The following is a 288358-nucleotide window of genomic DNA, read 5'->3' as shown; positions in this document are numbered from 1 at the left end:
CTGGGGAACTACAACTTTCAACAACTCCAGCCAATAATGAGAGGTGCTGGGAGTTATGGCCCTCCAGATGTTGCTGAACTTCAAATTTTCAGTCCTTGTCTTGATTCATTCCATATTTGTTCAAATGAATATTATGCCACTTGAGGAATAGTCTCTTAAATAAATGACAAAGAACCTATTATGTCTAAGAACATGGAACATTCTCTGTGAGGTCAATGATCTGTCACAGTGGTACAAAAACACTATTGAGAACATATTGGAATCCCCTGATCTGTCTTCTAAACAGCAAGCATAAGTCGTGGCAAGTCTGTACTACTCATTACTTCAAGCTGAGAAACCATAGCAGCCTGTTCTCCTGTTAACACAGATTTATTTCCAACAGCACATGTACTAACATACTTTAGTACTTTAGGGAAAAAAATGCCCCAATCAGTTATATTTGTTAGATGTGGCCAGTATTTTCATTGTAGATGAATGAAGGCAAGTGATTGGCCATCTGAGAAGTCCAAGACTAAACTGGACTTTGAATCTAAGCATCTCTGATCCCAGTTTAGAGAACAAATACATGTGCTTCTGAGTAAAGAGATTATTGTGTAAACAAGTTAAACTTTTTACGCAGAATTCCCAGTACTTCTAGTTAATTCTCACCACACTATTCCACATCCCATCTCCATCTGGCTGATTAACACCCTTTAGGAATCTGCAGATTTATTCCCCAGCCCCTATCTTATATTAAATAAGATATTTATAGATCTGAAATTATGCCTGCAAGATATTTTCATCCTTACACATGCCCTTAAATGTTTCTCAAAAAGTAACAGAACTCTATGCAACATAGCTTTTAAATATTCAGATCCTCTAGCACAAATATAATCAAAGCATTTCAAATGTAAAATACTTGAATTACCAATCAGGCAGAAAGTACCATGATCTAGTTAAAATTGCTTAAACCTAGTTCAAATAGCCATGCAGAAGTTCACTTTGGAATATGCTGGAGAGTCTGAGCTTGTCAAAATTAATTTCTTATTTTGGGCAGAATGTGGAGCAATCCTCATTTGTGTCAATTGGATTCACTGAAGTATATATGTATTTTTCTTTTTAAAATTAGTGGTGTTTATAACAGATTAACGTTGGCTGAATTGTGCCCTCCCACCCTTTTATCTAATTCACCAGCTACCTAATCTAATCACCACAACGACTCATTCCAAAGTTTTCAGACTACTCATGAATATGAGATTCATACATTAAGTATATCATGCATGGAAATATTTGCTTGCAAGATTTTCCCCCCCGAATATTGCTTAAGAGCCAGAAATTGTATACTGCTGCATTGTAAAGGCGTCTAGATCGCTTAAAATGAATCTTCTATCTCCTTGTTGACTCTATGGGAACGCAGGTGTTTCATGGATGAAAAACCTGAACAAAAATATGCTTCTGATTGTTGTGGACAAAGGTCAAAGCATATTTAGTTACAGTCTTCACTAAACAACAATTCTACCTTCCCATGCACATGAGCTGCAAGTACAGGGGTGGTTTCCACCATTTATTATGTGCAGGATGTTGTGGACCATTATTACAATGTAAAATACAAAACCTATAGTCTAATATGGTCTAAATAGAAGCACTTCTTTTAATATTTTGTTAAAAATTAAGTAACCATTGTAATCTACATTCTGATGGAGAGGAACAGAAGATATTAAAAAAGAAGGAACGCCCACTTTTAAAAGTAATCAGTGTTTTCCTTAGAACATTGCAGCAAATCTCAGTGTGAAAAGTGTTCAAGTAATCAGATAGGTCCTTATACTTTAGCATCTGGTTCAAACTAAACAGCCAGTTTTAATTTTACAAATATTTATTGGAATAAGTGACAACTTAAGTATCAGAACTGATGTTACATAAATAGATGATAAAAAATTGAAATATGCTTACTCTTTTGTGATGGGAGCATTCTGATTAAGGCACACAGTAAAGAAGCTGTACTTGATGTCCTCGAGAAACCTTTGCCACATCCAGCCATTTATTTCTAATAAAAAATTATTAAACTGTCAAAGTGGAGAACATTACACCTGTGGGATAGAGGAACACATACACTTTCTTGAAACCACGTAGCTGGTTTCAAGAAACCATGTAGCTCAAAACCTTCTACAACTTTCCACTAAATTGTATTATATAATGCAACAGAAATTTAAAAAAAATCTCTATTGGTAGTCCTTGACTTGCAACTTACAACGTTGGCAGCATCCAGGGGTCTTGGGATTGTCATTTGAGCCCTTCTTAGGGAGTGTTGGACAAGTGGTAGTAAACAAAGTCAATGGAGGAAGCCAGATTTGCTTAGCGATCCACATGAATTACTTAACTGTAGTGATTTACTTAACCGTGGCAAAAGTCATAAAATGAAGCATGACTCAAGTAACAACTGCCTTGCTTAGCAATGGACATGTTGGGCTCAATTGTGGTCGTAAGTCAAGGACTACCTGTCCATGGGACATAAACCAAATTAATATAATTAATTTGTAACTGTATTTAACTAAACAGGTTTAGTTTTTTGTCTTGGTCCATTTGCTTTTCTGGAGGTAGCTAGAGCATGGACACCCCATAGCATTCCAGTTAGGGGAAGATAGCAGCTATTCCCTAAACCAAAGCAAAAATGCCTGTTTTCTTGTTTCACATTTCAATCTTCCTGTTTGCTCCATCAAGACAAATCATGGTAGAGCTGAACAATGCTACACCTGTGTAAAATAAGAAATCCAAGGTCATGTTTAAATTCTACGGGAGTTGCGCTACTCAGATAGCAGAGCACTTCATTGACGATATTAGTGATTTTATTTCCTGGTTAGTTATAGATATCTTGGCTACATTTTGAAATATTAACTACAAGCAATGGAATACAGAAAATACATAGAAATGGTTCATTTTGTATTGCCCCTTCTCCCCCATCATCAGCACCCCATTGCATGGCACTAATCCAAGTGTCCTCCTCTTTGAACGGTGAGCACTTCCTGCAGCTGGTCAATTGGAGGCGGGCACTAAAATTAGCAGCTTGCCAGCGTTCTGTCATCTTCCTTGTTCTTATCTTGCCACATTTTTTCCTAGTAAGTTGGGACAAGTACAGCCCTAATAGACTCTCTGCAGGGGGAAAACAAAGCCATTGGTTATGCAATGATAAAGGATGGTGAAATTGTACCAATGTATCATAATATCTAGCTATCTGATATGAGTGGGGAAATCCAGGAGGCAGGATGAGGTGAGAGTTTCTACCAATAAGAAGCATTTTGCAGGATAGGAAATATTTTTGCAACATTTTCTCTGGAGTAGGAACCAAGCAGAAACTTAATCAACTTGACTTTTCATAGAGATACAGGGGTAGTACATCTGAGGACAGTTTTTGGAATGCAGCAAACATCAAAACAAAAATGAGGTGTCCCAACAAAATTATAATTAAACATATAAATCGTTTCCAGTATATCCCGTTTTTTTTAAAAAATCCTGGTTCAAATCAAATTGGGTCATGTAGTTGTTACAAAATGAAGTTTAGTCTAATGAGCTCTCAGAAAAAATGGAACTTCACAATTCTGGAACAGCCTATAAAAAATTCGGCATGTATTCTCAGGGCAGGTGTTCCAATGAACCCCAAGTGGTGCTGAAGATTTCAATAAGGCAAGCAGTTCCTTAAACTAGATGAATCCACACAATTCAGTGCTTGAGTTGAGCCAAGAAACCAAGACAAACACCATGAAAAATCCAAAACGCTGCTTGCTCTTGTTAAAATATTGCAACAATTTTTGACAGCCAGTCTTTGCTTGTCATAGGTATATGTCATAAACATAACTGTGTTGAGCTGAATTTGAAAATATGTGTGAATATTTTCATACAGAGCCCCCACTGTAACAATTTTCCTTTCTTTAGGAAAAGAGTAATAACAAACTAATCCTGGTCTGAGACAGTGCATTCATGCAAAGTTGTCTAGTTGAAGCAGAATGTGATAGGGATGCTAATTTGAATGCACACACAAATGCATATCCCACTGAAATGTCACCATCTGCACTACATTATTTTCGATAGGAATTGGATTAAAGCATGAATGACTACCCATGTTCTGTTCAACTACATGCAACTAAAGTCCGATTGGGGGAATTGTTCAGCCTGGTATAGGCAAGGGATAAAACCACCAGCATGGCACAACGCAACATCAAGAAATGTCCCAATCTCTTGAGTAGTGATTATGCTAACTCTCTATTTCTCAAGTTCAGAAGGGGCTGTAATAGGAGAGCAACACCAGTCAATGCAATGCCACCAAAAATCCACATTTATAAATAGAGGACACAATTGACAACAAATTGTTAAGTATGCTATTCCTCATTGGCTCTATTTGGGCATGAAGTAGACTACTCAATTAAAAAGTAGTTCAGAGGTGATGGCACACTGTGGACATAATAATCATAGATAGCTATAAAAATGCATTAAAAAAATAGAAAATTATTGGTAGACCCTTTAACCCATCACCTCAAACAACCTTCCCAGGGAAACACAATAGAATACACCAATATTTAACCAGATATGATCCTACTGTATTTAAGATATGGAAAACCATTTATTGAATGGAAATTATCATGATGTGCATATTTGATTTAGATGAATTTTATGGTGAGATGTATAGAAGCTCACAAGAGCTCCCTGAATCAGTAACTTTTTGTCCAGTTCTGAATTGAGAGGAGCCAATCTTAAGAAATAATTTTAATCCCATTATGTACTTTGTTTCTGGCAAGAGAGAAAACTGTCTCATACAGCCAAGAAGAATAAACGCCTGTCAGTTCATTTAACCCTCAAGTGTCATCTCATGTAACCTCAGCTTTACGGCAGCATGGACAGTCTGAAAGCAATTGTGAATGATAGATAGATCAGAAAAGAGAAAAATTAAAATAAACCCACCACCACATTCTTAACATGATTTTACTCTCTGCTTATAATCTTCTTCAATGCATATGTTTACAATATCTGGAGTAATAATTATTAAATATAGTAAAATACCTCTAAACTTGGCTCTGAGTATAATTGTACTTCTAGTGAGAAGAAAAAAAAAATACTGAAGTTTTGACAGCATGCCACTTCCTCCTCCCCCAGCTTTTAACAGAAACGGCCTCCAGTGAAATAATCCAAGCTGTGTTCAAGAAGTTGGCAAGTGGGTCCAATTAAATGCGGTTTTAGTGTATTCTGGCATTTGCATAGCTACTGTGCCAAAATGTTTTTTTTTTTCAAAAAATGTGCTTTTGTCCAGGCACTGTCAAATAAATAATGCTGTATTTTCAAAAAAGATGAAGGGTGGACTTACTAAGGTGGAAGCCCCAATTGGATATGGTGAAGTTTACTTCTAAGTAAGAATACATAAAATTGAGCTGCATCTTCCATTAACTTATTTGTGATGTGCAATGTGCTAAAGTATAAGCATATTATTCTCCCATATATATAAATAAGAGATAATAAACCAAAGCATATATTCCTCTTTTTCAACTGATTTGAAACAAAATAATAGATTGCATTTTAGGATGTTTCTTTTCTTTTTTCTTTTACAACATCTCTTTAAAATTATTCTGGGCTCCAAATTAATTAGTTCCATAATCTTTTAGCAAATAAATCCATGCCATTTTAAACGTCCTTTGTTTAGGATGGTTATTGAAGAGTTTTGCAGTTGTTATTTATACCAAAAAAAAAAAAAGATAGCTATTTCTCCACTTATATCCACTTATGATTTCAAGTGTTCAACATTGGAAAACAAATGTACAGGGCTCAACAATCTCAATTCTCCACTTAAATGAAAGCCTCAATATACTCTGCTTATCTTGTTTCCTTGTATTAAGAAGAAGAAAAGATTGAGCGTTTTATCATTTTAAATTTTAAAAGAAATTACAAAGAATGGATCTTTCTCCAAATTAGACTTCAATTTTCATGTGTGGGTTAACTTAAAACAAATGCAGTTTTTCATCAGACAGATGTAACTTTTAGTAAATTAATGGTAGATTAGAGGATCTCTCTCTCTCTCTTTCTCTCTTTCTCTCATTTTAAAAACCTCCCTAACTCCAGTCTGTGCAATGGAGCAGTTAATTTCTTTTGGACTCCGGCTATGGCATCAAGCTGCTTTTTCTCCCCATTTAGGAATGAGATCTTCACCCAAACAAACAATTAAATAATCAACAAATAAGAATATTTAACCAAAAATAAACACGGGAAATTACCAAATCCTAAAAGCTATAAATTAGACACAAAAGAAGGTTGAGTCACCCACTAAGCTGAGAAGAAGTGAAATGCATTCTGGTTCTGATGCTTTGTAAAAAGGTGACTACCTCAGAGATATTGAAAATGATTAAAACACTCCTAATGCCAAGATCCTGAATAGTCAAGAACAAGTATTAAGGGTTAAACAGTAGATTCCTAATATGTAAAACAACAACAACAACAGTTTATTACAGTTGGGTTTTTCATTTGGAGAAAACTCATCTGTGGGAAGAAGATGATTTTTGCCCATGTCCTTCTTTCCTTCCATTCTTTCTCAAAATCTGCTTCAGAGAATGGCAAGACCAGTCAGTGCACAATATAAAGTTTGCTAAAAGGGGGCCCGTTTGGTGATGGCAGTAATAGTCTTGATGGTGGCAAGAACTTTATGCTACTGAATGTCATCTCTACAATTTTGATAAATGATGTTTAGAGTTCCTTTTATTCAGAAACATATTACTTGCAAATGAAATAAATAACTTGAGAATAAAAAAAACTATTTCAAAATCAAATACTTTTAAGTCAACCTGGTTTTCATTGTAGCTGATTTTATTATTTTTAAGAATATAAAGAAATAACACTTGCAAAAAACTCTAAACTTCTCATCTTGGAAAACCAGTCAAATTAATGTCTTTGTCACAGTGTCTTTGTGAGAATTCACCATATGAGCCAGTGGTGGAATTCAATTTTTTTTTACTACTGGTTCTGTGGGCGTGGCTTGGTGGGCATGGCAGGGGAAGGATACTGCAAAATCTCCATTCTCACCCCACTCCTGGGGGAAGGATATTGCAAAATGTCTATTCCCACCCCACTCTGGGGCCAGCTAGAGGTGGTATTTGCTGGTTCTCCGAACTATTCAAAATTTCTGCTACCGGTTCTCCAGAACCTGTCAGAACCTGCTGAATAGCACCCCTGATATGAGCCTTTAAAAAAAAAAAGCCCACTATGTTTTCATTAAGAACATTAAAAAATGGCCAAAACCCCCCCACCATGGTAGTTCATGTCTGGTACTTAGCTGGAATAACAGGTCACAATAAGCAATGCCAGAGTCTCTGTAGTTTGATTCTCAAGTCCTGATATCTGGTGACTTTTTCAAGTTGTTTCTCATTGATTCTGCTGTCACCAAGTATGGCAATGTCGAGGATCCATACTTTTTTCTTCTCCACAATCGTGATATACGGGGTATTGTGTTCCAAAACTTTGTCAGTCTGTATTCGGAAGTCCCACAGTTGTTTTACATGCTCATTTTCTACCACTTTTTCAGGCTTATGATCAGTGGTGGGTTCCTCCCGGTTCGGTCTGGTTCGGCCGAGCCGGTAGCGGTGACGATATGACGTCACTGAACCAGTTTTCCCCCCCTGCCCTCCCCCCCACCCACATTATTCTTACCTTTTATTTGGTCCCACCCCCAATCTATTGCTGCCTCCTGAGTCCCAGCTGATGACTAGAGGGAAAAAAAACTGTTTAAACTCTTGCCACGGGGCTTCAAAGGGCCGTCCTACAGCTGATCAGTGTTAAAAGCAAACAAATGAGTCGGGTCATAAGTGCGAGGACTGTTGTAAGTGCGAGGACCTTCCAGAAATTACTCTGACCAGCCACGCCCACCTAGTCACATGACCTCCAAGCCACAACCACAAAATAATCCACGCCCACAGAACCAGTAGTAAAAAAATTTAGAACCCACCCCTGCTTATGATCCCACCAGTTCTTTGCTACAGGCAGATGGTAGTTGTGACACAAGTTCCAGTGGACCATCTGAGCGACTGTGTTATGACGTTGTTTGTAGTCAGTCTGAGCTTTTGTCTTGCAACCGCTCAGTATGTGATCAATGGTTTCATCCACTTCTTTGCAGAGTCTGCATTTGGGGTCATCAGCAGATTTTTCTATTCTGGCTTTGATTACATTCGTTCTGATGGCTTGTTCCGGGGCTGCAAGAATCAAGCCTTCTGTCTCTTTCTTCAGTGTTCCATTGGTCAGCCATAAGCAGGTCTTTTCCTTATCTACTTTTTCTTGGATTTTCTCAAGGAACTGTCCATGCAGTGCTTTGTTACACCAGCTGTCAGCCCGAGTTTGCATCACTGTTTTCCTATATTGAGTCTTGGTTTGCTGCACTTTGAGCAGCTTCCTCTTGTTGAGGAAGAGGAAGCAGAGCTGGTTCAACACTGTCTTTCACATAATCTGCCAGAGCATGCTTCTCTTCTTTTGACTGTCTGCTTCACTTGCAGAAGTCCTCTGCCGCCTGCTTTTCTGGGCAAATATAGCCTGTCGACGTCACTACGCGGGGGCAGTGCATAGTGTATGGTCATCAGTTTTCTTGTTTTCCTATCCAGACTGTCCAGCTCTGCCAGTGTCCAGTTTACAATCCCAGCAGTATATCTGATGACTGGTATGGCCCAGGTATTTATAGCCTTGATAGTATTACCGCCATTCAGTTTGCTTTTTAGAAGTTTCCTGACCCTTTGTGTGTATTCTTTGCTGACCACATTTTTCGCTTGCCCATGCTTGATATTGTCCAGCTGCAGTATGCCCAGGTATTTGTAGGCTTCGGGTTGGTGGCACTTGATGGTTTGTCCATTGGGCATTTCAATTCCATCACTTTCTATGATCTTCCCTTTCTTCAGTGCCAGAAAATGTGGTGCATTTGTCCAGGCCAAACTCCGATTATTATTATTATTATTATTATTATTATTATTATTATTATTATTATTAATATTAATATTAATATTAATATTGTTGTTTTGTTGTTGTTGTTGTTGTTGTTGTTATTATTATTATTATTATTATTATTATTATTATTATTATTATTATTATTATTATTATTATTATTATGTCTCAATAATACAGAGCCAGGTAGTTGGCAGAAATGGGAGTAGTCCAAAAGTAGTACATCCTCCTTCCTGCACCTGCTAAAATTGCCCTTCTGCAAACTAGCTGCATTTAAATGTTTTTTTAAAGAAGTTTTCAACAGAATAACACAAATTTTGAACTAAAGATAAGAACAGAAAAAGGAAATATGTGAAAAAATAAAATAGAAAAAAAGATAAAGTAATTTAAAAAGTGGTTTCAATCTTCTTAACAGCAGTTATATTTATATTTTACCCTCTTTCTTTTAAGCTGCATTAAATGCTACAAATGAGATCACCATGAAACCACAATATGGCTCCTATTTTCTTCTCTGTTGTTTATAGTGGAAAGGTCTCTACCCATGTGATACTGATGCTTTGCAAAAGTTTACAGGCACTAACCCCAGGATTCTGAATCAATCTGTTCAATAGTTACACTGACTGGGAAATTTGGAGAGTTCCTACTCATCTGGAGGGCAATAGGTGGAGAAAGACTGTTGTCTCTATATAATATTTAGAGGTATTGCAACCTGACTGGTCCATTCAAAGTTACTCTCTCTGCTCTTAGGATAGCAGTAATGAGAGTTCACAGGCCACATTTAAAATTCTCAAATTTTTAGCATTTGGCTTTGACATTATTTAAGTGAATGTTTATTCTCAAGTTTGAGAGTACACGTACGGGCAACTGACAAGTCCACTAGAAGTTAGAAGCACTTAAGAAGGAATTTTGTTTCAGTTACTGTCGGCTTGAGCAAATCTCTACAAGGTAGAGATATATTTCATGGTGAACAGAATATTTTTTTAGAAACTTCTCATGGTGGTCGAGGCAACGCACACCTCTCTCCGATACTTGTAAATCACAGAACATATTGTACAGGAATCTCTACTTTTTGAGACTTTCTTTTTTGGAACTACGGGAGAAAGAAGTGGAAAGAAGCAAGATGTGTTGCAAAGAAATGGCAAGAAGGAAAAAAAGTTTAAGCACTTTCCTACTCACAGTTGCCCTTCTCTGCATATTATTTAAAAACCCTTCAGGCTGTATGGATGTGTGTATGCATTTATAACGAAGTTTTTGAATTTTTATTTCCTGATGGTTCAACTTATAATGTATGCTTTCCTATTTTTACATGTACTTGCTTTATATTCTCTTATTCATAGTTAACCATGTTTTCCTATACATTCATGTCATACATCTAATTTAAATATATTATTGTCATATTTAAATTCAAGTCATTGCAGTTGCCCAATATGTCTAAACTGCTAAACTGTGGCTGGCTAGTTTGTGATTCAAACATAGGACACTTCTATAGTATGATGTTTCCACTTCTAATTCACTCAAAACAACTTGCAATCATCACTTTTGCACTTTCAAAACGCGTAGGTGACGCCATGAACCAGTGCTCATGCTTCAGCCAATCAGTGAAACAGTGAAAAAGAGATCATCTGATCAATAGTTCTATTTAGCCATGGTTGTATGGCAATCACTGGCTGCCGATAAGCACTTAGGCCAAGGAATGGGGGGTATAAATGCAGGAGAAGGGGTGAAGAAGAGTTTCTGCCAAGGGAAAAATGGTCTGCCCACAAAGGTCCAGCCCTGCAGAAGGAAAAACCCCCCAGCTTTGCACTGCTCTTAGAACCTGGAACTGGAGTAGAAATATGTTGAGTTAGCTCCCTGAACCAGCCAATGTGAGATAACCTTTATTGTCATTTTTTACTGTGGGCACCTTGGCACACATTAAAAATGAAATTCTGTTGCCTACTCTCAAAAGTGTACACATAGACATGCTATATACATGCATATGTAAATACCTACTCATACATATAAATACATATGTTATTTATTGTCCATCTTGAATACGTGGCAGAAAGAGGAAGCTTGAGAGTTCACAAGGTTGATGCTATAGGGAACAAAAATTGGGACTGAATCTGGATGTTCTGCTTCGAATACCACAAAGCTGCCTCCCAGAAGGTAACAAGGAAAACAGATCATGAAGAGGATGTGTAGCATCCCAGGCAATCCTACGGTCCCTGCTCAAGCAATACTTATATGCTATGTCGTGGGTAGAAGGGACCAAACTGCCAATAATCTTTTCTGCCCTCCTCACCACACTCTGCACTGCCTTCCTGTCTGAAGCAGTAATGCTTCCAAACCAGACTGTAAAGCAATATGACGGGATGCTCTCGATCGTCCCTCTATAGAAAGTGGTAAGGACAGGGGAGGAAGATGTACCTTTCTCATGTGATGCAGAAAATGCAGTCGCTGCTGTGCCTGCTTCACCAGTGAAGTTATTGTAAGATCACTCAGGTTTGCAGCTGCTCCTGAACTACTGAAAAATCCTGGTGGCATGATATCCATGGACTGTCAGTTTTAGAAAGTAAACATGCTAGGACTGTTCTCTAAAGGGTTTTTTTTTGATATTTAAAAAAAGGTTTGGGGGAAGCTGTGAGAACTGCAGAGAGGTATCCATGTCTAATTATATTGAAGTGCCTCCTCCTTCAGACCTCTCCCTCTCTCATGTAGGTACAAAGAATACACATTGATTATGTTGAACAAAGAAATAAAGTGGTTGGTGTGATAACCTTTATTTTATTATTATTTATTTATTTTATTTTATTTTTTAAATTTTTATACCGCCCCCTCTCCCGAAGGACTCGGGGCGGTGAACAGCCAAAATTAAAAACACACAATACAAACATTAAAATACTATAAAAGAAAATTAAATTTATTTTTATTTTTATAACCTTGGGGCTAGGGTAGAAATAAGCCCAGCCAATTAAAGAATATGTAGCATTTAATGGAATGAGTTGATTGATTTTATTTTGCTTTTTCTGATTACTGGTAACCATTTAGGATTATATTGTATAAGATAGGTAGCCATGTAAATTTCTAAATAAATGAATGTACAAACTTTCTTTACAGACTTCTCAAAATGATTTTTCTTAAGTGTTTTACTGTGTAGTTTTATTCATCCCCTCACTTGGATTTCTCCCATTATAGTTACTGACTCCTGTCATAGAAATAATTCTCATAAATTAAATCTAAATCATCCATATATTAAGCATAGTTAATAAACTATAGAAAATCTATAAAATCTTAACAATGGTAGACTTTACAGCAGTATAGTTAACTGAATTCATGTGCATGATTTATTTTATGTAATCATTCTTAAAATTTGCTAAACAACAAATAATTGAAGTTACAGTTTTAGTTTTGTAACTCTCTGATCATTTACTGCATTGTTACTCTGCCATTACTGATCTAGGTGCATTTTGAAGTCATAGCTAAAGCAAGAGACTACTTACTCCGTTTGAAAATTTTAATTTATTAAGGAGAATATCTAACAACCTTTAAGAGAGGTATACAGGCTAAGTATAATGCAGTTAATGGTAGTCATTTTAGTATTCATTTCTTTTTTATTAACAAAGTGCATTAGCTCAACATTTTACATACTGTACAGCAATAAAAAATAGAATTGTACATATATTTAATTATCTCACACACAAAGGTTACATTTCATATCCCAGTCAATTTCTTTGTCGAAGTATTAAGTATTGAAGTATGATGGGCTGTTTTACCATCACCCTGGAATTAAAATCAACAGGATTCATTATATAAAATCATTTTATTAATTAAAACAGAAAAATAAAAATGCATCCCCTCACTAAATCATTATAGAATTCCAGTGCTATTAATGGGAGAAAAATCCTTTCAGTTCAGCAAAGATATCCTAACTGATGGTGCCCAATTCTACATATAATATTCTACATATAATATTCTCAAGCAGCTGCATAAGGAGGGCTTTCAATGAAAGGAGCCCAACTATTGCCGTTAAAATTGTCTTTTTCTTCTTATGGAACAGCCTACAAAATTTTTAATGATCCCACCCTTGATGGGGAAAAACACATACGCACACACCAAAATCAATTATGAATGGAAGACATCTTGCCCTCATAAAAATCTCAAATAAAAGCTGACTATTTTTTTTCTGACAATTCTTTTCAATAATCTCAGGAAGCAATACATTTCTAAATGTAGTCTCCTTAATTAATGTCATTTCTTTGGGATCAGTACAGCAAAGTTTGCCATTGCCTTCCTTCTGGGATGTCTTCAAGGCTCCCCAGTCTATCCTGTAATCCTGGGGTTTTGTTGGAGACCTCCATCCAAGTATTTAGTCAGTCCAATCCTGCTTAGTGTTCCAATATCAGTGAAGTATTTGCATGAAGGGAATTTCAAGATATGGAATCCAGGCTTCTGTCATACTTATCAAAGCTGAAAACTCTAATATTTACAACGCATTGGCTGATGAATAAAAATGGTGACACATGTTAAGGATAAATTTACATGTATACTTTTTTAAAATATAATTTTTCAATTGCTTGGTTATATTTATACAGTATTTGTCTAATTTATGAGTTTTATTCACTAGAGTGGAAAGAAAATTTGATCAATGTACACTCTGACATACATCATAAACACATACAATTTAGTTTTATACTTAACTGTATCATCATGTTTGCTCCAATTCTAAAAATTCTTTAAAAATTACAACTATTATTTAAAAGTGCTATATGTATCTCTTGTTCAGTTGATAATTCTTCTAATGTATAGAATTGTGATAAATATCAGTACAGAATTTATAGTTTAATTTCCTTTCTCAATAGCAAAATGCTGCATTAAGATATACAGTATTCTGAAAATACTATGCATTTCTTTTAATAACTATACATTTATCCATAGTTACAGGTTCAAAAACTATGACAGAATAAAAAAGAATCCAAATCAGAAAATAAAAAGCAGTGTTATGCTAGATACTTCTTGTATTCACAATTTAGAATATAGATAACAAATGAACTTGTAATATTATTGAGCAGAATACTGATAGTACTTAAAATCCTCAAGATTTCTAAGCAATGTTTTTTATAATCTAATTCTGTTTCAAAATCTGCCATCAGCAAAACCTTTAGGAGGGTTTATCACCTTAGAACAACTTTGTGACTCTGGGCTTGACTATACAATACAATATTGTTTTTCATTTGGATATTGTAATGTTGTAAAAGGAAATAATGTGATCTTACTAAGTATTTGTAAAAAAAATGACTAAAACCATGTTTCTATAATGTTGTATATTATAACCTAATTCTAGATTATAGAACATTATTCTATAACAAAAAATTATTACAGAACAATTGTTCTATAACAAAAAATTATTTGAATATGCTACATTTTCCTAATTGTATTAAATATAAGATTTCAGTAGGCTACAGGGACAAACTGTAAAAGGTTAATCGGTTTTTTTAACCTATCCTTTATTTTTTTTTAATCTTATTCGTTATAAAACAACTTTGGAGAACAACTTTTTATGATTATTCTAAAAAAATGATGATTTCCAGGAAAAAAAATAACATGCATAACTTACGCCATTCATACTTCAGGGATAAAAATATAAGCATGCATACATTTAAATTTCCATTCAAAACAGCTGTTTTCCACCCCCCTCAATTTTACCGTGATCTGGCAGAGCATTTGATTTGTGTTATCATAGACTTTTTAAGAGGTTCATAGGTAGAGCTAAAAGAAACAAAGTACTCAAGAATATAATTAAAAGGATGTAACTTAAGTTATGATGCTAAAAGCAATTACTTTAGAAGGAAAAATGAGCGCAAGCAGACTTCTTGAAGAAATGCAGCTGCTTGTAAAAAAAAGCTAACAATAAAGTAAATACAATGGTTAATACTTTTCGAACATATCAACTGTTATCACAGCAATTTAGCTGTGAATTTCTTTCTGATACTTACCCTGTATACCATATGTATTGGCACATATGCACAAGAACAGGCATGTACCATATTACACATGTGTGCAGCAAAGTCTCTTTATTTCACATTTAAGAAATATAAAACAATAAATAACCAATGGGCTATTTTTTTCCCTGTGATATGATGTATCCCAAAACAAAATTACAGGGTTTACTCAAAATGTAATCATTTAACTAAATGTTGCAACATTATACAAATTCACCAAGCGATTTTCATGATTACAACAATGTACAATTCAGTGTAATTGAATCTAATCTGATTTACAGTATTGGAATCTAATCTATTGGAATTCAAAAAGCTGTTGGGACTTACTAAACATTCTTTGTTGCAGTTTATACCAAGGTGTTAACTGTTACTGTCGCACCCTAGAAATTCTGACACACAGATTAAGAGAAAGCATGTCTTATGGGAGGAGAGGTTCATTTTATTATCTTATACATTCATACGTGGATGATCACGAGAATTTACATTTCAACTGCAGTAAATGTAATTGGCCAAATTTTTGAATTCACATATTTCCTTTATTTTTACAGCCCTGTGGAAAAAGATGCTAATATGCGTAAGTTAAGCAGACCTCTTATTGTCAGAAGTAGTGAATTCTAAAATTATATCCCAAAGTAAGCTTTAAGCACCTGAACTATCTCAACGCAAAATTTGAAATGATATAAATTCCTTCAGAGTTTTCATGTCTTACTGTGAAAGTGACAATCTGAATTCTATTTTCTGACCATTACCTTAAAACTCAAGAAAATGAAGTCCAAAGCCCAAAAATGAAGTTTTGAGACATATCCAACCTTGTGATATGAAGTTTTTTTATATCTGTCATGCATTTTAAAAATATCCATCAACAGTGAGACCAATCTATCACGAAGTGAGCTATTAAACTGTATGGATGTTGCATTAAATGAATGAGATCATTTGAAGGTTTATAATAATTTGTCAATATTGTTATGAACCATATTGTGAATAATAAGGATTAGGCTCACTGGTTGATGTGCACATTTCTTTTGATCCAAACTGAAAATTTTATTGCAGAGCTTTCATTGGGAACATCCTAAGAAACTAGTCTGTCAAATTAAGGGCTACTTATAAATTGCTCTGGCAGGAATAAGCTCATCTATTAAAGAAAAACGGGCTGACCATCTACTGATATAATTTGCGTACATGTGATTTGGAATAGCCATTATTTTAATTTTGTACACAGTCATTTCTTCAAATTGTCACTTTTTCCCTTTGCCCATTCTTATTTTCACATTAATATTAATTAGATTTAGATGCAGAATTTATATTTGGACTTAGAAGTTTGTGCTTCCATAAAACTCGGAATATTACTTACCATAGCTTTTTATTTAGGAACCTGTAGGGAAAAAAAAATAGTTGCTATGATCAGGGTTTTTTTTTTTTTTTTTTTAGAATTACAGCATTAGTAGCATTTGCTTAATGGAAACCATTTTTGCTTGAGATTCATTTCAAACTGCAAGCTTATTCCATACAGCAAGAGGAAACTGCACAAAAAGATAAAGTACGTACAACATTTTACATTTTTTTCTTTTAAAAAGGGGAGAAGACAACTAAATGATTTCTCAGTATGTATAATTTATTGCAGTTAGCACACAATTTAAAAATTCACCAACACACCAATAGTACAAAACTAAACAGCATTATAAGTTATTCCCCTCCCCCTCATGAAAATAAAACATACTATGATTGTCAAGGCTAGATGTCAGTCTAATTTTTAAAACCAAAGAATAAAATAAAAATGTGAAACTAAAGGGCAACCTAACCCCCCAACAATCACTCATGTCCACAAAAAAAAAAAAAAAAAAAAAAAAAGCATAAGTAGTCCATTTTTTTCAGACACTGATTGTCTTTTCTAAATAAAAACAATGAATTTTTAAAACCTAGAGACTGTTCAAGTAACTAAAAATAATGCTCCAAGGCCATTTTCACAGCTTTTTTTGTTTTAAATGCCATTACAGCCAAATTAATATACATTTGACCAAAATATTTCCAAAACAGTCCAGCAATACACAATGGAGTTTTCCATTCAGTTTCTTAAGCACAAAAATAGGCTATGTTTACAGTAGTTAAGGCGATCAAATTCTAAACAAAAGCAGAAAAAAAAACCATTTTCCATGCTACTCTCATAGACCTTATTTGTAAGTGCAAGACAGGAAAACAAACACTGTGCAAAATGCTTTTGCCCTACGTGTTGATCATTAAAACCACACGTCAGGCTGCAGTCTTTGCTGTTTGGATACACAGTTCACAAACCCTCCCCCAACTTTTCTCCCACCACCTCCCCACCCTGTCCCATGTCAATCAAGGTTTTTAGTTCTTTTAGCCTGGGGCTTTTTCACTCCATAGAATCTTTTGAAGGGGCGAATAAAATGAACACCTATTGTTTATTTGTGCAGCAGGAATTCTAAAAATGCTCACATGGGTAAGTATATGCATCTAAGGTTGGAGCTGGCATGGGTTTGTGCAATCGTTTTTTAAATAAATGTTCACTGCACATGCAAATCTCTAAGTCTGTAAACATTACTATCTTCCTTTACATAGCTAAAATCAACATATAGCGTTTGTTCAACTTAAAGACAATGGGCAATTAATTTAAATTATATAAAATAAAAGCAGTGCATTTATGTTCTTCATAACACCAGGTGTTTTTTTTCTGGTGCTTTTTCTTACTAAAAATTAAATAAGTTTTTAAAATCACTCATTAAAGTTATACAATGCAAACAAAGACAAAAATATACCGAAATGCATGCATTTCTGTAGCATTAATATTTACTTTCCAAGACTCAACTTAGAGCATTAACACAACTTGTCAATTTCTTTGACACCCCCCAACCCTTTTAATCAATTACAGTATATAACAGTAATTCACATTTTAAATGCAGTTTGCAACTGCTGAAAATGCAACATCCTTTTTCATCCCAAGCACGCCTTCAGAGTCCCCGTGATTCCAGTGTATTTTCAAAAATTCTTTTTTTTTTAAATTGTGGGAACTATTGTAGTTTACAAATTACAACATAATAACAATCACTTTTGAAAAATTGATACTCCAGTCATTTAGAAATCATATCGCTTGGGTCTAAAAGCATTCAGGTTTCCCTGAGCTAGAAAAGATGCATGCAGTATAAAAAATTTAACTGAATTGATAAAAAAACAAAAACTGGAGAGTACTGATTTAAGTGGAGATCGAAAATGATGCAATGTTGTAAATAATGTTAAATAGACTCTAACAATCGCTCTGGTTCAATTGTAGTTATTTTTAAAAGAAGTACTTACTTGGTAGGGAGATAGGGGAAGATTTTATGAAGTTTATTTGTCTTATTTCTATAGTTCATTATCAGAACACTAAGTAGTGAAATGTTCATGCTGCTTTAAAGTGCATAAAACAAGCTAATGGCCAAACTTTGTTAGTTTAAGGAAACAAGACTGCTTTTAGACTGTACCACAACTATATAGATTTATTTATATATATATATATATATTAATTATATATATAAAATTCTATTTCCAAAGTTCTTGAGAGCTATCTTCTAATGTCCAGTCTCTGACAGTAGGTAAGCTCAGTGCTTCACTTTTGACAGACAACGAGTTCACTAGTTCACAGTGAAACTTCCGAATATGCCTGTAAAGGTCTCCAGACTGGGTGAACCTCCGCTCACACCATTTACAAGCGTGTGGCTTCTCCCGTGTGTGAACTACGGCATGGCGGCTCAGATTGTGGGAATACTGGAAGCTCTTTCCACACTGAGTACAAGTGTATGGTTTTTCACCTGAATGAGTCCTCTCGTGACGTTTCAAAGTGTACATGCAAGAAAAAGTCTTACCACACAAGGAACAGGTTGGGACATTGACATCAGCGGCAGGCTTACTGCGGATCCCGTCCTGCTCTCGAAAGTGCGTACTTAAGTGAATCTGCAGGATGTGGGGACTAGGAAAGACTTTGTTGCAGAGGGGGCACATAAAAATTTGGCCTGCAGGGTTAAGTATGTTGGAGACATAAGGGAGAAGACTGCTGTCCATACTCCCTTCCACCTGAACTCTCTCATTCTCTGGAGTTATGATTTCATCATCACTGGCTTTGTCCTCTCTATCTAGCTCCCTCAAAACAGAATCGTCTCTCATAGGAGCCAGATGGGCTGGCTCATATGGTACCCTGTTATTAGTGCTCACACTTTCTTTCACAGTGCTATGCTCCATGTCATAGTCATTAGTGCCAACATCACTCTCATCACAGGATGCCTCTTTTTCCACCTTCACCTGCACCAAGTTGTTTCGCATCATATCCTGTGAAGAGAAATATGAATTGTTCAAATTCTCAACTCCAGAAAGGCTTGACTTCACAGACAAGTCCAGGACACAGTCAACATCTGTTGAATCCCTCATGGAGGTGACAGACCTCTGGGACAAAGACTCTGTTGAGCTGCAGGGGCTGGCTACTGTTTTCCCAGCTGCTGTTGCATGTGTGTCTGGTTCCCCACCGCTCTGGGGAATCACTCCGGAGTCCGAGGGCAATCTCATCCACATGTTCCCAGGCTCAGCCGTTAAGTCCCTTTTGCTGGGCAGGATGCTCAATTTTTCATCTTCCCCTTCATCTTCATCACTGGGTATGTCTCCTGCAATGTGGCTACTGCCGTCAGAAAGACTCTCCACTTTGTCCGAACAACTTGAGGCATCTTCTTCCTTTTTAGTACTGTCTGCCTCGGTGGTGGCTTTTTCTTTTAGTTTCTTTTTGCAAACTTTAACAATGTCGTACATGTGAAGGTAACTGGCAGCTGCGAGCACGTCTTCAATGGGCAAATCTTTGAATTGGAGTTTCCCTTCATACATGAATTCAAGTAGGAGAGCGAAAGCTGGGGCTGTAACAATGTCGCTGTTCAGATGAACAATGTCTCTTTTGTCCAGCTGGTCCTTGTAAAATAGGTGGAAGTACATGCTGCATGAAGCCAGTACAGCTCTGTGTGCTCGGAATTGGGCATCTCCTACCAGAACAGTGCAGTCACAAAGGAAACCTTGATGCCTCTGTTCCCTCAGACACTGTAGTAAATGCCGGCTGTGGTCAGGGAACTCCATGCTGTCTTCATAACCTAGAAGCAAAAAAGATTTAATTAAACATTGGAAATATTCATTGGCTACATTTGATAATTCGGCAATGGGTACAAAAACCCGAAGTAATGCTCTGTAGAGAAACGGAAATAAATTAAGATTTCATGACTTTCTGTTAATCACTTTTTGCAACTTTCAGAGTTCTCTATTAACCGTTTTGTTAACCGTAAAGAAATAGACTGAGAGGTGCAGATGAAAATGAATATTCAGAACTTGAAAGTTACAACAGCCTTTTCCTATTTGAATTCAGAAACAGATATCTCTGATATAACTTGTTTAATCCTAGAAAGGGGGGGGGCATTAAAAACTAATCTTAACTGATTAAAATAACAATGGCTTCTAAACTGTCTTGGCACAGATCATCGCTGGCCTCATCTGTGAATGCCAGTTTTTCCATTTTCTTTTTCTAACAAAATAACTGATTACCAGACATCCCCCTTTAAAAATAGACAAAAATGCAAACTCTTTATATAAAAGGCTTTTTAAAAAAAATTAAGACTCTTCTATTAAGAGAGTCCTATGTTACTGCTGCATATCAGTTGAAACAATTTCAGCATAATTCACTAATCTTTTCTCCCCTTGGGGTCGTGTAACCATTCAAAATGAGCATTAGAGTTTTCTACATAAACATCTTAAGTATCTTCTTTATTTTCTACTACTTACAACTGAAGTTGTGCTAAACTAGTTACATACAGCTGCTGCATCTTTGGGTATTATATGTTCTTAAAGTTACACTCTGGTCCAAAGTATATTCTACTGCTAGAATAAAGCAAGAAGATTTACAATACAATCACTTTAAGTGCCCCACAGCCAACATCAATCCTAATCCTTAAGAGGGCTAAAAATAAAGATTGGAGGGCAGCTCACAAGGTAGCTGTGATCAAATTAGGAGGCTGAAAGGACAGAGAGGGACGAAGAAGGAAGCTTATAAACATCTGATCCAGCTGACTGTAGCCATATGGCAGCTGCTGCCCAGATAAAGAGATTAAGAATAGAGGAGTGCGATTACAGCTGTCTGGCCAATTCAGGCAGCTCAAATCTACAAGTTCTAAATTAGTCGTGAAAACAAAACCCTTCTTTCAGTTATTGTTGTACTGAAATAAACTTTAATATATTTCCAGGGGGGAAAAAAATAGGGTGAAACTGACTAAGTTAGTTTCAAGGTAGGTGGGATTCTAAAGTTGCATAGACATTCAAGTCCTTCCCCCCCCCAAAAGGGGAGGGGGGGGCTATAGATTTCAAGATCTCTCAATGGCTTGGGCAAAGCATAAATGTGAATAGTATAAATCGTCATGCATATTCATATATAGTTTTCATTTCAATTATCATTTCAAATCTTATTTTCATATTTTTACCTTTAGAAACAGTACTCTTAGAACAGCCATCATAATTGCAATATCAAAATGATTCCCTAAACTATAAATTATTTTTTCAAGTGCTCGTAATAAAAACAGGGGAACTACATCATTTAAATAGTTATTTTAATATTACTGCACAGGAACAAATGCATCAACATGTATTTAAAGTCTTAATTACAATAGAAACTATTATTCCCTTTTCAACGAACCCTACTAATTTTTTCCTAAACATCATTAAACAAGTAATGGGATTTTTGTTTGGAAATTAAATAAACAAACATCAAGAGAGAAGCACACTGTAGCTAACCTCCTGCTGTTCCTACCTTTAGCACACATAAACCTGATTAAGTCCTTTTGTCCGAGTCTTGCTGGCTCCAGGTCTGTTAGATCGGTGGAAAAAGGCAGACTAAGAAAGAGACAGATGCAAAGTGGAGATGATGTTAGAGAGGAATGAGATACCTTCCCTACACACAGATCTGCAAACACACTCACTCCCTGTCTGTGTGTTAGAATAAAAGGCTGAGGGATGGCAGGCTGTCAGCTGCTCTGACATCATGTTCAGATGGAAATGTTACCTCCAGCTGTGCTCCTTTTAATGCCATATGCTACTCCTCTACACTCCTTCCACCAGCTTTTTCTTAGGAGAACTTTTCTTGTCTGTTAGTATAAACAAAATACTTCAAAGTCTCTTTTTTCAAAACTTTCTAACAGAGAAAAGTAAAGAAAAAAAATCTTAGACATATGGGGCTTCATTGCATGTACAGTATAGAAGCCCTTCTGTCATAACTTTGGAGGGATTTTTTTTTATATTGAGAACTTACCCATCCATTTTACTGAACCCAGAGGTTCATTTTAAGCAATTCATTTTACCCAACCTATTTATCTTGATACTCAGTTTATCTTTTCTATCAATTTAGAAAGAACAGACTTAGAAAAACTTTATATAAATATCAGTGCAATTGTACATTAACTCATTTTACTCACTAATGATGTAATAATTATATTTTTATGTACCATAAGGAACACTTTTCTGGGCACTTATAAGTAATCTACATGCTCAATGTGCTCTACAGATCATACTACTGCAACTACAAGAACGAAATAATAGTAATATTCCCCTCGTAATAAATTTGTAAAAAGTGCAGTTATTTCAAGGAGTGTTATCAAGCCTGTTTTATCTGTGGCATGAAACTGAATACGAAGTTTGCTATTCATTAGTAAGGCAAAAATACTATCATGCACTTCAAAATTATTGCCATTTTTATTCCGTATGCATATATTAAACCTATTTTGAGAATGGAAAAAATGTAATGACCTCCCTTAACTTTACAGGAAAATGCTGTGAGTAATCGGGAAATAAACTAAAATGAAACAAGCTGTTCATCTCAGCAGAATAGACAAGTATCCAGCTTGCCAGTCTTAGGCCACAGACAATATTTAATTAACAAAGTTTTCTGCACCATTTACTCATAACTCTCTCCCCCCCCATCTCATTTTACTATGGTAGCTGGTTAATTCAAGCAATTTCTCTTTTGACACTGTTCTTAATAGAATTTTACAAATGAAGCAAAAGTTCTAGGTGAATATGAGACAAACACAGCATGGCAGATGACTTAATTGTGATTTTCCCCTTTCACCTTTCATAGAGAGTGACACCAACTTGAAGATTAAGTCAGCTATAACTTCATTTAACTCCTGACATATTGCAAAGTGTGTTAAGATTAAGCAAGTAAATGCACAGAGGTGGAAAGCAGCACAGACAGGAAAGAAGGAAGCAGGCAAATACAGGAATAGTAGTCAATGGAACAACAAAAGGAAAGTAAGGAGGAAGAGCTGAACACAAGTGTTCTAGGAGGGAGCAAATCTCTCTCCTCGCATCCACCCTGCCTTGTCTCCACAGCTGCACTGCTCTCCACATCACCTACCCCTTCTGACCTTTTGAGCTGTGAGACAAAACACACACTACACAGCCTCTGCCACACACAAAGGACTCCCTCTCTGCTCCCCCATCTGCTCCCAAGCTCAGCCCAATCCCCCTGCAAATCCCCCCCCCCCCCGCCATCTCCCATCCTGCAAGTGAGGCTGTAAACTCTGAACCTTGCAAACTTACTCGGAACTGCTTTTATTCTCTCTCCTGCAGTTCCAAAATCTGCTCTGAAGCTTACTCTCTCCCTCTCCTCTTATGAAAGCCCCGTCCAGGACACACACCTAAGTCCACTTGAGACTTTTACCATCCAAAACAAGCTGTTCGCTCTCCAGCCCATTAAACCCGGACCCTCCTCTCTAACTGTCCCCGTCGGTCTTTACGGGTTTCGTTCCAAAAAAAAAGGAGGCTATGTCTCTCCCTCCCCCAACTTCGCATCCCACCGATCCCCTCCTTTTCTCCACCTGTTAAACCCTCCCCTCCCCCCCTGATCAGCTCACTTTAAGCGGCTCTTCAGGGTGACTCAAGGCATCCTTCTCTCTTCCTGACATCTGCCCGCCCTGCCCTCGATGCCACTTGCCCCAAAGCTGCCAGTTGTCCCATAACAACCTCACACTCCCCCCCCCCGCGGCAACCCCAGCACAACAAGCAACCTGCGGCTCTTACTCCTTCCTTAGCAACACGGGACGGCTTCCGCGCACCCGGCCGCCCCTCTCCGCCCAGTCCCCGCGGGGTCAGCCCCGGGACTCACACTCTGGAGCGGCCCCAGGTCCCAGCCGCGATCCTCCCTGCGCCGCTTCCTCCTCCTTCGGCCGCCACCGCCCCCTCCGCCGCTGCGGGCGCCCCGTCTCCCCGCCCGGCGTCCCGCTCGTTCCTCCTCCTCCTCCTCCTCCCCCCCCTCCAAGTCCGCGAGTGAGTGAGGGGCCACCAAAGCGGGGCAACGCGAGCGGAGCAATGGGGAGAGGAAGGCAGGGGAGGGAGGGAGCGAGGGGGGCTCCCCGCGCTGTCTCAGCGGCGCCCCATGGCAGCGCCCCGGAGGATCCCGGGCCGGCGGAGCGGGAGGGAGGGAGAGGGGGCGGGGAGTCAGGCGCACACAGCGCAGGAGCACGCGCGGCGGCGGCGGCGGCGGCGGCACAGACGGGGCCCGGGCTGCGGCAGCCAGATGTTTCCTCCCCTCCCCTCCCCTCCCTCTTCCCTTCCTTCCCCGAGCAGTTTCCCTGACTGACAGCGCAGCTGGCTCACGGAGCTGCCTCGTCCAATCGGCAAGAAAGAAAGTCGCTGATCGACAATGGAAGCCCGCCCAATGGCAACAGAAGGAAGCGAAGCGAGCTCACCGTTGTGGCTAATCAGCGTTTTCGGGGAGGGCTTATTGGCTCCACAGGCGTGTGGCTGATGATTGAGAAAGGGGCGGGGTTTTGTAGTCCCGGGTCAGTCCGCGCGTCCTTCGCGCTTCTTCACTGCAGTCTCCTCGGCCTCGGGAGGAGCGGGCCTCGGGCGGGCTGCCTCTTTTCTCCCTGGGCGCGGTGCATGGTGGGGAATAATGGCTATGGGTCTCTGGTGGGATAGGCTGAGGGTTACACGAGTGAAAGGCGAGGCCTGCCCGGAGGCTGCCTGAGCTTGGAGATTTGGTGGCGGTTCCGTAGCGCTTGCTGTTGCTGGGCTACTCGTCACGAGGGCTTCTCCGCCAGATGTGCCCGCTCATTTGTTTTTTGTTTTTTATTTTTTGCAAAACAGCGGCGGGAAGAAAAAAAAAAAAACCACCCCATAACTTGACGAGCTTTTTTCTTCTGCCCAACGGCTTTTTTTAGTTGCTTTCCTGCCATTTAACTTCTCGTCACTTTTTAATGGTTCAAAGGACTTCTTGCTGTAACGCCTTTGTGCTGCACGGAACTCGCGGTTTCCTCCCAGCCTTTTTATGACTCTTGTTTAACAAATTTGAGAAGAGTTTCTCATAAGCTTTGCAGATGCACCTCTCCCGGGGAGGCAGAAATGCGACCGTTGAGCTTTTCCTCTTACACAAAAAAAACAACAACAAAAAAACAACAAAAAACACGATGGAGTGCCTGGTAATTGTCTTGCGGAGTTCTTAAAGGAGTAGAAGTCATTTTTGTTTTAGAGTAAAATGAGTACGATTGTACTCTACGTTTTATATCCCTTCATCGCTACTCATTAAATAAATCTTAGGGAATATCTCCTGTCCTTCCGCCATCTGCCCACCTCTCAACCCGTAACTTTGCAGAATTAAAAACGGAATTGCAGCTGCTTCAAAAGTGTAATTTTGATGAAAGGTCCAGACGATATTATTGCCCCTTTGTAACCTCTTGCGTTGTCCTATAGTATTACGATTTTTTTCCCTTTGCCATTCGCACCCAAAATACGTTGAATGTGAGGTTGAATAGCTGTAGATTGTATATTTTGATTGTTGGTACCTAGGAGCTGTCCACCTGGAAGAACCACCAACCGAAGTCAAGGCTGTGGGGTGGTCATTTATATATTGCTTTGAAAGGATAAAGGAAGATGTTAATCTGCATATAATTAGCCTGTTAGTTTATATGTAGAAATGGAAATGGACTGTTTGCATTCAGATAAATCGTAATACAACTTAACGTAATGCTAAAGGCTTTGTCTTTGCTGCTGCCAGATGCTAATTATCAGTGGGCAGTAGTATCTTAAAATACTCAGCTAGATGGCAGCACTTGGCTGATTGGGAAAAGCTGAGCAGGGACAATCCTATTTAATGTTTGGATGGGAAACCACTAGGAAGTGGCAGGAAGGTAGGCTATATTGAGAAGTCAAAAAAAAAAGAGGAAAGTTGGCAAACTGTTTTGATCAAGAAATTTACTTGTATGTTTCCATGAAGTCATTTGGAGCTAGACGATGAAAACTTTAATATCTTAAGAATCTTGTTTTTGCTAGTTAACTTCATTTTAAGTTCTGACAGCAGCCTTCAAAATAGCTGTCTTTGGGTTATGCACAATACATGAACAGAATTGGCTTTGCAATGTTAAACTGGCCTGTTGTTGAATATCTGAGAATTCGCCTTCAGAGAACTGCTTATTAGCATCAAGTTCACTAGGGAACATCTTTTGTGCTGCCAACAATAAGGGCTTTCATATGTGGAAGAAACCTCAAAGTATAGGAGTTCTGCTTATATGGGAGTCTGTCCATGAACAGCTATGTAGTTACGCGAGATGGGCAGCAAACAAATGTAAAATAAATGCAAATATGATCTTTCCAGATCTGTTCTCTGTGCTTGGATGTCAAGGGTGATTTGTCTTAGTCTTTGCTCAGTTGTGATCATAACATATTTATAATGTCGAATGAGTACCTGTGATTGTTTTATTATTACTTTTATCAGCCCATAAAGTAGCAAGTAGCAGAATATTTGGGACACCTTTATGAAGAGAGATGCCAGAGCTAGCTTGCCTGAAAAATAAGGATCTTTTTCTTAATAGTAAGAGAGCATTGTTTGCAGGTCTCAGGTTTTGGAATGCAAACACATTTTCAGAAGGATTGTTTTTGCTTTAGATGTGAACTTTACAGTTGGAAAAAACAGAGGGATGGGTAGGGATGAAAGTTTGTACCCAAAGGCAGTAGAGTAAAAATGAAATTATTGACAATACTGACAGGAAGAAAGGAGTTCTTGCTATCCAAGCTGTGCCCTCCCACAGTTGTTTTTTTTTACTTTTTTCAATTTCTCCTATTAAGAAAGAGTAGAAAGAATTTTGAATATGAGGTGGTGTATTTTCAACTTGATTTTGCAGATAGATAGGTAACAGTGTGCCCTCCGGAGCATATATTTCTTCACTCTATAAACATTTGCTTATTTATGTTGATGCAGGCTGTTTGGTGTACTTCACTATTAAACACACAGTGTGTTCACAGGAGTTACCTTGGTGCCCTCGCTGCCTTTTTGTTTTAATTATTTTTTTTTTAAAAAATTCTTTTTTGCAGGTCTGTTGCAAAGCAAGGCAACAGTTATATAGCCTCATAGATACTTGCAATAATGACATTTGGATCCCCAAAAGTCCCACTGTAATGATAAAACATTGTGAGGGTGAACCTGCTTCCCTTCTGATAAACAGGTATTTGCGTCCAGCAATGGCCATCATGGCAGAAGTTAAAAAAATTCTTTCATGGAGCAACTTTATAAATGTAGTTACCATATACTTTGCAAGATAGCCAGCAATGTAAATTTAAATGCTTCCAAATGCATCCTTGACCCAAACATTGTTTATTCCAACTTAAAATGCTGTGTGAACACACTAACATATACACACAGAGATACAATGTCTGTGAAATAAAATAAGATTATTACACAGTTGTATTGATTTATATTTGTAGCCATAGCACAGCTTAGTATTAAACCATCCATATGGGAGATCAGACCCTATGTTTAGTCCTCACCCCTCCCCATCCACCCACCCACTTTGCTTGCTGAATAAATAAAAAAATACTTGTTTTGAAAAAAATGGTCCCTGTCGTATATTTATACAACATGGAAAATCAGGACATTTATGTTGTATGAGCCAAGAAACTTGAAAAGAGCTAAGTATTTTTGTTCATACAATATACTGGAGGAGAGCACTTTAACCACACTTTGTACCAAAGTTGGTAGCTGGTTTATTCATCTTTCTTTTTTTGGTACTGCTATACAGAAAGCTCTGGTTAATAAAGACCTGGCATCGTCCCACAATTAAAACACTGATTGCTTTATTGCCTTGTCTTTTATCAACTTAGAGGGTTAATAATGTGCTATCACCACATTATATATTGCAACCTCACATGATTTAAACAAAATGACAATATTCATACATTACACTAAGCTGTGGTTTATTTAATTACAGTTAGCGTGGTTGGCTGCATTACACAAAACCCTAAACACAAAAGTAATTTTATAAGCCATTAAATACATACAACACACTAATCCCAAATCAAAACTTTATAGAACACACATTGTATGAGTCCAACCAATTATGTAAAAAGATAAAAGTCTAAATCTACAAATCATAGTTAAAAGCTAGCCATAGGTATTGTAACTTAATCATGGGAGTCATACCAAACAGGAGACCAAGCCAAAACAGTAAATTGCCAACTGCCTCCTAAGTCAATTGGCATTCCACCCACCTTTGCAATAGCTAGCCAGACACCAATTTTTGTTAATCTTTTACTATATAGGAAGGAAAAATCTCAAGATAGGACAAAGTTTAAGTTACCTTGCGTAGGGTTACAAAAGTTTTCCATCCCTCCATTGTATTGGATACACCGTGGCTAGGCTGGCCCTGTTTTAGCTCAATGGCATATTGAGCCATAGAAGTGTCACTAATTAAGGAATGACACTGGATGGAGTAAATTGTCTGCATTCTGCTGGAGTGTTTTAATGTAATATGCACACACTTTAATAATATAAGGCTGATAACATAATTGTATGGAATTTTTACATTTAAAAAGAAAAAAAGCCTGCATGCTGTTAACCAAATTGGTAGCAGGACTCAGTCTTTACTAGATCCTTCTAAAATATTGCAGGGATGATTTAAAGTATAACGTAGATTGTGGCATTGGGGCGGGGTGCAGAGCAAGGAAGTATCTGTATTTCCTTTTCTATTTTAAAAAAATGTCTTGCTAAGGTGATTATTTGCTATTATAGATCATCACCAGGTTAAATAGATGAAAAATAATTTTGGGAAAAACAAATCTTAAGTTTTATCATTTCCCCATTCATACTTACTTGAACTTCAAGTTGCACATGTAACTCTCATTTCAAAAGGATTTGGTGGCCAATCAGATTTTGCCTGACACTGCTGTTGTACCACCTTTAGCCCTAAGCCTTTCTGAAAGAAAAAAAAAATAGAAACAGAAGCAGTTTAGTAGGAATACATTTTTTCTATACAACATCTGGCAAGACATCTGGCCTCTACATACATTTTTAAAATATCTTTCATGTCATGCATCCCTAGGTAATACACAAAACAAGCACACATTTGAGGGATGAATTGGAGTTTGTAAACTGGAGAGAAATGTTTTTCATTGAGCGTAAAACAAGTTAATCTCTTTCGCCTGCCCTCCCCCACAAAAAGAGCCATTTGGGAGAATACACAGTAGATCTAAGAAAACCTTTCCCATCTTGAAATATGCCAACTTCAGTTTATAACACCCAAGTAATACAGAGCCCCGGGGGCTTGCTAGCTCAATTTGTGTGTTGCAATGTGGAATTGTAGTGAGGTGAAGGTATTAATGAACAGTAAGCATTGTTTAATGATGCATATACAATACAGATCTTTAAAATTGCAATTAGATTTTCCCCTAAATTATTTTTTTTTCTGAATCCTGTTTGAACATTGGCTCTACACTGAGTTATATTGTGTCTCTTTTTGCAGTAGCCTAGAAATATTTAATTATTTTCAGTCTTCTAAGGAATTAGTGCATCTTATACTCATTCAACTAGATTTCATATTTCCAGATTTTTTGGTCCAACAATTACTTGCTTGTTTCTTCTTTCTAGCAAGCTTGGGAAACTGATGCTCTAATGCAACTGAAAACAACTTCTGTACTGATTAGACCCAACAGGCATGTTTGGCAATCCTTTGTTTTATTTAAGACATGGTTCAAATATCAGCAAAATGTTCTTTTCACACTTTCTCCCTGGATATTTAACTACCTTGCCTCAAGAAGAATTCTTGGAAATTAAAAACTTCCAAGTATTCTGTAAACATTCCTTTGGCACAATAAAGTCATTACTATTATGAATTTGAGTTTCCTCCCCGCAGTCTCTTTGGCCAAAACAGATACTAGTGTTATTTTTGATTTAATTAATATTTTAAAATTGGGTGGTATCATATCTGCAGAAATTCTATTTTCCAATAAATAATCCAATAAATTGGAAATAATATTTAAGTACAGTGGATAGAATCTTAAATCTTCTACAGTATCTGAATTAAAAGGATAAATGTTTTTTGTAATGTAACTGCTACATTGATTGTATGTTGAACTGCTGTTTAAATCCTGTCTTTTGATAATGTCATTGTCACGTTCCAGTGTCCTGCATAAGAACAGCCAGCAACACAAGTCAAGGTGATAACATTTATCTGGAAACGTGGACCCGGCACGAAGCAACCATCCAGAAAGGAATAAAAGTTTGTGCTACCGTGGTTACTTCACCACCCCCTTATATCGTGCTCCACCCACCCCCCCGTGTTACACTCCTCCCGCAGACTGATTGCTGCCAATGCGGCTGCCACAGTCAGGCCACACCCTACCTTCCTATCCCAGCTTAGCCCACCCAGCCTCTTGCTTCCACCCGCGATCCAACAATCAGCTGTTTTCCCCCCAACCCAATAGTCAGTTGTTCCATTGTAAGCCAAAACTCAGTTGTTCAAAGTCCGGGCCTCCGCTAGTCAGTCAGTGGCCCCATGGAGGCACGGTCCGGGTAATATGGGTCACAGGCATGCATCCGGAATGCCGTCCCAGCTGGCGGCTCCTTCCTGCCAGGATGACAGTCCGGCGTGGCCATTGATACCCATGCGCGCACGTCCCACCTGCCACTCCTCCCCCACCCGAATGGTGGCCCCAGGCTGTTCAGTGGTTTGGGGTGACATGCGGCCCTCTACCGGGGGACAACACTTGGAAGACAAAGAATAGCATTAGCCGCCTCCTGGGGATCTGCCCAACCCGGTTTGCCTGGATTTTGTTGGTGGAACCGTTTCACCAACCGAGGGGCTCTCATAACCTCTTCCTTCACCCATGAGGCTACTGATACGGCATACCCCTTCCATTGTACCAAATACTGTACATGGCCTCTATGCCTATGGGAGTCCAGTATTCTTTCCACCTCGTAGTGCAATTCTCCACCTACCTGGATGGGAAGAGGCACCTGCTTTGGGGCCCCTTGTATGGTTGCAGTCCTCACTGGACATCATAGGCTACTGTGGAACACTGGGTGGGTCTTGCCAAGAATGGGGGCAGTTTGAGTTCCACAGTAACGGGATTGATGTCCTGTATGATTGGGATGGGTCCTAGAAACTTGGGGGCTAACTTCTGACTGGGTACTTGGAACCTAAGATATTTTGTGGAGAAGTACATCTGCTCCCCCACTTTAAAGGGGACTTGGGGGCTATGTTTCCTATCTGCTTGAATTTTATAGGTTTCTGCCACTTTTTGCAAGGCCTCCTTGGCATGATCCCACACCTGCCAGCCAATCACTTAGGCCTATATCAGCAGGGGCCTCTCGAGGACACTCAGGTATTGGGACAAACTCAGTTCCGGTCACGATTCGGAAGGATATGAATCCGGTACTACTATGCACCACGTTGTTATATGCCACCACAGCAAACGGCAATAGATCGGCCCAGTCAGTCTGTTGGTACTTAATGTAGCAGCATAGATACTGTTCCAACATTGAGTTGGTCCTTTCGGCTGTCCCATTGGTAGCAGGGTGGAATACAGAGCTGAGGCCTTGTGAGGACCCCATCATCTTCAGAAACCCCTGCCAAAATCTCGCAGTAAATTGCACCCCCTGGTCAGAAATGATCCTTCGTGGCACACCATGGAGGTGATTAATGTGGATAATAAACAACTTTGCTAGCTTTTTGAGCAGGACAAGCCATGAAGTGGGCCTGCTTCAAGAAAAGGTCTATTATGGTCCAGATCACGGTATTGCCACGGCTTTCTGGGAGGTCCACTATAAAGTCCATGGCCAGTTCCTCCCAGGCCTGGGTGAGATTTGCCACTGGCTACAAGAGGCCAGGAGGCTTCCTGGGTCTTCTTCTTCATAGTGGCAGAAACGGGGCAGCTCTGTACATAGTTCTCCAGGTCTTTCTTCATCCATGACCACCAAAATTCTTGGTTCGTCAAATGGAGGGTTTTCAAGAATCTAAATGCCCACCCATCTGGGCGTCAGGCATTTCTGCAACACAGCCAGGTGTTGGGACTCTGGCATGTATCTTTTTGATCCTTTTCACGCTAGGCTGTCATGCCACATAAGAAGCTGCCAGTTTGCCTGGAACCAGGGGTTGGTGAGCAGGGCTGTTTGTAGAGAACAGGAGATATCGTCCATACTCTTCCCTCTTGCAGTCATACCTGGCGCCTTTCGTCCACATGTGCCACTTGCGAAGGCCCAGGCACTATAGCATGCACCAAGTCTTCCCGGTTGCCATTTTATTGTGGCTTCCTCGATAAGGCATCTGCCAGGAAGTTCCATCCCCCAGGAATATACTTCAGTGTAAAATAGAAGCGCCTGAGTACAGTGCCCACTGGACCTGTTTGGGTGACAGTTTACGTGGGGACTATAGGGACCTCAAGGTTTTTATGGTCGATCTACACTTCGAATGGAGTCGCAACCCCCTCCAAGAGATGCCTCCATGTCAATAAGGGCCGCCAGACCACAAAGGCCTCCTCCCATATAGCCCATCGATGTTCTGTGTCGGTAAGCTTGTGGGAGGCATAGGTGCAAGGTTGTAGTCTGCCCTCTTCATTGGTTTGTAATGGAATAGCCCCTACAGCCACATCACTGGCATTGGCCTGTACTACAAAAGGCTTGGTGGGGTCCGGGTGTCTCAGTATTGGCTCCTTAGTGAACAATGCCTTCAGGGTTTCAAAGGCTTGTTGACATTCCATTGTCCATTTCAATGGGTACCCTGGCCTAGGCTTCCCAGCTAGGTGTTTGGTTTTCAGGAGGTCTGTGAGGGGAAGAACGACTCTTGCAAAGGATGGGATGAATTGGCAATAGAAGTTCGCAAAGCCCAAGAAGCTTTGCAATTGTTTCTGAGTTTTCAGGGCTTGCCAATCTAGCACTGCCTGTACGTTGGCCGGGGGTCCATTTCCACTACCTCCCCTGATACTCTGTAGCCAAATCTAACTTGGCCTTATGGAATTCACGTTTTGATAGTTTGACATACAAATTCGCTACCAATAGTTTCCTCAGAATCTGATGCACTTGTTGAACGTGTTCGTCCATGGACTTAGTGTAAATTAAGATGTTGCCTAAATAAATGAGCACCCCCTCATACAGGTGGTCATGCAGGATCTTGTTAATCAACTGCCTGAACACGACTGGTTCCCCCTGCAGCCCAAACGGCATCACTCTGTATTGTTAGCTACTCAATGGGCAATTAAAAGCCGTTTTCCACTCATCCCCTTCCCTTATCTGAACCTGGTAATAGGCTTCCCTGAGATCTAATTTGGTGAATATGCGTCCTTCAGCCAAGTGAGCTAGCATGTCCTTCATAAGGGGTAGGAGGTACAAGTGCTCCACACACTCCATTGATTCTGCAGAAGTCCACACATAACTATAACCCTCCATCTTTCTTTTCCCTGAACAGGATCCAGGCTGTGATACAGGACCTCACGGGTTGTATAAAACCCCTGGCCAAGTTCTTTTCTATATAACTCCTCATCTCTTCCATCTCCTTAGGGGTCATAGAATACATTTTTGGTTTTGGCAGCTTAGCTCCTGGTTGTATCTCCACAACGCAGTCTGTCAGATGGTAGGGGCGAAGAATGTCACACTCCTTGCTGAAAACTTCAGCGAGGTCATGATATACTCAGTGGTGGGTTCCAAAATTTTTTATTACTGGTTCTGTGGGCGTGTCTTATTTTGTGGGTGTGGCTTGATGGGCATGTGATGGGCATGGCTTCATAGTCATGTGACTGGGTGGGCACGGTTTTGTGGTCATGTGACTGGGTGGGGGTAGCTTCCTGGTCATGTGACTTGGGTGTGGCTTTGTGGTCATGTGACTGGGCGGGTGTAGCTCACTGGTCATGTGACTGGATGGGTGTGGCCAAGTCAACATCACTGAGTTTTTTGCCCTAATGGATGACCTACAAAAAGAAGATATACAAAAAGGTAGTTTATTATTTCGTGCACTTATTTACACAAGAATAAAATAAGTACACAAAACAATAAAAGAGCTACATATAGAAGAACAATGAAAGTGTTGTCTGTCTTCAACATCACAGACTTCCTTGCTCTAATGAATGACCTGCATATAGAAGAGATACAGAAAGGAACTTTTTAATTGCATGCACTTATACATTACATAAGAATAACGCACTATAAAAGCTACACACAAGTACTTACAGAAGAACGATGACAGTGTTGTTTGTCTTCAACGTCACTGACCACCGTGCCCTAATGAATGACCTGCACAAAGAAGAGATACAGAAAGAAAGTTTTTAATTGCATGCACTTACACCTTACATAAGAATAACACACTGAAAGAGCTACACACAAGTACTTACTTGTGTTACTTGTCCTTAGCTTTAAGATGTTTCCACTTCGTTCTTTCATTGGCAGCGGCAACCTCCTCAGTTGCAATTTTTTTGCTCTTGATTGTTGGATCATCAGCTGTGCGATGATATGCTCTTAACCATTTTGTGACAGAAGGAGGGTCCCATTTTGTTACAGGTAAGCCAATTACACTAATTATCATCAGACTGCTTATGTTGGGAATAGTTAGGTGAGTTCTTTGTTCTGAATACTGTATATGAGGTTCATTTTTGAAAAACCCCTTTCCACCTCTGCTGAACTCACAGCAATTGTTCTGACAATATCTTTAGCTTTTTCCTTAAAAAATGCATTTCCTAAAAACAATAACATTTCCCAAAAAATACATGTCCTAAAAACAACAACATTTCCAAAAGAAATACATGTTGAGTCCAAAGCCAGGGCTCGACATACCTGGGGGAGGGGGGTTGTGGGCGAACAAGTAAGCAATGAGACTGGCAGGGCAGGTAGTGGGAACAAGCTTCAACCAGCTGATGGTGGGTGAGCAAATGCAGAGCAGATTCAAAGCCCCGCCATAGCAGGCAACGACTGATGATGTCATGGGGATCCGAGGAGCCACACCAGATGGATATTTCAAAACCTCACCAAACAGGTGAGAGGGGCAGGTCCGGCTGCTGGATGGTGGCTAACCAGCCCAGCTAAAGGAGTGCTGAGAGGCAGAAGCTCTCAGTGCTGGCTTTGAATATGTACATGCTGTGTTCTGTGGACTGGGCTTTGTAAGCGCCAAAATAAAGAAGCTCTGCTAATCCAGTTTGGATTTCAGGCTTTATTGTGCTCCGCCCGAGCCTAGCTCAGACAGAGCTGAGAGAAAGTCAGTGGTCCCTTTTCCTTACATCCTGCTTGGAGCAAAGTGTTTGGAGGTGAGGAGACTGCGGATGGTGAAGGGAACATCGGAGGGGAAGCAGGAGATGAAGGAGACTGTGACAGAGGCAGTGGAGAAAGAAAGAGAGGAGGAGGCTGGGGTTCCAGAGGATTGTGACCAACCTATGGTCTGGCCAAAGGAGCTGAAAGCCCAGAAAAAGGAGTGTTTGGAGGAGAGCGAGGTTGGCCCTGGGGCCAGACCAGGACAATCATCAGGAGAATGGTAGCATAGCTCCACCCTAACTGGGACTGTAGGCTCCAAGGTGCCCACGCCCACCCAGCAGGATGCCGGACCCTCTTTCCAGGCCCAGAGTGAGAGACGTTGGATGGAGGATGAGGAGGGTGAGTGGAGTTATTCCATTGGTCCTGGGGACAATACGATGGATGTCTTGAGAGAGTGCTTTGGGTAGGCTAGTTTCCACAATGCACCTTCCTGACAGCCCTGGGCAACAGGGATAGAACCAACAGCAACATGGCAAGGAGGTGGTTCTGGTCCCGGAACAGAGAAACACTTCCATCTCATGAGTCCGAAGTTACACTTGGACAAGGCACCCGGCCGCTCTAGAAGCCTCGAACATCAGAGGCCTTGGAACCATGGTTCCTCCTTGGAGGACGCCATGAGAGGGGGTGAACAGGCCCCACCCAGGACCCTGTTAGATCAGGCGGGAGGTTCACAAACCCAAGGACCACCTCCAGGGTCCCAAAGGGCCAATAGCTGGCCAATAGTTGTGATAAAAGCACCTGATCAGGTGCCACCATGGGGACACCATGGGGACCCGGGATGTGGACTCAGCAGGGGTTTTGGGGTCTGCCACCAATACAGGCAACATTTGGTGGCAGATCTGACTGGGTGACCCTCTTCCTTAGTCAGATCATCAGCCACATGGACTTCTATGGATGGCGTTACCCATCGCAATGGTAGTGGTGGTCACAGCAATATTGACGGGGTAGCGGATTGGGTAGCTGATCTCCACAGTGACCACTGGCAAACTGGGGCTTTTCCTGGAAGCACTGAGAGCCAGGTTTGAAGATGAATCTTGTACACAGGTGGTGGAGGGAGAGCTTGTGGTGCTTAGGCAGAAGGGCCATCGAGCAAAAGACTATGTGCAAGACTTTAATATGATCACCGGGAGATTGCGGGCTTGGCCAGAGTGCTTCCTGGTGCATCAGTTTTGCATGGGTTTAGACGGGACCTCAGGCAAGCCTGTACCGGGGGTTACCCCCCATCTGGCTGATTGGTTCTGGGCAGCGGTGGACTTGGATGTTGAGTTGGGAATTCTGATCACGGGGGAACAGAGGCCCTGGACAGCAGAGAAGGGGTGTGGACTGACCTCCACCTCTAAGGAAGGTGAGAATACCGCCATTGTGAGAATACTGGACACCACTAACCAGGCAAAGAGGCTGTCTTTCTAATGTTTCAGTTGTAACCAGGTAGGCCATCAGGCAGCAGAGTGTCCAATGTCTCCTCCACGTTCACCAATTCCAAAACTAGTGACAACAGGTGGACAACCCAAAGACAGGACCCGGACAACACCTGAATGGTCCCGGGTGGCTACACTGACACCGTCATCTAGCAGCAGGACACCACCCAGGGATATCGGTGTTTCGCTGGACATAGGGTGGTTCCCAGTGGTTTCCGGTGACAGCAACAATGAGGACCTGGAGGATCCGATGGTGAGCAATCCCATACATCCATTTGTGATCCCAGTGACTGTCCGGAACCCCCACACCTCCCATGGGGTGAAATATGGGGCCCTGATTGATTCGGGTTGCACATGCTGCCTGATACACCGTGCTTTGGTAGGCAACCTGGGGGTTCGGATGGTGCAAATGTGGCATGCCATTAAATTTGAACAGATGGACAGGTCCATGCTTGGGGGATTGCTGGCTACCCATTGCACAGAACCGGTTAGGTTGGAGATAGAGGAACATTGGGAAGTCATCAGATTTATTGTGGTTGAGAGAATGATTGAACCCATCATTTTAGGATTAGTGTCAAGTCCTATCAGAGCCCGCCATTGCTGGAGGGGGGGTCTGGGAGGCTGCCAGGATGTCACCCATGTGGAATGGGAAGCCGAGCAGCAAGACAGCCAGCGCACAATGGCACGGCACACCCACAGTGATCCCTGAACCCATCGGCCTCCTCCTCCGTTCCTGATCGGCGATGTTCTATGACGTTGGAATTATCGCCACCATTACACAGCTGATTGGAGGGGGGGAGTAATTGGGTATTAAGTGCCGGATGTTGGTTTCGGAGTTTAGTGCGGGATAAATAGCGCTGTGCTGCAGTTGTGCGCAGCACTGACTTTGAACCAACCATCTGACTTGTGCTTTGCTTTTGGCTGTGAATCTACAATAACCTGAGTAAAACTTGCATTCTCATCACTGCTTGTGGTGTTTTGTTACATTCGTGGCTTGAGATGAAAGACAAGCCGAGAATTAGCCTGGCTGGATAAGTGGGAACCCACTATATTGTGGGAAGGGGGTTTCTGTAAGTTGTGGTTGGCACTCGGTCCTGAGCTGCCAGTAGTAGGACCAGCAGAGTATCCGAACATATACAGAGATTTGGCAGAGGTCTTCAGTGAGGAAGAATGCGAGGTTCTACCACCTCACTGTTCTACTGATTGTGCCATTGAGTTGCTCCCGGGAGCCAAGCTGCCAAAACCCCATATGTATTCAATGACTCAAAAGGTACTCAAAGGGTTAAGATGCTACATAGACAAGAATCTAACCAGGGAATTCATACAGCCTAGTAGATCAAGACTGGCAGCACCTGTATTGTTCAGGGAGAAAAAGGACGGGGGTCTATGCCTTTGTGTCAACTTCTGTGGATTGAATGGAGTATGTGTGGAACATCTCTACCTGCTACCATTAATAAAAGACCTCGCTACTCTAGCAATGGGACGTTTCTTCACAAAACTCGACCTATATGAAGCCTATCACTGGGTGCGTATCCGGCCAGGGGATGAGTGGAAAACAATGTTCAATTGTCCCCTGGGGAATTATCGGTTCCAAGTCATGCCGTTTGGTTGCAAGGAGCCCCCGCTGTTTTCATGCAGTTGATCAATGGAAGTCCTGCATGAACATTTATACAGGGGGGTACTTGTATACCTGAACGACATCCTGATATACACAAAAACTATGGAGGAACACACCCGGTTGGTACGTCAGGTCTTACAGAAGTTGTTAGCTGCCAAGCTTTTCGTGAAACTCTCAAAATGCGAGTTTCACTGAACAAGATTGGATTATTTGATTTGATTTGATTTATTAGATTTCTATATCGCCCTTCTCCCAAAGGACTCAAGGCAGTGTACAGCCATATTAAGACACATATAAATATACAAAATTTAAAACAATTTAAAATTGAGTATATAATAATTTGGCCCATAGATTAAAACACACATACACCCATTCTAAAAGTCGTATTAGGCCAGGCTGGCCTATCGGATCTCTAGCGAGAGGATGGAGATGGATCCCCATAAAGCCCAGGCAGTTTTGGGATGGCAAGCACCGAGAATGAGAAAACAGCTGCAAAGTTTCCTCAGTTTCCCAACTTTTACTGACAGTTCCATCGTTTGCTCGGGTGGCGTTGCCCTGATGGATTGACTGTGTACCAAACCTGCCATAATGAAACCCCAGCCAGGGCCAATTGTCAGCGGGCATTTGCGGAGCTAAAGGCTCTCTTCACCCGAGAGCCAGTCCTGAAACACCCCGACCCAACATAGTCCTTTGTAGTCCAGGCAGATGCAAGTGATGTGGCTGTGGGGGCAGTCTTGTTGCAAAAGAACAGCTAGGGCACACCACAACCCTGTGCATATACTTCTCGTAAACTCACACAAAAAGAATGAGGCTGGTCAATCTGGGAGAAGGAGGCCTTTGCAGTATAGTGGGCACTCCTCACATGGCATCATTTCCTTGAGGGCACCAGGGAACCTTTAGGAGTGTGGACAGGCCACAAGAACCTGGAGGCCCTCCAAAGCCAAGGAGGCTATCCCCTAAACAGGTGCGGTGGGCACAGTATTTCCAACGCTTTAACTTTAGACTGAAATACGTCCCGGTTGGAAGGAACTTCCTAGCCAATACCCTGTCCCATATGCCCCAGTATAACAGCAAACCGGAGGAGATAATGCAGGCCATTATACCACCTAGCCAGCCAGTAGATGAACAACGGAGGGGTCTCCAGGAAACCCGTTATGTGACAATCTACATAAGGCATTGCTCATTGACCAGTGGCTAGTGGGAAATTGTGCACACAGGGAGCGACTGGCCTGGAAAGTATACACTGTATATTCCTGAAGATCTCCGGCCTACGGTGCTGTAAAGATGTCATGATATTAAGCCAGCTGGACACTTTGGTGTCCTTAAAACATTGCATCTTACAAGCAGGCAATTCTGGTGGCCCCAGATGAGGACAGAGATAGAAGCCTACATAAAAAGTTGTCCAATGTGGACAACATGGCCAAACCAAGACCGGGGAAACCATTTGGGCTCTTACAGCCAGTGGCCGATCCCAGCCGGCCATGGGATGAAATTGCCATGGATTTCATTGTAGATGTCCCGAATAGCAAAGGTCACAAAGTGATATGGACAGTGATAAATTTGTTCTCAAAACAGGCCCACTTTGTGCCATGTGTGGTGTTTCTCCAAAGTATCTATCGCCTACACAGGGTACCACGTCATATAATATCCGATGGGTGGGTGCAGTTTACAGCCCGGTTCCGGCAGGATATCATACAGTTGATAGGGACGTTCCACCCTAGTATTAATGGAGCAACGGAACAGACCAACACTGTGGTGGAAAAATACCTGAGGTGCTACATGTCATACCAGCAGTCTGATTGGTCAGGCCTCTTGCCATTCGCGGAGGCGGCCTACAATAATGTGGTACACCGCATCACTGGTCTCACCCCTTTCCAGGTGGTGTACGGCATGGACTTCCCTGCCATCTCTGAACTTGAGCCTAACCCTACTAACCCAGAAACACCAACAGGATGGGTGGAGAAGATACGAGAGATCTGGCCCCAAGTGAAAGCGGCTTTACAGAAAGCTGCAGAGGAGAGTAAGCAGGAAGCAGATAAGAGACAAGCAGACCACTAACCCTTCTAGGTGGGGGACAGAGTGTATCTATCCATTAAATACTTAAAGCTATGGATACCCAGTAAGAAGCTGGGCCCTAAGTATTTAGGCCCTTTCCCTGTAGTCCCGGGTGATCAACTCCGTGACGTTCACCCTGAAGCTACCATCATTCTAGGTAGTATACATTCTGTCTTCCACAGTAGTCTGCTAAAGCCTGTGGAGGCCACTAGAACCAGGATACCCCAGGACTCACCAGGGCCAGTACGGACCACTATGAAATAGATAAGAAATAGATAAGATACTGGACTCCCGGTTGCATAGAGGAAAGATCCAATATCTGGTATGGTGGAAGGGATACCCCTCCACCGAGGCTACCTGGGTAGCAGTTTCCAATGTTCAGGCCACGCAGCTGTTACGGCGGTTCCATCGCAAGCACCCACACAAACCAGGGGCCCCTAACAACTGCATCAATGAGACTAACCCTCTGCTTTCTCCCTTATAGGTGGACCCCTGGTAGAGGAGAGTCGCCTGTCGAGTCCAAAGCCAGGGCTCAACATATCTGGGGGGGAAGTGGGCAAACAAGTGAGCAGCGAGAATGGCAGGGCAGGTAGTGGGAACAAGCTTCGACTAGCAGACGGTAGGCAAGCAACTGCAGAACAGATTCCAAGCCCCGGCATAGCAGGTGACAACGGATGTTGTCACGGGGACCCGGGGAGCCGCACGAGGCATGTATTTCAAAAACCCACTGAACAGCTAAGAGGGGCGGGTCCGGCTGCTGGATGGTGGGTAGCCAGCCCAGCTAAAGAATTTAAAGAGTGCTGAGAGGCAGAAGCTCTCAGCGCTGACTTTGAATATGCACACGCTGTACTGGGCTTTGTAAGTGGCAAAATAAAGAAGCTCTGCTAACCCTGTTTGGATTTCAGGCTTTATTGTGCTCCACACAAACCGAGCTCAGACAGAGCTGAGAATACATTTCCTAAAAAAAAATAACATTTCCTAAAAAATTTTTTTTAAAGCATAAAGAAAAACAAACCAACCACTTACCCAATTGAAGGTACAAGGCAGGCAGGCAGGCAGATTCAGTTGCTCACCGATAAGATGGATGCAACCATCGGATGCCTTCCACATCAAGCCAGGCAGGTCTCCTGAAGGCTGGAGGCTGTACAAGGCAGGCAGGTAAGGCAGGCTGGAGCTGGAAGGACGGTGGAAATGTTAGGCCACCTGGGATGGAGCTGAGGTGGTCATGAAGCCTACGGGAGGCCAGGGATCAGGTCAGGCAGCCAACAAGGCTCCAAGTGAGCTCCAGCTGGCTACAGGAGGCCAGGGATTGGACCGGGGTTCCAGCAAGGCTGCAGGCAAGCTCTGGTGGGCTGTGGGAGGCCAGGGATCAGGCCAGACTCCCAGCAAGGCTCCAAGCGAGCTCTGGCTGGCCGGGGATCCAGCTGGGCTCCCAGCAAGGCTGCAGGTGAGCTCCAGGAGGCCAGGGATTGGGCCGGCTACTGCTTATCTGTAGGCAGGAGGAGGCAGGTCCATTGGGACACAGGTGAATTCAGTGGAGCAGAATGCACAGGCGCAAGTCTTGCCAGGGAGGTCACCACTAAGTCACGAGGCAAATGGTGGGCCACGTGGTGAAGAGGTGTATGTATAGGGCTCGAATGGGTGGGGTGAGCTTTGAGTGGGCGAGTGAGCATCAAGCATGTGCCGTGTGCCATGCGAGTGTCATACAGGTGGGCAGGGTAAGCGAACAGCAACCGGGCAACTGGTTTGGGGGCATGGCCAACCAGCCATCACTACTGGTTTGGCGACCAAGGCCAAATTACCACTACTGGTTTGCTCAAATAAGTGCAAACTGGGAGCAACCCACCACTGGATATACTGCCAGGAAGGCCGGATCCCTCCGATGGCTTTGGATTCTACCACCTCAGCTTGACTTGGGTGGAACCCCTCCCCCAAACCCCCAGACCACTGGTTTTCATGTGGTGGAAGATGGGGCCCAATTCCAATACGCAAATACCTACAGCCACCCGCCCACCATATGGTTGGACCCTACTTATCCAGCCACATGAGCCCCAGAATGATTTCCTCTGTCATCCTAGGGACTACTATAAAGCGGATTTACTCCCGATGTCTTTAAAACTCCAGCTTCACCCATTCTGTAATTTGGGTAGCTGGCACCTCACCCAATAGCGAGCAATCCACTTGGCCAAATCTCATGGGTCTCGTCAATTGGTGCACTTGCACCCCCAACCTATTAACTGTCGCTAAGCTCATAAGGCACCGGGTACACCCTGAATCAATCTGAGCATTACAGGCCCACCTCCTCCTGCCCACCAATACCACTGGCAGCCAGAAGAGTCGGACACTCCTACCATGGGGTCAGCCTCCCCCTCATACTCACTTTCACTGCTGTCAATCTGGGATTCCCCCCTCCACCATCAACTGGGATTCGTCGGCCGTGGTCACCATCGCTGCCTCTGCCTGTTGTATCACTCAAGACTTTTCTGGGGTTTTCTTAGCTGCCTTTCTAGGTGTTCCAGTTTCCACCTGAATTGACTTTGCTCTTCGGGTGGGGGCAGTGCATTCAGCCATCTGGTGGCCCAGTTTTTCAGGTCGGCTTCCAGTTCTGTAGCTGCTGGATACCAGGCGGCCAAGCACAGAGGCAAGCCCCAATAGACACAAGCCTGGTGCAATGTGCGGTCAAGGCCTGCCTTAAACTGGTGCACCAGCAACTGTTCCAGCCAGCCCCGTAGCTTACTGGCTAGTCTCCTGAATTCCCAGATGTAGTCCATGACCGGCCTGTCTTTTTGCCACAACGCCAGCATCTCTCCCTCAGCCCTTTGGGGCCTGGTGTTGTCTTCGAACCATTCACATAGAGTTCCCAAGATTAAGCTGGCATTCTCCAATTCCCGGCCATGTTCACCAGTGGTGGTATTCAAAATTTTATTTCTTTAAAGTTGCTATACTCTTGCAATGTCCAGCAGTCAGGAAGATTACTTTCAATTTCGGAGGTTGACTTGCTGCTTTCTCCAAGTTCAAGTGGTGGTGCTTGTAGTGGTGCTTGTGACGGGTTTGGATCATCCAAGGCCAATTTTGTTGTATCTGGTTCCGATCTTATTTTCTTGCTCACAAGTAGTGGTGCTTGTGGTACTTGTGACAGTTTTGGATCATTCAAGGCCAATTCTGTTGTATCTGGTTGTTCCAATCTTGGTTTCTTGCTGAAGAAAGTGGTCAAACTCTGTTGCCTTTTCATTCTGTTAAAGGCTACTACTGCAAAAAAAATATTTAATATCCTTTGAGCTGAAGTATACGGGTGGCAATAACATCAATTATGATGTGTTTGGGGGATAGATTCACAGCCTTTTTCAGCCTCCTGCAGATTTGTTAATTTACCCAAGCCACTTATATATTTTGGTGTTATGTATTAAAGTTTGATATAATTTTTATTAACTATTTTAGTTTTTACTGAAACAAGAGTACTACTGTATTTTTGCCCTTACTAAGTTATTGTAGCTCTTTTTATGTATTCTTATTTTGTCAAACATGTACAAGATAACAAGTATAGGTGTCAGGTTCCGATCTTATCTCAAATAAATTTCATTCTCAAACACAAAGTCTTTGATGAAATCTCTTATTTACTGAAGAATAACGATCTAGTCCTGAACTCATTTGCAGCTGAAACTGATCCTCTGATCCCAAATCCCTCCCTTTCCGTTCCTCAAATCTCAGTGTCTCATTGGCCATATTCCAAGTCCATCTTTCATCCCAGTTACTTCAAGTCACAGGAATTCCCCCCCTCCTCCCATCACCTAGGTGACGTTATCTGCCGGGGGAAAGAACTGGGTGAAAAGTCAAACTACTACTTCTAACAGACTCTTCCTCCCTCATTCATGTCAGCGCTGGGGAAATCATAGTTTGGAGCACTGACAATAGGTATGAATATAAACATAAACAAAGGAAGTAAATACAAATAAATAGGGACAGTAAGACAGGGATGGTAGGCACGCTGGTGCACTTATACACGCCCCCTTTACAGACCTCTTAAAACTGGAATGAGATCCACGGTAAACAGTTTGCGGTTGAAACTGTGAGGGTTTGAGGCTGTAACAATGGAATCGGGTAGAGCATTCCAGATGTTGACCACTCTGTTGTTGAAATCATATTTTCTGCAATTGAGTTTGAAGCGATTTACCTTGAATTTTTATTGATTGTTGCCCGTGTACTATTGTGGTTGAAACTGAAGAAGTCATTGACAGGCAAGACATTGCAGCAGACAATTTTGTGAACCATGCTTAAATTGGACTGCAGGCAGCACAATTCCAGATTGCCCAAGCCCAAAATTTTAAACCTGGTGGCATAGGGAATTCTATTATGAGTAGAGGAGTGGAGTACTCTTCTTGTGAAATACCTCTGAACCCACTCAATCATTTTAATGTCCGAAATACAGTGTGGGTTCCAGGCAGACAAGCTGTATTCAAGAATTGGTCTGGCAAAGGTTTTGTATGCCTTAGTTGGCAATACAATATTACCAGAAAAGAGTGTTGCTATTTGTGTAATTTGGTGTTTTTACTGCAATTAACTTTGTAATTTTGGTGCTTAATGCCTAGGAAACTATAACAGGTGATAATGAACTGCATAAGTAAATAAATTCTGAAAAATTATGAAGGGGTGTGTCAGCTTTGGAAGCCATATTAGGCCGGAAGCTTCCATGCTGCCACCTTCTCATGTGTGGGAAAATAGGAGGGGGGATTAAGGAGAGGGGTTGTTAGTAGACATAATAGCATTCTTCCTGTCGGTCAAGGTCAGGGCGATCCAGCATCTGGAGAAGGAGTGGTCAGGGGGCTGATCAAGATGGAATGGACGTTGATTGGAGCATATGATCGACTGGGGAGTAAAGGGATGGTTTTGGGGGTTTTGACTTACTGAGAGAAAACCCGGGCTTTTCAGATTCGGGTTTTCCCAGATGTGCCAGTTTGCCTATTCTAGTAAAGAGAACTTTGGAAAATGCTTGCTTCCACGTCTTTACTTGGAGTTGGGGTTTTTCTGCAACGCTGACAGGGTGTTGATAGCACTATTCTTTTTCTGATTTTTTTCTATCTGAGTATCTAATTCATATCTCTGTTTTGCTACTAGATTAGTGACTATCATGGTTGACAGTATTATATAGACCAGGGGTGGGCAAATGTGGCCCTTTTACAACCTGTAGACTTCAACTCCCAGAATTCCTGAGACAGCCTGTCTGAGCCTGTCTCAGGAATTCTGGGAGTTGAAGTCTACAGGTTGTAAAAGGGCCACATTTGCCCACCCCTGATATAGACAGTCCTTTCAACCATTCATTTAGAATTTAAAGCAGCATTGAAAAAAGTGAATTATGACCAGTTTTCAGACTTACGACCATTGTAGCATCCCTATAATCATCTGATAAAAAATTGGATGCTTGTCAACTGGCATATATTTCTGACAGCTTTACTGTCCTGAGGTCATGTGATCACTATTTGTAACCTTCCAAACCATCTTCTGACGAGCAAAGACAATGGGGGAAGCCAGTTTCATTTAACAACCGCATGGTTCACTTAGTAACTGCTCTGTTTTGCTTAATCATGGCAAAAAATGAGGCGCACTTTTAACAACTTCCTTGCTTAATAAAATTAATAATAATTTAAGCTCAATTGTGGTTGTACTTTAAGTCAAAGATTATCTGTATTTCCTATTTGATCCTTTGCATGTTTCCTGGTTCTTATATTACCAAGAAGCATAACTCCAAAAATTATAATTTCAAGTAGCAGTCTAATAGAAGACACAATGTTCACAACCAAGCTATATGTCTTATAACCCTTTCCTAATAGGAGCGTAATTATAGATGAATATATATGATCACAAGATCTTTATGCAAATATGCATTATTGTGTAATTATGCATCTCAATTATCTGTTTAGCAAATGAAAAAGGATGAATGATAGTTTCCCCAACTTTAAGGGGATAATGACACAATCACGGAACATGATTCTTTGAATGTTGTGCTTAGCCATCTCTCCTAGGTATGTAAGAAAAGCACTGCTTATGAGTTGAGCTCCCTGTTTCTGATTAAGTTTTGATCAGATACCAATAGCATGGCAGACTGGTTGTAGAACAATGGAATCCTATCCATTCATGTGGCTGGTAAGGAAGATAAGGGATAGCTATCTAATCCATTCCATTGATTACTGGATAGATATTTACCAGGACTGTTATTTTATTATGTAATGTTTTACTAGGTGAAATTATTAAACTTTTCCTGAGTAAAAATAGGAATAAGCAAAATTGATCAGTCCTTTGATCTTTGCAAATATCAGGTCCTAAATCAAATAATCTTCTTTAATATAGTTACATTAATGTGTAATAAGGATCTTAATATTTAAGGTTTAGACTGATTAAGATTATAAGAACATAACAAGGTCCAGCAGCCACATAAAAGTGGGAAATGTGAATTTAGCTCACATGGTTATCTGTTACCTACTGTTATATTGTTGTTATTTATTGCTTAGTAAAAATAGTTTTGAATTCCAAGTCCTCAGCAATTGCCCAATGCTTATTCTGCATTTCCGTTCCAATACTGCTAATTGTCTTCTTACAGTCATAGTTGTGCTGCCTGATTCTTCCACTAGCTCAACTAATTGCAAAATAGTCACATATATAGGTATAATATTGCCTGCAAGTTATAAGTATTGAAAGTAAAATCTGGTCTAGTTCCAAGCCAGGAGAAAGATGCAGGAAAAATGAATTTGGAGACAAGCTGTAGTTGGAAAGGAGGTCTCCACTTATTTGGTAGCCAGAAACAACAGTGACAGCAGCTTTTTTCTGGGGTGACTGACAAAGTGGTCTGGAAAGTAGATGGGTTTTTATATAATTTGGGGGCTTTGTGATTCAAATGTCCATGTTCACTGTGAAGTGCACTTAAATTTTATGCAGAAGAGTGTGTTTTTTAATATTCTAATTGTTGCCTGACTCCTATTGTGGCTGAGGAATCATGCCCTGTCCTTGAGGTTGGGTAGGTTGGAAATGTAAACTTAAGTGTCATTGTTTTTGTATCTTTAATCTGCTCAGTTTCAACTTCTTGCGAAAGCTGCAGCCGGTAGTGCTTTGCTTATGAATGGAGCTGTCTGATACTGAGTATCTATTCACAAGGAGTGCTTTGCCTTTAGGAATGCATAGTATTTCATTCACAGGCACTCATCTTTGTTGCGAAAGCTGCTCCAGATGATTTCCCTGTTAGCAAGAGGATGTGGATTGGCTTTCATTTCAGGGGAACCTTTTTCCTAATTTGGGGAGACCACTCCCCAGCTGACTTTCCCTTTTGGGGGGTTGCTCCCTACAATTCCCCATTTTGGGTTAATATATGCAAATATATTCTGCACAATTTAAATTTTGTTGGGGTAGAGTTGATATTTCTCATCTGTCTGACATATCATTCATGAGATTTGTTTGGCATCCCTTTTGGGGAGGCTGGGGGTTGGGAAAACAGTTTATTTGGCTATTTCTGTCTGGGGGTTGCATTGACAGAGACAACAGAGAAAGATCCCTATGGTGGGTATAATAGCAGTTCCCAGGAGGAGGGCTTTCAACCAGTGGAGGTCTTGCAGCCAAGAAAAAAGTCCTGACAGATCAAAATAATAATAATAATAATAATAATAATAATAATAATAATAATAATAATAATAATAATAATAATAATAATAATAATTTTATTTCTATACCGCCCTTCTCCCGAAGGACTCAGAGCGGTGTACAGCCTATTTAAAAACAGAATCAACATCAATTTAAAATAATTTAAAAATATTAAATAAATTTGGCTTAATTTAAAACCCCAAAAATTTAAAACATTCAATTTAAAATTATGTTGCTAACCCAGCCTGGTGGAACAACAGGGTCTTGAGTGTGCAGTGAAATATCCGGAGGTCAGAAATCTTACGAATTTCCGGGGGCAGTTCATTCTACAGGGCTGGGGCTCCCACAGAGAAGGCCCTCCCCCTGGGTGTCGCCAGCCGACATGACTTGGCCGATGGCACCCTGAGGAGACCCTCTCTGTGGGAGCAGACTGGTCGGTGGGAGGCTATCGGTGGCAGAAGACGGTCTCGAAGGTACCCGGGTCCTGTGCCATGGAGCGCTTTAAAGGTGGTGACCAACACCTTGAATTGCACCCGGAAGACCACTGGGAGCCAGTGCAGCTCGCGCAGGAGGGGTGTCACGTGGGCGCAACGGGTTGCACCCATAACCACCCGCGCTGCCGCATTCTGGACCAGTTGGAGCCTCCGAGTGCTCTTCAAGGGGAGCCCCATGTAGAGAGCATTACAATAGTCCAACCGGGAGGTAACAAGGGCGTGAGTGACTGTGCGCAGGGTGTCCCGGTCCAGAAAGGGCTGCAACTGGCGAATCAGGCGAACCTGGGGAAAGGGGATTTAAGGTTGTGCCTCAGCAATAGGTAATCAATGGCTGTCGTGTTTTCAAGCGTGGCTTCCCTGATCTGTCTCAGTTCTCTGTTCAGAGCGTCTAGGGCTTGGGAGGTGGAATTTAGGCTTTTGACAAGAGTGCATGTCAGACTGTTGATGTTCCTAAAATTTCTCCAGCAAGTGCTGGAGTCCCAACTAATGACATTGCCAATGTCACATATTCTCTTTTGTGAGTAGGACTGTCTGGGAGTCACAATCAGGTGCCAGAGATTGGAGGTCACTTTTCTGTTGTCTCTGTAGGGAGGTCATAAAAACTGTTAACTGCCCCAGGATTCAGGAACCCCTGGTGGAATTGGCGGGGAGAGAGGAATAGGCTTTTGTAAATCTTGTAAAAATTTTGTACTGTGATACATCCTTTGCAATGAAACAAAGATCATCCATGAATGCTAATAGTTGACAATCCCCACCTTGTAACTTTCCAGTGTATATGCAACCATCAGTCTTGCAACCCTTGAACCCAAGACCCTTCAATGCCTTATCTAGACAGATATTCCAATTCCTGGCTGACTGCTTCAGCCCATAAATGGCCTTGTTCAATTTATACACTGTGTTAGGCTTTTTACTTTCATACCCTGGTGCTTGAACCATGTAAATTTCTTCTTCCAATTCTGCATTGAGGAATGTCAAAATGCCAAATTTTATGGCCATGTGCCATTGCCAATGCTAGTGCCAGTCTTATGCTTTCACTCTTTACAGTTGGCATGAATACCTCATCATAGTGCACATTTTTCATCTGTGAAAAACCTTGTGCCACTAACCTTGCTTTATATTGGGCAGTACTTTCTTCTTGTATACCCATTTGCACCCTACAGCTTTGCTATTCTGTGGCAAAGTCATAGATGTGAACACGTTATGTTCATCCATAGATTTCATTTCCTTGTCCATGGCTTCTTTCCATTTTACTTGTTCAATTTTAGGTAATGCCAATACCTCTTTATAGTTCCTTGACTCATACCACACATTACACACTTTTACTTTACTAGCAGAATACCTGTCAGGTGGAATCCCCTTGTTCCATCGTTCTGGCCTTCATGGCATTGACTGCTTCTGTGTTTCAACCGTCTCTTGCTTCATATCTTTTTCAGCTTCTCCTCCCTGAATGTTCACACTGTCACTAAGTGAGTTGCCATTACTAAGTGAGTTACCATCACTAAATGAATTACCATCACTAAGTGAATCATCCCAAAAATTTGCATCAATTCTGTTCCAATTTTGCTCTGCAAAGCATGCAGACCTTGAAATCGCTATCTTTTGCTCCCATTGCTAAAATGATAGCTTTTTTAACCTGGCTTATAGCCCATAAACCTGAGCTTTCTAGCCTTTGGTTGTCCCTTTCTTCTAATTGCTTTTGAAATATGCACCCACACATTACTTCCAAAAACTCTTAAATGTGTCAGAGATGGCTTTCTCCCATATAGCACTGCATATGGAATATCATTAATGGATGAACTCCACAGTCTATTAATTAAATAGGTAGCAGTCAACGTGTTTTCACCCCAATATGACCTGCTCAGACCAGAATCCTCCAGCAGTGAGTCCTTCATGGTTTGTAAGACACCATTTCACCTCTCAATAACACCATTCTCAGCTGCTGTGTATGGATTTGTGCATCTGTGTTTTATTCCCAACTATCCCAACCATTGTTGAAAACTTGCTGACATGAATTCTGAACCTCTGTCAGTCTGCAGCTGACATACCTGTTGTTTATATCTTCTTTCTACAAAGCTTACCTTACGAAGCTTAAATTTCTGTAGCATCTCTGTTTTACTCTTTAGTAAATAGCAGAACCCAAACCTGCTGTAGTCATCTACAATGACCAGAGTATACTTTGCTCCTCCCAAACTGGCTTGCATTGGCCCAACCAAATCTGCATGTACCAGCTCTAGAGCTCTTGTTGTCTGCCTTGTGCTACACTTGCTTATTGGGAATGCCTTGGACTTTGATGATTTGCATACTGCATAGTCCAAGTATTCCTTATATCCCTCTGAGGGAAAGGAATAAGTTACTCTTTTATAAAAGTGTTAAATGTATTAAAATGCTATGAAGTTCTTACTGTTGCAAACTGACTACAAATTGTAATCAGTAGAGACAATTTGTAATGACTTGCTAAAAGCTCCCTTGGAGACAGGAACCTATGCCTTGGGCAAGACCACTATCAGTAAGAAAGGAACATCCGCTCAAGGTGAAAATTAAAAGTAAACATGATAAGATAGTTGGTTAGGCAGGAAATGTCAAGATAACCCTTTAAAATGTAAAACAATTTGGAGGATGACTTAGGAGAATAAAGGGGAGTTGGGAGGGCTTCTTGGACGTGATGTACATTGTGTAGGAGTATAAAATGTGTAGTTTGAAAACAGCTTCTTGCACTCTTTGTACTCAATCCAATTGGGAAGGGTCTAAGAGGCCGTACTTGCAACCACTTTTTATTTTTCTTCATGATATCTCCAATAAACCTTTGATTTTGTGAACCAGGCTTGTTTTTGAATTGTGAGTATACAATTGGGGTTTTTATATCTCACACCTTTAAGTTTAATCCTTCTGCAAACTGGTCCATCCTTTGCAAAACTTTGAAGCTGGCATGGCCAAGCTTCCTGTGCAAGAGATGAACACATGAATCGTGTTGTGACACATTTCCAAACTGCAGTTGGAAAGGATGTCTCTGTTATTTGGTAGCCAGAAACAACAGTGACAGCAGCTTTTTTCTGGAGTGACTGACAAAGTAGTCTTGAGAGTAGTTGGTTTTTTATATGATTTGGGGGCTTTGTGATTCAAATGTCCAGATTCATTGTGAAGTGCACTTAAATTTTATGTAGAAGAGTGTGTTTTTTAATATTCTAATTGTTGCCTGAGGAATCATGCCCTGTCCTTGAGGTTGGGAAGGTTGGCAATGTAAATTTAAGTGTCATTGTTTTTGTATCTTTAATCTGCTCAGTTACAACTTCTTGCGAAAGCTGCAGCCGGTAGTGCTTTGCTTATGAATGATCTGCAGCCGGCAGCACTTTGTTTATGAAAGGAGCTGTCTGGATACTGAGTATTCACAAGGAGTGCTTTGCCTTTAGGAAAGGATACATAGTATTTCATTCACAGGCACTCATCTCTGTTGCAAAAGCTGTTCCAGGCAATTTCCCTGTTAATGAGAGGATTCGAATTGGCTTTTATTTCAGGGGACCCTTTTTCCTAATTTGGGGACACCACTCTCCAGCTGACCTTCCCTTTTGGGGAATGCCTCCCTACAATTTCCCATTTTGTGCTGATATATGCAAATATATTTTGCACAATTTAATTTTGTTGGGGTAGAGTTGATATTTCTCATCTATCTGACACATCATCCATGAGATTAGTTTGGCATCCCTTTTTGGAAGGATGGAGGTGGGGTGGGAAAATAGTATTTCATTTACAGGAACTTGTCTTGTTGCGAAAGCTGCTCCAGGTGATTTCCCTGCTAAGGAGAGGATGTAAATTGGCTTTTATTTTAGGGGAGGCTTTTTCCAATTTTGAGGACACTGCTCCTCAGTTTCCTATGAGGGGGCTTCCTACATAAGAAAGTATCTACAGTAGACAAATAAAGAGTATGCACAATTAATGGAAGAATGTGTCTAAAAACAAAGTGAAGTAATAAATGAATGAGGTAGAAAGATGAAAATAAATTTACTATATAACTATCATTTAATTTAATGGAAACTATCAGCAAGATTTGTAAAATTAGGAAGTCTCTGCTCAGAATGATACACTCTGCTAAGAAGACAAGAAACATGTTTTGGAAGAACAGTGGTGAATCTGGAAACTTACATCATGTTCACTGCTTCCTGCCAGAGAGCAACAAAGAATATATTTCACCCTTCTGTGGCTAGTTAAGAGATTGTATTGTGTGTGTTGATGTCTCTCAAAAATGCTGGATCTGCAGTTCTCTATATATAGCCTTTCCTTTCAAATCAGAATTAAGTAAGATCCTAGTTTTGTGGAAATGGTTTGCCCTTGCCTCCTTTCACCTATTCTTTACCAAGAAGAAAAAAAAGCCAGATCAAATAATATTCTGGAATTTAGAGAGGATCATACTAACACCAAAAGCATGTAACTGTAAAAATAAATATTGTACCTTGAGAACATTGAAATATACAGATCCCGTGTTTCCCTATATTTTAAAAACATGGAGCTAGGGCACAGATTCAAATAGACCTTTTTTTTAAATGGTATGCAACAAATCACAGATAAATCATTTAATATAATTTGTAAAATTATGAGTAACTATGGGGCGATATTTTGGCTGGGGAGTACCTGAATCTGTGATTACTGCTGTGCAGCTTATGGCTATCCATGCAAATGCATGTTTTCTCCTAAGTAAATGAGTGAAGGAGAAAAACAAGGCTTTGTCCAACCAGATGCCCTCCAGATGTGAGACCAACATGATGGGAGCATCAGAGTAAGGGAGGTTATTATTACTAGTAATGAGATGCTACAATGAAGTTTTTTTGGTGCCAATTTGATTTAAAATAATTAACTAGTTTAAAATTACTCTTTATCTTTTGGAGTAGCACTCGGTGGAAAAAGAAGTTATTAATGTTTATGCTTCCCTCCCTTAGACTGAAGGTTAATTTAAAAGATCAATGAGGCATGGTCTTTTTTCATAAAAAGAATAAACTTTGCTTAACTGTTCATTAATCTGCGACTTTTGTCATTCTAAGGATTATGGAGTTTACTTGTTTCCTAAATACTCTTATTTGAATGAATGATGTTTGAATTTATGTGAATCATGATGGTGTAATTTTTCTTTATAAATTACTATTAAATAATCCAAGTATTGCTTTTTACCTAAACTGATCTTTTTAAAACTTCCAGTCTAGGTGAAATAATTGGTATGCCAAAGCTAACAGAATAGTCTATAATTTCCATTTCATCTAAATATCTAGGGAAATTCATCACTTTTTAATTTTTTTGCTGCAATGTTGTAGGTGATGGAGTTGATGCTGCTGACAATTGGTTTGAATGGAATTCCCTCTTTGTAGATTTTGTGGAGTCCATATATACATGGATGCAGTGGTTTCCCCAGGGTAAAGGCGATAGTATTCTGGCTTGTTAATGACATTATCCTTTAGTAATTGTTGCAAGAAATCAATGACCTTGTTCTTATAACTGCTGGCAGGATCTCTCTTCAGAGTCTTATGCTGCTTATGTAGCAGTGTCCTTCAGGAAAGTCCACTTTGGCATCTATGTTCAAGATAATTGTGCATCTTCCTCTATCAGCCAGCAAGATGGTGCGCTGGTCTTCATAATGTCAGTACAAGGCGCTTGTTGGAAGATAATTATGCTGGGTACTGTGGACACCAAGAGCTAGATATTGTTTTTAGTTAATGCATTTAACCCAGAATTTGGCATATTTTGCAAGTCTAAGAGGACATCATCAGTGGTGGGTTTCAAATTTTTTTTAACTACCGGTTCTGTGGGCATGGCTTGGTGGGCGTGACAGGGGAAGGATACTGTAAAATCTCCGTTCCCTCCCCAATCCAGGGGAAGGTTACTACAAAATCCCCATTTCCTCCCGATCAGCTGGGACTGAGGAGGCAGAGAATAGATGGGGTGGGACCAATCAGAGGTAGTATTTACCGGTTCTCCAAACTACTCAAAATTTCTGCTACCGGTTCTCCAGAACTGGCCAGAACCTGCTGAAACCTACCTCTGGACATCATCCTCAACATCAAGGGTAGTCTCCGCATTTGTGTGGGGCACTGAGGCATGTCTCTGTCTCCGATCTCCAGCTGGTGGCTGGGTCAGAGCATCTTCACCTTTAGCAATTGTCTCAGCAAAATCCACTTCCAAAACCCATGTAGATCTATGTCCATTTTTGGAGGGACACAGCTGACGATTCATCTTGTGAGGAGATGTTGTGGGAACTTCTAAGTCAAATGAGGATGGAAGCTGGATTATATCCTTAATGTTTTTCTTCTTAGGGGACATTGTGTGATGAAGCCCTTTGTCTTTCAGCTGTTTCTCAGAGTCTGGGACAGTCAGTGCAGTTACCCCACTGTCAGCCTGTGTAACACTATCTTTTTTTTACTACTGAGGTAAAGGCAGATTGTTGGTTAAATATATTGTCACAAGGTTGAGCGATTAGTGGAGCCAAAGTGGAGTAGAGGCTGTGCTGTAGATTGAGTTGTTGTCAGAGCCTCTTTTAGATCATGCAATCTTTGAATAATATTAACTTGCTCAGATTCTGGCAATGCACTGAATAGGTCAATCAGCATTTCTTCTGGCACATCCTCAGTAATTTCTGCAGCTGTGGGTAACACAGTTTGTACATCACTCCTTTGCCTTCTCAGGGTCAATTCAGCTGCAGCAGCCTCAGGCTTAGCAGTGTGAGGGCTGTTGCAGCCTGGATTTAAAGCAACAGTTCCCACTTGGTGATGTTGTTTCAGGAGTGGGCACATTTTGTCTGAGCAAAAGACCCGTATTGGAACTATTGAAAAGGTGCTCAGAAAGGGCTTCATTCTAAAGAGCATAGAGGGAATTGTGGGCTGCTTGATCACCAGCAAGATGGTGATGTTCGGGTCTCTTCTTAGGGATGACACTGCTCTTCCTTCTTGAATTGTGAGGTTGGAGGGCAGTGCTTTGGCCCTGGCAAGGCTTGCAGATACCTTTATCCTTAATTGTTCTGCCTCTGCCTCTTATTGTTCCTGATGGCTGACTCTGTGGCTGTGAGGAGATCTACAATTGGTAGGTCTTCTGGTGTAGCTGCAAAATACAGTCTTTTCTGTTTGGGTAAGCTCTCTGTCAGACAGATTTCTCACCCACCGGTCAGTTTTGTCACTGTCCCCTCTCATCTGGGTTGATTCTTCTGTTTTGTGTGTTTTTTCTTGTCTAAACTGTTGGGTAGAAAAATTGCCTTTCTCTTGTTCTTTGCTCTCGTTGTGTGGTGCTAGTTGTGCTTTCTTTGTAAATTATGTGACCTCCTCTAATACGTCTGTTAGTAGTGATTAGAGTGCAGTACTGCAGGCTACTTCTGCTCATCACCGGCTGCCACAGTTTGGCAGTTCAAATCCCACCAGGCTCAAAGTTGGCTCAGCCTTCCATCCTTCCAAGGTGGGTAAAATGAGGACCCAGATTGTTGAGGGCAATATGCTGACTCTGTCAGCCACTTAGAGAGGGCTGCAAAGCACCTTGATGTGGTATATAAGTCTAAGTGCTATTGCTATTGTTGAGAAGCTGGAGCTGTGTTTTCTGCAGGATGTTTTCTGCTCTGTGTCCTTTCACTGTTGAACACAGGCATGGGCTGTTGGGATGATCTACATATCTGAGAAATTAAGAAAGTAGTTAAGTGATTATTTTTTCCCTTTCATAATTAGCAAACCAATTAATGCCCCAAGATTGTCTTAGCATAAATGTTTCTTCTTCTTCTTCTTGCATTGTAAATGGAATTTAGACTCTATTTGAATTACTGGACATAGGATCAAATTATAGGTAACTGGATCTCATATACATAGAATTATATATATGGAAAAAATATGGGTTTGCTTGAAAAAAAATTGAGAAATATTTTCATTTGTATGGGATCACACATTTTTGCAGTACACTCTGTAAAAACCAACTGCACTAAACTCATAAAATGAAGTAAACTCAGCAGTTTCTCTCTTTTTTTATATGACAAAATGCATTTGTTATGGCCGATGGCCTTTCATAATTCAAATTAAATGTGAATGCCGGTATTTATTATTGCTTCACTGAAAATAAAATTGTGAGGTCAATAAGGAGGCTGCTGCTTTGTTCTGACATATTTGACTCAGTTCTTTTTTGTAGCATGATTGAGAAGTTTAAGTTTAATGAAGATTATTATGAAGATTATTAATGAAGGGTGTAAAATATAATGTACACTGATCATTGATGACTTAGACAGGGTATTTAACCTTTTTGGTCCAGGGGCAAATGGCTGCCATAAAAGACATGGCTAGTCACAAAACATCCATTTCAAGGAAAGGCAGACTAGCGAGGTCTGAAGATTATGAATTGCAACTTTTCTGTCTACATTATGCTTCTGAGTACTCTCAAAAGGTAAGAGGAGATTAACAGGGGAGTCAATTGCTGAGTAAGGTGTTGCGTTCTGTGTTTGCTAGATGTATACGAGCAGAGCCTGGACAACCACCTGTCAAAGATACTTTAATTTGGATTCTTGCATTGAGCACGGGTTTAGGCACAATGACATAAAAGGCCCTTCAGACTTTAGAATTATGTAATAGACTGACCTGCCTATTGGCCCAGCCATAATTACATTAAAATCTTGGGAATAAACATGAACTGACATTCCTTCTTTAGTTAGTTATTATGTCAATCACTGCTATGGTTTCATTAAACAGTAAAATACACTAAAATTAGGCCACAAAATGAAGAGGCTAAAGGGTGATAAAACCTTTAGCATATATTTTGGCTTCTCTTCTCATCCAGCCTTTCACAGCAATGTTCTTTCAGATGTCTCATCATCGGTTATCCCCATATTTTAGTCAAAAACATTTGTGGGAGAATCGGGTTGGAATACAGAACTGTTTTTAAAGGGTAAAAACTGAGAATGCAGAGATTTATAAAGGTAGACAAATTTATCACAAGCTATGTAAGAAACAAACAAATGGGGGTGGGGGAAACAAAAGGCTCTTGCCTATCATTATATTATGAAACAGCAACAAGCTCAAGGGGAGAAAAGAGACAAATGTGACAAATACTTCAAAATCCGAGTACTGAACTATTGTAACTTTCATAGCAGAAGAATATAGTATAGGAACTAGTAAGGCAAAATATACGTTGCAGTTCCACAAAAACCAACAGAACTGCACAAATGCAAAAGAAAGTTCAGACCTGGTCCATGGGCCAGGACATTTTGAGATGTCACCATGGTGAAGGACAAAATGATATTTTTCACCAGAAAGAAAGAAAATGGTCTCATGATAATTGTAGCTTTGTTCTAATCCATGTACCATTAGCACTGCATGGATTGGACTGTTTACTCTCATATTCAGTTTCTTCAGTCATAATGGTGGCTGCCAATAGATTTTAATTTTAATGTATTATTACACAGATCACTGTTTTCCTTATTTTCTCTTCTATAACATTAACACATTTTTCTGTTAAAAAATGTGTGAAAGATTAATTTGTAGAATGACGGGATATGTGGGTGCACAGCAGGGGACAGATGGAGGGGGTGTAACATGATGGTTTCTTCTGCAGCATCATTTTCATTTTTGCTATTATAAGTGAGTGAAGTATATATAAAATAATTTATTCTCTGAGCAAAACATATTGGAAAATCAGTTGACCTTTACATCTCCTATGTCATTCTTCTAACCAAATGCAACAGGTCTGAGTTTTTTATCTGAAGCAATGCAAACTGTTCATGGTACAGAACAATGGAGTTCACTTCCAATTAATAAACTGACTAAATGTGAATACTATTAAAAATAGAAATCCCACTGATTTTTATCAGTTTGTTTTGTAGCATGCTATGTTGCAACACATACTTAGATAAAATTGACATAGATGCTTGATTTTCTGTTCCCAGTATAACAATTTTCTTTCCCTGTAAGGTCTGTCTGAAACCAGAACAATTATACAAATCAGAATGTATGCAAGTTGTTTCAAGCCATGAATATGCAAAGGGAATTATTTAAATGAATAGACTATGTGAAAGATAATAGTGGTGATCTGTGGCCAACTCTTAAATGCACACATACGTATAGTAGGAGTCATGTTCTTTTCAAAGAATAAAACAGCTCAGCAATTCATTGTCATCTGGTACAAAGAGGCAATCCAAGAAAAAGTAAAACTTGGGGAGAGAAATTTAGGACACAATGTGGGAGAAAAATATGGAGACTATGCCATTTTGAGAAAAGCAGTGATGACAAATGGTGACTAAATATTTTATCAGTTTGTTGCTTGCTTAAAAAGTTAATTGGATAACAACTGGAAGCAAAGATGGATAACTTCATTCTCATGTGTGAACATTACTAGGCAAAGAAGGATTTCAGATGGGAGGAGTCCTGTTAACTGATGTGCAGAGTAATATCAAATTAGGATATTGGTGAGTGTTATGCGAGATTGTAAACAATTAAATGTTGAATTGGCCTGTTAGTATTTTTCTAAACAGTCCCCCACAGAAAGCCAATGGACCACAAGATTAATCCTTTGTGTGGATTTGAATTAATACTGAAGAGAGAAATAGGATGAACATAGAAAAGAATGAAAGTGAGCCATAGGTACATTTACTTCAAAAGCACTTTGAAGGCAAGTAAGTCAGACAACTGATAAAATCTGTCTATCCTTTTCCATTTGTACTTTTCTGGTAGACAGAGGAAATGAATAGGGCCACACAGTTATGGCTCTGACCCACTACTTGCTTTCCTTGCTCACTCATATAGTACATACCCCCACAAACTTTGTAATCATGTACCTTCCTTCTGAGGTAATGCAGCTATGGACAGAGACAAAAAAGTTATGCAATGTGATATAAGAATCTGTGTCAAAAAGAAAAGAAAAGACAGAGATCTCATAGCTCTGGAACATTTCATCTGGTTGCATTTAGATAAAGAGCACCAAAAGTAAATAAAACCAAAACACAGGGTTGTAATAATAAAATAATTTGTAACAATAAAGAAGAAATGTTGGCGGTGGTTTGTTCTCCAAGCTTGCTGATTAGCTTCCAAATATTTCATCACCAGGCTAGATAACATCATCAATGGGACTTCGATTAAGCTTCTCGTTTCAGTTCTCATCTGCTTTTAATTGGTCTTGAGTGGTCATGTGGTCGGTTAGACACAAGATCGACTGGTTACTTGCGGAGGTCATTTAGTGACAGGGTCGTTGACGTTGTCGTTGGCTGGTTGCTCAATTGATCTGGCTACTTATGGGCTTATAGGCTTGTTCCAAGTTGATATGTTTGTTGATTGAACTGTTCGTTGAATACCAGGCTTGGACGAATTCACGTATGTATGTGGTGGCATGGCTAATTATTTTTGTTCCATCCCAGTCTAACTGATGCTGGTCGGTATTGATGTGGGTCAAGATCAAGGATTTGTGGTCATGTATGTTGGCTGGTAGTTTGTGTTTGTGGATTCTTGTTTACAGTTATCCTGTTTGCCCAATATAAAATTGGTTGCAGTTGTTGCATTTGATTTTGTAGATTACATTGCTGTTTTCTTCTTTCTATACTTTGCCCTTGGTTCTGGACAGCTCTAGTCAGAACATAGGTGCCTCTTTGTGAGACACCATTATTCCCAGTGGTTGTAGAATTCTGGCTGCCATTTCTGATACTCCTTTGATGTATGGTAAGGTTTGTTGTGCTGCGGCTGGCTGTGCTGGTGTGACAAGGTTTGGGTGATGTGTATTTATTTATTTATTTATTTATTTATTTATTTATTTATTTATTTATTTATTTATTTATTTTTAGATTTATATACCGCCCTACTCCCGAGGGACTCAGGGCAGTGAACAGCCAAGAAATAAAACACACAGATTACAAAATTTAAAAACAGTATAAAAACCTAATTAAATAAATTTGGCCCAGAACAGATTAAAACACCCCTAAAGTTTTAGACAAATTTAAAATTTACAATTAAAAAGGGAGGTTAGGCCAGGCCAGCCTGTTGGAATAAAAAGGTCTTGAGGGCGCGGCGGAAGGTGCGTAAATCCGGGATCCTCCGGGGGGAGCTCAGATAGCAGGTGCCCCCACAGAGAAGGCTCTTCCCCTGGGGACCGCTAGTCAACGCTGTTTGGCCGACGGCACTCTGAGGAGCCCCTCTCTATGAGAGCGTACTGGCTGGTGAGAGGTTACTGGTGGCAGCAGGTGGTCCCATAAGTACCCGGGTCCTAAGCAATGGAGAGCTCTAAAGGTGGTAACCAAAACCTTAAAGCGCACCCAGAAGACCACCGGGAGCCAGTGCAGCTCGCGCAGGAGAGGTGTTACATGGGAACGCCACGTCGCTCCCATAACCACCCATGCGGCCGCACTCTGCACCAGTTGGAGCCTCCGGATGCTCCTCAAGGGAGGAGTATGAAGCTTTTTGGCTAGTTGTCATGAAGGAAGACGACATCGAAAAAGTGCTTTTCTTCTGCTTTTTTTAGGGACTTGGTCCTGCAATGTGTCTTGGCTCCTTTAAAGAGAGTTTGAATGCAGCTCTTCTTGTGCAGAGTTGGGTGATTGCTGGCAAGCCAAGGATTTGATCTGTGTGTGTTGGGCTCTGGTAAACACAGGTTACTAGTTCACCACTGTTCAGTGTCCGTATGTCGATATCAAGGAATGGAAATTGTTGCTCTTTTCTTCACATGTGAATTTGATTCCTGTGAATAAGTTGTTGAGTAGGTGGTATGCTTTTTCTACCTTGGAGAGTTTGATGATGACAAAAGTGTCATCGATGTAAAATACCCAAAATTTTGGTTGAATAATAGGTAGAGCAATGAGTTCAAGTCATTGCATGACCGCCTCTGCTATCAAGCTGGATATGGGCAATCCCATTGGTGTGCCTTGCATTTGTTTGTAGATTTTGCTGTTAAATTTGAAGTGTGTTGGGAGACATAGCTCCAGAAGTTTCATGACTGCATCAGTAGACATGGAGTGCTCTGTAGGTGTGCTCTCTTTGTTGTCTTGGTGTTTTGTGAACAGGTCACAGATGGTTTGTTTGGCTAAATCGATGTTGATCGAAGTGAACAGTGCAGTGATTTCAAAAGAACCCATGATTTCTTTATTGCTGATTTTGATGTTGTTGATTAGTTGAAGAAACTGTTCAGATGAGTTTATTGAATCTGAGTCCTTGAGAAGGTGGTGGAACCTTTTTCGTAAGGCTTTCGCTAACCTGTAGCCCAATGCTCTGGGTAGCGATACTATTGGGCAAAGAGGGACTCCATGATCTTTGTACTTTTGGAAGTCTGCAGAATCTGGGTATAGTTGGAGTCTTGTGGCTATAAGTACCTCCTTTCTGTCACAATCATTTTCTTTCATTTTCCATTTTCTTCAGGGTGTTTTTTATTTTATTCCCCAGATGTTTCATCAGGTTATTGTTCATTATCTGGTAGGTATTGGTGTCATTTAGCAGGTCTTCAGTTTTGTTGATATAATCTGTTTTGTTCATTATCACGGTCAGTGTGCCTGTGTCTTCTGGTAGGATGACAATGCTTTCCTCTTGTCTCAGTTTCCTTAATACCTTCTTCTCTTTCTAGTTGAATGTTTTATTATGTTTGTTGGATGTTTGGGATGATTCTCTGCCTGATGTACTCTTGTATGTCATCGCTGAGATTTTTGGCTTTCAATATGGATTCAAAGTTGGCTAGAAAACTGACCAGGTCCATGTCCTTGTGATTGAAATTAAGGCTATGTGTGAGGATGGTCTTTTCGTCATCTGATAGGGTCTGTTAGATAAATTTTTCATTCACAGGTTAGAGTTGTGATATTGTGATTTGGGGTGATCGCTGTAGTGTCTTCTGTAGGGCATTACATTTTTAGGTCTGAAACTTGTCAGATTTTCTGTTGATCACATATTCCAAAGAGTCCATCAGGTTTTGTCCAATAGTGTTGAGGCACTTGGCTTTCTGTTTATTTATGATGCATTGATATTTTTCCGGGTGATTATGGGCATTGGTGATCATAAATTAAAGCATCTTGTGTCTGCTTTGGGAGGCTAGTCTCCATGCTTGTGGGTGGTTGATCAGTGGTCAGTAACATACGCTTTTTGGTAATACTTGTTTCCTTCTTTTCTTTTTTTCATAAACATTTGAATACAGTGTATTGTCAGGGTATATCATTTACAAAAGAAAAACAAAAAGAAAACAATAAGAAAACTTAACACATATACTGGTAACAATAGTAATAATATAACAGAATAGTTTTGGCTAAATTACTCTTTATATTAGCTTATTTATAATTCTGTTAATTATATTAGCATATTTATAATTATAAACCATCTTTATATTTAATTTATATATAGCAATAATCTTTCTTCATCTAATTTCTACCTCTTATCTCTAACCACTCATAAAATCTATTTCATATCAAGTAATATTCTGTGTCTTCTTTGTCTTTTATTTTTAAAGTCAATCTGTCCATCTCTGCACAGTCTAATATTTTCCGAATTACATCCTCATCTGATAGAGTGTTCTCATTTTTCCAATATTGTGGAAATACAATCCTTGCTGCTGTCAGTACACACAAAACTAAATATATAGTCCCTTTATCATAACCCTCCGGTATTATACCCAACAAAAATATTTCTGGTTTCAGGTCTATATGTTGCTTAATCATCTTTTCCAACCAAGTATGTATTTTTCTTCCAATACTTTCTTGCTTTCATACAAGTCCACACATATGATAATAAGTACCTGGGGTCTGATTACATTTTCGAGATTTGGCAGACATATTACTAAACATTTTTGCCATTCTTGCTGGTGCCAAATGCCATCTATAAAACATTTTATAAAGATTTTCCTTATATGCAATAGCCATTGTCAGTTTATAGTTCCTATCCCAAAGTTTTTGCCATTTATCTAATTCTATAGCGTAACCAAAAATTTTTCCCCATACAATCATTGTTTCTTTGACTTGTTCCTCTTCCATTTTTCGTAATACTTGTTTTCAAAGGCACTCATGGAGGAAGTGTAGTTGTTCATGGGTCAACAATTGTCTGATGGCAAAAGTCTCCCGGTGACAGGCAAGTTTAAGCAGCTGAATTTATCTAAGAAGATCAAAATTTATTTGATGCTGAAATGTAACTTTGGTTAAAATGTCAGAAGAACCATGCAGGCTCCTGTAGTCTAGCATCCTATTTCTCAAAGTGGCCAACCCAAATACAACTGGGAACTTCACAAGCAGAATTTGAGGACAACAACCATTAGAAATGTGCAGATTAATTCACCTCAATGAGATGCTTTGCTTATTGCCCAAGGTGCATGGTAGTTATAGGTCAAACCCACTTTGATTTGCAGATCTGTCTCACTGCAAACAGCATTTGTGCTTGCAATGTCTATGGGCAGAAGCTGCTATCACAGGTCAAAGCAACTGAGCACCAAATACTTCATTGATTAAAGTAGATTCACTCAGCCAAGATCCAACATAGGTTCAGATGTGACAGTAGCATCATTTATTTGTTTCAAGTTTTGGCCTGAAAGGATGGAATTAGTTAAACCTCCCTGAGTTGATATATCCTCCCTCCCCGTTCTTTCTAACTATTTAATTGCACACATATTTTGATATTTTCAGTATTGAAATGCTATGCAGGAAATGTATGCATACTCCTTAATGGTGATTCTTGTTCATTCATACATATTTCAGTAGTTTACAGTCCACATACATTTATTCTCTGCCTACTTTCTCCACCCCTTTGCCATATGGTTATTCTGACTCTTCGGGAGAGACTGATATATAGTATTTATCTTAACTGCTTGCTGAAAATAGTATTAGCAATTAGCTTTGTGACGACTTTTCTAAATACAAGCAGAGGGAGGGGAAGTCTAGTCTTCCTTTGGCTGTTTCTACTAAGAATATGTAGGATCTGCCATTCATAAATTGAAAGCGCTCCAATGAATGACATAAAGATCACACTGTTAACAGCTTTCATTTGTATTTTCACACAAAAGGACCATGGAGGAATGGGTTATAAATGTATGTGTACATATATTGTTCATTTCTGCTTTGACAGGAGTTCCTTGAAGAGAAGAAAATGTGTATCTTTATGTTGCACAGATACAAAGAAAAGCCTTCCCTTGGAGTGTTCTGTCTCAGGAAATTGCTGAGGTTCTCTATTACTGTAGTATATTAATAAGCTGATAATAAAGTCAGAATTGGGGAATAAATCCCATTTTAATACATTGTTTTCACCAATCAAATTTAGAATTGTAAGTTTTTCTTTTGAAATTTAAGTATATATCCATTCACTTGTAGCTTGTTCAACAATAACCAAACAATGAAGAAAATTAAATAAAATATCTATGAAAGACTATTAAGAGAACGGCATTAGGAAGAGCCAAGTTCAATTTCTAATGCAATAATAGATTCAGTTAGATGTTTCTGATTGTTACGAGCTCTATTTGCACAGCAAGCTTACCCATAGAAACATACATAGTTTACTTTTATTGCTTAACATTTATATATCATACTGAATTATCAACTATATAGCCTGAGTTCACATTTTCAGCTAAAATGTGGTTGCCTGATTGGGGGTTCACTTTTTCCGCACAACTCAGAATCAATCTTTTCAACCAATCAACTTTGGACGTCCACAAGTGTTGCTTTGTGTTTCTAGAGAAAAATTAGGAGACAAATGTACATACAATAACTAATTAAAAATAATGTTAGACTAACCATGAAGCGATTGTTATAATTCAAATATATATTTATCGGGCACAGACAGCTGCTTACTTCCCTGTATTTCCATCACCTTGATCCTCTATGTTAGGGTAATTTGGAGATTGTAATGATCTGGATCTTCCCTTATTAGCTATCAGGTTTTTAATGTTATAGAAAATTAAACAGACTGATGTGGTCTAGAAGTCCTAAACAAAGCTACGATTAATAATCCATACAACTGATTAAATTATCTTTGAGAGTAATGGTCTACAAGGTACTCAAATAATAAAAAGGTAACAGTGGATGAGAAATGCAGCAGCCTTCGATCCTTCTGAGATTGGTAAAATGAGGACTCAGATTGTTGGGGGCAATATGTTGATTCTACAGTATAAATTGCTTAGAGTGCTGTAAAGCAATATGAAGTGGTATATAAGTCTGCTATTGCTATTGTGCAGAATTAATCCAGGTTTCTTCTGTTCTGTGATTAAGAACCTCTCAATTCTTGAGATCTTACACAAACGACCCTTTCTTGGATGCTAACTGCTTTTAAAAATACTTAATATTGTGATAGCCATATTTTGATGTTTCAAGCATGAATTAATGTTTGTGAAATGCTCAGATATTACAGTAACTTTCACAACACAAAATCCTATGGATATATAACATTTATGAACATTCGAGCTCCCTGAAACACAGAGATCTGCCAACAGTAATCCAAAAGAATTACACACTTTAGGCCTGAACATAACATACTGTATGCATAACTCACATCAGATCAACCCATATGCTACTGTTAATGTGCCAACTGACACATGTTAAGCCACAAACACAGGGAAGGATTGGAACTAAACTGCATTTTTATATTCTGAAATGCAATACTTTATTATAAAGAATAAGTATAAGAAGAATTAGTTTAAGAAATTTATTTGACATTACTTCATTCTGGGCAGCAGCATGGTAGGTGCAAGTGGCGGGAATGAGATGAGGCGCTGTTCTGAGAGGCTTCCATGGTGTCTGGCTCCATTCTTCCTTCAGAGACCTCGGTGCTTTAATCCAGACTGAATGGGCTGATTTGGAGAAATGCCAAGTCTTTCAAAATGTCTTCCTTTCTTTTCGGGAGGAAGGCTCAAAGAAAGTGTCTCTTTGCGTCACCCGGGTGCTTTTATCCAGTCTGATTGTATAATTTCACTTGAGAAATCAGAATGGATGAGTTTCCTCAGCCTGAACCTATTCTCTTGAAGATACTGCATCCATTCCAGGCTTATGTCTTCCTCCTGGGTGCTTTTACCCAGCCTGAACGGGCTGATTTGGACAAACACTATGTCTTTCAAAATGTCTTCCTCTTGTGACTGATGGTCAATCTGAGCCAGATTCTGAGCCAGGGCCTCCTTGACAGCGAGGGCTTGGTTGAGTTCTCTAAGCTTCTTTGACAGCTGAGCTAGCTGGAGGGCACACTCAGCAGCGTAGTTTTCTGAAAACAGAGGACCATCCAGGTTTACTGCAAATATCAAATTGATTTTCACCAGTATCTCGGCAGTCTAACTGGCTGTTTCATTCTTCTTGAGGAGTGAATGGTCTTTCTCTATCAGACAGAGATTTTCTTCAGGCTCACCCCAAAGCCTCCAGATGCAGTTCCAAAAGCAGCTCGAATGGGAAACCATGGCAGATCCGCCCCTCGCTCACCCGGCATTCTTTTATATTCTGATTATTCTTGGGGTCCACAATTACATTTTATCTTAATGTTTTATTTTCTCCCTTTTTCCATAAAGATTTTATTTCAATTACTGCATTTCACACATCTGTTAGCATAATTCTTTTGGGATATGGAACAGGATGGATGAAACTGAGAAAAATAGAAATACATACTGTACAGTAAGAAGTCAAATACAAAATAAGCAGTTGGTGAGCATAACAATTAACAAATACAGATATATCTAAATCTCACTAGCAATGGTGTGTGTGTGGGATGTGGATTTTTGTCCTCGGATGAACATGTGCCATGGATTACCCTGGATTCTTCCTGGTGCTTCTGTTTCCTTCCAAATGCTACAGGAAATGGAGTCTGGCTTCCCAGCATGCACTTGTTTTGGGAGTGAGTGTTGTTGGGTAAAAGGTCAGCTTCCAAACAATACTGATTGGTATTTGGCCCCTGGCCACTAGATGGGGCTAGAGAACAATATCTATATACAAATTATATGCTGGGGCATGTCAGATACTTCTTGTACATCAGTATTGATAGCATTTTTTTTTCTGGGCCAATTCAGGTAAACAGAGCCGCCATTACAGTTTTGCTCAGAGTGATTCCTTATTAAAATCCAGGACTTGGTACAAGAGGAAGGTTAGCATTACCTGAAGAGCATTACTTAAATGTTACGTGTGGCACCACTTTGGGTAGATGATTAGGTATAACAGTACTATAATATCTTTGTCTGCTGGGCACATAAGTGTATATTAATATAAGCTGGCAGACATGCATTGATTTGTTCATTACATACATATCTCATCTTTATTCTATTTATTTGCAAACTTCACTTCTTAGGACTCTTGTTGGAAGAACCGTTGCCCATCAGACTTTGAAAATCCCAAGTATCTGAGTCTGGTTCCCAACTACCCAGCACACGGGGTCATTTCAAACGGGTATGTGCCAGCTTCTTACCTTTCATTTTGCAAAATCCTAAAATGTTACTTGGTGTTTGGTTTGACAGGCATTTTTGGTGCACTACAAAAGGATTCCCTTGCACAAATCTGTCTTTGTGGATAGAACTGAATCGAGGTCTTGAGCTATATGCTTTTTCATTACCCTCTCTACACAGCATCCCAGAGGACTTTTATATTTTATTTACAAATTTCTTCTACTTGTCAGGTCTCCTGATCATTATTTAGATATCTCTTTCCTGATGGCCCAGTTGTGCACCACTGTATGTGCTATATACCTCTTCTTGACTCTAAAAACATCTACTAATTTCTTTCTTTTTTAGCTTTATATATTTTCATATTCACCTATTTTACTTGTATCTGGCTATAATAGAAGTTTGGATTGAGATCTACCTTTGGTTCAGCACAGTGGTGAAATCCAAATTTTTTTACTACCGGTTCTGTGGGTGCGGCTTGGTGGGCATGGCTTGGTAGGTGTGGCAGGGGAAGGATGCTGCAAAATCTCCATTCCCACCCTACTCTAGAGCCAACCAGAGGTGGTATTTGCCAGTTCTCTGAACTACTCAAAATTTCCACTACTGGTTCTCCGAACTGCTCAAAATTTCTGCTACCGGTTCTCCAGAACCTGTCAGAACCTGCTGGATTTCACCCCTGGTTCAGCAGCAAAGGCAGTATGCATGCTATTCTCTCTCCCAATTTTCCCTCATTAGTATAACCCTGTGAGAAAGGCTGGACTGAGAAATAGCCACCCAAGTAAGCTGCCATGGCAGAGAGTAGATTTAAACTTAGATTTCCTGTTTCCAAATCCATTAACTCAACTTCCACTAGTTTTTCCTCAGCATTCTTGTGATAGACTATGATTTGCAAAGCTTTCTAGTGCAGATGGGCTGGTACATACAAAACTGACTTATGCTTGGGGCCAGCCAGCCTGCCTTTCATATGCCAGCCGAACTGAATGTCTGGAGAACTAAAGCTGGCAGCTTCATGGATATATAGCCTAACTTGGTAAGTTTATAAGTTTTCATTGGCCAATTTTAATGATGGCCAGAAAGATAAGGAGAAAGAGAAACTTTGCTTCAACTTGGACAAATTTGAAAACAATTATTGTAATTGTTAATCCTCAATTGCAAAAAATATGTACTTGGAATTAATAGTGCATCTGTTCCTTTAGTGTGCTCAGGGTTACAGATTTACTAGCTTTCCTACCTTTTAATTTGGTTTAATAAAAATTGTGTTAGAAGCTGATGGCACTATATTATACGGTAATGAAATATTATATAACAAGCTTTATTTTACAATCTCCATCTTTTGATTGGATTTAAAATGTAAATATTATAACCTGCTTTTGGTCTTTTTAATTTCTTCCTTTATAGCCTGCTTTTCAAACCATCTCATCTACTAAAGAATTCTGGGTTAGTTTTAATAAAGGCATTCCTTAATTAAAGATTCCAGACTTTGGATTTTTCAGATCAATGAAAAATAGAAAATCAATCTTTCTTCTTTTATTTTGTTGCAATACATAAAAATCCTATTCCTTTGTTAAAGCATTTCTCCATCTCTGGATAACAGAGAGCCACTGTGAGGCATAATTGCTGATTGATTCAATTCTTACTGAAGAGGAAAAAATATCTTTGCCAGAAAAATATTTTAAATATCACCTATCATATTATGTCAAGAACAGTATGATCCAAAGCAACCAGAGGTATAGATGTATTAGTTGGCTACAGCAATAAACAAACAAGAATCGTATGCACCTTAAAGTTTAATAGATATCTACAAGAGTTATGCCACAGTAAGTTTATTAGTCTTGAAAGCACCACAAAACTCTTTTCTTAAGGAGAAGAGGAATTTTTGAAAATTAAATTGTATTGCTAATTGGTGCCAATAATGAAACTATGCTGCATTCTGGGAATGGATTGCTCAAGCAGTTGTCTCCTTAATAAATTCAGAAGAAAAATAGAGGGATTTATGGATTACTGTGAAGAAATTCAGATGAAGAACAACTAAAGAAACTGAATGTATTTAGTCAAGAAGGTGGAGAGGGGACAGTTGTTAATCTTGTCACTTTCTGATTAGACAGCAACAGTGGGTTCAATTACAGGAATGTAGAATTTATCCTCCTGGCTGGGGGCATAAATCTTGGTTCCTTCACCCTTAGAATTAGAGCATGAATCCAAGTTAATGGATAAGCTTTGGAGGTTTCATATACCAAAAGACTGAGTTTACATAACTATGAAGAAACAATTACACAGAGAAATAACTTCCATGGAGATTAGTGGACTTGCGTCCAAGTAGGCTTTGGGATTGAAACCTTTCTTGTAAAAATACCACTCTAATTCCATCTTCTTGTTATCCTTATTGAAATTCGTTGGTCTGAAATCCTGTATCCAGAAATACAATTTGGCCTGGACTGTTATGGATTAAGACCTTCATGCTGTATTTAACACAGTTTTCAGAATTATAGATGGCGTATCCAAACTTCAGACTTTAACATTCCTTTAGTTGCATGAAAATACATAGCACTGCAAACAATGCTAATATATTGTGTGAAGAAAAGGTATGCAAAGAAATAGAGTTTGTGCCATATTTTCCTTCATTTCATGATAAACAGTTGGAATTTTGATCCAAATGAGCATTTTCAGTTTGGGAATAATTATCAGAATGACAATTTATTTTCTTGCAACTTGTTTTTACTTTACAGTTTTCCTACAGGAAATCCTGCAATATTTAAACGTCTGCTTCATCAAGTTCAGTGCTGTTTTAAATAAACTAATGCCAGCAAGCTGGCATTTGAACGGCATGCACCTATATAATCATTACAGAGAAGCAGATGCAGAACATAAGATTGCTTGAACAATAAGCACTGCAATTTCCACAATAGCATTCTTTTAGATCTAATTGGTGCTTATGCAGATCCCTTACAAAAATATGAAAATTGCATCAGGATATTTAATGAATTTTGTGCAAAGCTCATCTGCATAAAATTACATTTCAGCAGGGGGAAAAAAAGCCCCAAGTTCAAATGCTATTTGCTTAAGAGCCAAAACATTGTGAATTTTGCCCACTCTGTTTTAGCCTTGGTGGGCTGGCTTTCATATTTTAAATAAATACTACAAAGTTAAAGCTTCCAGCTGCAGAACCACCCATCTGTACATGTTGTTTGGGATATTTGGCAGGTCTAAAAGATTATTTCTCTTCCTACCAAAAATAACACACACAAAAAAGAGATTTATCAGCAAAACAAAAACCAAACACACATACACAAAATCCTCCATACCACCTTCTAAATGGAAACATTTGTCAGCCAAATAACTATGGAGGCCTTAAAAGTGCTTTATAGCAATCAGTTGACAGGACTGTTATTACCTCAAATTCCCTCACCCCCACACCCTGGTCTGGCTGCCTACCAAAAGGCGCTTGAATATGGTGAGTTTCTAGGTCCATTGGAACTACCTGCACATTACCATAGATATGCATCAATGGTAGAATCATCACACTAACAAATCCATATTTAAAGCTGGTACCAGAGCTGCAGATGTTTCCATCCATAATATGTTAAATGGGGACTCCTATTAGACCTAAGATCCCCCCCCCCATAATGTATAAACAAACACTTTCTCTATGTAGGGCTTGCATATGCCAGCAACTTTGAAATACGTGCTTGGCCTGATTGATCTCCCACCCCACCCATTTCTTTTTGTTTCTTTTCTGTCCAGCAGAAAATAAAAGCTGTTTGGTTAATCAGTTCCCCTTGTTTTTTTTTTTTTTACAGACTGCAACTAAACTGTTAATTTACGGGGGAGGTTAAGTGTTCTACCACTATTTTTTCAACACCCAGTTCTAGCGAAACAGTTCGGGCTTGTATATAGGTTTGAGTTTTAGCATATGTTTGCCTACATTAGGGAAGAGAAAAGGAGTGGAAACTTCAAGCAAAAATTGTGGCTACTGTGAAAGGGGAAACAAAAGGACATCTGTGAAGTAGGCCACAACTGGCAGAAGAGTTATTTTACCTCCAGGGCCAGCTGCTAGGGAAATCTATGCTCGCTAACCCCACAAAGAAATCTTTGTTTTACAATATAAACTCTGGAGTGGCTGGAAACTTAACCGATACAAATCAAAAGCTGAAATTTTGCTTCACGTATTTATTGCAGCTATTTTGCTTTCTTTGTCTGATTTTTATTTCCTCACTCAAAATGGACAGGGCTGTTGTTTTTTGGAAGGTTTTAAGGAGAGGAAAGTTTTAGAGCAGCGAAGAAAGATCATTTATTTACCATGGTGGATGGTATGTCTGAGAACGTTTGATTTTCCTGGGTATTGTAAGTGAACACATATACTGTTTTCTCTTCTGAATCTGCCCTGTAGTTATTCTTGGTATTTGCTTTTGCTGCTGATAAATTTGCTGATAACTTTTAACATTAATTGAATGTTATCCTTTTTCTCTATTATAATCCTAAAAAGTGTGTTCCTTGGATCAGACCTCGTAGCAACAAACAAAGGAAGAAAATACTTATTTGGGACCTTCCTGGTCCAATTTTGCAGCCTTTATGTAAATTCACTCACTAGTATGTAGATTCATATTAGTTTAATAGTAATCTCTTCTCTTGGAGAAATTCTTCTTGCTTTTATTTATATTTTACTTATATGAATTAAGTTCTGGTTGCTAAACAATTCTCCAAGCACTTGCACAAAATCACTTACTCACCTCACCTATCTTGTGCTGCTGTTTCATATCATGTTGGAGTCTTTGTTGCTGTTCCCCTGCTTGGATGGATGAGGAAGCAGGAGGATGGAAGAGCCATCAAGGAAATAGGTTAGAGTTAGGGTTACTGTTTCCTTTCACAGTGGGAGACAATATTAGGGGGAAGCAGAACAAACCACCCTTTTGATTGCTCGTGTAGAGCTGACAGACATGGGGCAGAAATCCCAGAGATAGGGCAAGAGTTCCTGCCAATGTCCCACAGCAACAAAGAAAATGTTGAAAAAATACCTTTGCAATGTTTCCTCTAGAGCAGAAATTTAGCCTGCTAGCTCAGCTTCACAATTCCCCTGTAGGCCACATGATGCCATCGGGTTAAGGGGCAGAATGCTGACTTTAGGTCCATATATGCAAAGGACCTCAATTATTCTGAGGCCCTTTGCATATATGTAAGGTGAATTCCTCAGCAGAACAATCTGCTTATATTTCCCTCTTCTCATAATTTTTGAAATATATTCCCAATTAAAAGTACGTTAAGGAGAAATATTGTGGTATTGACCGACTGGACTGATGTACGGATAACATTTAAAATCTATGCAGAACTATTCTGTCTTCACTACATGTTGCTCTGTGTGCAGCTTAACATGCAGCTAAACCCACCTATCCTCCAATAAAACAGACCGTGTGCATAGATCTAGATACTTTATTAAAGGAATAGAATGGTGAAACTGGGAAAAATAGAAATACATACAATAAGAACCCAAATACAAAATAAGCAGTGTTGAGTTGCTTATTAAATACAGATAAATCTAAATCTCATCAGTGATGTTGTGTGTATGGGATGTGGATTTGTGTCCTCAGGTGAACATGTGCCATGGATTAGGCTGGATTCTTCCTGGTGCTTCTGTTTCCTTCCAAATGCTAAAGGAAATGGAGTCTGGCTTCCCAGGATGCACTTGTTCTGGGAATGAGGGTTGATGGATAAAGGGGCCGGGTCAGCTTCCAAACAATAGAGATTGGTATTTGGCCCCCAGCCACTAGAGAATAACAATAGTATATACACAAATTATATGCTGGTGCATGACAAGAACACTGTTTCTTTAACAATTCTCAGCTCAATCATGCCCATATCCATTGCTAAATGGAATAGTAGGTGAGATAGGCAGCAAATCAATCAATCGGTCAATCAGTCAATCAATCCTATTTATTTGACTCAGTTTTAGCAATGCCCAACTTTAATTGACTTTGAGTGGCTTACAATATAAAAACAAAATCTAAACACAATGAAAACTAAGTACAATAAAATAAATAAATAAAATTGTACAACTAATACAAAAGCATGTCCATTTATGCAACCTATATGAAACACAACAACATGGGGTTCCACCTGCTATCTCTCAAGGCCTGGAGATTAACAAGTCTTTATGGCCTTCCAGAATACAATCAAGATGACGACTGGATCTTAGGGGGAGACCTCATTCTGAGAGCAGGAGCCATTACAAGGAAGGCACATTTCCTAGGTCCCAAAAAATTACAAGAAAGCTCTGATCTGGTCTGTCCATTTCCCTTTGGCAGAAAATGACCTTAAGCAAAAACTCTACTTTGCTACCATTACAATCATGGATGATACAGATACAGATTAACAGAGTTGGAAGGGACCTTGTAGGTCATCTTGTTCACACACACACGCCCAAGCAGACCCTACATCATTTTTGATCACTGTCAATTTTCTTTTCTTAAAATAATTATGTTTTAGCATTTTTGTACTTTTAATACTTTTATATTAGTAAATCACAATAATATAACAGTGGAATATGGTTGGATATTTTAATAAGCCTGGATGTCTAGTTGTTACTGTTAGGATTACTTGTTATTGTTAGGACAATATTAGAAGGACTGGGTTTATTTCTGAACATTAGCAAGCAAGACTTTTGGGGACTCAAGAACTTTGAAAGATCAAGCCGTAGTTAACATTTATTATATATTGTTGCCATAAGAATACATAGTTAGAAAGGCCAGGCCAAAAAGCTAATATTTTCTTTCATTACTAAAATTATCTACCTCCTTTGAATCTTACCACTGGCCAGAGAAATTTTCCTACATTGCTTTCCATCAGTTCTCATTTCATTTCAAGAAGTGATTTTGTTCTATATAACATTTTAAAGTAGAGAATTTTGGAAAAGTCTCATGGGTACACTCTGATTTTCTTATTCTTATTTAGTTCTGAAGTGAGTGATGTTTTGACAATTATCTCTGCAGTGGACTACAATGCTTTTATTCTATCCAATGGCTTCCAATGCTTCTATTAAATCCCAAAGGAGTAAAGTCATCCTAAAAACATTTAGAAAATGGTTAAAGTATATCTCCTTCTCCAGCTTACCCAATTTCTCTGCTCACAAATTTGCTGGAAAATTAGGCCATTTATGACTAGGTCTATTGAACCCAACTGCTACTTTTCACCACCAACAGGACCAAAATAGGATATACGTGCTATAAAAATCCAAGTATGAATATAGAGCAAGTTGTTAAAAACAAAATTGCCAATAGGATAAATAAGCAGTAGCAAACATTTACTGACGTGCTAGTTTATTTGAAACTAGAGACATAGTTTTTTCCCCAACCTGAGACATTCAGTAGCAGCTGCTACATAGAACGCACCCACTGGCGTTTGTCTTTCTGGATATATGTATGGAAAGGGAGGGTTTATATTTGCAGTTGCTAAAAGGGATAATAATGCCAAACCTAGCACATTCCAGAAGTTGACTGACTTGCTGAAATGCAAATGTCATTGTGAGAGTTATTGAACTAAATCTGACTTTGGGAACTTTGTTATTCACTATGTTTCACAACCAGTAACAAAGACTGTTGCTTCTGTACATTACACAGCTTGGTGAAGAAGAGGCAGCATCCTAATTAGCTGGGGAATGTGATTAGGGTGATATTCCTGACCTATCTGCTATCCTCTTTTCATTCATTCAATAAATAAATAAATACATTCTACTAATCTTTATCAGTCTATGCTGGGTTTGAATGCCTGCATGAAATTTCTTCAAATGTTTGCTGCATCTCTTGATTGCAACGCCAAACATTTTTTTATTGATCTGAAAGAGCTATTTGAGCTATTCCATCTCAGTAAAGTTCCGTAAAAATCACTCTTTGCTTATATAACAGAGTAAATTATTGACCTTCAACGATGACAGAAAAAACTTAAGTAGGCCCAGGGGTTTTTTCCCTTCTAGATGTTTTTGATTTTCTTTTGTCATGGAAAAAGTGTCTAAAATTTATTTTGGAGTTTACTTGATAGTCTTTTATGATGTTGGTCTGGAAGAGGACTAGTTTCATTAGTCTGCAGTTTGGGAATGATCATGAGTCATACAGTACTGCTGTGTGGAAAATAAAATATAGGCATTAAGCACTATGTAAATATAATAATGGAATAATAGAATTCCTCTGTTATATATGTTATGTGAAGATTATGCTGTTGACCCTTGAAGGTCATATGCATTGTAAAACATCAAAACTTCTATGCCAGCTATAAGTGAGAACTTACTATTGGTCTGATTTGATCTGATATCTGTGTTTTTGCTGTTTAGTCTTCATTCAGCCTGAGCAGAATGAAAGGATAACATCTTACATAGTGTTTTGACTCTGTGGTGTATTTCTTCAATAATTATACAGAGGGAACATGCTGCTCTGATTAGTTGTTGTTAACTGCAAAATGCAGATGAGCAGTAGTTAGCAGCAAAGAGATACAAAAATTCTCACATACATCACCTATATATTTGCAAGCCAGGATCATCTACACTATTTTAGCTCTTTTAGATGTGGATGTCAAAAAATAATATATAAAAATAATCTACAGTTGCCTCCAGAAGTTGTAGGTGCTCCAACATTGGAGGTTTTTAAGAAGAGATTGGACAACCATTTGTCTGAAATAAAGGATTTCCTGCTTGAGCAGGGAGTTGGAAGATCCCTTCCAACTCTATTATTTTGTTATTTTGAAATCAGGTCCTTGTTTTGTCTCTTACTATTACTAGATATATTTAATTCTGTGAATGTTTCTGTCGCAAAAGTTGAACAGATCTGTCGGCATCAGTATTTGGTCGGTTGATGGTCATTGGAGGCTGGCTTGAGCAGCCAAACGTTTAGTCGTGTTGCCAACTCCATCGCATAGTGATTTGGTGAAACAAAATCAAATGGTGAAACATTCATGGACTTAAATATATATATGTTCTGCAAGAAGAAATCGAAGAAGGCAGGATGCTGCAAGAAGAAAGATGGAAAGTTAGCAGCACAATAGCTGGCACAAGAGATCATCACCAGTTTGTGCCAATTGATACAAATTCGATTTCTGTCAGCAAATTTTCAAATGACACAGTTAACTTTGTGGCCAAAATGTCCAATACCGTCGATCCGAATTTAAAATTGGCCGACCTATTTCCCGGTTGTTATGTTGCCTGCATTTATGACAAAAAATGGTGGGTAGGCAACGTCATGGAAATTTTGACCAAAATGATGCATTAGTAACATTTATGCATCTGCGAGGCCCTGCTCATTCATTTTATTAGCCTGAAAGACAAGATGTTTGTTGGGTTCCAGAACACATCTTATATGCGTGCTTCCAGTGCCTTCAGTTACATCGTCAGGTCGACAGTATCAATTCCCAGAAGCGATGCTAAAGAACGTGGCGCGTAAATTCAATAATAAATAACGATCATTGGAATTTGGCAGTTCATATGAACAATACGGACTTTGGCTTGGAAACCATATAAGATACCCACTTTAGGTCTGGGAACCTAGGATAAGCTGCCCAGTTGCTGGCTTGGAATCTCGAGGAAGAAACCAAACTACAGGCTTGGGATCCTGAACCAAGAAACCCACCCGTGGCTGGTATTGCATGGCTATCAGGTGTGGCCCCTATGGCGATGGGTGGCTGGGTCAAGTGCCTGAACTGGTAGTGACAATGTCACCATGGACCAATGCAATATAATAGTAATAATGATGTCTATATAAAACAAACAAGATGAAACAATAATAGAATGCATGTGACGCTGCCATAGCAACGTCCTCTACTTTGTCCCTATCATACATCAGCGATGAAACACCAACTCTACTTTTTTAGAGGGCTAGAAACATGCTCTTTCTAATGAGAATGATTTAACAAAGTTTCCGAAAGGTCTTTTTTTGTAAAAGTGGGCTAAAAATACCCTATTTTTGGCATTTTTACAAAAACCATCAACTTTACACTTAATTTGTGAACTATTGGAAAGCAGTAGGAGAATGAAATTTTATACTCGACAACTTTGTGTTGCTAAGTTATTATGCACAAAGTTTCACGTTTCTCATACCTTTCCTTCCAGAGATATAAGAAGCCAAACTTTACCCTTTTTTCGCGCCACAGTCATTTTCGGCCAACTTTGCTCCCAATTATCTAGATGGAGATCACTCATGAGAATGTTTTTATTATTTTGTTCAATAGAGTACAACAAGTTGTACAAGATGGCCAAGTTTTGTTTCTCTCAACAAAATATTGCCGGAGATGATATGTCTCAAAGTTGCTGAAATCTCAGAGTCATACTGTCAAAGGCTACGTTATGGGATCATACAAATGATTATATCTCCACAAGTATTGCATCGGCAAACATAACACTTTACCAATGTTCATTGGGGATGTGTGTGCATGTTCACACCAAATTTCATCAAAATCCGTGATGGTCAACCTGGGAGCCCCAGACCACTTGACATGGAATGACCCTGGATCTAGCCTAAGCTAACCTATTTTCTCCCTAAATAATATAAATCTCATTGAAATCAATAGAAGTAAGCAACTACCAACCAAGTCTGGATCTAGCTCTTAGGTGGCCATATGTTAGACTTGGATGAAACTTTGAGAACTTCCATATATTATCATCTAATTTATTTCTTCAGCCTGTAAACTTGTAAAGGAACAATCCTTTTTCTTAATTTATAAATTACAACTTTTCTACAGTAAAGAATAAACCTTTTCTTCATATTGAAGCGAAGCATCTAGTTCCATTTTTAAGCAAACAGGTAACATATTTTTGGCAGAAGTAATCAAATGCTGTTGTGTTCAAATTGGTGATTGTCAGCCTCCATTTAATTACTAAACACTGTGCTTTAGGAGAGTATAGGAAACTATAACCCACCAATCTGATTGCAAACATGCTCTGGCATTAAGACAAAGCTTGCTTTAATCTCCACAATCAGGATATAGAACGGAACATGTTTTTCAATAGAACTCTTATAAAGAAATCCTGTCCAGGATTATTAGCTGTATGAGAATTTAAAAAGTCTAATTGCCTTCTATTAAATCTGTATTTATCAATTGCAGCTTTCTCTGGGAAATTATAATGTGCAAAAATATTCTGCATTCCAAGCTTTAACAGTTGGAGGTAGATGTCCTTAAGGATAGGGGTGGGGGGAGTTCCTTTTCAAATGGCACATTTACTAATTATAAAATGCTCTTATCTCTCTGCAACCAAAGCCAAAATGAACATGTGCCTTGCACTAAGAAATCCCAGGATTGTCACAACTTGTGCCAGCTGTTGAGGTTATGACACCTGTGCCAGCATCGCCAGCTCTGCCCACTGTCATCTGTTCCAACTGTTCCATCTGCACTGTTTGTACCAATTCTCCCATTTCTGCATCTGTACCTTCTGCAGAAATGGTTCCAACAATGCCAGCTGTGTCATTGGTGCCAAATATGCCAGATGTTCTATTTGTCCACCCTGGGCCAAATCAATGTAGTTTTGTGCTCATTAGTTTTAGCCGGTAGATTCTATCTCACATTTTTAAAAAAGATGGAATCCTTACTAAATCACAACTACAATTGCTTAACATCTATTTAACCATCTTCTATCTGGAAACACAACTTTTGTCATTATGTGTTCTGTCAAGATTATTCTGATCATATTAAACCATGTGCTAGTTCTGTCTCAGTGAAATTTTTTCCCTTCCTAAATATTATAAAGATTATTGTGGGTGATGGGTAGAAATAAAGTTACAGCACATCATAAAGCTTGAAATGGTTTTAATGATTATGTAGATTTTAAACCAATACTGGTATTTCTGTAACTGTGAAATTATTCTAACAAAATAGACAAATTTAAACCAGGAAGATTTTCACTTAAAAGTTGTAGTGCTTAAGTGTTGGAATCATAATGCATTTTAAACTGCCTCATTAGATATATAATTTTCAATTCATAGGAGAGAATAGTTTTCATCTTTTCAGCACTGCATCTAAAGTTTTCTATTCTGTTCTGAGCACCACACTTCAAATTGATCTAAACAGAACCTGGCTCAAATAATAGCAAGAATGACAGACAGAATGAAAACTAACTCCTACATTGAGAATGGGTTTATACAGCCTTGGAAAAAGAACGGAAGAGTTTCAGTATATGATATTATTCTTAAAATAGTTGAAGGTGTGCAGTAATATACATAAGAAGTTTAAGATATGTACTTCATTGTAAAATGCAAGACACACAATAAAAGATTTAAGTTAAAAGAACAAATTCTATTTGAAAGTTAGAAATGTAAGCCGCCCACAGTCACTTCAACAGTGAGATCAGTGGCATATAAAATAAATAAATAAATAAATAAATAAATAAATAAATAAATAAATAAATACCTACCTACCTACCTACCTACCTAACAGGAAGAGCAATTCAGCAGAAGAACCTAGAGAAATAGACCTACAGAAGTAGTAAGTGCCTTCTCACTAGATGAGTTTAAGTATAGGTTTAACAATAATCTATTGGGATAGCTGTAATTCAAGCACTATGGCAAGAATTATTTATAAGAAAAATTTTCAAGTTGAGTGGGAGCTCCTTGAAAAGGTGACACAATTATTTATACAACTGCAAACAGTTCTGATGAAAAAAAGAAACACAGAACCACCAGTATGAGTAGATACTGTAATAATAAAGGAGACATAGTAGGTGAAAAGAATAGATCATCAAGAAACAATATATATAGGTAGCCTCAGTGGTGGGATTCAGCCTGTTCTCTCTGGATTGCGCAAACTGGTAGCAGCAACTGCGGGAGGCTTCGCTCACCCACATGGACATAATGCACGACTACTGCGCGCACGCTCACATTTGCGAACCGGTAGGGAAGGTAAGTGAATCCCACCTCTGGGTATCCTTGACTTATGTAGTTAGAGAATGCTCAGAACAACCTGAATGGTGAAGAACATGAACAAAGACATCCCCTTGTTTTAATATATTAAAAATAAAAGGATGAGAGAAAAATATATTGCTTGATGAAGAAAGAAATGCAAAACTACTATTTGAGAGACCCGAGTTGTTAACTAATTGTTAAATTAGTCTAACCTGTCCTATTATGGCTTAATCTCGTCTGCATAGAAAGTTTGTGTTCCACTAGGCAATTGTGAAGAGCAGGATGAAAAGCATGGAATAGAAATTTCAGGTTCATAGAACAATTGTCAAAGAATACCAATTTACTTCTAGTATATTTAAATCTCTGGACCTACATAAAATGCATCCTAAGATTTTGAAGGGATTTGCTGATGACCTAGAAAACAGATAAAATGTCGGATAGATGCAAAAGAAAATATATTGCTCCTATCTTCCCAAATGGGGGAAAGGAGAATCTTGAAGAAATAGAGACCAATCAGTCTAATATTCCTTCCTGGAAAGATTCCAGACCAGCTCATAAAGAGATTGATCAGAAAGCATCTTGAAAACAGTGCAACAATTGCTAGGAGTTAGCATGGATTTGTTAATCTTATCTCATTTTTAGATATAGCTATCAAATCATAGAGCTAAATTCCTCTTTGCTCTATGCCAATCATATCTCATCTTCAGGATAATATTATGTTTATTCTTAGGCCTGAAAACCTTTGAGAATGATGCAAACAAGGATTAATTGGGAACTAGAACTAAATCAGGACAAGAAAGAGAAAATACTGGAAACAGTTAGCTCTGGGAAGATGATATGATAGTACTTTTTAAATACCCCCAAATATGTCACACAATAAAACATCAATTAAATTATGAAAGCGGATTCCAACTGAATATTGGGAAAATCCCCTAAATTTTAGTCCAGTTCGGTACTGTAATAATTTCTTAGAGAAGTAATAATCTCCTATACTGGAGGTGGTTAGACAACCATTTGTCAGGGATGCTTTAATTTGGATTTCTGCACTAAGGAGAAGGTCGGACCTGAAAGTTCTTTTGAATGCTAAGATTTCATAAATGCCTGTGATTTAGGGAAGAATCATTTTCCAGGGTTTGAATATCTGATTTGCATGTAGAAGATGGAGATAGAAAATAATCTGATTTAATTTAAAGTGTTACATGCCACTATGAACAATATGTGTCAGATGGATTAATAGTCTGATTTAGTGTAGAACACTTTCCATATTCTATTAAGGAATAGAATATCACCTATCTCTGTCTAAAAAAATACAGTTTTAAATAATAAGTTTGTTATCAACTCTCATGAACTCAATGCCCCCCCCTTTCACTATGGGTTGAAATTCTAGAGATGTTGCTATCAACCAAAATGGCTAAATGAAACTCGGGATCTTTATTCTTTCAAATTGTTGTGCTGGAGACAAGAGAGAAGATCTCCCTTAGCAACTGCATATAACTTTTTATGGAGTTCTGCCTCACACTTTTTCCATTACTGTTTTTTTTTTTTTTTGGTGGCATTTTCCCCAGGGTAAACTACTTTTAACCAAGTTAGCTGCCATCTGTCTTCCCATTAGATCACATATAGTTCTTAAATACCCCCTGCCTAGTCAATCACACTTAGCTATAGTGAATTGCCGTTATTGCTAAAGCTATGCCTACACTAGGTCTGTAAGTATAACTGGTTCCAAACCATCTCTTTCTATATCTTTGAATAATGGGAATTGTAGACATATGAAGGTGCTGGAAGACTCTCCTGGTAAATCCCATGGAACCTCAAAACTATGCATATTTATTCAGAAACATGTCCCATTATATTGAGTGAGACTTACTTCCAGGTAAGTACGCATAGAATTGCAGCCATAAAATAATGAATTTAGTTTCAGGATACAGAGGAATTAAAGAATGGAAAATGTTCATCTTTCAATACATGCATATGAGTACAGTGGAGATTTTAACCCATGCTGGAAATAGTGATTATGGAAACAGAAGGTGGTAGATAGTTATACCAGGTTAATTAAAACTGCTTGCTTGCTGTTACAGAGAAAATTAAGAATTCACAAAAAAATACATACTCCAAAGCACTTTGAAGATAAACTGTGGTTGCCATACGTTCATTAAACTGGCTGTGGTTAAATATATACTTAGAGGAAAGCTTGCAAATATCACAGAATAAGGATACTAATTGAACAAAGCTATGTACTATGAATAAGTAATTCAAGCATTGGAGTAGCCTCATCAAAGCCAAACAGCATTAGGTTTTCTGGAACTGGCATAGGTCCCAGATCCTAGTAGAATAATGCCCTATAAAGTCATATGGCATAATCCTTTAATTTTTTTTCTATTATGATTTTAATCTTTCCATTGATTCAAGGGATTCCTAAACTATTTATCAATGCAAACCTGAAAACAAACACAACAAAATGCGTTGGCAAATATTTCTTCAAAAAACAGATGATCCTGACCAGAAAGAAGCCCGTTACTACAGAATTTGGATGAATGATACAATCAGTTCAACATTGGCACAATTATTTGTATAACAAAATCTTTTAAAAGCCATGCCTTATTAGTTTGTATCATGTTCTTCAGATTACTATAGAATATATTTGCCTGATCCCCATGTTTCTTTTCCCTCCCTCTAAGATTGTCAACTATGTAGGCATATGTATATTTATAATGTTTACACCTCTAATAATACAAACTAATAAGGCATGGATTTAAAAAGAATTTGTTATACAGAAATATGAATGCCTCTCAAGATGTTGTACTATTTTTCTTATTGAGGCATATTTATATTTTTCCACCATAAAAAAATAAAGAATTAAATAAATTCTCCTACAGAAGCTTACATCACAAAAGTTATTTATCAAATAAATAACTCTCCTACTTAATAAACACAATGCTTGAAATGTTTTACAACCTTTGGTAGGTATTCATTCTCATTTTTTAAAAACGATACTGTTGGCAGAAAAGGTTCTGTCTTGTATTTACATCAAGTGAATTTTCCCAGATGATGGAACATGGAACACAGAAACTGAAAATTAATTCAATGTATAATGGGATTCATACACATTTTGAATATTCTGTACCTAAAACATTTAGAATTTATTAGTTATTAACAGGGGCTATAATAAAAGTATGACTTAACCACTTGATGGCAGCAAAGAATTGCTGAAAATATTAACTGTTTATTCTCCCACCTAGCTGTGGGCTAGGATTTTGCACCCAAACTATGCTATACTTAATATTATCCACATTTGTCTGGATCCTGAAATTATTTAACAGCCATTATATTTAATATAAAACTAGTATAGTGTAATTTAGCAAAAAACACAACGAAGAGATCCATTTGGTAGATGCAAGCTGAATCAACTTCAATTTCTATAATTGATTCCCTTGATCCCGAGCAGCCCCATGTAAAGCATATGACAGCAATCTAACCAGAAGGTAAGCAAGGTATGTACATGACTGTTATCAGATGCATTTTTCCACAGAAGAATTCTAAGTGATACACTAGTCCAAAAAGAGAACCCATCTCAAAATGGCATTCTTGGTTGTAGCAACTATCTGAGCTCCCAGAAGCAACACTAGAACTGGACCATCCCAAAAGAGCAACTCTGCTGACATTTCTCAGGGTAGTAGTATCCCTTCTAAATTAGGCTATAGTTTCATTTTCAGATTAGATCTTCCATAATTTCTTAGTGCAGTACTGATACAGATACAATAACCCCAGGTTATTGCGTGGAAACACAATAGTCCATCATCTTCAAACAAAACACAAGCAAAACAAATTCATATGTCTTGAGAATGCTATTCTACCTGAATAGCAATACCAACAAGCAGGTTAAGAGTTTCTCAAAATAGTTTCTGGAATAAAGGCTATTTCAGTGCTTTTTTCCTTTTCTGGCATCTTATCCCATCTTTAGTTTCCTTCCTGGAGGGAAAAAAACAAAGTGAGGACAGAAATAATAAACATTTAAGGATTAAAGCTATCTGTCAGACATCTCTTCTTATACCGACATTTTCCTCAAGAGGCAATAAACATGGCTGTAATAATTTAGCTGGTGAGTGCTCACTGAGAATGGAAAAGTCTAACTGCTTCAATGTTCCATTCAATAGTTTTGATCAAGTCATTATCTCTTAAACAAAGCAAATACACTCTTGGAGCAGTTTTGAAATTCTCTAGAGAAACAGTAATCTAAATATAAATTTTAGATGTGAATGTTACATTGCATAATTAATAAAAATGTCTTCTTTCCTACATGGTACAACTCATCAAATTGAGAATAAAGTAATCTTGTGAGTCACTTTATAAGCATTATCTGAAAGATGCAAGTAAGATTTGTTCTGATATCTTTCTTCCTTAAACTGATTGGCTGTTGTAAATTGTATCTCCAACCGGTAGACTGAGCTCAAATTCTGCTCCTCTTTGTTTTTTCATACTTACAGTTTTTGATTCAGTCCATCCTTTTTTTTAAGTCTAAGTCTTTAAATTACTGTTTGCTAAAAGAAAATTGCATTATCTTGAAAGTTTCATACCTTAGTTTAAGTGTTGAGTTCAAATAATTAAAGGGAAGGGATACATATTGATCACCAGCAATAAAAAGACAACAAATGTGTCTTTATTTATATCAAAGATACGATATGTTTTCAAAATGTTGTGTCTTACTTAACAACTTTTAATATTGGAATGATCGTAGAGAATAAGCTTGTATATTTTATCCAGATTCTACAAAGAGCTTGGCAACATAGAGACATAATATTGTATGGTGAATGAACAAAAGCATTTGTCTAAATGCATCCTGCAATTGCTTCTAACCTGTTGAAATCAATAGAATTGACAATACATCATCCACAAAAGAATCCTAGTGAAAGAAAACAAATAAGGAGGGACATTAAAGAAGGCCAGATTTTTTTTAGAACTAATGAAGAAACCAAAAGATAGAATATGGGAAATCAGTAACTGACATTGAAGGTGTACCCTATTTTAAAGCAAATACAGACTCCATTCCCCAAGGAAGTGGTGTTGAGAAAGATACGGAACCAAACAAGGGTGAAGCCTTTTGTTTTCAATGCCAGGAAAATTGTTGAAATGGAATGCTGTCTATCTCATTCTTTTGTGGCAAATGCTTTACATGCAGAACATGCTAGTTTCAGTCCCTGGCATCTTGACATGGCAAGAAAAGACTCTTGTTTGAAACCTGGAGAGCTGCTGACAGTGTGTGTTTATAATGTGGGTCTAAATGGACCAAAGGTTTGAATTATGTAAGGTAGCTTCCTCTGTTCCATCTAAAGCACATCTAGAGAAAGAGGTCAAACCTGCTTGAGTGCTGAAACTCTACAGACAGACATATCAAATGTTTTCTTTTTTTAAAAAAACCCCTTTATTTTATGCACAATTTCTTCAATGCATCTCTTAGAACTCTCCATCCCAAAGTGTTTTTGAGCTTTCTTGGGCATACCTAAAATACCAAAAATTAAATAAAGGAAGAGTTTTTGTGTAAACATGTTGGATAATTGTTTTAAAAACTAATAATAGGTAGGCTGTCTAATCATGAAACTATTCCTCTAGTATAACAAAAACAAAACAAAAACAAAAAACCTGCCCATAAATCAATCATTTAAAAAATAACTGTTAATTATGCACGCCACACATCTACATAATCTTATGTTCTTATTACTGCTACACATGCCTTCTCCTCCCTTTCCCTCCTACTGTCATATGCCACATCCACCTGTTATGTCTTACTGATATTTAAATTAAGTTATCTGAAGGACCAATCCCTAGCACAACACGTGGAAAGAATGATCGGGGACTTTACTGAAATCCATAGTTCAATAAATGTTAGGACTACATCATTTAGGTTGGAAAAATCTGAATGACAAGATGGCAGACTGAGTTATTTCTCTTTGCTGAAAATGAACTCAGTTTTTGCTTCCCCTGACACATTAATCCTAATAGGTCTAGCAAGGTTGAGTCATGGTTAGCAATGTAGAGTGAGTCAGGAATTGTACCATGACTAAACAAGAAGATTAAGACACACAAGTCAATCTAAATACATCTTGTGTCAAGTCATAGGTCTTTGTGTATTTGATTCTATAAATGTTTTCAATTATTAACTCTTAAAAATCTGCATTCCTTCTTTAATACACAGAACTATGTATCTGTCTATCTGTCTGTCTTAGTATATTACACAGAGAAATTTTTAAATGTAAATTCCTCCTGGGATATAATTTTCCTAAATAAAGACACATTTTTTAAGCAGACAATTACATTTACAAATACTATAGATTCCATTCACTGCTGCCCATCTCTGCCATGATTGAGTCTCTCTGGCTGTATCATGCTATTTCAGTCTTACTGATACCTTACATTCTTAATCAGTCAGAATAACAAAGCAGAAAACAGAATCAGAGAACAAATTGGAAGCAAGGGCACACAAACAAATTAGTAGATTAGTAGTTAGGACTGCAGACCAAAACTAGGCATATATGCCAGAATTCAGTTAGATCTTTCTAATTCTTCACAACTTTGTTCCAGGGGATGGATGGAGATAAAAGATAAAATCAGTGTCATGCTGAAGGGTGTTTCATTGTGATGTTGCACATATATAGAAAAAGGTCAGTGTTGATGGTTTTACGCTATTTTGTCATTTGATGAAAGCAGTCATTTGATGAAAGCAGCTATGCTGGCTGGAGTTGAAGTCCTGGAGAACTTCAGGCTGGAGAATTCTGGGAGTTAAAGTCCACAAGTCTTAAAAAGCTGCCAAGTTTGAGGATCCCTGTGGTAGATCTTCTGAACCTTTTGGCTAGGAGGAGTCAATACTGTGTACTGAGAACAAAAGGCAGAGAGCCAGAAGAAAAAAAAAATCATCAACTTAAAGACCAGAGAAGAGCAAGGAAAGATAAGGAAATATGATGCAAAAAAAAAAAATTAGAGGAAAGCAAACATGGAAAATATAAGGGACATTTTATGCAAAATGGTATGATAAAAGACAGCAAATACATCTATAAGAAATAAGCTACACAGAGATGGAATGTATATATGGCAGAACTGTATGAATACAATCCCAAAATTATTGATCTGCACAAAAGTTTAACTGCTGAACTAGAGACAGATATTTGGCAAGTGAAATTAAATGGGTCCTAGAAAATATTGGTAACAACAAAGCTGCAGGAATTGGTAAGATACCAACTAATATTGCAGCATCGTGCCATTGCAATTTCTAACCAGATACAGAAAACACAGCAATGGCTGAGGGACTGGAAAAGATCAATTTATACTCCAATACCCAAAAGGGGTAATGTTAAAGAGTGTTGAGACTATTGAACAATTTCACAATCTCTTTTGTTAGAAGGACAATGCTCAAGATGCTGCAATCCAGGCTTCAACAATACAAGAAACAACAACTGTCAGTTGTACAAGCTAGATTCAGAAGCAGGACAAGACTGCAAAGTCTGATGGATAATGGAAAAAGCAAAGGAATTCTAAAGACATTTATTTTACTTTATTATTACACTCACAACAAGCTGAGGATAGATCTTAAAAATATGGTTGTATGCCATTTGATCTGCCAATGAAAGTCTGATGACTAGGATACATAGTTAAGAATGGAACATGGAATGATTAAATTGTTCAAAATTGGAAAGGAAAAGAACCAATGTTTCATACTGTTGTCTCACTAATTTAAACACACACACACATAATGAAAAAAATTGGACTAAAAGAAATAGAAATTGGAATTAAAATTACAGGAAAAACAACAGTGTCAGAAATGCTAATGATACCATTTTAAAGTCTAGATGTGATAAACAAAGAATATCTTGATGAAGGGAAAATAAGAGATATAAAAGCTAATCAGCTGGTTAATACTAAAAATATATCAACAATCCAAGGAAAATGTACAGGGAAGAAGCTGAAGTAGTTACAGATTTTATCTACCTAGACTGAAACATTCACACAGATGTTGATTATAGACCTGAAATAAAATCAGCTACTTGAGAGGAAGTCCGACAGATCTAGACAAAGTAGTAAATGCAGAGCTACCAAGGGACAACATTTGTCAAGGTCCTAGTTTTCCCAGTTGTAACACATGGCTGTGAAATGTCGAATGAAGAAAAATGGATCCTTTTGAATTATAGTGCTGAAGGAAAAATGTTGAGAATATTTTCAACTTCAAGAATAATAAATCATTCAGTACTAGAGAAAAAAACCCCAATCTCCTCACTGGAAGCACCAATATTGAAGCTAAAAGTAGAATATTTTGGACATAAAATATTAATGTAAGTCACTGGAGAAGATACTGATGTTTGGAGAAATTGAGGACATGTATGTAAGGACATGACAAGTAACATTTTGATGTCTCAAAGATAAACTTATAATAACACTGTTGATTATGTGCCAAGTCATTGTTGACTCCTAGTGACCACATAGATTTGCTAATAAAGAATCCTAACAAAATGAGGACCATCAAATCACAGTCAGAAGCGAATGAAGAATTGAACAATATTATGGAGTAATGGTCAATAATAATTGACACAATGGTTTGCAGCGGTAAAGACTTAACGATCTTAGATACTTATAGGATCTCTGGACTAAAATAGCTCTTAGCTGAAGACTGAACTATGTTTAATTTTTAAATCAGACTACCTGAAAATAGTCTGATGCACTTTTTTTTTTTAAAAAAAGATTTATATGCTGCCCTTCTTCAGAGACTCAGGGCGGCTTACAATGCGTTAAGCAATAGTCTTCATACTTTCGTATATTTATACAAAGTCAGTTTATTGCCCCCATAATCTGGGTCCTCATTTTACCTACCTTAGAAAAGATGGAAGGCTGAGTCAACCTTGAGCCTGGTGAGATTTGAACTTGCAGTAATTGCAGGCAGCAGATGTAAGTGGATGTTAATAACAGTGCTTTAGTCTGCTGAGCCACCAGAGCTCTTTTTTTTTTGTAAGCGTTTTTGTAAGCACTTTTTTTTGTAAGCGCTTTTGATGCGCTTACACCGACCTTTCTCATGTCCTAATTCCTACTCAAGTAGCACATTTCTCATCAATTTGAAATTGAGGTGATAAGAAAACAGGAAGTAGTGCAGGATTAAAAACTCACAAGATATTTTCTTTCACTCACTCAAACACACATACTTTAAAATAACAGCTAATACTAGAAGTAATAAATTAAAAAATAAATCACCTTGATCTATGAGAAGTAATGCAAAACTCATAGCTGAAATGATGAATTTATTAATGCACAATGACTCTTCAGAATCCTTTATTAGATAATGTGGTGCAAAAAACGGTTGGAGGAAAAAACAAAAATCCAAAAAATTGGGCGAGATGCTGCATGCCTTTCTGAAAACATGAACGCTTTCTGTAATTATCTCTTAGATAAGCAAAACTCGTAAGATTATGTTGATAAATAAATTTGACATTATTAGATGTTGCGTTTTGTTTGCAAAAACATCAACTGAAGCTAAACAGTTAGTCTTTTCTAGTGACAGGATTCTCAGGTAATATAAAATTCTTTCTGACTAGTAACATATCTGACTGAACACATACGTTCAATAGTTTCAAGGCATTTTAAAATAAGTATAACCATCTTCATTCATGAAAAATCCCCCTTCTGCAAAATCCATATTTGGGAAATACTTTTATTAGGTGCAATGAGCTGTAGTTCTAAAAGTAGTTGTTTTACCTTAACTAAGCTATGAGATTTCACAGAAATGTGGACTAGCAGAAGAGAGTAATGTAGACTAGTGCAGACAGTGCATGAAAATTTCTATTTCCCACTCTAGAGAACTAAATTTGAGAGCACTTGTGTTCTTCAGAGAAAATTACTTGCTGGCATAAGCAACAATGCTAAATAGCAGAGCTCTATTGGGGCTGCCAATACACTTTCTAAAATATTCAGATGCAATAGAGTTGTGGGAATTAAATGAAACTATGAAGTGATGAGAATGTTGGGAACAGAAATTTATTTTGTTTCTTGAATTTATACTTCACCTTTCATCCAGTTCAAGGCAGCATACACAATCTCTTCTCTCTTTCCTTCCTGTCTGGCCTTTGGTTATCTTAACGAAAATTTTCTTTGGTAGCTTGAGCTAGAGATAGCAACTGGTCCAAAGTGCTTCATAGCTGAATCAGGTTTTGAAACAGGTTCAGTCATCATTTAATCATTGTACTGACTCTGGGTCAGATTGCATGTTGGTCAGTGATCGTAGTTTGAATGTGCAAGGAGATCTTTAGGGTTTTTTCTCTGTCAGAAAAACTTCAGAATAAATAGTACTGATCTGTTGATTAAAGTGAGAAAGTTTGCCATGTTCAATTCTCAGATTCTTTTAGTCATCAATCTTGATCCATTCTGCCAAGTTCTACTCAGTATATAAGAAAAAAGACCTGCTGCAGGAAACAACCTGCTTCAAAGAATTATTTACTGTCCATTTCTGACGATGTGTATCAAAAATAGCATATTCTTAATAAATATAGAGAAACTTCATTTCACCTGACAAAGATTATGCTGGCATGGAATTCAGGACTGTGTTGTCCAATATATGAGGATGGTATTTATTAGGAAGCTTGCAGAAGAATTGCATTGATGTCTGCATATGTCAAGGGTATCAGTAGTCTATCTACACTAACTTTTTGCTGAACTGCCAAAGAACATATGGATGGTTTGCAGAGCCACTGCAGACCCATTAAGCACAGAATATGCATTTGGAAGTGTTGCAGTGGGGATCTGAATATTTTCCCTCCAGAGATAATTTTGGCAGAAGGCACTGGCCTCCTCACAGAACTGAATAATGTACACTAAACAATTATAGCATGCTTGAACAAATGTTCTGAATACAGGTTCTTCTTATCTCTCTGTCAATGAACAGGTACTAATAACCAATGGCACTGGAAATTTCAAGAGGGAGGAAAGGTATATCATTCGATGAAGAATATTTGTACTATTTTAGTGAAAAAAGAAAAAGATTAAAGAAAACTTATTGTAGAATGGCTACAAATGACTGAGTGAATGAAATTCCCCACAGAACCTTTTTAATTTATCATGGGTACAATTGTTCAAAAAATTCAAATAATGGATTACCGTAATGACTATCTGCAAACACTGAGCTAATTTATTTATTTATATCCCACCTTTATTGTTTTTATAAATAACTCAAAGCAGCAAACATACCTAATACTCCTTCCTCCTCCTATTTTCCCACAACAACCCTATGAAGTGGGTTGGCTGAGAGAGAGCGAGTGGCCCCAAATCACCCAGCCATCTTTCATGACTGAGCTGGAACTAGAACCTCATGATTTGTCAGTTTCTATATTTGCCACCTTAAATTATAATGATTGCATACTTCATAGTACTTTTATTACTTATAAATGAATTATTTCTCCTAGGAAAGGACAGGAGTTCTGACTTCTGAGATACTAAGTTCTTCAGCTGCCTAGAAATACACACACTCTCTGTGTTTGTATGTATTATAGAGTGAAGGAGAATGAGAATTTGTTTTCTAAGTCAATGATATAAGTTTGTTATATGGTGGAGGATCAAAGGATTTATTTTGTTCTCATTGTATTTCTAATTATTGTATCAATTCTGTTAAACTTATTTTTAAATGTGGGCTACTGATCATTTTAAGTGCATATGTAATACAATAAAGATTATCCCTAAACCAAATCTAAATTGTAGGTCAGTATAACTAAATGTATCAGTAATTTTTTAATTTTCCAATTTAGTTTAAAATAACAATGGCACCTGTGTTTTTAAAGTAGTATTTTTAAAGTAATGGTAAAAATGTTTTTAAAGTAACATCCTTAAACCAAATCTAAATTTATTGGGTCCAATATAACCATAGGAATTAATGAATTACAATTAATCCTTGATTTATGACTATAATTGAGCCTGGAAGTCATTGCGGTCATAAGTCAAGACATCACATACCTGAACCCAATTTTTGGCAATTTTGCCACAGTTGTTAAGTGAACGCCATTGTCTTTAAGTGAATCCATTTTACCCAATGTTATGTTATGTTAATGTTAATTTTATTTATATACCAATGGGCAGTATCTGCTGAAAAGCAGAAATATACCTTGGAAACTGACAAAAAAAATCACACTCCAGTAATCAAGGGCTCCTGCAAATGGCTGTAAATGTAAAATAGTTTCCAAGCATTCAGAATCCAATCAGGTGATTCTCTCTCTCTCTCTCTGTGTGTGTGTGTTGATCATAACTTTGAAATCAGGTTGTAAGTAGTTTTGGGGTGGATCTGTTGTAACTTTGAACGGTTACCAAGTGACTGGTCGTAAGTTGACCATTGTGAGTTGACCATAATAACAACAAATTAATTAATAACAACTTTTAACTTTTCAGTTTTCCAATTATATGTGTGTGTGTGTGTATACATATTCAAGTAATGTTTTGCCTTGATATCAGGAAATTTGTTTAACTCTTTTGAAATCTTTATTAAAAAAAACCCCTATTGACTTCTGTGATAAGTACTTTCCCAAGGCATTCATGAAAATTTATTTTCCCGACTTATTATTTTTTGTTTTAATTTTAAAATAGGTTCAGAATTTCCATTATTTTAATGTTAAATTGCCACAACATGAGTCAAGTGCTCTCCAAGGTACTGAAATTTTGTGATACTACTTAAGCATTGTGCTAGCATTAGAGGTATCCACAAACCAAGCAAACAATATTTTGCTCATAATAAAACAGCCAATCTCAAAATAATTCTAGATGTTTGCTCTTTTGTTTTAGTGGAACAAGCTTCAAATACATTTGAGTGTTTCATCATAGGAAACAACGGGAGCATGAAACAAATCCTTTATTTTCTTATTCTTCAGCCGAAAAAGGCAGGTATGCTGGAAGTCCAAGATCAATGTAACCTATCACTAAATTTACATAACAATCAGTAAGGAGATGTTTTGTACAAAATTTAAGTTCTCATATAAGGTAATGGAAGGTGGAACCATGCTCTTTGCAATCAGCACTTGCCTAAACAGCAATTGTAAAACTGAGCACAGCTAAGAATGAATAGATTTATTTCAGTCAAACATGTCAACTTATGAAACAAATGTTAAAAAGAAACCAGTTTCTCTAAGCACTTGCACATATGCGCGCGCGCACACACACAGAGCATGTTCTTCTGCAAAGCTTACATAACAAATATTCTGTAGTAAGAATGTTTCTGCATTCACTCCCTTTTAGTGAAAAAAGATTTTACTATACTAAAATGCACATCCTATGATATTCTTGATATGAGATGCTGATAGAACTGTGTTTATATTATTTAGTCCTTTAATGTAATTTTGGTGTATATTTCCATGTAACTGGTCAGCACTTCATAGCAAAGACATGTCCAATTCTACTTTGATCTAGCTAAAGCTAATCATGGCTAATTACTATTCAAATTACTGCTTCTAAGGTAACTGCATTGTTTCAAAGGGATTTAGTTACAATCAACTTTATCTGAATTAAATGTGTGATCCTAAGTGAGAATTGTAACAGTTTCAAGACATGAATACTAAAACTACTTTTATTAAGAGAGTTCAGTAACATAATCTTGCAACTCTGAGTGTGCCCCCCTCCTCTCTATCTTTATCTTAAACAGAACTAGGGAGTGTCAGGTCTGAGAGATTTCCCAAATTACATTCCTGCTATGGTCTGAAATTTATCTTATCTCTGTTGCCTTGGCTGAGGTTGTTGCAAGTATATAATGTGCTTGCTCACACAGCTCATTACATGCCTTGAGTTTCTTTGGCTTATTAGTTCTTGCCCCTTATTATCCTCTGCATACCACTGCTTATCCAAAAAAGGAACTGATGGTTAGGTAGGCATGGATATTATACAACAAATATTGAAATAATTACATAATTGAAATTAGTACTTTCTTTTAAAAATACAGGTCTGTGGCTTACATGTGCTACAAAAATGGATAATTTTCATATAAAACATGACAACACAATGCAATAATAAAGATGCTTTCAAAGGAAATGAATGTACTCAGAGTGAACAAAAATGCAGTTTTACACACCTGGTCAAAAAAAAAATGGAAAAAAATAATACAATCAACAAGATTTTTTCTGGGCACTTCTTTGTTAGGAGCAATTAACACACTGGAAAGGCATATTTCTGGCTAAGAATATTCACCATCGTGAAATTAGGCCAAAGTGCAATTAGGAGATGTTTTTGCTCTATCGAAAATCATAATTACTTCCTTAATTCTAAAACAAATGAAGACCCATCTATTAACCCTAACCCTCTTTATAAGCTGAAGTGGATAAAAAGGAAAAAATATATGAAACATCTATGTAAAAAAATGTAATATCCCAAAATAATACATTCACTATAATATGGGATATTTCTCGCTTGCTTATTTGCTTTGGAATGACACAAATGTTTCCTCCTTTAGAAGAGAACAAAGGATTCCTCAGTTTTGTTCAGTTTTCCTCTCACCATTCATCTTTGGTGAAAAGGTTTTAAAATTATAACTCTGCATTCCAAATATAAAGTAACATCTGGTTTGGAACACTGTAAAAGATACATATTTGCAAAAAGAAATGTCTAACCAACCTTGTTATTTAGTTGAAAATGAAGGAAAATTAGGAAGTTCTCTCCATCCCCAACAAAATCTATTGGGCTAGAGCTAATATTACACACAGTTCATGTAATAGGAGTTCCATTATGTCTCCTACTCTTTCCATTTCCCCATACTCCCCCAAAATCTGGTTCTAAGAGTTCCTTAATCTTCTGGAACAGATTTTAGAGATGCACTGGCAGTAGACAAAGATCTGATCCATTGGTAGATCTTCACCCATCAGTACAGACTTACTGTTTGGATTTGGATTGCTGCTCAACCCTCTGTCCAGTCTAAGAATCCAGTACTACAGCGTCCTTAATGGATAGCCATTCAGTCTCTGTTTGAATACCTCTAATTGATTCTTGAAGCCATCAGTTGAATTGTAGTATTATGATATTTTTGTCTTTTAATCAAAATCTACTTCCTTCTAATTTAAACTTTCCTGTATTTTGAAACAATTCTGAAGCCTGTATTCTATATGACAGCATTTAGTTACATGAGGACAGTTGCTATGTTTTCCTGTAGTCTTCTCTTTTCCCGATTGAATATACCGAATTGTTCCTCATATATTTTTTTCTTTGAAGCCTCTTATAATCTTGGCTGCATACTTGTTTGTCAATGTCCTTCCTAAAATTATGTCTAAAATAGGATGCAATAATCTAGATGAGGTCCAACCAATACAGAACTGAGAGGAATAATAATATCTCTGTATTTTATTGATGTAGCCTAGAATAATTTTTTTTTTTGCAACTGCATCATATTGGCTTATATTTTGTTGATGATGCACCAAGACATGTAGCCATTTTTTACTAGAATCTGTCATAATTTGTTGAAATCAAGGTATACTGAGTTCATTGCATTTAGATAAAGTAGATGTGACCAACTACCTGGTGCAAATACCAAAATGGATGCAAGTGAAGTGGAGCTGGCCCATTTAGTGTGATCTGCTGCACATCTTTCATCAGGTTAGAATGAATGAGCTGTCTCTTAATTGGGTTCCTTGTAGAAAGTGGGGGTGTCAGATGCTCAGGACCCTTTGAGGGATGGAATCAGCTGAGCTGGTTGCCTTTTCTAGAAGTAGTTTGAATGGAATGTTTTTTTCCTGGCAGCTTGCACCAATTATTTTAGCATAGCCTCTCAACACAGCACAGCACACTTTTTTTTTTTTTTGTAAGTACCGAAAGTGATTCATTCTCTCCGAAAGTCATTCTCTCCGAAAAGATCAGATTAGTTTGGTTTAATTTATTTTGGATAAAGTCACACTGCTTCTACTAAACAATGCATTCTTTTCTAAATGCCCACTAACTAAGTGGGTTTAGTAACCTACTCAAGTTTTGCCTGGTATAAGCATAAGAGATAAAAACTGACACAAAATAAGATAAAGTAAAGAATAAAGAAAGAAATTAGATAAAAAGGAGAAAGTGCAAGAAAAGAAAAGAAGTTGAAAAACAGAAAAGAAAGAAAAAAGATATATAGAAGTGGCTTCTATATATTCTTCACAGCAGCCAAAGGGACAAATATATTTTAACCTTTCCTTCTAAAGTGACATCATTTACTCTTCTTTCTACAATCTATCCTTTCTAATCATCAAAACCATATATCATAAGAATCTTTCCATTTCTCTGCATATCGTAATCTTGCCACAGTGATCATATATTGAAATAATCTTCTATAGCTTTTTTCTAATTGTTTATCCATTAATCCTAAAAGGAAAATTTCTGGCCTCTATTGAATATTGATCTTTAAAATTCGCTGTAACAAATATGTACTTGAATCCAATTTGTTTTAGCTTTTTTACATGTCCATCAATCATGATAAAATGCCCCTTCATGTTGTTCGTATTTCCAACATACATTTGAACCAGTTGTGGGTTCCAACTGGTGTTACCACACGCTTTGCGCGGAACCTGCACATTAGATTTCTGCCCAGCTGAGGCACAGCAATTCACTCTGTTCAAACCAGGTTTCCGCGCATTCCATCAGCCGAGGTTGCAGGGTAGGGGCGGGGGGGGGGTAGCGGTTATTATTAACGAAGGTCTGAGACCGAGGGAGGCCACTGTTCCTCAGACGGCCGGCTGTGAATCCCTCCTTGTGAAATGGGGCCACGGGTTCAGATGGGTTTGCTGATCACATACCTGGCTCCCTGCCATGTGGCAGCAGCCCTGCCCGAGCTACTCAGTGTCATCGCCATGGTGGCGGTTGAGACCCCTAGGCTTATGGTCATGGGGGATTTCAACTTGCCGTCCGTTGGTGAGGCATCTGAGATGGCTCGGGAGTTCATGGCTTCCATGACAGCCATGGACCTGACCCAGTTAATTCATGGCCCTACCCACACGGGGGGAAACACGCTGGATCTGGTTTTTGTCTCTGGACAGTGGTTGAGTGATCTCGAGATAGGGGATATAGTCACCGAGCCCTTGTCATGGTCTGATCACTCTCTCCTTCGTCTCGACCTTCGAACTGCTACACCCCGCCGCAGGGAGGCGGAGCCGGTAAGATGGTTCCACCCCAGGCGCCTGATGGAACCGGATAGGTTCCAGATGGAGCTTGGGCCATTCCCTGAGGATCTGGCACACGCCTCGACTGGAGACCTAGTGGCCGCCTGGGATAGGGCAGCCGCTGGAGCTCTGGATCGGGTCATGCCTTTGCGGCCTCTGACCCGGCGCCGATCTCATTTAGCTCCTTGGTTCACTGAGGAGCTGAGGGAGTTGAAGCGCCGGAAAAGACGCCTAGAGAGTAGTTGGAGGGCCAGTCTTTCTGAATCTGACCGGACACTGATAAGAGCTCATATTAGGAATTACCTAGTGGCGATAAAAGCAGCGAAATGTAGCTATTTTGCTGCTCTTATTGCATCATCAGATAATCGCCCGGCCGCCCTGTTTAGGGTGACCCGCTCCCTGCTCCACCAGGAAGCGCGGGAGGACCCCTTGGAGGGTAGAGCTGAGGATTTTGTTCAATATCTGTATGACAAAATTGCTCAGATTCGGAAGATCTAGACTCCGACTGGATAGTCTCAGGGGGAGGGACTGGGGCAGGTCTTGAAAATGTTATCTGGGATGAGTTTGATCCTGTGACCCCTGAGGACGTGGACAGGATTCTGGGTAGACTGAACGCGACCACTTGTTTATTGGACCCGTGTCCCTCCTGGTTAGTGCTGGCTTCTCGGGAGGTGACACGAGGCTGGTTCCAGGGGATTATAAATGCTTCGCTGGGTGAGGGTGTCTTTCCTGCCGCCTTGAAAGAGGCGGTGGTGAGGCCTCTCCTCAAGAAGCCTTCCCTGGACCCGGCAATGTTGGTAAATTATCGTCCGATCTCCAACCTTCGTTTTGTGGCGAAGGTTGTTGAGAGTGTGGTTGCGCAACAGCTCCCCCAGCACCTGGATGAAACGACGTATCTGGATCCGTTCCAGTCGGGCTTCAGGCCCGGGTACAGCACGGAAACGGCATTGGTCGCATTGGTTGATGATCTCTGGAGGGCTCGGGACAGGGGGTGCTCCTCTGTCCTGGTCCTGTTAGATCTCTCAGAGGCTTTTGATACCATCGACCATGGTATCATGCTGCACCGGTTGGAAGAGTTAGGGGTGGGAGGCACTGTGTTGCGGTGGTTCTCCTCCTTTCTCTCTGACCAGTCGCAGTCTGTGTTGACAGGGGGACAGAGGTCGACCCCGAGGCCCCTCATATGTGGGGTGCCGCAAGGGTTGGTCCTCTCACCTCTCCTGTTCAACATTTATGTGAAGCCGCTGGGCGAGATCATCCGTGGTTTCAGGGTGGAGTACCATCAGTACGCTAATGACACCCAGATGTACATCTCCACTCCGGATCACCCCAACGATGCCCTTGAAGTGATGTCCCGGTGCCTGGAGGCCGTACGGATCTGGATGGGGAGGAACAGGCTCAGGCTCAACCCATCCAAGACCGAGTGGCTGTGGTTTCCAACGTCCCGATATAGCCAGTTGACGCCATCACTGACTATTGGGGGTGAATCATTGGCCCCCACGGAGAGGGCTCGCAACTTGGGCGTCCTCCTGGATTCACGGCTGTCTTTAGAAGAGCACTTGATGGCCGTGACCGGGAGGATTTTTTATCAGGTCCGCCTGATTCGCCAGTTGCGTCCCTTTCTGGATCGGGACTTGTTACGCACGGTCACTCATGCCCTCGTCACCTCCCGCCTGGACTGTTGTAATGCTCTCTACATGGGGCTCCCATTGAGGAGCACCCGGAGGCTCCAACTGGCGCAGGGTGCGGCCGCGCGGGTGGTAATGGGAGCGACATGGCGCTCCCATGTAACACCTCTCCTGCGCGAGCTGCACTGGCTCCCGGTGGTCTTCCGGGTGCGCTTCAAGGTTTTGGTTACCACCTTTAAAGCGCTCCATGGCTTAGGGCCTGGGTATTTACGGGACCGCCTACTACCACCAATAGCCTCTCACCGGCCAGTACGCTCTCATAGAGAGGGACTCCTCCGGGTGCCGTCAGCCAAACAGTGTCGACTGGCGGCCCCTAGGGGGAGAGCCTTCTCTGTGGGGGCACCTACCATCTGGAATGAGCTCCCCCTGGAGATACGGAGGATCCCGGATCTGCGCTCCTTCCGCCGTGCTGTGAAGACCTTTTTATTCCATCAAGCGGGCTTGGCCTGATCTCTTCCCTTTTTAAATATGTAAATTTTAATCTGTTTTTAAATTATTGGGGTATTTTAATTTGTCTGGGCCAAATAATTTAATTTGATTTTATCGGGTTTTTAAATTTTGTGTATTTATGTATTTTATTGTTGGCTGTTCACCGCCCTGAGTCCTTCGGGAGTAGGGCGGTATACAAATCAAATAAACTAAACTAAACTAAACTAAACTAAACTAAACTAAACTAAACTAAACTAAACTAAACTAAACTAAACTAAACTAAACTAAACTAAACTAAACTAAACTAAACTCTGCCGCACCTATCAGATAGGCTAAAAAAACGACAAATAAAGGTAGGTACAACAGGGGGGCGGGCAAGAGAGCCCAGCTCACAGTCATAGAGAACCGGTTCGCTGACGTCACATCATCACCACTACCAGTTCGCCTGACCCGGGCTGAACTGGGAGCAAACCCACCACTGATTTGAACATGCTAGATAATTTTTCTGGCATCATGTACTAATGATATTACATTATAAAGGTTTTCTTTGAGATCATAATGCAATGTAAATAATATTTTATATGTTGTTCTTGATTTTATTTATGTATTTTTCTTTATTTATTACATTTCTATACTACCCATCTCTGAGCAGCATAGAATTTTAATGGTACACCTCCCAGAGTCACTCACTCTGTGGGGAACATGGGTGGTCTCAAAATTTGATTATATAATAAATAAATAAATAAATAAATGTTCAACCCTTTTAACCACACATTTCTCATTGATCCATCTATATATTATAACCAAATTTCTTAGTCCACTTTATCGTACATACTGTAGCCTGATCTTCCTGTTTCAAATTTCAATAAAAGTTTGTACATTTTAAATCAATATATGTACATGTAGTTCTCAATTTATGACTACAACTGAGCTCAAAATTTCTGTTGCTAAATCAGACATTTGTTAAGTGAGTCTTACCCCCATTTTAAGACCTTTCTTGCCAGAGTTGTTAAGTGAATCATTGACATTGTTAAGTTAGTAACATGGTTGTTAAGTGAATCTGACTTCCCCATTGATTCTGCTTGTCAGATCACAAAAGCTGATCATGACTCCAGGACACTGCAACCGTTATAAATATGAACTACTTGCCAAACAGCTGAATTTTGATCACATGATCAAGACGATGCTACAACAGTCTTAAGTGTGAAAAAAGGTCATAAGCCACTTTTTCCAGTGCTGTGATCACTAAATGAACTGCTGTAAGTCGAGGACTATCTGTACATTAATACATTTAAAATCTCTTTTTGAACATAGGAAAAAAGTGGCTTTTCTCAGTCCTCTAAGATTATGCTTGGTTGTCACAATTCCTCAAAGGTCAGAGAAAAGTTGATATCCACAAACTGCTTCAAAACTCTTGAACGTAACGGATATGGTTCTGGAAACTAAAACTCATTCATGGTAACCTGATACCATACACCTATCATTTTACTTTGAATTGCTATTCACTTTTACCATCTGTTCTGTTTAGGACCATTTGGGATAAGACTGAAGCAAAGTACAAGCTAAGGAGATAAATACTCTCCCAGTCATCTGTTTCTCTCCTCCGTCACTTGATATCTTCTCACAGGAAATCAGAACAGACAGATAAAAATGAAGCCGTGTTTAAACTTCACCAATGAACAGATGGAACCAGGGAAAAGGAAGAGGCTTCCGGAAGAGACGAGGAGAGATTGAGACTTGAAAGAGAAAAAGCTATGACGGTAGCTCTGGAAGGTGAGATACAAGGAGCTTGAGACCAGGCATAACCATTTTGTAAAACAAAACCAAATGAAGACAACTTCCCAGCCTGAGAAAAGCAATATAAGCAGGATGTTACAAAAGGGCAGAAGAAATAAGCTCAAATTTTAAATGTGTGTTTATATGTGCAAGTATATGTGTGTATGTTTGTATCTGTATTGCTTGAGAGTCTTAACCTTTGTAGAAGTTCACTATTACTAACGTTGCTTGTATCTACAATAAAGTATATTACATACTTATTTGGATTTTCTGTCTTACTGTGAAAGTGCCAAGTTCCAGAGAAAGAGCCTGGAGCCAGCCATCCAGAAAGGAGAGGCCAAAATCTGCAGAACATATATAGACTGTCTTGCAATCCCACTATTATGTATCATAATCCAAAGGTGACCCAGATAAACCAGAGAGCCAGACAGTGAACTAGTGAACCTAAGTAGAAAGAAATAAATCTAACACAACTAGAGAGTCCTATACCAGTCCTTCCCTGAGACTTGGTAAATATTGCTGAAGATGATGTAGCCCTCTCATATGAATAAACAACTTCTATGCTCAACAAGTGCGATGGGAATCTAAGCAAATTTACTGCTTTCATCACTGAATGTGAAAAATATGTTTCTGAGACTAGATGTCTTCCTCACTGACTGAATACACATAGAATTTCTAATTAACACAAGTAGATAAGCGATAAAATGGGGCAACTCCACTTCTGATTCATAGCCTAGGCATGTATAACTAATTTTATGGCATGCTTGAGAGCTCACTTTGAAGATCTAGTCAAGCAACTGACTACCAACTGTGAAACCCATTGCCTACAGCAGTGTAAACATCTGTATGGGAGTGTGCTGCTTCATTTCAGTTGGTAATACAAGATGTGGCTTAATGATTAGTTCAGAGACAGTATCAGATGAAATATGGGACAACTTTATCAATCAAGGCACCCTAGAAATGATGACTATTAATCATTTTATGCCTAGGCACATATAGAAGATTGAAGAGAATGCAACTTTTTTTTATTGGAAAGGAAGATGCTTGATTTTTTATTGCTCCTTTCCCCTCTATCTACATATGTGAAACAATGGAGCAGTAAGCCCTTAAAATTATTTCTTTGTTTATATCCCACCTTCTATTATTTCTACAAATAACTGAAGGTGGCAAACATATCCAACACACTTTCCTCCTCAAAGTTGAACTCATGCAGCTGAGCTAAACAATCTTCTTGAGAAAAGTTATATCACGTAAAGGCTATATTTTTATTGTGAAGAACCTGGCCACTTTTTATGAGTATTAACCCCCCCCCCCAGCAATTAAGTCATAGCTGTAGGGAAGGAACATATTTTGCAAGGAAAGTACTAAATGCTCAAATTCTGACTTGTCTGGAAACAAGGCAGCCCAGCTCCCAATAGTTCACAAGCAGGAGAAACCAGAAGTTGTGGAGTCCTGACAGAGACATATACAGCAACACATCAATGTTTAATCTTTCCTAATGCTCTGTTATGCCTACTCACCATATCCAACTAGTGATATTTTCCAACAAGTAACTGAATTCACATAAGTTATGAAATTAAGCATTTTTTTAAAAAAAAATGTAAATGAATTTTATCTTACTCATATGAACTCATAAAACAATTAGATTAAGTACATGATTGTTAAAGGTCATATACAAAAGTTTTGTATACTTACACTTCTTGATATTTACCTATATTTTGGATTAATGGTACAAGTTCCAAATAATTATTCCTTGCTAAGAACTCCTCCTTTATTTTAAGCTATGAACGAAAAATATTAAAAAGGTTAATAATTGAGTCAGCTTCGGCTGTCCTGAAAAATTTGTGTGAAAGAGACTGATATGTGTTGGCATGAAACCTTACTTTTTATGACTCACATATTGTGCAACCTATTACCATATACAGTATTATATATGAAAGGATAGTTGTATGTTTATATAAGAATGCGTATGTATGTATGTATGTATGTATGTATGTATGTATGTATGTATGTATGTTTATATACGAATATATAACTCACACTGCAAGTTCCCGTTAATTCAGAACTCCTGCAAATTTCACTTGATTGGCCCAGGTGATATAATGTAGCTTAAAAACATCTAAACAGCCATCTATGATTTATTGGCAGAATTTTCTTGACATTATTACAAATCCTGACTAAAGAAACCACTGAAAAACATGTTTTTCTATTGATAAGGAATTAAGAGACGAAAGTTACTATTTTCAGAATATTGATTCAGTTTTAGTCCTTCAAAAGCTTTATAAAAACTTTAAAAAGCTAATAATTAAAATCAGTGAGCATCAATCACCAATTAAATGTTTAAAGTTGCATAAGTAAGTCACCAAAACTTTTACTGCATAGGTCTGCTATTTCAGGAAGAGAGTTCAAAGGGGTTTGTTTAAGACAAAAAACAGTGAATATTGAATCAGTTTTTCTAACATAACAATATTTTTATTTTTATTAATATTTTCTTGTTTGAATTCTGCTATGTAACTTGTCTAACGTTTATATTTACAGTGACACACAAGTTTATTAAATAAATAATCCTTGTGGTCATTTGGAACAGGCAAATGATAGCTAATGTGCACAGGAAGATTCATGTTGTAGAAAATACTTAACAGCCATGCACATTGAACTAGAGTCATGATTACTTATCTTACTTTAAAACAATAAGAAGCGGTAAGTGAGTTGACATAAATACATAAGTGATGAGTTCTGTGCAAAAAATTACTTGGGAAGTTCTGTATTGGTGTTAAGTGTTAGAATGCTAAAATGTCAAGTATGCACATCTTTAAATTATCAGTCTTGACTTATTTCCAGCACAGTGACAGTGTAATAGTATGTGGGAATGACCTTCAGGGATGAGGGGAAGAGATGCTGCCTAGGGCATAATCAGATAAAAGAGTGTATGTGTTTGTAACCTGTAGCTGCATAATGGATAGAAAAAGAAACTTAGAAAAGGTCTGTCCTAACTTCTTTTCAGGCTGTAAAAAAGAGACATGGGGTTTGTACTTTCATACTTGTAAGAGTCTGTTAATGTAGCCTTACAATAAAGTAAAATCCATTTCCTATCTGGTCTACTGATAAACTGACAGACATTCACACAAGTTGTCCTGCTTATTACCAACCATGCTTCTCTCATTACCTGTGGCTACCTGTGGGCATAGACACACCACAGTCTTTCCCTTGCTATCCAAATCCACCAGATCATGGTTTACTCCTTGTTTATGGTTGGGGGACAGTGGAAGACGAGTGATTGCAATCCTGGTCTACAGTGGGAATTGATATGGGAACAAGCAGTCACCTAAAAAATTTTAGGATATGCAGAAACAAAAAATTCTCTAAGCAAAAGAAAATATATTAGCTAACAAAACTAAATAGAATCCCACATTTTCATGTAATATTCACCTTATACACAAACCAACTTCTTTTATCAGGTTGATCAGGCATAAGCGGAATGAGAACCATCAGATCTTGACACAAAATAAAGCCTTTGGACATAGGTTAGACAGGTGGATAAAGAGACATTTTCTTTCTTTCCAGGTAGAATTGAAGGAAACTTAGCCAAATCCTAGCTTTTATACAGTCTATATTGCTGAGTAGACTTCTGCTCTTCGCACACAGCTAAGGATCCTGAAGTAAAATTCCCTTGGCAATCTTGGAACTCTATCCAGAAATTTCAAGATCAAAATTTCAATAAATTAAGGTGCTTAAGATGAAGTGACCCACGTACCGCTCTGCTTTATAGATATAGTTTGTGATTTCTAAACACTATTTACTGTAAAATGCTCAGCAATATTAGCATTTAGCAGACTTCATGAAGAAATTCATACATAATATATTTTCACTGAAATTGGAATAGCAATTGGAAATTGAAACTGCTTATAGTGAGAGCTTCTCGTCCAGAAACTCCAACTGTGGCTAGTTTTTTGAAAGATTTACAACTCTGTGTTTATCTTGGCAAACAGGATCTTTGGGATGGAATACAAATATTTTTCCACATCTGCCTCCATAAACAATTCAGAAATACAAGTCATTTTGGTGTGAAAAAAATACAGTATAAAAGGTCCTCATCTTACAACCATTAGTTTAGCTACTGTTCAAAGTTACAGTGACACTAAAATAACTTACAACTGTTGCAGAATCCTGTTTCCAAATAAATTTCAAAGGCAGCCCATGGCACAAGTTTGTGAGAATATGAGGATGTGAATCAGAGCTTTGCAGCCCTACCAAACTTACAACTGGTATAGCAGCCAAGTTTGGGCAAAAGCCCTTGTAGCCATGGCCTTCAGCAGCTGCCCTACAACTTTTTGAAGCAGTAAAACCTAATCAGAGCCAATAATAGAATCAGACTAATATTATCATAGACAAATGACAACTTTTTCTTAATGGAATTTGACTTCATTTTGACCCATCCAGGTCTGCAAAGGTGATGCCCAACCCAGCCACTCGGGCATGAATGCCAGAACTATGTTAGTATCTTGAACTTAATCTGGTGTGTTGACATACTAATGATTCTTAATTTCAAACTGATGGATTCTCTAGGAATTGCATATACAGTATTAAATTACATGATAAAATAAATAATGCAGCTATGCATTTGGGTTCTCTTGACAATTTTAAGATAGATAATATCTAGGTGTAATACCAGCAGGCCATACAAAGCTTCTTGGCAGGCTGTATGTTGGGCAACCCTGTTCTAGATAATTGGTTCTACCAGCGGTGAAATCCACTTACCTTTGTTACCGGTTCGGGAATGGGAGCATGCTAACACTTCTTCTGCGCATGCGCAGAGGATAAAAAATGGGATGTAATGTACCGGTGGGTGGGCAGAGCCTCCCGCTGCTGGCACTACCGCTTCACGCGAGCCAGATAGATCCGGCTAGATTTCATCGCTGGGTTCTACTATTCAGTATATCTGAATTTAATTTCTTCTAACAGTCAGCTGAATTTTTTTCATTTCATTATCTCAATTTTAAAGAAGATACTATAAGCTTTTCGCATTTTCTTTTCTCTTATGAAAATAAGCATGGAACTTGAGCTGGTATCTGAACTTGAAGTAGAGAACTGTGTCCTGAATATGCTGCTGCCTCTGAATTGGTGTTGACTCCTGGGGACTGCCTGGATTAGTTCCTGTGGTTTTCTTGACAAGTTTTCAGAAGTGAATTGTAGTTGCCTCCTTCCTAGGCTGGCCCAAGGTTATTCAGCTGGCTTTGTGCCTACGACGGGACCTAATAATGCCAGTGTTCAATACTTGTATAATAAACAGTTTACAAATATCAGTTTATAAATACAACACAATTTTTTTAATATACATCACAACAATCATGATTAAAGTATCTGAATTAAGCAAGCTAAATATCATACGGCCCCAAACTGCAACCAAGTTAATTATTTGACAGGCTGATTACTGTTACAAGTAAAATCAATTATATCATCCATTTAGAACAGAAGGGCAAAATTGCTTAGATTAGAAGAGAGCTAAACCCTTATTCGACTATAACCAGTATTTGTTAAGTGTCCATTGATGCTGAAAAATACTGTATGAATATGAATTGTCATGCTATCTATTTTTCAGAACTCTTTTTGCTGGAGGGAAATTAGTTTTAAAACAAATGTATCAAGGAACAAGTGAATTATGTATTCCTATTCCAGCATTTGTGTTGTGTGCATATTTTCACCTGTCAGAAAAAGAGCATATATAATATTATCAGAGAACTCCAATAACAACAACAATAAAATCTGGCCGACAGATAACTTCCTTAACCAAGAGGCCCCGATAAACTTGTGGCAGGCGGGTTTAGGTTTACAGAGATTTTTAAAGTCATAAATATTGTTGCTGGCCGGTCCTGCAAAGGTTGCTGAAGCACAGTTAATGAAGGCCAACCACTGAGTTTTCATTATTGATTGGGAAGGGATTCTTAAATTTGACACCAGACAAACTTATTTTCCTTACTCCTGTTTCATAGAGCGAACCGCCTGGCAGGCTCTCGCCCATTTTTCTACGTCCGAAATAGCAACCCTACTGCGGCACGCCAACACGACAGGTCCCCCACCTTCGACAGGTATCCCCTATCATGCAGACTGCGCTCTTCCTACTCGCCCGGCTGCCTTTCATCTTCGCCTTGCTATACACGTATCCGTCGGTTGGTCAGCAGCCCCGACGCCTCCCTCGCTCATTCATGCCTTCACCTCCGCCCCCGGTCCCTCCCCGCGTCCTTCCCGCCGCCCGCGCTCTCGCTCTGTCTGGCAGCCCCCACCTTTTCCCTTGCTCGCTCCGTCTGGCAGACCCCCCGCTCCATTCCGCACGCTGGCGCTTCTCGCGAGATCTGGGGGATGCCGACGTTACTGATGCTGCTGCCGCCGCCACCGCCGCCGCCGCCTTGGAGGGGGAGACACTGGCGGCGGGGGTGGGGGGGAGCCAGTGACGTCGGGAGTTTTCCTCAAAGTCAATAACGAACCTGGCGAAGGAGGCGGCAGGAATCGAGCCGAGCGCTGGGCCCCGGGCCGCTCCGGGTGTATTCAGTTGGGAAAGAGCAGCCGCCGCTCCTAACTCCCTGGATGCTGCGGCCGAGCTGCCCGGGCGGGCGCCTCCCTAAATAGCGGGAGAGCCACTATCGATGTAGCCGCCGCCCCGCCTGCATCTCTCAAGAGAGGCGCTAGCTGGAGTCGAAACCTTCGCAAACCACAACCAAGGTAGACCGCCGCAGCCGTGAAGGACTCACCCCGGCAGGGGGGACAAGGGAGGAGACATCGTGGGCGCCCCCCTGCCCGGAGACCCGCTTCCGCGCCAACGGCCGGCACCCGCCACCCTCGCCTTTTGCTGCAGGTAGGCAGGCTCGCGACCGCGCTGACAGAGGCGGGGGAGGGGGGCGCGCGCGCTGGGAAGACGGGCGGCGGCGGAGGGGGGGGGGTGTTGGAGGTTGGCTGGCTGGCTGGTAGTTCTGGGGGCGCGTGAGGCGAGGGAGGGGGGGCAGTTGGGGAAGCCTCGCGTCTCAGGCTCCTTCAGGCTCCGGCTGCTTCTTCCCGTTCCCTGTGACCCAACGCGGCGTTCCCCCTAAACCCGCCGCCATCCTAATCGCGCCTAGTGACAGAGAGAGGGAGGCGGCGGCGGCGGCGGCGGCGGCTGCCTCGTTTTCTCAGCTCCTCCTCTTCCTCCTCCTCCTCCTCTACTTCGAACCAGCGCATGCAGCAGCTGAGACTTAAAACACAAGTCCTCTTCTGGTGTGTGTCCGGTTGGCAGGGCCTGCCGGGCTTCTGTGGAGGCAGGAGGGTTATGTAACATTAATATATCCCGTGGTGAGGGAGGGAAGGAGGGGGAAGGTGTGCGCCTGGCCACGAGGCGCATCATAACAACACTCGCGCGCGCAGCCCACCCCGTTATTTGTACGGAATGCTGTTGTAGCTGAAAGGCCGTTGAGATGGATGGCGCATTACAGTTACACGTTTCGCTTCTCCCATATGCCCAGCCTCCCTCCCTCCCTCCCTCCCTCAGGAAACTCTCTTTGGTCGCCGTGCTTCCTCCTCAGATGTTCTTATCTCTTCTTACATTCTTTCTTACATTCTGTTCTAAGGCGTAAATGAATGTAAAATGCGCTTAATGGAGGATCCTTCCCGTTTTCTTCCTGTCATAACAAACCTGCGTTCTAATAATAGAGACAGCAAAAAGATAGCCCGCTCTTCCTTGCAGAAGTCCACTGGTGCAAGTAAACAAAGCTTGCTTGTTTACATCACGTCTGCTGGACAGCCATGGTTACTGCTTTGCATGTAGAGGCGTCGATGTACGTTGTGACATGTCTTTGATGCTGCTTTCCTTCAGTTTATGCAGCCCACGGTTCAAAGAAATTAGTACATTCAACCCAGTCTGAAAATTTCAGGGCAGTCTTTTCCGGTATTGTATGTGGGATTTTCTTTTTAGTTAATTAGTCACTTCAGTTAAAATAGCATAGTGTTCTGTTCAAATCATTATTTATACATCACAAATGATGTACTTATAATGTTGACATATAGGATTGATGAGAAGGCATCAAACGTTTTTGTTGCCTCTGCTTAAAAGTTCCACTTTTTTTTTTAAAAAAAAGCTACTGTATTTGAAATCATACAAAGTTATATAAGTTATGAAGTAGGCAAAGTAGGCAAACATTCGTTATATTTCACAGAGCTATATGATTTGTACACACAGGAGTAAACAAATAACAAAATCTGAGGACTAAATTAAATTTACAAATTCCTACTAGAAGTGCTTTATGAACTTTTAATATGGAATAGTTTCTTTGCTTCTCTAGTAGGATTTAACATAAAGTACTATATTACATAAAAGGAACTACAATTTCAACTGAACATTTTTAGTGCATATTTCTTCTGTCTGCCTCCTTTGTTTGCCTGTAGAAAGTGTATTCTCTTTTGGATGAATCGATTTTCCTCTAAAAATCCTAACTGAAATTCTCATTATTTCTATTTACTCTCAGTGGAAGGGTTTAAATTGATCCCAGTATCTTTCATTGGATTGATCGCTACTTATATTTGTATTTGTTAACTGGACAAGATAAACATGTTTGTTCAGAAGAGGAATGTGCATACTTTATAACAATATCAGAAATTCTGCTTTTCTATATTTGGTTAATGAATTTGTTTTAGATTTGTTTCCCCAAAGATCTTTTCCTTGTTTTGCAGTTATTTTGAATGTTTATTTTACATTATTTAACTTCTACAAATTATTCTAGGAGCTGTTATATAGTATTTACCATGCATTTCAAATAAAATTTGATTTTTCATTGATTGGCTTGCTATATGGAAGTTTATTTAGAAGAAATATCACTGATTTTCCTAGCCTGCAAATAAGACATGCTTTGAATTGGAATCAAATATATTATTTTATCTATTTTTAATTTAAAGAGTACTACTTAAACATACTATTTTATTTTTTCATGTAAACAGCTCATTGGGAGTAGGAGGGTAGGAGATAAGTTTTTCTGAGTTCAAAGAGATTTATTTCCATCTAAAAATACATGTGATTAATGTCTTAACATGTTATTCTGGATAGAATCCTTGTGTTTCCATTGAAGAAACTGGATGTATAAATACAAAGGGGAGAGACAATTTGTCCTTGTAGCCCACTGCATATTCTGAAAACCTATTACTGTATGATATACTGAGGAGGAACCCTCAAAAATAAACTTTGAGGAACATGGAAAAAGAGAAATCTCATTGTATGAATAGACGTTTACATATGCATATTTGACTTCACTCACTTTTAATACCTGAAAGTAGTAATTATGCAAATGACAGTCTAAATTTTTGAAAATGTTTTTGACAATTCGGGTCAGTATGTACTATAAATTGTGATCAAAATAACAAACTTTGTAAAATGGTTTAAAATTAAAATGAACAGCTATATCGTAGATATATATCAAATTAAAGCTATAATGACAGTTGGGGCAGTGGCTATTGCTCCCAGCTCAATTCACTCCCAGTTTAGCCTATTGTCTACTTTTGTTTACTTATATTCATGTCCTAGTGAAATAAATAGAATTTACTACAGAAAAGTCTGATTAAGCTTACAGTAGATGGCAGCACCTAACAGCTCTTGGTTGATCTTGAAAAGCTGAGCAGGGTCAAACTAGGTTGGTAGTAGGATGCAACACCATTGGGAAATCTCAGGATATAGCAAAGACTAGTATATTGAAAAAAGTCCCTTAAGAAAGCAGGGACAAACTGCTTTCATACTGTTGCACTATACTACATTCATACATGCAAATAATTATATCAGGTGTTAACTTCAACTTGAGCTAGACTTTTTCAAAGTCTGATTAAATTCGGACTGAAGGCTTTTAAGGGCAGGAATAATTTTTTTAGTCTGCAGTGCAGTAGGATTTTGAATTAAATGGTATAGTTAAAAATAAAGAATTAATGTTTGGTTAATTTTTTTCTTTAAATGGAGACCCTAAAATCATCTTTATAACTCATAAAAGCTGTTTTATCCAAAAGTTATTCTGGAAGCTATTTCTGTAGAATTTGTTAACACTTACTATTAAGTGTTACAATCTATATAGTTAACAGATCAGAAAACTATACTAATGTGTTTGAAAGGTGGGAATTGCTTTAAATCACCCTGCTTATTACAAAATATTGAATATTATGTACATTTTGTCTATTGCCACAGTGTGATAGTGAAAATCTGGGAAAAGATTGAATGTATATGAATATTGACTAATTGAGCAAATTCTTAAATGGTTTAATTTATTTTGAATAAGAATGAACTATTCTTTTTAAAGGTATATTTTCTACTGAGCATTTTAAAACAGAATTTCAGAATTGTTTTTTTCTCTCTTATTACATGCTTCTTCAAAACAGTACTAAACCAGCACAGAAAACAGTACATGTTAATTTGCTTGGGCTGACTTTATTAATTTATGAAATTGTGAAGAAATCTTTTCTGTGGTCATGAAGACCATGTTCATATCATAAAAATCAGTTACATGCTTATAAAAACCTCTTACCACTACATTTGAACATAGCTTGTTTATGAATTGGATTGTGATAAAAAAACTATCAACAGCATCCTAATTTTGGTTGTGCAATGTTTCAATAAAATTGTGTTTCTTAGAAATTTACCTGACAGATTTAAGAAAGTTTTCCAACTAAACCAGATCACATATAAGGTGTGTCACTTTTGATATTGATGCTTATTTATATCTCAGTAAAAATATGAATGAACAGTTTGTAAATTACGTGTTGCAAGTTGTATAGGATTTCTTGGTGTCCTGATTTTGAAAGAAATAGATACTTTAGGAAATAGTTTCGTTTTGTCAGTAATAGGTATGTGTCCTTTGACTTCTTAAGATACTGATTCAGGCCTTTAGTATATAAATATTAAAGTATATTCTTGTAGTTAACAGCCACAGCTATATTATCTAAATTTTGAATTTGATAATTCTGATATTTTTAAATTGGAGACGTTAAAAAGAGGAAGGATAAATGGTTTTATCTCATGGTTATAATGGAAAACATGTTTTCTGCCCTGAGCATAAACTGTTATAGAGATGCACATTATACCAATTTGGGCATAATTACTGATATAGAAAGAGATGCTGAGTAGATGTTCAATTGCTGTTTCATGTAGAAATATTATTTCCATTACTTCTAATATATATTTCTTAAAATCATATTGTTTACAATGATGTTGTTTACAAACTTTATTTGCAAGAGTTTCCTGCTCCTTTCACAGGAATTGATGCAGAATGCTATAGAGAAAAAGAGAAGGCAAACAAAAAATAGATAACTTTATCCTATGAATATGAATCTTACTCTGACAAATTAGAACCCAATCTTTATGTATGTTTTAAACGCACTTTATTGGGTGAGTGCCTATTGTAGAGATTACATGTAATTCCCTTAGATATCTCTGAGATGCTTAGTGATCTCAAAATCTTTTTTTATAGATTTTTTGGGATTGCTTAGTATTTTGTTTTGATTTTTCATCTCTGCTCAGTTGGGATCCAGAATTACATTTTATTTCTCCATTGCTGTAGTGTCAGTTATTTGTTTATCAGACATAACTAGAATTAAAGGAAATAACCAAAACAGAATATTGTTTTGGATTATGGAAATTATTATAAGACGGTTTTTTTCTAAAACAGAAAATCTGATACGTTGCGATTATTTGATTATCAGGTTAATCAAAGAATGGCCAGAATTATTTCTATAATTAAACCAGATTGGTCTAGTGGTTAAGGTACCAGGCAAGAAACTGGGATACCATAAGTTCAAGTCCCAATTTAGCCATGAAAGCCAGCTGGGTGACTGGGCCACTTTCTTTTGTGGAGAAAATAGGAAAAGAAAGGTGTTGGATATATTTGCTTCAAATATATTCAAAACTTGAATTATATGTAAAAATAATAAAAGTAAGATACAAATGAATGATAAAATATAATAAATGCTTGTAAGAGAGAGAAGCATCAATATGCTTCGTTTGTATTTGATAATAGCCAATGAGAAATGCTTCACTGGGGCAATAGGTAAGTATATCAAGTATACTTTTGGCAATTCCATGGAGGATCTCAATAATTTCTGTGTCAGAGCAGAATTTATAAGATGCTGTCTAGATTAATGTTTTTATTCTGGGCAATAGAAGGCAGGCTGATTATCTGAAGGACCCTCATTCTCCATCCACTGATAGTTTTTCTGCATCATGGTAGACTTTCTAAATTGCTGCTTGGTTTAAAACAAATATATGAATGACAGTTAAGATACTGATTTGTTTTCAACCTTCTCTTGGTCTTTTGTTATTGCCTTTGTTTGTAATATTGCAAGGGGAATATTGAGAGAATAGCACATATCTTGTGACTGTTTTATCCTTGAAGATGTTTAGATTTCTTTTAGAATTCTTTTCTCACCATTGTTTTCCAGACTTAGGTCTGAAGGAAAACAAGTAGATGTAATGGGGAGTTTCACTTTGCAACCAACCTTTACATGCATTTACAATAGTCATAGTGTCCTTTGGTCACATGGTCATCATTTGCAAGTTTAGTAGCCAACTTCTGGCAAGCAAAGTCAATGGAGAAGCTGGCAGTAAGTCATGGTCACTTGATGTCATCCTTAACGACTACAAGTGATATGCTAATTTTGTAAGTGCAGCAAGTCATGTGATGCATCACTTAATTGTATTGGTTAGAAACCAAGTTGCTGGTCATCTCTGGTTGTTAAGTGAAGACTATCTGTAGTCATGTGACTCACCTGTTCAATACCTTCCTATTAGATTTCTTTTTTGCTTCAATAATATTATTAACTTCCTGAAACCCACAGCTGTAATAATTTCTTTTTCATGACCTGCAATGTTTGGTTAGTGTGCTGTTCATTACCAATGAACTTTGTGAGCATATACTTTTGAAATATGTAGAAAGGAAAAATTCTAAAGCAGTGTGGAAATAAATTTTTATATTCATGTTGTGTATTTTATTTTAATTTTGGTCACCCCTAAACTTTGGCATGCTGGCAGTAAATTTAGCAAATTACGTTGTTAAAAGAGATTGAGATTGGAGGGAAGAGCTGGAGAGTTTAGTGTCAGCACCTAATGCTCCCCCCCCACCCAAAATTAGGGAGAAAGATCAACAAGTCTGTTTCTCCCATCTTTTTTTTTTTTCTTTATTGGAGAAATATGGGTTTCTGAGGGAGAGAGGGAGGGGGTTTATCAAGGGAAAGTTTTTGGGAAGCTTGTTCTGAAACTACTGCCTTTGCATGCATGTGGCTTTCTTTCCCAAAGCCTAGCAAGAGCCAGGAGAGGTTTGCAGTCTCCCAACGGCCAGCTAATGGAGATATAGGTTCAACCTACAAATGTATTTCTCTGGCATTAGAATATGGTGCTAGGTCTTAATCTTGGGGGGTTCTTCCCCCCCCCGCTAAGCTGTTTTTGCAAAGGTTGTGCTGCTTGTCTGCCTCCTTTATAGATCCAGCTGCCTCCCAGGGCCTTCCCCATCCATGAGGTATCCCATGCTTGCTTAATGACCTGTTGATTCATTTAACAGCAGGATCAGGGAGAGGAGGGGTAGGGGTCTTTAAACAAGGCTATCTCACTTAATGGTTTTCACCACCACCACCAACCTATGACCATAATGGCAGGCCCCATTGTGGTCATAGGTTGAGGACTACCTGTATTAACCTTTTCTTCTCGGTTCAGATGGTAGCCTCTTGAAGTTGCAAGCAATAGACCAGGTGTCTGGACAAGGTCTATATTGGACTACTGGACAGTTGCTAGTACTTGGATTTGGAATTAGATGGCAATAGTAGCAGGAGGGTGGTGGTCTTGAGAGAGGAACTGCTTGCATCCTGTAGCTACCACTGAACTGACCATATGAAGTAGTGGCCACCTTATTAAATTCGTCTACCACTTTGGACCTTGGTATTTAGCTGGGGTTTTCCTGCAAGAACTTGACAATAACAAGGTGTTGAATTGGGGATTTTTTGTTAGGAAATTTTTGATGGGGGCTGTTGCTGGGTGCAACAATCTTTTTCTGGATGCAAGTGACAAATATTGAACCTGGGTTATCCTTACCTTGTATTTGATTTTTATTTTTCCACTCTCATTGCATCTGCAGAGAAGTGACCAGTGACACTAGTCAAGATGACCCAATTCTTCCTGGATAAGAAGAGTCAGAGATAACATAGGATTGTGAATGAGAGAGCCTTGGAGGAAGCAGATTATGGAATTGCCCTTGAAAAGCATTTAGCAATAACAATGGTCCAAAATATAAGGGTGACAGCAATTTGGGCTGTTCTGTGATTTACGGGTGAAACATTTTTGTTTTGCAGATTGCACTGTCTCCTAGTAGGCTTCTAGGAAAAATTCAAAACTGGGTATAATCTATAACAGTGTTAGCTAACCTTTTCAGGACCGAGTGCCCAAAGCGTGCGCCCAAACCCCCGAAATGCAATGCGCGCATGCACCCCACACATGCGCCCCCCCGTGCATGTGCGCACCCCCCATACCCTGCCCCCCCGGTGCATGAGTGGCAAAGACCCAAAGACCAGTTGGCTGGTGGAAGGCGCACATGTATGCGCGGCGGAGCTGAACTGGGGTGACGGCTCGCGTGCTGACAGGGCGCTGCGTGCCACCTCTGGCACATGTTCCATAGGTTTGCCATTACGGATCTATAAAATCCTATATGGCACAGGATTAGATTACTTACAGAAACTTCTGTCTTCAATTGTCTCTGCCCAACTCACCAAGACTGATAGAGTTGGCATGCTCCAAGTCTTTTCTATTAAATGGTATCATTTTGTGGGAATTAAGAATTGTCCCTTCCCTGTGAAAACGGCTCTGATCCTGTTGGCTTTTTGTAAAGCGTTAAAAGCTCGTGATGTTCCCATAGGGTTTTGGACTGGGGTAACTCCCATTTTCTAATTGTTGCTGTCTCAGTGCTTTAAGATAGAATAGTTTTTTGACTCCAGGCAGGTGTTATTGTAAGGTTTTTATAATTGATTTTAGAAATTGTGTTATTGTTTCTGGTTTTAATTTTACTGGAATATTTTGCCCAAAATGAGATAATTTTAAATTATTTTTTGAAGGATTTTTTAATATAAAAATAACTGTTTTGCCTCTAATGCAGTTCTGAACTTCAAAATATATTTGGAATGTTAAGCATTTTGAAATCTTTTATCATTAATTGCAATCTCCAAAATAACTTGTTTTCTTAATATACAGTATTCATATTATGCATTTAGGATGAGAATTCATGGTTTAATTAGGAGATGGATTTAATTAGAGGAACCTTGGTGGTTGGAATGCAATATTGCAGGCAAACTCCGTGTATAACTTGGAGTTTGATTCTGTTGGGACTCAAGGTTGACTCAGCTTTCCATCCTTCTGAGGTCGGTAAAATGAGGATCCAGCTTGTTGAGGGCAATATGCTGACATTGTAAACCGTCGAGAGGATTCTGTAAAGCACTGTGGGGTAGTATATAAACCCTAGGTGATATTGCAATTTCTATTGTTAAATGATCACCAGAAAGAATTTTGTAACATTAGTGTATGGAGGAAACTGTGATGAGAAAACAATGATGGAATGATGGAATATATAGTATGACCCCTGGCCTTTTGAGTCTACATTGCATTGTCAGAAATCAGAACATCAGACATGGTTTGTGCTGTAGTGTTCTGATACCTATTTCATGTTTTTCTATCCCCCTTCCCTTGTAGATACTCATGCTTCCTAACAGTGGAACTAATTGCCTAATGAGATGTTCAGTACCTATTACCAAATGTCAATAAAGACTGATCTGTCTTTCATTTAAGTTTTTAAAATCAAATTCTTGTATTAAGCTTGTAATATATTAAATTGGGTCCACTAGGTTGTGTAGCTTCCAAGTATAGCATCCAAGTACATAATTCAGTGGTTTGATATAAATACAGGTAGTCCTCGATTTATGATTGTAATTAAGACTGAGAATTATGGTTATAAGTTGTGGCGGGCCCCGATTTTACGACCTTTTTTGCAGCAGTTGTTAAGCTAATGCAGTGGTCAAGCAAATGTTTCAGCTGTTAAGCTGAATTCACTGTGGCCTGGTTTTTCTGGAAAATGGAATTAAATGCTGGTTTCTGGCAAATGCTAGTAAATTGAGGTCACATGATCACAGGGTTCTGCAAAAAGCTGTAAATACAGACTGGTTGCTGAGCACCCAAAATGTGATCACATGTTCACAGAGCGGTGCAGTGTTGAAACTTCAAAACCAAATCATAAATCTCTTTTGCAGGGGAGTCCATCATAACTTTGAATGGTCACTAAGCAACTTGTCATAAATTAAGGGCTACCTGTATTGTGTTTGTTTGGCTTATTTTATGATGCAAGTAAGGATATCAAGACGTGATCAGATTTGTTTATTTGTTGTTTTGGGGAGTAAGAAAAGATTGTTTCCAAAAGTCTTTACTGATCAGTAATATACAGGTTTTGGGGAATCATTTCACAGCTGATGTCTTCGGAATAAAACTCATCAGCATCCAGATAACATGATTTAGCACTACTTGTTGGGCATCATAAGAGGTTTTCATATTAGTCAGACTGATGAAGAAATACTTTCTTGAATTTCTGAATGGAGAGTTTAATTTCTTCAGTTAACTGAGTGACAAGCAAGTTTTGAAGAAATAGGCAACTTCTTGACAATCTTGACAAGTTTCCAGCAAGATTTCTAGTGACCAAGTGATCACTGTAAGAGCAAAGCATTTTTGGTGCTTTTTTTTTTGGCTGGAAGAGGGTTAGTCTCAGGAAGATAAATTGTTCCCTATTCCTCATCTGAGATCTTAAAAAAATAGTTCAAATTTTCCTGTTGAAATTTAGTGCAAAAATAAGATAATTTCAATGGTGTGGTTTCAGGCAGTTTTGCAGGAAGTTGGGATTTTTAAGAGAGATTTGCGGATCTCCCATATCTAACTAAAATCATTCTTGCTGGATTTTGTTTCTTAAAGGGAAATTAAAAATAACATATAATAGTCCTCGACTTATAACCACAATTGGGACTGGAACTTCTATCAGTAACCAGTTTGGCTGTTAAATGAATTACCTCCAATTTTATGACTTTTGTTGTTTCAGCTGTTAAGCAGATCACTTTGATCATTAAGCAGTCATGAAGTTTTAAATTAATCTGGTTTTCCCCATTCAATTTGTTTATCAGAAGCCCCCTAGGATGATTGCAAATGGTGATCATGTGACCCTGTGAACCATTGTAAATACATGCCAGTTGCCAAGTGTCTGAACTTTGAACACATGATTGTGGGATGCTGCAATGGTTTTAGACATGTACTGAAGTTATTTTGTGAGGACTGGTTGTAAGTCACTTTTATCAGCACCATTGTAACTTCAAACAGTCACTAAGTAAATGCTCACCAATATCCATCACAGTGATGTTGAAATATAGATAAAGGCAACTTGTTAAAAGTATAGGTATTAAGAACCATAGTTTATTGATGAAATGGGTGACAAAACTAATGATTTTTATTTTGGCCAGGCTAATTTTATTCACACCATGCTATCCTGATGCTAGATAAAAAAAATTTGTTGTTATTGTTGTTATTCAAAAGATTTATTGCTCAAACTTGCACTCAAGACTCTAGCCAACTATAGTTCAGTACTAAATTGGTGCCAGTTAAGGGTCAATGGAATTCAAGAGAGGTTGGGCTTGGACCATTTGTGGCAACATAATGACTCTAAGCTGATCATACAATTAATCTGCCCCGTAGCTCTGCTTGCTCTTCTACATCGTTTCACATTTTTTATAAACTATTCTATGTATTATTTTGGGGGGGAAATTGCCACATTGGGAGGGCCTCTGCACATCTTCGTGTTGTGCACCAATTGTCTTCTTTCCTGGATCAGGCGGCTCACAGTCATTTATGCCCTCCAAATTGGACTACTGTAATGTAATGTACATGGGGGTGCCTTTGAAGAATACCTGGAAGCTTCAACTACTGCAGAATGCAATGGCACAGGCAGTTTATGTGTACTTCTAGAAACCTCTGCTCCGCAAGCTACATTGACTGCCAATCTGCTTTTGGGTCCAATTCAAGATGCTGGTTTTAACTTTTAAAGTCCTTCATGAAATAGGACCTTGTATCTGAGGAAGTGCCTTTAGGTCAGCGGTCACCAACATTTGTTCCCTGTGAATGGCAGGCAAGTACGTGAGAGTGTGCGCAGCTCCATTTGTGCGAGCAGCAGGAAAGGGAGTTTTGCGTGCAAGTACAAGTGGCTACTGCTTGCATGAGGGGAGCTTCACGTGCAAGTGCAAGCATCCACCGCTTGCATGGCCAGGTTCTGCACAGGCCTGGTGGTTGGGGACCCCTGCATTAAGTGATTACATCAGCCAACCCCATTCAATCTGACGGAGAAGACATACTACCAATACTATCTTCAAGGGTGTTACATTTGATGGGTACCAGGAGGCAGGCCTTCTTTGTATGACATTTGCCTTAAGGAACATTCTTCTCAACCCCCTGAAGTCATGTTAACTCCATCTCTGCTATCTTGGAAGTTTCTTAAGACTTTGTTATATTATCAAGCTTGGGGGTCTCAGCAAGCTGAAAACTTTTTGAGACAATCTCCACCATGATTGATATTTTGTTCATTCTGTGTGGTTTGCATAATTTAAAGTTTTTATAATATTTTCTTTTTCAATGATTTTCAATGATTTTGTAAATATTTTTATGATTGCTTTATGTATCTGTAATTTTATTCGATTGCTGTATGCTGTCCAGAATCATTTTTAGTGAAATGGGCGGCTGTATAACTGTGATAAATAAATAGGTTGAGTATGAAGCACTGGGACATCAGAAGAGTTAATTTTTGTTTATTTACACTTTCAGGCTGCTTTAAAATATTGGAAAGTCAGAAGAATAAAGGAATTCTAAAAGTAATACTGCAAAATATTCTTTAATCTGAAGGCTCAGTAGAGCCATCATGAGCGATGTTACAATTGTGAAAGAAGGCTGGGTTCAAAAAAGAGGTAAGTATTAATTGAAATATATATCATAGAAAACATAGATATTAATTCTCATAATTAAGTATATATTCTCACTACATATGGGGTAGTGTATTATATATTATACCTTAGGTTCTTTAATGTTATATCTTGCTATGTGTTAATATAAATAGTCTATAACTGACTATTTAGTATCATCATTTTTGATAAGCCCATTAATATGTAGACCAGTATAGGTATTCTGCTGCTGGTATAAGTGATCTAAAAATTATGAACCAGCAATTTCAAATTTTAAATAAATTAGAATATAGGAGAAAATGTTTATAGAGGATGAAGAAGAATCCATAATATACATTTTATAATTATTGTAAAAGTTATTTTATTTATCCCTTGATTAAATAGTATCTTGTCTATTATCAATTTTCCAACTAGGCATTTGACTCCAACTAGGCATTTGACTTCAACTTCAAATAAACTATAGGCTAGAGTGGCATATAATATATAGGTTTAATGTTTGTTATATAATGCATGTATCTTGATAATATCAAAATAGTATGAAGAGTTATGTTAGAACAAAATGTTAATTCCTATTAATCTATTTCTTATAAAATTAACCAATAATGCTTTTCGTCTAGTTTTTAAAATGATTTTAATAAGTGACAAAATCAAATATAATTATACTATAGCTATGTATTATAATTATGTAATACATAAAAATACATGGAGAATTTCCAGATTCAAATTTATCTTAAATCACCCTCTTAGAAGACATTAGAGAAAATAAAAGTTAAAAAAGGATAATTTTTAATTTTGATATTAAGAAAAGAAAGTCAAAGTTTAAATCTGGAATTCATCTATGCCCCAAATAAGACTAATGAAAGATTTTATGAAAAATTCTAATAGAAATTGCAGATGGGGAGTACATGAATGAAATGCTGGATCTGAATTTAGATAAATTCACTTCTCAAAGAGAAAAATGGAGGAAAACTCCCCAAAGGGTTTTTCAATACATTGACATTCTTGCTTTGATGAATGCTTGGAGACTACAAAACCTGAAGGAAGGGGCTATATATTCTTTTCTGTAAGACATAGTAGATATTCAATAATTGATATCTGCTGGGTTTCTAAGGCTCATATCATTTATTAAGGAACTGGAAATTCTCAAATCCAATTTTGAGAAGAAAAATTACTTTTCAAATAGAGGGTGAATAACAGTCTGTAAAGAAGTCATATTCCAGAAATATAAAAAACCAAAATGTTTCTTCAACATAAATACAACATCAGGAATATCAGAGACAACAATATTGGAGATATGTAAAACTAATATGAGAGGAAGTCTTATAATGTTTGCATCAATGTAATAGATGAAAATCACAAAGGAAAGAGGGGGGGAATAAAAGAATTAGAAAATTTCATGAAACTAATCTAAAACAGGTATTGAGAGAACTAAATAGAGTTAAACAACAATTAATGGAAATAGAAGAGCTCCAAAAGAAGATATATCAAACATTCTCATGATGAGAATGCAACATAATTGAAGATTAAGGGCCATTTAGTTTGTTTTTGGGGAAAATGGACACAGCATCACAACTGAGATCCACACCCAGTAGCCAGTGCTGGATGCTGAATTTTCTCCAGATAAAGGAGGAAGCATGAAATCAACCCCTCTGATCTCCAGATGGCTGTTTCCCATGAGTTAACGGCAAAAATGGAAATTTGTGCAGTTTACTTACTAGTTGATTGGCTGGAAGAAGTGGAGAGAGTATCTAGGTTCACTGCTGTGGTGCAGCCAATGTGGACACAACCACATTTGGATATAATTATTTTTTAGCCTGAGAAAGACTTGTTTTACAACAGATAAATATTTATCTTGTTGGTTTTCCTTTTTTGGATTGGATAATAATTTAAAAGAAGAATTAAAGATTTAAATATGTGGAGTAGTTGGTGAAAAGTTCAGTAAGGAATGAGAAGAAAGTTAAAAACTGATGAAGGGGAAGTTTACTTTATAAAAAGATTAATTTTTATGAAACTACATTGCAAAAATCCTAACTGAATTAACATTCAAACTTTCCATGGGAACGCATTTGCTATATATTAAACATATTAAACAAAAAATTAAAGTACCGTATTTTCCGGCGTATAAGACGACTTTTTAACACATGAAAATCTTCTCAAAAGTCAGGGGTCGTCTTATATGCCGGGTGTCGTTCTCCTGTAACCAGGCAGACCAGCCCGAAAGGCTCTGACGAGCCTTAAATGGCTCTGGCGATCCAAGCTCTGACGATCCCAGCTTTGCCTGCTAATCAGGCAATTCAGCTGGGATTGCCAGAGCCATGGAGAAGGGAAAAACTTTTCCCCCTCTAGCTTGCTTACCTTAGCTCAGTGGTTGGGGGTCAAACAACCCTTTCACAGGGGTTTTGCAGGTGGTGCAATACAGAAAAACGAGCGCAGCCTTCGCCATCCGGAATGAATGGTGCTGTTGTGGCGGTGGGGGAGGGGGCGGCAGAAGCGGGAAGAAGCGGTGTTTGCGATGGCTGGAAGCTGTGGGAGTGAAGCACTACTTTCATTTGTACGGCAGCAGCATTCCGCCTTGGTATATTTGTGTCAGGAGTGGCGCAAGGCAGCCTTTGTTTCCTGCTGCCTGGGACTCAGAGTGGTAAATGGTGTCTGATCCGGAGAGCTGCTGGATTTTGCTCTCTAATCCGGATGCCAGATCGGCCCCCTGAAAACTCTCGTCTCTCAAGGAGCGCTCCCTGAAGCGGGGCTGGAAACTTTGGTTGGACTGCTTGAGAAAGGAGAGCTTGCAGGGGGGCGATCTGGTGTCTGCAATGGAGAGCAGCATCCAGCTTTTTCTCTCCGCTGTAAGAGCACTGTAAGAGCGGCAGCCCTCATCTCCTAATGCTTGGGACTCGGAGCGGTAAGTGGTGACTGGTCCAGGGAGCAGCTGGGAGCAGTCGGCCAAACAATGTCGACTGGCGGCCCCTAGGGGGAGAGCCTTCTCTGTGGGGGCACCTACGATCTGGAACGAGCTCCCCCCGGAGATACGGAGGATCCCGGATCTGCGCACCTTCCGCCGCGCGCTTAAAACATTTTTATTTCATCAAGCTGGCCTGGCCTAAATCTTCTCCCTTTTAAAATTTTAAAATTTAAATTTTAAACACTAATTTTAATTTGTTTAATTATGGGATATTTTTAAAATTTTAAAATTGAGCCAAATTGTTTAATCTGTTTTAATCTATTTTAAATTTTGTATTCCTGTGTTTTATCTTTTGGCTGTTCACCGCCCTGAGTCCTTCGGGAGAAGGGCGGTATAGAAATCTAATAAAATAAATAAATAAATAAATATTTGTGCAGCTTTCTGAGATTTAGTGTGTTTCTGTAGTGTTTCACTCTAACTACACAAACACACAAAATCTCACAAAGCTGTATGTGGAATTTTGTGTGTGTAAAGTGTGAAAGTTGGGTTTTTGGGCTTTTTGTGGCTGTGTGAAGTTCCTGCTTGTTGCAGGGGCCATTTTGGGTCTAGCACAGCTGCTTTTACATTGTGGATGAGCCAGTTGTGTTGTGTTGTGTTGTGTTGTGTTGTGGGTGTGTAAAGCGTGAAAGTTGTTTTTTGGGGCTTTTTGTGGCTGTGTGAGATTCCTGCTTGTTTCAGGGGCCATTTTGGGTCTAGCACAGCTGCTTTTACATTGTGGGTGAGCCAGTTGATGTTTTTTTAATTTTTATTTGGTGTGCGTTGGAAGAGGGGTAGTCTTATACGGCGAGTATAGCCCAAACCCTATATTTTAACAGGAAAATTTGGGGGTCGTCTTATACGCCCAGTCGTCTTATACGCCGAAAATACGGTACCCTGAGTAGATTGAATATTTGGTTGTAGCCATGGACACACAGATGTGCATGCCTGCAATTACAGTTTTAAAAACTAGAGAAAGTTTGTGTTTATCTTATCTTCTGTTTAACAGTTTGGTTTCAAATAATGATGTATAAGGTAGGAAGAATAGAGGGTAGAAGAGGTTCCTTAGAACAATTGTTAGAGAAGGAAGATAAAGTGATAAAGCAATTTCTTTAAGGTTTACTACACATAGTGTTTGATGAATTGGGATCTAAATTGACTCAGTCACTTGAAACCCTATTCAGTCTTTGAAAAAAAAAACACAGATGGAAGACTTGATAAGATGAAAGGTGGAAAATTCTGTCAAACAAATGTCTGGAGATATAAAATAAGTTAAGGATAAGATGGACATTTTAAAAAGTAAATGGAGAATTGGAGAGAAAAATGAATAGTGTGGCTGCGAACTCAGAAGAGATTCAGTTTGATATTTAAAGCTATCCCATGGAGCTCAGATGAAAACATAGAGGAAAAATTATACCAGCATTGACCAGTTTTTTGGACTGGGAAGATGAGGATATTGAGGCAAGAGAGATTCATAAGGTACATGTATCTAATAAACACACATTTTTCCAGTAAGGTGCCTCGAGACTCCAGGCATGGGATGACTCTTGTAAGCTCTATAGACTGAGTTTAAACTGAAGACATGCCCTCTGCTCACGGTCCCCAGTTTAGACTCAGTCTAAAGCTCGACTAGACATGGGAGAGTGAGCTCTGAGAGCAGATTAGAATTAGGCTGATTTTGCAAGTTTTTTCTGGATAGTTGCTGAAAGAGAGAGGAATCCTCAAAGAATTACAGCATGAAGAGCCCTAGGCTTGAGCCTGCTGTCAACTAAGAAGCTGAAAGAGCAGGACAATGGAGGTCAGAAAAAGACCAGTAACTGCAGGCATCATTTTGGGGGGATAGCCTGAAGGGCCATTGGCTTGAGCCCGCTACCCCGAAACAAGAGGAAAGCCTCGAAGGAGCTGCTGGCTGGACTGCGAGGATCGCAGCGCCAGTGTCGCTTCGTCGCTGGAGAGAGAGGTTTGACTTTAGTGCGTTAGTAAGGTTAGTAGAGTGCAGTCAAGCAGGCCTACCAGGCGTGGCTCCAAACACATACCCTCCAGATCTAAGAGTGGGGTCAAGGGAGCTGCAGCCACGATAAAGGCCAAGGCTGTCACTAACAAGAAGCAATCCAAGGCCCAGGAGAAGGTGGAACAAGGACTTCAGAGGGCCTTAGAGAAACAGGTGGCAAAAGGGGCAAAAGCAGCAGAGAAAAGAATGCAGCTAAGCCCCCTGGTGGACAAGGAAGTTATGGCAGGTCCTTCTTACAACCAGATATTGGAGTCAGACAATGTCAGTGATACAGGAGGCTCAAATTTTCAGGAAGAGCCAGGTTCAGTACTGATAGCAGACCCTGATCCATCAACAAGCGGCATGTGGCTTCCACAGTCTCTGTCACCTTTACCACAAGAGTGGGCGGTTGCAAGTCAAAGAAGACTTCCGCCCAAGGCCACTTTCACTCCCATAGCAGTGGGGCTCTGCCCGACGGGAAAGGGTGACACATGAATGCCTCTTCTGGTCCAACAATGGATTTCTGAGGCAGTTAAAGAGAGGCTTTGAGGCTGGCAGGCAGAATTTTCACCAACCATAATCGGTGGAGCCTGATCTGCAGGTTCAGGGGAGATCTTTTCAGGAACCAAGGGGTTTAACCGATTATCAGGGTTCGTGTTCTCCAGACTCTTCCTCAAAGAGTGATAATTCTATCTCCAAGGAAGAGGGTCTGATTGATCAGGAGTTATCAGAAGATGAGGGAATGGTGCCTGAATAACCTACTTTCAAGGGTTTGTTCTGGCCTCATTTGTTTAAAACACTACTTTTTAAGGCAAAGAGTTCGACCCAGCTGGGTACGGACTCGTCAAAGCTTGAGGCTTCTCAGGAGACAGCGGAGCCTATGACAGAAACTGAGGCCATTCCAGCGCCATGACTATTTATGGACGTAATTCAATGTCAGTGGGTTTCTCCTGGGTCTTATCCCAATCCCACATCCTTTGACAAAAAATTTTACAATGTCACCTCGGACCTCACTGAGCTTCTGCAGACCCCTGAGGTTGACGAGCCAGTGATGGCATTAGCATCCTCCTCAGCTACTCTTACTGATGCGTAGAACGTCTTTAAACCAGAAGAAAAAAGGGTGGAGACTGCCACGGCCACTTCCTTTTTTACCCAAGCATCACTGCTTTGATTGAAGCAGGTGCAGGAGAGAGTACCACCCAGTGACCTATGGACTCACCAGGATTTCAATAAGGTGATAGCTGCCGCGGAATTCACGGCGGATGCCACACTGAATTTGGCAAAATTTGGAGCAAGGGTCATTGCCTCTTCTGTCACAGTGAGGCATCTCTTTTGGCTAAAACATTGGCAGGTGGACACAAAGAGGAAGTGGAAGTTGGCTTCAACATCTTTTAAAGGGGCCAAGCTATTTGGAGCATCCCTAGAACCAATTTTGGTGGAATCTAGGGACAAGAGGAGAGTTATGCCATCGATCTCCAAGAGGTTTGATCGCCGGCCCGCTCCTCTGTTCTGTAAGCCTAATTTTCGCCTGTATGTAGGGTCAGGTTTTTAGCGACAACAGAGGGGTTATGCACCCAGGCAGTATAATCAAGCACGGTAGGGGTTTGTGGATAAGAACAACTTGCAGCCCCAGAACAAGCGGCCCTTTCAAGAGGGGTGGGGAACCACCCTTTTCGTCGCTCACAATGACTCCAGGGCCACAGCTCCCATTGGTGGCCGGCTAAGGCTATTCTCACACCAATGGGAAGAGGCAACTACAGACAACTCTCTCTTGGGTGAGAGACCATAAGATCAGGTCTCTCTAGAATTTCTCTCCGCTCCCCCGAGGTTTTTTATCCGCTCTCCCGTATCCATGGAAGTGATCAAAAGGAAGATCATGGAAGCCGCCATACATCATCTACTGGATATACAGGCAGGGGAGGTGGTCCCAGTAGAACATTTCATGGTGTTTGTGATTCAGAAAGCCTTGGGGTAAGGAGGGGTTGAGACCAATTCTCAAACTCAAAGGACTCAACAAATATTTACGGTACTGGAGGTTCAAGATGCATTCTCTACAGTTGATCTTGGAGAATGTCAGAGAAGGAGATTTCTTGACCTCCATTGACCCCACGGAGGCGTATCTTCACGTACCGATATTACCACTACACAGACAGTACCTCCGGTTCTGTTACAATGGGAGATACCTGCAATACAGGGCTCTACCATTTGGATTGGCTCAGCACCCAGAGTGCTCACCAAACTCTTGGCAGCGCTAGGGGCTTTTCTCAGGACACTACCAGTCCAGATACAATGTTATCTGGACGACATACTAATATACTCGGTCTCTCACAGACAGGCAAAGGAAGACCTACGGGCCACAGTTCAGCTTCTGCAGAGCCATGGCTTCTCCATAAATGTGGAAAAGAGCCACTTCAGACCAGCTACTCGCCTATTACATCTAGGGGCAATAATAGACAACTTAGCAGGGCAGATTTTTCTTTTGCCAGACCGGCTGGAGAGCATTAATACATTAACAAGACAGATCAGATCGCCTTGCTATCCAAGCTCCTAGGCAAGATGATATCTTGCATAGGGATAGTTCCTTGGGGAAGGTTCCATGCCACACCACTACAATGGTTTCTGCTCCCTTTCCAGAGGGTGGGCAGGAGCAACTCTCCTGTGAGAGTTCAGGTCCTAAGAACAATTTTGAGATCCTTCCTTTGGTGGACATCCGACCATAGGAACGGGGGTTGTGTGTTCAGGGAACAGAAGCGTCTAACTATCACCACAGATTCTAGTCTGGGGGGCTGAGGAGCCCATTTCCAGAACCTGGTAGCCCAAGGTCACAGATGGACTTACACCAAAATATCAATTGGCTGGAGCTGAAGGCAGCTCACTTGGCCATGAGAGAATTCAAGGAGCAGATTGTAGGCCAGCATATCCTCCTCCTCACCGACAATGTGACCACCAAGGCACACATAAACAGACAAGGGGGCACACACTCCAAAGTGCTCATGAAAGAAGCAGAGTGGCTATGTCGCTGGGTGAAGAAGAATGTGCTTTCCATAAAGGCCGAGCACATTTCGGGGGCGAGGAATGTGTGGGCAGATTGGCTGAGCAGGGCCATCATCGACCATTTGGAGTGGTGCCTGCACCCGGACTTGTTCCGGGAGATATCAGATTGGTTTGGCCCTCTGATATTGAATCTTTTCGCTTCCCTGACAAACAGCCATCTGCCCCGCTTCTTCTTGAGGTTTCCAGCTCCAGGGGCAGAGGAAATCAACCCCCTTCGCTGCCCCCGGAGCTGGAAATCTGTAATGTCTTACAAAGGAGGATAAGGACGACCAGGAAGCTGCCCTGCAAATGTCCTCCACCAATGCTTGGGTAGCCCAAGCAGCCGTAGTGTCTGCACTTCGAGTAGAATGCGGTAAAACCTTCCCTAGTAGGGGCTTGGCTTTGAGCTCTTAGGCTTTAGAAATACAGGCCTTCAGCCACCTGCCTACAGTAGAGGCCAAAACCTTCTTTCCCATAGAAGAAGGGTGAAATGACACCAACAACGCTTCAGTCCGTCGGAATGAAGCCGTCCGTGCGATATATTGTCTGAGGGTCCTGCGAACATCCAGAGTGTGCCACCTTGATTCCCTCGGATTGCGAGGATCAGGGTAGAAGTCAGGTAGTATGTGTTCTTGAGCCCGATGAAAGTGGGAATTAAGTTTAGGCAAAAAGGCTGGATCCAAACGAAGGACAACACGGTTGGAATGAAAGATGCAGAGATCTGGCGCCGCCAGCTCGGAGATCCGGCGTGCAGATGTCACCGCCAATAGAAAGACAACTTTTAACAACAAGAATCTGAGACTGACAGATCCAAGTGGTTCAAAGGGCATAGTAGTTAACACTTGGAGGATCAACGTGAGATCCCACGTTGGATACCGATGAACTACTGGAGGTCGAAGATTAGTAGCCCCTTGGAGAAAAGAATGAATCTTCGGGTGGTGAGACAAAGACCCATAAGTGTCACAGGCAAGCACAGTAGACAAGGCCGCAACTTGGCGACGAAGAGTTGTAGGGGCCAATCCCTTGTCCAGGCTGGCTTGGAGGAAGTCAAAAATGTCTGACACTGATGCCTATGTTGGATCGACATGAGACCGGGAACACCACTGACAGAAGGTTCGCCACGAAGCGTTATAAATCCAATTCGTCGACTCCCTCCTGGATACCTGAATGGTATCTATCACCTTCCCTAAAAGATTGTCCCTCCTCAAAAGGACCCTCTCAAGTGCCAGATGGCCAACTGGAGCCACTTGGGCTCCGGATGACAAACGACCCCCTGGCTGAGAGAAATCCTTTCCGGAGGGATCCTCCAGGTACGTGACACAGAGAGATTTACTAGGTCAGCGAACCAGGACCGATGCAGCCAGTGAGGCACTATCGGAAGAATCTCTGCCTTTTCGGTGAGCAGTTTCCGAAGAACTCGTGGGATGAGAGGAATTGGTGGGAACACATATAGGAGTCCCCGAGGCCATTCGCAACAAAGAGCGTCACAACCTTCCGCCCCCGGACTCAGTAACCTCAAGAAAAATCTCGGCAGTTGTGCATTTTCGGGCCAGGTGAAAAGGTCAAGAATTGGTTTGCCGAATATTAGAGATAATTCCAGAAACAGTTGAGGATGAAGCTGCCACTCGGATGGATTGAGGTGGGTCCTGCTCAGCCAGTCCGCTTGAAGATTGGAGGCACAGGAAATGTGTTCTGCTGTCACTGAAAGAGTGTGTCTCTCTGCCCAGTTCATCAGTCGCTCTGCTTTCTCCATTAGCCGCTTGGACAGGGTGCCTCCTTGCCGGTTTATATGGGCCTTCGTGGCCATCTTGTCCGTTAGGATCAAGATATGTCGACCGGACTCCTGGTTCCGGAAGTGACAAAGGGCAAGTCTCACTGCCCACAGTTCCAGCCAATTGATGCTTTGGCGACGTTCCCTCTGGAGACTATTGTCCTGCCACCTGCGATAACAGATGTGCCCCCCAGCCGTAGAGGCTCTCATTGGATGTCAGAGTGATGCGTTCGGGGTCCTGAAATACACACCCGTTCTGCAAGGCCGACGATGTCCACCAGCAGAGAGAGATGGATGCGAGATGGTATCAGCACTTTGGATGTGGAGGTGCTGTGGCCTCGTTTCTGGAATGGCAAAAGGAACCACTGCAGTGGGCGAGAATGGCAACGAGCCCATGGCACAATTGACAGACAGAAGATCATCTTCCCCAACAGTTGGGAGAGTAGAAGCAGCGGAATTGACCTTTTTGACAATATTGTTGACACCATCTCCTTTATGCTGCGCTGGCGATCGGGTGAGAAAACTTGGCCCTTGACCGAATCTATCACTACTCCTAGGTGAAGAATGGGGTGGGGGGGTGCAGGTGACTCTTCGCTAGGTTGATTGTGAACCCATGATGCTGAAGTGCGTGAGTCACTGTGTCGGCATCGGTCACCTCCTGCGATGGATTGGATGACAGAATTAGAATGTTGTCCAGATAGCAGAGAATGCGAACCAGAACCATGCGGACAGCTGCTGCTATTGCCAGCAACTTGGTGAACGTCTGTGGAGCTGACGAAAGTCCGAACGGCATGGGCGGTATTGGTGATGACGATTTGCATATGCAAAACGAAGATATCTCTGATGTGCTGGATGGATTGGCACATGTAAGTATGCTTCCTTGAGGTCCACCGATTGCAATAGATCGCCCTGCCGTATACATGCCAAGATTGATCTGAGAGATTGCATCCTGAATCGCCTGTACAATATACACTGATTTAATTGCTTGTGATTCAATATCCCTCTCCAACCCCCCAAACATTCGCAACCAGAAACAGGATGGAGTAAAACCCCATCCCTTCCTCGTTCTCTGGCACCGGTTCGATGGCCCTGATATCTAAAAGATGTCAAATCTCATTATCCGTAAGTTGTTTCTTTATGTGGTGACAAGGGACCGGGCACTGGATGTAACGGTTTGGGGGTTTGAAGTGGAATTCTAAAGTGAGACAGAATTCCACTGTTCGCCGAATCCAAACATTGGATGTGACCAAGTTCCATTGACGGTAAAACTGTTGAAGACGACCACCAATTGGGGAATGTGGCTGGGAGTCACTTGCCACGGCGGAAGGACCGGTTGCTGGTTCCCTGAAAGAATCGCTTAGACTGGGCCTGGCATCTGCCACGATCTCTGAATGTTGCTCGGTCAGAAGGTTGAGTAAATCCCTGTGAATAAGATCGTTGAAAATAGGACCCCCCCCAGGCCCGGAATCATAACGAAAGGGCTGTCGCTGTGAATTGGGAGTGTATCTGCGGTTCCGTCTCCTTTGGGAGGAAGATAGGACTTTCTGTTTGTCACAACCTTCTACTAACACTGGATCTAATGCCTCCTCGAAGAGGTTAGACCCTTATATGGAGCAGACACGAGTTTCCATTTTGACTTAGTATCCACTTTCCAATGGCGGAGCTGCAGAAGCCTGCGAGAGGTGACAGCAGAAGCCAAAGCCCTGGAAGCAAACTTCACCGGGTCCAAAGATGAGTCCGCTGAATACTCAGTGGCAGTGACCAACTTATTAATGTCCTGGTGAAGGTGCGCTACCTCAGGAGGCAGTCGGTTTTGTAATTGGTGAAGCCAAATTAGAGATGCCCTATTAAAGAATGAAGCGGAAGAAGCCCCCCGGATAGCCCAAGCGGCCGCTTGGTGAGCGTTCCTGAGGGACATTTTGGATTTCCTGTTTTCCATTCTAACTCCTTCCATGATGTCATTGGATAGGACTGCTGAATAAGTAAGGCTAGTGACAGAAGCATCTACTGCAGACAATTGCAACAGGCCATCCAGATTAGGGTCCGCGCAATCAAGCTTTTTATCGTGAGCGTTAGGTCGCACCAGGGAACTGGGCTGATTCCACGGTTTCTGGATCACCTCAGAAAACAGAGACAGGCAAGGTGTAAAGTCTTCTTTGGTTTTTGGGAGCCTAAACAGACCACCATGAGGATTAGATGGATCTGGATCCAGGGATGAAGGATTACCTTCAACGCCCATATTTGTGGCTAACTTAGCTTTGTGTAGCAGTGATCTGAAAACTGAAGGACGAAATAAGCCAACGTAGGCCGGTGTGTCTGGCACAATCCCTTCATCCTTGGAAAGTTCAAGGTCCCCATGATAATCCTCGTCTAGGAGAGAACCGTCACTGTGAGAAGAATCATGTTCAGAAGGAGATACAGGAGTATTAGACGCCTGTATAGGAACTTGATGTCTAGACATAACCTCAGCAGAAGGTAAACGTGTGCCCCTTTGAATGGTAACAGCCAAAAATTTTGAAATGGCCTCTGATATCACAGATTGAACATCCAAATTTAGATTAGTCTGCTGCCCTCCTCTCTCACATAGCCCTGCTGCGGTAGGCGTAAAGGTGGCTTCTGGGACCTGGCGGCCAGCTCCAGAAGATCTAGGACCACCCGCCAATTGCCCTAGATACAATGTCGAATGGGTGTTGACCGTCCACCATTCAGACTTACAACGCTACCTGGGAGATTTTTTGTAGGTGGCAATCGACAGGCTGACCAAGCGCCACATGGTCAAGTGGAGCCACTGAAGGTCTGGGTGGCATATGGGACCCTGGCTGAGGGAGACTCTGTCTGGGGGAATCCTCCATGGTCTGGCAGTCGACAGGCTCAGTGGCTCCACTTGACCGCGTGGCGCTTGAACGGAGACTTCTGATGGAGCAAAAATTCTCCAGTGTTATACTACCATCCAGTCTGCCAGACGACCATCCACTATTCAGATTTACAACGCTACCTGAGCAGGACCAGACAGGCACCCTCCCGCGAGGACAGCCAGCTTTGATATGTCCCATGCCTGGAGTCTCAAGACACCTTACTGGAAAAAGGGCGTTGGTCCAACCTGATACTCACATTTTCAGGAGGTGCCGAGAGACTCCAGCCCCATCCTAAGAACCCACCTTGGGGTGTTGTTGCAGGTACTACATCCTGAGACATCGCTGTAACATTGTCGATACTACGGACCTTGAGAAGAGGGTGTGTCTTCAGTTTAAACTCAGTCTATAGACCAGCGCCCTTTTTCAAGAATAAGAAATGTTCGAAGGGATGTTCGGTGCATTTTGTAAGGCTAAAAAACGCAAGGAATCAAAGTTTTCCAACAACACTTCAAAACAAGATTAAAGATTGATAATGCAGATATAATTATCCTAAAAGATAATTTGGACACTTGGGGACTTCCCCCAGGATGATGTGTTGACTTGTGGGGCAACTTTTTCTTTCTTGCAGACAAACAGTTGATTATGTCTCCAAAGCTAGCTATTTGGCGGCTTTCTTCCCAGATTTGAATGGGATTTACCTCCCATTAACTAGGAATTACCCAAGAAACCGGAAGTGTCGTGGCGAGACTGGCTGGAAAATAGGGGGTTCCAACGAGCCTGATGAAAATCCAGCCAGACAAACTGCTGTCAGGGAGACTTCAGACCGGAACCGTCCTGTAGGGATGGTAAAGGAGGAGAGGCGCCTCGGATGACCAAGAGGAACAGGCAAGTTCCTTGAAAGATCGGAGGCAGCTCTTTGAACCTGCGGCTGGGGTGGCGGCCGTTAAAAACAAGCGCTTTGAAGCTGGGGCAACCTGAATAAGATTTTGTGCAGGAGTGGTGTTTGAACAGAGTACTGGTAGCGGGTGAGTGATTGGCCAACTCACAGGTAAAAAAGGAAATTAAAAAAAACACAAAAAACCTTTAAAAGGTTGCCCGGCGAAGAAACGAGTGGCTAATTGGCACTTGGGAATTTTAATGGAGGGAGAAGAACAAAGAGGAAGTTAAAGTACTAAAGGCAGAAAAGAAAACTTTATATTTCGATTTAAAATTGGATTTGGAGAAATTAAAACTGATAGAAAAAAAAGAAACCCGAGGGAAAGTACTTTTTAATGAGGATTTGAAATAATTTTGACAGTTTTGAAATTTGAAGGAGAACAAAGAAAAGGTTAAAATATTAAAGCTCAAGAAAGGAAATTTTACAACTGGATTTAAAACTGAATTTGGAGAAATTAAAAACAACAGCATTTTCTATGTGGATTTAAAATACTTTTGTAAACTGGATACTTCTGAGAATTGTGGATTGGAAAGAGACATCTGCTAGTGGAAAGAAAGCACTACAACGACTGGCTTGAAAATTGAAAGAAATAATAACAGTGGCCTTGATTGCTACAAGAGCTGTGAGAAATTTAAAGGAGTATTTGTTTCTATTTAAACTGCTTGGTCTCAACTGCTAAAGGAGGTGGAAAACAATAAAGCTTTAAATTGGAGTGGATTGGACAAACATTTGAACTGGATATCAATCTGGAAATAAAAAGAGTCCATATGGACTTACATCTTAATTAAATATAAGTTAAAATATCAATAATTTTTTAAATTAACAATATGGAGTTTTGGATGTGTGAGGAATTAATTGAGATGCTTAAAAATGTGTGTGAATCAAAGGGCAATAAAAAGATAGAAACTTTGTTATAATACACTAAGCAGGAAAAAGAGAATATAAATGAGAAGCAAGAAAATAATATTGAAGGTAAAGGAATTGAAGCTAAAAAGTTAGATGATTACACTGGGATCAACAGTGGCAAAAAAAGAATGGATAGGGGGAATATTTTCCAAAAAAGAATCAATCAAAGGGAAGAGAAGGAAATGGGGAAAGGTTAAGTAAAAACTTGGAGCGAATTATGCGAGTAATAGACTCAAAAGTTAGAGAAAGAATTCAGGAGAAAAGATAAAATAAATATAAAAAGAAAAAGAAGAAGACGAGAATGGGATGAAGGGAGAAAATCATTAAGAGGTGGAATTCTGGAGAGACCAAGAGATAATGGTTAAAAGGGGAAGAATAGTGGAAAGGAGAAAGGGAAATAAGGTATATATTAGTAGACCTAAGGGAACTGTATTAACATTAGTAATTGTGAATGTAAAAAGTAAATATGATGATGCATATTATGTATTGTAAAATGAATAGCAGATGAAATATGAAGTGGTAATTTGGTTCAATTATTAAAATAACTGAAATTAAGAGATAAAATTGAAATGTAAAAAAGTGTGATGGGGATTTTGAAATAATATGTTGTAAATGACGAAATAAAATAATTAATTGATGTTATAATAAAAAATCAGGAATTAAGGACCAATAGTGATATTGCTTATTATAGTTAGAAGAGATTAAGGTAAGGTCAATTAAGTTAAAGGGTTTCAATGTAAAAATTGATTAAGATGAAGTACATTGTTTATAGCCAAAAAATGTGATGGGGATTTTGAGAAATATATTTTATAAATGGAGAAATAAGATAATTAATTGAAGTAATGCTAAGAAATTAGGATTTGAAGGGCGGATGGTGATATTGTTTATATATTATATATTAAGAGATTAAGATAAGATAAAAAAAGTAGGGAAAAAGAGTATCATGGCAGAAATTGAAATATGTAAATTGTATTTGGAAAAAAACAAAAAAGAAGATTGGAATAGATTATAAAAATCGATATATAACTATGTTGTAAATTGTATAAGGTGTGACCTGATCAATACTTGGTTCATAAAATATGTATGTAAAAGAAAAATTTAATAAAACTTGTTCAAAACAACAACAACTAGGAATTACCCAAGACAACCCTTGGATGATTGTCAGTTAGAATAGAGTTGGAAGGCACCTTGGAGGTCCTCTAGTCTAGTCCAGTCCCCTGCTCAAGCAGAAGACCCTATACCATTTCAGACAGGTGTGTACCTGCTGGGAAGAGGACTCTTGATGATCACAATTTTTGGTAGGAATAGTCGGAAGGTTCAGTCTTCCATCTTTTCCTTTCAACTGTGGGCTATCTTTAAATATTATTTAGTTTTAACTGCTCATTTTAAAGTTTTCTTTACTTTTTGATTTATATCTTTAACTATTAATCGACTGGTAAAAGTGGTTGAATGCTGACTTATCCTACAACCCTTTGCTAGATTTTAGCGCAAACTTGAGTTTTTTTATTTTTTTTGCTGTTTATTTTGGAGTTTTAAATCACTTTCACTTTTTCTGTAAGGAAGTCAACTTTAAAACATTCAATTAAAACCAAAGCTTGCTTAAAGGAAAGATTCATCATCAGATAGTGAAAGTCATTTGATTTCATTTATATTTATATTGCATTTTTACTGCAAGGATTCTGTATTTTACTAGTTTTTAAAAGCTCTGGTCTTATTTTTCTTAAATTCTGATGGGAAATTTCCATTTTTCTAACTACTTTTTATTGTGGGAAATTTTATCTCAATTTTTCTCTGTGTTCTTTCTCTTAAGGTACATTTACTTCTCTTGTCCTTGAGAGTGAAACTTTATGCTTTTGTTATGAAAGCTCAACTACAAAAGAGTTTTGGACTATAATAAAATGTAAACAACAAACCAAAGATTTTGTATACTGTGCATTGCATGTAATTTACAATGTCTTTAGGAGGCCTTTGAAAAAATGCTTTTTAACTTACAAACTCTAATTGAAACCTTGGATAACGTTTATCAATGGTTTTAAATCAACCCCAAGATGATATCCAGATACAAATAACCATATCTGAATTAAACTTGCAATCAAATATTAAATGAGAATATTCTCATTTAATATCCTGGAGAGATCAGATATGAGGTTTGTGATGATTTGTGGTAGAGAAGAAGTGATTGTAGATTTTCCATGAGTTAAATACAATAATAGGTTGTTAACAAAGGTCAATACAGGTTACCTATATGTATTTATAATTGCTTTTGTGTTTTTATAGTTTTAATTGTGATAATTGTCCATTGCCCAGAGTCAGTTGGATTGAGATGGGCGATTATAGAAATTGATTAAATAAATAAATATGCACACAGATCAGACTGAAGAAGATGAAGGGCAACAGTAAATTCATAGTCTATGTATTCATTTACAATAACAATGAAACAACTGGCGTAATATTTTTGGATGCAGAGAAATCTTTGGGAATTTGGACTGGACATTCTAACTAGAATAGCATATACTAATGGCAAATAGCAAATGGAATGTTCTGTACAATGTTTTCAATAAGGTACAAGGCAAGGGTCCGTCTCTGCTTAATGAAAACGATGCCTAATTTCTCCAGATTGGTTGGAAACATCAGCCAGGAATGGGTTAACTCTACCAATAGATGGACTGAGTCTGCAATTTGCTTAGCTACGCCCTCCTGTAGCTCCCCAGTTCAGGCTCAGTTGATCTTTGGACTAGGCATATTTTTTCTGAAGTTAATCCTTTAGATTTATCTTTTATACCGATTGAAGACAGAAAGGAAAGTTTATTTTATTCCAGTGTCTAAGGCAGTGATGGCTAACTTTTTTGCCATCGCGTGCCAGGAGAGGGGGGGCGGGGGAGGGTCGCGTGCGCACATGCCCACGCGCATGCGTGCGCAACCCCCCCGCTCCTGGCACATGATGGCTGTAGGCCCGTTTTTCTTTCTTACCTGGTTCCAGATCCTCTCTGTGTATCTGGGAAGGGCGAAAACAGCCTTTCCCACTCCCTTGGAGGCCCTACGGAGGCTGAAAGGGCCCATTTCCCAACTCTCGGTGGGACAGGAAGATACATTTTTTGCTGTCCCCAGCCTCCAGAACCTCTCTAGGATCTCTAGGAGTCTCTCTAGGAGTCTCTAGGAGCCTCTCTAGGAATCTCTGGAGGCTGGGGACAGGAAAAAACGTCACTTCCGGTCCCACCGGGAGTCGGGAAATGGGCCCTTTCAGCCTCCGTAGGGCCTCCAAGGGCGTGGGAAAGGCTATTTTCGCCCTTCCCAGATACACAGAGAGGATCTGGAGCCAGGTAAGAAAGAAAAACGGGCCTTCCCCACCCCGCCCCCAGGCCCTCCAGAGGCAGGAAACAGCCTGTTTTTCCTTACTTCTGGTGGGCCCAGAAGGCCTGAAAATCAGCTGGCTGGCACGCGCATGTGCCCCAGAGCTGAGCTGGCGTGCCCACTAATATGGCTGGCACGCGTGCCATAGGTTCGCCATCACGGGTCTAAGGCTTTGCCTTGAATCGCTGAGGGCCGCGGAGACGGCACGGACTGCTGGCTGGCAGATCCTTTGGGCAACGCTCACGAGCCTAGCTCTGAAACGCTGACCCACGGATTGGAGGCTTTCACCCCTCCTTTTTGTTTATCAGGCTGCAGGATCGTAGCAGAGGCAAGGCCAGCGCACACGAGTGGCAGCTCCACATTGCAAGCCATTTTTTAGTGTGAAGAACTATTCTGCGCTATTTTCATTTGTTTGGGAAACCGGAGAGCCAGTGGGGAGTGGCAAACAGCTCCGCTTTTGCCTCTTCTTTTCCAGACCTGAGGGTAGCGTTGGAAATTGGATTTACTGCCTTGGGGAAATATCTCTGGTGATTTCTTTGCAGGGCGGTGAGTACTTTACAACGCACCAACCAGGAGGGACACGGGTCCAATAAACATGTGGCTGCGCTCAGTCTACCCAGAATCCTGTCCACGTCTTCGGGAGTCACAGGATCAAACTCTTCCCAGATAACATTCTCAAGACCTGCCTCCATCATTCCTCCTGAATCTACCCAGTCAGAGTCCAAGTCTTCCCGAATCTGAGCAATTTTGTCATACAGATACTGCACAAAGTCCTCGGCCCTGCCCTCCAAGCGGTCCTCCTGCACTCCCTGATGGAGCAGGGAGCGGGTCACTCTAAACAGGGTGGGCAGGTGATTATCTGATGACGCAATAAGAGTGGCAAAATAGTTACATTTTGCCACTTTTATCGCCACTAGATAAGTCTTAATATGAGATCTTACCAGTGTTCGGTCAGAGTCAGAAAGGCTGGCCCTCCAACTGTTCTCCAGGCGTCTTTTCCAGCGCTTCATCTCCCTCAGCTGCTCGGTGAACCAAGGAGCCAGGTGAGACCGGCGCTGGGTCAGAGGCCACAAAGGCACGACCCGATCCAAAGCTCCAGCGGCCGCCGTATCCCAGGCGGCCACTAGGTCTTCAGTCGAGGCGTGAGCCAGAGCCTCAGGGAATGGCCCAAGCTCCGTCTGGAACCTATCAGGTTCCATCAGGCACCTGGGGCGGTACCATCTCATCAGTTCTGCCTCCCTGTGGTGGAGTGTGGCGGTTCGAAGATCAAAGCGAAGGAGGGAGTGATCTGACCATGACAAGGGCTCAGTCGCTATATCCCCTATCTCAAGGTCACTCAACCATTGACCAGAGACAAAAACCAAGTCCAGCGTGTTTCCCCCCGTGTGAGTAGGGCCATGAACTAACTGGGTCAGGCCCATAGACGTCATGGAAGCCATGAACTCCCGAGCCGCCTCAGACGTCTCACTGACGGATGGCAAGTTAAAATCCCCCATGACCATAAGCCTGGGGGCATCAATCGCCACCACGGCTATAATGTTGAGCAGCTCAGGCAGGGCTGCCATCACGTGGCAGGGAGCCAGGTACGTGATCAGCACGCCCATCTGTACCCCATGACCCCACTTCACAAGGAGGGACTCACATCCGGCAGTCTGAGGCACAGTGATCTCCCTCAGCCCAAAACCTTCTTTAATGACAACCGCCACCCCCCCTCCCCTCCCCTGTGACCTTGGCTGATGAAATGAACGAAAACCGGGTGGGCACATTTCAACGAGGGGGACCCCCCTTCCTGGCCCAACCAGGTCTCTGTAATACCCGCCAGGTCCGCTCCCCCCTCCTGAACAAGATCGCAAATGAGGGGGGCTTTATTTACCACGGACCTGGCGTTGCATAACATCAGCTGAAGGCTGGAGGTTCTAGGCAAAATGAATCCTGGAGAAGGATCCCAGAGACCATGTATCAACAACAAACAGCAAAGAGTACAGTGAATGGAACACTCTCTGCAAACTCAGTATGAAAGACACAAGACTCTTTCCTTTACTATTTTTAATCCCTTTGGAAGTCACAGCAAGCAAGATCCCAAAAGAAAAGCAAATAACTGGAATAATAATTAAGGAGAGGGATACAAAATGAAATACTAAGCAGACAATATAATATTAACATAATGTTAATTATGCAACCAAAGCTCCATATGACTGTTGATATAAATAATCAAAGACTTTGGCTGCCTTTTCAGAAAGAAAATTAATGAAAAGAAAGCTAAGATAATAACAAGGCATTTAACCTCTGAAGAACACTTTATAAAAGACCCACTGTCTGTAAGACAGCAAAGGATTCAGTGAAATATCTTAAGACTCCACTTGACAGGAAGTAATAAAGTTATATTTCAAAATAATTGCAGCAAATTATAGAAAGAAAAAGAACGAAACAGAGAGCTATAACAACAACCAACAAGTTTCACGTGAGAAAGTTTGATGAACTGAATTAAGAATTGTCAAAGGATCACTCAAAGGGAAAATGTTGTCAAGCTTGGCATTTCACAGGAATGTATGGGTCATATTATTGATGTTCTTCAATATTATAAGATTTGGGGAAGATGGATTCTTCACATGCTGAGAGTTTCAAGAGTTGATACTTGCCAGCAATTGTCACACTTGACAAAGAAAGTGAGGAATTTCTTTATAGCATTGTGGCAGCCAACAAAATATGGGCTTATCATTATGACCCAGAATTGAAGTGTCAGTCCATGGAATATCATCACAATGTTTTACATGCAAAAAGAAAGAAAGAAAGAAAGAAAAAGAAAAATTAAAAACCCAGGGTTTGACAGGAAAATGTATGGTGTACAGTTATTTTGAGACACAGATGGTATTCGCATGGATTTTCTTGAACCTGGCACCAGTATCAGCTCAGATTGCGATATTCAACTGCAATACTCAACAGAACTGCCATACCCAAAACTTGAAACAATGATTAAGAAGAGTTCAGAAGCATAAAAAGGAAGGCTTTCTGTGACATGGTGATAGGCCTCACACTCAGGGTGGGATTCTACTGGTTCAGGTGAACCGGCAGCTCTGTCGATCAGCTGGGAGTGAACCCGTTCTCTCTGATGATCAGCTAGGCCCACCCGCCCCTGCGCTTTACTTACCTATATCTTTGCAGCTGATTAGCGCAGCTGAGCGGATTGCCACACCTCAGCTGTTTTAATTCCCTAGCACTAACGCAGAAGGTGATTTTTCATTCAATTGCGAAGCGCGTGATCACTGAACTAGTTGTTAAACCGGTAGGATCCCACCACTGCTCATACTCCACAAACCATTGAAGAGGTAGTTGAGAAGTTGGATCTGTCTTCCATCTTCTTACAGTCCAAATTTGTTGACATACAAATTCCACCTTTTCTCAAAATTGAGGAATACCTTTGTGGGCATCCATTGACTGAAATGAAGAGTGGAAAAAACTATAAGGTTGATTGGGTTCAAGGAGTCCACATCATTAGTGTTCTCTGAAGCTACATGGCCATCTTATTCGAGCACTTTGCCACAGAATGAAACATTTTTAGCTGAATACAATTTGCAAAATAGAAACAGAAAACAGATGGCAGAAGAAGACCTAATGATCTATCAAGTCCACCCCTTGACATTTTATTTTTGATAGTTGTTTTTTTCTTTTTAATTAATTTTAATTATTTTTATTTCAGTTTTTAATTTTTGTTGGATGAGGGACATGTATTTATCACAAGCATATTTAAACTTGTTACTGATGATTGACTCACTACCTCCACTGGAAGTTGGTTCCAAGCTTCTGCTGTACTTTTTGCAAACTAATACTTTTTAACATTACTTTTGAACTTCTCTCCTGTCAGTTTGAGTTTATGCCACTGTGTCCTTGATTTTTGCTTAATATTGAAAATACTGCCTTTTAGTACCTTATTTACACCTTTAATATATTTAAAGATTTTAGTCATGTGCGTCCTTTCCCTTCGGTCTTCCAGGTTTTACATATTCAGCTTCTCCCATCTCTCCTGATATTTTCTGCCCCTTAGACATTGTACCATTTTTGTTGTCCATTGCTGGTCTCACTCAATCTTTTCAATATCTTTTTTAAAGTGATGTCTTCAGAACTGGACACAATATTCCAAATGGGGTCTTACTAAAGCCTTATATAGCAGGATTAGGACCTCCTTTTTCCTGCTGGTGATGCATCCCAGATTTTGTTTGCCTTCACAGCTGTCTAGCCACATAGTTTACTCATTTTGCAGTCATCTGCTGTGAGCAGCTTTATCTTCTGTTGCTCTGCCTAACACTGTACCCCCAATACTGTATTCTACCAGAGGATTCTTTTTCCCCAAGTGCATGGTCTTACATTTAGAAAAAATGAACTGCAGTCTCCACATTTTTTACCAATTCTCCAGCAATGCAAAAACATTTTGATGCTTGAGAACTATCCTTTCCATTCTTTATACAGAATACAAGTGGAATAGTTACTGACTTGTTCATCTCTTAATGATTAGACATTTTTTAATGCATCTAAATGATTTGTGTAAAGTTAAGGATTTTGGATAGAATGTATTGTACATAGTTCTGTTCTCTCAAAATCATATCATTGGCATTCTTTATCATATTCTGCCTGATGGACCATGCCTGGTAATAAGCGGAATTAAACAAAACTACAAAATGGTGTCAACATTTTCACCATCTTTCGTTAGCTTTAAGCTACAGTTTCAGTAGAACAAATGTCTGGAAGACTGTACCAAGCGCCTGCAATTTCTGTGACTCTAGCCTTAATTGAAATGATGTATATTTGGATAATAGTTTATATCTTTACTTCTTATCACATAACCCATCTGTTGGTAATACATTTTATGGTACTTTGATTCCATCTTGAGGAAGACATGATTTAGAATTCAAATATACATATTTTTTATATAATGTACAACTCTGGCAAATCAAAAATTAATGGAAATATTTTTAATAATAAAATCATAGGTAAGTTGTAATTAATGTAAATAGTACTTTTTATTTATGTTTTATTTTATTTATTAGGAAAATTTATTTGGCTGCCCATCTTAAAACAAATTTGTTAACTAATGAATAGTACAGAAAGAACCATATTAATAAATATTAATACATAATATTTTAGCTTTAAAGCAATCTACTAAAGTGTTTTTTATAGCAGAAATACATACTGAAATCTATCAATAAAATATATATGGTTGCCATACTTGTAAAGACTGTATGCAGTTCAAAAGTCTAATTAGACTGGGTTCTACATATGACAAAGTGTATAGGGCTGGAGATGATAGGCTTAGCTGCATTGTGTACTAGAATCCCCACTATAAATATGGGATGGAAATTCTTCATATAGGAAAACATTCCCTAGAAAATTACTATGTCATGGAGAATGTCTCCTCTGATTTTAGTGCTACCTCATTCTAATATTTTTGTATTGTAAATTGCTTTCATCTATGGAGTTAGAATTTCAGGTCCTTTTAAAACTTGATCCTAAAAGGATGAAAGTAGTTATGTACATGAATAAACATTACTGGAAAACTTTTAACTATGTTAAAACATTTTTTTAATTTAAACAAAAACTGTAAATATCATTCTTAAGAAATTGAAATATTAAAGAACATCTGCTTTTTAAATACTGCTAAATTGTAATAATTAAAGGTTAAATAAAAGCTGGGAAAGCTTTGAAATTTGAAATGTTTGTTAACAGCTAGTAACATGACTTATTGAAGACATTTTGTCAAAGTTGAAGAAGTTAGAGCTAATTAATTTCTTGGGAGACATATGATGAAATTGTAGGTGTGATAACATATTTGAGTAACATATGGTCGTTATGGGGTACCTTTCTAATGACTGAGCAGCAAATTAAAAATAGATTTTTCTGCTTTTTAGTAGAAGTTCTTTGTTTATATTACATTTCATTATACATAATTTCATTGCATATTGGCTTTGCTTGTAATAGAATTAAAAAATTATACATGTACATGCATATCAGTTCGTGTAATTTGAATATGGAAAGTTTTTTTTTCCAAAGAGAAAATTTCTTTTTCAAAAAGAGTGTTAATAAATCCACTTGATATGGTTGTTATGGGGTGGGTTTATTAATCCTGTACTTTTCTACTTAAAGCCTGACATTTGGGGAATGGCCAATTGAAAAGACTGGAGGATTTTTAATATATCTAAAACTTTGTTCGCCTACCACTCTTTCTTCTCATTGTTCTTGAAGTCCTATTATGTAAACATAGCTTCCAGGCATTTAGGGATAAGGCTCCATTTTATTCATCTATGTGGTTGACTTGACCAGTCTCAAATGTGTTCAAATCAACTAGTTTAACTTGTAAACTTCTTAAAATGAATTGAGCAAAAATTCTTTTTTTAAGATTGAGAATAAAACATGATGTTATACATATATGATCAGAATTTAATCTTATAATCTACTTATAGTTTCTTACACTAACAATTCTTTAATATTCATATAACAACATTCTTGACAGTTGCAAGTGTGTTCCTAACCACTGTAAAGTATTTTTATATGATGAGTATCTTGATTTTATTTTAATTTTCTATATTATTTTTTGCATATATTTCCCAACCCACTACCTAGAATTTTTCTTGTTTGCCTGGATATTCATGTTAGCAAATATTTATTGTTGTTGAATTTTCAAAGGCTATAAGCAGTGATTAGTGAACTATAATATAACATGTTCTATATATGTAAAAGCAGTACATTCTGTCACTTTGTTCTTTTATTTATAACATTTTGAGGAACAAATTAGAATGAAGTTTATCAGTTTCATCTCATATGTAGTCAGTCAGTAAATCATTTAGAAGGAATTTTTTAAACATCTAGTGTACAGCATTGACAGGATCATTTCTGCCCATGTGCCTATTATCACTTCCTTGAAGGTTGGTAAGGCAGGATTTACCTTTGCAAATCCATGTAAGGCAGGGTGCAGTAATCAAGTGTAGAGAATTGTGGCTGACATATTATGTTTCAACCAAGCTAGTACATTTGAAACTTGTTTTGCAGAGAATTTGAATTTGCTCTGAACTTATCTTTGGGTAAGAATTTTATGAAGAAAATGAATAATGGGTAAGAAGATAAAAGTACAGTTACTCATTGCATTTAGAAATGATTTTTGGTAGAGTTCTATGCAAAAGTGGTATTTTTATTAGCACTAAAATCACAGTATTCTTGAAAATTTGGTTGGTCCTCAGTTCACCAATTGCTCCTTAAAACACTGTTTGGTTTAGATTATTGAAGCTTGAATGCCTTGGGAAAAAACTGACATCATTAATGAAGTGTTATTTGCGATTTTTTAAAAACTTAAGTTTATATTTTTAACATTTCCCAAAAGTGTCGGTAATGGCATTTCCTGGCATACTGACATAATACATGAGCCCTCTGTCAGTCCACTTATTAAATAAATTATAAGAATAGCAAAAAGCTGTTCCACATATTTATAGATTTTATGGCAAGGACAAGTAGTTAGTAAAAATCAAGAGAAACAATGCACTGTAATGTGATTTTTTAAAAAACTAAAAGCAGTTTGAATGCACCCAAAAATTCAAACTCAAGATCTATTAATTTTTCATATTTAAATAATATTTTAAAAGGGTATTGCAGTCAATATTCTTTTGTTTTTCTCTGTCACCTTTGTACAAATAGAAAGCAGTATTGCCCTTCTAGTTTTTTAGGCATATGAAAACAGTTTTTCAACATCAGATAGGCTTTCTGGTATCTCATTTGTAAGATAGCAGAGTCAACAAGGAAACAAGGAAAACCTAGATAATTGGCATTCTAATCATAGATAGTTCAATGCAAAGTGAAGTACTATTTTAAAGTTTCAATTCCATTCAGGCAGAGCAATCCAGTTGTCTGGGTAGCTGGTGTTTCCTAAGGAACTATTTATATTACAGGAGAGATGACCACAACAATTAAGCATACTTTTTTTTTAAATGTAAAAATAATCTACACATCAAGAAAAAACGTATTTTCCCATGGAGATGACATTTCCTAACTCAGTAATCATAAGAGAGAGTTGTTATTATCTCTGCATTTTAGTTAATTAAGCCTATAATTTTCTTGTACATTAGGAATTCTTTAAAACGAACAACTTTCTTATAAAATGGAACATAAGGCTAAAAGTACCTTGGAATTTAACTTTTATTTCCATTTAATGCTATTATTCATTTGTGCTTGTTTTGCTGAGTTTTTACTAATTTACTGTATGCTATCAGGAAACAATGTGTTTGGATCTCTGCCCACTTCAAATAGAAAATGATATTCATCTTTACCAAAATGGGTGTTTAATTCAATGATAACTCAGTGAAGATGACACACCAATAGTCATTCTTACAATCAATTCTGACTTTTCTGTCAGAATTGTGTCACAACATTTAAAAAATATTCCATAGTTTTGGTATATAGTTTTGCTACTAATTGTTTATGAAAATTAGTTTTTGGAGTGATTTACTGCTTAATAAAATAAAAAACTCCATAGAAGTTGATGAATAATTTTTTATTTCTCTAGACATTGATATATCAATTTATTTTTAGGACATGTGGGCTGTTTTTAAAATGTTTAAATTACATTTAATATATTTGAGAACTTCAGTACTTTCAGATTTTCTTGTTAATAGCCTTAAGTGCCATTTTATTGTTCATGATATGGGTAGAGATCCAAAATCTTGTGAAGGGGCGAAGAACATGGAAAAGGGCAGAAATGAATGAAACAGGAGTAAATGGTAGAATATCTGTGGGAAGAGAAACCATTAGTGCTTTCCCAGGATAATGAATTAAAGTGGATGTAAATAAAAAGATTGTTGAAGCTGTTTAGTATTAAGAGAAAAAGTATTTTACAGGGTATCACAAAAATCTGCAATTACACTGATTGTGTAATGATGATTGATGAGAATGTTGAAGTGAAAATAAACAGGATGAGAATAATGCATGTAAGAGAATGCTTGCTATAAGAAATGTGGTTGAAAGATACTATAGCTATACAGTATCCATGAATATACAGAAAAGGATAGTTGTAACAAAAGTAGTCAAAGTGAACAAGAATGGTTAAAATTAAAAAGGTAAAACCATAGTGTGACTTTGATGGAAATTTAAAATGTTTTGGAAGTAAGTGAAAGGGACCAAATAAAGAGACTTTGGCAGAGTGAATGGAATTAAGAATAGAAGAGATTAAATGATTTTGGATAAAGCTGAAGGAAGGCAATGCTGGTAAGAGTATTTTAGAGTTTGTAGAAAAACGATAGTGACATTCCAAACAGTGGAATTGAAATTAAAACTGTAAATGTTGTCCAAGAAAAAAAATGATGTAAAGTAAGTCATAAATGTTATAACAAAGCTGCAGGTGTATATTGTGTAATTAGAGAAAGTTGTGCAACTTGTTTAATGTGTAAATGAAAACTGCAAGACCATTGGAAGAATACTGTTACCTTCCCTCTATATATAGTAAAAGAGATCAACCCTAAAGGAAATCAGCCCTGTTCTTTGGATGGACAGATCCAAAGCTCAAGTACTTTCATCACCAAATGAGAAGAAAGGAGTCATTGGAAAAGACCTGGATGCTGGGAAAGATTAAAGGCAAAAGGAGAATGGGATGACAGAGGATGAGATGGTTTGATAGTGTCGTTGACTCAATGAACATGAATTTGAGCAAACCAGGGTGGATAAAAATCGATGATCTTTTTAAAAAAAAAATTAAAAAATTCAGATTTTTTAATTTAAATCAGATTTTTTTTATTTTTATCAAATTTATTTTAATAAAATGCTTTTGGAGTAAAAATCTATCTAAAGATAGTTTTCTATTTAAGATACATTAACAATTTAGTTTATTCAGCATGAAATGGAGCTTAGTTATGTAGCATGAGGCTGTATATTCTACAATAGTTACATTTTTTGTAAACTCATTCAGTGACTCCAAGTTCTGCAAGCTCAGATAATATGCATTGATGCATCCATACAATTTCACAGTAACCATGAGATAAATCATACAACCAAGTTCAGGAATATTCCTTTATCCCATTGTTTTGCAAATCTATGTACACTACAAACTCTATGATTATTTGAAGAGAAATGCATCTGTACCACCAGGCTTTAAGTGTGAGGAGGAAAGGCAAATAGTAAAAATGAAAGTGAAGCCTTCTAAGCATCTTATAAATATAATATTAAAGAGCATCTGTCATTTCAGATCCATCATGGCAGCTCCTGTTAGCGGGCATCCATTCATCTGCTGCCTGCCACATCCCTCATCTTGTGTCACTGCTGCATCATCAGCTGTCCCATTAAAGTGAATGGGACTGTCGGTGAGTCAACAGCAGATCAGAGAAGGAGCTGCTGTGGAACAGAGATGACAGTTGCTCTTTAAAAATTATGATTTAAATTGAGTTGATTTAAATCAAGCCTTTTTACTAGTGATTTAAATCATGATTTAAATTGTGATTTAAATCGACTTGATTTAAATCAGATCTACCCTGGGGCAAACTCCAGGAAATGGTGGAAAAAGGGGTGTGTGTTATGGTCCATATGGTCACAAAGAGTCAGACAAGACTTAGTGACTGAACAACAAATATCCAGTAAGGGAAAAGGTAGTAAGCATGAATTAAAAAACTACAGGGAAGTGATGAAATGAGGTGGTATGATTCTAATTGAAAGTATACAAAATAAGCAAAAGCTGGGAAGTACTTTGTGACTCTTTGCTGGGTGGTATGTGGATAGTGCATATTTTTACCTTTAGCAAGTCATTTAGGATAGGATAGGATAGGATAGGATAGGATAGGATAGGATAGGATAGGATAGGATAGGATAGGATAGGATAGGATAGGATTCTTTATTGGCCAAGTGTGATCGGACACACACGGAATTTGTCTTAGTGCATATGCTTTCAGTGTACATAAAAGAAAGATACGTTCATCAAGAAACATAAGGTACAACCCTTAATGATAGTCTTAGGGTACAAATAAGCAATCAGGAAACAATAACAATATAAATCGTAAGGATCCAAGCAACAAAATTACAGTCATATAGTCATAAATGGAAAGAGATGGGTGATGGGAACGATGAGAAGATTAATAGTAGTGCAGATTTAGTAAATAGTTTGACCGTGTTGAGGGAATTATTTGTTTAGCAGAGTGATGGTATTCAGAAAAAAAATGTTCTTGTGTCTAGTTGTTCTGGTGTGCAGTGCTCTATAGCGTTGTTTTGAGGGTAGGAGTTGAAACAGTTTATGTCCAGGATGTGAGGGGTCTGTAAATATTTTCACAGCCCTCTTTTTGACTCATGCAGTATACGAGTCAAAAAGTGCTTGAGTGTGTGGAAATTTATTTGGTCTCTATTGATTTACAGAAAATATATAATAAAGGTAATATATTTTTAATTTTAAATGTTTTGTGCAAATATGGAGTTGAAATTTGGTTGCTTAATGCAGTAAGAATTGTACACCATGAAAGTTGTACTGTGCTAGGGGATCCTAGAAGACATCTCTACTCTGCCTCAGTGGCCACCTTATGTGGCCTGAAATTAAATCGGCTCATGTCTTTTGATACTGAAAGGTGCTTAAGACATGGTTATGTCAACTTCATGATTTTATAAAGTAGAAACATTTCCAGAGCTTGAAGGCCAATTACTTCTGAATAGTTTCTGGTCTAAACAAAAATATAGAGAGGTCCCCCCAAAAAGTACATGTTCTGTGTACTCCTTCCTTTGTTGAAATTTTACATTTTAAAACATTTTCCAGTAATTAACTATATATTTATTAGTTATTTATTGCTAAATTCTTCTTACTCCTTTCCTCTAGGATTTAAGTGCTGAATTTTCCACAATTCTACCCAGTGAGAGAGATTGTGTTGAGAGACAGTAACTGGTAATGTGTAAATATGTTAATACATATAGCAAACCTAGTGGACTGAGATTTATGATTGGCAAATAGCAATTAAAGGACATGTGGGTGATCTTTGACTTACAACTGCAATTAGGACTGAAATTTCAGTTGTTAGTCATGGTCATAAATCAAAGCATCCATATGATCTGACCTGATTTTACAAACATTTTTATAGAATTATTAATAATTATTATTGTTTTTAAATTATTGTGATCATTAAGTTACTCATAAGTCATAAGACTGAAACATAAGATCATTAAGTGAATCACATGGTCATAAATCTGAATCTCTTCTGCTAAATGGGTATATGTGCTGAAAACCAGCGAAGAATGCTAAAAACTGGCAAAAAAGTTACAAATCATGGTCATGTGACCTCAGGATGCTGTAAATGTGATCTGGTTGCCAAGCACCTGAAATACAGTCATGTGACCATAAGGAAGGGGCAGCATGACATTGGCTAGAAGTGCTTTATGAGCTATAAAGCACTTTTTCTGAGGCTGTTGTAACTTACTAGTTGTTAAATGACCGATTGTAAATTGAGGAGTAGTATAGCTTGACCACAAAACATAGAAGCAAAGCAAAAGGAGTCATCCACAGAGTATATTACATATATCAGTGTTTGCACAGAAATACAGGGGAATATCATAAGAACCGTTGAGAACATTTTGATGAAAAATGGAATTGAAGTTGGAATCTGCCCTTCCCCATTCTTCTCTCTTCTGCCATGTGGAGTAAGAAGCAACAACTCTTGGCCTATATGACATTCTTTTCAGTATTTGAAGAATTCTGTCATAATCTCATTTGGTTTTTCTTAAGACTAAATGTACAGGTAGTCCTCAATTTATGACCACAATTGAGCCCAACATTTCTGTTGGTAAGTGAGATGTTGGTAAGTGAGACATTTGTTAAAGTGAATTTTGCTTTTTTTGCCACAGTTGTTAAGTGAATCACTGTAGTTATTAAGTTAATGACATGGTTGTTAAGTGAATCTGGCTTCCCCATTGATTTTGCTTGTCACAAGGTCGCAAAAGGTGATCACATGACTCCAGGATACTACAACCATCATAAATATGAGTCAGTTGCCAAGCGTCTGAATTCTGATCACATGACCATGGAAATGCTGCAACGGTCGTAAGTGTGAAAAACTGTCATAAGTTCACTTTTTTTACTATCATTGTAACTTCGAACCATCACTAAACAAACTGTTGTAAGTCGAGGACTACCTGTATCTCCTGCTCTTCCATTTGTCTTCATAGGATTTCATTTTTGCTTATCTTATTGTCCTTATGTCAAGTTTCTCTAAATCCTAAAATATAGTGCCCAGACCAAGGTATGCATGGTTTGACCAAAATAGACTAAAGTCAAATTATTACTTACTGTGATTTGGAATTTATCCATCCTCTCTCTCTCTTTCCCTCTCTCTCTCTCTCTCTCTCCATCTGTCTCTGTCTCCCTCCATACACACATACACAGGGAGAAGAGGTAGAGAGAATACACCATATATATGCATGTGTGTGCGTGTGCTCTGCATCGATGTTCTTTTTTGCAGTCACATTATATTGCAGTCACATTATATTGCATGCTCATTGTAAGTAACTACTATTTCAAGATATTTTACACAAATATATCTTTCATCTTATGTCTGTGAATTATTATTTCCATAAGTGAACTTTTCTGTGTTAAATTTTGTGTTCATTTAATTTCTCTAACTTAACCAGATAATTTTGTATGTTATTTCTATGTTCTGCAATAGTGGGCATCCTACCCAACGTTGCTTAATTTGCAGATTTGATTAATATTCCCTCTTCCACGTCATCCATATTATTTATAAAAATATTGAAGAATAGAGGATCCTGGACTGATTCTTGTAGGTCCCCATTTGATACCTTATTAGCTAAATGGACAAGAAGAGAAAGGAAAAAGGGAGGAAACAGGAACCATCTCGATTCTGAAGAGCTCCCTGAGGGCCAAGAAAGAATCTCTACCTAAATCCAGTCCTTTCAGACTGGGTCTGTTTTCTGAACAAACAAAAAAGTAAAAAAGCACCTTGTATAAAAACATTGGGAGACTGGAGTGCAATATTTTGAGCGCAAGAATCAAAAAGTTCATTCCTAGGCAAATGAGAATAGACATTTACTATAACAAGAGCAACAGCAGAGGGCAGAAGAATAGCAGCAAGTACTGTAAAACAGAAACAAAGTCAGAATCTTGAATTAGACAACCAGAGGTTTTCCCAGAATTGACTGTAGTTATGTATAACGCCAAAACAATAAAAACTGCTACTATAAATATTACCAGAAGAACCTGAGGCTAAAATGCAAGTTCGAGTCAGAGCTTGTAACCCAGCAACATGAGCAGAAACAGAGTGAGCAAAGAACCAGATTCAGCACATTCAGAAGAAACACATATTGCATATTCAGAAACATCTATCAGGGTTATAACCAGTATAAAATTTTAAAAAATGCCTTTACAATGGGAATTTCCTGAATTTTGGAAAGAAGAATAATTTTTGAATTATGATTGGGAAAAAACTTTCATCACAATATGGGGCTAAAAGAAAGCAGAGATCAAGAAAGGAAACAAGGATGGAAAGTTCAGGAGTGCCACTGCAATTTGCTCAGCTGTGGGAGTCAAGAGCAAGCCAAAGTGATGAGAGAGAAAGTCCACTCTCATATGGGGAATAGGTATTATGAGAGCAGATCCCCTAACAGGAAGATTTGTCCAGTAAGAAATCAGCAGCTTGAATGGTACAGAAAGAAGCTGGAAAGGCAGCTGTTTGGATCCATCTTGTAACTGCAGTACACCATCAGATGAAGACAGTTGCCACAGGGTTGAAGGACACTAGAGGGTGTCATATTCATGGCAAAATATGGTAAAGAGTAAAGAATAATTAAAAAGACCAAAGACAGGGACAGAAGGATAGGCCTGCTTCATATGACAAAAGGTTTGGTTATGGTCCTTGGTCCGAGTAAAATAGATACCTATAAAAGAACTGTTAGAGTTTAACTTGAGAAGCAAAGTTAATAATCCAAAGATAACTGAACTTGTCCAAGCATTATTGTCATCTATTGGTAATAGAAGGTCAAATTATAGCAAAATGATAGCTAGGTCAGCATGGAGTGCAATGTGTTCAGTATGGGACTTTCTGTAGCCCTGACGGATACTGATTTACAGTAGGTGGGTTCGCCTGTAAACTGTGGATGTAAAGCAGGCAGTCACAGGAGGAATACTGTCTAGCTCCAGGCACAACTGGAAAAATGGATAGACATAGCATTGATGTGTCTTGATCCTCAACCAGATGGCATTTGGAGTGGACTCCCTCTTTCTGAAAGACTTTTTGACAATGAGGCAGGAGTATTATAGGGCTCCAAAATGGGCATAAAAATACATTATTGCTTTGATTTAATAATAATGGAGTATTAAAGTCCAGAGTCCACTGCAAAGAGAAGATTCACCATTTACTGAAAGAGAAACAGAGACATCAATATCAAGAAGCAAAATAGGAAATACAAGTCTCCCAAGTCAGCCTGATTGAATAAGTTCTTTTCTTGTTACTGTTGTTGAGGCTGAAAAGAACAATTCTGAGAAGGCTCTTAACCAGTGGTGGATTCCAACCGGTGTTACCACCAGTTCTCTTCGTGTACACGCATTGCGTGCGATCGCCGAACATTAGGTTTCTGCCCAGCTGAGGTGCAGCAATCCACTCTGCCGCACCTATCAGCTGGGCTAACAAATGAGTAATAAAGGTAGGAATAACGCGGCAGCGGACGGGAGTGCCCAGCTCCCATTCAAAGAGAACTGGTTCGGTGATGTCACATCATCACCACTACCGGATCACCCGACCCGAGAGCAACCCACCACTGCTCTTAACAGTACTGGGTGTTCCAACATCCCATATATTCATACTAAAAGCAACTTTAGTTGCTTTATTTTCTTATTGTGTCTGCTTAACTAATTATTAACTCTCATTAGTTTCTTGCACACTCCTTTTTGGAAACATTGATTTTTTATCGCGCGTTTCCTTCCCACAAATGACAATGTTCCTACATGTCTTGTTTACTTTTCTATACTCTAAAAATCCTTTAAGATGCAGAATTTTGTTCATATGAAAAGTTCTCTTGCCAAGGAATTGCCTGAATGGATCGTCTTGTGTTCATCCATTCCATTTAAGTATATTTTTCACACCATAAATACTTTTCATGCATGGGGCTGGGTTTCTCTTTGAATATCTGGAGGCATCCAATCCTGTTTGCTGAAAGGGATAAGGACTGAGCCAGGCCAACTAATTTCTTTTGAGTTTCTCTCATTAATTCCCATGGCTGGGGAAAGGGATGGGATAATGGTATCTCAGCTGGTACCTTCTTTATGCAGTTTACTTTTCTGAGTCAGGATCAAACAAGGGATTAACAAAACAAAGAACAGGATGATAAGAACAAAATCTTTAAATAGTATCAGATTCCATCTCCTCAACTATTAACTGTAGCTTCTGATCCAGCTGTTGAATAATGATTCTGCCCACATTTGAGATAGGCCAGCAGATTAATATAAAGATTTATTCAGCAATCTTAAAGCATTGGGTAGCCATTTCCCCATCTTAGAATACTGTATCCTGATATGTGTGCTAATTTATTACCCTGGCTTTGTTACGTTACTCCTTTATTTATAAATAATTGTTATTGCAAAAGAAAGAATATGATAGACAACATATGTCAATTTCTTGAGAGTAGAAGTGTGCCTTGGTCCTATTAAATTTTTCAATGATTTGATACCATTTATCACAATTTCTGATTGGACTGCCTCCCATTATGTGATTGTCACAGTTCTCCTTTAGGGGGTGATTCCAATATGTAGTAGTAAAAGAGGAGTGATTGCAGAAGTAGGATACTGCTTGCACTCAGTTGTCTCCCTGGTGACAACTATATTTAAAACTATTCTGAGAGATCATCCATCAGTTTGTGGTGTGGTATCATCAATACTGTATGTTGATGATAACTTTATTATCAACAAACTTTATATTGTCACCAGGGGACAAATTGGATAAGCTGTGAAGTTCTAATACGAAGAGTGTGGGATTTTGAATGGATACCGATAGAATTTAATAATAAAAAATAAGCTAAAATGCTGTGGGATTTTAGAATTCAAACACACAAACACCTGCCACATAACATCCCAGACTTAATAATTTTCAATAATTAAGACCAAAAAATCTAGATGGTGGCAGTATCTAGATAGTGGAGACAGCAGAATAAAAGAGAAAGAACTAAAGAAATTACAAAATGCAAAGACTGGCAAACAAAAATAGAACAACTATGGCAAAAGAAACCAAAGATAGTACCAATAGTAATAAGCACATTGGGTGCAATCCCAAACTTGAACACTATCGGCATTGACAAAATCGCCACCAATTGATTACAAAAGGCAACTTGGGACTTCTTATGTCCTGCGATGGTACAACATTTGCTTATTTTAGGTCCACAATAAATAGGTGGATAAAAATGCTATATCCAGTCTAAATGTTCTTGCTAACCAAATTGGGATGATCCATACTCATTGTAGAGTGCTGAATATAGAATAAATGGAAAAGTTGTAGGAATATGGATGAATATTAAAAAAAATCTCAGTATAGTTTGGCAATGGAATTAATTCTCCAGATGATGAATGTGTTCAAGCACATGCTGGACAAACGCAATCACCCCTTTTAATTTTATGATTGAATTGAACATCAGTTGTAGAATTTTCTCCAGTATGATACAGGGACAGATAATTGGCAATTCAGTGTAAATTGACTGTAATTTCTGTGCAATAAATATTTACCCACTTATGTGACATATTTTAAGCAGTATGACTTACACTTTTTATTAGGAGCTTAGGTGGAACCTTATTTTATAATGTACTAGCCTGTTATCAGAGATAATCAATAAATAGTAAGAGAAATCTAATAGTGCAAATATTTTGATGAAAAGAGCTTTTTCCCATTCTGATGTAATCCCCAATCAGAAAACAGCTGATTGTGAATTATAGAGTTGAAATCAGTTTTTAAGTGTTCATAACTGGAGAAAGTACTGCTTGAGCATAGCATTAACAGCATTACTGGTTGTATGTACGTATATATATTAGGTAGTTCCTTTTATTCACAAAGGAAATATATTAATATGTATGTAGCAATACTATGTTACAGGTGGACATAGGCACTTTTAGGAAGTAGTTTTGTCATTCACCATTTACTAACTAATGTGTATTTGTTAAAAAATGCAGTTTATTTTAAAGCACAATCTTTTTAAATTACTGTTGTAGTTTGCAGTGAGCATTACCATTGGACAGGTAGAAGAGAAAAAGTGCAGGAAAACTGCTAATTATAGTAATTGCAGCTGGTTTCAAAGTACTTTTAACAGTTTGGGCACAGTGCTTATTTGAAAGCATCAAATGGGCTCTAGTTGTGAAATAGAACACCTGTTTGTTGTTGAGCATGTGTTTATGCAGATGATTGTTGTTGTCAAAGCACCTTGATGTAGAGTAGTCCTGTTTACATTTACATTCTCCCCAAAGGATTAACAGTGTTCTCTCAATAAATTTGCAGTCTATTCTCTTCTCAAAGGCTGCTGTTTGGATGGTGGTGTGAATGAGGCAACAAGTGCTTGCTAATCACTTGAATGTACATAATTAGCCACAGTCTGGTGCACTGGAGGCTTTGTATAACCAGGACAGTGCTGATTGGCAGCAGGAGTTAACAATAGATGTGGCAAGATGTTGCCTGCTGGCTGTTTTGAAGACATCTTTACCTTTCTTATTTGCAACCCCCCCCCCCATTTTTTTTAACCAATTGTGCCTTTGCTTTAATTTCTCATTCATTTTGAACACGGCATAGCAAAGGTATGTCAATAATTCAGGTACTTCCCTCAAATCTTTCCAGCTTACCTTAAATTTATAACATTTTTGATTGTTACTTGTTTCTTGGATTGTTAAAATTTGGGAATATTTTGTTTTTGATCAATCTTTATAATGTAAAGTTCAACACACAATTGAACATATAAACAGTGAGAAATAACTTTTGAGAAATAACCTTATCAGTTTCGTTATGTTGGGAGGAATATCCATCTTTTTCAATTCCAAACCAGGAGAAAAGCACTGGAGACAAAATGGAGGCTGGAGACTGATTGGAAAGAGGGTCAGTTTATTGATGAAGCAGAACCACCAAGATTCTGAGTAGCTGACCATATGGAATGGAGAGTCAGGGATATTTATACCCTCTCTTGGGCTTTGAACTTGAACTTTGTGTTCCTGTGCAAGAGCATGTATTCTATTGGCTGTTGCAGGGGTCATAGCTAATTTTGTAAGTTGTCCGAGTCCCAGGTTTGGTTGACGCTTGGAGGGTGATTATGTAATGAAGAGGATTGTGTTCTGAAAGGGTGTTGGGCAATTCCTATTATGTCTTAATGGCTTTGTCCTGGTTTGGATCTTGAGTGAGGGCTAATCCCATCACCCTGGAGCTGAAGGTCTTTTGTTTTGTAGATAGGCTGGCTCAGTCAGCATGTTTGTCCTTTAGAGAAATATAATATTCTGCCTTTCTAATATTTCTCAACATATTTCATTCTTCTAGGAGTGGGGTGTGTGCTAACTGTGTACAGTTATATTGAGCAATGCTATTCTATTTAGTTTAAAATACATATTTTCATTTTTCAAATAAACATATGTCTGTTTTACAAGGCTTAACCTACAAATTTTGTGTTGTCAGTAGGTAGTTCTCAAATCTATAACAGCAAGCCAACATGGTATCTGAAGCTGTGGTGATGTGTACTATGAAGTCCTTTGCCTTCATTTATTCTTCTTTAGTGAAACATAATTCTGTATATTTATCTAATCTCTGCTTTTTTCTCATGAATGTATCTAAAATAAATACCTTGTTTATTCTTCTAGGTAAGGATTGGCAAGTTGTGGCTCTTAAATGCAATAAAGTTTAAGATGCAGTTTGTAAGGAACAGTTTAAATACTAAATGCATACTTGTTTTGTTATGAGTTGGGGTGACTGAATGGAGGTGAGTGCTTATTGGCTTCATGCCCTTCCTGACGCCTATGTGCAGTTTGCAGCAGTTTTTTTTTCTTTGTGTCCCAGGAGAGAAATATCTGCCACTACCAGGGGTGGGTTCTACTTACCTTTACTACCAGTTCACAGCGGAAGCGCTGCGCAGAAGCTTCTGCCATGCGCAGATCACCCATAATAACAATGTGGGTGGGCGGAACCGGTTTTACTACCGGTTCTATAGAACTGGACCGAACTGGGAGCAACCCACCACTGCCCACTACCTAGGATTGAACTCTCAACCTTCTGAGGGGGAGGTGAGCATCTTCACCACTAGGATACCATGCTGCTCTGAAATACTAAATACACACATAATACTGAAAATATTTGGGTGAATATCAGGAGAAAAAGAAATAGCATTGCAATAGATGTGTACTACAGGCCACCCAGTCAAGCAGAGAAAATAGATGAAATCTTTGCTAATCTGTTAGCTGAGGTGTGTAGGAAACACATCACAGTAGTAACAGGGAACTTTAACTTCCTTGACATCCTTGTTCAGAAACAAACTGAAGCAAGTGGGAGATCAAATAGGTTTTTGACATGCCTAGTTGACAACCCAAAAGGTGGAGATGAGAACTAGAGAGTCAGCAATACTGGACTTAATCCTAACTAATAGAGTTGACATGACTGAGGAAGTGAAAGTTGTAGGAACTCTGGGGGAGAGTGACCATGTCATACTAGAATTTGCCATAATGCAGGCACCACAAGTCACTCAACCACAAGTCAGTCCAGTGTTTTAGACTTTAAGAGAGCTGATTTCAACAAACTAAGAGTTTAGGAAGGATTCCATGAATGGAAATTCTAGAAGAAAATATAATTCAGGATACTGGGAAACTGAAAAATGAAATACTAAAGGCTCAAACAAAAACCACAGAGAAAGGAAACCAAGATAAGACCAACATAGTTGCACAAATAGCTCTCTGATAAACTGAGGATAAGAAGGACAAATATAAAAAAATTGAAACAGGGACATATAACTAAAACAGAATGCCAGCAAACAGCCCAAATCTCCAGACCTGCAATAAAGCCTAAGGTTCAGAATGAACTAAAACTTGCAACCTTAACCCTAACCCAACAAATGCCAAAAATATCAACAGCACAAAATTTATTTCAATAAGTAAGGAACAACAAAAAAAAGTCAAGGAAATGATCAGTCTACTAAGGGGAAAAGATGGTAAGAAAGTGGCAGGCACCAGGGAGAAAACAGAGCTTCTTAATTCCTTCTTTGCAACTGTCTTTTGCAAAAATAAAAAATAGGCCAACCTATCAAAAATAGCACTATGGACGACAGAATAGGAATGCAGGTCAAAATAGGTAAAAAATTGATTAAAAAAACCCCACATCCACTTTAGACAAATTCAAGTTGCCAGGATCAGATGGTTTATATCCTGGGTACTGAAGGAGGTGGCAGATGTGATCTTGAATACATCTTTCAGGGAGATTGATGGAACTACCAAAGGACTGGAAAAGAACTTATATGATTCCATTCTTCAAGAAGGGGGAAAAAGTGGATTCAAGAAGTACACCAATCAGTTTGACATCAATACCTGCAAAAATCCTAGAAAAGATAATCAAGCAGCAGATTTGTGAGCATCTAGAAATAAACTAACAAAGTGATCAATGGAAGCCAGCATGGGTTTGTTAAAAACAGATCCCTCTAGACAAACTTTATTGCCTTCTTTGATAAAGTGACTAAATTAGTGGACCAGGGAAATAAAGTCTACTTGGACTTCAGTAAGACATTTGACAAAGTAAACCACAGCCTACTTCTTGGTAAGTTAGAACAAGGTGGATAGACAGTACCACCACCAAATGGATTCACAGTTTGCTGACCAATTGCTCTTTGCATGTAGTCCTCAATGGAACTACATCTACTTGGAGGGGAGCATACAATTGGGTACCTCAAGGTTTCGTCTTTGGCCTAGTTCTCCGAAGGAAGGCAGTCAGACTGGGGAAGGACTTCCTCTATGCAGCATTGATCGAGTCTTGCCAATCAGAATAACTCCGCCCTCATGGCCCAGTGTTTCAACTCGATCTATGCTGGATAGACGTGTCTTCCACTATCACCTACTAACTGCTAGATTACTTCGCCTTTGGCTTTTGTTTCATTTTGTTTTAATTAATTTTTCCTGCTCACCCTTCCTCGGCTAGAGTCTGTTTGTGAGTTCAAACCTCAGCTGTTTGCCGGGGATCCGGCTAGGAGCCTGATGGCTGTCAGTTCTCCCCCTCAGCAGCCTTATCTCTCCGATCGTGCTAACGAGCTCCCGCTGCGCTTCAAAGGCTGTTGCACAGCAGCATTCCTCCTGGCTAGAGATTCTGATTGCCTTAACTTTGCTGCTGTGAGCCTGACAGGATTCTAACGGACAGGCTTTTCCTCTGCGGCCTTATCTTCTCTGATCTCCTTAACGAGCCGCCGCTGCGCTTCAAAGGCATTTCACCTAGCAGCGTTTCCCTCGGCTGGAGCTTGCCTCGCCGCAACTCATATCGCAATAATAGCCTTGAGCTAGCGATTCTTCTGCCTTCCTATTTACTGGATTGACTTCTGCCTGTGAGAAGCCTAATTGGATTGCTGCATCTGTGAGTTTGGGCGGTTAATTTTGGCGCGATTTTGCCGGTGGCCATTTTGTTCAATGGAGATCGCTGTCATGGGGGATAGATCCAAGACCAGGCGCCCTGCTGCTACTGCCAATGACCTGCTGGAAGGTCCCTCGACCCAGCCCCCTCCAGGCAAGCGGTCCAGGGCTTCCAAGGCCGTGGCACCTGCTATCCCTGCGGCCACCAAAGAGGAACAGCGCCACCATCGTGCAATGGAGAAGGCTTTCTCCAAGGCGGCCCATCAATCTCGGGCTCCTGCCCCTCGGCCAGCCCACCAGACCCCTCCTGCCTCAAGCTCCCAGGTCATGGCAGTAACCCACAATTCCAGGGAGCTCTCTCCAGACTGACCTCCTTCGGCTGGGCCACCTCCCCCCTCAGGAAAGGAACCTTTGTTCCAGAGGCTGTCTGAGGCAATCTCCTCAAGGAGCTCTTCTCTAGCTCCACCTGTGGATCCACCTGCGCCCGCTGCTCCTCCTTAGGTGCCCGAAGCCTTTGAGGCGATGCTAACGAGAGTCATCCGAGACGGCTTCGCCCAATGCTTACAGCAAGTGGGGTTGCCTACTGCACCCCCACGTCAACCCCAATGCCAACATCATAGTCTCGATGACCGGTCCCTTGACCTGGAACCGGATGACATGACTATGCGGGGGACTTAGCTTTGACCTCAGATCACGAGGATGCCCCGGATGCAGCCCTTTCTGATGATGAAGGATTGATCCCGGATCAGTCACCGTTTATTGGTCTTTTTAACCCACAAGTATTTAGATCCCTGCTGTTTAAGGCCATTGCCACCACCCGCTTGGGTGAGATCCCATCGGCTGTGTCCGCTCCCACCCCCTCGGACCCCACTTCTGCTCTCTTCGTGGAACCTACTGTGGCGCCGGAAACCGTCCCGGCACCAAAGCTTTTTTTCTATGTGCTCCAATGCCAATGGTCCCTTCCGGGCGCAGGCCCCAGCCCTAACAACTTAGACAAACGACTCTACAATTCTGCTCCGGCCTTGGCCGACCTTCTCCAACCTCCGATCGTTGACTCTCCCATCGTCTCCTTGACTAATCCAGTCCATCCCATGGGCCCACCTGAAGATTCCCTCCATCCGGAGGATAAGAGAGCAGAGAAGACGCTCGTTAAGGGACACCTCGCGGCTGCTTGGTCCATCCGGGCCTCATCCTTGGCGTCCTTTTTCAACCGGGCGGCCCTTCTCTGGTTGAAGCAGCTACAAGACCGCTTGCCCCGTTCGGACCTCAGGGCTCATCAAGATCTCAATAAGATTACCGCAGCCCTGGAATATTCAGCGGATGCCACACTCAACGCTACGAAGTTCGCAGCCAGGGCCCTTGGCTCTTCCATCACTTCGTGCCGCCTTCTCTGGCTCAGGGGCTGGCAGGCGGATATGCGTAGTAAGTGGCAGCTCGCCTCCGCCCCGTATTCCGCAGGTTCTCTCTTTGGACCCCCGCTGGAACCTCTCCTGATCGAGACCCGGGACAAGCGCAAGATTCTCCCTTCTCAACTTCGGCGGTCGACTTCACGCTACACTCCGTTTCCACGGCCCCAGTCCTTTCGTGGTCCTGACTCCAGCTCCTTCCAGCTACGCTACCACCGTCCCGCCCCACCTCGAAGCCAACATCTTTTTTTTTTTTTTGAAAATAATTTTTATTAATATATTCTATACACTAATACACAAATAAAATATACAATCCTGCCACCATGGTATAATATGATTACATTGTCCATAAGTATAAAATCATTCCTTTATACATACATATTTGCCATCATATATATACATCATCATATGTCTATTCTATCCCACCTTTTCTGGACCCAATCGTACCATACTTTCCAACTGTTATAAAATTCTGAATCTTTTTTACCATTGATCAATCTAGTTAGTCTATCTGATTCTGCACACTCATTAATTTTATATATTATTTTCAAATCTATCGGTAAGTATTGATTTTTCCACTCCTGCGCATACGCTAATCTTGCTGCAGTGATAATGTGAATCAACAAGAACCATATATCTGACTTAACATTCAAAGGTTTTGCCCCCAGTAGGAAAATCTCTGGTCTTAATATCGAAGCCAACATCTTGACTCCCAGGTTAGATCGGGGGGCAGTATCCCACCACGCCGGTCCTTTCGGGGAGGGCAGGTCCGCTTCGCCAGGCGAGGCAGATAGGTCCCGCAATGATATTCCTATCGGGGGTCGCTTGTCCTATTTTTATCCCCAATGGGTCTCCTCTGTATCTGACGCCTGGGTTCTCTCCACTATCCGCTTGGGCCTTCTTTTAGAATTCCTCAGCCCTCCCCCCCGGTTTTTATTTCCTGCCCTATCTCTCAGGACCCGCAGAAGCAGACCCTGGTTTCCTCAGCCATGAACCATCTCCTGGCTATTCGGGTTGTTCAGAGGGTGCCCCCTGATCAACAGGGCAGGGGATTTTACTCCCGTCTTTTTGTAGTCCCTAAGTCCTCGGGGGGATGGAGGGCCATCTTGGACCTTAAAGCTCTGAACCGGTACATAATTTATCGCCGGTTCAAGATGCACACCCTGTTCTCCATTTTGGAGTGCCTCTGCCCGGGGGATTTTCTCTCTTTGATTGATGTAACGGAGGCCTACCTCCATATTCTGATTTGCTCTTCCCACCGTCAGTTTCTCCGATTTCATTTCATGGGGTCCCATTTCCAGTATAGAGCCTTACCCTTTGGTCTCTCTTCGGCCCCGAGGGTTTTCACCAAAGTCATGGCCTCTCTCATAGGTCATATCCGATCCCTTCCCATTAGGCTCCAATTTTATTTGGACAATATCCTCATTATGTCTACTTCCCTCCCCTCAGCCAACAAGGACCTTGACACTGTCCTTTCTCTTCTCCAATCCCATGGGTTCTCTGTCAATTGGGCCAAAAGCCATCTGTCACCTTCCACCAGTATCGTTCACCTTGGAGCCACCATTGACACGGTCGCTTTCAGGGTGTTCCTTTCCCCAGACCGTCAGCATGCTCTTCGGGACCTAATTAGCCAATGCAGGACTGCGGATGCTGTTTCTCTCCTGAAACTCTCTTGCCTTCTGGGTAAAATGGTTTCCACTTTCGGAATTGTTCCCTGGTCTAGATTGCACTGCAGGGAGCTGCAGTGGCTCTTCCTCCCGTACCAGCGCTCTGGCAGGAGCACCTCTTTGGCCCGCGTCCATCTCCCTCCATCGGTACTGTCCTCCCTCCGATGGTGATCCTCGGAGGCAATTTTGAAGGGGAGCCCTTTCACAGAACCATCTCGACTGGTCCTCACGACGGACGCCAGCTTGACTGGCTGGGGGAGCTCACCTGCTCCATCACATGGCCCAGGGCCAGTGGACCGCCCTGGATCGACAGCACAACATCAACTACCTGGAATTGCGGGCCGTGCGCTTAGCCCTTCTCGCCTTTCGATCTCTGGTGGAGGGCCAGGACATTCTAGTCCTTACCGACAACATGTCGACCAAGGCGCACATAAACAAGGTGGGGGGCACTCATTCCAAGGCTCTGCTTACGGAGACCATTCTACTGGGCCGCTGGGCCGAATCCCACCTGTCATCCATCCGGGCAGACCACATTTCCGGGACGGCAAATCTGCAAGTGGACGCCCTCAGCCAATCTCCCTTGGATCACGGGGAGTGGAGCCTATCTCCCTCCCTCTTTCGGGAGATGGTCCGTCGGTACGGGACACCGGTTGTCGACCTGTTCGCCTCTGCGACGAATCTTCTCCTTCCAAGGTACTTCTCACGGTTCCCGGACCCCCAGGCGGAGGCTTCCAACGCCTTCTGCTGCCCGTGGCCTCCTGGCCTTCTATACGCATTCCCTCCCCTTCCCCTCATCCCTCGTGTACTCAGGAAGATGTTGGAGGAGAAGGCAGATCTACTCATCGCCCCGCACTGGCCACGTCGACCTTGGTACGCGGATCTGCTGTCCCTATGTAGCGCCTCACTAGTTCTTCCCTCCTGAAGCCTTCGGGCCGGTTGTTCCTGCCCTGGTGGACATGCAACTTTGGTATGTCCCCAGTCTGATTGCCTTCCCTTCCTTCGGAGAATGGACGTTGGTCTTACCTGATACGTCCATTCTCGTTCAGGAAGGGAAGTCAGTCAGCCCCACCCCTGGGTCCAGCTCTCACGGTCAGTTGGGGGAGGGTGCTTTTAATTCTTTCTCATTTCAGGAAGACACGTCAGTTTACGCCTACGCCGAAACACTGGGCCATGAGGGCAGAGTTATTCTGATTGGCAACACTCGATCAATGCTGCATAGAGGAAGTCCTTCCCTAGTCTGACTGACTTCCCTTCCTGAACGAGAACGGACGTATCAGGTAAGACCAACGTCCATTTTCTTTAACATCTTCATAAATGATCTAACTGAGGGGATAAAAGGGGAACTCATCAGATTTGTAGATAACAACAAATCCAAACCCTATTTTGATTCTATTTCAAGTGGCTCTATATTCTTCAGGGCAACTGCAATCCTGGAAGTAGTTTTGTTGGATTTGCATGATCTGTTTGGTTGTGGTTATTAAAAGTCACCTGTCTTAATTGCCGTTGTTCCATCTAAATAGTAAGACTGGCATGTTTTCCCAAATTGGTTTTCTAGACTTATGCCTGGTGAGAGGAAGAGAGTCTCATATTTTATGTACAGAAAAATCTCTAGGACTCTGGGCATATTTAACTTATACCACTCTCAGCCTCTGGATTGTAGGATACCACAGGACTTGTATTATTTCCTCTTGTATTTAACATCTACATTATGATTATGTTACCTAGTTTGAGTTGTGAATTACAGGAACAAATATATAAGAGATGATCACCAACAGCCTAACTGGACGTATTTTAAGAGTAATATATTATAAATGATTTTGTAACATTTTCCTGGTTGCATTTTAAGCACAGTACTAGATACCACATTCTAAAAGATAATGGAGGAAGATAAGATTAAACACTGAGTATTACATTTACAGTCTATTTAGGTATTTTAGAAACTACATATCCTAGAGTTCAAGGCAGTTCAGACAATATTCTCTCCTTTAGTTTTTCCCCACAATAACAACCCTGTGAGTTTGGTTGAGCTAAGAGAGTGTGGCTGAGTGGAGCCTGAACCTGAACTTTCCCAGTTCTAATTACCCACCTGTGTAATGGCATGTAGAACTGACCTTGGGAGATAAGAAGAATAGCTGCAGAGTAGACAACCTTCTTGTCTGGACCACCTTGAAGAGTAACCTCAACCTTGTGGAAGACTCATACTCTCTTCCTAAGAGAGGTGAAAGTTCCCGCTTTGAGTTTTAGGAATGACCTCTGATCCCAAAGGACACCTGTATCTGCCAAACACCTAGCTGCAGCTTTGTGCATTAGTACCGTGTTTCCCCAAAAATAAGACATCCCCTGAAAATAAGGCCAAGACTAATTTTTGGGGTGGACCTAAATATACGCTCTTCCCTGAAAATAAGTCCCCCCCCCTCTCTCTCTCACACACACACAGGTCCCTCACCCCCCAACCTTCCCAAGGCAGCTACATCACTGCGAATGTCTGCGCCCCCTGGCTCTTTCGCTGCCTACGGCACACCGACCGTAGAGCTTGAGTGCCTGCCCCTGCTCCTGAGCCATGGTGGCAGCGCCCCCGTGCCCAAGCGCCATGTCCACATAGCCCATGTTGCTGAGTGCCTGCCACAGCAGCCCCAGTGCAAGCATCGCTGCCCCAGGGCTTCTTTGGCAGGGCAACCACTGGTGGCAAGAGGACGGGCAGTCACGGAGGACTACAACGGCAGGTCTGGTGAATTTATATATATATATATATATATATATTCCACCTTTCTTAGGAGACTCAGGGCGGTTTACAATGCATTAAGCAATAGCCTTCATACTTTTGTATATACCTGCTTAGTAGGGCTTTCGCCCCCCCCCAGCGGTGTTCTTTTTTATACAAAGTCAGCTTATTGCCCCCACAATCTGGGTCCTCATTTTACCTACCTCGGAAAGATGGAAGGCTGAGTCAACCTTGAGCCTGGTGAGATTTGAATTTGCAGTAATTGCAGGCAGCTGGCAGCTAAGTGCTACTTAACAGCACTTTAGTCCGCTGCACCAGCAAAGCTCTTACATTGGCACGGGTCTCAGCGGGGATGGCTGAGGCACTGCAGGTGTTGCCGCCGCCGCCTGCAGAGGCCCAGTGGTCCCCTGCGGCCAAGCTCAGCCACGGGCGAGGAGCGTTGTCTGTGGCTGGGCCGGCTGAGCTGTGTCTGTCGGGGCTGCCCTCGGCACAGCTGCCCGTCATCTTGCTGCTGGGTGCCTGGAAAGTGTAAAGTGGACCTGCGGGAGGAAGGAAGGGTTGGCAAGGGTCCTGAGAGGTTCCCTTCCCCAGGAAGAGTCTGGCCTGGTTGCTGTCTAGTTTGGTGACTCCCGAGGCGGAGGGGCTTCCTGGGCTTGCCAGCGGGTGCTCTGGTTGGTCAGCGCTCAGGTGGGGGGACCGCGGGGTGATCAGAAAGGAGAGGAGCAGGGGGGAAGGGGAAGCCTCTGGTGACCATCAACATAGAGTGGGAAGCATACTCCCAGAGCGGCTGCTGCCCTGGCTGGGGTTTGGAAGCTGCAGAGGCAGAGTTTGGGGGGGAGAAAGAAAGACTTCTGCTGCTTCTGCTTTTGGCTGCATGCAAGGAAAGCAGCAGAAGCTGCAGAAGTCTTTCTGGCCGCTCTGGGAGTGTGCTTCCCACTCTATGGTGACGACTGGAGCTGGACCCTACAGGGAGAGCTGGCCCAGGCCATGGCTTCCGAGCAGATGCTGGTGGTGAGCGCAGGCGGCATTGGCTACGAGCTCAAGGACCTGGTGCTCACCGGCTTCATCCACATCGACATGGTGAGGCCTGGGAGGTGTGCGAGCGGGGTGTGGGGACAGGCACTCATGTGGCTTGGTGCCTTTGGGCCACTCGCGTTCTACACACACACCCCGCAGGAGGGGAGGGGCTTGATGGCGGCATGCAAAGGGAGCCCCTCTCTGTCGGACTCCTGGCTGTGAGTGGGCAGGCAGCCCAGGGCTTCCTGGGCTGCCATAATAAGACTCCCCCGATAATAAGGCCAAGCCCTTATTTTGGGGTTCAAAAGAAAATAAGACCCTGTCTTATTTTCAGGGAAACACAGTAGTAGCCCTGGATGTACAAGTAACCAGTATACAGAATGCCATGATACAACTAACACAACAGCTGGGACCAGTATTTGTCTAAATCCATGGCAGCAAAGCAACATGCAACCCTTGCTCCTATTTCCTAAGGTCATTCCCCATATACCATTACACTATGCCACACTATCTTTATTTTATTTTATTAATTTTATTTTTAATCTAATCTAATTTAATCTAATCTATAACCACTTTTTAATATCCATTTTCATTATTTTTAGAAATAACTCAAGGCATCAATCATATTTAATATTTTCTTCCTCCTGTGACATAATATATATACTTATGTATTTGTAATAAAATTTTGGAATTTTTAAAAATTCAGTTCAGTCTATTAAAACTTTAACTCAGATGCAGATATTTCCTAATTCTTCCTCATTTAAATACTGGATTTGGGTGTCATCAGAAATCGGCTCTAGATTTAATGTTAACCTGGTTGTATTCCTGAACTAAAAGAAGCATTAGCATTAGTATTAGCATTAGCATTATTGATTTATATTAAATGGGGTTTCTCAAACTATTGACTATGACCCCCCTCTGGAATTTCATAAGCACAGTTGACAAGGGTGGGCAAAATGTGTAAAGATGGGTGGACAGGGACCATAGTTTGTACAGTGCCAAGTTTCTTGGAATACAAGATTTCCTATCATTTATAGTGCATGGTAAATGAGTGCAAGCCTAGTCAAGGCTTCTTAATCAAGGTAGTCAAAGCAAAGCCAATCAAAAACAAAATTAACCCCCCCCCCAACATTACAGTTGTTATATTATGAACTCAGTAATAGCAAGATGGCAATAAATGGACCCCTGGAATTGCATACAGTAGTACCTTTCTGACTTAGTTCTGTCTCTAGGTTCTTCTCTGGAGCCATTCTCAGAATTCATATAGATAAGTCTTCCTGTTAATTACAATTCTAATTAGCAGCACTCCTTGCTTACATCTATCAGCTGCCAAGAATCTATTTCTAATCATACTAGAAATATCAAAACAGGTGTAGGGACTTGAAATCTGACAAGAGGACGTCTCTGAGATAACAGGCCCAAACTGAACTTCACTAAAAGAGTCTAACTGATGCAAGAAAAGAAAAGAAGAGTATGTAAAAGTCTGAATCCTAGAAAAACAAGTTCTAAGCATGTAGCAGAATAAGTTCATAAGTGCGTGCATGTACACACTGGCCAGCTGATTTTCGAACCTTCCAGGCCCACCGGAAGATGGGAAATGGGCTGTTTCCGGCCTCCGGAGGGCCTCCAGGGGGGTGGGGAAGGTCGTTTTCACCCTTCCCAGGCTCCAAGAAAGCCTCTGGAGCCTGGGGAGAGCGAAAAACCGTGCCATTGCATGCCAAAAGCGGGGGGAGCACAGGGGGGTCATGCACACATGCGCGGGGGAGGGGTGCATTGAATTATGTGTCTGGGCACGCACGCGACCCCCCATGCTCCCCCCCGCTTTTGTCATGCAACGGCAAAAAGGTTAGCCATCACTGATCTAGATGTTTTCAGGTAAATTGGCCTCAGTTTTCTTAATGAGCACTGGCTTCTGCCTTGTTCTTCCATTAATCCCTCATATTTACCAGTGCTTTTCTGATGATGTGAATTCTGATTTTAGTCAACCCCAAGTAGCCTGCAGATCCCTGGAGGTCGTTTTCAGGCTCATTGTGAGTTCCTGAATGTGATCTTGAGTGACTTTGATAGAATGACCACTCTTAAGAAAATTCACTATTCATTCTGTGGATTGGTAGAACCTCAGACCTTTGGAAATGTCAGAATTCATATCAGACATGATGTTTAATTTCATTCTTCAGATACTTAGCCCCATATTTAGAAATCATCTTATGATAAGAGAAGCTTCTTTATTGCAGATGTAATACTAATTCTGTAAAAAATACTTTAAATTCTAGGCTTTTTTCTAATATTTTTTTTCAGTTAACATAAAATTGACCATTCTGTTCTTGGCCTTAAAATTAAGAAACTTCTGCTCAGTGCCTATATAATAGTTCTGTCAGAGTTTGTTGCAGAAATCACATCCAGAAAGCACAGATAACTGATTCAGCAGGATTCATTAACTTCTATTTATATACATAACAACACATACAATACCAACAGCATATTCTTCCAAGGTGGTAGAGAGTTACAGGCAAAAAACACAAGCAGAGGAGAGAACAGTAGAGATGAGTTTCAGTTTCAATTCAGCAGACAGACTAGTTTGCAGCTTCAGAGCTCAGAGTTTAATACAGAGCCATACCCAGGCGCCTTCCAGTTTCAGTTTCCAAACAGTCCTCATTGGCTGATTTAGTTGCTATGCCTATACATTGGCTGACCTTGTTACCATGTCCTATTCCAGCCAGTCCCCAATGGCTGACCCATTACCATGTCTATCCAAACTGTCCCCATTGGCTGATCTATTCCAGTCTATGAATATTCATTCTCTGACAGGTTCTGTCTTGCTTCTGAACTTCTGGTTCCTACCTCACTTGATTCAACTGTTTCAAAAAATGATTAGACTGATAAGTATTTTGGTGGGGAGGGGGGTGTCTTCAGAAATTTCTTTCTTCTTAAATGTACTGTGCATCCCTACTGATATATAAAGGGAATTTGAGTGAATAAGTGATACTGAAAGTTTTGTGCTTGTTTCACTGCATGCTATATGCGGTATGAAAAAGTAAAAATTCCTCTAGTTCAATCAGAGCATCAGATATCAAATATGAGTCAGTTGCCAAGTGTCTAAATTTTCACCTGCGACCATGGGGATGCTGCAATGGTCAGAAGTGTGAAAAATGGTCGTATGTCACTTTTTTCAATGCGGTTGTAACTTTGAATGGTCACTAAATGAACTGTTGTAAGTCAAGGACTACCTGTACTTTATTTTTAATATTGTATTTTAGATTTGAAGGAATCCCGGATTTTTGTAGTTAAAATGATTACAAATAGGAGTGTTATTGTTGATAATAGGAAATATTTTTAGAAAATAATAGCTAATCACAAACATTATACCATAAATAAAAGATATATGAAGAGCTTTGTGGCATATTATAATCATTTAATCTATTTCTAGTATTTTTATTTATTTGAAGTATTCAAATTATGTCAGGTACATTATTTATTAATGTTTATAACAGATATATTATCCCTATCCCCAAATATAATTAAGTTGGAGGTATACGTGGAATTGCTGGTTTCTATATTTCATTACTTTATTTAGGAAATTTTTTAATTAAAATTTTAATTTACCCATATGTTTTGGGGTGGAATTTAAATTTCTATTATTCCTTACCATAATTTTTCTTATGCAATTAAAAACATGTAATTATTAAAAACCCAGATCTATATGGTATTTTAATGAATATTTTTAATTTAGATTTTCATTCTCATTTTTCAATTTATATTTTAGTTAATTGAAAGGTAAATGAACCATAGGTATTTTCCTTTACAGAATGATAAATCTTTCTGTTAAATTTTACTATATGAAGCATATACAGTACATATACTTGTTTGTATATTTTGATCAATCCACTGAGGTTTCTTGTGGCACTTTGCAGATATTCCCAAGAAGACTATTATAATTAGTCTTTTTAAATATTAAGAAATTTTATTATTAAATTATCTCTATCTGATCCTCTCAAAAGAATTATTATGGGGGGGGAGACTAGGATTGTTTCACAACTTGCTAGATTTCTTTGCAAAGCTAATACATTGCCTAGGCATTTTGTTGGTAATTATGCTCCACTTCCCTTGCGTATTGGATATTCTTATCCATCTTTATGAATGTGATAGAATAACAACTGTAAAACAAAGCACTATGGATCTAAGTGACTGTTTGCATGTATTTCAGAAGGGATAAATGCTCGCCATATGGTACAATTACTGTGTCCAAGTTTTCAAATTAGCTTTTCTCATCCTCCTTATTACTGTCTTTAAAAAGAGAAGGGAAAAACCCAACATGATTTATCTACTCTGCAGTAGAATTCTTGAAGCAAAACAGCAGCCCAGTTCTGTCCAGTTTTTTCCCTAGTATAATAGAGGCTGTCGGACTTTTTTATACTAATTACTGTGTGAGCCTCAGATGAACCCCCTTCAATTCACAAGTCTTTGTTAAGGGAGGAGCTGTCAATGTGTCTGCCCGTTTGCAGCTGTGCTGTGGCTTTAGCTTGCTTAACATTATGCTGCTTTTTAGACTTGACAGAAGGGATTCTTTTTTTTAAAATTATTATTAAAGCAAAGCAGCCTTGTAGCGAAATGGTTTAAGCAGCTGCATTGTAGCAAAGCACAAAGAAGTTATTATTGTGTCTATTTGGGAGGGGGTAGAATGGAGGAAAAAAAATATTCGGCTGCTGTTGATGCCGATTGTTGACTTGCCATCTGCCAGATAGGAGAAGAAAAAAAAATGACAGCTCCAGCAGGGTGTTCAAGAGGTTGTTTGGAGAGACGCATAAACATGTGCAGATGTCGAACTGAATAATGGCAAGAACTTGAGACGGTTTATGATGCTGCTGCTGTGTGTGCACATACAGAATAAATGTATGTGGGGGCTTGGTTAGGAGGGAAGATACACACTAATTATTCTGATTCCTCCCTTCCTCCTTTCATCTTGAATATTAGTTTAGGAGTTGAATATTTCCCTGTCCTTCATTATTTACATCCATAAGTACCTCTTAAAATAGTTAAGCCAACTTTATTTAATAGTTTAGAAGTTTGGTGAAATTGTTACTTTTTGATAAAGTAGTATTTAATATCACTGTATAAACAGATGCTTTATATCCTACCACATTTTAGATAATTTAAAAGTAGAAATGTATAAACCTCTCCTATCAAGTTTATAGTTATTTTCTCTATAATTATAGTGAACTTTATAGTTCACTTTGTAGTTATTTTCAGAAGATACGAAAAATATAGTTACTTTCCAATGTACAAGTCATCACAAAATTCTTTTTCTGGTTTAGGATATTAATGTTCAATTGCCTAAACTATTAAAAAGTACATTTTCTTAAATTTTACTTGAATGGGTAGATAACTGCACACCTATAACAGCATAATAGTATTTAATGTATTTTTTGTTCAATGTAGTGCTATACATTTTGTTATTATAGCGATCTGATAAAATCTTTGGTCATGCTTTTTATCTTTTAAGAAATTTTCTTTAGTACTCTTTTATCATCAGTCAGCTTCATGGTATTTATATTTTATTAAGCAGTATACAGTATTGGTATCCAAGTTGATTTTCATTTCTTATAGTATAGTTTTGGAATAGAAAGTTCATTTTCATGAATAGTTGTTTAGTTATTGAATAGGTGGTCCATACCACAGCTACAGGTGATTTTATAGTTTTCTAGTGAATTAGTGGTGACTCTGATAATCATATCTACATCCAGATACTCACAAATTAGTATAAATTGTATGTACTTAAAAACAGTTATCTATTTTTCCAGTTTTAAATTTGCCATAATCTCAATAGGTACAAATCAAATGTACAGTTTCAGAGAAAGTATTACTGAGAAACCCTTCCTCTTCCAATGTTAAATGCTAACAAAAAAAATTAAAGATATTAAGAAGAAGATATTAATTTAAGTATCTTTTTCATCACATGTAATGTCTTTGATAAGCAGCTCAGCTTGGAAAGGTATTACTGCTTTGTCTGTGCAGTGTCTCACGAAAATATAACGAAAGTTATAATAGATTTCCTTGGTAAGATGTAAGAGTTTTATTTATAAGGTAGCTTTCTGGATAAGTAAAAAAAGGAAGAAAATTAGATTATATAATGCAAGTATTAAATAAATTATAGGTTAGAAATGATACTGCGAAAAGATTAATGTGGAATATTAAGAACAGATGTAAAAAGTGAGTGGCTGTGGTTGAAGTATATTTCTTTACAATGTTACGTTAGTTTGATTTTATTTAAGATGCAATGAAATTACTAAGATTTCAAACTGAAATGTTATGCTAATAGTAAAAGAGATTAAATTATCATAGTTTTTATGAAATAGAAAATTTCATTTAGCCATATTTGTTTAGATATATTTAAATGTGTTTTAGTGCCCTTTTTAGTTAGCTTTTGATTCATTTTTAATAAATAAATTGACATTATTAATATATTGCTTAATATATGATTCATTAGTTTGAAAATCATACTTATTGTGAAGTCCTGATTGATTATTATGGTTTGTCCTTGAAAATTATACTTGAAAAATTATTTCCAAAGTATTGCTTTTTTGTTTGAAAAGAGAAAAGAATTAGACTGAGCAGCAAGAATGTTGCTTTTGAAGATATTAAAAAGTACTGCTTCGTAGATAAACATTTTTGACAAATTAAGTATAAGTATAATTTTATTTCTATACCGCCCTTCTCCCGAAGGACTCAGGGCGGTGTACAGCCTATTTAAAATTAGCAAGCAGAAGACAACTGAAATATTAAGTTTGCTTTTATTAAGAATTTTGCTGAGTTGTGAAGAACTCGTAAGAGTGCTGTAAAATAAAATCTTATGAGACAGACATGAAAGAATTACAAATGGTCACTATAAGGGAAATAAAAACACTGAATACAAACCCTATGGCCTTGGAGTGGTTATTTCAAGAGACATAGGGTGCAGATGGGCATATTATTTATAATCTGTGCACTGTAAATTCACATTTTCAAATTGATGAATTTTTTCAGGATGTATATTTTTCTCTCTTTTTAAAGAAGGGAATGGGAAGACTTTGTGCTTCTGAGTATTCAAAGATCTTCCACTAATTTAGCAATCCTGTGAAATCATAGGATAAATTATTTTGGTCCTAGAACTAGTGAGATTTCTTTCTTGATAATCTGAACCAAGCAGGACATTTTTAAAAAAGCTATTCCCCATTCCATTGGATTGCTTTCTAAAGTAGACAGTTAGAGACTTCTCCAAATATTTAAACAATTCTAAGAAGTTATCAAGGCAGCAGTACTCAGTTGGGCCTTTATTAACAAATCCCATTGGCCAAAAATAAAAATAAAAATAAAGGGAAATTTAATTCTTATTTTTCCTGAAGTGCCACTTTGAACTTTGTAATTGTTTTATAGAAAGAAAGTTTAACGAATGTGTCATAAGAAATTATCTATTCTACTGTTGGAACTAATAGCTGGACCCAATAAAACATAAATTTTATTCTTAAAATCTAAATAATAAATGAAAAATGTAGGATAGAAATACGTTATTGGGATAATGTAAGATACTGTTAGTGAAAAGTACTCCATTCTGTATAATGTCTATGCAATTGCTTGAATGTAAATGATTTTATTGATTACCCATTCTTCTATTTTAATACATAAATTCAATTATATTTTACTACTGTAGAGTCTTTGAAAAAAATCTGTATGACACATACACAATATCTGTACAGCACATTTTTGTTTTGTTTAAGGTAAGTAGAAAACTTTTTAAGGAAAACTTTCAAATATTTCTAAAGATCCATTTTGATTGTAAGGAAGTATGGGATGATGCATTAGAAGTGATACCTGGAGAACATTTCAATAAATAAATATAGCATTCTGTAATGAATAAGTGATAATTAAGTCACATCCCCATTGTGACTATAATTTCCATACTTGTTTAGCAGTGATCAACACTTGAACCTGATAGTTACAATATGCTGCAACATACTCTTGTGATGTTAGGGAATCACAAATACTGGGGAATTACAGATGAATGATGGGATGAAACTCCTTGTACTAAATTGAAAGGAAATAATAAGGTTAACAGGAGATTGGTACAAAATTACATACATTTTGATATGCAAGTTGGAAGAAACTAGTTCAGTTGGGAATGAAATTAATGGCATCAGTGGCAACAGTATAAGATGGGAAAGAGGTGGTGGAATAAGGATACTTTGCATTGCTTTCAGAATGAGATAAATCAATAGCAGTTTCTGACATCTTAAGGTGATAGTTATATAATACATTCCAAGTAGAAGTCCATGCATGTAGCAGTTAAAGTTAACTTAATAATTTATTAATATTAATGAAGACCTGACTGCTGAATATGCATGAAAAATAACAATTGTGCAGCTTTACATAAAGGCAGTAGATAGTATTAACAATAAATGGAATTTATGGAATGGTGAAATTGTTTGCTTAGTTAATGTGCAAACTATTTAAATCATTTTTATATCTAAGTCATAGATTTCATAAATTGACTAGTGGACATAAACTCATGGAAGTGCAGAAAACCTAAATTAAAATAACTGCAGTGGTTCTTGGGTTTGCAGCATATTTTGAAGTGCTATTACATTTTATACTAGTTTACTTTGCCAAATGTCTCTTTCCACATGATTTTTATCATAATATCAGGGTTCTCTCTTCCCTGATTCATTTTCCCCCCAATTTTTTTTAAATCACTGATATAAGTAAGAGACAACCTTCAGTGCATCCTTACTGAAGATTTTTCCTGAATGAGGCTTGTTAAAACAATTCAGCTTTTATTTTTAAAATATTAGTGATTAAAATATTAGTGTAGTGAACTTGGGGGGAAAATGAAAATGATGGTAATTCTATAATGTATTTGGGTTTTTGTTGTATTATTATTTTAAATTAGTCTGTTTTAATGGATTGAAATCTTAAAAAATCTTTAAAAAGCCAGCAAACCTAAATGCCTTGTGTTCTAACTTTTCTTAATATGTCCTGGTGGAAGGAAGTAGGGAGAGAATTGAAGCAGAAGCAGTTCATGCAGGTCAGAAGAAACACGAAATCCATACCTATTGAGTGTGCTGTCCTGGCCTAATAATTGCAACCTGAACTGCTGGGATATTGTAGCACCATCATGTGATGTTTTGCTTTGTGTTGAATGGCACCGTCATGGGATGTTTTGCCTCATGTGAATGGCGCTGTCATTGATGTTTTATTTTATGATGAAAGCACCGTCATGTGATAGCTTGTTTAATGACTGCTTTACTTAATGACAAAAATTCAGATTCCAGTTAGGGTCATGATACCTGTATTTTGCATGTACTTTGTTTAGAAAAGCAGAGTATTAGTAGTATATGTTGATATGTACCAATATATGCCTACATGTGGCAAGGTGAGAATGAATTTGCCATTTTGGACTAAAATAAAAAAGATTGAACTAAAATATTTAGCTCTATTTCCATGGAATATTTAAAATAATTTTAACTTAATAAGTGACAGGTTTAAAGGACTAGTTTAACTCCAAATGTGCTAAGATTGTTTGGAGTGAAAGTAATCTCTTAGCCAGGAATGTTGTACAAATAAGGAAAAGAATGTTAATTGATAGCTACTGTGTTTCCCCGAAAATAAGACCCTGTCTTATATTTTTTTGAACCCTAAAATAAGCGCTTGGCCTTATTGCCATGCACTCAAAAGCCCAATTGGGCTTATTATCAGGGGATGTCTTATTTTGGGAAAAACAGGGTAACACTGCATCTGACAAAGAGGAAAAATCTTAGAAGTTCCTAAGAGATGCAGCTATTGTAAGATATTCTTTGTTACTTACTTGTCCTCAGCTTGTCCTTGGTCATAGGGGGTTAGGTTTTTAACAAAATAAATATCAGAAGCATTCTTAGCAAACAGTTTATGTAAAAATGATGATGTGTATGGTGATAGCATGACATACACCCTACTCTTATTTCCTTGCTTTCTGATGCATGCACAGTTTTGCATAGTAACATAAAACATGTTTCAGTGCACTTCTCCATTGAGAGTGGAGACAGCAGCCAGTGTGGGTAGTACTCGCCCAATCAGCCTAAAGGACTGAGTCTGTCAATCAAGTTAAATCCCACCCTTGTTGCCGGGTAGATCCAGCTTTTGACTCAGTCCTTCAGTCTGGACTGGCATGTGTGTCTCTAGCTCTGTCTCTACTTGCTATATGTTTCCTTTTCTGGTTTGGATTTCTCATGTTTTTTTCGACTTGGATAGCCTGACTTCGCATTTCTCTTCTGCCCTTTGGAATTGGTGACTTGGACTTTGGAATTGGTTGACCTTGGACTTCTATTACAGTGTTGTGAGTTTTACTTGGGGACTATTACAGATCTATGTGAGAGCTGCCAGTAGTAATCTCCCCTCGGGGAGATTCCCTAAGGGTGTGTGTGTTGTTCCTCACTAGGACTGTTTTTCTGCTGTTTCTTCTGGATTTTGGCCATCTGGGGCTTCTTTAACAGCGGCTTCATTCTTCTCGCACAGCTTGAGCCTCCTCAGCGTTCTGGCCGTTTGTTTTTTTTTCGCGCCGTTGGAGCGGTGCCGGCCATTTTATTGGACTTTTACATTACGGACTTCTTTCCTCCAGTGCTTTCTCGACTCTGTGCTCATTGTTATTTAATGTTACTGCTGGGCTAGATATTGGAACAGTTTGAGGTAGCTCGAGGCACAATTGGAGACTGCTGTTCGAGCGTGTGTCAGAGTGCTAACCTAATTTCAAAATCGGCGGTTTGGCGGCGCTCCTTTAAACGCCTGACGATCAGCTGGCAAGCGCTTCAGAGGGTTTCCCGCCGGAGGCACCCGTCGTTTCTAGAGCACAGCCTCATTCATATTTAATCTGCTACGCTTGGTTTGTGGAGCTTTGCGCTCCGACTCGGACTATGTTAAGTGCTCTGTTTCCCCGTGACTGTTCTGTCAGTTTTCTGTGCGTTCCGCCATTTTGTAGGGCGACTAATTTGCGGCGGCCATTTTGTGGAAGCTTTGCGCTCCCTTTAACTTTCTGACTACTGTGGCTGGACGAGGGCTATAATTTGTGGAGTTCCCGCGCTCCCCCACCTGATTTATCAAGATTATTGGTCCTTGGGGGCCCGTTGGATCGTCGCCGGGGCTAACTCCTGTAATAATGGCGAAAGCCGCCTCTAAATCAAAGCACGGCCAGAAGGCTGTCTCTTCTTGTCATGGCCAATCAGGCAATGTGCCTGTTACCCAGCAACCGTCCAGCCAGGGTCCGCTTAACCCGCCTTCACCTGCTCAAGCGCCCCGTTCACACCACACCGGTCACAAACATGGCGGTACTTCCACACGTGTGGAAAAGCGTAGAGACAAGGTTCTTACCAAGATTGTGACAAGGCGAGCGCTCACCTCCTTTCAGCCGCTGTTTCTGCTTCTATAGTATCCGAACTATTGGAACCGGCGAGAGACCCTCGTCCAGTCACTCCGGACCAACTCTCTTTACGAGATTGTCCAGTTGCTATTTCTACTGCGGACCTCTGGGGTTCCTGCCCTCCTGCTCCTCCTGCTCCAGTGCAACCCGAGGCTTCCCTGGAGCCCTCTCCACCTCTGCAGACCCAAGTTTCTACGTCTGAAACTATTTCCTGTCAGCTTCTTCCGGGCCAACTAGAGAAGCTTATAGAGGTGGCAGTACAGAAGTCATTAGCGGCTGGACTTTGTCCCCCGACTATTGCAGATACTGTAAGATCTTTTTCTCCTCAACGACATGCCTCTTCCGATCAGGTGTCGTATACGGCTCCAGCATCTCCGCCTTGTTCGCATGCTAGTCATGCCTCTTCTGTGTGTGAAGCCGAGTATAGTTACTCCGGTTTGTTGGAGGATGAGAACCTCCCTCCAGACCAGCCTGCATTTTCTGGACTGTTCCCTCAAGCTTTGTTTAAGTCACTGCTCTTTAAAGCTGTCAACACGGCTCAGTTGTCTGCTCCTGTTGCAGAGCCTTCTCCTTCTGTTTCTCTTGGGACCTTGGATCCTATGTTTGCAGAGCCCGTGAAACCGGTCACGACCATTCCTCCCCTCTTCTTGGACATTGTCAAGAAACAGTGGTCCTCTCCGGGCTCGGCTCCCCTCCCTTCATCTACTGACTGAAAAAAATTTAACTTCTCCTCTGACTTGGACTCTATCTTGCAGCTCCCTTCCATTGATTTTTCCATTCACTTTTGCCTAATGCCAATGTTCCGGGGGATCCCGACGAAGGCTTATGACCTGACGAGCGACATTCCGACCTGGTTCTACAGCGGGTGTACCAGGATTCAGCGTGGGCGATTAGGGCTGCATCTACGGTGTCCCTTTTCAACCGCTCTACGTTACTATGGCTGCGCCTACTTCAGGACAAATTGTCATCGGAAGATGTTCGAGTCAAGCAGGATCTTAAGATCATAGCGGCGGTTCAGTTTTTGGCGGACTTTATCCTTAACACCTCTTGATTCGCCGCAAAATCATTGGCTTCCTCTGTTGCTGCCTGTCGCTTGGTCTGGCTCCGCCATTGGCAGGCGGATGCCAGGCATAAGTAGCGTCTGGCTTCTATTCCATTTGGGGGTTCCCGCCTCTTTGGGGATGCGCTGGAGCCGTTCCTGACCGAAACTAGGGACAAAAAGAAGGTGTTGGCTGCGGTGTATCGCAGAGGAGATTCCCGTTTTGCTCCTTACGCTGCATGGCCCCTTTCCCGTGGTTCTGACGGTGGGGGTCCTTCCTCTTCCTCTTCTTTCTTCCCTCCGCCATGACCATACAATAATTTTGGCCGGCCTCGAGGCTCCCAGGGCAGAGGGTTCCGGGGTAAATCCTTTGGGTCCAAGAGGCCCTTTCGAGGGGGAGGAGGTCGTTCCTACCAGCGCTGTCGCTAATTGCATCTCGGACCCTCCCATAGGTGGTAGATTGGCCCTCTTCACCGCCACCTGGGAGAAGTCCACTTCGGACAAATGGGTCCTGACCACCTTACAATCCGGGATGGCCATTGAATTCCTTCCCCTCCCGAGTACCTTTGTCTGCTGTCCGCTTTCTTGTAATGCCGAAAAGAGAGCTCGTATGGACTCTGCGGTTCAGCATCTCCTTGCGATCAGGGCTATCCAACTTGTGCCTCCTGATAACAGGGGATGGGATTTTATTCCCGGGTGTTTCTGGTTCCTAAATCCTCGGGGGTGGGGGTGGAGACCCATTCTTGACCTAAAACGTTTAAATCGGTATGTAATATACTGGAAATTTAAGATGCAATCTCTAAAATCGATTCTTGGCGGCGTTCGGAGGGGCGATCTCCTCTCTTCTATAGACCTTACAGAGGTCTATTTGCACATCCCCATTCTCCCTTCCCATCGCAGTTATTTGAGATTTTGTTATGGGGGGGTCCATTACCAATACAGGGCCTTAACCTTTGGACTTTCTTCTGCCCCCCGTACCTTTACAAAGGTATTGGCAGCTTTGGCTGCTTCCCTCAGAGTTCGTTCAGTTAGATTCCTGTGCTATCTGGACGATATTCTTGTTTTATCCTCCCCCCAGCAGGCTGTCAGGGATCTTCAACTCACTCTGGAGACGCTGGCTTCTCATGGTTTTTCTATCAATCTTGAGAAGAGCCATCTGGTCCCTTCTACCTCCCTGATCCATTTAGGAGCCTTGATTGATTCAGTTCAGGGTAGGGTTTTCCTATCTCCAGAACGGCAGGACAGCTTGCGGGCCTTAATATGTAAGATTGAAGGGTGTCAGACTGTGTCCCCTTATTCACTCTCTCAACTTTTGGGAAAAATGATATCGGCCATTGCCATTGTACCCTGGGCTCAGCTCCATGCCCAGGACCTTCAATGGTTTCTCTTACCTTTGCAGAAGGCGGGCAGAGGCACGTCACTCAGACCAGTTCCTGTTCCCTCCTCGGTTCGCAGATCGCTCAGGTGGTAGAAATCCCCGGCCCTGTCAGCGGGTTGTCTCTTTCTCGAGCCCCAGCGGGTGGTCGTAACTTCGGATGCCAGTCTTCAAGGTTGGGGGGGGGCTCATTGCCAGGGACAGCTGGATCAAGGGACCTGGACCGATTTGGAGGCTCGTCATCCAATCAATTGGTTGGAGTTGCAGGCGGTGTTTCTGGCGCTCAAAGTGTTCCGCCACCTTGTTTCCGGAGCCCACGTGCTAGTCCTCACGGACAATGTTACCGCCAAAGCACATCTAAACAAGCTAGGGGGCACCAGGTCCAGATCTCTGTTGATTGTAGCACTGAGGCTAGGACTATGGGCAGAGCGCCATCTCTGTTCCCTTCGGGGGGAACACATATCCGGGGTCACCAACACTCAAGCCGATTGGTTGAGCAGGCAACAGATGGACAATGCGGAGTGGCATCTTCATCCTCACATCTTCCAAGAGTTGATTCCTTGATTCGGCGCCCCGATACTTGACCTCTTTGCAACGTGCTCGAATGCACAGCTGCCCCACTTCGCCCAATTCCCGGAACCTCAGGCACTCAGGTCCCCTTGGCCGAAGGGGCTTTTGTATGCCTTTCCTCCAATGTCTCTGCTTCCACAAGTAATCCGCAGAATTCTGGGTGAGCGGGCAAAGGTGGTTCTCTTAGCTCCACATTGGCCCCGGAGGGCTTGGTTTGCGGACTTGGTCTCCCTCTCGGTCGCTTCCCCTTGGCACATTCCCCTCGAAGGAATGTTAGATGTATGCTAACAAGATGTATGCTAACAAACAATATATTTGGTTCACATTGTGAAAATAGTATACAATATTGTACTGTGCTTTGTCTGCTGGTTTGTGTCAGAGATGTAGCAATTTATTTTTCAAAACTATTTATAGGGTTTATTTATTGGAGTTGGCAGCACTATCCGTCTGGAGAGATCTCTGTGTGTTCCACCCTAACAGAGTGATCTTGCGTTTGGACCTTTCCTTCATACCCGAAGCTGAACTCATGGTTCCACAGGGCCCAGGAGCTTATCTTGCCCAACTTCTACCCCAATCCAGTGCACGCCCTGGAAAAGAAGTGGCACACTGGATGTCAGGAGAGCACTCCGAATTTATATCAAATAAACTTCCACTTTCAGGAAGACGGTGTCGCTCTTTGTGTCATTCCAGCCAGCCTCCCTAAGATTCAGGGAGGGACCTCCCTAGGACCCTGGGCCACTGGATTCGGGCATGTATCGCCAAATCTTACGAGATACAGGCCCTTCCATTGCCCAAGAGTATAATGGCACACTCCACAAGGAGTACGGCCACAAGTGTGGCATGGGCAACGCAAGCCTCTTTGGAAGAGGTTTGCCGTGCGTCTACCTGGTCCTCACTGTTTCCTTTCATCAAGCACTACAACTGGACAGCTATGCTTCGGCTGAGGTGGCCTTTGGTAGGTGGATCCTCCAGAGGGTGCATGCGGATGAGGGGACCTCGGACCAAACTGTGGCTCACTCGTAAGGGCAAGACCACTTTGGTATGTCCTATTCCTGGGTGATATCTCCACTGCAATGGAGAAGGGGCGTTGGTCTTACTTGATATGCTCCTTCTCTTTGAGTGGAGATAGCATCCAGCCCTACCCTGATGCCGGGCTGGTCCTTGGCCCATCAGGGGAAGAACTTCTGACCATAGCATGTTGGGTCTGTCTCAGCCTTCGCCAAAAGCTGGGGACCATTGGGGTAAGCGTGTCCTCACAGCTTTGACAAACTCAGTCCTATTGGCTAGCAGACAAGGACAACCCATTCCTGGATGCTATCTCCACTCAACGAGAAGGAGCATATCAGGTGAAACCACTGTCCTTTTTTTAGGACAATATAAATCTAAGAAGTTACTTCAAAATGAGATAGGCAGCAAATAAATTTAATAACTAAAATAAATAATAATAATTAGAATTAATGCTTTTAGCAAGTTTTTAGTTGAAAATCTTAATTTTTGATTTTTATCAAAGTATTATTGGCTACTAAAAGATGTTTTTGCTGAAACATTACTTATTTTAATTTTGCTTGACAATGAAAGATAATTAAAAATTATAAAGAAATGTTAAAATTTCAAAACTTTCTAAAATGTGATAAATTCTACATAAGATAAAGGTGCTGGTTGTCCCCTTTACAGCCCTACATGGTTTGGGATTGGGTTATCTGCGGGATCATCTTGAATGAAAAAGGAATGACTAGAATCAAAAAGGATTGACTGTCAGGAACTAGAAGATGGGCTTTTTCTACTGTAGCCCTTGCCTTATGGAATATTCTTCCCTCATAGATTAGAATGTCTCCACCTGTGTTGGCTTGGAATATGTTAAGAGCCCCATTATTTGGCTTTACTGTTTGTTTATTAATCATCACAGCTGCTGTTTGTACTTATTTATTTTGTGGTTAATCTTATTGTTTTAATTTTTTTAATTTTTAGAATTTTTAGAATTTTGGAATTGTAAGCTGCCCAGAGTTACTTGGTTGAGTTGAGTGGCTATAGAAATTGAATAAATAAATAAGTAAAAATAAATAGATATGAAAAACATATATACATTTTATTGAGTAATGTTATAGTCTAGAGCAGTGGTCCCCAACCCCCGGTCCGCGGACCGGTGCCGGGCCGTGGAGTACCTGGCACCGGGCCGCGCAGCGGCCGGGGGACATGAACGCTGCAGCGCAAAGGCTCCTGGGCCGTGCGCAATGGGCCGTGCGCAAAAGCTCCTGGGCCGTGCCCCCACCCCTGCGCGCGCTCAGCGGGCCGCGGCGATAAAAAGGTTGGGGACCACTGGTCTAGAGAACCCAGAAGCTTGTATGTTCATTTTGGTCAGTTTGATTGGTCCTACTAAAGATCTTGCCAGTGCTATTAATATGTAAACTATTCTATGCATATAATAGTACAATATTGTGTATGTTTTCTGAGAAAAAATATCACAGACTTAGTTCACACATTTTGCTAAAAATATACTGATTTATTTTTCTGATTGAGGATAGTTTGTAAACTCAGCTGTAATTTCATTCAATTGTGTCAATTCTCAGAGATTGCTTGAACAAGTCCCTGGCAGGGTTTCTTTGGCAAGCTTTTTTTCAGAAGTGGTTTGCCACTGCCTCCTTTCTAGGGCTGATAGAAAATGACTGTCTCAAGGTCACCCAGCTGGCTAAGGCAGGATTAGAATTTATGATCTCTTTGGTTCTAGCCTGGTTCCTTAACCACTAAACCAAACTGGTTTCACCTATAATTGTTTAATATTAAATAATTATATCTGGATACTACTAAAACTCATTGTGATGACCTTTAACAGGGCAAAACAGTCCATAATAGGACAGTTTTTGAAGCAAGCTTTTTCAAATGGGCTATCCTACAGAATGTGACCAAAATCTGGAAGCCATTATTCCTGAGGGAATGATATTTAAGAAACTTGTGGCTGCTTCAATGGAATTTACAGTTATTTTGGCATTTATTGATAGTGATAAAAATGCTGATTTTTAGCCCAAGATGACTACCATAACTGATTTAATTCCAAAAATTGTCCCAGTGACCCATCTGGTACAATTTTGGTTCTGTTCATTCTCCTTGATTTCTTTGATCTTTCTGTACCATTCTGGTATCACTTCTGGTACCATTGATCACAGTATCTTATATCAGCTTTGAGCTGACATTTGGGAATAATTTTATTGCAATTCTGAATTTACATGCAGATTGGACTACAAGATAACAGTGCATTATGGTAATGACCTTATGGCAATTAAGCTGTGGGATCCTGCTGAATTCCATTCAGCCTCCAGTTGTCTGCCTTTCATGACCTAGGACTCTATAGGAAATCACAGACCTCCTGGTTTTTACATTAGGACTTGGCAGAAGTCTTACAAGCAGTGTTAATTATGAACCATTATTGCAAACAAGAATGATGCCAAAGAAAACAGGTGATTTACCATTGGTAGTACAAAGGTGCAAGTATCTTTTACTCAGTGGTTCAATTCCCCAGCTATTTTCCCCATCCCTTGGACAAATTAATGGTGGTGTCTGACATTTGGTGACCATGACACTGATCAATTGTTCAGTGTTTCATGCACTTGTTTCTGAAAAAGTAAAAATTGTAATTGACCCTGACCTGAAATTTGCCTGGAAGTAGAGAAATATTTTTTTAATAATGTAATTTTCTACTGTAATTTTAAATGGGCCAAATAAAAATTTTATGCAAACACTGCTGATACTATACATGTGTAGATCTCAGAAATACAATGTCATTTTTGTTGGATAATAACAAAATCCTATATAATAATAATATTTCTCTTTCATTGTACCACGAACTAGCACATTGATAGCCTTCACCTTGTTTTTACTTGATTGTATGGACTTTGCACTCGTCCTATTTATCAGTTTTACTATAAGTATATCTAAATGTGCATTGGAACAAAATTGTTAAGAAATGCTATCTAGTCTTGTGATGGTTTATCATTTGTTTTGGTTTTTTTGGCTCTTTAGAATTTGTTATGTCCAGTGACAGAAGTAAATATATTAGTTTACATATTTTGATTGACTTACATATTGCCTAAATCCATTCTCTGTAATAATTTCCCAATACAATTACTTCTTTTATTTATAAGAGTAATAAATTGTAACAGTTTTCTCTGCTATACCTAAATTAATTGGCAAATTTTATTTGATATTATTTTTCTATAATAACTTCAAATTCTTTGACCAGAAGAATTTATTTGAATTAAGTAATTTTCTCCAGTGCATTTACAGAATTAGAGTTCTTTAGTTGTAAGAAAAAGAATGACAGGGTATGTTTACTTTATATTTAACACAGCAGGAAGAAAATAATTGTCTAAAGCAGAACTACTACTAATGTTTCAGATGATGATTTCATTCATGATGTATTCATTTTGCATTTTAATATGGTGTATTCTTCTTTGTATTTGTCTTTGGGGGAAATTTACTTTCATATTTCTTATAATTATTACACTTCGTTTATACAGTTATTTGTATTTATGAATTGATATAAATGTATTTAAGTTAATTACCAAAATTAAATATTTATAATACAGTTGTGGTCTTTCAGTTAAAGAATAATTTTAGCTGAACTGATACGAGTGATTCAATTCTCATTTGTTTTGATTTATTTACTTCTCTTTATTATGAATATTTCCTGATATTCCATAATATTTCTCTTCTTTTGTCATTTCTGTTTGTATGTACTATGTACTTCTGAGGATATTTTTTAGAGGAAGTTTTTAAAAAAGTGGTGGGAAAGGGTTTTTATGCAAATTATATAGATTCTTAATACATATTGATCAATAACTTTATTTCCTGAAATTAATATCTGTGGATTAGAAGTTTAAATAGATGATTTTGTGTAATCATAAATGACTGATTATACTATACTATCAATACTATCAACCTATAAGAACATGCTGTCATTTTGTGCCGATTCATTTATAGACAATCCCTGTTTAGCAGCTTTAGCAACTTTAGCAATTTAGCAACTGCAGTTACGGTAAGGATAAAAAAGGTAACTTTATGACCAATTCTTGCTTTTATATCCTTCACAGGTTATAAAGCAAAGGAAAGCTGAAATAAAGTCACTGCTTCAATTAGCAACCATTTTTTTAATGACCAACTTGCAGGTTCCAATTGTGGTTTCGTAGTTCCTCCCTATATGAATTTGTAACTGAAAGTCTTCAGTTGGAACATTAACTTTTTAGAACAAAAACATGGATAGAATTTGAAACTTAGAGATGTTAAAATCCTGTTTGATAAATCCAATTTAGATTAGTTTGTGTATGTGTGGTTATTTGTGTTTGTGTGTATAATCACATTTTTCCCTTTGCCTCCAGATCCCTACACAGCCCTAATTGTTGCTATGTGCCCTTGATTAAGTGAGTTTAATCAAGCATACATGTTTGAACAATATATGTTGAATACTTGTCATCTAAAGCTGTAGGTGGCAAAGCAATGTCAACATTTCCATTTTTCCTTTTTTTTTTTTTTTTTTTTAAAAAGCCATATTGAATAGGAGTGAAGGGAATGAAAAATCTTTCACAAATGAGCAGTGGGAGATGAAACAGATGAAAAGAAATGGAGAAGGAAAAAGAAGAAGCATTCAAACATAAAAATCACATGTACACATATCTACATAAGAAATATCAGATTGTAATTGTTTCTGGGATACTTTTTTTCAAAGTTCTATAAGTATTCTTAGTCTTCAGAAAAGTTGGGCACGCACATACACAGTAAACACACAGTCACATTCAACATTCAGCTAGATCCTTCCAGTGATACCACCCCTATCAGTGAATAGTCTCCTGGATTGTGAATTTGTGTTTTTTGTGATTTGTAAATAAAGTTTGGAGGAAAAAAGGAAAGAGTTTTGGTATATTTTGTTGTTGTTGTCTGGGTATAAAGAAAAACTTGCGCAAGTTTCAGCTCATTTTTATTTTCCCCACCCTCCCAAAACCAACCCCCAGACAAACAAACTGTTTTAGATCTAGTTCAACTACGAAGCTCATCGATAAAATCTTTTTGGCAGCTTGATGGAAATAACTTACTATTATAAAATACTATAATAACGTATTATTTTTAATATTTAATAATTATTAATATAATACTTATAAAATGTATTTTTGAAATAATTTGCTATAACCATTGAGAGATTTTAAAGAAAAATTTCAGCCTAGGCTAAAACTTTGGAATGTGGATTGTGGTCAGGCCTAATCATACTTAGTTTTTTCAAGATTAGCTAAGGCTGGTTGCTTGTTTTTCTGTATTTCAGTATAAATTGGTAAATAAATTTGGTAAATAAATTTATTGGTAAATAAATTTCTTACACACCAATATCTGTAAACTCTGTACATATTTATATGAATACCACTGCAAGAACAGTGGATAAGAATAGAACGCAATGGCCTAATGTTTTTTAGGTTTTACAATGGTAATAGATGCATAAATGAATTTGCAACAGTTACATATGTCAACAAAATGTGGAAATAATAGGAATTTTGAAGCAGGCAGTATGCCTTTCAGGATTTAAGATATGAACACATAAAACAGTTGCAGTCTCTTGATGGCTTAAAACAGCTGCTTTGCAGCCCGCCTGATATTTTATGAATATACACTTACTAAACACACACACACACACACACACACACACACACACACACACACACACACACTTTCATTAGGATACAATTTGCATGAAATTAGTTTTATTTGTAAATCATGTTTAGGGTTCATGTTTCATTAAAAATACAAAAAATTAAGCAACTCCACTCAGTCTATTTGTTTTATCTGAACTGAAGTTAAATAGAGAATGAAATTATCATTTTTCTGGTTGGTTGACCATTCTATTTCAGGCAGAAGTTCAGATATCATTTATATTAATAATATTTTTTTATATAGGGGAATACATAAAAAATTGGAGGCCAAGATACTTCTTATTGAAGACAGATGGCTCCTTCATAGGATATAAGGAGAAGCCGCAAGATGTGGATCTACCATATCCTCTTAACAACTTTTCAGTAGCAAGTAAGTATCCTTAGTAATCAGTTAATGATTATCGAACAGGTAGTAGCTTGAGAAACTTTTTGAATTGCATAGATTTTAACCTTCATATTTTAGGTCAATCGGAACATAATTCCATAATAGCATGAAAGTTTTTGAAATTTCATTGAATCTTCATTGTGCATTATGCTTTAACCAAAGCAAAAGAATAGTAGCAGAAGGAAGGAACTCACAGGGCTTGAGGACAGACATTAAATTTTAAATAGCCAGTATTTGAGGTACCATTGGAATGCTTACTCTGTATGTAAATCAGATCTCTATACATCTATATATAGTGTGAAAAACTTGTTCTGAGTATTCATTGGACTTACTTTGTGTGACCTGAACCTGAATTATCATCCTGTCTATAGCCTCTCTGAAGATTCTTCCAAATAGCAGAAATGATTTGTGGCTCAGCCTAATAACAATTTATTGGTACATTATTTTAGTTACAGATAGTCCTCGACTTACAACCATAATGGAGTCTGCTCATTTCAACTGATGAGGTAATTAAGTGAGACAGTCTTGCTTAATAACCCTCACCCCCTGTTCTCTCTGATGCAGTCATTAAATGACCTTGCAGGTTGATATGAGGAGCATGAGGTGCATCAGGGGTGGGGGAGGCCCTGGGAGGCCTAGCATTGGTCCAGGCCCACTTGCCCTGAGCCTCCCAAAGCCCCGCCCGCCTCTTGAGACACCCTGTACTTCGCTTCTTACCCCTTGGGATCCCTACAGCCCTTAGGTCTGCTGCCCCCTCAGAATCCCTGCAACTGTTCCCCCCCCCCCCCCGTTACCCATTGGGCCCTAAACTTTTGAATATTTTCAAAACTCAGGAGCTTTCCACAGAATTTCTCAGATTGAATTAGGAAAGCAGAACAGATTGCTTTATCACATGATCACATCGTGCGATTCTGGAAGTGGCCATTTTCTAAGCAACCACAATTTGGTGCAGCTGCTCAGAAAATGTCCCAACACTGTGTTGGGCAGCCATGCAACAAAGTGATCCATTTTGCTTCCTTAATCCAAAATCTGGAGCTTTGGAGATCTTTGAAAGGTAAGTAAAGAGGACAATGTGGGGCAGGTGGAGTGGGAAGAAGGCTCAAAGCTTGTAAGGATATGGGGGGTAGATGGAGGGAGATAAGTGGGGGGTGCTGCAGTGTCTTTGTGATTGGTTATAAGGGCGAATGATAGTGGGGGTGCTGCAGTGGCTGTAACTTCAGGACCAGGTCAAATAACTTGGGGTGGGGATGTCTGCCATAACTTTGAACAGTTGCTAAGTAACCAGTTGTTAATCAAGGACTACCTGCAACACACACACACACACACACAAGTGCACAGCAAGTTGTACCAAAACTCTCCCGAAGTTTATTTCAGGATGAAACAAAGAAGCAATTTTTTGGTTGCATAATTCATGCTGTCCATAATCCATAAGAAAAATCTATAACTCCTCTGATAGATAGAAAATAGAAGGTAAAGAAGATAAACTCAGACAATCTTTCTATGAACAAAGTTGGGTATACTGTTAGATGTTGCTCCGGATAGAAAGTCTTTGGAACTTAGATTCAATTGCTTTTACTAGAGTAAATACTTCAGTTTCAGGTTCAGTTTCTTTCTCCAAGGCCTGTCCCAATCAGTGTTAATATGGAGAAAGCCCTCAGCCTTTGGACTCATTTTTCCATGAATAACAATAGCAATAGCAATAGCACGTATATTCCCCTTTACAATGCTTTACAGTCCTCTCTAAGCGGTTTACAGAGTCAGCATATTGCCCCCAGCAATTTGGGTCCTCATTTTACCCACCTCGGAAGGATAGAAGGCTGAGTCAACCTTAAACCTGGTGAGATTTGAACTGCCAAATTGCACTCAGCCGGCAGTCAGTAGAATTAGCCTGCAGTACCGCACTCTAACCACTGCGCCACCATGGCTCGTCCTTTTATTTTCTCATGACGGTGGGCACGGCAGTCATGCCTGGGGAGTGACACTGCCTTGCTCCAATGAGACTGAGTCTTCTGTAAAGTTCTTAAGTCCCGCCTCTTCCTGTGTAGTCCAGTTTTTCGACTCGGTCTTCTCTGCGACAGTCGTGTCTGTATTTTCTCTACTAATTTTAGAGTTATTTACTCTGCTTTTTTATTTTATTTTATTTTATTCTTGGTTATTTCTAATTGAATATAACTGGAGCGAAAAACGCTTTTGCCAGATCCCGCTCTGAGCCGCTGGAGCGGCTTCGGTCTGCCGGCTGGCAGAACCATTTAGAAATTTTTTTCTCTTCCGCCCACGAGCTTGCTCTGCGGCATTTCTGAGCCCACAAAAATCATTTTGAGCCTTGTGGAGCCGTTTTTTTGGCAATTCTGGAAGATTACTAAGGGCTGTGAGCTTCGGCTCTACAGCTGATTGGAGCGAAGTTCTTGCCGCGCCTGTGTTTGTCGTGCCAAGCCGGATGGCTAGCGATCTCAGCGATCTCAAAACGGACACAACAGCAAGTATTTGGGAAGTTTTCTGTCAAATTGGCTCCTGTAATTGGTTAATTGGTGACTGTTTTCTCTGATTTGTGCTGTGGGAGGCTTGTGTGCCTTTTAAAAGTTTCTGAAAACTTAATTTGGAAATCCAAAATGGCCAACGCTATTCATTCTAAGGCTTCTTGCAAGTCATCTAAAAGAAAACAACAGCATGGGCCTGACCCAGGGGAGGGCTGCTCTTCCCACACACCCCCTTCTGCTAAAATAGCTCGATCATCTGCTTCAAAAGGAACTAAATCCTCTAAAGATGAGGAAAGACGCCACAGAGCCATGGAAAGGGCTTTCAAAAAGGCTCAAGCTGATAGGAACAAAGCCCCAGGCCCATCCCAGCCTTCCTCTCTCTCTGTAATCGCTCCTTCCTCAGATGTTCAGGCTACTAGATCACACCCATCTCATACTCGTTCTCTATCTCCAGATAGATCATTGCAAGGTGATACTAATTTGGTTGATGCTTCCATTGTTTTTCCAGTGTCCACAGCAGAGCCCAGCAATAATCAGGCTGAAACTCAAGAGGTTGCTCTGACTGCACCTGCTCAGTCAGATTCTGAAACTGGGGGGTGGGGGGGGTGGGATCATTCTTCTCCTGCCCAAGATGTTCCAGAAATTTCTCCTGCTCTAGCCTGCCTCATTTCTATGGCAATCCGCCAGGGTATTGCTGAAGGACTTCATCAGCGGGCTCCTTCTGAGGCTTCAGAGATGCAAAGCTATCAGGGCCATTCTCATAGGCATCAGGAGGCCAGAGGTACTGTAATTCATCATGAGGTTCATGACTCTCCTCAATCGGATAGTCAGGATTCACTATCTGAGGGTGAGATCATCCCAGATCAGGAACTGTCTGAGGATGAGGGTCTAGAACAAGACCAACCGGCATTTGTGGGCCTATTCAAACCTCAGATGTTTAGATCCTTGTTATTCAAAGCTCAAACCACTACACGTATGGGTGTTCCCAGTTCCAGTTCTGGTTCCTCTTCTTTGTCCTCTGATCCAACAACATCTGTGTTTCGGGAACCCACTGTCCAAGCTGAAGTTGTTCCTGCTCCCAAGCTGTTTTCAGACATAGTTCAGAGACAATGGAATTTCCCAAGTACAGGTCCTCTTCCTAATTCACTGGACAAACGTTTCTATAACTTGGCAACTGACTTTTCAAATATATTGCAGGTTCCTTCTGTGGATTCTCCTGTAGTAGCTTTGTCCTCATTGTCTCCAGTTTCAGGCCCAGCTGAAGAGGTCTTACGGCCGGAGGACAAAAGAGCGGGGCGAAGTCTCATAAAAGGACATCAGGCTTCTTCCTGGTCGGTACAAGCTTCCTCTGCGGCCTCTTTCTTCAACTGCGCTACCATCCTGTGGCTGAAACAACTCCAGGAGAGAATTCCAGCCACTGATCATAGGTCTCACCAGGATTTAAACAAAATTTTAGCAGCGGTGGAATTCTCTGCAGATGCCATCCTCAATGCAGCTCGTTTTTCTGCTAAAGCTATCGGTTCCTCTATTACATCAAGGCGTCTCCTCTGGCTCAAAAATTGGCAGGCAGATCAAAGAGCCAAATGGCGCCTAGCTTCTTCGCCTTTCCAGGGTGACAAGTTGTTTGGGGCTCCTCTAGAACCCCTCCTGGTGGAGACTAAAGACCATCGTAAAATCTTACCATCTATTTCTAGGAGGTTGGAGATCCACCCACAGACTTCCTTTCGTTCGGGATCCTTTCGGGCCCACAATTCCAGCTTCTACCAACAACGTTCCTCTCGGTCATTTCATCCACGAGGATCTCAACAACAGGACTCTCAGGTCAGACAGGGGTACAGGTTCTCCTCCAGGAGACCATTCAGAGGATCCAGAGGCCGGCCTTTTCGCCGGGCCCGTTAATTCTCCTCCTGATTCTAGGATTGGGGGCAGGTTATCCTTTTTTGCTGACATATGGGATAACACAGTTTAAGATTCTTGGGTTAAAGATACTATTAGATTCGGCCTAGCTCTTGAGTTCCGCTCCAACCCCCCCCCCCAATTGTTTTCTGAGCTGTCCTTTGTCCTTGGATAGAGCCAAACGTGCTCGTTTTACGGCCGCCATTGAACACCTTTTGTTAATAAAAGTCCATCCAACCCGTTCCTTCCCTTCAGCGAGGTCAGGGATTCTATTCCTGTTTATTCCTAGTGCAGAAACCTTCAGGGGATTGGAGGGCTATTCTAGATTTAAAATCCTTGAACCGGTATATAATTTACCGCCGGTTCAAGATGCAATCTCTCCACACTATTAGCAATTAGAGAGGGAGATTTTATGTCCTCTATTGATTTAACGGAAGCTTACTTACACATTCCTATTCTTCCTGCCCATCGTAGATTTCTCAGGTTCTGTTACAGTGGTAAACATTACCAGTACAAAGCCCTTCCATTTGGTTTATCCTCAGCACCTAGGGTGTTTACAAAAATTATGGTGGCCCTTATTTCTCACATTTCCTCCATCCCGGTCAGGATTCTTTTTTACTTTTTTACTGATTTTAGCTTCAGGCTCGTCAGGATGTGGCCACATCTCTCGATATCCTAAGGACTCATGGGTTTTTCCATTAACTGGAAGAAGAGTCACTTAACTCCTTCTACCCGTCTTCAGCACCTAGGGTCTATAATCGATACGGTGTCAGCTAAGGTTTTCCTATCACAGGATCAACAAGATAGCCTCTGTGATATGGCCCGTAGGTTTGTTCACTCCAGGTCAGCTTCCCTACTGAGCTTGTCTAGCCTTCTAGGCAAGATGGTGTCCTGTTATGGTATTGTACCCTGGTCTCGTCTTCACAGCAGGGAGTTGCAGTGGCTTCTTCTACCCTACCAGCGGAACCTCAACAGCCCCTCAACCTCCATCCTACATCTGACCATCAACGCCGTCGAGTCTCTCAAATGGTGGACACCAGAGAATGTTTCCAAGGGCTGCTTATTCCTGGAACCACAACGGTTAGTCATAATGACGGACGCCAGCCTAGTAGGTTGGGGAGCTCATCTGGAGACGCACATGATTCAAGGCAGGTGGTCCCCTCCAGAATGTGATCTCAACATCAATCTCCTAGAACTCAGGGCGATCTTTCTCGCTCTTCAGGGATTCCTGGCCCAGATCCAGGGCAGAGATGTCCTAGTCCTCATGGACAACATCACTGCCAAAGCACACATAAACAGGCAGGGAGGGACCCGTTCCCGAGCTCTCCTCCAGGAGTCTCTTCGGCTGGGGACCTGGGCTGAGTCCCACCTAATTTTTCTCAGAGCAGAACACATTTCAGGGGTATCCAATATCCAAGCGGACTCTCTCAGCCGCAATTCAATCGACCTGGCAGAGTGGAGCCTACACCCTCGTCTATTCCAGGAGCTTTCCAGAAGGTTCGGCCATCCTCAGGTGGACCTGTTCGCCTCAGCAGTCAACCATCAACTACCCCGTTTCTTTTCACGTTTCCCAGCTCAGGGAGCAGAAACAGTAGATGCCTTACGCAGCCCATGGCCAAAGGGAATCCTTCTCTACGCCTTTCCTCTGTTCCTTCTGGTAGCCAAGGTAGTCCGGAAACTCATCAGGGAGGGAGCAGAACTGTTACTGGTGGCCCCCCATTGGCCTCGCCATCCTTGGTTCGCAGACCTAGTGTCCCTGTCGGTGGCCCCTCCCTGGCGGATTCCCGACAGTCAGGTGTCTCTGCTACAAGGACAGCTAGTTCATCCAGATCCACAGTCCTTCCAGCTAGCCATCTGGATATTGAACGGTTCCTCTTGACGGAGGCTCAAGTTCCCCCGGATGTCATCACAACCATTCAGGCCTCTCGATGTGGATCTACGACTCCTATTTACGACGCCACCTGGACTGCTTTCTCCAAATGGTGTAGGCGACGCAATATTGTTCCCACATCAGCATCAGTTGTTCAGATCCTTGGCTTCCTACAAGACAGTTTCTCCTCAGGTCTCTCTCCGAATACTCTACGACGCCAGGTATCAGCAATTTCTTCTGTGCTGTCTTACTCATCGGCTGTATCGCTGTCTAAGGATCCTTTGATTCGCAGTTTTTTGCATGGAGCTACAAACCTCAGACCTCCAGTCACACACAGGTTCCCTACTTGGGATCTTCCCAAGGTACTGTCTGCACTCAATAGGCACCCCTTTGAACCTCTTCGGGAGGTGGACCTCAAATTTCTGTCTTTCAAGGTCTCTTTCCTGGTGGCCATAACCTTAGCCCGCAGAATCTCAGAGTTAGCAGCCCTGTCGGTCCGACAAGATCTGTGTATTTTTCATGCGGACATGGTGGTCCTGCGTCTGGATCTGGCATTTATTCCCAAGATCAACTCTGTCTTTCACAGATCACAGGAACTTGTTCTTCCCAATTTCTGCCCTTCTCCTCAGCACCGACTGGAACGGGCATGGCACACTCTAGACGTTTGCAGAGCCCTTAAGATATACATTGCTTGCACATCTTCTTTCCGTCGCACAGAAGCCCTATTTGTCGCCTTCCAGCCCTCTTCCATGGGCGCCAAGTTGTCTTCGGCCATTGGCCGGTGGATCAGGGCTACCATAGCTATGGCGTATTCAGTCCAGGCCTTGCCGGTTCCCCGGAATATTACAGCACACTCCACAAGGAGCGCGGCCATATCGGCGGCCTGGTCCACCAGGCCCCCCCCCTGGAGGAAGTTTGCAGAGCGGCCACCTGGTCCTCTCCTGCTCCGTTCATCCGGCATTACTGGTTGGATACCTACGCCTTGGCTGATGCGGCATTTGGAAGGAGAATGTTGCAAGGAGTACATCTGGAGACTGCTTCCCAGGTCCGGCCTGATCCCACCCTATAGGACATTGGCTTTGGTATGTCCCAGGCATGACTGCCGTGCCCACCGTCATGAGAATGGGCGTTGGTCTTACCTGATATGCCCTTTCTGTGATAGGTGGGCACGGCAGTCAGCCCGCCCCTCCTGTTGGACCGTTCCCGGGCATGGGGGTGGGTGGCAATCTCATGTATGTTCTAATTTTCCAGACACGACAGTCTGCTGATCTACCTCATCTCAAAACTGGACTACACAGGAAGAGGCGGGACTTAAGAACTTTACAGCAGACTCGGTCTCATTGGAGCAAGGCAGTGTCACTCCCCAGGAATGACTGCCGTGCCCACCTATCACAGAAAGGGTGCATCAGGTAAGACCAACGCCCAACATCTGGCTTATGTTGCTTCCATTGACCTATTTTTAACATGATTTCTACTAATTGATTTGGAATAAATGTTAACTATTTTATTGTATTGACAATGTCTCCTCTAGTGTACAAGCTGATAAATGTTTTATATTCTATTAGATAGCATTTACATACGTGAGTTCTTTTAAGAATTCTTGATGGATATAACCTTGACCTGTTTTCTTTGTCAGTAAGGGTTAGAGTAAGAGTTTCCCCCCCTTTTACCACATTTCTTGCCACAGTTATTAAGTGAATCACTGCAGCTGTTAAGTTAGTAACAAGATTGTTAAATGAATTTAGCTTCCCCGTTGATTTTGCTCGTCAGAAAGTCACAAAAGTTGATCACATGGCCCTGTGATACTGCAACCATCATAAATACATTCCAGTTGCCAAACGTCCAAATTTTGATCACATGACCACCATGATGCTGCAAGGGTCATAAGTATGAAAAACGGTCATAAATCACTTTTTTCAGTGCTGCTGTAACTCTGAGGAGTACCTATAATCCTTCAATAAGAAACTTTGGAATTTTTAGTGTTGTTGCCCCAAAAATAATGAAAAAGATTCCATCTGTTAATATAAATATAATTTATAATATAAATTATGTCTTCATGGGTTTAAAGATGGGGAAATTGTTTTTAATTTATAATCTGTCACCCTCCAGAGATCGCTGAATTGCAAGTCCCAGTATCTGCACACAATTTGATTGTGAATGGGGGATACTGCTTACTGTAACTTAGTGACATCAGAAGGGCCGAATTTTCACTCTGATAGTCAAAATTCCAAGACTACTAGATACAAAAATGGAATGAGAGTAATCCCTCCTCCACAGATACCTTCAGTCCTTTTACAAGGAACTCCAGACAAGAGATCATTAGGTACTTTGTGGCCCCAAAGAGACTCTCTTCAGCTTTTGGTTTGCAAGATCAACTTCCCCATGGAATCAACCGGTACCACAGAAAAACTCCAAGCTCCTTTGGGATCCCTTTAACCAAAATGTTAAAAGAGATATGAAAGCTAAAACCCACCTTTTAGATGGTACACCTGCTCTGAATGCCCCATTTTGGCTTTATTTCTCCCATCCTCTTGTGAGGAGGGAGGAAGCTGCTTTTGCTTTTTCCAGGCAGCCAGGCTGCTGCTGGAGCTCCAGCTCCTGCAAGAAGAAGGAGCAGAATGCAGTGATGATGATGGTGATGATGACCACAATGTTCTCTCTTTTTCGTCCTCCTGCTAGTCAGACTTTCTCCATCTTGGCAACTAGGCTTTAAGCAAAAACCTGGTTGTTCACTCTGACTAGCCTGGCTCATCCTCCAGGTATTTCCCTCCCTCTTCTTGTGATTTACCCAGCTGAATTGGTCTCAATTCAGCTGGGTAAATCACAAGAAGAGGGAGGGAAATGTGCGATTTTTGTGTTAAAGGCCTCTTTCCGATTTCTATTTTCCCTGTTTTTTTTAAAAAAAATCTAACTTACGCATTATAAAAGTCATTCTTGTTCATATTCTATCATCATTTTTCTGTACATACCACTTTGGCTACAATATTTTTTAAAACACACCAGAACAGCAAAGAAGGCAAAAATCTGAAATTATTTAAATACATAGGTAGATATAGTATTGTTATAGATTATAGGGATAAAAACATACTGTACAGGGAATCCAGTAATGAAATACAGAGCTACTCAATGAGTCTCTCTCATTGTTTTTGTATTTTTTGACAAAATTTACTTTTCTGATACTTTTAGCAACGTGATGCTATATATGAAATTTCCCTCTGTCTAAATCATTTGAAGATAGGTGACTATAATGCATTCTAGTTTTCAGTCAATAAAGTAGCAAGGCAGAATGGTTGTTAGGGCAATTTATCTCAAATATTTTTATTCCTGCCATCATCTAGCAATTGACTTTTTTGTTTATGTGTGTGGACCATTCAGAGATGCAGCAGAGATAATGGCCTGTACATTATATAAATATTAAACAACTTTAAGTATTCATAATCAGAAAGTAATATTGTTTACTCAAGTCAGATTTATGTGTAATTTCTTCTGAAATATTCAGGATGAAAACTTGTAGACATATGGGACCCTATTACTTTGTAATTTATCAGATTTGTTAATATTAATTTATGAAAGAAGCAAGAACATGCCTTATATCATTTGTTGCCTATAGGTTATTGTTTTACATCTGGGCTGTAAATTAAAAAAGCTTATGGATTTTGATGTTGGTTAGTGGAAATTGTCAATGGAAAAAAGACACATCAAAGTTAATAGGCATATAAGATTTAATAATCACGTTCAATTTATGAATCAATATAATTAACTAACTCTGGAATTCAGTGCTAACTTGAGTAGATGTTACTTGTAAAAATCTTGTTCTCCCTTGCGCTGCTTAGAGTCCATTGAATGGGTTGTCCTCATGTCATAGGCCAAAGACTGAGTTAAAATTTGCATAAACACGCCTCCCCTTCAGGCTTGACTCCAGTTCATTAACTCAGTCCGGCCATCTTGACTGATTTTTTCCTGGCTCCTTCAATGGACTCTCTAATTTGACTATTTAGCTGTCAGTATTCCAACTTTTTTTCTAGCTAAGTGCTGCCTTCTTGTTTTAAATGGCATTGTGATTACACAAAGGACCTCGTCTTTACCTGAGCGCTGCTCAGCTGAGCAGCGACTTGCCGCCGCCGAATTTGGTCTGATCCTCTTTGCGGATGCTGTTTCTTCTTGCTGTGAGTGTTGGCACTTGAGGGAAGCCGTGCTGTCGGCTTCGTGCCTAAGGAATCGGGAAAAGCCCTGTGTTGTCGGGGCTGGGGGATTCCCGATTGTTAATTGAGCGTTGGGGGAGTAAGGGAAGCCCCGTGGTGTTGGGGCTCGGCTCTCTCAGTTCGCCCCGGTCTACCCACACCGTGAAGCCATTTTTTTGTGCCTTCTCCATTGCGGCGGCCAATTTGTCTGGCACTGAGGAGCGATTTGGTTGCCAGCCGCCATCTTGAACTTCCGAACAACTACCAGAGCTGTGTTGGCTCTAAATTATCACTGGCCGTCTGGTGTGGCTGAAACCGTGTTGTCAGTTCGCTGCCATCTTGACTACACTTACTGCGCGACTGAGTAGGGCTGTTTTGTCGACCTTCAGCTAATTAGCTGTCGCTGCTGGGGTTGGCGTTTAAGGGGCTGTGTTGCCAGTCCCCAGCCATTTTCTGTGGCACAGCAGAGTTGTGTTGTCAGCCTCCGTCAACCATTACCTGCATACCCCTTCTTATTATCAGGAGCTGTTCTGTCACCTCCTACACTTCTAGCTGGCATTCCGATATATGATCTGTGACTACTAGATTAACTAGCTATCCTGAATCAGCATAATGGCGGATCGTAGCCACTCCTCTCATCACTCTAAATCTCCCCCTTCTACCAGCAGGAAGAGCAGATCTAAATCAACCTCCCATTCTACTGCTAGTAAATCATTCACAGCTGCATCATCTTCTGTTGCAGCAGAAAAGGATGCTGACCGTAGACACCGCACATTAAACAAACAGTTTGACAAGGCTCAAAAGAAGGCGGCTATCACCTCTGCCGTGAGTGTGTCAGAAACGGGGGATCTGCACCACTTCGCCTCAAGATCAGGGTCTTTCTCCCCAGAGGTGTCAGGATCATACCAACTGGTCTCCGTCTTCCCCTGCTACTGCTCAGGTCAGTCAGGCGGTCATATGAGAGGTGTTCGCTCAAGGATCTGGTTCCATCTCCGATCCACCTATGTCCACCCGTGTGTATAAGCCGTCAGCTTCCTTCACTCCCACTGCGGCGGGGCTCCGCCCAGTGGAGAATCCTCCTGCAAACATGCCACAGGAAATGTGTGGTTTTATCACGCAGGCTGTGACCAGGAGTATTGACACAGCTCTCACACAATGGGGAATTTTGGCACCCTTATCAGCTCCAGTGCCGGCATGCAGGTCTGCCCAGCCGTCCAGTCATTTGGACAGTGACTCTTCTTGCGCTGCAGATTTGCCTTTCCCGTCTCATCAGGAAGAAGGATGATGCCTTTGATTTCAATCTTTCTGGTGAGGAGGAGGATACTTCCTCTGACAAACAACATAGTACAGAGCTCTTCAGACATGAGATGTTCAAAACCCTGTTACACAAGGCTCGAGTCACGGCCAATATGGGGATTACTCCGGTGCACACTGGAGACCCCTCAATACCGCAGGACTCCACCAGCCTCCTTTTCACTGAGGCTACCCAGGAGCAGGACACCATTCCTTCACCCAAACTTTTCATGGACATGGTCTAACGACAGTGGTCGCAGCCAGGGCCCATACTGGCTCCCAGCAGCCCCAACAAAAAATTATACTCAGTAGATCAGGTGCTCGAGGACCTCCTGAAATTACTCTCAATCGATGCTCCGCTGGTGCAACTCACCTCACCTAGCATCCTTCCTTCAGATGCCGCTGAGGGTCTTAAGATCGAGGACAGAGGGGTGGAGATTTCGACCCGCAAAACCCACCAAGCCGCGGCATGGGCCATCAAGTCTCCTACTGTGGCCTCTTTTTTTGCCAGCACTTCACTCATCTGGCTGCATCAGATGCAATCCCGGATCCCCCCCGATGATTCGCGTTCGCATCAGGACGTCAATATCCCGCAGAGCAAGGAGAAAGAACCTTCACGGTAAGACCAACGTTCCTTTTGCATTACTTGTAGACTTCTCTGTATCTGGTTTAAGGAACTCATTTGGCAGGTTCCTATTCTTCCAGAACAGATTTTAATGGTGTGCAAGGGACTGCAAGGGGGAGGGAGAATTACTATCTTCCTAGTTTCGCTGAGGGAAGAAAGTTAAGTCATTAGAAATAATTCACTGGACTCTAGCCAGAGAGAATTGTAACTATACTATATTTTTAAAACCCAAATTAATATGAGGATTGAAGAGTTGACTGTACTGGCTGTACAGATAATCCAATCATTTATTTTAAGTGTAATGATGAACCTGAAATTGAAAAATTTCTGCAGGATCCAATCAGAGTCGCTCACCAGGAAGAGAGGTTTAGTCTTTCGAGCTTTTGAGCTTTTGAAAGACTAGCAGAGAGACGTTCCTTGAAGATGGGCTTTAGCACGAGTCCGAAAGCTGGAAGACTAACCCTCTGATCCCAGGATAATTTTGTAGGAACCAAATTGGATCCTACAACATTATCCTGGGACATGTTGATTTGCCTTCATTCATGAAGAATTTCTCTCCATTCAGATTCTTGCACTATTTGCCTTTAAGGCCCAACTATTAAGATCCTCAAAATAATCCTTTGACATTTGAGCTTTGTCAATATTAAAAGAACTAGTAAAGAATATAACATATTCCCTTTTTGGGGTCAGGAAGGAACTACACGAGATAGACTGAATGATCATTTGAAATTTCTTCAGAGATTTCCTAGAGGATCTCATGTTGATCATAATTTTGTGTTATGTGAATTTTTGACATTCATTTGAATGTTTAGTTAATCAACAAAAAACTGAATAAAATAAAAGTTAATTATTGCTGTACTATTTGAATAATTTTCATAATGCTCTCATATCCTTTTTGGTGCTTTTCTTTCATCACTGTAAAGTAGTTTGAACTATGTTTTTGTGCTGTACTTCATTGAGCAATATATTCCAGTTAGCCATGATGTCTAAAAGGGACAAGAGGATTTACAGGGATTCCCTCACTGCTACAGATACAAAGGCAAAGTCCTAGAGCAGCCTTATGAAAACAGAGTTGCTGTAAAAAATCAGCCCCATCAAAGACTTTTTAAAGGGAGGCAATGTGGTGCAGTTGTGCTGGACTTATATATGTATAGGACCCTGTTCAAAGTATAATTCAATATCAGTGGGTCAATGTCTTTCCTTCAAGAAGGTAACATCAGTGGTGGGATTCTGCCGATTCTAGGCGGTTCGGCCGAACCGTTTGTTAAATTGCTGGGTCGCCCTGCCCCTTGCCCCGCCCCGCCCCATTATTTATTGCCAATAAATAGTGGTGGGCGAGGGGTGGGCAAGCCAGCAATTTAACAAATGGTTCTGTGTTTTTTTATAATTTTATTGGCCTTGCAGCTGCTGCGGGGCTTCAAAGGGCCACCCTACAGCTGATCAGTGTTAAAAAAAAAACCAAATGAGTAGACCAACGCCTGCAAAAATAAATGGGTAGACCCAGTGGTGGGATTCTACTTCGGTAGAACCAGTTAAGTAGTTAAGCCAGGGGTTGCCAAAGTGGGCGGTACCGCCTCCTGGGGGGTGGTGGGATGCCTTAGGGGGACGGTAAGAGGCAAGAGGGGTGGCAGGGGGGTAGGGTTGCCAAGTTTGCTTCAAAAAAATAGCGGACAAGCGGGGAGGGAGTGTTAAGTAGTAAAAAAAATAAAATAATTTTTTACAATTAAATTATATATTTTCTTACAAACATTTTAACACGTATTAAAATAATCACTTCAAAGCTATACTTAAAATTCAAAACATCAAATATATTATAATACTATGTAAAATATTAAATTACATTTTACTTTGCTGTCATGTGTATTTTTTATTTGATTGCGCAGCTTTGATCAGTTCTTTGTGTTTAAGGAATAATTTTTTAATTTCAGTACAGCGTTGAGAAATATTAAAAAATATACAAAGTTCACTTCAAACTAATGGTACAAGCAGTCAGTTACGTTCGTCAGTCCACAAATTTCCCATGACGCTGAAAATTCGTTCAATGTTTGCATTTGATACCGGAATTGATGCACAATACTGGAACAGTTTCAGTAAACTCGGAGCTGGCTCTTTCTTGAAAAAGTACGTCCACTTATCAAGGGATGAATCGCCCTGCAGATGAACATAAACTTCATCTAATTTCATCGAAGAGAATGTTGGGTGGAAGTTCTTCTCACCATGGTGATAATAACCAAATGTTTGTCATTTCTTCTAAAGTTGGAGGATTATTGCGATCAATTAGATTGAAACAACTTAGCGTCTCATATACTGAATCGGTGAAATTATACCACTTTTCTAGGTACGCAATGGCTCTTTGATACACGTTGATGGCTTCTTTCTTGAACTTTTGCACAGCATTCTCAGGCAAATGTTTTTTACGTAAGGCAAATAAAACTTTCATTCCAAAAAACTGCTCATTGTATTTTTTTTTTGCCAAAAATCACACATCTTACACATGATAATGTGAAGATCACATGTAAGAATTTTCTTGCTTTCCAGCATCAGTAGGGTGTCTTGCATCATTGACATGAAGAAGTGCGTGAAATATAAATACAATTCTGAAATTGTTGGTTCATCGTCCTTTGCGAGTTCATTTTCCTGATCCGAAATAAGGTTCCAGATAACCTTATGGCACTCATCAGATCCAAGAGAAATAAAATACGATTTTAGAGGTATCCAGTTTAAAAAAAGTATTTCGACCATTTTAAACAAACTTAACCAACGTGTTGGAACATGGCACAAAACTTCATGGAATTCTGACTCGCAAAACTCAAAAAATGATTTCAACTCTTCTCGTTTCTTCGCAGAAATCAAAAATTCGGCAAAAACTTTCAGCACTACATTTTCGATATCAAAAGATAACTGCTTTAATGCATTTTTTGCGCTGTTGTGTAAAATGTGATTATTGCAATGAGCAGCTACAATATTGTCATTTTCCAGCAATAATTTTTGGTAAACAGATTTGTTCACTCCATAATTGACCGATGCATTATCTGCTGAGTAAGCTGAAACATTATTTATTTCCAATTCGTTATCACTAAGAACTCGACACAGCTGATTTTTTATTGATGTAGAATCTTTGAAAGAATCCTCATAAAAGTCTAAAATTTTCACACACAGTCCTTGTTCACAAGTAAAATATTGTGCAACAACGGGATACATTTTGTGATTTCCCTTGTTTGATGCGTCAGTGGAGAGAGAAAATGGAATTCCAGTTTTAAGATCATTGAGAACCAACTCAATAGAAAAAGGATACAAAACCTCATTGACAATAGCTGATGATTTGGTTCTTCCACAAGACATCTTTTTTACAATTTCTGAATCATCAAAAATTTGCTTCATTAACTTAAACCGCAATCTTGAGCCAGAAAAGAAATATGGTGTTTGATCCCATGGTAAGTTTCAGCCATTTCAGCTACAGTCACTTTCTCACTGAAAGAGGAGTCTTTAACAATGAAAAATGAATTGATTCGCTGGAAGCTATTTTCTCCTTATCTAAATGATTTTTTGTGTTTGCATGCTGTGTGACAGCTTTTATACCATTACATTCAATTGTGAACGATTTCTGACACAATTTACAGTAGGCCGTCGTATTTGTTCTGTCGGTTTCGTTGTTGGTAACCCATGCAAAAGTAGCTTCCCAGTCTTTGGTGTATTTGCACACTCCTCTCTTTCGTTTTAAAGAATTCAAAATCTCGCTGCTATCACTCTCATCACTTGACGCCATTTTAGGTCAGTCGACACAAGCTACAATACATTTTAAAAATGTGAACTGTACATAATTTTATAATATATTTTTATTTTAATCTCATCATTAATTTTTTTGGAGAATCGAGTTCAATGGATATTCGATCTTTGTCTCATTCTAATTTATGAAAAAAAAAAGACAAAACACGATTCTCCTATCCTTATTCTCTTAGACTGTACAGCTTTAGATTACATACCATTTCATCATAAAGCTTTTGAATAAAAAAAATTTCCATTATTTTGTGAAAAAAAATAGTGAACATAATGTGAAAAAAGTGGACTGTCCGCTCAAATAGTGGACACCTGGCAACTCTACGAGGGGGGTGCTAGAGGCAAAAGGGGGCGACAGGAGGGGGCTAAGTGGCAAGGAGGGTGGCCCCCACCCCTTGGCCTGTGTCTTGCAGCACTTACCTCCTTGCAAGCAAACAGCAAGAAAAAACAGCCCCCTTTCGGCTTCAGCATAGGTTAATTAGCACAAGTTGATTAGATCGACCTCCCAACTCTCAGCTGATTTGCGCAGTTGCTAGCTGCAAAGAGTGCTGGAGCAGATTTTTTCCCCCCTAGCTATGCTGAAAAAACGAAACTGAAAGTAAAGTAGGGTCTTTGCTGCAACGTGACAAAATGAGGCAGAGAGGGATTTCTTTTTCTTCACTAAAAAAGGTAGGTGCAAAACTGCAAACAATGGGAAATTTAGGGCAAAAGAGAGTTCAAGATTTTAAAACACAAAAGAAAAAAAGCTCCATTTAACTAGGGAATTGTAATAATTGAGATACTATTAATTGTATATTGTGTTGAAAATAGAAATGGTTAAGTTGTGGTTTGGAGGAATATATGGGGGAAGTTATTTGGTTTATTATTATTGGTAAATATAATTAATTGATTTGTAAGAAATTGGATTGCATGGAAATAATTGGAATATTCATATTCATATTGATTAATATACAAAAAAGATAGTTATAACTAATTGATTTATATAAAAATGTTGAATTTGTATTAAACAATTGTAATATTAAATAATTAACCAATGTGAGAATGGATATAAAAATAGATGACAATGGGACGGGGTATAATATAGATTAGAAGGGAAAAATTGAATTTGATTAAGATTAGAGATGAGGATGAAGGGTAATATTGGTTTTTTAAAAAAATAGATGAGGTATATATATGGCAAAAAGGAAATATAGAAATTGTAAATTTAATTGAAATGACTAAACACTGTTTAAATTTGTGAACCGGCCAAATACTCTGTTCAAAGAAAATACATTGTATGTTTGTATGTGTGTTTCTAATTATTGCTATTTATTCATATTTGTTCTCAATTCATTCTTTATCTTAATATCTTTATATTTGTTTGGGGTTGCCTTTCTTCCCTTTCATCTTTTTTATTGTACAGCAATCTTTCTCCTCAAACCTACCACCTCTTTCTTTCCTTTCCTTCTTACTTTCTCTTCCCCCCCTCTTCTTCTCCCTACTTCCTCTTCCTTTCTCTTTCTCCTCCTCTCTTCCTCCCTCTCTTACCATCACTCCTACTCTAATTTCCCTTCCCTTCCTTCATCCCTCTCTATTGCTGTATCCTTTTATGCATATGGACTACTCAGAGGGCTGAAAAAGTTATTTTGACTGGTCCTCACACTTTTGACCAGTCTTCGAACTTACGACTGTCCTCACATTTTACGTTTTTGCCCTATCTTGTCACCATGGTGAAGAGAAGCAGTTGTGAAATGAGTGACACGGTTGTTAAGAATGCTACAATGGGCATAAATGATGACCAGTCATAAGTGCGAAGACCGGTCAAAAGTGTGAGGACCTGTCAGAAATCACTTTTTTCAGCCCTCTGGGTAGTCCTTTTGTGCATATGGACTGCTCAGAGGGCTGAAAAAGTTATTTTTGACTGGTCCTTGCACTTTTGACCAGTCCTCGAATTTACGACTGTTCTCACATTTTATGTTTTTGCCCTATCTTGTCACCATGATGAAGAGAAGCAATTGTGAAATGAGTGACACAGTTGTTAAGAATGCCGCAACAGACATAAATGTGAGGATGGTCATAAGTGCGAGGACCGGTCAAAAGTGCGAGGACCTGTCAGAAATGACTTTTTTCAGCCCTCTGAGTAGTCCCTATGCACATAGCCACGCCCACCCGGTCACATGACCAGCTAGCCACGCCCACCTGGTCACATGACCAACTAGCCATACCCACCCGGTCACATGACCATCAAGCCAAACCCCAACTAAGCCACGCCCACAGAACCGGTTGTTAAAAAAATTGAATCCTACCACTGGGTAATATTAATTAGTCAAAATATAGTGCTAGCAGTATTTCAGGTTTCTCCCACACTACTGTTCTGTTGAATTCAGTGTACAAAAGTATGAACTAAAAATATATTGAAATAGGCAATTTCTAGAAGCAAATAGAGGGAAGAAAGTACACAAATGAATATTTTGTGCAGATAATGCATGCCAGTTGCCAAGTGTCTAAATTTTGACAATCTGATCACAGAGATGCTGGGATGCTGTTGTAACTTCAAAAGGTCACTAAATGAATGGTTGTAAGTCAAGGACTATTTATAATTCAAAGTAAATTAATTACAAAGGTGAGGGAAATTCAGGCTCATGAATTAATAGCATCATTTGTAATACCGAAGCAGCTTAAGTTTATAAATCTCATTACTATTGGCTAAGACACTTTTTCAGAGTTTCAATTTACTCTTCTATAGCAGTGAGAGATTAAGGCTGCAAAGGCAAAGTAGTTCATGTGAGATAGGAGTTTTGTGGTAAGAATAGATTTTCTTTGAGAGAAAAAAGAGAAACATTTGCCTGTTTTCACTGCTTTAAATCTGAGCAGAACATCAGATTTTATTCTGAAAAAGTGATTTGGATTAGTTGGGGGTTTGTGAAGGTAGCATCAGTTTGCAACTCATTAAAGCAGTTGCATTTTTTCCTGGATTTGCACACTTGCCTTCTGTACGTACTATACAATACTGAATAAAGATGCAGATTTTGTTTATTCATTGCAGACTAAAGATGGAACTAATTTATGTAAATATAAATTATATATATAAATATAAACTTATATTCTTTTTAGTTTTCAATTTAGAAAATAAATGGGAAACAAATAGCTATATTAAAAAACAAAGCATCAGGCCTCAATCATTAGCTATAATGCTGTGCCCTATAGATCCCAGAAAGATACCTAAAAGATAGAGCACAGATAGACTTTCCATTTGGGAACACATTTGCCCATGAGCCTGAGCACATTTCTGCAGAAAGCAGTTTCTCCCCTCTCCTCTCTTTCTCACCCACACATGCACATAGTTATTATTTCTGATTGCCCCATCAGATCTGATAAGAGGGGCATACTTTGGGTACTACTAGCTAAGGAATGTCAGTGGAATGTCATGCATAAAATGAGAGCCTTTTCTGCTGTGGCACCTGTTCTTCGGAATATCATCCCTGTTGAAATTAGATTGGCCCTGCTCTTGTTGGCCTTTCATGAGATCTTGAAAACTTGGTTTCTGCCCAAGCCTAGGGCTCTGACTGTGGGGTAGAGTCCATTTCTTGGTTATGTGGACGATTGGTTGGATAATGCCTGGCTGCTATGTGTTTTATTTTTATTTTTTATATTGTATATTTTATGTATTTTATTGTAATGTGCTTAGAGTCATATCAAAATGAGATGGGCGGCTATATAAGTAAAATTGTTAAATTACCCATTGTCAATTACAAGCTTGTCAAGCAGCAGGGAAATCTAAAGTTCCAGGCAGTTCAAATGTGTATAAAGATTTATTGTAAGCTTAAACTCTCTACAAGAATCTGAACTACTAATGGTCTAGGGAAATTAGTGGGAGTTAAGAATAGAAAGGAATTCAAGGTGGGCTGGACTTGGATCTTGTGGGCGCAAAGGGACTCATGAATGATGACGCATCTGAGCCCTTTTGGGCTCAGCCCTATCTTTTCCTACAGCATTATTATTTTCACAATGCTGTAAAAGTGTGTGTACATTGTGCAGACAAGTGTCCCCACACAAATAAAAGGGCCCCAATCCTGTTGGTCTTTCACAAGACTTTAAAAACTTGGCTAGTTAGATGGTCTTGGGCTTGGAATGTATTAAGGGAGCTGTTACTTGACTTCACTATTAGTCAATTAATTATCATGGCTGCTATTTATTTTTATTTTGTTTTGTGGCTTTTTAATTTTTTTTTTATAATTTTAGAATTGTAAACCTCCCAGAATCACCTGGTCAAGTTGGGCAGTTTTAGAAATTGAGTAAACAAACAAACAAACAAATCAGGGAAATGAAATAGTTTATTTTATTTATTTATTTTTATTAAATTTGTATACCGCCCTTCTCCTGCTGGACTCAGGGCGGTGCACAGCCAAAAATAAAAAACATTCCAATACAAAATTTAAAATTTTTAAAAAGAATTACACAACTTTGGCCCAAAATTTAAAACATCCCAACAAAACCCATAGACAATTAAAAATCTAACATCTCAAAAGGGGGGGGGGGTGTTACGCCAGCCCTGCTTGGTGGAAAAGAAAAGTTTTTAGGGCATGGCGAAAAGCCCGGAGATCTGGTATCATGAGTATCTCCGGGAGCAAATCGTTCCAGAGGGCAGGTGCTGCCACAGAGAAAGCCCTCCCCCTGGGGGTCGTCAGCTGACACTGCCTGGCTGATGGCACCCTGAGGAGTCCCTCTCTGTGGGAGCGTACTGGCCGGTGAGAGGTATTGGTTCTCATCTTTAAAGCACTCCATGGCTTAGGGCCCGGGTATTTACGAGACCACCTTCAGCCACCGATAACCTCCCACCGGCCAATCCGCTCCCACAGAGAGGGTCTCCTCAGGGTGCTGTCGGTCAAGCAATGTTGACTGACGACCCCCAGGGGGAGAGCTTTCTCTGTGAGGGCACCCGCCCCGCCCGCTATCCCCAGGAATACGACTGATCCCGGACCTCCGTACTTTCTGCCGAGCATTGAAGACCTTCTTATTTCAGCAAGCTGGGCTGGCTTAAAATTTTAATGGGCTATTTTATTGGTAAGGGATTTTAAAATTTGCGGAAGCCAAACTAATTTAATTCTGTTTTCATTTATTTTAATTTTTATACTGTATGTATTTTAATTTTGGCTGTTCACCACCCTGAGTCCTTCGGGAGAAGGGCGGTATACAAATTTAATAAACCGAAACCGAAACCTAAACCTATCGGCGGCAGAAGGCGGTCCAGCAAATACCCAGGTCCTATGTCATGGAGCGCTTTAAAGGTGGTAACCAACACCTTGAAGCGCACCCGGAAGACCACCGGAAGCCAATGCAGCTCACGCAGGAGAGGCGTCACATGGGAGCACCCCCTCGCTCCCATAATCCTCCGTATGGCCTCATTCTGCACCAGTTGGAGCCTCCGGGTGCTCCTCAAGAGGAGCCCCATGTAGAGAGCATTGCAGTAGTCCAGGCGGGAAGTGACTAGTGCCTGAGTGACTGTGTGTAAGGAGTCTCGATCCAGAAAGGGACGCAACTGGCGAATTAGGCGAATCTGATGAAAAGCTCCCCTGGCCAAGGCCGTCATATGCTCTTCTAAAGACAGCCGTGCATCCAGGAGGACGCCCAAGTTGTGAGCCCTCTCTGTGGGGGCCAATAACTCGCCCCCAATAGCCAAGAGGCAGCTGGTTCCATAGGGTAGGTGCCCCCACAGAGAAGGCCCTCCCCCTGGGGGTCACCAGCCTACATTGTTTGGCTGATGGCACCCCGAGGAGGCCCTCTCTGTGGGAGCGCACAGGTCGATGGGAGGTTGTCGGTAGCAGCAAGCGGTGTCGAAGATAACTAGGTCCTATGCCATGGAGCGCTTTAAAGGTGGTAACCAACACCTTGAAGCACACCCGGAAGACCACTGGGAGCCAGTGCAGCTCGCGCAGGAGCGGTGTTATGTGGGAGTGCATATCATCAGCGTACTGATGGAACTCCACCCCAAAGTCACGGATGATCTCTCCCAGCGGCTTCACATAAATGTTGAACAAAAGGGGCGAGAGGACTGACCCCTGCGGCACCTCACAAACAAGGTGCCTCGGGGTCGACCTCTGTCCCCCTGCCAACACCAACTGCGTCTGGTCAGAGAGATAGGAGGAGAACCACCACAGAACGGTGCACCCCATTCCCAACCCCTCCAACCGGCGCAGCATGATACCATGGTCGATGGTATCAAAAGCCGCTGAGAGATCTAACAGGACCAGGATAGAGGAACAACCCCTATCCCGAGCTCTCCAGAGATCATCCACCAACGCGACCAATGCCGTTTCCGTTTCCGTGCTGTGCCCAGGCCTGAAGCCGGACTGGAGCGGATCCAGATAGACTATAAATAGTTATATAGATAGTGCTCAATTAGTGAACACAATTGTGACTGACAGTTTGGTTGCTAAGTGGAAAATCACGTAACTGGGACTGTGCTTATGTTTTATTTCAGCTTTCCTTTCTCTCCACTTTGCCACTTTGCCAACCTTCAGAATGCTCATCATTCTGCATGCATTGGGATAATTAGCAAGAAGGGAAATAATGTTTGATTTTACAATCATTGGAGAGGAGTAAGTTTATTCTCTTGTAATCCCAACCTCTCCAGTGCCTCTGCTTTGCAAGGTGAGGTGGGGATAGGAGGAAAAAAATGGGTCACACACAGGAGAGATTATTTAAAGAGATGGTTTAAGATATAATTGACTGTAATGGTGAACTTGACAGAGAGAAGCTGTGAATGTCATAAATGCACATCTTGTTTGCAAAATTATTTTTTCAGCGTTGTCATAACTGAATGGTTTACTGCTGCCTAAGCCAGTTGATAAGCAAAACCTACCTATACCGAAAAGTTACTTTCCTTGTTTTGAAATGTACTACTAAGGAATATGCAACATGTTGTGCTCTGCTTGTTAGGCTACATGTTCAATGATATTTGACTATTGGTTAAACTTTTGGAGATTTAAACTAATCTAAAACATCTGGAGGACACTGTTACTACTTATCTTTGAGTGAAAAAAGAAGAAAAGTAATAAATATAAGTAGCAATTTTAAATAAAATTATTTATGCATACTGGAAGTTTATAATCATATTCATTCATAATACATTGTTCTTGTTATTTTGGGGAATATCTTTGAAAGGAAGATTCAGGCAGCAACATGTTTTGATCCACTGATTTATTGGTGAGGGAAGAGTGTGTAGGTGTTTTGCAGAGGCACTTTTTCTCCTTGTAATCTGGAATGTCATCTCCTGACCTGATGCTAAAGATATGATAAGGTTACTGGCAGGAACTGCGAAAGAAACGGATCATAAATGACCTTTCATCTGTTCTTGGAAATCTGTAAGCATTTGGATTCAACTGAATATAACTCATTTATTTTATTCCAGCTTATTTTCACACATACTTAATTATTTTTCTCCTAAGGAGTGGAGTTAATGTATATGCATGTGTGTGAGAGACTGAATGTGCATGTATCTATATGTATTTTATAACAGAGTATTTTGTTTCAGCATGTTATAAAAATATTATTTTTCTAGAATGCCAACTAATGAAAACAGAGCGACCAAAACCGAACACGTTTATTATTCGATGTCTTCAATGGACCACTGTGATAGAAAGAACATTTCATGTAGATACTCCAGAAGAACGGTGAGAAATAAATCCAACTGTGTCTTGTTGGACTTTTAAAATGTTGGTAAGAGTTTTTACAAGAAGAAGAAAATGTATTTTGAGAATTTGTGTTCATTTATTGAAATTATGAGCTAAAATATTCCTAATTCATTGGCAACAGCTACAAACAAATTATAGCATTTAATTGTGACTTAAAATACTTGAATTGTGTCAGACCTTGAAGGTAGGCAAAGTCAAGAAACAGAAGCAGCAGAACTGCAGAAAAGCTTTCTGTTAACATATAAAACAGAAAAACAGAATAAACAGAGAAACAGAGAAAAACAGAATCTTGAAGGCCTATGAAAGTTTCTGTCTTATGCCAAACAAAATCAAGGCAGGATTATTTTGAATTTCTCTCTCATGCTTTCTACTTTCCCAAGACAAAGTAGTCTTTTCTGATCTCTTCCTCCTTTATTATCCTCTTCCCCCTTCCCAAGCTCAAAACTTCATATTCCCCTGCCAGAATCATATCTCCCCTCCTGCACATGGTAATGGGCCAGAAAACTCATCAAGGGCAATGAGCACATAATCATTTTTGTGTGAAAATGGATTTAGAAGCTTGTCAAGGTCAGTAAACACCATACTTTTCAGAGTATAAGACGCACTCCCCTCCCAAAAAAATGGGTGAAAATTGTGGTGCAGGTGCCTGGAACTGGCCGAAAATGTGATGCATGGAGGCCAAAAATGGGGTGTGCAGAGGCGACGATTGGTGGCGATGTGCTGTGGTGATCTCCGCAGCCTGGAACTGGTCTAAAACAGAGCTTGCAAAGGCCAAAAACTCAATGTGTGGAGGCAGCGATGGGCTCTGGTGATCCCCAGAGCCTGGAACAGCTGATTGGCAGTATTCTGGGAGGCTGATCTAACCGCCAATCAGCTGTTCGTGCTAAATCAGGCTGCGATAATGTGCTGAAGCTGACCAGGCTGTTTGCTGTTTGCTGCAAGGATGCTAGCCAGATGAATACCGATGGTTGCTGGTAGGCAGAGGCAGAATTTTTTTCCTGTTTTCCTCCCCAAAACTAATGTGTGTCTTATATTCTGGAGCATCTTATACTCCGAAAAATATGGTAAATCAGATGAAGATGGAGATGGAACTGGAAAGGGCCTCTTGTCCTCCTGTTGCACAGCAACTGCTACTGAAGAATCTGACTTGGCAGGGAACAAAGAATCTTCTTCATTCTAGACTCAGTATCTGGCAATTCTGGATGTAGTTCACAGGGACAGGTTTTGTGTGAAAATTTCAGATAGAACTGGCAGATAATCCTTTGCTCCCTCCCACAACTCCTTCAATTCAGGGTATTCAATTCAGTTATTCTATACATCCCTTCCTATAACTGGAGTCCACAGTATGTTCTGCCTTGTATTCCTTTCTTCATTTACCAGGACACAAGGCAGAAGGCAGGTCCTCTTGGACCAGTGAAATACCAGATGTATCTGCTAAAGCAGGCAACTGCAGAAAGAAATTCACTGGGATAATCTGATGGGTAACAGGGAAGAGGTATAGAAAACAAAGAAGATGACCTTGACAGAGAAAGGGAGGATCTGTTACCAAGACAACAAACATAAACATTGCATAAACACAGACAATGCAAATCAGTATGAAATTGTCTCAGAAATACACCTCCAATATCACATGAAGATAAAAAAGAGAGGAGACACACATTCAGATTTACAAACCTCTGTTATAGGCACTTAATAAAATTAGTTTTCGGCATGCTGGCATCTGTTTCTTCGTCTGGTCTGTCTTGCAGGGCTGACAAGGGGCTAATAACGTTTAACTTTAGCTTTTTGGATAGGTGAAAGGAAGCAAGAAATGCAGTGGAAAACAACACCAAACGTTCCTTTAGAATCTTGGTGTCCTCTTGCCAATGAGCATCTGCTGCTCATTTGTACATAACCTTGGCTAAAGCTAACTACTTATTTAATGAAAGTTGTGCAGTTTATGTCTCCTGGTGAAAATCAAAGGCTCAAAGAACAATGGAGGCAGGAGGAATGGAGGGCATGATCCATAGGTGATAGCTGTAGAGTACTTGAAAGGCCAACACACAACTGGAGGAATGTCGTGAGATGTTATAGACAGATTCTGCAAAATGCAATAAATGAATCCAATTATCCAGTTAATGAGAGACATAGCAATGGAAGTACCATTCAAATAATGTATTCCATTTCCAAAATTTGGGTGTAAATTGAAAACCACAATCTAATCTATATATATAAAAACGAAAACCACTCATATCGCAATCACGAAAGCTCCAGAACTGTAAAGCTTACAAACTTGAAATTTGCCACGTTTGTTCCTCTTGGCTTCTAGGTGCTCACTAAGAGAGGATTTTTTGAAATGATCATCAGAGCATTAGTATTTCCTATATTATTATTAACACATCTGATGCTAAGGAGTTCTATTCCCCCTCCTCACCTGAAAATAAATTTGTTCCAAATGCAAAACACAAGCAGAGGAGAGGATTTCACTTTCAGTTTTACTTTCACAGCAGCAAGCAGCTTTATTACAGAACAGTTGAGCTAAGCCATGCCCAGCCTCCTTCCTGTCTCCTTGCTCACACAGTAAATACTTTTTGAGTTTCCAAACACCCTCAACTCTCTCACACAATGACAGGATGCTAGCCAGATGAATACCGACGGATGCTGCAGGCTGGAACATTCTACTCCCCCCCGTCCCAACTGTCAGTTGCATTATATTAACACACTGATGCTACGGAGTTACACATTCTACATTAAGTTTTAGGCTGTAAGTGTCAATTTATCAAGCCTGAATATATAGTTTCGTAGCGAAGCACGGGCATCCAGCTAGTATCTTATAATTGAGTAAACACCTGTATCAATGTGATCTAGAAAGAGGTGTGTAGTCTCTTGAGCAGACGATAGACCCTGGATGCGATAAAATGAGCTAACTGGACAAACAAATTCACTACCACTGAATTGGCTGCACATTTAGAAGAATAGTAATAAAATCCAGGAATACTATTCTTATTTAAATTATTATTATGGTTGATTGCACAGTCAGCCAGACATTAAGACTAGACTTGGCATTTTTTATCCACCTATTGAGCCCTTCCCAAGGTTCTGTGATAAGCAGGTGTTGTTTGATGGTGTTAAAGGTATCATCACATAAGGTAAGCTGTTCCAAGTAAAGCTGCTTTTTGCAGTTGACAATGATTGTATCAATGCCAGTGGTGTTCCAATGGTGCTCCAGATGTTTTAGGATTACATACAAGGCACCGCTATGTTTGCTTTCTTTTTGCCACAGTTATTCTATTTGTATTTGCAGGTCTTTGTTCTCTCTCTTCTATTCTGCTATCTCCAGTACTGTAACCACTGTCTACATTTTTCTTTCTTTCTTATTGACAATGATTAAAATCTGTGGTTTGTTTGAATTCTAAAGCATTATTATTATTATTATTATTATTATTATTATTATTATTATTATTATTATTATTATTATTATTGGCTCACAACTATGTGAAGACACAGCTGCCAATTTGTTAGCTGGTGTTCCTCTTCATATGCATTGAGTTCTTCTCAAGAACCTAGAATGTCATAATATACCAGTATAGTGTATATATGTGAATCTAAATAGCATTTTACAGTGTACCATACATTGGTTGGTTTATGCCATAATCGTTTAGTTTCACATTTCAGATCTTGATACATGGTGATCTTTTCCAATTCTTTGTCTTCTATTCTGCTACCACCTGATATTGCCACTTCAATTATCCACACTTTATTCTTTTCAACTACATATATCTGGTGGGTCATGAGCCGATAATTTATCAGTCTGTATTTGGAAATCTAATAATATTTTAACCTCATTTTTTTAGTTTTTCAATTATATGTTCCCACCAATTTTTATTACTAACAGATGGTAATCTTACAGATGTTCTGGTGAATCATTTTGATGACTGTATTAAGTCATTGTTTATATTCAGTTTGTGGAACTTCTTGCATCACTTAAGTATATAATCTGTTTCTTCTGTTTCTCTGCACAATCTGTACTTGGAATCATTTGACAATTTTTCAATTCTGGCCATGAGTTCAAACAGCTTGTTCTTGTGCAGCCAAAACCAAATCTTCAGTTGTAAGCCATTGCCAGACTTTATCTTTACCCACTTTCTCCTAAATCTTTTTGAGAAATTGACCAGGTAATGGTTTACCCTGCCATCATCCTATTTGTATATTTTACATTATTTTGATATTAATATTTGTTTCCTATACACTTACTAAGCTTCAGTTTTTAGCTTGATCAATGCTTGTTCTTGGCTGTTTTTTTACATAATCAGCTAGTGCACAATTTCCTTAGAATAACAGAATTGAAAGGGACCTTGGAGGTCTTCTAGTACAACTTCTTGCTCAAATAGGAAATCCTATACCATTCTGGCTGTCTAATCTTTCTTGGAAATCTCCAATGATTTCAACTTTTGGAAGCAAGCCATTCCACTTATTAATTGTTCTCATATACTGGTCCAGGATCTGCTTTTTAAAAAAATATAAATGATGCTGTGCTTCAGTGGTTAGATGGCATAGACATTGGTATTTAAATATAGATCTTTTAAACATATTTTATTGTGTTTTACTAATCTAAGTGTAATGTTAATATATATTGCTAGTTATGTATGATATGCCATATGCTAAATAAATAAATAAATAAATTAAAAATAAATTAAAAATAAATAAAAAATAAATAAAAAATAAATAAATAATAAATAATAAATAAATAAATAAATAAATAAATAAATAAATAAATAAATAAATGTTCTTACTGTCAGTAATTTTTTCTTAATTCCAGGTTGGATCTCTCTTCGCTAATCTCCTATGAATAGGCTGACGCTCTCTTCTCTGTGACAGCCCCTCAAATATTGGAAGACTGCTATCATGTCACCTTGTCTTTATTAGACTTGAGTAGATTAGACTAGAGATACCCAATTCGCCAAACCATTCATCATATGGTTTAGCCTTCAGTCTCTATATCATCTTTGTTGCCTTCTCTGCACTTTTTCTAGAGTGTCAACATTTTTTTAATATTGTGATAACCAAAACTGGCAGCAGTGTGGCCTTACTAAGTATGGTCTTACCACTTGCACCTATGGCAAAATGGTACTAACACTTCACATGATCTTGATACTATCCCTCTGTTGATTCAGCCTAGGACTACATTGGCTTTTTTGGCAACTGTAGCACACTGCTGGCTCATACATGTGGTTGTCTTCTAGGACATCTAGAACCCTCTCACAATTACTGCTATTGAGTCAGGTGCCACCTATTCTGTACTTGTGCATTTGGTTTTTCTTGCCTAAGTGTAAGATTCACCACTGAATTGCTTTTTGTTGGGTAGTGTTCATTGTTCAAGTCTGTCCTTCTGTATCTTGAGTCTGTCTTCTAAAATGTCCTTTAGAACAGTTAATCAGTGGAATAACCTATCTCCAGAAATTGGGAGGTGCTCAAACACTGGAGGTTTTTAAGAAATATTTGGGCAAGCATTTGTCTGAAATAGTATAGGGTTACTTGCTTGAGCAGGAGATTGGACTGGAAGACCTCCAAGGTCTCTTCCAACGCTTTTATTCTGTTATTCTATTATTGTTGGCTATTCTATTCAGTTTGGTGTTGTCTGCAAATTTGATGAGTTCCTCTTCTAGACCATCATCTAGATCATGAGAAGAATACTCTGCCTAAAACAAAACCTTGAAGTATCCCACTGTATGCTTCCCTCCATTTTGATGTAGTTCCATTGAGGACTACATGTTGAATGCAGTTAGTCAGCCAATTGTGAATCCATCTGGTGGTGATTATTATTATTTATTAAATTTGTTTGCTGCCCATCATGCTACAAGACAGCAGATGTTGCTGTCTATTCCATATTTTTCTATTTTACCAAGGAGTAAGGTGTGATCTGCTTTGTCAAATACTTTACTGAAGTCTAAGTAAACTATGTCCACAATATTTTTCTGATCTACTAATTTAGTCATTTGTCAAAAAGCCAGTAAGGTTTGTCTGGCATGATCTATATTTCACAAACACTGGCTGGCTTTTAGTAATTCTCTTGTTTGTTTTTAGGTGCTCACAAATGCACTGGTTGATTATTTTTTCCATGGTCTTCTCAGGTATGATGTCAGTCTGATTGGTCTGTAGTTTCCTGGATCAATTTTTTCTTTTCAAAAAAAGATTGGAACCAAATCAGCTCTTTTCCAATTCTCCAGTAGTTCTTGCTGCTCCAGGCAGAATGGGACAATTCGCCACTGTCAACTCGCCGCAACCATCTTGCCATGGTTCAATTTGCTGAGGCCAATTTGCTGCAAGACAACTTGCCGCAGGACAATTGTATGCGGGATAACTCAATATGATAAATATTATCCGCCACTACTTCTTCAGCATTATTTCCATTGACAAAAATGGAAGTAATGTAGAAGAAATAGTGGCAGACAACATTTATCAAGTTGAGTTATTCCATGTGGATTGTCCTGCAAAGAGTTGTCCCATGATGAGTTGACCGCAGCAGGATGGCCGTGCTTGGTTTGTCACGCAAGATGGCTACCACCATCATCATGAGCCATTGTGGCGCGGTGGTTAGAGTGTAGTACTGCAGGCTACTTCTGCTGGCTGCCTCCAATTTGGCAGTTTAAATCTCACCAGACTCAATGTTGACTCAGCCTTCCATCCTTCTGAACTGGGTAAAATGAGGACCCAAATTGTTAGGGGCAATATGCTGACTCTGTAAACCGCTTAGAGAGGGCTCTAAAGCACTCTAAAGCAGTATATAAGTCTAAGTTCTATTGCTATTGCTTTCATCTAGGAAGAGATGGGAGCAGCTGAAGCAAACAAGCTATTTTAATGGTGACAACTTTAGCTGTAGACTGACATGACATGATAATACATTGTCTTTGACATCTACTCTCTTTCTTGGTATTAGAACTCTGACTATGAGATGCATAGTCAGATACAGATGCATAATCCAGAAGTGTTATTCTTATTGTATAATTGAAGAGAAAGGGGACAGAGAAATGACTTTAGAAAGAAAATCTGTAGGGTTCCCTGGAGGTCATTCATTTGAGCACTGAGATACAGAATGTATTGTTAAAAGTGAATCCTATTCTACAGGATCCTATTCCATCCTACTGTCTGCTTCTCTACCCTAACTTTCTAGAGTAATCCTTTGGGACTGCAGTATACAATTAATTTCAATAATATGCTATGAGAAATAGCCAGGAAACATTGTACTCAGGATTGCATGAAAGTACATTTGGCAGCTTGTTCTTTGAAACAGGAACATAGATGATATAGGAACTAAAATGGGAGAAAAATTTTGCACACTTGATTTGACATTGACTCAGTTTGTACCTTTTGTCAATGTCCGAAATTCTTTTATTATTTTATGTGTACCTTTATAAGGTGGATTGCTTCTTCCAAGAATGTCTTTATTGTTGAAACACTGCTTTTAAAGCTAGCAAATTTTTATTGAAAATATCATAGTTTTTTTTCAGCCAGGGAAAGAAAACTGGAATAAAACAAAACAAGAGGTTGTTTCCTCTGCCGAAATTTGAAGGAGAACAGTTCCCAAGTCAGAGTCCAAAGCATCTGTTTGCACACCAAAGGGGTAACTGGGAGCTGGATGTATGAGTGGGAAGAAGATATTCTCAAACTCTAAAAGGCGGCTTATTTTTGAGTAGACCATATTTGTACGCTTTTTCCAGAATTAAGGTTTTACAATATGATGAACCAGCTATCTTCTCTGCCTAGGCATTAAACTGAGTCCTAGCCAGGCATTGTAGAAAGTTGGGGGTGTGTATTTATACAGGCCTGATAAGGGTACAAAATTCCATCAAGTACTTCCTCCGCTTCTTTTTGTTATCCTCTAGTACCTACCATCTCCCTCCACTTCTGTTTTCCCAATCCCTGCTGCTGCTCTTTCTTCAGAATAGCCTTTATGCTTAGCAAGCACTGAGTCTGCAGGCACTTACAATCAGAAGCTGTGGCTTGCTCACAGGAGGCTATGTTTTCCTGCATCACATCTGAATCTTGAGAAAACTACAGAGCAATTAGTTGAACTATAAGAGTTTTTCTGTATATTTAAATTTCCCATACTGTGTGTTAAAAGCTGTTAAATAATCATATGATTTGGATCAGATCATGACTGTTTCTCAAGCCTGGTGTACTGAAGATCTGTGTGCCTTCAGAAGGTGATCCAGCAGTTCAAAATTTCTGACATATAAATGTCAGGAATCAATTGAGACTTCCATCAGACTTCTCAAGTCAAGTTGCCAGGGAATGGAGTAACACTATATAGTAATTTTGGGGCCATTCCTGTCTGAGGTAAGCCTTGTCCCACAAGATGTGCTTGCTGTATTGTGGCACTTTATAGGTTTGTAATTTTGTATTTATCTCCTATTCATACAGCAATAAGACTTTGGCTACTTGTGTTCTCAGGAAAACTTTAACAATCTGCCATATTCTAGATCTAGAAGGCAAGATTTCATGACTCTCTGAGACAAAATATTGAGGCTTTCAAGATAGATGTTAGTCTGGTGAAGAAACAGAAGCAGCAGAGATTGCAGGAGTGATCTTTATTATTGTAGGGTAAAATAACAAAATCTTGAGATCCTTTCAAGGTTTTTTCCTGCCCTATTTTATAGCAAACAACACCTGGGATTATTTTAGGTTTCTTTCTCATGGTCCCTGCTTTCCCAAGATTGAATTGTCTTTTGTCCTCTTTTAAAAGTTCATTGCTGTCTTCTCCCTTATGATGGCCAGATTTACATTCTTTCAGGCAGCATACATATGCTTTACTTTTTTTTTTTTAAAGTGATTTCAATTGTAGGCTTTCTTCATTACACACAAGGACACAAGGAGTGGATTTTAAATGCAACACCAAGATTTATTGCAATTTATTAATGATAACTTCTATATGGAATGAGGTTTGCCAGTCCTACATTGTTATTTGAGTTTTCCATTTATATCATAAATACGTTGAATTTTAATTACTTTTAGATTTTATTCTGTTACAAAGATTTATTGTATATACATTTTTACTATAATTTAGATTTACTTTCATATATCATTTTGTATACAAATATTTGCTTGTCATATACAAATTTAGTTCAGAAACTTTTTAGTGATGGTTTATTTCAGAAAACTGAGAGAACAATTAAACAAGAATTTAGTTTCTTGGAAAAGTGTATGCCTTTAAAAATGATTGCATCATATATTTGAGCTGGAAGTTGAGCTTCATTATTCTTTAAAATCTCTGTCCACTTGGTTTGATCCATTTATGTACTGTTAGAAATCCATCCATATACATACAGTATATACGAACATGATCTGTGGGGATAAAAACAATAGAAAATTTCTGTCCAAACTGTAGCACAGCTAGGTAGGAATGCAGTAGTAATCTGGTTTGCTCCCATTATTGTGTATTATTAATTTATATATCACTCAGAACATGTTTTGCATCGTTATAGGAATTTATCTAATTATATACATCAACAGGGAAGAATGGACAGAAGCCATCCAAGCAGTAGCAGACAGACTTCAGAGGCAAGAAGAGGAAAGAATGAATTGCAGCCCAACATCCCAGATTGATAACATTGGAGAGGAAGAGATGGATGCCTCGACAACCCACCATAAAAGAAAGGTATTTAGAACATTGGTTAACACATTTTAAAAAGTTTTTATTACCCTTAGTTACAAACATTTTTCTGCTATTATGGAACCAGGAAAAGTAGATGAAACTATGTGAAACTAAGGTTCATATACAGTATATAATAAAAAACCATGTTAGTTGCTACATTAAAATTGTGCCGAAGTTTTTCAGCTGACATTCCAAAGTTCAAAGTGGATTAGTTTGGAGTAGTAAATTTGCTGCATAAACAAGGTGTTTATCAAACTAACAGTAGTTCTGTGGGTTGTGTTTATTGACCGCTTGCTTATGATATTTTTTATTTTTTATCTTTAATCTATCTTTTACTTGAATTTCATTGGCTTTGTTGGCCTTTGACATATCAATGGTTTTGAATATTAGCAAACATTTTGTGGATAGGTAGGGTGCAAATATTCCATATATACTTCTTACCATAAATGTGTATTGTTTGTTCACTAATTATTTCTTCTTTAACTAGAATAGTAGTGAAAAATAGTGGGTTAATTCTGAGCAGCACTGTAATTTAGTAATGCTGAGTGGCACCTTCTCTTCTCCGTCCCAAATGTCGTTTATATTTTGTATCAGTTAATGAAATAATTATTCTCTTATGTGATGATACAAGAATGAGGATAAAAAATGAAAGCTAGATGAAAGCTTGTCAGAGACTATAAATTGCATATTAAAAAGTTTCTTGGAAGAAAATGTTATTTTGTAGAATGTCATTATTTTAAGTTAATTAGGAATAAGACTGCTAAGCTTCAACTAGGTAAATTTGACTCTCGGGCCAGATCCACTTGACTCTTGAGGCAATATTATGGAACTGATTTATCACTGTCCTTCCGGATTTTTTTTTTTAACTTCCTACTCAAACTAGTAGCACTTGAATTTTCAGGTAGCCCCTAATCCAAATATTAACCAGGGCTGAATATCAGTTAGCTTTTGCGAGCAATTAATACTGCCTTTTTTATGCTCATCAGTTGGCAAAGTGAACACACTCATTTTTTTAATGCTTCACCTTTTTTTCTTCAAATATGCCTTTTGTGTGGTTGTGGCCAAACAGGTCAAATGTTGTTTCATTGGGTCAGAGGATTTAATTTCAAAACATTTAAGGGCTATAGGATATTATTTTGTATATGTTAGACAGTGACATTTGAGATGAGATCAGAGAAAAACTTCTGACAACTCCTCTGCACAGATTATTGTTGTATAGGGATCGCTGTAGCTGCAAACAACTACTCTATTCCTATTAAAACTTTTCAGCTGGTTGTTTTCAGGATATTATGACTTCTCTTTTATAAATTTGATCAATGAGACCAGCTCTAGTAGAGATTTGCTTTGATTTTGCCTTCCTTCCTTCCTTCCTTCCTTCCTTCCTTCCTTCCTTCCTTCCTTCCTCCCTCCCTCCCTCCCTCCCTCCCTCCCTCCCTCCCTCCCTCCCTCCCTCTATTCTCTATAGCCATCCATCTCAAACTAGTGATTCTGGGTTATGAATAAAACATAAAAACCAAGTACAAACCTGAGAGGGGGGGGAGGGAGGGAGAGGGAGAGGGAGAGAGAATCACTAATTTACTAGAATGCAAATATGCAACCTCCTCTCTCTCCCCTCTCTTTTTCTCCAGTTTTTTCTTCTATGTGGTCCATTTTGAAATAAATCCATTTTGTTTTCTATCAAAGTTCATGTTATATATTTATTTAAGTAAAATAAGTGTTAAAAATAATATGGTTTATTAATACAGAGATACTGGTAGATGCCCAAATAGACATCTTCAATATATTGATATATGTGTGGGGGCTTTAATGGTGATCAGAGAAATACCATTACTAATATTATTATAGTTATTACATCAGCAGTAGAGTATTATGTATTGATTGGCTTACTGTTTTAATATATCCTGAAAAATGAGCATGAAAAGTTCCTGCAATCTGATAAGAAAAATAACACATGTTTCCTAGAAGGCAGATGTGACAGGTTGATTATAGTTATTAGGTGAGATTATTAGAAGGATTGAGAACATTATCGTTGTGCATATTTGTCTTTAGGAGGATGCAACTGGAGCATTAACTGTGTCTTATTAGATGACCAAATCTTATCTGGTTAATGTGATTCATAAGAATGTGTTAATAAAAGATAGCTTTTTAGATCCAGCTTCTTTAAAAGTGTGGAAGCCAATTACAGTATAGGAATATCAGTTATTGAGTATTTGAGACAAAGGGTTATTTTCCTATCTCTGGGAAATGATCATTCTTCATCTGTAACTAAAATATTCACCATAAGAGATGATAGATCATCGCATGAGATTGCTTTCAGCAGCTTGTAAATAATGTTTAGACTTTGAAATGATTCTATTCATTAAGCAGTGTTTTTCCTTTATAAACATGTGTTCTTCCTAGAGATCATTACATTAAAAAATTACCTTTTCAGTTCTGAAGTATATTTTTAAACAAGAAATGCTACTAGATTTCTATTTTGACCTTCTAGAGATAATTGTCACTTGTTTACAGAACAAAAAATCATTATAGTCCACTTAAAAGTTTTTACAAGCTGGGTTGAACACAAGCAATCTGCAAACTGCAAAGAAAACAAACAGGTTGATTGTTGATGTTTCAGTACTTTGAAGTCACTTTTTGGTGTAGGAAATTTTCATGTGAAGCTTCAGAGCCAACAGTATGACCCTGTTAAAGATTTTTAAATTCTCATATTTCTCTGCAGTTGATGATCTTTCTGGGAGTTGTAAAACATTTTGATTAATCTATTAATTATTCTTCTCTATGTTGAATAGCTATATAATTGTCTATACCAGTGATGGTGAACCTTTTTGGCATGGCGTGCATATTCACCTTGGAAAATGGAAGATTAGCTCTTCCAATTTCCGGCACTGCCTCATGCACAAAGGCCAGCTGATCATCGCATGCACATGTGTGCCAGAAACCCGGAAGAGGAATGGGCAACACAGCACATGCCAGGCGACATGGCTTCGTATGCTACTTCTGGCACACGTGCCATAGATTCGCCATCACAGGTCTATACTATGTAGGATCATTGACCTGTTGGTGTACTTCCTTTTCAAATGTGTACAAGCTTTCTTATACTGTAGATAGTAATAATAAAATGATATCAGAATTTGGAATCATACCACACTGATTTGTAAAGAATAGCTTGTTTCTTCATAACCATAGATTTTACTAATGGACAACAATATTTTAATGAACACAATATCTGCAAGCTGTAAATTCCATTAATTTTTCATCTTATACTTCATACAGACAATGAATGATTTTGATTACTTAAAACTACTTGGCAAAGGCACTTTTGGCAAAGTTATTCTGGTCCGGGAGAAGGCAAGTGGGAAATATTATGCTATGAAAATTTTAAAAAAGGAAGTTATTATTGCAAAGGTATGTTTATGTGTTTAATATAATTTTGTTGTAAATATAGATATTTGTGAAAATAGCTTATTTTCACTCCTATAAATCTTATTGGAATAAAGTGTCTATAAGATAACTTCTTAAACTTCTTTATATTGTGATATAAAGGCTTTAATCAGACACACCCAAATTTTAAAGTTAACAAGAATATTTATACTATCTTTTTAACTTATCTCTTAAATATAAGTCTCCTGGTTTAATGGAGGCTGGAAATGGGATTCATTGCAATGTAAGAACTGTTCTTTCCCAGAAATTTTCTTAAAGTAATTCTTAAAACCTCCGTATTGCATCTGGGTATACATTTAGTATAATTCTAAACAGCCAAAGTAAACAGCCCAACCAAAGAACCTCTAAGACCACCGTCACAAATAGTGACCGGACAAGCCACTAGAATATAAACAGAGAGCAAACCCCACTCCTTACTAATATTGATGATGTTATCTATTTTGGATAATGAAATGTCTGCAAGAAAATAACCAAGCTCAGAATGAAGCAAGGAATGCACAGTTAGTATACCATGACACCAATTGCCCATACCAAATCAGTCTGTGACTATGTGTGGCAGAATAGTTGACTCTTGCTAGCAGTCCACCAGGATTTCAGGCAGAGCTTTTTCACCTTACTTCCTGTCTGATTTTTTAAACATCAGATATTGGACCAAACTGTATCAAATTAAATTCAAAGATACTTTTTGCTGATTAATTATGGCCCGTCCATACAGATTCAGTATGAGATATCATTTTCCTCCCTCGCTGCTCCGATATTCCACCAATTGGGAAGGTTCCACCGTCATTGGATAGACTGAATGCCATTCAAACTTCTTCTACAGCCTGGTCACGCCCCTTCCTTCTGCGCATGTCCAGTCTTTTCACTCAGAGGTGATTAGACTGGAGTGCCTTTGGTTCTGATATATAAACTGTCAAATTTGCTTCAAAGGTTAAAAACCTCAGCTGTTTTGTACTTCGGAGGGTTGCGTTTTATAAAAAGATCAGATACTTTGGCGCTGGGCGGCTTCGGCGTTTCCCGGCTGGGGCGCCAGCCGCCTTTGGACGTTCTTTGACAGGGCAAAGGAAAGGGGACCTTGAAACGGTCCGAAAGCAGCCGTTTGAGCCGTGAGCGAGGAGCTGGTTACCCGGCGTGCCGGCAGAACCGCCCTCGCTCTCGCAACTCTCTGCATTGTTTCCTTCAATTGTGTGCGGCTTGGGAGTCCCTGCGTTGCGAGCAAACTCCAGATAACAGGAGGGCACTTTGCAACGAAGACCGGCAGAAGGGAGAGAGGCTGCACTCTTGATGAATACCATACTGTTTATATGTCATAGCAGTCGTAGTCTACAGCATTTGAGCTTCAGATCTTAATTATATATTTCTATGGTGGCACATTTTAGATATACATCAAATATTACAATATGAAAATATTCTGCTCTCAGAACATATCAAAAGAGGCCATTCTGGACATACCAAAAGAGGCCAACCTCTTTTAGAGTTAGACTATTCTAACTTTAGCCTATAAGTCATAATGGCTCACTTCAGATCAGAAAACTCACAAAAGATTTTGCATCTCTTTATATACTTTTATACTTTAAAAAGTGATTATTCAAGGAAACACTGCATAATTTTCTCAACAATAAATACTAGATTCCATAATTCAATATTATGGGAGACTAAAATTAGTTTATCATAGTGTTGTAGCAGTACTGTTTGTTATAGGTTTGATGTGAATGATATATGATGTATCCTTTTGAAGCTTTTGAATACCCTGTTTCCTCTCCCTTTTTAAAAATGGTTAGTGTATGATATTCCAGAAACTTCTTGTATGTTTTTACAATAATGTTTTGATCTAGTTTTTTCTTCTAAAATTACTAATTTTAATATTGCATTTTTTATTTTTTAGGATGAAGTGGCTCACACTCTTACAGAAAGTAGAGTATTGAAAAACACTAGACATCCTTTTCTAACAGTGAGTATAAATAATTAAATTTACACTATTTTGTAAAACTACTTGGAAATTTATTCTCAATAATTTCTAGAATGTTCAACTGGATTGATTATGCCTAAACTATACTATAATGTGGTGACTTTAAGTATGAAGATATTAAAACTATATGGTTAGGCATTATACTATAAGTGAAAAGAGAAGACAAAGAGTTTCAGGAAATAGTTTGGGGATTAATTGTGTTAAAAACCTCCTTGATGTTTTTTAATTAAAAATTGATATAGAAATATCTTAAATAAATGTAGCATATTTTCAATGCCTTTGGTACCAGTGCCCTTATTTAGCTTAGCTTGGTTCAGGCCAGTTCTTAATTAAAATATTTTAGGCTGAATTCAAGTGCATAACAGCTGCAGTATATATTCAAAACTTTGTCACCAGATGCAAAAGATGGGGGAGGGTTTCTTGTGTTTTAATGAAATATAGAAGAAATTTAAACAGATATAGTATTATAAGGAACTGAGGAGAAAAAACAACAACGGTAACCATCTGTTAGAGAAAGAGTCAGATCTTAATGACCTGATAATGTTCTATAGTATCCAAGAGCTCAATTTCATCAATCCTGAAAAAGCAATCCAGCAGTGAGAATGTGTAAGGGCAAGTTATCTATAGAAGAAGGGCTTACACTGAAAAGGCTCATTTGTGGGGTCCCTGCAGATGGAATTCCCTTAGGTATAGGACCTTCAGCAAAACTTCTTTCCCTGATTTCACTGGATTGGCAATTTACTTCAGAGAGGATGGACTTGAAGATACCCAGGCCATGAGTCAGATAGGTCTTTGAAAATGATAACCAGTATCTTCAATTATATCATACATTATTAGTGTTTTGTGATGTTCTTCCAACAGTACTGACATTTAAATAAATTGTACCAACTGCTTCTCTGTGTACAACTAACAATCTACTAACACAATCTTTTCAGTTGTTTAAATGCATCCTGAAACTCAGTGTACTTATATAACACTATACAGAGTATTAACACAAAAAACATGAGCGTATGGATCACATCATGCTTTTGTCTGGTCTTGTCTCTTCTGTCCCTCCCTCCCCCCTCCCTTTGAATCATCCATGCTACTATATTGCTTTATTTTTTAAAAAATAGTGCATTGAACTCTGTGTGTATGCAGCAATTACTTAGAGGTAGGTGGCTGAATATACAGTCATCAAAAAAAGAATGGGTGCCCCGATCTATATTCTTCTTATATGTCTTATTCCTCAGCATTCCACCCTACCTCAATTTTCCTACTCATCTTCAGCCAAGATGGGATTTTTTTTAATATATAAAAAAAGAAAGGCAAAGAGAGTACAATTTTTCAGTTAAATCGCCTAAAACAACCAGAACACAAAAAATGCTTTAAAAATCCCAACTGATAAAGATGCTAAATGAATTTGTTGAGAAGATTGGATGGAACTGATTCATAAATATAAAAATAGGTTTTACAACTAGCTAGTATTCTTGTTGAGATGATAAATGGGGCAACCAACAGTATCAAAGACCTATTTCAGATCTAGTCCAAATGACATATATTGGTGATCCAGGATAAAAACTTTGCTAGGAAAGACATAATACATATTCTAGAGCTAGATCAGATGTTCTAGCATTAATTTATTTTCTTCTATAATATATAGGATGGAACAAGACCAATAATTATTATTGCTATCTAATAAACAAGATACATATTTTATCATAAACAATCACAAATTCTAGTACAATGCAAATTTTTCAAGATAAAACTGCCCCAGTGATTATTTCTGACAATTTATTCAGTATGCAGTAAATTACTTTTTCAACTTCAATATTGATACCTTCACTATCTCATATTCCCTAGACTGGGTAGTATTTGGGACTAATAATTCATAGTATTGGGCCTTTGGTCACCTGAACAATTTTGTGAGCCAAATACCGTATTTTTCGGAGTATAAAATGTACCTCCCCCCCCAAAAAAGAGGGTGAAAATCTGGGTGCGTCTTATACTCTGAATGTAGCCCCTTCCAGCTTCTCAAACGGAGGTTTCAGAGGCTGAAAAAAGCATCAGAAACGAAGCTTCAGAAAAGAAGCCCCCAAACAGAACTTCAGAAAAGAAGGCCCGAAACAACTTCAGAAAAGAAGCCCCCAAACAGTTTCAGAGGCTTTTTTTCTGAAGCTCTGTTTCAGAAGTTTCAGAGGCAGAAAAAAAAAAAGCGAAAAAAAGCAAGGCACAGAGCTCACAACCAAAGAACCTGTTGTTAAAATTCACCTCTGGGAACAGCTGATTGGGGGTATTCCGGGAGGCCGATCCACCAGCCAATCAGCTTTTTTCTTATTTTCCTTCCCAAAAACTAAAGTGCGTCTTATACTCCGGTGCATCTTATACTCCAAAAAATACGGTAGACAATTAGTTGGATATATAAATTGCTTGGAAAAATAAGTTCCGTTGGATAAAAAAGTCATGAATATACTTTGTGACATTCATTCAAAGCTGCCTTCATAAAGGCTTAAACTGTAACAACATTTGCTTTTGACTTATAGTTATAGTTCATATAGTTATAAATCAAAAGCAAATGTTATAGTTTAAGTTTTTTTAGTGGAATAACTTTAAGTATATTTTAATATTAATTTATATGCTTAAATGTTTTCAGAAAAACTATCTTTAGATGATTTTGCCTTTAAAATATCCGCTAACCATGCCTGTATAGAGAAGTCTTCCCCATACCACTCAAGCATTTAGTTGCATGAAATAAAACGTTTTACTGGCAATTCCAGTGGAGGTATATTCTCCACCTGTATAGCCATGTAGGGAAAACATGCCATGGACCTAGAGCACGGGTATCAAACTCACTGCGTCAGGTTGCCGTCACGTGACATTTTGTAACATTTCCCCCTTCGTGGAACTGGATGGGTGTGTGACGCATCTAGCCCACGGGCTGCCAATTTGACAGCCCTGATCTAGAGAAACACCTCATTGAGCAATTTGCACAGCTGTAAAATAAGTATATATTGTTCTCCAGTGTTCTCCAGATGTGTACATTCCCTCTTGACTGGAGGCTCTGCTGGTTATAGACCAGTTTTGGAAAAGGTATACTATTCTCATATTGCAAATTTATTAATTTAGTTTTCAACTAAAACCAGTTATGAACTCTATTAAAGTTCTTTTTGTGCTTCTCTATGAGTATATTTCTGTTTTATATTGCTTGAAATATTCTTGAGAAGAGTGGTTCCTCTTTTAAATCTCTTAATAAAAATATACCATTTTTATATGAAAGTTAAATTTAGTAGCCATTATATTAAGACTATATTTAGCCTTCAGGACATTTTTCTAGAAATTAATTTCACCCACAGGGTCTTGTTTCTATCATGCTTCTTGGGTTATATTTGGGTTTTGCCTATGCATTATTCATAAAACGTTTATTCCTTCAACTTAAATTTCACTTATCTTCAGACCCAAATGATAGTTAAGAATAGTAATTTTATAGAGTTCTTTATTTAAGATAAAAATGTATCTTCATATTGCAGAGAAGAAGGGTTAAATATTGTGGAGAAAAAGCTCTTTTTGCTACTTTCCATTTACCTTTCAGATTGATTCTGCCATCTATATTTCTCCCAGCTGTATCATGTATATACATATTTATAAATTTCAAATGATCCTGTTTGAGTCAATTGAAGTAGTATTTTTATACAACTGTAATTATCTGGACAAGACTTAATAAGGTTTCCAATAAATAGATTATATTTCAGAGCCTTATGGTGTGTCTTGTTTATGTCAGTTACTTTGGCATATTCAATTGTTGCTAATGCACCAAGACATTTTTGGTCCAGAGTATTTGCATCAACAGTTCTGTTCTGAATACTTAGCAGTGTTAAACTCCAGTATAATGATGCTGGACTAAACAGATGGGATACTTCAAGTTCATATGCAGTGATGGGTTTATTTAAAAAAGAAAAGTGATAATGGGTTCATCATTTATATTTTGATATATATTGTGGGTATTTTATTTAATCTTACACCATCATGATATTGTATTAGAATAGCTGCAAATTATAAAAGATTCTGGAGAAGAATTCATTTTTTTATTATGAATTGCTATAAAGAGAGGTACACTTTTTCTTTGCATCATATTTCCTTTTTCCCCTAAGACAATTATTCAACATACCAGTAATTAAAATCAAAAGAGAAGTAAAATAGCTTGCAGCACCTAAAACATCTTGCAGTACTCTATCTAAAAAAATAAAATCCAGTGGTGACAAAAGTAAGTAATAGCAAGAAAAACTAAATGCACAGGTATATAATAGGTGATATCTGGCTCAATAGTAGTAACTGTGAGAGGGATCTTGGAGTCCTAGTGAACAATCACTTAAATATGAGCCGGTAGTGTGCTGCAGCCGCCAAAAAAGTTAATGCAGGCCTAGGCAGTGTTAATAAAGGGATAGAATCAAGATCATATGAAGTGTTAGTACCACTTTATAATGCCTTGGTAAGGTCACAGTTGGAATATTGCATCCAATTTAGGTCACCACAATATAATAAAGATGTTGAAACTAGAAAGAGTGCAGAGAAGAGCATCAAAGATGGTTAAGGGATTGGAGGCTAAAACATGAAGAATTATTGCAGGAATTGGTTATGTCTAATAAGTATAATGAAAAGAAGTACTAGGGTGATATGATAGCAGTGTTCTAATATCTAAGGGGTTGCCACAAAGAAGAGGAAGTCAATCTATTCTCCAGAACACATAATGGCAGATCAAGAAGCAATGGATGGAAACTAGTCAACGACAGAAAATAAAGAAAAATTTCTTGACAGAACAGTGGTACAGCTTGCTTTCAGAAACTCTGGATGCTCCATCACTGGAGGATTTTATGAAGAGATTGGACAGTCACTTGTCCAAAATGGTATAGGCAGGGGTGAAATTTACTTACCTTCCTTACTAGTTTTGAAGCGCATGCGCCACACGCGCATATCACTTGTGCTCGCAGACCTTCTGCACATGCGCAAAACAGTAGTGGATTGCTCCTGGTTTGCACCGGTTTGCAAGAACCGGTAGTAAAAATTTATAGTAGTTCGGAGAACCTGTAATAACATTGGCTGGCCACGCCTCCAAACCGGTTCCCGGCCCGGTCGCCGCTCGCTTACCCCATCCACCTCATCAGAGGCTTTTTAAAAAAAACTTTTAAAAGCATTTTTTCTACAACCTTTTCAGCCGAAAAAATGCTTTTAAAAGTAAAAAAAAAAAGCCTCTGATGATCGCGCGGCTCAGCTGAGATCGCCGGAGGCTTTTAAAAGCATTTTTTTTTCTTACAACCTCTTCTGAAGAGGTTGTAGGAAAAAAATGCCTTTAAAAGCCTCCGGCGATCCCAGCTGAGTTGCCTGATCATCAGAGGCTCCTAAAAGCCTTTTTTTCTGCAACCTCTTTGGCTGAAGAGGTTGTAGGGAAAAAAATGCTTTTAAAAGCCTCTGGTGATCCCAGCTGAGTTGCCTGATCGTCAGAGGCTTTTAAAAGCATTTTTTTCTGCACCCTTTTAAGGTTGTAGAAAAAATGTTTTTAAAAGTAAAAAAAAAAAAGTTGGCCACGCCCAGCCAGTCACATTACTCCCTCCAAGCCATACCCACAAAATAAGCCATGCCCACAGAATCGGTAGTAAAAAATTTTAGAACCCACCCCTGGCGCAAAACCTTCTACGCATCCGCAAAACCTGTGCATGCGCAGAAGGTAAAAAAACACATTACTTCCAGGTTAAAACCAGGAAGTAATGACATCTGGGCGGGTGGGCGGAGCTTTGCTCCGCCATCACTACTGGATCGCCGAACCACCGGCCAAGATTGCTACTTGACCGGGCGGTCTGGTCTGATCTGGGAGCATTTTACCCCTCGTATAGGTTTCCTGCTTGAACAGGGAGTTGCTCTAGAAGACCTCCAAGTTCTGTTAATATCTGTTAAAACAGAATATAATGCAAATGTGTGATTTCATAGACATTTGAGATTGCTACCTTCAGGCCAGTAATAGTGGTCATCAAAGATGAAGGGAATTAGGTGTAATTCTCAAATTAAAATGAAGTAAGAAAGTTTCTATTTTTGAAAGTAGAAAAGGAATTTGAATTTTTGATAAACGCTGAAGTCCAAATACATTGAGGTAGTGAATAAAAGCAATTATTAGATACTTTAAAGACATTTCGTTTCCCCAAAAGTATTTTTCAACTGGCAACTGGACTTCCTTGGTTTTTTCCTTGAAAATGTTTCACTTCTCATCCAAGAAGCTTCTTCAGTTCTGAAGTCCAGTTGCCTTTTGAAAAACACCTTTGGGACAACCATGACCTGGATGATTGAGAATCACTACGGACACATTTTCTTTTATCTCTTTTTTTGTCAGTGAGAAAGTGCCATTCTTGAGCAAATAGGTTACCAAAGACCATATTTATTCAGAAACAGCTGAGCTTGAATTTATTAAAAGGTTCAGGTCAATTTCCTGCAACTTATTCAGAGACAGGGTTTTCTTACACAGTATGTCAAGAAATCACTTAGTTGAATTCATTAATGCAAACATATTTGTGATACTACTAACACTTCCTTTGTGAATTACCAAGAAGGTCACAATCTGTCCATACCTTCCTCTGATTTCCTTTTATACTTTGTCTGTTCAAAACCAGAGTGTTTAGTACCCCTCTTAACTATTTGCTTGAAGCATTAATTCCTTTTCTAGGACTGACGCAAATAGAATTGTCATATGTTTGTACATACTCATCCTCAGACAATGTTAAAAGGCCTTAAATCTACTGTGCTGTGTTTTGAGAGGATATATAATTTGACACTTGAGCAGTAGGTTTTTAAGAAGCATTTCCCAAAACACCTCTTTAAGTGGTTTTGCATGGCAGTTTTTATTCTGAAATTAAATTACCTTTTTTGTGTCATTTAACACTTTCCCAGTGTTAAATTCCATTGACCCTCATATTACTTCTGATTATATAGTTATAGGACTGAGGTATATATGAATTGAATGGAAATGATTATACTGTATATTGCCTTTGTCTTTATTGCTAGAAGATAGGCTGCTTTAATAACTGCTTCTTTTTTTTTTCCTTTAAGTCTTTGAAATATTCATTCCAGACCAAGGATCGACTATGTTTTGTGATGGAATATGTCAATGGAGGAGAGGTAAGAGGCGAAACAAGTAATGTTATTGCTGCTTTGATTTCTGTCTTAACTATTAAGTTTACTGACATAGTCCTTTGGTATAACTGAAATCTCTGTAACATTTTCTTTTACTAACACTTGTCCTTCCTACTCACATGCATTTCTCAGTTTGCTGAATAAATAAATTTGCTAAATAAATATAAAATAAGTAAAAATATTGAACTTCTTAGTCAGCCTTTCCTGTGAGCAAAATGCCTAGCAAGTTTAAGAGGATCTAATTATATGGGTAGGGAAATTTGGATTTTTTAAAAAGGCATTTTCTGCCAATTACTTATTACATAAAAAATTGTCATTTGTTAAGTCTCAGAATATTAATTTACTAAAGACTACCTTTGAAAGTATTAGAATTTCACTTGTTTTATCCTTTTTTTAAACTTCAGTTTTATTGGACAGTTTACCTCTATGTTTTGCCATAGAGTTATCTATTAAAACATTTTGCTTATGAAAAAAATGCAATTGAAGACAGTGATATGTTTCATCTGGACAAAAACTCTCTCTCCCTGTATGTATGTATGTATGTATACCATGATCCTTATTTCATACTCAGCATTTCTTCTGTACTTCTGTTTAATTTAAGCCTCGTAGTAGAAATATTTTGGTGAGGATATGCAAGTTCTGAATTAACTTTTTATTCTAGAGTATTTTGGGAGAGAAACTTAAATTCCTATGATAGTATAAATTGGATTTAATATGCAGAAAAGAAAACTTGTAAAGAAATCCCATTTTTAATAATTGCTGAAATTAGATTGCTATTGAATTCCCAATGTATATGAACAAAGTTGTTGCAATTTATATCATACAGCATCACATATCTTAAATATTTAATTAACAAAGTTTATGAATGAATGAGTTAACATTAATGCAATGGAATTATATGGTTACATCTTTGGTAACATAAGAAAGTAGATCTTAATGAATTCTGCTGGGAGTTGGGTTGGATAAAATGGCTTCAAATATTTAAGGACAAAATTTCCCAGAAAGAATGAGAAATTCTATCAAGTAACATCCCGAAGAAGAAAACAGTTCCCACAAGAAGGGAAAATACCAGAAATCTAAAGATGCTATGAATGAGCTCATGTTTGAAGTACCTAAAACAACAGAGAAAGATTTTCTTCCTACATTAGAAAAAAAGAGAAAATCAAAAAGAATGTGTGCCATTGTGAGGAAAAAATATTAAAAATAAAAATATTAAAGTGGTAATGGGTTATTATGAGAAGGCTGAATTTCTTAACTCTCACTTTGCTCCTCTTGAACTATAGAATTTCTGCAGAACTGGAGCAATATGTTTCTAACAGATATTAAAAGGACTAACAGAGAAGGACTCACTGTTGATTGAATCATCAAACAAAAAGAGGGCTCATTAATGACCACTTCATTTTGAGACGAACTTTTGATTGGAATGCTATAAGGCTCTGTCTTGGATCCTCTGCTGTTCAATAGTTTTATAAATGACTTGGATATGAGAGTTTGGGGGACACTTACAAAGTTTGCAGTTAGGACAAAACTGAGCGGTAGGGCTAGTACAAGATAAGTGAGCAGAATAGAATTTAGCAAGGAGAAGTGTTAAGTTTTTCATCTGAGTAGGAGAAATATAAGACATAAGTATAGGATGATGTGAACTGGCTTGGAATAGTACATATGAAAAGAATCTGGATGCCCATGTCAATCAGAAGTGTGATAGAATACATAAAAAGTACTGTATTTTTCGGTATACAAGACACACTCCCTCCCAAAAAAAGTGGGTGGAAATGTCTGTGTGTCTTATACAGCGAATGTTGCCGAAGCCCCGCCCACCCGCCAACCCCCACCCTTCAGCCTCTACCTCCCAGCAATTTACCTCCTGGTTAGCTTCAGCACAGCCTGATTTAGCACGAGCAGCTGATTGGCGGTTGGATCTGTCTCTTGGAATACCACCTATCAGCTGTTCCAGGCTGTGGGGATCGGCACCACCCATCGCCACTGCCACTGCCCATTGCTGCTGCCGCCTATCACTGCCTCTGCACACCCCATTTTCGGTCTCCGCATGCCCCATTTTTGGCCTGTTCCAGGCAGTGAGGATTGCCACCGCAGCCTATCCCCGCCGACTGGAACGGGCCGAAAATGGGATGTGCAGAGGCCATAGTTGGGGCATGCAGAGGTGGCGATAGGCGGAGATAGGTGGCAGCGGCAATGGGCAGTGACTGTGGTGATGGGCGGTGGTGATCCCTGCAGCCTGGAACAGCTGATAGGCAGTATTCCAGGAGGCATCAGCTACTCGTGCTAAATCAGGCTGTATTGAAGTTGACCAGGCTGTTTGCTGCAAGGAGGCAAATTGCTGGGAGGCAGAGGCAATTTTTTTTTTCTTGTTTTCCTCCCCAAAAGCTAGGTGCGTCTTATAGTCCGGAGTATCTTATAGTCCGAAAAATATGGTAAATGCCATCCTGCGATGCATTAACAGAATCATAGAATCCATGTCACAGGAATTAAGTGTTCCATTCTAATCTGCTCCGTTTAAACCACATTTGGAATACTATGTGCAGATCTAGGCATTATAGTTCTAAAAGGTACAGTGAAAAATTTGAGTTAGAGAAAGGCTATCAAAATGGCAAAATACCTGGAAAACAAATCCTATGAAGAATGGTAAAGGATATAGGTTAACTTTAGCCTGTAGAAATGACAGCAAAAACTAAATATGATAGCAGTGTTCAGATATATTAAAAGTTATGTAGCATAAAGTGTGGATAATTTCTAGTGCTCCAAAGGCAGACCAATAGTTTACATGGAAGAAGGCTGTGGCTGTTCACTAGGAGGCTGTTCATCTTGAATACTTACTTAATGATCCTAACGGGACTGGAATTTCTGTTGCTAAGTGCAGTGGCCATTAGGTGAAGCATCATGTGACTACACCACTAGTGAAGGCAGTTCCAGTAGTCTTAATTGTGGTTGTTAGGCGAGGACCATGCTATCATTAAGTGAAGACTTCACCTTTCTCCTGCCCTGCATGAACTGCCATCTTTGTTGTGCTGTTCCCCACCATCTGGGTCCTGCGAGCTCCTTTCAGTAGATGAGGCTCCACCACTCTGCCATGCTTGTTTCCACTTCAACTCCCTCCCACCTCCCTCTCCCTATCTCTGCCCTTTTGGTTGCCCTGCACTCTGCTGCTGTCGCCTACCCCACCACCCCCAGCTGACCTTCGCCATCTTCTTCCTCCTCGCAGAAGTGTCATGGAGGTCTCGTGAAGGGCCAGCAGCTGCCTCGGCCAGGTGCACTTCATCAGCAGAAGGAAGAAGATGGCGAAGGTCAGCTGGGGGCAGTGAGGGGTGGTGGGATACAGGGCAGAATGTAGGGCAGCAGAGTGCAGGGTGGTCAAAACAGTATAGATGGGAGAAAGATAGGTGGAGAGGGGAAGTTGAAGCGCATGCAGTTGTAAATGCGGGAGGATTGCAAAGGACTCAAATTTTGGCCATGTGACCACATGCTGCAATGGCCATGTCTCTGAGGACTGGTTATAACTACCATTTGTTCAGTGGTGTTGTAATTTTGAATAGTTGTAGAATGAATGGTCATAACCTGAGGACTACCTATATGAGCTCTCAGGCAAGCTGCCAAATGTGGTTCTTTTTTTCTGGAGGTCTTCAGAGACTAGATGAGCATCTATTGAGAGATGCTTTGTTAGACCCTACACTGAGCAAGGGAATGGATGAAGTGATATCTGAGATCCATTCCAAGTTTATTCTGTGCTTCTAATTATTGTTATTGGCTCAATTTTCTGAACTACAAAGTTCTAATTATTGTTATTGGTTCAATTTTCTGAACTAGAACTTTGTATCTAGTTCTGTTCATCTTTGTAGAAGCTGAATTACCTGAGTTACCATTATCTGATGATACTGATGAATATTCATTATCTTTTAGAAATTTTAGAGAACTGGTGGAATACCATAGGACTGGAAGGCACCAAATATTGTTTCTATCCAGTCAATTTATTTCAGTTTTAGAAAAAACCTTGCCAAGAAAGTTATAGGGATTTGTCCAGGCTGCCTGTGAGAATCAGACATGATTGAATAGAAGAAAAAGTGAAAGGAAAAAAAATATTTAGAAAGCAGAATGGAATGACTGCAGAGTAGTCAATCTGATGTTGATACTTAACAAGATTCTTGATAACTCATAAATGAATTAATCTGCAAGCATCTCAAAGTAATATGATTACTATCAAGAGTCATTTCCTATTTGTTAGGAATACATTTTATTAGCTCTGTAAGATATCATTTAAAAAAATTAAAAAATCATTTTTAATTATTTTTCAATAAAAAATCATTTTGTTTTTACAAAACAGTTAAAGTATTCTAGGACATTCTGATTATAAGCTAGTGTACATGTGTAGGTAGCATGCACGAGAACTGAACAGCATATATAGCTACCTCAAAAATTGTACTGAAAGATTGCTCATTGGTAATTCTTAATCCAGTTGAAGAAAAGTGTATGCTAAGAGATTCAGTGCTCTGGTGTTAAGTAACTTGAAAAAAATGAAAGGTAAACTTAACAGATTTGCAAATGACACAACACTGCAAATATTCTATAAGAGAGAAATATGATTTAAATTGATCCTGATGAGATAGAGAAAAGGTTGAAAATAAGCAATGAAATCTAAGAGACAAATGCAAAGCTCTTCTTTTAGTAACAAATCAAATGCATTGGCATTGAAGTGAGCATTACAGACTAATGGCATTGATAAAAAATATGATGGAATAATAATTGATTGCCAACTGAATGTAACTAAGTGTCATGTTACGTTGAGAAAGGCAAATACAATTTTAGGTTGCATAACTAGTTCCAAATCGAGGGAAGTAATAGTTCCACTTTATCCTGTATTACTTAGATCCTCAGTTTGAGTACTATGACAGTACATTCAGTTCACAACTTACAATTATTTGTTTAACAGCTATTCAAAGTTACAACTGCACTGAAAAAAGTGATTTACAGCCAGTCCTCCTACCACTTATAACTGTCTCAACATCCCCATAGTCATGTGATCAAAATGTAAGTGCTAGGCAACTAGCATGTATTTTCAGTACTTGCAGCATCCTGGGCTAATGTGATCACCATTGGTAACCTTCCCAGCTATCTTCTGACAAGCAAAATTAACAGGGGAAACTGTATTTACTTAATGACCATGTGATTCACTTAATAACTGCAGTGATTTGCTTAACAACCATGGCAAAAAGGTTGTAAAATTGGGCACTACTCCTTTAACAATTGCCTTTCTTAGTAACAGATATTCTCGTCCCAATTGTGGTTATAAGTTGAGGACTACCTATATTGTGCATCATACTTTAAAAAATATTCAGGGACATCGAGATAAGTTCAGGAAGGGAAACAAGATGAAGAAACTAACCCTTTGTAAAAAAAAATGATTTACTATGCTGCATATGTTTAATGTTGAAAAACTGAACAGTGTTTAAATTCCTGAAAAAAAATCACACATAAGTAATGCAAGTTATGTTTTCTCTGATTCTAAGCACAGAAAAGGAGTAATAGATTTAGATAAAACCACATCCTCTGAATGAAATTTGGGGTGAGTGGGTGGGAATCCTTATATGAAGAGAAGCTTTATGGTGGAACAAGTTACTCAGAAAAGTGGATTTCCTTTTGCAGGATATATTCAAGCAGAGACTAGAATAGTCATCCTCTTTGATGCTTTAACTGAAATTTCTGTTCGGATAGGGGTTGGATTTGATTGTTTAAATTGTCCTTTCTAATGCCCAGATTTAGTGACCGCAAACACACTTTTTAAACCATACTCATTATTTTGTTTAATATAAAGGCATTGGTAGAGTGATTGGTAGAATTCCTACATTAGTTTCTTTGCTACAGATTTAAAAAAAAACAAGGAGAAAGAGGAGCTGGAAGAAAAAAGTAGAGAATGATGATGATGCACATTTTTCCTCTGGTAACTGAAGGTTAAATGGGTAGCAAGGAAAATGCCTTAAACAAGATTGGTATATTGATTAAAATGCTGATTTAACAGCTCGCTTTTTCCCCTTGGAAACCTGGAAAAGATAAACCAGCTGCTATCTAAGAGTGCTGAATGTCCACTGAGAGTACACTATCTATCATCACAATATGGTGATGAGAGGTGTTTTATGTTTGTGTTAATTTCCCCCACTAAATCAGTAATTATTGCAATCCTGTCCCTGCTGTTTACCCTGCAGCTGTTTTTCCATTTGTCGAGAGAGCGGGTGTTCTCTGAGGATCGCACACGCTTCTATGGTGCAGAAATTGTGTCTGCTTTGGACTATCTGCATTCTGGAAAGATTGTATATCGTGATCTCAAGGTAAAAAAAAGTAATCAAAATGTTGTTTTTGAAAAGACTATTGGGAGAAACAAAGTAATTATGAAAGTTATGCTATTTTGAAAAAATAACTAGAAAATTGCGGTCTAGATTGAAGTTCATCAAAATGCTTATTATTTAATTTTATATTGTGCACTGTATAACTTGGCATTTGTTTAAATAATTCATAAGAAAGATTCAGTTTAGTGGTATGAATAAAGGAATGTGCTAATTCTGTTGCTTTTTTCATCAAACATATTTAAAACCACATATAAATGCTACAGTTATAATTAAACTCCATAAATGAAAATAGGGACTTTGGTTTTTAAATGTTCTAATAGAACGTTCAATGCTAATCTATCTTGGAAAATACAGAGGAACCCTTTTGTCTAAGTTTTTTTCCTCATTGCAACTGGCGTTGACACATTGAGGATTCTTTTGTTTTTACTTTAAACTTGGATAAATCAAACTTAAGTGTTGATGTTTTGTTCTGAACTTCTGTTCATTTTCATTGTAAGTACAATGTTTCATATTTCCCTACTGTGGTTTCATATTTTACGAAACATGTCAGGGCCTAAATAATTCAGAATAATTGGCATTATTTAATTAAAACAAGGACTATGAAGGGCTTCTTTGACAGGAAAATGGACTAGGTATTAATCACTAAAGAGAATAATCACATAAAATGGATTTACAATTTGCTAATATTCTTTCCAGTTGTATATTTATCCTCAACAGCTCAGAACCTAACTATGTTTGCAATCCTTCTACTTGTAATACCTACTGTTACTTCATTTTCATATAGATCTTGACCTATAAGAATTTGGTCAGTGATTGTTCCAAGTTATAATGGTGCTGATCGAATGGTGGTTACCACTGGTCCTCAGAATTCTAACCATCTCAGCACCCCTGTGATTACTTGATTGCAATCTGGGTGCTTAGCAATCTGTTCACACTTATGAGTGATTGCCAAATGTCCTGTGATCACATGATCACATTTGCAACCTTCTCTAGTGTCTTCTCCAGAAAGTTATAGGGAAGCAGGCAGAGAAGGTTGCAATTCTCTGGGCTAGGTCTTCCCTATCTACATACTTTCTTCCAGCTCCTATGTGCTTGCACCATACTAGCCACTAGAGTACACTCATGCACCCAATCCAGGACACATTTCACACACCATTTCTGTAGTACCCTCCCCAATCCATATTATGCCTTTTATACTCCTCTTTGCACCATCTCAACATCACACTTCTTTTGCACCCCCTTGCACTTTGTGTACCCTCCCTGACCTGCTTGGCATCTTCATACCTCTTCATACTCTCACACACCCTCCCTGCCTCATGCAGTGCCTCATTCAACTCTGTAGCTCAGAAATGAGGTGCCTTTGATGCTCTCTGAGCCTGGTTGTTTTCTTGTAGATGTTTTATTACGCAAACTAGGTAACATCATCAGTGTTAGAAAGAAGTGGGGTTTGCTCTCAGTTTATATTATAATACCGGTAGGTCTATGACAACACTTCTTACTAAAACTGATGATGTTGCCTAGTTTAGCAATGAAATGTCTGCAAGAAAACAACCAAGCTCAAAGAGCACCAAGGACCACTCATAGTGCCTCAGGCATTCTGTTGCAAACTTCCCCAATTGACATACCCCCCCCCGGACCCTCTTGCTCCCTCTTGCTCCCTACCCCATCCACTTACCTGCCTGCAAGCCTAGGACTTACAAGTTCCTGCTGGCTTTCCCAATGACCTTGGTTGTGGGAAGCCAGCAGAAATTTCCTTACCTAAGGACTGTGGGATTTAGTTAATGATGGAAACTAGAACTGCAGGGATTGCGGTCACTAAGTGGTGGGCTTTATGATTGTATCGCTTTAGCGACAGAAATTCCATTGATAATTGCCATCATAAATCCGAGATTACCTGTGATACAAAATCTTATAAAATGTGGGAGCTTTCCGTCACTTAGTAAAACTGTTATACTTATTTGGCAGATGTCCTCATTTGTTCTCACTTGGTTGCCATCAGAATTTGATGGCAACTGTACTGCATCCCCCAATGTTTAGCTAGTGATGGCTCATATTTAGGTAACCACATAATTTCTGCTTTCCATGCATGTTTCTGGTATACCTAAAATCTCAGTCTATAGTTGCAAGCTGCTGTCTTGCTCCAGCTTTCACTGAATTTCTCAAATTGGCGCCTTATGAGATACTATGCTCACATTACTGAAGTCTCTTTCCTTTTTGGATGATTTTTTATTTAAGTTATACTGAGATGTCATTTGGTGGCCTGGTCCACAGAAGACAGGCATGAACAATAAAAACGGAGATAATAGTAACACTTTTATGATATCCCAAACTTCTGAATATTTGTCTTCTTTTGGTATTCTGTCACATATCAGTATTGGAAAGCAATTTATCTCAACATATGTATATTATACATTTGTTTAATTAATTAATAACTCCAAAGGACATATTTGTGCAATTCAGAGTAGCTCAGGAAATGTTACTCTGTTTTAAAACTTTGCATTTTGGGTCAGTCAAAATCCCTTAACTTTACAGAAAGCGTGGGAGTTGTGATCATATGTCATTGCCAAAGGAACATCTATGTTTTTTTATATTGGAAGAGGATAGCATGTTCTGGTGAAAGAATTGAATTGTTATCTGGAGAAGTACATATTATTTAATTTGGTTTTAAATTGTTTTTAACTTTTGTATTTCTGTATTTTATATTGTGCCTGTTCACCGCCCTGAGTCCTTCGGGAGTAGGGCGGTATACAAATTTAATAAAACATAAACAAACAAAACATAAACATCTAAAGCAATTAATTTTCTCTTTTTTCCCCTTTCATTTTTTCACAATCTATGTTGTGTTTTTCCATTTCTGATTAGATTAGCTCTCAATATGTTTGTAGTAGTTTAAAACTGAATGTAGTCAAAGTCAAACTGGATTTTTATGATAGAAGGTATAGGGGGTTTGTAGTCAATTTTAATAGGGGAGCCTGGAAAGAAATATGTATAAAAGGGTTGAAGCTAGGCCCTCAGAAATAGCATATTATTTTTTCTAGGCTGCTCAGTTGAGGAATTCTTACTACTTAGAAAATTAAATATTTAGGAGATATTTAAAAGAGATTATATATATCAGAAATTAGAACTCTCATTTTTGATATTGGTTTTACAAAGAAAGCATAGAAATGGCATAGAAAACATTGGTGAACACATAACTGCAGTGAAATAGTATAGTTTGTATCTTTTGTGCATTGCCCAGAACCACTGCTGTGGGTAGATAGCTTATATGCGGGTAGTTCTCGACTTACAATCGTTCTTTTAACAATGGTTTGACGTTACAGCAACCTTGAAAAAAATGAATTTATGACCTATCCTTAAAAATACATTCATTGCACACAGTGGTCACATGATGGCAATTCGGGTGCTTGGCAACTGGCTCGCATTCACAACGATTGGAGTATGCAGTCATGTTATCACAATTTATGACCTCCCTAGCTAGCTTTAGACAAGCAAATTCAATTACGGAAACTGGATTCACTTAATACCCATATAATTCACTTAATGACCATGTGATTCATTTAACAACTGTGTTAAATCAGATCATTGACATGATAATTCACTTACTGACTGCTTCATTTAATGATAGAAATTCTGGTCCCAATTGTTGTTGTACAAGGACTATCTGTAAATTGTTTAAATAAATACATAACCAACCAACCAACCAACCAATCAACCAACCAACCAGGAATTCTTTCCATTTTGGAAGACTGTCACTGTGCATAATGCTTTCTATACTTTTCTATAAGATACAGTCAATTGACAAACATAAAAAAGTAGTTCATACCTATTCTTTCCATAGTTTTTCAAGGCTTTTGAGAAAGTATTTTGTGTTTGATGTATGAATTTTGTGTGGTATTGAATAGATTTTTTATTTTATTTTAAATGATGTGGATACACATCTATTCTTCAGATGCTTATAATTATTTTACTTGATGAAATTCAAAAAGTTTAAATATTGGAATTTGTTACTAACTCCTTAACAAAATTATATTCAGACATCTTTTTGATCAGTAATCAAGTCTCTTTATATGTTCGGCCTCTCTCTGCTCAAAATTTTAGTGGTCAAAGATTTGGAGAAGACGATTAGGGACCAGACTTCTAAAGTGTGCTTTAAATATGATTGTGATAACTAGGAAAGTCCAAACAATTGAAAATATTTTTTTAAAAATCCTCTAAAATCAAACAAAGCAATCCGGCAGAATGTTTGTCTTGGCCCAGGTTTTAATCAAAACTAAATTTCATTGCTGTGGTGGTGCAGTGGTTAGAGTGCAGTACTGCAGGTTACTTCTGCTGACTGCTGGCTGCCTGCAATTTGGCAGATCGAATCTCACCAGGCTCAAGGTTGACTCAGCCTTCCATCCTTCTGAGGTCAGTAAAATGAGGACCTAGATTGTTGGGGGAGGCAATATGCTGACTCTGTAAACCGCTTAGAGAGGGCTGTAAAAGCACTGTGAGTTGCTATTGATTGAGGGCCGCATCAGGATTGTGTTTGACCTCACGGGGCCGGAATTGGCAGGGCCAGGATGGGCATCACCAGCTTGACATCGTTTGTGTCGGGGGCACCTGTGGCCCAAGCACTCTGCCAGCGAATACAGGCTCCCAAGCTCTGTTTCCAGCTGGGACGGCCTCCTGCAGCCCTCTGCCAGTGAAAATGGAGCTCAGGAGGGTTGTGCGCAGCACTCACGAGCTCGGGTTTCGGCCGTGATGGCCTCCTGCAACCCTCTGCCAGCGAAAATGAGACCCTCTGAGCTATAGATCCCATTTGCTTTGTTTTCGCTGGCAGAGGCACCGTGGCCCAGATCTAAGCACCCCGGAGGCCGGATTCGGCCCACGGGCCTTGAATTTGACACCCCTGGTCTAGAGAATTATGCAGTGGCCAACAGATAGGAAAACATCAATCTGCATAGTGAAATAAGGAGTATGTGAACTTTTGTGAATATCCTTAATTTCACAAGCTACCAATATAAAGCATATAATCATCCAATGCAGATTAGAGCCCTACATAGGAAAAGAGTACCAGATATTCATGCTGGCTTTAGAAAAGGAATAAGGAATAAGACATTATTGCTGATGCAGTGAGAAAGCCAAAAAATACCCCAAGAAATTCACTATATGGTTAATTCATTATATAAATGCTTAAGATTTTTGATCATGTCAAGGTGTAATTTGTGCTTAGAAAAACGGGAATCCTAAAAAAATCCTCATTGTCCTAATGAGAAAATAATATATAGCCAGGAAGCCACAATATGGACAACACATGATGAAACAGACTAGCTTCAGGTTAGCAAAGAAATGAGACAACATTGTATACTCACCCTTTTTTATTCAATCCATATACCCTTTATCCGTGATGGCGAACCTATGGCACGCGTGCCAGAAGTGGGTATGAAAACTTTTTATATCCGCTGTATTATCGCTTTTTATGTACAACTTTAGCCAATTTATATTTCATGGTGGATTTGATTTAAATCAAGTCAATTTAAATCAAGTCGATTTAAATCATGATTTAAATTACGATGTAAATCACTAGTAAAAAGGCTTGATTTAAATCAACTTGATTTAAATCATAATTTTTAAAGAGCAACTGTCATCTCTGTCCCACAGCAGCTCCTCCTTTGACCCGCTGTTGACTCATTGACAATCCCAATATTGCAGAATATACAGCCTCATGCTACATAACTAAGCTCCATTTCATGCTGAATAAACTAAATTATGAATGTATCTTAAATAGAAAACTATCTTTAGATAGATTTTTACTCCAAAAGCATTATATTAAAATAAATTTGATAAAAAATAATTTAAAAATCTAATTTTTGTGATTTAAAAAAAATTGTCAATTTTTATCCACCCTGTTATATTTCAAGGCAAATGCAATCGATTCAGTAAGCTTATGATTCTGCAATCATAAATCAAATAATTTAATTTGAAAAGAAATCCATGGTATATTTCAGAGAATTGAAATATTTAATGCCAGTAGTGAACTTTCCTACTTGTGAATATAGTTAGCCATGGATATGCAGTATCTGCTACACTAATATACTTTCAATTAATTTATTGTTTGGGATTTTGTTTTTGAAAAAGATCCTGAGAATGTATCATCTTGAATTCTCATTCAGAATTTGGATAGTTTTTTCATGTTTATTTGTATGGTAGTTAGTAAAGTTTGAGATGCTGGTGCTTATATTATGAAGACCTATGATGCTTTCAAATGAATGAGACATTTCCTACAGTGTGTGGAGTGTAAGACATAAAACAGACGGCCCTTCCTCCTTCCCCAAAATCCAGTCTGATGTCTGTCTTTTTGATGTCAAGCAGATTTTCCTAGGCTTTTTAGACATCTTTACATTTGTTCCCCCCTCCCCCTCCCCTCTCTCTGTGTAGATGGAAATGGTTTCTGGGGAATAAAGTAATCTATTCGAGGTCTCCTCACATTGGTGGATCCAACAGTTTTTTTTAAATGACTTATTTTCTTGTAATAGAAACAAACTGGAGCATTTCCACTTACTGTCATTCTTGATTCCTTTTTCCTCACTGGGTCCACTGACTATTTCTGCCATTCCCTTGTGCTACGTGAAAAGAACTTACTCACATTTTGAGGTCATATTTTCTCTTCCTCTCCATCTTTTCTCCTTCGGCATTCTTTTCTCTATTACCTCATGAGAAGTAATTAGAAGCTAAAACTGGTTCAAAAGGCCCACATTATAACAGGTCAAGCATGCTTAAACAAATGTAGGTAGTTTTGACTTAGGACCACAATTGAGCCAGAATTTCTGTTGTAAACCGTTTCTAACCATCAGGAAATTTCTCCTTAGTTTTAGGTTGCTTATCTCCTTGATTAGCGATCAGTCACCTTGATTAGCGATTGATACGATGAAGAAACTTCCATTGATGATTTAGCAAGGGGAGCAATTGCTAAAATATCTTGATTCAAATCCCATGATTTATGTAATTGCATCGAAATCACTATATACTGTAAATTCATAATTATATAATAGTGTTTGCATCATGATATACCACATATGTGAATAGAACTTTTCAGTCTTCATGACTTGCTGCAAACACCTTTAGTTTCTATATAATTACAGAATAATGAACTTTGGCCACAATATATGGATACATTAAAATGAGTTCTCTTTCCTGGAAGCTTTAGAATTCCAATTGCCCACAGTACAGAATTTGATTCATTAAAACAAGAAGACATTGTTATTTCACTTTTTCTGTACAATGTATGAACTGTTTTACATAATTCCAGTTATCGCTCTTTCATGTTTAAGAAGATAGATTACCACTACATAGAGTAGTTCCTTCTCCATTTATGCTTTTTCCTGCAAGTGTATGCTGCTGTTCCCTCTAAGGTTAAATGGCTGTGTGTTTACCAGTGAAACAAGGTGCACACATGCCTATCAAGATAGCATGAGCCACTTTTTAAAAGGTGTGTACCCTCATGTTCAGCAGTACATCTTGTGTAGGATTTGCCTAGTCCTAAAAATCATGCTATAAAAATATAAATAGCAATTGTATAAATGAAATAAGTAAATATCAAACTAGCTACAAAGATATATAATTAATAGATATGCTGGTATTTTTTTTTCTTAGAATAATAATATTTTAAAAGCCATTATTGGTTCTTCAGAAAGAGTAAATGAGGAAATATATTAAAATGGAAACAGCACACTGGGTTAAAGGAGTAAAGATATGTAAATAAATCTATAACTTCAATCAGTTCAAGTGACTTTTAAATTAGTTTTAAAGGAAAAAAAACTTTAAAATATTAGATTTGTCATTATCTATTACTTTTATTGATAGCAAAATTGTAATAGGTGGGGTTTTTTGTCTTTAAGTGACTGTTTTTTGTGTGTGTTTTTAAAATATAGTTAGAAAATCTAATGCTGGATAAAGATGGACACATAAAAATTACAGATTTTGGACTTTGCAAAGAAGGAATCACAGATGCAGCTACTATGAAAACGTTCTGTGGTACTCCAGAATATTTGGCTCCAGAGGTATGTCAGTACTTTATATTTTAAACTCTTACAGTTTCTTTAATCATAAATGCTTTGGAATGGTTATATTTTAATACTTGCAGATACTATTACAAAGGATACTGTATTTATTATAGGTTTTGTTTCGGGGATTTTTAAAAGTGTAGTTTAAACTTAATTAAAAGTGTAGTTAAACATTGGCCTATGCATTAGTTTAAAGTTACAATTTCTGTAGTGGAATCTGTCTGCCATATAAATTGTAAATTCTCTCCCACTCCCTCCCCCCTCTGCCCTTCCTTTCCCTTCCCCCTTTCTCTCAAAGGAATCTTCTTTTTCTTTTCTTTCTCTTTTAAAGCATTTATCTTTTCACACATAGAAAACTAAATGTTAAGCTAGTTCGGAAAAGTTCACAAATTAGATGAAAGAAAATAAGGAGATGAGAATTTTATTTCCAAGTGAAGTTTGGAGAAAATTCAAGGAATATTGCTGAAATAACTGTATGAAAAGAATTGTAGCTTAAACAATTTGTCACCTAAGATAACAGCGAAAATATTCTTGCCAAGTTTTCATTAATGTTTATTTAAAGGTCATCTTTAGAGTATATTTGTCTCTTAAAATCAAAAAGGTTTTGAAAGCAAGATTTTCATTATCATCTTTCTCTGCATCTTGTGATCGAACCAGGGAACCTGTGGCCTGCTCTGGATGGGTACATGCATAGCCATTATTCTATGCATCTTATGTATGAATTATATGATGTTTAGAAGGTTGAAGAGTCTTCTACAGATGAGGATTTTTATGGGAACCACTTAGTAAGACAGAAAGGCAATGAGGTTCCTGTTGGCAGAGCTTCATTGAGAGTTTGGCAATAACTCTCACTCTAGAAAATAAAACCTGCTCTTAGGAGCTAGCGGAAGAGAGTCAAGCTCCAAGTTCTCTTAGATAAGTTGTTTTACTGAAGAATAAGAAGCCTTTTTATTGAAGTTCAACTGCATCATTATAATTAAGCCTTTTTCTATATAATAGTTCCAGGGTTTACGTTTTATGTGTCTTTCTCCTTTCCTTATATGGTAATGCATTTATTGCTATTATTTTCCTTGACTTTTTTTTCAGAATTTATAATAACTTTACTATCACTTTGAATGTACAGTAATCGGCATACATAAAAAGGAAATTTCATTGCATACAGCTTTCAAAGGATCTCCACCTCTAATATATATTACATAAACATGACAAAATAAATAAACACAAAGTTATTTCTCTCTGAGGCACTGCAACCACCAAACCAAACAGTGATGCTGTTTGTTAAAACCCTCTCAATCGTGCCTCTGTAAAAAGTGGCCAGGACAGGAGAAAGATGTGCTCTCCTCATCCGCAGGAAATCCAGACCCTGGTTTTCACGGTTCAATAAGGACGTGTGGAGAGACCAATTTAGACTGTTAGTTATCTGCACCCCCTCAGATACTTAATACTGTTGACCATCTCTACAGCTGCATCCTTGGTACTGAGTGTGCCGGCTCTTTCTAAAATCTATGATGATCTCCTTTGTTTGATTAACATTTAGAACCAGGTTACTTTTATTGCATCAGTTCACCAGAGCCTTCACCTCTTCCCTATATGCATCTTCATTGTTGTCCTGGATAAGACCCACCACTGCCACATACTTCACAATGTGATTTGTAGCAGTCATGGGTCACCAAGGTGAACAGTAGCGGACTCAAGACATAGCCCGGTGGGGAACCTGTACTCAAGGAGATGGAGTTGGAAACTTTTCTTCCAACTCGCACTAATTGGGGGCCTATCAATAAGGAAATCCAGTATCCTATTACATAAAAGAGTATTAAAACCTAATAGGCCCAGTTTGTTCACCAAATGCTGAGAATTGACAGTGTTGAATGCCGAACTAAAATTAATAAACAGCATTCACACATGAGTATGCTTCTCCTCCAGGTGTGTCAAACTAAGATGAAGCACATAGGAAAGGGCATCATCTATAAAGTGGTTCTTCTGGTAGGCAAACTGTAATGAGTCAAATGTGGGGGGAAGGTGTGAAAGGAAGGTCCTTTACCAATCTCTCAAAATAAAATCTAAGATGTGGAGGAGACCTCTGTTGTGTTTCAATAACACTTTTGTCTGTTTTCAAGCTCTTTCTAGCCTTAGCAGATTCTTTCCTTATATCTATATTCCTTCTTAGTTTTCTTTTACCTGTAGAATTATAGCAGCATTGGGGACATTATCCATCTTTTTGAAACACTTGTTCTGTTCTTAGATTTCCATAGCTTTAAACTGCACAAAATTACTTCATGCAATTCTACATGACATTTTGGATGATTAGTCCACATCTTTAAAAGTGATATAAATGATATCCATTCTGCTTGACTTTTGGACCTGTGACTCTAGAATTCCATTTTTGTAAATATGTCAAGTATGATAGTAATGTTCCACCTACTCGTTCTATTTGAGAAAAAGATACTCCTTATATGTGAGGAAAAAAAAACATCAACATTTATAAAGCAGGTAGTTTGATAGAAGAGATCATCTTCTCTCTTAGGGGCTTGTGAGAGGACAAGGCATTTTAGGTATCTGCCACTATCTTGGGGTTGCAGTCTAACTTCAGAATCATTTGTTACATACTTCCTCTTTCTGTAGCCCAACTCTTAATCTTGTTTTAGTACCAGTTTCTTAATGATACCTGCTAATAACTTTGTCTAAGATCCATGTCTGCTTCAGGACACTGGGGAGTACAGATCTCTCCCCAGAACTCTAAAATGTCCAAGACTATGAGATGGTTAAATAAGCAGCATGTTCTGAAACATGGTGGAGAAAAATGGAAGGAAAAATATAAGTTTTCTGATAGGCCATATCCAGGTCTAATAGTGCCTGTTAGAATTTTGGGAGCTATATTTCTGCTTCCTTCATTTTGAAACTGTTCTTCTGGAAGTGGTATTCAAAGTGGAAATTAGGTAGGCACCCCCTCTAGTCCATAGAACTATAAATACCTCTGTAAAAAGTGGCCAGGACAGAAGGTGAAAGATCTGCTCTCCTCATCCGACACAGGAAATTCAGACACTGGTTTGCACACTTCACTAAGGATGACATGTGGAGAGACCAATTCAGATTGTTAATTATCAGCACCCCCAGATACTTAATACTAGTAGACATTCTACTTCTGTTTGCAGATATTCATATTTTGTGATTTTCTCAGTTCTTTCTCTACTATTCTGCTTTCTACAGGTATTGCAATCTCCACTATCCAGATTTTTTTTTCTTTCTTATTAAGAATTGTTAAGTCTGGGGTGTTATGTGGCAGCCTGTTTGAATTCTAAAACCCCCAAGCATTTTAGCTTCTTCAGTTTCTATTACTTTGTACTTTGTCTCTTTAGGATTTCACTAGTTCTTGCTTGCAGGCACATGGTATTTCTTGCAGATATTCCAATGCTCTATTATTGCTACTTTGCCATGCTGTTCTTTGTAGTCAATCTGTGCAATCTTCTTGCAGAGTGAGTCTCCTTGAAAAATTTCTCTCTTGTTATTAACCTCTCCCAGTTTATCACCATTAACTAATCATAATGGTTGTTGGATCCACTTTTAGCAGAACCATCTTTAGTTCACCATTTCTTTCCTAGAAGTTTCCCCAGCTGAGCTATTGTATTTCTTCTTGCATGTCAAAATTAGTAATAATTTGGTATTTCCTAATGAATCTTCATTGCTGAGCTAGGCAATTATAGAATTTCTGTTCTATCCAGTGGTGAAATTCATTTTTTTTTATTACCGGTTCTGCGGGCGTGGCTTGGTGGGCATATGAGTGGCTGGCCATGGCTGGGCGGTCATGTGAGTGGCTGGCCATGGCCAACTCAATGTCACTGCCACCCAGTCACATGACACACACACCCCAGCCACACCTATCCAGGTTTTATTGCTCCTGTTGTTTTCTGTAGGAAATGGATCATGTAACTGGGTGGGCATGGCCAACTTGATTGATCTCACCCATAGGAAATTTCTCCTTAGTCCAACTCAAAATAAAATAGCACTGTTCCAATATTTAAAATAGAATAGAATAACAGAGTTGGAAGGGATCTTGGAGGTCTTCTAGTCCAACCCCCTGCCTAGGCAGGAAACCCTACACCACTTCAGACAAATGGTTATCCAATCTCTTCTTAAAAACTTCCAGTGTTGGAGCATTTACAACTTGGAGGCAAGTTGTTCCACTGATTAATTGTTCTGTCAGGAAATTTGAGGGGCTCCTACAAAAATGAGGGAGTCAATCTATTTTCCAAAGCATCAAAAGGCACAACAAGAAACAATGGATAGAAACTAATCAAAGAGAGAAGCAACCTAGGACTAAGGATAAATTTCCTAAGGGTGAGACCAATCAACCAATGGCCATCACTAGAGGCTTTCAAAAAGAGTGAGGGAAGTACACCTCAAAAGGACAGTGCCAGGAACCACTAAAACAATGCAGAAAACTTAAAACAGTCATTCCACTTTTTTAAAAAAAGTCAACCCCAAAGCAAACAGCAGCTGAGAAGGAAACTAAGAGCAGCTGCTCAGGCTAATCAAAAGCCTGGGCGTGCTGCCAAAAACCATTAACCCTTCCAACTCTATTATTCTATGTTCTAAATTGGGTGCTTCACAGCAGAAGCAATACAGCTGGCTGGACCACACGTGCATTAAATTCAAGGCCTGTATGATCAAACTACATCTTTGTCCCCTCCTGTATCTTTTCCCCCAGGAAGAAACAAGAAGAAGGCAACACTGCAGCAGCTATAAAAGGTGTTGGGAAATTCCAAGGAGTATCAACTGATCACAGAAATGTTACTTAATACTCTTTATAATGAAAATGTTTGTAATCTTGTACTTCCTGAAGGGAAGAGGTTAATTCCATCCCTAGATGGGTGATTGATGGGTTTCCCTGCCCTAATCCTGTCAGTTTCTGTTGTTTATTGACTTGATTCAGTGTGTATCGACTGCATTCCAGCTACAACTGTTAAGTGGAGCTATTAACTGAAGGGAGAGAGAGAGAAAAAAACCCCTCTCTTGCACTTTATTTTTAACTGGTTCTCTGAACTGCCTAAGCAATTTACTAAGGGTTCCGGCAAACCGGTGAGAACCCACTGAATTTCATCTGTGATTCTATCACAGAACTCTGCGAGCGCTATAAAACAGAACCTTATTTACATTGAAAGCGTAGTAAACTATTGTGCTGTTCTCTTGCAGTGGCTGCATTTCTTTTGAATTAGCATTATTTATTCATCCCTCTAAATGTACAACAATTTTAAAACAAAATGTTGCTCACATAAAGATACAACAACACTTGAAGCGTTAAGTACATTTTTGGCATTTCAGCTTCATTATGTCCAGTCCTCAAATGCATGAACAGATAATCATATGAATATTAGTTATTTTTCACATGCTTATGTGATCACACAAAAAGTACATGCTAAAAAGAAGCAGATGGTGACAGATGGGGAAGGTTGAATAAGGTGGTTTTGGAATCCCAGAAAATGTACTTTTGTAATAATGTAAAAATAAAAATTATTTGAATGCCAAGTAAGAATCTACAGAACAATTGATTGGTAATTGTTTTCATATTATGGTAATTTTGATTAAATGAGTTTCACTGTCAATATTCTATCTTATTCTTATTAAAGCCTGACATAAAAGAATGGACTTATATGCAAACATTCTTGAAAGTAAAAACTCATTACTTAGTAACAATTAACTTTTGAGTATATTTTCATATCATTGTGCCATAAAATAATATTTAGCTGGAATGGGGGGAGTCCCTCAGAAAGTAACTAAGTTTTATTTTCAGTTTTCCTGAAGTACAGTTTTTATAATACTTCAAAGCTGGATTTAAAATCGCTACCCAGTTTTTTGTTTAAATATGTGCATAAAACTATTCATGTTCTCTTAGTAATTTCATAAAATTTTTGAAACAGCCTATGTCCATTATGAAAAGGGTTTTTTGCATAATTGGAAAGGGCCATTTAGGCAATCAAGTCCTGTCTCCTGCTCAGCATAGGACTCTAAATTAAGCATGTCTGACAGATGGCTGCCAGCCTCTACTTGAGCACAACCAATGAAAGGAGTTCACCTCCTCCCTTGATATTTTTTTAAATAGTAGTCAAGGCCGTGTAATGTAGTCAGTGATCAATCAGAGAAATTTATTTTAAAACATGGATAAAATAAAAAAAAATCCCTAATAAATAACATGAAGCATTTTAACAATAATGCTTTATTAAAGTAAAAAAATAAAGGATGGATAGATAGAAAGACACATATACCTTCTCCCCAAGAATATTTTGACGGGTCAGTTTCACTAGAGTCCTGGTGGGGCAGTAATTACAAGTGCAGGATAGCAGGCAAACTGCTCATAGCCTTGGATGTTGACTGGGCTCAGGGTTAACTCAGCCTTCTAGCCTTCCAGGTTGGTATAATGAGGATCCAGATTTTTGGGGGCAATATCCAAATAATGCTTCGACATTGTAAACCTCCCAGAGAGTTCTGTAAAATGCTATGGGACAGTATATAATCCTAAAATGCTATGATACGTGCTATTAGTAATGTCCCAAAGTTAATTCAACAGTTGCTAGTTGCAATTTGGAGACTTGGAATACAGTCACATTTCAAAACAGTGCATTTTAATCCATATGTCTGTTCTATTGTCTGCGTTAGGATTGTTTACAGTGGAAATAAAAGCTTAAGAACTTGTTTCCCCCATCAGAAGTAAAATTATGCTTGAGCTCAAGTTTGTGCGTTCATTCTGGAATCATGTCCTGTTCTTGGAGATGGCCTGGACAAGTCCTTTTAGTTTTCTTGACCAGGTTTTTTCAGAAGAGGTTTGCCATTATTTCCTTCCTGAGGCTGAATGAAAGTGACTGGCTCAAAGTCAGTCAGCCAGCTTTGTGCCTAAGGCAGGTCTAGAACTCACGGTTTCCTGGTGCCTTAACCACCACAACAAACTGTTTCTCAGTTGTGATTTAACACTGTCCAAAATAAGCTCACTGAGACTCAGTGATATGAAACATAACATTCATAGTAAACAGTCAAGATGAATAATTTGGAAAAGAGAAACATGATGTTGTAGTTTAATTTGTCTTGAAAACAAATTAAACTGCATTTAAAATAGTTATTTCTGTTGCAAGAAGTTATGAGAGTAAAATCATGTTTTAAATTAAGGCAATCAAATAATGTAATAACTGGAAGCCATGATTTTTGTAAGCTATTTTTTTTTAAATCTTTGAAATATATTGAAGTATCCTAATATATAGGAAATATTTTTATTGTAACAACTGATAAATCCCACCTTGCTATGGTAAGGTTGAATTGAAATGTCATGTTTTCTCTAAATTATTCAAAAGTTTCTAGATCTGTTTCACTAGATATTTTATTGGTGGTGCCTCTAAAGTAAATATTAGGTTTTATTATGTATATTTAAAAAAAGAAGCTTCAGAAAGTTCATATTTTGCCACATATACTTTTCCTGCTTTTAATGCAAAAGGGGACCGCCATTCTAAATATGTTACAATAGATATGTGAGTTATGTAACAATAGCAAAGTTTACTTTTCATCACTCTAACATTTTTATTCATGTATAAACTGAAATAGTTTAAGTCATTTTTATATGATTAATTAAATTTTATTTAATCAATTTAGTGTCAATTAAATGTAATAGTCCCAAGATAGTTTATATAGTGTTAATACACTATCTCAGGGGTGTCAAACTGACGACCCATGGGCTAGATGCGTCATGAGCAGGCCATGCCCACCCCAGCTCCGCAAAGGGAAAAAACATCATGATACATCACGTGATGGCAATGTGATGATGCAAGTTTGACACCTGTGCACTAACTGATAGGTGCTAGTGACTTACTGGTCAAGTATAATTTAATGCACAACAGTGGTTCTGCATTACTGTCTAGTCTTTTCATCATTGAAAAGTACAACTTTATCACATTGATTATTAAAACAAGCAATAAAGCCCTAAAATACTGCTTTTATTTCTATATAAGTAAACTCTTCCTAAATGTAATTGGTATACATGCTAGTACACCATTTATTTAGATAGATGTAGGACTTGATTCAATTTTATAGGCATAATCCCTTTATATGAAGAAATACTTCTCTTTTTCATCTTAATGCCATTAAATAAATTTACAGGTGTATCTTTACAATGAAAGGAGTTCTTATACAATGATGTATACAATTTTATCATATTATATGGTACTGGAAAAAAAAAATAGGAATATTTTCTTTGTTCCAGCAGTCCTAACTATAACAACAAGAGCAACAACAACAATGGCATTACAAAGTATCAATAATGATGCATTGGAATATCTGCAAGAAAAACCACTTGCCTGCAAGCAAGAACTAGTGAGACCACAAAACAAAATAATAGAAAACGAAGAAGCTAAAGTGCCCTGGGATTTTAGAATTCAAATAGACAAGCATCTGCCACATAACACCCCAGACTTAATAATTATTGATAAGAAAGATTTAAAAGCAGTCTAGATAGTGGAAATTGCAATACTTTGGCAAAAGAAAACAAAATTGGTATTAAATAAAATTAAATAAATTTAGCCTTGAACAGAATGCCAAGACATCTGGAGCACCACTCGAACACTATCAGCATTGACAGAATCATTTATCAGTCAATTGCAAAAAGCTATTTTACTTGATATAGCTTACATCCTGCAACAATATATTTAATATTATTAAATAACAACATTTATCTATCCCAGGGGTTTGGAAAGGACTCAATAGATGGACAAAAAGGCCAAATCCAGCCTAAACGTCTGCCTGAATATGCAACCGACCATAAGCACCTGCTACATAACACTCAAGAGTTAACAATTATTGATAAGAAAGACAAAAATGTCTGGATAGTGGATGTTGCAGTACCTGAAGACAGCAGAATAGAAGAGAAGAAATTGGAGAAAAATCACAAAATACAAAGACCTGCAAATAGAAGTAAAACAGCAGTGGCAGAAGAGAACAAAGTTAGTATCAGTAGGAAAAGATGCTTTGGGTGCAGCCCCCAAAATCTGGCATACTGGTTGAAGACTTTTGACATTGACAGAGTTACCATCATTCAATTATAGAATGCTACTTTACTTGGTATAGTTTACATCCTGTAATGATACCTTTAACAAATATCAACATTTCTCTATCCCAGATGCTTCGGAAGAACTCGATAGGTGGATAAAAATGCCAGATTCAGTCTAAATATCTGGCTGATGATTCAACTGACCATAATAATTAAAAAAATAATGTCATGTGGTTAAGCTATTGGATAACCTGTTTATAGTCTATCCTTGGCCAAGGAAGTTCAGTGGATGGCTTTGTCCAATCACTCTCCAAGCTTCCTCACATCATTGTTTTGATGAATAATAGAAAATAATGCTCTATATACTGCATTCCACTGTTAATTGAATGGCAAACAATAAACCAAGCTTATGTCTTATATGTTGTTCAATCTTTAGAGCAGTGTTTCTTAATCTTAGCAATTTAAGCTGTGTGGTCCCCAATTCCCTAAATCCCTCAGCCAGCATGTTGGCTGAAGAATTCTAGGAGTTGAAGTCTACACAGAGCTTAAAAGTTTCCAAGTTTGAGAAACACTGCCTCAGAGCATTAATTTTTGTCAGAACAATGCCATAGCATAGCGAGCAGAAGATACTGTACTCCCTGCGGTATCTCCAGAACTATTGCAACCACATCAGTGCTTCTGTAGTGGAAGATGAAAAATGAAATACCTTATGACCAGGACTGTGCTCCACTACACTGAATTGAATCCTTGATTTTAATAGATTTATTATTTATTTATTTATTATACATATTTCTATGCTGCCCACTCTCCGAGTGGGTGCCGAGCTCAAGGCACATAATTGATACTTCTAAAACAGATGCTCAAAAGTTAGCTTTTAAATCATGTACATCTGTGTTTACCTAGAAAGGTAATGACCTTGAAATGAAGGTGTTGCCTTGTTTAAACAAAGACTAAATATAATACTTTCCTTTTCCTTAGAAAATTATGATAACACTCTCTTTTAAAGGGTAATTATTTCAGAAGTAATCTGTCACGTAAATATATTTGTCTAAGTGTTAATGCCTTGATATTGCTATTTTAGGTTTTGGAAGACAATGATTATGGTCGTGCAGTGGATTGGTGGGGCCTTGGAGTTGTTATGTATGAAATGATGTGTGGCAGATTGCCATTCTACAACCAGGATCATGAAAAACTTTTTGAACTCATTCTAATGGAAGATATAAAATTTCCTCGAACTCTCTCATCTGATGCAAAATCATTGCTTTCGGGTCTCTTAATAAAAGATCCAAATAAACGGTAAGATTAAAGTATAACATATATATTTTGGTATTAAAATATACAAGGGAATGAAAAAGAATGAAATGAGAATTGCTTTTTAGAAAATTCCTGTTTAAGCAACATGATGCCCTTTTCCTCACAGTGAACAGGAATTAACTGATAATATCTCTCTATTGAACTATATTTTACTCAACTATATTGACTTTTTATAGGATCAGAAGCGGCAAAGTTTATAACTAAAGAGGTAAAATTATCCTAAGAACTAAAATGGTGCTTAGTTAGTCAGTACTGGACTTTCCAGTATTTGAATTATACATTACATTTTTAAATACAATAAATCAGGTCTAAAAGGTGATTAGTTGGTAATAATATTCTTTGGGATCACTGCAAATAATGGGATACAATTATTGAAATTGTAGGTCTGTTATTGGCTCTCAAAAAAAGATGTATTAATGTTTTTGGATTGAGAATTCAATGATGAAGCATAAAAGTTGCCCAAATTTTCCTGAAACAAATTGTAAACTGCTGTAAAGTCTCAGAGAAAATAATGGCTCGGCCCTTATCAAATAACTTCCTATAAGTAATTTAGGTATTTAGGAGAAAAAACTTGTGTTGTGTTGCAACTCTATTTGGACACTCTTCCTCTCCTTGTAAATTCAATTGTCTTATTTGAATTGATAAGATAAACTGCTGTTAATAGACAGAAGTACTATACTTTACAAAAAATGAAACAAATAATATAGAATAAAAAGACATAGGATCCAAACATCATAATACCAACAGATTGGCTCTACCACATATGTGGGCCCCAGAGTTGAAGTAAAAGGAACACAAAATGCAGATAACTCTTTCTAATGTGCTTTTGTCTCACACAAAATTCACTTGACATATTCTAGGAATTTTTTTTGCTTTAAGATTAAAATCTGTATGAGCATTCCTGTATTTTCAATCCAATTAATTTGGATAGAAAGTTTTAATAACTGCAAGTGAAAGTACATGAGCTCCAAATTGTATTAAGGAAGGCATATAATTAGATATGCATTGTTAATTTTTAAAAACAATTTCCCCAACTTGAAAGTTGTATTTTTAATTATTAAATGGCTTACTTATTCAATCTTAAATTATTTCATGGAATAATTTTAATTTTTTTAGTGATCACATGGTCTCTGTGTACTTTCCCCCCTCTCTTTTCTTTTTTTACTAATAAGAACTGTATTGTTTATACTCTCCCCCCACTAGTCTTGGTGGAGGACCAGATGATGCTAAAGAAATTATGCGACACAGCTTCTTTGTTGGAATAAATTGGCAAGATGTATATGATAAAAAGGTAGGTTTATATCATATAAAACAGAATTCCTAAGAAATCCCAAAGAGAATATACCTTATTTCAATTATAACAAATGTATATCAAGTAAATGCATATCAGGTAAAATGTAGCAAACTATCAAACAACAACAAAACCCCCAATATATCTAATCTTAGCAATGTTGGTCTTTCCTGATTTAATAGAAGTATCTCACTTCTACTGAACTGAATCTAATCTTTTTTTAAAAAAACAGTGCTTATATTTAGTGGAATCAGACATTTCATAATTATATTTATAATAAATTATAAATATAAATATATTTATAAATTATAATATATATATTACAATAAAACAGAAAAATTGTTCCCTTTATTAAATTGCCATAAATTTCTTGTAGAAATCTCTGATATAAGTTGAATATATATAAAATTGTATTTAGAAAGCCGAATGTAATCCAAATTATATTTAGAAAGCTGAATATTTAAAAAACTGAATAAATGAATGTGGAACTGTATTTTCAAATGTTTCCTGTAGGAAAGATTAGTCAATCTATGAGTTATTGCAGGTGGGGAGTGATAAGTTGGATTTCATCCTTTCTATTGAATCTCAGGCTGATGTTATTCAGAGCAGGGATAGGCAATAATACAATTCCTGTAAGCCATAACCAGTGTGGATCAGGGGTGGGTTCTAAAATTTTTTACTACTGGTTCTGTGGGCATGGCTTATTTTGTGGGCGTGGCTTGATGGTTATGTGACAATTCTTTAGGATTTAGCAGAGGTACTGGTCTACCAGGCTTTTAACTGCTTGCAGAGCTGTACCAGTCTACTCAATTGTTTTTGGAGGCACCGGTCTACCACCACACTGCCTTTTAACACTGATCAGTTTAGGACGGCCCTTTGAAGCCCAGCGGCAAGAGTTTAAACAGTTTTTTTCCTTCTAGCCGATAAACTGGGACTTGGGAGGCAGCAATAAATTGGGGGCGGGGCCAAATAAAAGGTAAGAATAACGGGGGGGGGGACGGGAGGGCCCAGCTCCCGAACAAAGAGAACCGGTTCGGTGACGTCATATCGTCACCGCTACCGGCTCGGCCGAACCGGTAGGAACCCACCATTGGTGTGGATAGTGATTCTGAAAGCCATGTGCCAAAATATTCTGAGTATCAATATGGATCCCATTAATTCAAACTTTTCAATTTGATTTATCAGAAAGAGCTTAAAAATTGGGTCACGTGTGTCATCTTCTCTCTATGCCTTTGTGTATGTGTGTGTAATACTAATTTAAGTTACTTAAATATTTATGTCAATATTTGTACAATTTTTTAAATAAAAAAGAATGAAAGTTAAAAGTTAAATATCCTTGTTGGCTGTATGCTCCAATGATGGAAAGGAAACTATTGCAGCTCTGCAAACCATTTTGAAAGATGCTCTGCTGCTCAGAGTCTTGTGGTACCTGTGTTTCTTGAAGACTTTGTACGGCCATTTCAGGACTTTTTCTTAGGGGCAATGAAAGCATTTCCATTTGGGATAGTTGCTGAAATGAACCAGCTTGCCTCAGGGTTTCAAGCAAAGGATTCAGAGGGTCACTTTGTGTACCTGTCCTGTCAGTAGCTTACAACCTTTTAAACTCATCTTTTGTTTGGACTTTGTAAGCCTAAACTATAATTTAGTTTAAGTCTTGAGATACTATGTCATATTGAAGAAGGAATTCTTGTAGGGCCTATTGGTATTGCTGCAAAATTTGAGTTGGAGGGAGTGTTAAGCATCCTCAGGTAAATTTTTTAACATACTGAAACTTTACAGTGTTACGGTATATTAATATTACTTAAATATGTTTTTTTGAAAATCTATTTTTAAAGGATTTAAACATTCCTTAATCTAGATTTAGGAAAGAATATTAGTTAGATTTTTGTCTATAGTTGAGGAAAAATAAAGGAAATTGCTCAGAAGTAATTCACATATCTTTCTTGGTTTTTGGCGCCGGATATCTTTGGTGAAAGTGAGTGAAGCCCTTGTATTGTGTGGGTTCATTTTTTAGATTACTATCTTTTTTTGTCATCTTTGTCATATTCTTCATTTTTGTTTATTTTGTTTATTTTGTCTTGTTTTTAGTGAACTGCCCTCAGTTTTTTGATGTTGGACAGCATATAGATTTTAAAATAATTACAAATAATTATTCCAAATTATATTGAATATTTTCTAAGATCTCTGAATTAACAGTGTGTACATTGAGATTAACACAAATTAATAATTTGCAGCAGAATCCTCTGCATATTTTTTCTAGAAGTAAATCAAACTATGTTTGGTGGAGCTTATTGTGAGAGTTTAGAGGGTTGCATTATTAAAGATTGATGACTTATAAATTAAAACAATGGGAAAAGTTTTTGTCAAAATGTGTTGATTTTAGACTTCTTTTTTAAAAACTAAAGGGAAGGGAAAATGCTTTTTCACTGATATTTATTTGATATTGAGCAAATAATTTAACAAATATAAACATAACACATTTTCTGTGGCAGTTTGCAACTTGCTGTAGAATTGGATACTATAGAGCAGTATATGAACAGTGACAGCAAATAAATAATTAAGCTAATTAGCAAACGTCAGCTATTTTATGCAATTCCAAAAAAAAAAAAAAATTCACACTATTTAAAATAGAAGAGTAAATTTACTAACATTTTCCCAATCTCCAGGTGCTAAGTTTGTGAAAGTAAAAAACGAATATTCTATAATTACATCTTAATAACATTTACAAAAATTAATAACAGAAGCTTTTTTTGACTTAAGAAACAAATAAATGAGTAAAAAGGAAAATAAAATTCAGGGTAATTTTGATTATGGTGGCATAGTGATTAGAATGCAGTCTTGCAGTCTTAAAAACTCTGTCCACAGCCTTGAGTTCAATCCTGACTAGCTCAAGGTTGACTAGGCCTTCCATACATCCAAGATCAGTAAAATGTGGACCCATATTGTTGGGGGCAATATGCTGATGTTGTAAACTGCTCAGAGAGAGCTATAAAGCACTATAGAGTGGTATACAAGTCTAAGTGCCTTTGCTATTATTTAACAATATTTAATACTTAATATTCATGGTAAATAATTCTTTGTCTATACTATAAGAAAGAATGCAAAATATTCTTCTGTAACTTCTTCATTAAGGGATACATGGACTGTAGAGCTAATTTGCTTAATTTTACTGGGCTGTATCCTAAAAACACTAGCTGGAATCCAGCTTCTGAAAAGTGGAGGCCTTGTAACCTCTGTCACTAGAGCTACCAGTACACTCAGTGTTTGGCACCCCTTCAGAATTGATCCTTTTGCAAAACAGGAACATCACAGGATTGGAAAGGAAAGGAACCAGAAACAAATGGAGCTGTGATATTAATTAAAGTCAAGTTTATTAGTTTGTATAAACTAATACTATTAGTTTGTATAAATAAACACAATAAATAATTAGTGTGCATCCTATATTTTTTCTAGTTGAGTGCAATGTGCACATGTGAAGTTATTATACAAATACAACTAGTCTGTGGTAAACTTGTGATACTAAAACTGTCAATGGAAATATTTTTATTCACTAGGAACTGGATTCATGTCATGAATTCTAGAAGATGTGCATTTTACTTCTGGTTCAATTCAACTGATATTTCTCATAAGTTTCTATTATAAATATTAAGTATTGTCATTTTTTGCCAGTTTTCAGTGTTTACCTTCAATTTTTAGCAAAAAAAATTATTGAGGGGAAAATGGATTTGCTTAGTGTCAGGTTTCGATGTCATCTCAAGTAAATTGCACTCCCAAACAATTAATCTTTGCTGAAATATTCCATTTATTGAGTACGACAAATCTGGCCCCGACTTTGTCGTAGCCGATACTAACCCTCTGACCCCCAACCCCTTCCCTTTCCGTTCCCCAATTCTCATCTTCTCATTGGCCATCTTCCAAGTCAGTCTCCCCAGCTTCTGACCTCACCCCACAGGAATGTTCCCCCCACCATCCCATCTCCTAGGGGATATTATCTACAGAGAAATAAGTAGGTGAAAAGTCAAGCCTCGTCTTTTTATGGCAGCATCAGAATGCTGACATCTGGCCCCTCTCCCTTCATTTTTCCAGTGAGGTCTGTTTCAGGAAAAAAAAAAACAAATTAAGTACCATTACCCCGTCCGAGGGTGTGTCCCACCCCCTCCCGCCTTGCCCGGGTGATCTGCATGGAATTTGGCTATAAGGCGATCAGCTTGGATATTTGTGGTCTTCACCCAGGAAGCTTCTGACAAGGGGTAACCCTTCCACTTAATTAAGTATTGGAGGTGCCCCCTATGCCACTCGAATCGAGAATTCGCTGTACCTCATAGTGAGTATGGCCCCCAACAACCAGGGGCTCGGGGGGGGTCACGTGGCACAGGCCTTAAAGTTGACCCCACCACAGGCTTCAGGAGGCTGCTGTGCTTGCTGGGCCAACCCATGGATGTATTTTTGGGCTCCTTCTCCTTCTGCTAGGGAGGAGGGAAGGGCTGCACTTCAGCCTACAGCCTCTCGGTTCAGCAGCCCAAACTGGTTCTCTCTTTTCCTTTGGTCTGCATGATGGCCCCTCCTCCCGAAGAATGGCACGGTCAGATTTCTCCTTCAATTCATCTATGGGGCTATCGAGTGGCTTCCTTGAAATTTCTTGGTGCCTGGCCTGCTGCCAGTCCCATAGCCAGTCTGCCCTCCCCAATTCACTTTGGTGTTTCCCCTTCTCCTGCACGTTCAGGAAAGGAAACTGAACCTCTGCGGCTTTTGGCAAAACCCCCAAGTACTTATCTGTCTTCTTGGCTTGCAGCACGATCGTCTGACCTTGGCTATCTTGCAACTTTGCCGGGGGAAACGGGCAGGGTTGAGATTTCGTGACTTCAAAGCTGGCTGGAATCAAGGCTGGCTCTTTTCCAGTTGCCTGAATAAAACTTTCTTCAGCCATGGCGTCAGTTGAATATCTCCATTCACTCCATACGTCTGGGAGGGAACTGGAGGATTGGAGGTCAGCCAGCTTGGCTTGGAAAGGAGTATCGGCTATCTGTCAGGTTTCGATGTCATCTCAAGTAAATTGCACTCCCAAACAATTAATCTTTGTTGAAATATTCCATTTATTGAGTACGACAGATCTGGCCCCGACTTCATTGTAGCCGATACTAACCCTCTGACCCCCAACCCCTTCCCTTTCCGTTCCCCAATTCTCATCTTCTCATTGGCCATCTTCCAAGTCAGTCTCCCCAGCTTCTGACCTCACCCCACAGGAATGTTCCCCCCACCATCCCATCTCTGTAGATATTATCTACAGAGAAATAAGTAGGTGAAAAGTCAAGCCTCGTCTTTTTATGGCAGCATCAGAATGCTGACACTTAGGAAGATAGGAATTCATAGGTTACTGATAATTCTATGTTATTTTCCAATGAATGAAGATAATAAGAGAACTGGGACTGCAACTTGGGAAGGGAGAGGAGTGCAACGTTGGAATGGATATGACCTTAGGAGAAAGTTTTTATGTTAAGTGACAAGAATGGATGGGATGGGGGCAAGATGAGAGAATGCAAAAAAAGAGACTGAAGGATACATGTATGACGAAAAATGCTTACATCATTTTTCTAGTGTTGATCTTGAGAAAAAAAAATGGACATGGAAAAAAAAGTTGAAACTAGAGTGAAAGTTCAGTGACCCAGGAAGTGGAAGTATGAGCTGTATTTGAAAAAGCATTAGAAAATAATTTTATCTCTCAATAGAATGAATAGAAACTGGATGTAAGGCAATATTGAAGTTGCTTATCCTCTAGAGTGCCATAGAAATGAGGGCTTCTGGTTGACATTGTGGTGAGATCAGACACGAGGAGCACTCTGTACTGAGTTCTCTGTACTGAGTACTCCCTGTTGGTAGGCTCTGAAAGGAGCCAAAGCTGCCCTGTAGGGGCGGTGAAGCAAAGAGGGGTGCCCTGTGAGGTCAAGGAGAGTCGCAACTCAGGGTTCGTTTTCCCTCAGCCATGGCGAGGAGAAGAGGCAGCCGAAAGATGGCTGCCACGAAGCTGGGACAACCAAGGAACAACTAAGACTGGTGCTGGAGCAAAGTAGGTGAACAGTGGCTGGAACTGGGGGAGAAGATTCCTTTTTACTTAAAACCTAACCCCAAGGAACTATTTGCTCAAAATTGCTTGTTAAAACGGTGATTCAGCACGCTGAGAAAAATACCAGACCGGAAGGAAAAGACTTAATTAAAGAGAGGAAACAATAAATTTCTAAAAGAACAGAAGTTTGGACTCTTAAACTGAAAAGATGTGGTAATGGGAAGGCATTTTAAAACACTGGAAATTTTTATTTAAAAAACTTATCCTGCTTCTATAATTGAATTACAATTGAAATTACGATCAAAATAACTATAATTAGACTGACTACTGACAACATTGAAATTTAAGTTGAGAGCGCCATCTGCTGATGAAAGGAAAATATACTGGTCTGGGAATACTTATATGAAGGATTGTGAAAATATCTACTGGCTTATATTTACCCTGTGACTACTGGAAACTCAAATATGAGAACAAGGAAGTTATTTAATTAAAGTGACCCCTGAAAGTTATGCTAGAAGATTGAACCTGTAAAGGGGACATAAAGAGGCTTTTGATAACTCATCGGACTATTTAAATGGAACTGATTGATTTCCTATGGGATACAAAGAACTGTGATCAGTGTACTTATTGAAGGGCAATTTTAGGTCTGAATAAATGGTTCTTGGACTACTGGATAAAAGTGGGATTTTAAAAAACAAAACAAAATAAGATACTTCATAAGGAAGAAATTAGTGGAATTTTGAAGGAGATGGCATTGATTTTTCAAAACACAAAGAAAAATGGAAAATACTATACGAAGGATGATGAGTAAAGATCAAGATGCTCAGAAAAGGGAGGAGCTAACAGAAGGAATGGAGGAAAAGATAGAACCAAAGAACCTGCAAACAAAAGAAGAAGACAAGGAGGAGATAATAATAAAAATAACAGTGATTGTTGAATTAAACCAGGGGGAAATATTTTAAGAGAGTTGGAAAGAGAATTGGAAATACAGAAATATACTCTTGAACGGGAGATAGGGGTTTGGGCAGATACTTCGGAAGCTAGGCAGTGGAAGAGGGTAGAGATGGGAGAAATACTTAGATTGTATAGTCAAGAAGTAGATACAGACAGAAATAAAGATCTAAGAGAGGAATATGGGAGGCAAGTCAAAAAAAAAGCATAGCAACTAAAGTACTGAAGCGGACAAGAGACGATGGTTAGAAAGGAAAGGTTTTCTTTTTTTCCTTTGATGTTTTGATTTGCTTTTCTTTTTCTCTTTCCCTTTTTTAGAATGGTGGCATGATTAGAAGTTAGGTAAAAATAAGAGAAGGGGGAAATATTTGTATACACATATCTTTATATAATGGAATAAAAGTAACAATAAAATTGAATGATGGTATTATTAGAATATTATTAGAAATTGAATGATGGTATTATTAAGTATGTTTTAATAATATTGTGATTGGCATTGTAATAATATATTGAAACACTGAGCAATTAAATAATGAAAGAATATTCTTTAATATAAACATGTGTATTACTGTCAGAATTATATAGATTTGATGATTGTAAAGAATATGATAAGAATAATTTTGTATGTCTAAATAATATTGGGATTGGTATTGAGTTGTGTATTGAAACATTGAATAATGAAATAATGATTGTATCTTAATACAAATAGATATAAAGAGTGAAATATGGGAGGTCAGTTAAAAATGAACAGGATTTCAAAGCACCAAAATGGGCGAGAGTGTTGGATAGAAAGAAAACTTCTTTTAATAAAAGGGTGACATGATTAGAAGTTAGAATAGAGATAGAAATAAGAGAAAGAGGGAATATTATGGTATACATTTTTATTTAATAAAATAAAAGCAATAACAAGAGGGAAGCTTAGAAATTGAATGGCGGTATTATTATGTATGATCAAATAATATGGTGAGTGGCATTAGATCAATATATAAAAACATGGAATAATTAAATAATGATAAACTACAACTTAATACAAATGTGTATTATTATTAGAAATATATGTTGGTTGAATGTAATAACTATGATTAATTCTACTAGTTTTATTTGCATTAGAAAGTATGACACCCAGGTGTCACACTGTTCACGCATTGATATGTATATGTAAAATAAAATAAAATAAAATAAAAAACTTATATATATAAAAAGAAATGTTTGTAGTTACACAGATGGAAAGAATGAAAAAAGGCTTGGTGGAATGTTGAAAGCAAAAAGGCCCTGGATAAGAAAAAAAATGCATGCCCAAGAATAATTGCTGAAAAAAAATATGTATATTTATTTCTTTCATTTATATGGCTGCCCCACTCACAAAAGAGATGTTGAGCAACATATAGTTAGATGAAAGCATAAAAACAAATGCTAAAACAAAACGCAGCATCCAGTACAGAATAACCAAGGCCAACCATCACATATTTCATTCATGTTGTTTCATCTCTGGATGGCTTATTCCATGCTTTAAAATACTGGGGGAAGAACCAGGTTTTTCAGACCCGTGAACAGAACAGCAGGATCAGGGTCATCTAAATCTTGGGGAAAGCATTCCTTAGGGCAAATGCTGTGACAGTGAAAGCATGCCTCCTGGTCCTGCCAGGTGACACTGTTTCTTATAAAAATCCCACAGCATGCCCATTCTGCCAGATTCCATAGGATGAACAGAGATAATTGTGACAGATGGCCACACAAATAACTTGGCCCCATTCCACGAAAGACTTTATAGGTGATAATCAGCACTTTGAATTGCATCCAGAAGCCGAAAAGGAACTAGTATAGCTCACAAAATAATGGTGCTACATGCAACATGTATTCAGGACCACCAGATACAAAAGTCTGGAGCACTGCGAAGTTGGGGAAAAAAGAAAACAGTTTAGTTCCCCCCCCAATCGAATAGTAGTGGTGTTTGAGGCAATATGGTTGCTCGCAGTATGATAGGTCATGTGACAACAGCAGGATGCAGACTGGCAGTCCAGCTGAGCCACCTGCTGCTCCTGTTCTCATTGTCACACATATTCCAGACATCTTCTGGAATGTAAAAGGGCAGGCAACATAGAGGTGCTGTCAGCACAATACTCAGGGAGAGGGGAAAACAGTCCAATCAGATATGCTGCTGTTCACCTGAGGGAGGAATAAAGCCAGCGTAACCACCATTGCAGAACCAATGACATTTTGTCAGCAAAGTGGCAGCAACTCCTGTTCAACTCTCCCATCCACTGAACAGCTGATCAGAGGTGCCTTCATTATTGCTTTTCCACTGCCCACTTGCTGACTGCACAATTTTTGGCAAAAAGGAGAGCTGTAGGAAAGGCCTTCTTGTTTGGTTACCTAAGAGGCCCTCTGTGACATGAATCATCACTACTACTCTGATGCCATAAAGCCTCACTGCCTGGCCACAGACCAGGCTATGGACCGGGGTTGGGGACCCTTGCTATAGCTCATATTCTGTATATTTATGTTCTGACCTAGGCTTCTTTAAAAAGCGTGAAGCAGAGTCTTGGTCCCGGCAAAACCCCTTTTATTTACACAACTGTGAATTCCTTTCATTCACAGTCAGCAAGGCATGGCAAACAGTCTTTCAGAGGAATATTTATCAACACAAACCTTATTTCGCTTGGAAAGCTGCCAGATAACTACCGTGTTTCCCTGAAAATAAGACCCTGTCTTACATTTTTTTGAACCCCGAAATAAGTGCTTAGCCTTATTTTTGAGGAGGTCTTACTATTTTGGGGCGTGTGGAGCTAGATGGGGCTCCTCTTGCCATCTTACCTGATTTCCAGCTCTGTCTCCCTAATTCTTACCAGAGGAAATGGGGACCAGCTGCTCATGCAGTTAAATATTTTCGGGGAGGGCTTATTTTCGGGGGGGGGAAGAGTTATTTTAGCACATGCGCTCAAAAGCCCGATTGGGCTTATTATCCGGGGAGGTCTTATTTTCGAGGAAACAAGGTAGTTTCCAAATGCAGGGCAGGGCAAAACTTGGCACAGAGTCTCTTATAGTCACGAATAGAACTTTCCACTCTTAAAATGACTGACCGAACAAATTGTTTCCTGCAAAAGTCCACTCCCCGTTCGCTCCTCTTTTGTTTCCTATAGGAGGGGCCAATCACCGTCAAGGCTCAAGGTTGACTCAGCCTTCCATCCTTTCTAAGGTAGGTTAAATGAGGACCCAGTTTGTGGGGGCAATAAGCTGACTTTGTATAAATATACAAAAGTATGAAGGCTATTGCTTAACGCATTGTAAGCCGCCCTGAGTCTCCGGAGAAGGGCGGCATATAAATCAATTTTTTTTAAAAAAAGAAAGGTGTGGCTTTACTCCCAAGTCGACCCTGCTTTCTTAGTTGTTCTTGTCTTCTGGCAGCTCTGCGCACGCGCACACTGGGAACAGGCTCCAGTTGTTTCTCTGCCTTGCTGCTGTCTAGCTCCCTCTCTGTCTCTGACGCAGAGCCCTTGTCTGAGCTTTCCCCAGCCCCCAGGACTGGCCCAAGTTCCTCCACAACCTCCTCACTGTCTGACTCTGCTGCCGGCTCTGCTTGCCGACGGTGGGCCACAACAATTTATTTCTATAAAAGTTAACTGTCCCATCCTTAGCACACATCTGGCACAATTGGGAGTGGGAAGATTTTGTAATGTATATGGAGTGAGAAATGTGGAGAATAAAGATGCAAAGAAATAAAAATGGTTATGAGAGTCATTGTTGAATGAAACGTATGAGTGATATGTAAAATATAATCAAATAAGTTCAATTATTTTACATTAACACTGGTAAGAATAAAAAAAACAAAAAAGTTTAGAACATTGTGAAAGCAAGGCAGGTTTTCAAGAATATAAAGGCAAAGAGAACATAGTGAATGGTGTTCTTATGATCTGCCTTTATTTTCTTTTTGTTTACTGCTTCTTTTTTGCTGCTTTATAACTTTGCTTACCCTGAAGAAAATTGCCTGCACCTCTGTACCTATTACTGAGATTTATTGTTTTATCTAACACCAATTAAATTGAAAGTTCTGCTTTTTCTATGTCAGAACTTTGAGATTAGAGTAACTATCATCTAAGCACATCCTCTTTGGTCTGATTTTGCTGATAGAGAAAATGTTTTAATAGTTTGTTTTAAGTTTTGGAAGAAATGTAGTCTATCATAAATCCTGTATATATGGTATATAACTGATTAAGATTTAATTACAGATATGCTGATCCAAAACAGAAAAAGCCTAAAATAATTAAAGTTACAAGACCTTTGATCTAAAAAGATTGATACAAAAGACAGATTAATGCTGATTCAGCTTCTTTGCTGTTAGATGGCAGTCTTGCGAAGCTTCTTTCTTGACTTTCTGGATTTGTAGGAAAAGAAGGAAGGATAGATGAATAGATATTGAAAAAAAAGTTAGGTTTTTCAGGTGTGTAATGATTATATAAAACATAGACTAATAAGAGTTGGAAGGGATCTTGGAGGCCTTCTAGTCCAGGGGTCGGCAACTTTAAACACTCAAAGAGCCATTTGGACGCGTTTTCCACAGGAAAAAAAAAACACCGTGAGCCACAAACCCCTTTTGACATCTAAAATGAAGATAATACTGCATATAGTGTTTTCAATAAAATTTATTGAAATATTAGATTATTTGTAAAAAATATATAGTTTAATCTAATTAATTTAATGTATTCAAATTAAGTTACATTGGTATAAAATTTGTATGTAGAGAAAAAGTCTTGATTTAAGGAATGCATCATCTACTGTTTTGTTTAAATTAAAAAATGCTTTATTGAATGAAAGGGAAATAAAGTATCTATACTTTATAAATCAGAACCTATTTTATTAGCCTCTAACAATTTAGCACCGACAGCTGTAATACTAAACATTTTATTTAAAAAAAACCCTCTCACTTGGTGGTTTTAAAATTTCTTCCCCATCATTTCATTAATAGTGAGAAGTGACTGGCCATTTTAAAAGTACTTTTATCTTAGATTTTAAGGTAGATATGTGGCTTATCTGTATTTTTAGCCAGCAGGAAAAGAAACAAAAAACTTTTTCCTTCACAAAAGCCACATATCAACGTCGCTTTGACTTATCATGTTACTGTACAAATCCTGTGGTAGAAATAAATGCACCTCCTGCTGGAGGGCACCACGAGCAAGAACTGCTCAAGCCATTTCAGGATTGAATGTACTATACAGTAGCGTAGTCAGTGGAGCTCTTTTGGAGCATGAGGAAAGGTCCGTCGTAAATGCAACAGGTTTTCTTTTTTTGGGGAAAAAGTTTCTCTTCTTTCCGTTACACAAGCCAGGCAGATTATTTTACCCCATCTTCCCTAGTTCAGCGCTACGATAAATTTGCAGCTTGGGAGCTTCCCAAAAGGATTAAAAGATACGTCACCTAACTTTTATTTCTGACACACACACCCTCTGCCCAGTTGGTCTTCTTGTTCTTCTTTGCTGAGGGAGCAAACCAGACAGATGGAAATCAATTATGAATGTTCAGGGCGAAAAGTTGGCTGATTTCAAGCACTCCCTTCCTGCGGGTCTTCCTTCAAATCACTGGAAAAGCCTCCCACCCTCACGCAGGACATAATCATAGATTATTTCTTTCCAATCTTATGGTAAATGTTTATTTAGAATTTACTCCACCTGATCATTTGAGTTACGGAATATCTATATTCTCTCTGGGTGAATGCGTGTGTGTGTATGCACACATACACATATGCTTCTAAGGCTCTCGAAGACCTCCATCAGGCCGCAGAAGCGAAACCAACCCTACCTCTTCATATGCATTCATGTGCAACCATGAACGTGTGCATGTGCCCCTTTCGCCTGCACGTGTGGGATCGAAGGTCCGCACTGCCAGCCTACGGGCGTCTCTGCGAGGAAAAGTTGGGTGTTGCTTAAGAGTTTTCCCCAGCAGGAAGAGCGATGGCGGGGGGTGCCCCCATAAGAGAATCGGGTTTTACTAGGCAGGGAGCCGCAGCAGATGGAGCTCTCAAGCTGCGGGTTGCCGACCCCTGTTAGTCCAACACCCTGCTCAGCTGGAGACCCTATACCACTCTGGACAAATAGCTCTCCAATGTCCTTTTGAAAACTTCCAATGATGGAGCACTTACATCTTATGGAGGGAAGCCATTCCACTGACTAATTGTTCTCACTGTCAGGAAACTTTAGTTCTATGTAGGTTGGATCTCTCTTTAATGACTTCCACCTGTTACTTCTTGTCCAGCTCCCAGGTACCTTGGAGAATAAGTAAACTCCTTCTCTGTGACATCCCTTCAAGTACTGGCAGACTGCTATCATATCGCTCCTAATCTTTCTCTTTGTAAGACTTTGAAACCCTAATTTCCTTATTCGTTCATCATATGGCTTTACCTCCAGATCTTTTATCATCTTCATTGCCCTTCTTTGCATTGTTTATATGATCTTATGATGTCTCTATTTTGTATTGTTGTGACCAGAATGGGATACAGTATTCCAAGTGTGGTTTCATCGGTGTAGTATAAAATAGTACTATCACTTCATGTGACATTTAAATCATCCCTTCATTGATGTAATCTAGGATTGCATTGGCTTTTTTGACAGCAGCAGCACATTGCTGGCTCATACTTAAATGGTGGTCTACAAGGACGCCCAGTAGTTGCTACTGTTCAGCAGGTACCACCTAGTCTATATCTGTACATTTCTTTTTTCTTCCCTATGTGTAGGACCTTCATTTTCTCACCACTGAATTGCATACCGTGTTTCCCTGAAAATAAGACCAGGTCTTATATTAATTTTTGCTCCAAAAGACGCATTAGGGCTTATTTTCTGGTTAGGTCTTATTTTGGGGGAAATGTGGTACTAAATGCACCCATCTGGCTGACAATCTTAACTGGGGCTTATTTTGGCGGTAGGACTTATATTACGAACATCCTGGAAAATCATGCAAGGATTTATTTTCCAGTTGGGTCTTATTTTCGGAGAAACAAGGTATTGTTGGATAGGGCCCGCTCTTCCAAGTCCTTCTAAATCTTGAGTCTTTCATCTCTAAGCAGGGGTGTCAAACTTGAGGTGTCACGTTTTCATGACTCCCTTTGCTAAAACGGGGGTGGGCATGGCCGGCATGTGATTCATCCAGCCTGCAGGCTACGATTTTGACACCTCTGATCTAAATAATCAGCAGTTTTCCCCAGTTTGGTGTCTTCTGCAAATTTGCTGAGTATCCTGTCTATCCTCTATCATTTATGAAGATGTTGAAGAGCACTGGACCTAAGACAGAACCTTGAGATACCCCACTCAGGCTGCTCTCCATGTAGATGTATTTCTATTGAGGAATACCCCACCCATACAGTTGGTTAGTCAGTTGCGAATCCATCTGGTGGTAGTACTTTCTATCCCATATTGTTCTATCTTATCAAGAGGTAGACTGTGAACTACTGTGGATAGGTGTTCTCTTATCATTTTCTTGCCTATTTTGACTTTCATTCCTAGTCTGTCTCCTACAGTGCTGCTTTTAATAGGATGAACTATTTCTTCCTTTTGCATAAAGACAGATGCAAAGAACGAATTAAGCAGTTCTTCTTTTTCCCTGCTACCCATCACCTCCTTGCCATCTAAAAGATTCTATAAACCACATGAAACTATTGTTTTAGCCATCACTGGAAAAGAGATTTAAGAAACCAAGACATATATGCAGGGGAAAGGATGATTTGTGAAAATTGGAATGTAATGTACAGTGTGTTCAAGCCCATTTATTGAAATAAATGGTTGATTAAATTTGTGATGCTTATGTTAATGGATGTGTTTTTATTTTAGCTTTTTAATATAATGTGTTATTTTAAAATGGGAATAAAATGCTTATCAAATAAATAAAGACTTGCTTGTGATCTATGAATTCTTTATTTTGTAAGACTGCTTTCTCCCCTCTCTGTAATCACTAAAATAGAAATTCATTAGGCTAAACCTTGGCCAAAATAGTTTGTTAGTTGGTGTTCAGGTTTCAGTTATCTTCTTACCTGTTCTTAACTAGTAGGATAAAATTAATTAATCTCTTCCCGCTTTTTACAGTTGTACTTTTAAATTTAGTATGTTCATATTTATTAATAAACATTTTTCTTTCACTACACCTTCAGCTTGTTCCTCCTTTTAAACCTCAAGTGACATCTGAGACGGACACCAGATACTTTGATGAAGAGTTTACTGCTCAAACTATTACAATAACACCACCTGAAAAATGTAAGTATCTCATTATTAAGGAAGGTAGGAGGGTAGGAATTCACCTTAGATTATGAAGCTATTACAACAAATAATAGCTATAATACTAATTTGTGAATGTGAGTATCCAATGATGATATCAGTCAGCCATTGAGGAGGGTCCCTGGGAATCAGAAAGATCTGCCAGCAAGAAGAGAAGAATATTGATAGTTCACTTAATTTTTCCCTTTTTTGGCATGCTGTATTCTTCCCAAATTCTTTTTGGTGGGTGTCTTCAATAGCAGAGGTCTGTGTTATTCGCATTCATCCAAATCATCAGGATAGAGCTTCTTATGAGGTATAAAAGACTACAGAGACAGGAGGGGAAGAATAAGGAGTTATTGGCTGCCTTTCATTTGTATATGTATTGAGTATATCTGGAGCTGTCTTAAGAGATGTTATAGTAGGAAATCTTCAGCAATGACTTTTTAAACATAATTATATACTCTGATGTACATAATTTAGAAGGATAAAAAAAGCCCCTGTGATTAATACAAGATGGGTTGGATGAGTAGGTGGGAATTAGTTCAAAAGTTCAGAGTATTAATCTACAGGAGTGGGAGTCTGTTTAATCTATTTTTTCACTCTACTGAATATTGGGCATCCTTTTTTATAAAGTATTACAAAAGAATTCTAAAGACTTGTAACATTTATATTTCATACTAGGCCTAATTAATCTGATTCTGTTTAGTCTATTCGGCTTCTCATTCTGAAAAATATTTGCAAAAATAGTTTTACATATCTCTACAAAAGATCATAGTAAACATAAACACAAAAATAATTTCATATTCAAAAATTTTATGTTTAATTGGCAACTTGAAATGTAAAATGTATATTAAAATCTTCCAACAATAAAATTTGAAAGGCAAAATATGAATTTTTTCCCACTTTTCATTGAACTAATCTTACAAAAAAATTCATTTAAGACGGTATCATTCTAATAATAAAATATGTGCAAAACTCCTTATGTCAATATAGAGGAACATATTAGTCATTTTTTATGCGGCTATCTTTAACCTTCAATTCCACAGATGATGAAGATGGCATGGACTGCATGGACAATGAGAGACGACCACATTTCCCTCAGTTTTCTTATTCTGCAAGTGGCCGGGAATAATTTCCTGTTTTGTATTCCTGCTATAGAGACATATTCAATTTATTACTAAAAAAGATTCCTGAACATCACCACCAGTCCTTGTTATTATTTAGGAGAGCAGAGCACTTTTAGAAATCATTCCAAATTGATCAAGTTCCTTTTTTTGATTAATCAGCCTAGTTGATTTATCTGCATGAGGTGTTACATTGGTCTAAATTGACCTGCGGTTACTGCTGTCTCAGCATGAAAGTCATAGCAAAAAGCATTCCCCAGATATTAGAAGGCAGATTCTCAGTTGCGTGATTTGTGCACAACTAGCTCTTATTCTCTTGCCTTCTCGGAGCAGAGGTTAAAAGGCATGCTGGTCTGTGATACAGTCCTTGCTCCCTTCTAAAATTAATTCCATTAATTTGGATGTTTTCTCAAGCTGAAAATATTACAAGGTGGTTGTGTACATATGCAAGCTTTTGGTAGATGTATGTCATCACTTGAATCAGTTTCACCTTTAATATGTGGATAAAAACATTTAGGCAAAGGACCTATAATTGTGTGTGTGTATGTGTGCGTGCGTGTGCACATACACATACTCACAGACAAACACAGAAAGATAGATATATGTATAATTATATATAATTATTTTTTAACTGTTGGATACTACCCAAGAAGCAAAAAGTCTGGTATTACCAGTTTTCCACTTAGACTTCCAGATTCATGTGCAATTATGGAGAATGGGACATTTAAATGGAAGAAATTATAACATAAAAGCAGCAAGTGATGTTGTTTCAACCTCTTATGATTTGTGTCTTGTGCTTTCCTTTTTCTTTGTTGATATTCATCACCCCTGGAGGCTGAAGAATTTAGACAAGCTTAACAACATTGCTTTTCACCAAAATTTGTATACTGAGGTAAACAATTGTTTACCTTTTATGTTTTTTTTGAGTTTATGAACTAGTTTCTTTTTCTTCAGATGTTTTAATTGAATATTTTGTTACACTTCAGTAGTATTTATTTTTTAGTGACAATGATTGTATGTGTCATGTTTGCAATGCTGCTACATCCTAGAAGAGGCTTGCAATTTATTTTATAATGTACGGAAGAACTGTACAAGCTGAACAAAAGAATGCACTTTTTTTCTATATGAAAATGTTAAAATTCTGAAAGTGTACCTTGTACTTAGAATTTGGTTTTTATAGTTAAACTATTTCATTATGGTCAAGAAAAAAAAAATCCCCAACCCATATATCCCAATTGTTTGCACAGTCTTTACTGAAGTTGAATGTTGTATAGAAGTTGGATAACCCTTCAAAAAATTTAAATTACCAAGGTCACGATGATTATAAGAAATGCATTGTAAAGTTTCAAACATTTAGTTAGATTGATAGGAGTATCTGTTTTAAAATACCAGCTAGGTATTACAGCTAGGCCAGGGGTGGGTTCCACTTACCTTTGCTAATGGTTTGCATTGGGAGCATGTGCAGCACTTCTGCGTGCATGCAGTGCTTCTGCGCATGCGCAGAGTGTACATGATGGCGGGTGGGCGGAGCCTCCCACCGCCGCTACTACCGGTTCACAAGATCCGGAGCGAACCGGTAGGAACCCACCACTGAGCTAGGGTGTTAGTGGGAGTGGAGTCCTCCAGGAGAAACATCTGGGAGAAGGAACCTTCAAGACGATGAGAAGACCCGGCTGGTGGAAGGTCCCTCTGACTGAGAACATGCTCTGCTTCCCAAGTAGGCAGCAAGGGAAGGCTTGGCCAAAGGAGAGTCAGAAGCTCCATAAAATTAGGGGTCAACGGGGGGGGGGCATTTTGAGAGAAAAGGAGCTTCGGGGGATGCCGCCTGATCTCCTCTTGGTCTCCCATCACAAGCCTCACTAAGTACGAACTGGTAAGAAAAAGAAACTTTGGATCCATCTGCATCTTTTTAAGTCAGTTCTAGCCATGACAGATGCAACATTTTTAGTAAACCTAATTCTCAAAATATTTATTAAATAGGATGTTTGAATATTTATTTTTTCATTTAAAAGATTTTTAAAAATAAACATGTGACGAAAGGCAATTTATGATATGACCTTTGATGATGGGAGTTGAGATTTTCTAATGGAGCTAGTAAGTGTAATAGTGCATGCCAGATTAGCCCTGAAGGATGATCTGTGGGATTGTAACTGATGATTCTTGACTTCATTCTTTGTATCTCCTATAATCTTTTAAGCTCTTATATGACTTGTCTAAGTCTTATGAAAGCTGCCCTCATGACTTTAAAAAGTATTTACATGCAATTGTATCCATCTCTTGATGCAGAAAATGTACATACTTTGAAGTATCACTGCAGGCAGTGGAACATGCTAGGGTTATCAAGAGGCATGTGGGCATTTTATTCAGGCAGCTAGGATAAATCTATGCTTTAAAGAAATAAGGTAGGTATCATTGTACTTCTACACTATAGTAGGTCAGAAATACTGTGTATCTCTTGTGTGGAATGATTATAGAATAAGACAACATCTGCATTTATTAAAAATTGCGAAGCAGTAAAGAACAGTCAGAAAGAATGAGAAATTTAGTTTATAATCAGTGTCTTAGTACTATGTATTAAATATGAGTACACTGGTTCTTTAATGATAGTCGAAGTATTCTCAGTTCAGCAGTACTAATATGCAAAAATTTCTTTGATCTTCAGATGGACAAGGTGGTTAATTAGGACCGCTTCTCTCCTTTTGCCATGGATAAATAAGAGAAGTCAGGAGTCTCATACTCCAAATGGATGAGGTCATGTACTATCATCATTTTCCTACCTGAAATATGCCAGCCTAAACTAATAAAAAAGCCTGACATATATAAGATACATTTCTTCTCCTGTGCAGCCCTTATATAAAAGTCTGCACATGGATCAGTCTTGCTGGATTGGAAGAGGTATGCCTTTCCACAGTTCAAGACATTTATTCATTAGTGTGTGCCTGGGCCATTTTAGATTACTCATAATTATTTTACACATAATCATTAAGCGGATATTGTTCAGTACTAAAGAATAGAGCAGCCACAGTTGAACAGACTCTTTAGGGGAAAGGGGTATTCATTAAATTTGAATGTCCGTTAAACTCTCAGGTTGCCCTCTGCCTCCCACCATCCACACCCCACTTTCCTTGCTTTCCCCCCCTTCCTAGAGATGAACTGCAGGAAAAAGCACTTTCAAATACAGCCCTTCAAGGGAGGTAGTTGTTCCTAGCATCAGTCTTTGGGATATTTGATGACACTTTTCTCTCTAGCTCCTGTCACCAAGGAAGCAGCGGCCAGAGCTGCAGATGAGGGAAGGGGAAGGAATCACAGCTGTTGCTCCTCCTCACAGCACCTCCCCAGCCTCTTTTCCTTAGCTCAGCTCAGCTCAGCTCAGCCCAGCCCAGCCCCACCCCTCCTCCTACTATCGTCTGCCAGGTTTTCTCAGCCCCTTTTCTCCTTGACCCTCCCAGGAACTCCACCATTAAGTATGTACAATATACACCCACCCCCACCTGATCATCCTTGCATTTTCTGTCTCCCAGAAGTTAAACAGGAAGCGTATCCATTTTTGAAGATTTACCAGCAACTGCTGTCCAGACCATTCTCCCAAACAAGAAGTCTGTTATTTTTGGGATATTGCCCACATGGAAATTTTGTTCGTTGTGTCCAAAGTCCATTAGTCCTGCACTATTTGTGATGGTCAATGGTAAATTATTTTTTTTAACCTGCCATTTGGTCAGTCAGTATGGAGGAATAACATTCCATGCAATCCCATTTTTACATTATACAAATATTGTATTTTACGTTCTGAATCATTAATACTACTTTTATGATGACTTGATTTTTTTTAGTTCATAATCCTATCTGATTATAATTGTTTCTACCCACTGCTTTCAGAGTTTTGATGTGTTGGCCAGGGAACTTAATGTAGTAAAATTATAGAGATTAAGAAAAAAATGAAATCTTGAAATAGATAAAATAGAATTTCTGTGATCTTTTCCTTGGTTTTGTATAAGGGATATTTTACCTTTTATAATTAGCCCCAGATTCTAGATTAGTAACGCTTATTAATATGTTATCAAAACCAACATAGATCAGTTATGCTAATATGCAAGAAAATATAAAAGCAAATATTAACTCGTAGTTGAGTTATGCTGCCTACTCAACATAAAATAATATATCTGTATAAAATGAGGCCAACAGATACTCTTTTTCTTATCTGATGTATATCAAGCAGTCTCATTTAGGATGCTCGTTCCACCAATATTAGGTGAATGAGGCTCAGTTCAGTTTTCCTATCTTCTCGCTACACTTAATTTTTAACAGAGTTTTAGATTTTTAACAAGGCTGTCTCACCCTTTCTCAATATATAATATGGATAGATGAGAGTGTTATTTATGAATATTAACTCTCTTCTGAATTCCTCCTGTCAACCAACCTAATGTGCTAGTTCAGAAGAAATTAGCTTTTGTCCAAAGGATCAGAAATATATTCTAGCATCTTGTACAGGCATGTTACTTGAACCATTTGAATGATCCCATCTCTATTGCAGGGTGCAAACATTGGGCTTCAGAAGAGAATATTTCAGCATGGCTGCAGTATTGACCAGGGAACACATTGTATTTTGTGCAACACTGATGGGATCAGGACATTACTTCAAGATCATTCATATTCAATAGTGAATGGGCTCTACCATTCTGAAGTATTCATTGCTTTGTAGATTATTTTTTAGATCATTACTATAAATGAATACTTCGATAACACATTTTTGCTGTTTGCTATTTTTTGAAAAATTCACAGATGAAGTTATAGAAGTATCATAGGGTTAGTCTTCAAGTTCTAGATGATCTCCTGAAGATTTATGAGATCATTAATGTCTTTCATCTTTTCTGGGTCTTCAGACAAGGGCAGTGCTATTAAATACACAATAAAATGTTTTCTGAGAAAAGTTAAACCCACTTTCAATTTTGCTATTTTGCTGAAAAGGAACTTGTAATTTGATGAATATGTGATCAGCTGAACGAAAAACCAGCTTTCTTTTGGCACTAGATGGCAACACTAAAGCCATGTGTCTTACGAACAAAATTCAAAATACAGTGATATATATCTTTTATATTGAAGTGATTATAATTAATGAAATTAATTTATTTTACCTGAAGTTTCAAAGAGCAATGAACAATACAAGCAACGTGTGGTATTGCATTAGCTTATCTTTGCACACATGACCCTACAGCTTTTTCATTGTGATATCAGAGATCTTTTCCTGGAATCAATGGGCTTGCACCAAACAGGTTCAGTACCATGTAGTTTCTATATGTTATATATTTCATATAAAGGGCCTCATGATTCTGTTTCTTCCCCAGTAGTCTTATGGATCAGGGTCTCAAAAAGAACTTGCACTTTTAAAGCATTTTGCTGAGAGCAGTATGCTAACATCCAGCCTCGAAGTAGGAAACAATATTAAACCAAGTTCTATACGAGATGAACCAGAAAAGCCCTTGCTATTTAATATATTGCATTGTGTCTATATTGTGTCATTGAGGGAAAGGGATTAATAGATGGCCATATAAATTGAATAAATAGATTTTGATGTATCTCTTTCCTTTCCTTCAGGAGTTCAAAGTAACATACAAGGAGTCTCTCCTCATATAATCCTATGAGATAGGTTAGCTGAGAGAGTGTGACTGGTCTATAGTAATGATGGCCATTGTCAGAAAGAATTGACAAATTGTGTGGGCGGAAAGAGAAGGGAACCTCTTTTCCACATAAAAGACAGTATTATAGAAAGCCTTATCATGATTTTCTCCAAATCAAATAGCATCTGTCTTTTTAAATCACAGATTTGCCACAGAATTGCAAATGAGTCCATATTATAAAGAACAGAACTTTTGCCATTTTGTATAGAGAAAATATTTAAAAGTCAATATTTAAATTGCCTCTGAATTTATATATTATTAATACTGGGCTGACATCTGCTAGTGAACTAACATTCCTATCCTTCTTCCCTAAATCTTTCTCAAAGGCTGGAATGTAGCAAATGCATGCCTGCTCATCTAATGTTGGATGCAGCCCACTATAACTCATTCTGATAAGTAAGTGGGGGGGGGGGAAACCTCCTCCAAAGCTGGCATTCTATTTTATATCAGTTGCCTGCATTTAGTGTGTTGTCCACATACCCAAGTCAGCACTAGAAGCTTTGTCCCCTTCCTTTCTTGTGCTGAGGATAGGATGATGGAAATTGAAAGGCCAAAATACTTGAAGTTCACCAGATTTACTAAACTTGTCACAGCTTTATATCATTTGGTTTGATTTAAAGGCAATTGGGATTTGAATTCATGTTCCTATATGAAATAATCTTTCAGAATGTGGCAGCTAGTCTTCCCAAGTAATACATCAGTATTTTTTTTAAAAAAAATAGAACTAACACTGGCCACAATACATTTGTAGTTTTTCCGTCTTGCAGCCTTTTCTGAATTTTGCTACCCTGACACAAGAGCTTTCAAGAAATTGTATTTTCAGCCTTGTTGGCTCCAGCTTATACTTGCTTCCAGGACATGATGTCCTCTTAACACTGCAGCCATCTTGAGGACCTAAAAGACTTTGGTTTATATCTGGATAATTTTTGCACACAGCTTTGCTTCCCATCATGATTCTTCCAATACATTTTGCTCATTGCAGAGTATTGTTTTATACTTTTTTCTTTTTAAATGGGGGAAGGTGTCACTTCTTGAAGCTGGCAGTTCTTGCACAGGTCATGTGCTTCTGCTGGAGTGAACAAATGTAAGATTTCCTTAACTATGTGCAGGGTCTCTATATTACACCTCAATGTACAATTTTGCTGCTACTGTTTGTACTGTCTACAGTAGAATTTCCTTACCTTGATCCTGGTAGTGCATTACAGGTAAGCATGAAATGTAAAATATTTATTTAAATAAAAACTCTAAATTGATAATTCAATTATCTTCCCTTAGCTTTAGAGTTTGTGAAATTTCTTGACCTTGCTAGTTTTTTCAGAAGATCCCTGACAGATCTAATTGTATAGTTAAGGATATTAGCAGACAAGACTAAGTCCAAGAAACCATTGTATTTGTACTTAGTTGTACTTAGACTACTTCCTTTAGCATATGACCCATAAGGATCTAAAATAACTACAGGGTTTTTTATTTACTTTTTGTACATTACATATCTTTACTATTTTTACACTTACATAATAGGGACACTGATTTGTGTATTTATTTATGCACACAGTATAAATAAAGCACAATGTCAATCTGTTGAGTTTATGTCTGTTATTGGTTTTGCTTTGAAATGCATATGCATATAAAAGTTGCAATTCTTTTTCCACTTTTTTGTTTTAGGATAAAAGAAATTGCATATCCTGTTGAAATGACTGAAATACATAATTTTGAATTACAGCAGGTATAACTGAAGTATAGACTTTCTAAAATATAAATCTGAACATACAGTTATACCGACGATAGTTTTAAAAGGCTGGTGCTTCTGGCTGTGCACATTGCCTCACTGTGCATCTGCATCTGACATTGTGTATGTCAGTCTTCATATAAATTATTAAGAAACTGCTCTGTTCTCCCATATGGAAATGTCTCCTTTTAGATAATTCTGTAACTAAGAACATTTATTAAATACTAATTATATATAAGATTCCCACTGTTTAAAGACACTCACTGTCTAAAAAATATGGGAACGGAATGAAGGAGCCAGAAGGAAAGCAGATGCAGAATTTGTTGTATAATTTATACACAGCCATTGTAAGAAAAGCATGCTGGAGGACACATTTAAGAAAAACATTTTTATTTTTAACTGAAATTATCAGAGCATAGCATTCATTATGGAAATGCATTCCATGTATAAAAGAATACAAGTTAAATAGGAAAGATTTTGGAATGAATAATAAAAATTATGAATGGAAACTTACAGAAATGGCAAAAGTAATAAAGTCAGGCTTAAGAAGAAAAAACAGCAGTTCAAGAATATGTAGGGTGCTTGCTTCAATAACTGATGAGAAACTATGCATTCTGTTACTGATTCTGCTTTTGCAAAATCATGAGTAATAATTACCAGTTTGTCCCAGACATCAGTAGCTTGGAAAATCATAGATTCCAATATAGCATCCATTCACTCATTTCTGTTACTCTTTTCATGCCTGACTCAAAATTATGGAATTAAGGATTCATTTGTGAACATTAGAATACATTCCATGTAAAGTAAATATGTAGCTTAATTAATTTATATTAATTTACTTAAAACATTAGACTGCGCTGTGTAAAACAATTCCAAAATTGTTTTAAGAAATAAGTTTGCCAAATTTGTAATATTAAAAATACAATCCTAAAAACTATAAATAAGCATTTCAAGAGCCATAGGATTTCTTAGCTTTCCCTCTGACTTTTGAAACAGTTTCAACCTTGGAGAACTCAGTTTCCAATGTTGCCACCAATTCTTGAGGCCCTATCAGGTAGTTGTCAGAAATCAAAACTGACTTAAAGGCAATCAATCATTTAATAAATCTCCAAAATCTAGAAATGGAAAGCTTTAAAAAAAGGAGAGAGATTCCAGAAAAGATCTTAGTTCTACAGGGTTTCCTCTTACTGCTTTCAATAAGCATTAAAAATAAATAAGGAATAAATATTTGTTAACTTTCTTTACTTCAACCTTATCAGATTGAAGCTACCAGACTGTCTTGTGAGATCTGATACTTAGTATTCTTTTGACTACAAAAATGCAAACTTGAGACAATGACCAACAAAACCACAGTATCATATTTGTCAAATTGATCACTACACTTCTTTAAGAGCAAAAGATTAAATGCCTTCAAAAATACTTTGTCTATATAATGTAATGTTGCTGTTATATATACGTTTTGTTTTGCTTTCATGGAATTTCAAGTGCCATGGGTTAAGCTTCTGGGAGTTCTCCCAGAAATGGTATAGGGTCTCCTGCTTGAGCAGGGGGTTGGACTAGATGACTTATAAGGTCCCTTCCAACTGTATTGTTCTGTTATTCTATTATTATTATTATTATTATCATCCCATCTAATACCAACCAGTTTTTATTGTTGTAAGGTTGTTTCATCCTGGATCTTCGGAACTTACTGTATCTGTTACAGAAAGAATGCCAGACAGCTACTCCACTCTTCTGTAGTTATCCAAAAAGGCATACAATTTAATTATATAATCAGCAAGAACTAGAAATAGAGCATTGAAATATGGTAACGCAGTATAAAAAAAAAGTAGCTGCAAGTATTTTAACTGGGATAAACTGTTTTAGAAACTGAAACTTGTAGCAATAAAATAGTTTTTGCACATTAAAGTGGAAAAATAATTATTTCTGAGGAAGAGTTAAAAATTATGGTACCACCACAGAAAAGGTCCATCTCGAGTGATTATTTCTGAATTGTTTGGATGATGAGTTCCCAAACAATCATCACTTTTTTTAGCCAGGCACTTACAACACAATTCGGCTCTTTAAAGAGCTTAGTGTTTGATCCATAAATGTACCCTGTTTCAAACTGCTTTCATTGCCTAAAATAAATTTTAGACTTGGTATCTACACTGCTGAAGTCATCAGGTCCCCAATTGGAAGAGAAAACATTCTCAAATGAAACAGGTAGTGAATTGAAAAAACGGAAGAGTGCAGGTTTCCAGAGAGACTCACTGTGGCCAGAAGTCAGATCAGACTTAAGGCAATTTGGAAATGCTAAAAGAAGTCAAGAATAGCAAATGAGAGTTCAAGTAGCAATGAATCAATGTGTAGAGATTCAACAATCAGTTTTTATGTTCATTTATATAATCCGTACTTACTGTTTTTTACCATCAGCTTCACATGTGAACTGTCTTATTTAAACTGACAAAGAAATACAGTATGTGAATTCTGTTTGTAATCATTTACAAGTGATAGCTCATTTATACCTGTAAGTAATCACCTGATAAGTTTATCAAGAATGAATCAGCATGTATGAACAAATATTTGCCAGGGATGCTTGAGAAACAGATTAGCAAAACTCAGAACATTTAACAGCGGAATGCTTAAGAGAACCAAAGGAATAAAAGGAAGTGTACTTGGTAAAGAAAGAAATGGAAGTAATGGAAAATAAAAATATGTGCAGAAATATCTAGTTCTGTCTAAATACATGCAGGATCTTAAATATTTGAAAGACTGGTAAGAGCTAGGAAAAACACTACTACTACTGGTTGGAAGGTAGTGGTTGCTGAGTTTGGAGAATGAATGCAAGGTTAGGTGAGGTGGGAACAAATTCTTGAGGGACACAGAATGGTAAAAAAAATATTTTAGGAGGAAAAACAGGGTTATGCATGTGCTGAACCTTCCCACTGAAATCAATGGGATCACAAACCTTAACTTTGTCTGGACTGTGCCTTAGTTATATGTAATCATGATTTCTCAGTTAAGTCAATATTTATTATACCATGAAAACATTTTATGACCAGAGGTATGTAACTATTCCATTTAAAACACATAAATTAAGATTCCATGCTAGAATTTGAGTTATTGCTCCAGGAAATTCTAATAAT

At 38.9% G+C, this 288358-nt stretch overlaps 2 protein-coding genes and 2 long non-coding RNA genes across 22 annotated transcripts; 2 read left to right on the top strand and 2 right to left on the bottom strand.

Moving 5' to 3' along the window:
* Positions 1-12413: 12413 nt before the first annotated feature.
* Positions 12414-24604, bottom strand: ZBTB18 (zinc finger and BTB domain containing 18). Of its 6 annotated transcripts, XM_087882998.1 has the most exons (4): positions 21730-23012; positions 18770-20029; positions 16264-16284; positions 12414-13410 (listed from the first exon to the last, which is right to left on the bottom strand). In XM_087882998.1, the coding sequence occupies exons 1-3, from the start codon at positions 21740-21742 to the stop codon at positions 16277-16279; spliced, it is 1281 nt and encodes a 426-aa protein (XP_087739124.1). In that variant the 5' UTR covers positions 21743-23012; the 3' UTR covers positions 12414-13410; positions 16264-16276. The 6 variants fall into 6 exon arrangements, with proteins under 6 accessions (XP_087739124.1, XP_087739123.1, XP_087739122.1 ...); XM_087882997.1 differs by having other exon boundaries at positions 12414-16284; XM_087882996.1 differs by lacking the exons at positions 12414-13410; positions 16264-16284 and adding an exon at positions 24557-24604 and having other exon boundaries at positions 16504-20029; positions 21730-21812.
* LOC117671940 (uncharacterized) lies at positions 24594-30478 on the top strand. The gene is made up of 2 exons (XR_015731468.1): positions 24594-27415; positions 30366-30478. It is a non-coding gene; the product is annotated as an uncharacterized LOC117671940 (long non-coding RNA).
* A 35711-nt stretch (positions 30479-66189) lies between these two features.
* LOC117671944 (uncharacterized) lies at positions 66190-67537 on the bottom strand. Its single transcript, XR_004593064.3, has 2 exons — positions 67280-67537; positions 66190-67177 (listed from the first exon to the last, which is right to left on the bottom strand). It is a non-coding gene; the product is annotated as an uncharacterized LOC117671944 (long non-coding RNA).
* A 40614-nt stretch (positions 67538-108151) lies between these two features.
* AKT3 (AKT serine/threonine kinase 3) lies at positions 108152-277905 on the top strand. Of its 14 annotated transcripts, XM_034428243.3 has the most exons (16): positions 108162-108678; positions 120697-120836; positions 150427-150492; positions 151984-152098; positions 189306-189431; positions 213106-213217; positions 222728-222872; positions 226143-226274; positions 228196-228261; positions 235348-235416; positions 241644-241766; positions 249698-249826; positions 259933-260147; positions 261369-261456; positions 276600-276702; positions 277752-277905. In XM_034428243.3, the coding sequence occupies exons 4-16, from the start codon at positions 152044-152046 to the stop codon at positions 277835-277837; spliced, it is 1449 nt and encodes a 482-aa protein (XP_034284134.1). In that variant the 5' UTR covers positions 108162-108678; positions 120697-120836; positions 150427-150492; positions 151984-152043; the 3' UTR covers positions 277838-277905. The 14 variants fall into 14 exon arrangements, 10 of the variants coding, with proteins under 10 accessions (XP_034284130.1, XP_060548369.1, XP_087739117.1 ...); XM_034428239.3 differs by lacking the exons at positions 150427-150492; positions 151984-152098 and adding an exon at positions 258547-258804 and having other exon boundaries at positions 108152-108678; XM_060692386.2 differs by lacking the exons at positions 150427-150492; positions 151984-152098; positions 189306-189431 and adding an exon at positions 258547-258804 and having other exon boundaries at positions 108152-108678.
* Positions 277906-288358: the final 10453 nt, after the last annotated feature.

This window comes from Pantherophis guttatus, chromosome 1 (assembly GCF_059756535.1).
Source record: "Pantherophis guttatus breed Tessera chromosome 1, ASM5975653v1, whole genome shotgun sequence".
NCBI lineage: Eukaryota > Metazoa > Chordata > Lepidosauria > Squamata > Colubridae > Pantherophis > Pantherophis guttatus.
This window is presented reverse-complemented; position numbering and strand designations above follow the sequence as displayed.

Bases quoted from the DNA above. Each gene is read 5' to 3' on its own strand.
- AKT3 (XM_034428239.3), top strand. From the start codon at position 120,791: ATGAGCGATGTTACAATTGTGAAAGAAGGCTGGGTTCAAAAAAGAG. The intron at 189,432-213,105 runs GTAAGTATCCTT...TTATTTTTCTAG, and splicing joins TAACAACTTTTCAGTAGCAA to AATGCCAACTAATGAAAACA. The intron at 249,827-258,546 runs GTATGTCAGTAC...TATCTATCCCAG, and splicing joins CAGAATATTTGGCTCCAGAG to GGGTTTGGAAAGGACTCAAT.